Below are 244,510 nucleotides of genomic sequence, written 5' to 3'. Positions count from 1 at the left end.
TGTGCAAGAGATGTCCGCTCTGCAATAATACAAACTCAGGGTTCGTTCACACGGGGCGTAAAGGACGCTGCGTACGGATGCATGCGGGTTCTAGTTCTGTACGCATCTGTATACAGCATAATTAAATCGAATTGGGTCATTCGGACTGGTACGTTTGGGGGCCGGAATGTCAGGGCGTTTAACAGCGGAAAAAAAAAATACAGCAAAGACACGTCCTGGGCTCACAGATTCTGCGTTTTCTTACTGCATGAACGCGTGCAAACGTGTTTAAATGCGCTTAAGCACGTGTAAAGGCGTCTAAATGCATTTGAGTGCAACGTGCGTTAGGGTTCATTCAAACGTTGCATTTAGATGCCAACGGCGTATAGTTTGTACGCATCTAAAAGCAGCACTATAGTAATCAATGAACCCATACACACAACTGCGTCTACGGGCTCCTTCACGCCAGTGTTCACGCCACTTGGCAGCAAATTTCAATTTAGTTTTAGTTATAGTCTTTTGACTAAAATGCCATTTTAGTTTTAGTCGTATTTTACTCATCTGAATTATTTTAGTCATATTTTAGTCAACTAAAATCTCATACATTTTAGTCAACTGCAAATCAAATGGGTTTAGGTAAATTGTAATGCATTAAACATTTCTCTAGAATTTCCAAACCAATTATATACTCCTGGAGTAAAAATCTAACAATAGGTTGTTATTTATGGTATAAGGCTACATTCACATGTCAGCGTATGGATCACGGGCAGAATCGCCACGATTCCGCCCGCAATCCACAAATCATTGCAAATGGCGGGACGCATGTGCGTTGCTCGTGATTTGCAATAGCACCCCAAACGCTGTGCGATGTTGCCGCAATTTCCGCCTGCCGAATCGCGGTAACGTCGCGCAAAAAAAATCGCGGGACGCATTACGCTCCAAAGAAGCTCTTGTACTTTTTTGGGCGTAATGCGTCCCGCAATTTTGTTTGCGCGATGTTACCGCGATTTGGCAGGCGGAAATCGCAGCAACATCGCACAACATTTGGGGTGCTATTGCAAATCACGAGCAACGCACATGCGTCCCGCGATTTGCAATGATTTCCGGATCGTGGGCGGAATCGCGGCGATTCTGCCCGCGATCAATACGCTGACATGTGAATGCAGCCTTAAGGTTTGAAAATGCACTACAGATACAGATTTAGACATTGTAATATATATATATATATAACGTTATTATAAATACGTTTCATAAACAAACAACAATTTCGCTTTTTGACAAACAGAAGTGCAACTTTAAAATACAAAAAAACCCAAAAAACTGTAAACTCCATTGGCTGTAATGCCATTGCATATACTGTTTTACCTGAATATATTACCAACATTAAATATTAAGAAAAAAATATAAGAAAAGCCTTTTCCTTAACCGCTTGCCGACCGCCGCACGACGATTTACGTCGGCAGTCAGCCCCTCACAGGCAAAGCGACGTAGGGCGCTAGCCTGTGAGGCTCTAGGTAGCGAGCGCTCCCGCGCGGTCACGGACCCCCCAGCGCGTGTGCCCGGCGGACCCGATGTCCGTCGGGCACTCGCGATCTTCCGTTACACCAGAAGAAAGGCAGGCGGCTAATGTAAACAAAGCCGCCTGTCATTCTTCCCTGTGTAAGAATGGAGATCCAACGGTTCTACTATGTAGGACCGTTGATCTCTGTTCTTACACTAGTAGCCACAGCCAATCACAGTTAGAAACACGCCCCTAGGGACACACTTAACCCCTCCCTCTCCAATAAAGGTAACTCCTTCACTGCCAGTGTCATTTTTACAGTAACAGTGCATATGTATAGCACTGATTACTGCAGTAATGTCACTGGTAACCCCAAAAGTGTCAAAAATGTCAGTCAAGGGTCCGATCTGTCCGCCGCAATGTCGCAGTCCCGCAATCGTCGCCATTACTCGTTAAAAAAAAACAACAAAAAATGACAAAAATCTTTCCCTTAGTTAGTAAACGCAATAACTTTTGCGCAAACCAATCAAAATACACTTTTTGCGATTTTTTTTACCAAACATAGGTAGCATAAAACAAATTGGCCTAAAATGTTAAAAAATTTTGATTTTTTAATTTTTTTGGGGAATTTCATAAAAAAATTTGAAAAATATTGTTATTTTTGCAAAATTGACGCTTTTTTTTGTTTATAGCGCATGATCAAAAAATAGCAAAGGTGATCAAATACCACCAAAAGAAAGCTCTGTTTGTGGGAAAAAAAGGACGTCAAATTTGTTTAGGTACAGCGTCGCACGACCGTGCAATTGTCTGTTAAAGTCACACAGTGCCGAAGCGCAAAATAGGCCCTGGTCAGGAAGGGGGTAAAATCTTACAGGGCTTAAGTGGTTAATATTTTCTCTTTTAGCAGCTTAGTAGATGCCCCCTAATTATGCTTATGCGGTGGTGCAATACATGTGTAAACTTTAATGTACTATTATTACATGCTCTGGATGGAATTGTAGTACCAATTTAGAAATGGCCAGCAGAATAGTGTTCATTCTGATGTCAATTTTTCAATTTAGTTTTAGTCATAGTCTTTTGACTAAAATGTCATTTTAGTTTTATTCGTATTTTAGTCCTTTTTTAATCGACTAACATAGAGTTCATTTAGTAGACGTAAATATTTTATTAGACAAAATGAACACTGGTTCACGCGGCACAAGAAAGCTGCATTTAAATACGCACAGCAGATAGTTTGGTACATATCTACATGCAGCACTATAGCAAGTACAGCCAGCCCTTCTGTACTGGGCCCAGGCCTCATTAGTTCAAAATGGGGGCACAAGCACCTACTGAGCAGGAGGGCCAGCTGTACTGCCTTACTGCAAACAGACACCAATCCTCTTCTTCCTCCCCCTGCAGTGCTGCCGGCTTGTCCTCCACTCCCTCCCTCCAGCTGTGCTGACTTACTGCAGACAGACACTGAGCCTCTTCTGCCTCCCCCTGCAGCACTCCCGGCTTCTCCGCCACTTCTTCCCTCTAGCTGTACTGCCTTAATGCTGACAGACACCAATCCTCTTCTCTCTTCCCCTGCAGCGCTGCTGGCTTCTTCTCCACCCTCCACTCCCTCCTTCCAGTTGTACTGCCTTACTGCAGACAGACACTGAGCCTCTTCTGCCTCCCCCTGCAGCGCTGCCGGCTTCTCCGCCACTCCCTCCCTCCAGCTGTACTGCCTTACTACAGTACACCTGAAGGGAGGTAGTAGAGGAGACAGACACCGAGCCTCTTCTGCCTCCTCCTGCAGCGCTGCTGGCTTCTCTTCCACTCCCTCCCTCCAGCTGTACTGCCTTACTGCAGCAAGACACCAATCCTCTTCTCCCTCCCCCTGCAGCGCTGCCGGCTTCTCCTCCACTACCTTCCTCCAGCTGTACTGCCTTACTGCAGACAGACAGGAGCCTCTCCTGCCTTCCCCTGCAGCGCTGCCGGATTCTCCTCCACTCCCTCCCTCCAGCTGTACTGCCTTACTGTAGACAGACACCGAGCCTCTTCTGCCTCCCCATGCAGCACTGCCGGCTTCTCCGCCACTCCCTCCCTTCAGCTGTACTGCATTACTGCAGAGAGACACCAATCCTCTTCTCCCTTCCCCTGCAGCGCTGCCGGCGTCTCCTCCACAGCGCTGCCGGCGTCTCCTCCACTCCCTCCCTCCAGTTGTACTGCCTTACTGCAGACAGACACCGATCCTCTCCTGCCCCCCCCCCCCCCTGCAGCACTCCTGGCTTCTCCTCCACTCCCTCCCTCCAGCTTTGCTGCCTTTCTGCAGACAAACACCGAGCCTCTTCTGCCTCCCCCTGCAGCACTGTCGGCTTCTCCTCTACTCCCTCCCTCCAGCTGTGCTGACTTACTGCAGACAGACACCGATCCTCTCCTGCCTCCCCCTGCAGCACTGCCAGCTTCTCCTCCACTCCCTCCCTCCAGCTTTGCTGCCTCACTGCAGACATACACTGATCCTCTTCTGCCTCCCCCTGCAGCACTGTCGACTTCTCCTCTACTACCTCCCTTCAGCTGTACTGCCTTACTGCAGAAAGACACCGATCCTCTTCTGCCTCCCCCTGCAGCACTGCCGGATTCTCCTCCACTCCCTTCCTCCGGCTGTACTGCCTTACTGCAGACAGACACCGATCCTCTTCTGCCTCCCCCTGCAACACTGCCGGCTCCTCCTCCACTCCCTCCCTCCAGCTGTGCTGCCTTACTGCAGACAGACGCCGATCCTCTTCTGCCTTCCCCTGCAGCACTTCCGGCTTCTCCGCCACTCCCTCACTCCAGCTTTGCTGCCTTACTGCAGACAGGCACGATCCTCTTCTGCCTCCCCCTGCAGCACTGTGGGCTTCTCCTCCACTCCCTCGAGCTTTGCTGCCATACTGCAGACAGACACCAATCCTCTTCTGCCTCCCCCTGCAGAGCTGTCAGCTTCTCCTCCACTCCCTCCCTCCAGCTGTACTGCCTTACTGCAGACAGACACCAAGCCTCTTCTGCCTCCTCCTGCAGCGCTGCTGGTTTTTCCACCACTCCCTCCCTTCAGCTGTACTGCCTTACTGTAGCAAGACACCAATCCTCTTCTCCCTTTCCCTGCAGCACTGCTGGCTTCTCCTCCACTACCTTCCTCCAGCTGTGCTGCCTTACTGCAGACAGACACGAGCCTCTCCTGCCTTCCCCTGCAGTGCTGCCGGATTCTCCTCCACTCCCTCCCTCCAGCTGTACTGCCTTACTACAGACACCGAGCTCTTTCTGCCTCCCCATGCAGTGCTGCCGGCTTCTCCTCTACTCCCTCCCTTCAGCTGTACTGCCTTACTACAGACACCGAGCCCTTTCTGCCTCCCCATGCAGTGCTGCCGGCTTCTCCTCTACTCCCTCCCTTCAGTTGTACTGCCTTACTGCAGACAGACACCAATCCTCTTCTCCCTTCCCCTGCAGCGCTGCCAGCTTCTCCTCCACTCACTCCCTCCCTCCAGCTGTACTGCCTTACTGCAGACAGACACCAATCCTCTCCTGCCTCCCCCTGCAGCACTGCCGGCTTCTCCTCCACTCCCTCACTCCAGCTTTGCTGCCTTTCTGCAGACAGACACCGAGCCTCTTCTGCCTCCCCCTGCATCACTGCCGGCTTCTCCTCTACTTCCTCCCTCCAGCTGTGCTGACTTACACAAGTGTGAACCTAGACCTAATGTGCTTCCATCAAAATATGCGTTCTAAAGAATATAATGGTAGCGTGCCTAAAACACATGGAAAATGCAACATACCAAAAATGCACTGCATAGATAGGAACCAGCCCTAATTTTTAGCATGCCATGGTGGTGCTTGAATGAATGACTCCCATGAAAATGAACAGGAGTAATGGCATCCCCTGCCAGCCAATCAGGATGGCTGCAGATCCGGAATCAAGAAGAAGCCAGATAGAAGATATCCATGCAAGGCTAGGGATCTAATGGACATTACACTGATGGAAAGAGGTGAGTATCTGCAGGCTTAACTTCCACTAAAGATGGGACTAAGGACCCGTTCACACCAGAATAGGGTTCAGGAAACATGCATTCCATGAGCGCTTCTTGCATTTCGTTCAAAACGCACTGCAATTGCGATCTGTAGCGGGAGTCAATGTTAAATTAACAACACTGCAAATGCAGCACGCTTGCCTGCACCGGATCTGTACCATGCGATCCAGTTGCTGTTAGTGCAGTCTGCTGAGATTTCGGCCTACTCAAACGAATGGGCTAAAATCACACTGAAAATACATAAAATACGCATAAATGTGAAACCCATTCCTGTGCTATTCATGGTGTGAACTAGGACTGGGCCAAGGCAGCTATACGACACTGGCATCTTCTTCTGTGTACCGGTTTTCGGTCATTTTTATTGGCCATCACAGGATGATGTAAATGCTGTGCATGCGTAAGAGCTAGTCATCCTGGAACACAGGGATCGGGCTGGTTAGTGTAAGCTGGAGTGCGCATGCAGAGCTCAGTTTACTTGCTGGGGATTGCTGAGAGCACGCAGGAAAGTGTACTTTATTGTATAATAAACATTGCATGTCTCTTCTGCAGAATAAGAGCCTGCTTGCTCACAGTGAATAACAGCAGGACTTTCATTTCACTTGAAATTCCAACTAACTGCATTGCCCTAATACGATATCAGAATGAAAAATCTGTGAAGGAACAGCTGGGTTCCTTAATGGAGGAGGGACATGTACCTGCCTGTAAAATAAACTTACCTACATGTTTGTCATTTCCAGCATGGTGCCAGTGTGCTAAAATAAATGACTTCCACACATGCGCTGGAGTGATGTCATCCTACACTAGCCAATCATCAAGAGGGCGGCATTCGGAAGAAGCTGGGGAGAAGATGCCAGTGCTGGCAAGGCACAGTGCCTCCCCATTGGGCACAGTGGGGACAATCCCTCAGACCAGATGAATCACACACTGAGCACATTGAGCAGACCTAACTCACAGATCCTGCTCCCTGCTAAGCAGAGAGAATATAGAATTTACCTGCTGCTCCTCTGATAGGCAGACAGAGCCAAAAACTATACTCTCTCTCTCTAGCACCTACCTAGGAGGGTACTACACTATATGAATTAATTTTTCTTTTATTTTATGTTATTTTTAAAGTGAACCCATGGTTGCTTTATTTGGTTCCTAGTTTGCCATCACCCATGCCAAGTTGGCACCTTGGTCGCCAGCTGGTTGAGCTCTTTGGCGCTCCAGAAGTCCAAAGAGCACAAATATGCAAATTGCTCCTTCAAATCCATGGTAATGGACAAGCAGAGAAGTGTAAAAGGCAGGAGGGGGAGGGGCCAGCAGTGACTTTTGGAATTGGAGTCACAATTTGCATTTTTATGTTTATTTTTTTATATATTTATTTATTACAGGTTCTTATATAGCGCCGTCAAAGTACACAGCACTTTACACATTACACAGTATATTGTACATTCACAATGTATTCTTTTTTTTTTCCATGCTGCTGAGTGTGCTTACATTCACTTTGAATTGCTTTACCCCTTCGGAACGATACCATAGTTATCCAATTTCACTATTTTTATTATTTTAGTATGTCTATTAAAGTGCATCCTGCATGAAATTTATATTTATTAACCACTTTACCGCTAAGTACTTGAATAGTACTGCGGCAAAGTGGCTCGTTCCCGCCTGACGACGTAGACCTACGTCGACAGACTCCTCCCCTGTAGGCGGCGCTCGCGCGCCGCCGGAGGCGCGCTCCCGCTGTTTTCATTCACAGCGGGAGTCGGGCCAGGGGAGGAGCAGCGGCGATCGCCGCTGCTCTGCCCCGATCGTCGGGGATCTAGTGTGGAGATCCGCCCGCCTGTGTAAACACAAGCGGGCGGATCTCCTCAGTGACAGGGAGTGACAGATCGGACTGTTCAGCATAGCTGGACATCCGATCTGTCCCTGTCTCACACAGTCACCTCCCCCCCCCCCCACACGTCAGTAAGCACCAGGCATACATTAACCCCTCCCTCTCCAATAAAATTAACCCCTTCCCTGCCAGTGTCATTTTTACAGTAACAGTGCATATGTATAGCACTGATTACTGTAGTAATGTCACTGGTAACCCCAAAAGTGTCAAAAATGTCAGTCAAGGGTCCGATCTGTCCGCCGCAATGTCGCAGTCCCGCAAAAACAATCGCAGATCCCCGCCATTACTCGTTTAAAAAAAAAAACACCAAAAATGACAGAAATCTTTCCCTTTGTTAGTAAACGCAATAACTTTTGCTCAAACCAATCAAAATACGCTTATTGCGATTTTTTTTACCAAACATAGGTAGCAGAAAACAAATTGGCCAAAAATTTAAAAAAAAATTGGTTTTTACATCTTTTTTGGGGGGAATTTCATATAAAAAAAATGTTAAAAATATTGTTATTTTTTCAAAATAAACGCTATTTTTTTTGTTTATAGCGCAAAAAGTAAAAATCGCACAGGTGATCAAATACCACCAAAAGAAAGCTCTGTTTGTGGGAAAAAAAGGACGTCAATTTCGTTTGGGTACGGCGTCGCACGACCGCGCAATTGTCAGTTAAAGTCGCACAGCGCTGAATCGCAAAAAGTGGCCCAGACGTAAGACAGCAAAATGCTCTAGTGGTAAAGTGGTTAAGTACAAGCACATACAAAAATGTAACAGTTACATGTATGTGTCGATCACAGGGACCCCAGAACTCTCCCAGACAATGCCTTATTTTGCTTTTCTGACCAGAAGCACAGTGCCATGTTTGTTCAGGCATCATCCAGGGTCAACATCTTCTTCCTAGGCTTAGATGCTGGGTAACAGAAGACACAATCATATCAATTCTGATGCTTGATCTAGCACTGGAATGAATTTTACAGTGCACCATTGTCAGCATTTCTTTGGGATGCTTTCACGTTGGAGGCAGTTTTTGGCCCCAGATCACCTTTATTAAACTTCCTATGAGCCCAGGCTAAATGACTTTAAACTTCTTCCAGTTTCAGATGACATGCAAGCAGTTCAGTGGGCTCTTCACAATGCCATTTGCAGCAATATTACATCCATTAGTGCTCATCAATTTAAAATAATGTATGTAAAGTATGTTTGAAAGCAATTTACATATTCCCGGAACCACATGTAGCAATTAATCGGGAGCACAAAAAGTCATTTTATATAGATATTGGCCCCTATGGTTAAAGGGTATGTCTAGCAAAAACTTTTATTTGTTTCAGTTTTAAAACCGGTTATATCCCGTCATTTTTTTTTTTAGCTATCAGAAATACCGAATCGAGAGATTCATTAGACATGTGCATGACAAAAAAATTTGTTTAATTTCGTTTAGATTCCCTTAATCTAGTTATTTAGTTTTGCTAAATTTGGATGATTCATTATTAGTATTCGGAATGCGTTTTATGTCTTTTTAGAATTATCTTCAAATTTACAGATTTTTTTTTAGATTCAAACTAAAAATCGATACATTTAGAATCGGTTGAATTGAAAATTTCAGATTTTTTTTCTATTCGATTGCGGCAAAGAGAACAAACAAAAGAAAAATCTCCATTAAATGATTACAATGACTCTTTAAATCACCTGTGGCTTAACAATAAGAGACGGTTCACATTAGCGCGACTTGCCAGGCGACTTGTCAGCCTGACAAGTCGCGCTCCCTCGCGGTCCATTGACCGCTACAGGACCCGTTCTAATAGGAGCGACACAAGTCGCTCCGACTTAGAAAAAGGGTCCTGTACTATTTCGGGGCCACCTCGGAGCGACTTGCATAGACTTCCATAATGTGAAGTCCCTGCAAGTCGCTCCGAAGTCGTGGTGCAATGTAATGCACAAGTCGCCCCCGAAGTAGTAAGGAGTCGTGTCGCCTCAGTGTGAACCGACTCTAACAGCATTATTTTGAAATGGTACTTCAATAACACAGTCATTGATTTCAGAAATATGTTTACAGTTAAAATTCAAAAAGAATTCTATGTAAAATTGCATTTGAATTTCAATTTGAATTTTGGAAATTTTGACAAACTTCGTTTCGTTATGCAGAGCATTCTGCAAAAATTTGTTTATACTGTAATTCGGGTATTCAGACATATCTGAATCTCCAAATAACATGTAGCACCCTCCTAGTCAGGTGCTAGGTAAAAGCATTGGGTTGCTTTCCTGCTTATCAGGGAGCAGGATTTCTAGTTAGGCCTGTTATATGTGTCCAGGTGTGATTCAATTGGTCTGAGGGAGTGTCCCCACTGTATCCAATAGGGGAGCCTGTTGGACAGTGGAGGAAACCCAGCCAGTGACACACAGGCTTTTGTGGCAGTCCCAGTGGGAGGGCACAACAGTGATGCATCCTGGGATTGACCATAAAAGCCAAGGGCACATGTGACAGGGGGTCTTTGGGCAGGAGGCCAAGTCCCAGAAGGAGGGCACGGCTGTGTCTCCTTCTGCAGCTGGGAAAGGTGGTCACAGGCAGTCGGCCTGGTGAGCCTGAAGGTGTTGCTGAACACAGAAGTCCAGTGGATGCTGACAAGAGGAGTGTGGAGGCAATGGTGACTCTGGAAAAACAGTGTCCGTGAGTACAGAGGAGCTTGCCCAGGGGTCTGCCAGGAAGGGGACCACTCCGGAAGTGGTGTCACCACACCAGCATTGAGAGTAAAGGGGGTGCAAGTTTCACAACCCTGAAGAGAGTAATGAAAACCAGAGCTTTTCTAAACATCTTCACCGTAGTGGCAGGGTGAAGCAGTGGCCTTGCCGCACACACTAAAGCTAGTTGTTCCGAAGATTGTGCATAGTTCATAGTTCGAGTATCCCACTCATCCCTTCTCCCATCCCAGTTCCAAATAAAATACACAAAAACCAAATCCCCTGGACTGTTGACTGACTGAGCCAAGGACTTAAAGTAATAAGGATTTACAAGTCGTTGCTATGGGTAACCCAGGGGAACCCACTTTCACCAGCTCCAATGGGAGTAGTGCTACAAACGAAAAATTTGTCAGAATATTCATTCAGAACAAAACGAACCGCACGTCTAAAAGTCAAACAAGTGTGAGAGGAGCTTCACCTTAGAAAAAAAGAAAAATGTTGAAGTGAGCTGCTACAAATACTGTAGGATCCAACCTTTAAAAGGACACTTACCTGTCCAGGGATTCAGCGCTGTCCTCACCCGTGTCAGCTTTTCTCTGTTCTGTGGGAGCCTGTTCTAGCATGTTAGGTGTGAGAAGGCGGCTGTGAAGTCACAAGGTGGCTTCCCACTGTGCATGCATGAGCCACACTGCACTTTGTGAATGGTCCTGCAGCCTTCTGGGACTTATGATGTGTCCTAGAAGGCTGCGGAAAAGAGGGGGGGGGGGCTGAATTTCTACATGGACAGCCTAGGTGATTTGGGCGGAAGTGGGTACCTGTCAAGACCAGGTACCTGCTCCCCCCCCAAAGAAAATAAAGTGCCAGAAGTTGAAGAGGAGAGAGGGAGAGAAAGCTTCTGCTTTTTGAGTGAAGTTTCAGTTTAAGGTCCCTTTTATCATTTTTTTGACAGTACCTATTAACCACTTGCCAACCGCCTGCCACATATATACTGTGGCAGGCTGGCACGGCTGCGTGAATCGCCGTACCTGTACAGCGATCCGCGGGAGCGCTACTGAAGGCGCAACATACGCCTCCGGCAGAGCTCCCACCCCCACTGGGCAGCAGGAATGCCGATCCACTGGACCAGTGGCACCGATTGCCGCCGGGCACCCGCGTTCGCTCCCCGCTAAGAGAGAACACCGGTCAGCTGTTGTAAACACAGATGACCGTTGTTCTCTCTGAAATGATCACAGAGCGCCTGTGATCCTTCTATATAGGATCACAGGTCTCTGTGATCATTCCTCCCAAGTCCCTCCCATACAGTTAGAAAACACTCCCTAGGCTCACATTTAACCCTTTGATCACCCCTAGGTTAACCCTGCCAATGTTATTATTACAGTAACAGTGCATATTTGTAGCACTGATTACTGTAGTAATGTCACTGGTCCCCCCAAAAGTATCAAAAATGTCAGTTAGGGGTCCGATCTGTCCGCCGCAATGTCGCAGTCCCGCTAAAAATCGCACATCGCTGCTGTTACTAGTAAAAATATAATTAAATAAATAAATAAAAATGACATAAATCTTTCCCCTAGTTTGTAGACACGATAACTTTTGCGCAAACCAATCAATATACACTTATTGGGATTTTTTTTTACCAAAAATATGTAGCAGAATACAAATTGGCCTAAAAGGATGAAACAATTTGATCTTTAATTTTTTTTTTTTTTTTTTTTTTTGGGAATGTTATATAGCAGCATGTGAAAAAAAAATATATATTTTTTTAAATTGTTACTCTTTTTTTGTTTATAGCGCAAAAAAAAACAATCGCAGAGGTGATCAAATACCACCAAAAGAAAGCATTATTTGTGGGAAAAAAAAGAACATCCATTTTATTTAGGTACAGCATCGCAGGACCACGCAATTGTCTGTTAAAGTAACTCAGTGCAGAATCTCAAAAAATGGCCTTGTCATTAAGGGGGCAAATCCTTCCGGTCCAGAGCTGGTTAAAAAGCCAAGACATTTCGGGAATCATAAAGTCCCCCCTATATCAGGGCTACAATATGACATACATATCCTCAATTAGCATTAATACAACCTACATTCCTATATATATCTATATACGTTGTGGTTTCCAAGTAAGGATATCAGCCATAACCCAGGTACCATTTTTTTTCAGGTGGCGGCTGGCATTCTTATGAAACCATTCGGAGTGGCTCATGAGCCCCTAGAACGCTTTTGGAAGCAGCGGGAGGGGACGCCGTTTCCACCCGTTTGCCCGAGAAACAACCCGATGGTGTGGGCGGCTGCCCCATAGGCGATCAAAGAGTAGATACTTTTTGATCACCTCTATCGCCTTGGGAGACCGGAGCGACATCATGACATCTCTTCCAGTCCAGGCCGGAAATAAATGTTTTTTTTTTTAAAGCAAAAGGTCAAAAAAAAATTTTTGATCTTTTTCTTTTAAAGGTAAAAAAGAGATTTGGGGTCTTTTTGATACCAGATTTCTCCATAAAGAGGACTTGTCATCCTTATTTCTATTACAAGGGATGTTTACATTCCTTGTAATAGGGATAAGAGTAGGGAAAAAAAATTAAAGGGACAGTGTAAAAACTAAAATGAAAAGTAAAATAAATAAATAAGAAAAAAACAAACCATTTTTAAAGCGCCCCCATCCCTCCGTGTTTGCATGCAGAAGCTAACGCACACGTAAGTCGCTCACGCATATGTAAACGGTATTCGCACTACACATGTGAGGTAGGTATCGCCCCAAACGTTTATGTCAGCTGTCAGCTGCGGCTTCGCTGTGGAGGCAAATGCAGAGGACACAGCCAACAACGGAAGCCCCATAGTAAGTCTATGGCTGATGTCACTCCCCATTAATTTCACAGCCCTTGCCGGCCGTGTCCTCTCGGATTGGCTTCAAAAAAGGTATGTATACTAATTTCTTCTTTACAGGGCTAGATAGGTTAGTGTTAGATCATGGAGATCTATAGATGCAGGGATTTTAGTTTTAGGGATTGTAAAGGCAGAAGGTTTTTTAATCTTAATGCATTCTATGCATTAAGATAAAAAAAAAAACCTTTTGTGTGCAGAAGCCCCCCTAATACTTGCTTGAGTCCATCTTTATCCAGCAATTTTGCAGGAGTTTCTCAGCTGCCTTGGACTCCCCTCCTCATTGGCTGAGACAGCAGCTCAGCGCGATTGGCTCCCGCTGCTGTCAATTAAAGCCAGTCCGCCAATTAGGAGAGAGAGGGGGTGGGTCCTGGTCGCGGCTCCGTGTCTGATTAGACACAGGTAGCTGTGACTTGGCTTTGGTGCCCCATAGCAAGCTGCTTGCTGTGGGTGCACTTAACAGGAGGGAGGGGCCAAGAGCACCAAAGAGGGACCCGAAAAGAGGAGGATCTGGGCCACTCTGTGCAAAACCACTGCAGGGGAGGTAAGTATAACATGTTTGTTATTTAGAAAAAAAAAAAAAACGAGGCTTTACAATCAATTTAAAGTGTATTTTTTTCCAAAATTATGCGCAAATGTGCAAATACCATGTGACATAAAAAATAGCAACCATCGCCATTTTATTCCCTAGGGTCCCTACTATAAAAATTATAATGTTTGGAGTTATAAGTAAATTTCTAGCAAAAAATACTGATTTAAGCTGGTAAACAAAAAGTACCAGAAAAAGCCTGGTCGGCAGTAAAACTGTGGGCAAAACTTTTTTATTCAGTTTTGGATAAAGTAAAGAGGGATTGGAACACCTGTCAGGTTTTTATTGTTGTCTGTGCCCCCATTAGAGAGATTTACCCTTTATTTGTCCTGTTAAACATAATCAGCGAAGATGAAAGTGAAAGAAAATCCCAAATTTTCGGTTGTCCCTAGAAAAGTATTAGAGGGAAAATCTTCCAACGGGGACACTGGTTCTTGTGACAACCAGGGATTCTCTCACTTTGGAGGGGTTTCCGTTCACTGAGCTAGCCACTAAGGGAACAACTTGAAGGACTTCAGTGCATCTGCTGAGGATTTGAGAATGAATTGCTCCGGGGTGTTGTCAGCCACGGAGGTCATTGAGGGATGGTTTTAAAGTTCATGTAATGGATATTAATAGGATGTAAATACTTGAATACATATAGCCTGGTCACATTTTCATTCTAAGCATTTGCTCTTGTAGCAATATTTCCAGGCCTTGAGCCTGATGTGGGTCTGCCATAGTTACCGGTGACACTTCCAACACATTTAGGTGTACGTTTAGTAAACTGAGAAGTTTTCTCTCAGTTCACTTCTCGGCAATTCTCAGAGAAAAATTATCTCCTCTGGCACCCAGCTTAGGTGATCAAGAACTTCAATTCTCAAAGGGTGATCACAGGAGATTTTTTTTCTCTGAAAACGGCCGTGATCTGTGTATAACTAGGTGGACTGCCTGTAATCTCACGAGATTTTGTGAGATTACAGTGCCGCCAAGTTTAAAAAGTGAAACCAAAGTTTAAAAGCACTCGTAATGACATGTTCTGACACATGAAAACTAATTGAATATCTATCTATCTACACACACACACATACAGTATATATACAGTATATATACATATATACATACAGTGTATATACATATGTACATACAGTATATATATATATATATACACACACACACACACCAGTACATACAGTATATATATATATATATATATATATATATATATATATACATACACCAGTACATATAGTGTATATATATATATATATATATATATATATATATATATACACACCAGTACATACAGTATATATATATATATATATATACACACCAGTACATACAGTATATATATATATATATATATATATATATATATATATATACACACACACCAGTACATACAGTATATATATATACACACCAGTACATACAGTATATATATATGTACTGTATATATATATATATATATATATATATATATATATTGTAACAGGAAGTCAGCTAAATCTGGGAATGTAGTCACAGGAAGGAGATACATTTCCACCTGATTTAGAAAGTCCATTAATTAATTTAGGGTGTTGGCTACAGAGCTAGCCAGCAGGAAGTTGAAAGGCCTTCACCTGTTCAGAATGAGGGAGTTAAGGCTCTATAATTTGTTCAGAGAAATTCCTATTGTTTGCTGCCTCCAGAAGCTGTGTCCTGAAGCCATGTGGGCTGGGAGCAGGAGGACAGTCAGCGTGTGCCTCCCGACAGGATGTGTGGGCCTGGGAGAAGACCCCCCGGAGTGATGTGTGCCCGGGACGGTAACCAAGGGTGAATACGTCTCAAAGGTGAGAAGACGAACTGTTGATGTGAAAGAAACAAAAGGACTGTGTTGCCCTGTGAAGCTATTATAAAAGAACTATTGAGTGTCCGCTGTAGGACAAGGAAGTCTGCCCGACGGTAGGTTGGAGACAGACACTTAGGCAGGTTCCAGTTGTGAGAAGGTAGCCGCCCACAGAGGCAAGGATTTATTTTCTGTTTTATTTTATTTTGGATGTTTTGCTGCATACAGCCTGGTGAAGAAAACACCATTTAATAAACCACACTGTTTGTTTGCAAGCACTTGTCGGCTACCTCTCTGGGAAAACGCACCCCCCAAGGGGTCATCCACGCCTACCACCGAGCTAATCCCTCACATATGGTGGAGGTATGCAGTGGGCAGAAGCGAAGATCCCTGCAAGGAAGTGCAAATGTTTGATGAACTTTGTCTGGTGCATGAGATTGCACAATCTATGTGTGCAGGAGAGAAGATCCTGACAGAAAAAAAAAAAAAGTGTTTTAAAGAGACAGGGGTCTCAAAATTTTTTGATGAACTTTGTTGTGTCTGGTGCAAGTGACTGCACAAACTGTGTGTGCAGGAAAAGAGATCCTGCAAGAGAGAGAAAAACTACATGTGTTGAAGAGACAGTGGTCTGAAAATTGTTTGCTGGACTGTGAAAAATTTGTTTGTGGAGTTATTGAAGATGGGGCGGTCCAAACGCCTGAAAAATGCAAAGATAGATGAAATGAGAGACCGGATTCTATGGATGGAGGGGATGTTGCCGTCTGAACCAGCCCCATCCATGCCTAAAGAGAGTCTACTAAAGAGGAAGGTTGTTGTCCCTAGCAACACTGATGAAACCGCTATGGAGACGCAGTGTGCTCAGATGAAAAGTAAACTCAAAATGGAGGAGATGTTGAAACATCTGATTATATCAAATGCAGCTCAACAGCAAGCAAATGCAGCTCAACAGCAGGCAAATGCGGATTTTCAGCAGAGCTTTGCAGCTCAACAAAAGGCTCATCAAGAGAGCATGGCAGGCTGGAAACAGAGACGCCAGCAGCCAATGGAGGCCATCGGTATGGAGGAAACCGAGTATGTGTGCAGGGCTGAGTTGGATGCCTTGCAACGGAAAATGGAAGAAAAGGAACAAGCCTTGGAATTGCTTAAAATGGAGCATAGAAACTTGCAGGAAACAAATGAACTAAAGTCTCATGTGTCACAGTGGGAAGAATCCACTGCTCTTCTTTTGGTCGAGTTGCAAAAACGCAGAGAGACTATAATGGAGAAAGATACCATCCTCATGGAAAAGGAAAGTGAAATTCAGACTTTGCAGAAGCAAAGTATGGCTGATATGTTGGAGTTGCGTAATCAGCTGGAAAAAAGTCTTCAGTCTTTGGGAGCTACAAAAATAGACCTGCAGGAGTCGCAGGAACAGAATGTTGCTCTGGAAGCGACATTGTCTCTCAGCGACAAAGAGAAAAGTGAAAGAGAGGCTAAATTACTGAGTACTGTGTATGAGCTCACTACTTTAAGCAATGTGGTAGATGAATGGCGTGCGGACTGTGAAAGTTGGAAAGGGGAAGCCCAACGTGTCCAGCAGCAGTTAAAGGAGAAAGAAGCCTGTGTGGCAGAATTACATTCTTATTCCCAGATGCTAGCCAATGAGGTGAAGGCTCTTATGCAGGGAAAAGAAGATTGTGAACATAAGAGGGAAAAAGTAGAGGCACAGCTTCTGGAATCGCAAGTCAAGGTGTCAGAAGGTGACCGATTGTGTGCTAAGCTGTCAGAGAAGGCAAACCGACTGCAGGTTGAGTTGGACAATGTTACAAATCAGCTTTCTCAAGCAGACAGCAAATCTAGAGAAATTGCGGAAGATTTTTCTATCTTGGAATCGCAGCTGCAAGACACGCAGGAACTCTTACAGGAAGAGAGGTGTCAAAGGCTGAGTTTTAGCACAAAGCTCAAACAAATGGAAGATGAGAAAAATGGCTTCCTGGAACAATTAAAAGAGGAGGCGGAAGCAAAGAAAAACCTATCAGAGCAAGTCGCAACATTGCAAGCGCAGATAGCGGTTATGAAAAAACGCATGGAAGAAAGCGTTGGTTCATTACAGTGTGTTGAAGATGTGAAAAAGAAGTTTGATCAGATGCTTGGTGAAGAGAAGAATGTGTCTGCAAAATATGCAGAAGAACGCGCACGTGCAGAAACGGAGGTGCGTGATAACGAGAGCAAAGCCCTGTTCTTGGCTCGCTCTTTGGAGGAAGCTCTAGAGTGTAAGGCTGAACTAGAAAGTGTTAAACAGCTGCGTACAGAAATGGAAGAATTGGTCAGCTCCAAGGATGATGTTGTGAAAAGCGTTCAGGAGCTAGAAAAGTCTAAGCGAGCCTTAGAACAGCAACTAGAAGAGATGAAGATTCCGTTGCAGGAACTGGAAGAGGAATTCCAGGCAACAGAGGATCTGTCCCAAAGAGGGGATAGTGTGCCTGATGCAGTTTTTAAAAGGATCAGTGTTTTGGGGTCTGTCCTGAGTGAGCCTCAGAAATGTGACGACATGTGGCTTGAATCACCCCTTTGGAATAAACCGTTCCTTCAAAAACTTCAAGCATTGGAAAATGTATCATTAGAGCTTCAGCAAACAAAGGAGCTGAGTAAGAAATGTGGTGATTTCTCAGTTCAGGCTGAAAACCTAGTGGAGAAAACTAAGGCTGTTGGTGAAAACGTGAAGCAAATGAATAAGTGCCTTTCAGGGAGTGTTTCCAAAATGGAACTGGTGAAAGACGGGTGGCAGAAGTTTGATCGTGATCTTGAGATGCATTCCATGTGGAATTCAGATAGAGAAAAAGAACTAGGTGACCTTGAGCGGTCAAATAGTTCAGCAGAAAGTGCATTGAAGAAACCTGTAAAAGAATGTGTTGCAGTTCCATGCTTCTTCACTGATGCAGAGAGGAGGTCTATAATGGATACCACCCAGATCGCTGGGTTCAACTGTGTTGTTGCCTTTGACCCCTATGTTGGTGGAAGGAAAGTTGATGATGTTCTGGTTGGCTACTTCTGTGAAGAGTTTGGCAAGAAATATAAACTGAATATCAAATCAAATAGTAGGCCTTTACTGCGACTCGCTCAGGAGGGCGAAAAGTTTAAGAAGTTGATGAGTGCAAATGCTTCAGATCTGCCTATGAATATGAAATGTTTGAATGATATTGATATCTCTGGGAAAAGGAACAGGGGTCACTTTGAAGAAATGTGTGACAGCCTGTTGTCTCAATTGGAAAATCCTCTGCACAGCATCTTAGAGCAAGCAAAGCTCAAGAAGGAAGATCATTCCCTTTTACAACAAAAAGTCAATGATTGTGTACAGCTGTATGGAGAGGCAACTCAAGTCACAGAGGGATGTCAAGAGTCCCTACTTGGAACAAAGCTTAGTGAAGCAAAGGTTCTCAAAGTTGTGTGGAAAACATTTATGGATTGCAGAGAGAGGCGTCTTAAGAATGTTGAAGACATTAAGACTAGCCCAATTGAGTTGCCTATGGATCACGGTCCTCCGTGGTGGATTGGACAGACGGTTATGAGGGACAAGCTGTCTGACATTTATGAGAAAGCTGTCAATGAAGATGACAGAAACGAGAAGGAGCGAAATGATGCCAAAAATGCAGTTGAAGAATGTGTATATGAGATGAGAGACAAACTGTGTGGCATTTATGAGAAATCCGTCAATGAAGATGACAAAACAGTTTCATCCGGAAGCTTGAGGATAATAGGAGGCTTATCAGTGAGTCAGCAGTGCTTGACACATGCGTGCCTGGAAATCTGTGTCCCAACCCTAGGGTTGAAACAAGAGGGGGGGTATGTAACAGGAAGTCAGCTAAATCTGGGAATGTAGTCACAGGAAGGAGATACATTTCCACCTGATTTAGAAAGTCCATTAATTAATTTAGGGTGTTGGCTACAGAGCTAGCCAGCAGGAAGTTGAAAGGCCTTCACCTGTTCAGAATGAGGGAGTTAAGGCTTTATAATTTGTTCAGAGAAATTCCTATTGTTTGCTGCCTCCAGAAGCTGTGTCCTGAAGCCATGTGGGCTGGGAGCAGGAGGACAGTCAGCGTGTGCCTCCCGACAGGATGTGTGGGCCTGGGAGAAGACCCCCCGGAGTGATGTGTGCCCGGGACGGTAACCAAGGGTGAATACGTCTCAAAGGTGAGAAGACGAACTGTTGATGTGAAAGAAACAAAAGGACTGTGTTGCCCTGTGAAGCTATTATAAAAGGACTATTGAGTGTCCGCTGTAGGACAAGGAAGTCTGCCCGACGGTAGGTTGGAGACAGACACTTAGGCAGGTTCCAGTTGTGAGAAGGTAGCCGCCCACAGAGGCAAGGATTTATTTTCTGTTTTATTTTATTTTGGATGTTTTGCTGCATACAGCCTGGTGAAGAAAACACCATTTAATAAACCACACTGTTTGTTTGCAAGCACTTGTCGGCTACCTCTCTGGGAAAACGCACCCCCCAAGGGGTCATCCACGCCTACCACCGAGCTAATCCCTCACAATATATATATATACACACATACACCCATACATACATACCATATATACACACATATATATATATATATATATATATATATATATATATATATATATATATATATATATTTATTTATTTATTTTTTCATTTTGAACCCACTGGTGCTGATATATATGAAGAAAGAAGTCTTCTTCCTCTATCACACCAGCTTCTCCCCCTGATTCTCCACCTCTGAGCTGGAGAATCTGGAATGGAGATATTTCAGAATAACGGCTGTGCGATCTTCAAATCTCACTTTTCTAAACTGGCCGTTTGTGACAAATGGTCATGTACTGTGATGAGAAGAGAAGAACATGTTCTCTGCTCCTCATCTCAGCTACCTAAACCGTAACTCATCAGAGATCAGTCGTGATCCTCAGGATCACGGCTTTTCTCTGTTTATTAAAAGTACATCTCAAATTGTGAAACCAAGTGTGAGAATTGAGACATTGACCACTCCGGCATCTTTGGTTTGTTTTGTTTATTGTATTTTGGGGATGGGAGAAGGGAATGAGTGGGATACTCCTCTGGCTCAACTAGGTTAACTGGGACTTTATACAAAAATGCCCGTTGGTGCTGTCTTGACGCCAGCTGAATGCCGACCAGCGCTTCCTGGCGTTTGAAGATACTGTTATGCTGAACTTGTGCTGGAACTTCGACTTTAACATGTTTGTTAACTCAGTAGACCGTAGAACACGACTCCTGACACTCAATCTAGCTCAAAAGTCACTGAACAGCTCCCTTCAGTCCTTCACTGACCGAGGTAGCTCCTTATCACTGCTTGTGCCACTGCAACTCTTAATTCTGTACACTGCACACTGTACATATTAGCTCTTCAGGGTCCAACCGCTGGCACCCCCCTCTACACTTCAGGGTTCTCTAACTAGGCACCCCCTCTAACACTTCAGGGTCCTCCTACTAGGCACCCCCTTTACAGCTAGCTGACTCTTGGATCCCTGAAACCTTCTCTGGAGATGTCCCCTCTACACTTGGCAGACTCCTAGGGGTAGTTCATAGTACTGCTGACCTTGGCAGGCTTTCCTGGAACTGAACCCCTCTTCCTCCACTGGTCCTTGGCACACTGGATCCCCTCTGCAGCTCAACTCAGCATTCTCTGGATTCCCAGGCAGCTACCCGAGACACCCGATCCTTCTGACAGGAGGAGAGACAGCCGTACTCTCCCTCCTGGGACTCTGCTTTCCGCCAAAGACGCTGCGTCCTGCTTTTCCCTCAAACTTACACCAACTCCCAGAATCCTCTGCGGTAGAATCTGCCTTCTGGGGTAGATACAGGCCTGAATGTGTCTCTGATTGGATTTCCTCCACTGCCCAATGAGAATCCTCTCATGGAGCCAGTGGAGAGACTCCCCTCTCAGCAGACACACCTGGGAGACATGACAACCCAGCTGAAATCATGGATAAATAGCTGGCGCACAACGGGGAACAATAATCACCAGGGGCTATACCAGTAGCACTAGACACACATGATCAATCAGAAGGACAATATTAAAAATTTATAAATTAGAACATTAATTAAAACATCCATGTATAATAAAGTCCATGGAAAAGTCCATAAAATCCATAGGAAGTTCAAGGTGCACTCCTGAGGCAGCTCTTGTAACAAGTAGAAGATTTGTTTGGGGCCAACTAGAAGAAAACACAGGCGCCACTCTAAGTGCAATAACTTGTAACTTCTTTATTGGATTAACCGCTAAAAAGGGGGGTACTCACAAAGGGATGAAATAATACAGCTCATAAGCACACTCCGGTGAGGATCAGGATGGCTCGAGTGGTAGCAGGTAGATAGACTGTAGCGGTAGCTGCCGCACTTCCTAGTCCCGGGGACACTCCAAACACCATCCGTCATCACTTCCGCAAGCGGGATTACGTCAGGGCGCCGGCGACGCGTTCTCAGAGCATGCGCTCCTTCCTCAGGCCGATAGCGGAAGTGATGACGGATGGTGTTTGGAGTGTCCCCGGGACTAGGAAGTGCGGCAGCTACCGCTACAGTCTATCTACCTGCTACCACTCGAGCCATCCTGATCCTCACCGGAGTGTGCTTATGAGCTGTATTATTTCATCCCTTTGTGAGTACCCCCCTTTTTAGCGGTTAATCCAATAAAGAAGTTACAAGTTATTGCACTTAGAGTGGCGCCTGTGTTTTCTTCTTGTCAGCTGAAATCATGGCCCTGCTGTTAGGCAGCCAAGGCCCACTATACTTTTACCTAGCACCTACCCTGTAGGGTGCTACACTCTATTTAGTGTAGGTAAAAAACCCCACCGGAACCAGACAGATACCTCACTTAGGCCCGTGCGATTTTACCGCAATTTTGTTGCCACGATTTTTCCACGATTTTTACTGGACTTGAAGCAATGTCTATGTCTTTAGAACTCAAAACGCATTAAAATCGTCCCACAGTAGTGCAGGGACTACTTTGAAGTTGTTGCAACTTGAAGTCGTACAGATATGAACGGTACTCATTGGAAATCATGGAGTACGACTTGTCATACGACTTTGCAGTCCCAAATCGCAGGACAAGTCGCACGAGTGTGAAAGGGGCCTAAATCCACAGTGGAAAAGGACTGCTGGAACGATACAGGTTCTTTTGGGCAACTGAAATGTGAGGCCTTCTTTAAAGAATGCAAAGCTCTCAACTAACTTATGAAAGAATAAACATGAGAAGCACTCTTCAAAAAAGAGTTTTTATTGTTTTAAGGCAAGTAGTAAAAAAAAAAAGGACAATTAAGACATTAATTAGAAGCGAGTAGTCATCCATTAGTTGTCTTCAGCCAGCTCTTCCCCCTCGTCTGTCGGTGGTCGCCTTCTGCTGAAGAATCCGAGCTGCAAAATCAGAAAATGATATGTTAGGTTTAAGAGAATAAATCATTTCTTTTCTTAAGTGGTTGCTATGGGAACCCAATTGACGTGACGGCGGCCATTTTGCAACTCACCTTCCACATGACAAATACAAACAAAGCCAAGATTAGCAGCCCCCCGAAGACTCCCAGGATTATCCACCACACAGGAATGTCTTTCTGGCGGTCCGGAGTCACCCACTGAACCACGGTCTCAGCCTGAGGAGGGGGGGGAGGGGGGAGAGTGAGATGAAAGACAGGAGAGAAGCATGTGAGAGCCTAGAAAACGCGGATTGTCATGTGTGGTCAAAACAAGAGCGCCTGACGGGAGGTTCTTTGAAGTTATTTGTGAAATTTCATGAATGATGTCAAACAGCCCTATTTGCGGCTAAAAAGATTCGCTCAAACGTAGAACTTGTTATGACTTCAGAAACCGCACTGAATTATTTATGGCAATAAGCTAATAACAGTTGTTCAGTTATTTTTGTGAATTGTCTCAAATTTTCACTGATAAGTGCTGTATAATTAAATAGAACTTTCCTCAATATAAAATTCTGATTTCCATTCTAATGCTCTGTAATCTCTACTACAATCCTCCGCTGCCTGCAGAAAAATATCATTGTTATTTGGGAATTTGTCTTTAGTTTTTTGACATAGCCAGAACCAATTTCAAACAAATGTTTTCTTCGGGGGCAGTTTATAAACAGTTTTTTTTTTTTAACTGTTAAACTACATACCAATTTTTTTTTAATTAATTCTTTCTTGTATGTGATAGGAAACTAAAATAAAACAGTATAGTAAAATTAGGCCCTGTTCACACCTGTGTGTTTTTCAGCTCATAAAACGCTCATCTCTGAATTCTCAAAAACGCCCAACAAGCAAAATCCCATTCATTCAAAATCCGATTCACATCTGAGCGTTTTCTCACCTGAAGTAAAACGCCTGAAGCTCAAAAAAGTACATAGGCTTCTTTTTTGGCAGATTACAAGCATTTTTGTTTTTGATTTTTTTTTTTTATTGTTTTTGATTTGATTTTTGATTTTTGTTTTAATTACAAGCATTTTTGTTAGGAAATTTGTTTTTTAGATGTCTGCTTTGAGCGATGCAGTCACTGTCCCTCATGCAGTTTTGGCTTAAACAACAGTAATGGCCTTTAGCTTTATATATATATATATATATATATATATATATATATATATATATATACACAGTATGTGTGTGTGTATATATATATATATACACATACACACATATATTTATATATATATATATATATTTTTTTTTTTTTTGACCCACTGCAGGTGGTGGCAGATGTAATGTAAGTAAGAATTACCCGCAGTGGGTTTGGTATAGTTACGGGCAAAGATAGTACCTTGTTTGTGTCCAAATCCAAGGTCTAAAAAGGGCAGAGTGTCCTTATCCCATACAGAGGTAAAAGAGAGACCTAATTTGTTGTTGCTGCAATGTGTTACGAACTGATCTATGAGAATGGTTGGGCCATCCCAAATGACAATGATATCATCGATATATCGACGGTAGAATATCAAATGCTTTGTGTCTGTTGCCCCTCAAAGGAATGTATCGCTGTCGGAAGGCACTATGCAAAACCTATGATTTCGTACAGCATGGACAAAAAAACTTTGCAAAATATACAAATTGGAGAATTTTTACAATTTCTCCATAGGTCATGTGGTTCATTGCCTTACATGTCCCTGTAAACATTGGTATGTTGGGCGCACCATCAGACCTTTTAGACAGCGCTTCGGTAAACACCGTTGTTTTGTAGAAGAGGGCTGTGAACAACATAGTGTACCTCGGCATTTCCTTTCATTAATCTATTTGCTTTTTATTATCCACGGGTATATTGATTATATGTATTATATAAGAACCTCTTTTTCTCACCAAGACCTCTCCATGTAAGTACCAGGTAATACAATATTATTAGTATAATATTGTATAGTGGAATAGAATATTCTATAATATTAGTCTCTTTACTATTTTATCCTTTAGCCCTTTTTTAACAATCTATTTAACTCCTAGTGTGTTTGAGGCCACATCTGGACCTGAGATATTTAAGAAGATTTTTAATGATGTTTTAGCCCCAACATTTATACATGATTTATATGTGATTCATTTCACTTTTATAGTTTATTGGCTATACATTTTAGCCCTATTAGTGTTCATATGGATGTAACTTTTATATGTCATGTACAGAGGGTTCATAATGCTTTTATTTGTCCCTAGATAGAGGGTTTCTACTGTATTCCCTCTATGCTAGTCATTTATACTTAAATACTTGTCATCAACTTTACTAATTATTGTTATTATTATATATTGTTTAATACCATTTAACCTTTGACCTTCATTGTCAAGCTTTCTCTTTGCTCTGTTTTTGGAACTTCTATCCAGGGCTGCTGTTATAAATCCATACCCATACAGCCTACGTGACAGGGCCCCCCCCCATGAGAAAATTACTGAGGACATAGATTTAACAGTCCATTTCTCTGCACAGATGAATGAATGGGAAGTGCTCTGAGGCTTCCTGCTCATTCACAAACTTAAGCATAATAAACAAAGATTACTATGCTTCAGTGATGAATGGACACAGGAGTGATTGGTACCAATTACTTACTGTGTTCATTCAAGAAAGGAATGAGCCAGTAAATTACATATTTACTGGCCCCTTCCCCCACTCTTCATCCTGAAACATTCCCCTGTGTGCCAGTGGGAGAGGACGGAAGCCAGCAGCGCTGTGACAGAAAGGGGTACAAGTACTAGGACCAATCACCTTGCAGTGCAGTCAGAGGGAGAAAGAAAAGGAGAAGCTGGCAGCACTGCCTGGAGAAGCAGAGAGAGATTGGTGTCTGCAATAAGACAGTACAGCCAGCCCTCCTGCTCAGCAGGTGCCTGGACCCCCCTTTTGATCTGATGGGGCCATGGCTCAGTACAGGAGGGCTGGCTGTACTGCCTTATCAGCAACCCTGCTTCTATCATATGATTGCATTTCTATAGATTAGATACATATGGTGCTGTTATAAACCTATGTATTCCCACTGGCTGTAGCTAATTTAGTCAGCTGCGTTCTATCCAGTCACTTATGTGGACTATTACTATTTAAACTATTTAAATCTGGCTCCCCCTGCCTCCGTTACACCCAATGAAGGAGCGCGCATGCTCGCTACGGGCCTTGCGCATGCTCAGAAATGCAGTGTGTTCTCCAGGCCTCCCGATGACCTCACACGCCACAGACAGAGCTGCTTCTCATGCTGTTGTCCACTCCATCCACCCGGAAAGACTAGGATATTGCCGGCTTCTCTTCCTGTCGGACTGTGGCATCGTATGATCTGGATTGGCGTGTCATCCATCTTCCTCATTGGAACATTCACTCCATACAGATGAGCCTTCTATTTATATCTGTCTAGTGAATTTTTACTGTTACCCTTGCTATTTTTTATCATAATAAAATGCTACATTTAGAGGTGCTTTTCGGTTTCTTCTCATTTCTAGCCACAGAGTTGACATTTTACTAGTAAGAAGAGCCTTTGGCCTAAGTATATCAGCGTTGATTTTAATCCCACCTACCATTGGATTACTTCTGGATCCTCCCCTATAGATCATATTCTTTTTCATATGGATCTCCCAGGAGTAGCTTCTTTATGGACTTGAATAGAGTTGGACTTGATCTAACTGTTCACAGCACAGGGCTCTGAAGGAACCGCATGGTATGCCGTTTCTTTAGCATGCATGCGCCAGTGACTTCACCGGTGGCTTCACAAGTAAATATCTCCTAAACCGTGCATGTTTAGGAGATATTTACAGTACCTTTAAGTAAGCCTTGATATAGGCTTACCTATAGGTAAAAATCATCCATGGGGCTTTACTCCCATTTTAAGCAGTTTAACCATAAACTGAGTAGGGAGTTCTTTACTGTCAGAGCGGTAAGGATGTAGATCTCCCTTCCACAATTGATGGTGCCAGCAAGTGTTAATTAAAAAAAAAAACTCTTAGATGGGCATCTTAGCGTAACCAATGTACAGGGATTTGGAATTGGTATTGACATAAGCACACACGCACCCATAAAGGTTGAACTGGATGGGCTGGTGTCTTTATTCAACCTTACCAACTATGTTACTAGGGTTTCTCCAAAGGTTTCTACACATCTCTTGAGCAATGGTCTTTTCATCTATCTGTAAGGGGGTCATTCTTCCAACTGACCACTAGTGTAAAGCCTAATTCACACTTGTGATGGGGGGGGGGACTTAAAAACACAGGTCAACCACTCCCCCAAGCAGAGGACAGCTGTGGCTGCAATGCTTTTCATCAGGGCATGGAAAACATGATCCTTGTTATCGCATACGCTATATATTTCACTTTTCCTATTGTTTTATTTATTCTTAACCTGACCATACACCATTAGAATTATGTTTTGGGAGTGCTACCCCCGGGAGGAGCTGCTTGGTAGTTTGTGTTCTCTGTTCTTTGCTGAACAATCTCAGCCCCTTTGACAAACCAGGTTAAGCAAATAGAAACTGAAATACTGTTGAGAGCACAAAGACAGATACTCTGCGCACAACTATTATTCAGTATCAGAAAGTAGACACCAGACTGATTAGTGGAAAAAGAACTTAGTATATTGTTATGAGTTAAAATAAATGGCAGTATATTCATAAATGAGCAAATCAAGAGTTTAGTCAACCACAATTGCCTAGAAAGTGTGATCACTAACTTGTAGCAGTTTGGTGTAGAGTTCTATAAAGTTGAATTTATCTACACCTGATAACCTACACATCAGCATAAAGCAATGGCATAGATAACATTAACTGCAGTTGGACACAGCGTTCTGCTAACTCTCCTGCAACTAGTGTGCTATACTGCTAGAGTGCAGTCTAGGAATTACTATGCTAAGATCCAGGTCTACTGCAATGGTACCCCTTTCTATAGGCAGCAGATGAAATCCTTGTAGAGCAGCTACCTAAAAAGACAGTCCTTAAGCTGGCTAGCGTTGGGATCCAGTCTTTACGGTGGTGCACATAAGTAAAGTCCCAGTAAAGACTGCATGCAGTGGTAAAGGCTGTTAGTCAAATGTCCAGTCCCTACGTGCTCAGTCTCCACTGGCAGCAATAGGTCAATGGCAGCAGTGCCCTCTCACAAGTCCCAATGATACAGCTGCAACTGTCCAGCCAGTCAAATGTCCTCTGGATCTGCCTGGAGTAGCTCTGGTCCCCAACCAACAGATCTAAAGCACTCTGGTATCTCTGCTGCAAGAGACTGTGTCCAATCAGTAGCTTAGTACTCAGCTTCTACACACTCAGATCCTCTCTATCTGGTCCCCAGCACACAAGACTCCGATGTTTGACTTGGGTCACTGATTTGTGTCAGGTGGGCAGGTGTGCTCACTCCAGTCCTCTTGTGGCAAAGAAAAATTCTCCCTGGCCTTCTCCCCTCCCTATCACTGTCTCCTAATGGGTACTGTAGTATGGTCCATAGGGTTCCACAGCATCGTTTGCATTCAAAAAATTAACTCCCAAATTGAAATGCAGCCAGCATACGTGATATACTCTGAGAAACAAAGTATCTAAATTTTCATATGAACATTTATATGGAAATGAACTGTTGCTTGGTCAATTTTGGATCTACGACTTACTTGCTACAAAGTCTTTTTGATGTATCCATTCTGTTTACCCCAACATTTTTACTTTTGCACTTGTCCTCTCAGAGTCTCGCTAAACCCTATAAAAAGTTGTTACGCAGTGTGCTTACAGCAGCGAGGTGCATCATAGCACTCAACTGGAAAAAACAAACCCACCATCATCAGCCACCCTGTATGCTAGAATTTAAGATGTAGAACATACGGGAAAACTGACAGTTAGGCTTTATGACAAATTGAAGGCTCATAACCAAATATGGGGGCTGTGGCATCTTAGAGAAGACCCGCCCTGATTAGACCCACACTGGTTCTGTTTACACCTGTCTTTGGGTCACTGCTAGAGTTGTGGTATGCTGCGTAACTCCTTCACCTTCCCCACTTCTTACCTTTCTTTTCTTTTGCACTTTATGTTTTGGTCTTCTTTAATCCTGCGCTCAAAAGCTCTTAGGATCTACTTACTGAGGTGAATTTAGTTTATTTTTGATCCTTATATAACAGGTAGCGCCTCCTGAAGACGTCATTATGACGAAACGTACATAGGAGCGGAGCTATAGGAAGCAGAGTTGTTCCGTTCATGTGGAGACACCTGGAAGTGGTGAGGTATCAGGCACGGCTTTCGCTGTGTATAGTGAAGCCAGCTGGCAAAATCAAACAGCATTGTAATCAGGGTGCAGGGCAAAATACACAGTACAATGTGAGCGCAATTATTGATATTTTATGTAACCTATTAAAGCAATAAAAGGTTTTACACTGTCAGAGCCCCCCCCCCCTCCCCTTTACTGTACTGGTGACCATGCTGTAAGAAAGGAAAAGTGATATTGTGGATGTCCTAACCCCTTGGGGGGGAAAAGCGCATTGAGACCTACTATTAAATGAGAGGTCATGGTTATCTGGTGAGTTTTCCAGTGTGGTTGTGATTCCCATGGTGGATTGAAGCACCAAAGGAGGTATTTTGTTCAAGGACTATTTTGCACAGAGCACTAAGCACTTTATAGAGTGGAATCCACACAGCATATTGCTAAGGACTTTTTTTCAATATAACTTTTTGAATCGACACTTTTTGAAGTTCTGTTTTATAACACATGATTGGATAGCGTTATTAGAATAATGTGAATACAGCTTGTAAATTATTTTTATATACATTTTTTTGCAATTTATGCACTGTAGCACTTTAATTTAGTTGATGGGATTATAATTGATGTGATTTATTAGAGTGGATAGTGGTATCACGGTATGGTGTATGCACTTTGTGATCCAATTATGTGTTGTAATTAATGCACAGTAGCACTTTTATTGTAGTTTATGGAACCTATGGGAATAAGCACTATATTCTGAAGTATATTGATTATATGTCAATTGTGGAGATGTGACCACCTACTCTGAATTGACGTTACTGGAGGCCAGTGTATCTTTCTGGATGTCTTTCTGTATCTTTCTAGATGTTTACGTGACTTACTTAATTTTGTTAATGCTTTATGTTCTACACTTATGTGTGCTTGGATTGCAAAGTGTAAGCTACAGTATGTATACCAGGTGTTTATCCTTTATTCTAAAATCTTTCAAGTATTACTAAACCCACAACAGTAAATTCAGTCTGTTTATGCAGTAAAGCATGCTTGTTATATTCACTGTGGAACCTAAGAGGTTAAACCATGTGCATAATGTAAAAAAAAGGCTGTTTGATCCTGTCTTCTCTGACCTTCCCCTTCTTCCACAGTCCCCAATCCATCTCCTGATAATAGGGCAATCTTGAGGCCAAGCTGCACATGCTCAATTTGGTGTGTAATGCTAGAGAGGTTTTTTTTTTTTTTTCTTGGGAGGGTGCATGTGATCAGCACAGGGCCAATCAGCACTGTCCAGACAGAGGGTCATGGGTCCGGCAGCCTCATAGAACAGAAAGAGGAGAATGAAAACTCCTCCTACAAGCTTTAAAGTAAACTCCCATACATGAATTGTACCTATAGGTAAGCCTAAAATAAGGTACTGTAAATATCTCTTAAACGTGCACTGTTTAGGAGATATTTAGTGTACATGCAGACGCTGACATCACTGGCTCATGCACTCTGAAGTAATGGCCACCTGGTCCGCTCCTTCACAGTCCTGTGCTATAAATGGTGGCTCCCGCATGCATGCACAGGAGTGACGCAAACCCAGAAAGAAGACCAGGTGAAGATGGAAGCCCTGTCAGCAGTGACAGCTCGCCGCTGGAAGGGCTTCGTTTTAAGGTAAGTTTCACATAATGTACTAGTATGAGATGCATACTAGCACATTGTAATTTTGCCTTGCAGGTTAAAAAAAAAACTGCCAGTGGTTTACTACCACTTTAACTAGTGCTCTGCTAGACACTGATAGAAGTCACAAGACTGCTATATACTGCTAAAGAGAAAAGGTATTTATCAGTTTATATTTACTAAAATGTCTTCATTTTTATGTTCTGTGTACTGCGGGAGACCAGATATAGTGACTGCAGGATCCTGGGTTTGGTAACACTTTGTTTTAATCTTATTTAATTAAAGTTTTCAAATATGTAGAACAAAAATTAAGTTTACAGTGGGCAAAAAAGATGCATATGTAATAACAAATCTGCATATATATTCAGAGTACAGTGGACACCTACCGTTAACCAAGGATGTACATTCCCTAACTATAATATAAAAAATGATCAATATAGGCATTTAGTAAATTTCAAATGTTATAGTTAAAATTTTAAATAGTCAAATGTTCCATACTCATATTGGGGAGCACATCTACGTGAATTGTTCACATTACACTCATTATTGTTTTTATAAATTTTATCAGACATTATGATTACATGTAGGTAGGCAGGGTATATACTACGCAATCATCATATACTATGATATTAATATTAATTACATTTATATTTTTTAATTTTATTTTTTTGGTTGTTTTTTTTTGTTTTGATTACGGCCGGGTGCTATGGTTACCTAATGGCCCCGCCCAGTGCATATAGGGAGGGAAGGGGAGTGGCTGTGTTAGCACGCTTGGCACATCCAGTATAAATCTGACCCCGCTGAAAGGTGGACTAGCTCTGAGAAAGGGAGCGTGCCTCCCGAAACGTGTCAGCGGTCCAATTACAGGGACGATTACTTCCACATGTGGTGGACTCATTCAATGCAATTTTTGCTTTTTATGTCTGAATGTTTTTGGCATTTTAATAGTTTAAAGTTTTTAAGGTGTCCAAGGGTAATTCACTAGGTGTTTGCTCCTCCTTTTCTCTTTCACATGAACTTCTGTTAGGAGTTCCCCGCCTGAGGAGAGCAGCACGCCCAGTAGTCCCAACCCTAGATCAGTTTGCATATCGCAATGCAAACTGTCAATTCGGACATGAATCGTATCGCATAGGTGTGAACACCCAATGTGCTCGGACTCTGGTGCGGACCAAAAAAAGGATCCTGTGTGACTTTGGTTCGAATGCGATGCAAATTCAGCCATACAATCTGTGTGTCTGAATTTGCAACACACAGACATTGTATGTGATTTACAGAGCAGTGCGCTGCGAATCACATGCAATGTCTGACATCGGATATGTGTTAACGGGCACTTACTGTTCACACTAATGTACTGTGAGATGTAGGTAGGTTCCCTGAGACCTGAAAGTTATTTCAAGGATTACTCCATATTAAAAAGCCTGAGAGAGGCTGTGAAAGTATGTATATTATAGGTGATCCCAAGTGTCAGAATCGTCACACACACTTTCTAAATGAAGTAGAGGACAGATAAAGAAAAATAGTAGACACCCAAATAGGGAACTTGAGCAGCTGGCGAGAGTGGAATGCTATCTAAAGGGAAAGTGGGGTCAGGCAGAGGAACAGATGTACAAGGAAGAAAAGGACAACTGTTTTATACAAGTGGACAGAATATACACAAGGCCAGACAGCTGCAGTAAGCAGAAGCCAGGAATTCAGGGTCATTTTGTACGATGCAAAGCATGCCAAGGGCAGTAACCAATAGCAACTAATAAGCATTCACTCTGTACTAGTCTCACTAGGTCAAGCAGTACAAAGTAATTATGATGCATAAAGCCTAGAAACTCATAGAAATCAAATTCCAGTTTCCTGCAGGCACATCCGCTAAAAGGGCTTACTGTGTGTTACTAGCCGCCGCATCATTGCCTCGCCCAATATGGTTATTAAGTTAGAGATGGAGATAAGAAGCGCTGGATCCCAATGTAGATTCATTTCAAATTCAAAGTCAATATAGAGGTTGAATTGAAGCATACAAGGGCTTTGGCTGGCAGTTAATGAACATGAAGAGGCCTTTAGGGGGCACTTCATATAAAAAGTACCATAAAAACAGATTGGACAATTTTCTAAGCAACAATATATATACTAGTGATCGACTGATAACGTTTTTTTGTTGGCGATACCGATATTTTGACCAATGCATATCGGTATCAGCTGATATGCGACGATATTTTTGTACTTTTAAAAAAATAAATGTTTTTTTTTTTTTTTTTTTTCTTGACAGGTATTCTTGTTAAGGGATCTGGGGATCTAAAAGACCTCAAACCCCTCCTCTGCACTTAAAAGCATTCCAAACGCCAAGTTTGACTGTTTTGAATACTGTAATTTTTTTAAATCTAGCACCGAGTACCTGGAAGTGCTGTCATGACATCACTTCCGGGTTTTTGCATGGAGTCCCCATCAGAGCTGAATGCGGCTTTGATCGGGTCTTCGGTGGCCGTGCAGGCTGATTGCCCGGGTCTCCCGGTGGGAACATGCTAGGAAAGATGCTATGTCATTACAAGACAGACGGCCCTCGGCTATGGACACCGGTATCGGGGTGATGCCTCTAGCTGCAGGCATCACCCCGGTACAGCACTTTCCCAAAATATCGGCAATATCGGTAACCTCCGGGGCCGATTCCGATATATCGGGGAAAGTGCATATCGGCCCTCGATATATCGGCTTTGCCGATAATCTATCGATCCCTAATATATACAATATAATATATTGTCTACAATGTAGACAATATATACAGTGCTTTGCGACCTTTTTCCATATTTCAGGCTTCAAACATAAAGATATAAAACTGTAATTTTTTGTGAAGAATCAACAACAAGTGGGACACAATCATGAAGTGGACGAAATTTATTGGATATTTCAATCTTTGTTAACAAATAAAAAAACTGAAAAATTGGGCGTGCAAAATTATTCAACCCCTTTACTTTCAGTGCAGCAAACTATCTCCAGAAGTTCAGTGAGGATCTCTGAATGATCCAATGTTGACCTAAATGACTAATGATGATAAATAGAATCCACCTGTGTGTGTAATCAAGTCTCCGTATAAATGCACCTGCACTGTGATAGTCTCAGAGGTCTGTTTAAAGCGTAGAGAGCATCATGAAGAACAAGGAACACACCAGGCAGGTCCGAGATACTGTTGTGGAGAAGTTTAAAGCCGGATTTGGATACAAAAAGATTTCCCAAGCTTTAAACATCCCAAGGAGCACTGTGCAAGCGATAATATTGAAATGGAAGGAGACTGCAAATCTACGAAGACCTGGCCGTCCCTCTAAACTTTCAGCTCATACAAGGAGAAGACTGATCAGAGATGCAGCCAAGAGGCCCATGATCACTCTGCATGAACTGCAGAGATCTACAGCTGAGGTGGGAGACTCTGTCCATAGGACAACAATCAGTCGTATACTGCACAAATCTGGCCTTTATGGAAGAGTGGCAAGAAGAAAGCCATTTCTTAAAGATATCCATAAAAAGTGTAGTTTAAAGTTTGTCACAAGCCACCTGGGAGACACACCAAACATGTGGAAGAAGGTGCTCTGGTCAGATGAAACCAAAATCAAACTTTTTGGCAACAATGCAAAAAGTTATGTTTGCCGTAAAAGCAACACAGCTCATCGCCCTGAACACACCATCCCCACTGTCAAACATGGTGGTGGCAGCATCATGGTTTGGGCCTGCTTTTCTTCAGCAGGGACAGGGAAGATGGTTAAAATTGATGGGAAGATGGATGGAGCCAAATACAGGACCATTCTGGAAGAAAACCTGATGGAGTCTGCAACTGTCGCGACCGGCGAGTCGGAGAATAAATTGGCCAGTGGCGGAAGTTTACCGTAGAGCTAACCGAGGACCAGATAGTCCCTGGCCATCTCTATGACTCTCAGAGGCCAGGCGCGACATTTTGACATCACTTCTGCCACCGGCAGATGTAAACACTGCAGTGTTTTTTGCTGCAAAGGCTGAGATTGTTTTTTTTTTTTGTTTTTTTTTTATCTCAGGCTTTCCAGCCTAGAGGAGAGATGTTGGGTCTCTTCATAAAGAGGACCTATCATGCCCTATTCCTATTGTATCCTTTTTAACCCATTCAAGTCTGCGACCATCCATGATTCTAAACCCTGATCCCCCCCCCCCCTTCCTCAAATAGCATGTCCTTTTGAAGTTTAGCGATTTAGTCTCTCAACATTTAGTCTGGCCCTCCTGTTTTTTTGCTGCACATCTTGGATCAATACTTATGTGCCAGTCACATAATATGATAACTGGTTAAACTGTCTACTGCCACATTTTATTCCTTAGGGACCCCAAGTGGCAACATTTTTGTACTGATGTTCATGGCTCCATACACCCACCAACAATACCAACTCCAGCCTCCACCCTTCCACAGCTTCTTATTCAGAAACCATGGCAGGAAGACAGTCTGTGGGGAAGTGCAGTGTGGTGCGATGGCAGTAAACATTTAGAGTCTAATTGCAGAAAACAGAACTTGTATTAAAGTTAAAGTTGGGCAATTCACAAAAAGTCCTGCGGGAAGGCATCTGACTGGGAACACTCACAGCATACAACAGAATGTGTAGTAGAGCAGGTCTCAGATGTGCAGAGAGCATCTGTCTTAAGGGGCAGAATGCGGTCTGCCCGGTCCATGCCCAAATGGGGAGATCTCCAGGAAGGATGGCGTGTCCCTAGCCTTTCCCTACTCATCTGGAACTTCTCCTTGCCGCTAATCACTGTCCCTGTCAGACAGGTGACCTGTTCCCAAACAACCTACAAGCCAAATGCATGCCAAGCCTAGGAGCCAGGGTCCTAAAGAGACTCTGTCTTATCCAAGATAACCACCAGAGTCGCATGGACGGCAGCATCCAATCAGATGACTTACCCAGTGACCCAGGAAACCAGAGAGGAACCATATTCCCCTTGACTTTCTTCTCCTCTGCAATGCGGCTGCTGTTGAGCGCCACCTGCAGTGGAGAAAGTAGACTGCACCTGCCTACAATTCTGCAGAGCTGTAACAAGGCAGCCGGTTATTCCATTAATCTGTGCCCATCCATTGTTTCGCTATTTCTATGCCACCTTCCATCTAATGCAACCTTTCTCAATCTCAGTCTCAGGAAATTCTTTCTAGTAATTACTCTATGTACAGCTCACAGCACATTATCATGAAGATCATTGGGAGCAATGCTCCTTATATTTGTGGTCAATGGGAAGAATCCCCCTCTTACAGATAGCTGACACATAAAAATTTGGCTGACACATCACTAAGCGAGTCACTATTAAAGATTGGAATATCCAACCCATAGCACCTTTCCTAGCATGTTCCCTCCCTGCATTCTGCATTAGTGTGATGAGATTTTTAGTGTTCTAATTATTTAAAGGTGTATTTAGGCCTGGAAATGTAAATGTCCACATAACGTAATAGTCCATTGATATGCCTGCATAACATAAACGGCTACTAGGAAACTTACATGTGTTTCTGCATCCACCAAAGTGACAGGTTGAATTCTGTAGGGGGAGTCAATCATACGAAAATAACCCTGGGAGCGCAGAATAAACGGCTTCTGGGGTCTCTGGTGGGAAAAAAAAAGAGTCAGGAGGGGACATAGTGAAATACTTTAACCACTTGGCCACAGGAAGATTTTACCCCCTTCATGACCAGGCCTTTTTTGCAATTTAGCAGTGTGCTACCTTAAATGGTAATTGTGCAGGCATGTAACACTGTATCCAAATGAAATTTATGTAATTTTTTTCCACACAAAAATAGCTCTCTTTTATTTTTCATTATATAAACAAAAAAAACCTGAACATTTTGAGAAAAAAAAAAAAAAAAAACAATATTTTTTACTTCAACCACCTCCCACCCGGCCACTGTACATATACGGCCGGGAGCCTCATCCTTCTGATCGGACGTTCCTGAACGTCCTGCAGAAGGAGCGAGATCGCGCCGCCGCGGGAGCAACAAGTTTTGGCAGGAGGGCCCTGTGATTGGCTCTCCTGATCACAAGACGGCTGTGTCCAATCACAGCCGTCATGTAATGTAAATACAGCCGTTGTGAGTTGTGACAGCTTTGATCTCTTCTTCTCCTCACTCAGATCCTGTCAGTGAGGAGGAGAAGACGATCTGTGCTGCAGCCAGGGGATCAGTGAGTTTCACTTATTACTCACTGATCACAGGGGGGGGTCTGTGCTGGTAATCAGCACATTGATTACCAGTGTAGCCCTGGGGGGGGGGGGGGGGGTGCCACCAGGGATGCCCACCCATTACCACCAGGGATGGCAATCAGGGCTCAGAGAGCCTGCCAGTGGTGCCCTCCCTATCAGTGCTGCCTACCAATGCCATCTATCAGTGCTGCCCACCAGTGCCCATTATTGCCCACCAGTGCTGCCCATCAGTGCCCATCAGTACCGCCCATCAGTGCCGATCAGTGCCGCCGATCAGTGCCCAGTGCCGCCTATCAGTGCCCATCAGTGCTGCCTATCAGTGCCCACCAATGCTGCATATCAGTGCTACCTATCAATGCCACATATCAGTGCCCATCAGTGCTGCATATCAGTGCTACCTATCAGTGCTGCATATCAGTGCCACCCCATCAATGCCACCCCATCAGTGCCACCCCATCAGTGCCTCTTCATCAGTGCCTGTCAGTGCGGCCTCATCAGTGCTCATCAGTGCAGGAAAAACTTATCTATTTACAAAATTTTATAACATAAAACAAAAAAAAATTTTTTTGCAAACTTTTCGGGTATTTTTTTATTTGTGCACCAAAAAAGAAAAAACCTTGCGGTGATCAAATACCACCAAAAGAAAGCTCTATTTGTGGGGAAAAAATGACACAGATTTGGTTTAGGTACAGTGTTACATGACCGCGCAATTGTCATTCAAATTGCAACAGCGCTAAAAGCTGAAAATTGGTCTGGGAAGGAAGGGGGTTTAAGTGCCCAGTATTGAGGTAGTTAAAATATATCCAATAATTTTTTTTTTTTAATCTAATTTCTTCATAAATTTAGGTTTAAAATGTATTCTGCTACATGTCTTTGGTAAAACTAAACCCCACTAAGTGTATATTAATTGGTTTGTTTGAAAGTTATAGCGTCTACATAATCTGGTATACAGTATATAATGGAATTTTTATTTATTTTTTTAATATTAGTAATAGTGGTGATCAGCTACTTATTTTATTTTTTTTTTTAATATTCTTTATTTTAGGAATTTTACATACAGATAAGAATGCTGAAAGAGCGTATACAGAGTTTAACATAAGTTATTTCAAAGGCAATATGACAAAATAGACTACACAGTAAACCATCCTGCCTGCAGAGTGAATAATTGCTCGTCATGGTCAAAGCCAAATGGCACACTAAAGAGCGTATATGCATCTCATCTGTAATTTTATCAAAAATAAAAAGCAAGTATATAACAAAATCAGTGACTGTGATAGTGCGGTGGGCAATCTGACATTAACTGAAACAAAATCAGTGACTGTGATAGTGCGGTGGGCAATCTGACATTAACTGACGCTGGCTGGGAGGTACACTAGCTGACATCACCAGTGACACTAATACAGTGATCAGTGTTAATATTATACACTGTCACTGTACTATAGACACTGGCTGGGAATGGGTTAATATCTCAGGGTAATCAAGTGATTTAGTGTGTGCCTAACGAGTTTTAATGTGTGTAATATGTGCTTCTTTTTACTAAATATCTGCTTGGTCCTTCTCTCTGATTTGCAGGGAGAAGAAACAAACAGATCGTTCTCTCTGTACAGAGCCCTGTGTGTTTGTCAACACAGGGCTCTGGGCTGTGATTGGACACAGCTGATCAGCAGCTCTCAGCCATGAATCATTAACTGAAACCTGTGGATAAAATCCTGGTGTACATTCACGGTGGGAGTCAGCCAAGGGGGCGCACGCGCACCCGGAAACCAAAAGGCAGTGCCAATGTATAGGTACATGGTTGTACATTCAGGCATCTGGTTAAAAATCTAGCTTTTTTTAATACATTTAACTGGAAACTAACTTTACAAATGTAGCGCTAACCCTGCAGGAGCCACTGGTGAATTTCCTATTTCCCCCTTTGGAGCACACAGTATTTTACACATTCTTCCTATGACTTAAAAGATTATTCTAGAGGTTTATATTTGTGTTTTTTTTTGGAGAGCAGTGAACTTGGATAGGGATGGGAAGCATGGGATACCCTGAAACCTGAGGACTGTTTAACTTCTGGCTGCTATGCCCAAACCTCTGGCAGTACTGCACTTGCAAAAGAAATGTCCCACTGGATCTCTAGGCTGACTGTGACCTGTACTCTTTCCAGAGTCTCAAAGCACTATGCTGTCATACTGTAGCACTGGGGTCCTGTACTTACCTAGCCACAGGATCATCGATTGACTACTACCGATATCCACAGGCTCTTCTTAGTGAGGAAGATGTAGACTCACACTGATTTTGGACAACTTGGTCCCTCTCCCACAGCTTTCTCCCGGCTTTCTCCCACAAGATTTCTCCTAACCCAACTGAATCCTTGAACTAAGACTTGTAAATAGGCCCCCCAGCTACGCCATGCTGGGACCTTGGTATCTTCAGACTGGCTTCCTCCCAGACTTCTTCCCCAGGGGCATAGTGCCTGCATAGGGGTCTCCTCCTTCAGGAGGAGCTCTGCCCCGATACTTAGGCCTCAGACTACTTATGGTCTCTCCCTCCACCTTCTGGGTACACTTCCCCAGGGATTGGCTGGAATCCTATAAATATTTAGGCTCCCTGCTCTACTCCTACTATGCTTCTAAAAACCTCTAGAAGACAAGGATGAGTAGAAAAGCAGTAGACTGTGAAACATTGAGCAGCCCTAAGCAATCAACCACTGCTCCACTGTTTGTAGAGCAGCTAAACTAAATTTACCTAGTAGCCAACACTAAACTAGGAGGGTACTACACAAATATAAGCTCCTATATCTGCTTTACAGTTTATGTGTTTTGAGAGCTGTTATCACAAGTCCAGTCAGTTGTAAATATTGTTTTTTTTATTTTACATTCAGCCTGTTTGCAATCTACACCGTGGACTAGGACAACAAGGAGGGCATTTCGTCCCGGGTCACACTTTTGCGATGCGGAAAGGCTGCGAATTCGCACCCTGTTCCCGCATCGCAAACGCACATCTGGCAGTTCACACTGCCATATGCGATAGGCAGGGGGTGTCAATTAAATGTTAACGACACCCCCAGTTTGATCGCAGTGCGATCTGACAGTTCGCACAGGATCGGATCGCACAAGTGTGAACCACTGTGCGATCCGATCCTGATGCGGCTGGAAAAAAGGGTCATGTGCGTCTTTTGTGCAGGTGCAGTGCGAATTTCAGCCATACAAAGTGTATGGCTGAATTCGCATCCCCACATCCGATCGTATGTAATGAAGGAGCAGTGCGCTCCGATATTACATGCGATCGCCGCACTCGCAAGAGTGTGAACCGGCCCTTCCTCTTTAAACCAGTTTTATTTAATTTTCTTGATGCCAGGAACCATAAATGATTTTTTCTATACTGCACTGCATCTGTGTAGTCACAAATGAAACAGGCCATAAACTGCTGGAAGAGAGGTTTAACTAAGCACTACCTAAATCCCCTGTCCCATGTGACTTTTTGCAAAGCAGAGATGAGAAACTGAGAGATCATTAGTAAAAAGCAGCACACATTATACATAGCTAGGCACATACTTAACCCCTTGATCACCCTAGATGTTAACCCCTTCCCAGCCAGTGTCATTAGTACAGTGACAATGTATCACTTATCACTGTAATAATGTCACTGGTGATGTTAGTGGCAATTAGTCAGTTTCCCCCCCAGCGTCGGTGTCAGATTGTCCCATGAAATATCACAGTAAGTCGTTGATTGCCATCATTAGTAGTATAAAAAAATACAAATTCCAGTATACTGTATATACCATAGAGTGTAGACACTATAAGTATTATGTAAACCAACCAATATACATTTAGTGGGATTTTTTGTTACAAAAACATGTAGCAGAATACATTTTGGCTGAAATTTCTAAAGAAATTAGATTTTTAAATTTGTTTTATTGGATATGTTTTATAGGAGAAAATATTGTTTTTGAAAATATTTGGCTTTTTTCTTTTATATCGTAAGGAAAAAAAAAAAAAATCAGTGGTGATCAAGCCCAGAGTGCTAAACAAATCTAAAATTAAAAGCTGAAGGTAGAAAACCAGAAAGGGCCCTCACTTTCCAACCACTGGAAAAAAAAAAGAAACAACAGCGCAACCTCATAGTGTAGCATTAAAATAAAATATATGCCAATTTATTGAAAAATCGAAATGCACTCACAAAAGTACTCATGTGTAGGACATGGTATAAAGGTGACTTGGGAACCACTAAAGTTTGAGTGGCAGCAAGAAAACCACCAGCCTTGGCTACCGGCTGGGGATGAAGCATGCTGAAAATGGAGGAAGCTGCTGTCACAGCACCTGCCATTGGTGTTCAACCCAGGACTGGAATCCCCAACGTCACTGTATACACATGCGTTGTAGACACAGGATGCGTTTCGAAGCCAGTTGGCTTTTCAACAGGCTGGGTTGCACTGTTTCTTTTGTGATCTTTAACCACTTCAGCTCTGGAAGGTTTTACCCCCTTAATGACCAGGCCATTTTTCGCGATACAGCACTGCGTTGCTTTAACTGACACTTGTGACGCTGTACCCAAATAAAATTGAGGTTTGTTTTTCCCACAAATAGAGCTTTTTTTTGGTGGTATTTGATCACCTCTGCGGTTTCGCTATAAGCAAAAAAAAAAGACCGACAATTATGAGAGAAAAAAAAAAAAAAAAAAACAGTATTTTTTACTTTCTGTTATAAAACATTCCCAATAAAAAAAAATTAAAAATCAAATTTTTTTCATCAATTTAGGCCAATGTATATTCTGCTACATTCTTTTGATAAAAATAAATCCTAATAAGTGTATTTCGATTGGTTTGCGCAAAAGTTATAGCGTCTACAAACTATGGGTCACATTTATGGACATTTTTGGTGCTCAGTGATTTTTAGCAGGACTGCGACATTGCAGGGGACAAATCTGACACCAAGGTCAAGAGGTTAAGTGTGCTCCTAAGGAGTGCTTTCTAACTGTGTGGGGGATGGATGTACTAGAGGAAAAGAGAGATCTGTATTTTAGCTTAGCACAAGATCTCACTCTTCCTCTGTAACAGAACAGCCGTCTGCCTTGTTTACCTAGGCAGATGGGCATTCTGTCATTTTCTTGCACGATCATGGGTGGCCATCGCGGCCGCGGGACCTGCCTATTGGCTCCGGCTGTGTCTAATCACAGCAGGAGCGCTGCTACGGCAGCTCGTGCGCGCCCCCGAGAACCTGTGCACAAAATGATGTACCTATACGTGATTTTGCACAGCTGAGCTGCCCTGCTGCAGTATATGTGCGGTGGGCGGTCCGAAAGTGGTTAAGCAAGATGGAGGAAGGTATGGAACTTTCTCTTTGTTTCTATATATAGGTCTGTGATGTAATGGTGGTACTTTTCATCTCACCCAGCCTCCACTGTCCAGTCAATGACAGACCTCCTGTTGGTAAAGGAACCAACAGTTGAGCATGTCAAGTCATCTCTTTATTACAAAACAAAGAAAAAGGGCAAGAGGTAAGACTTTTTATGAGAGACTGGAAGTGGGTAAACAAGAAAAAATTAATTGTTGTATCTTTTATCTACCTTCCACTGGGCTAAGGCCTGATTATAGGGCCTGGAGGTCCCAAGGCTTGCTCTACATAGCAGAGGAAAGGCCAAAAAAGATACAAGCAGTTAACCAAATTTTGGACAATATACTGTATATCACTCTAAAGCACAATCCATGCCATGCTCACATCTTTCTAAGCTGCACCTATTTCCTCCTGAAGTTCCTCTCCATTTTCTGTTTCCTGAAAAGGTGGCAAAAATATGTTATGGGAGTATTAAGCATGTTCTTACTTTCATGAAGCTGGACACCCATAGTATGGAATCAAGTTTCACCACAGCGCTTTGTCCCTTAGCAATGCCGTGAATATAGCATTCCATTTTCCAGCATTCAGCATTGTCACAGTTCTGCAATAAATAATATACAGTATATTAGTATAAATTTGAGGAGTAATGGCATTGCCCCTAAATTTGAATTTGACACTGCACCTAATTACTTGTAGGATAATGTAATATTGCCTTATGGGGTAAATTTTTGAAGGGTACGTCACACCTATAAAACACTGTATGAAACAACGGAAGAACACATATATCGATGACATATTGATAGTATGGGACGGACCGGAAAACATGATACAGGAACTACTAACGAAGATGAACCAGAATGAACACAATATGTTCTTTACAATGACCTACAGTAAACAACAAGTATCCTTCCTTGACACTTCAATTTACAAAGACCCGACGGGAAAAATTTCCACCACCCTATACAGAAAGGAAACAGCAGGCAACTCCATTCTTTACGCCTCTAGCTTTCACCCACAACCCTTAATCAAATCCATACCTTACAGTCAATATCTCAGATTGAAGAGAATCTGTACTGATCCAGCCAAATTCCAACTGGAAGCCAACGCATTGACTGCCCGATTGTTACAAAGAGGCTACACCAAAACCTCATTACGCAAGGCATTTAACCGTGCCAACTACAAAGATAGACAAACACTTCTCTTTAAAAACAAAGAACCAACAAAAACCGAACCCGACACCCGAATTATTACAAGATATACCAACGAACATCAGCAGATTCGAAATATCCTTAACAAAAATTGGTCCATTCTCATGGAAGAACCAAGCACCGCAAAACTCCTACCAAAACATCCACCTATCACCTTCAGGAAGGCAGGCTCCCTGCAACAACAATTAGTACATAGTGAGTACAAAGAGGGATCTAGAAAAGACCCTTGTAGAACCAAGGGCACCTTCCCGTGCGGGAGCTGTGCTCAATGTCATGTCATCCGTCCAACCACAAATATTACCTTACCTAATGGAGAATTATTTCGCCCCAAACATTTTTGCAACTGCAAAACGAAAGGAATTGTTTATATGATGACTTGTGAATGCGGATCTTTCTACATCGGGAAGACCCGACAGGAGTTCGGCAAACGGGTGAACCAGCATTTACAGACTATGCACGTTGGCAACTTTTATGTCCCATTAGGGAGACATGTAAGGGATTATCATAACTATAAAATGCCTAAAATCAACTTCATGGCTCTGGACAGAATCCATGTCCCGTTACGAGGCGGTGACTGGAACAAGATTCTTTTACAACTAGAAATGCGCTGGATTGTACAACTTAAAGCCACAACTTCACCCGGATTAAATGAAGCACAAAGCTACCGCCCATTTCTTCAGGGCTTTTCATCTGGCAAAACAGACTAGTCTTGTCATCCCAAATAACCAAAACATTTGGAATTATCCCCTAACTATTCAGATTGCACCACAATGCAATCGATTGGGGCGCCACCAACCTTCAAATCAACCTACCTCTACACAATGAGTAAATAGAATTAGATTGCACCGATTTTTTTTTTTTTATTTTTTTTTTTTTTTTGTTCCTGTTCGATTTTTATCGCCACTTATTCTCCTTTCCATCCAACCAATGGTATCACATACATGCTCCAACCCTACCAGATTGATTACTTTATATTTATCAATTCCGCTTCCCCTTTCTCCTTATTTTCAATTTTTTCATTTTTTATTTTTTTATTTGTATTTTTATTTTTAATTTTTTTATTTTTTATTTTTTATTTATTTTTTCATTTTTACTCTATAGTCTGGAAGGTCCAATCAATAAAACTTCCGCACAAATATCCCCCTTTTACTTTACTTCTTGATGATCTTTGACCGCAAGTCTGGACCAATGGTATCCGACTTTATGTCTCCCACCCTGACCCACTCCATATCTCTCCACAGGAATCTTTTCTTCCTTGTATTATTTTGCTGCAACTGTACTTTTGAAATTATTATCTTATTACCTTATCTTGCTACTACACTTCATTTGATTTATTTGTTTGCCTTTATATAATGGAATAATATGTATCCACTTCCTTTTGCCTCCCCACAAGGAATTCCAGTGGCTCCCGGCACAGAAAGCCCCGTTCGGGGCTCTTGAAACTGAATGGTCGGTGTCCTCACCCTCCTATATCCCGCACAGGGATTTCAGCTTCTACAACTGTGTCGGCGGCCTCGCAGGCACGTCCGCACGGCTACAAGGGATGCGCCCTGACACTGCGCAGACGCACATCCCACCGTGCGACGGACTCTACCTGCTCGGCATCACGCAGCGCATCATTGCGCATGCGCGGCTGCCTTAAAAGGCCGGGGAACACTCCGGTTGCTTCAGTCTCTCCCACACCGAGGGAGGAGATGGACCCGGAGAACATATGCTGCCCTTAACTATACCTTCTCAAACGTAAGTCTAACAGGTGAGGGGAACTTCCTACATCCCCTCCAAAACTTTGGGAATTTTTTCTAACTTTTTTTCAACCTTGTTTATATATTGAAGATAACAATCTACAATCTACTTACCTTAATATATATTTTTTTATATCAATCAAGATAACAATCTACTTACCTTAATATATATATTTTTTACATAAATCTCCCAAACTGTTAGACGATCTCAATCAATGTGGATTCTGCCAGTCAAAGCCACATTGGATCCTGGATCGGGTCTTTCGATTCAGCAAGTAAATACCACCAGATTTGAAGCCTTTTAAATACTTTTTATACTCTTTCAATGTACTCATGCAGCATATTTGTTCCTGCAGCACCTGGACAAAACCTGGGAAGGCATGGTCTTAGGAAGTGGACAATACAATTGTATGTTAACCTACAGATGTCTAAATTATGTATGTTTTCAGTACAATATTGCCCTACCTGATACCCCCTTTTTTTGATTATCTGTAGAATCGGTGAAATATCCTTGATAAAGGCCTAAGTTGGCCGAAACATGTCGGATCACCGATCTGGCACCTTCTCTGCACTCATCCCAGTCTTTGACATGATGAACAGCAGAGCAAGACCACTTACAAACCACTTCTAAGTCACTTATTACCACATGCCAAACACACTTTATTTCTTCCTCTTCACTGCACAATGGGACTTTACCCATTAAAGTCACCATTTAATTGTTGTATATATATTGCCACAATGCAATAAATTTTGTGTATTATATTTTTTCTGCTTATTGTCTTATACTCCTGCCCATAAAATCCCATACTTGACCTGAGGCACCAATAACCACAAACAACACCGTTCCCCACAAACGCTTACTGTACAAACTAAGGAAGGTAGGTATGGACCATAGGGTGAGTACCTGGATAGAGAACTGGCTCCAGGGGAGAGTCCAGAGGGTGATGATTAATGGGGAGTACTCGGATTGGGCGGGTGTGGAAAGTGGGGTCCCCCAGGGTTCTGTCCTGGGACCAATCTTGTTTAATTTATTCATAAATGATCTAGAGGAGGGGATATCTAGCACAATATCAGTATTTGCAGATGATACTAAACTAGGCTTGCCAATATCTTCTATGCAGGATGTGGAAACCCTACAAGCGGACCTGAAAAAAATAATGGGGTGGGCAACTACATGGCAGATGAGGTTTAATGTTGAAAAATGTAAAGTAATGCACCTGGGGGCCAGAAACCAGAAAGCAAGCTACTCACTGGGGGGGAACCTCTGGGTGAGTCTAGGATGGAAAAGGACTTGGGGGTACTGATAGACAACAGGCTTGGCAGTGGCATGCAATGCCAGGCTGCTGCAAGCAAAGCCAACAGAATACTGGGATGTATAAAAAAGGGGATTCACTCCAGAAATAAAGAGATTATTCTCCCGCTCTACAAGACTCTGGTCCGGCCACATCTGGAGTATGCTGTCCAGTTCTGGGCACCGGTCCTCAGGAAGGATGTGCTGGAACTGGAGAAAGTCCAGAGAAGAGCAACAAAAATAATTAGGGGAATGGAGGACATCAGCTATGAGGAAAGGCTACAAGCACTGAACCTATTCTCTCTGGAGAAGAGACGATTGAGGGGGGATATGATATCAATGTACAAATACTGTACTGGCGACCCGAGCATAAGGAACAAACTATTCAGAGAAAGGAGATACAATAAGACAAGGGGCCACTCACTAAAACTAGAGGAAAGGCGGTTTAACCTTAAAGTGCGTAAGGGGTTCTTCACTGTAAGAGCGGTAAGGATGTGGAATTCTCTTCCACAAGCAGTCGTATCAGCAGGGAGCATTGATAGTTTCAAAAAACTATTAGATGGACACCTTAGAGATCACAACATACAGGGGTATACAATGTACGGTTAAAAGCAAACACACACACACATCATAGGTTGAACTGGATGGACTGGTGTCTTTTTTCAACCTCACTAACTATGTAACTATGTAACCAGTGACACACTTAAAAAAAAAAAAAGGCAAGTGGGTGACCCCATATAGGAACAGAAAAGAACAACGGCCTTCTTGTGCGAAGTTGGCAGGGCCACGGGATTTTGCATAAGCATGGCCTAATCTCAGCAGAGGCTAATGGAAAAGATGCTTGCAAGTAGAAGCTTCTTTAATAAGGCCTTTGGAGAAGAGCCATTAATGCATAGAACCCCATGATCCTACAAGAAGAGGATTTCTTTGGCCCAGGGTAGACCGAAGCTCCTGAACAAGGTTATCCACTGATACTAGGTTAATACAAGGAGGAATAGCCAGAATGTTGCCGATCAGAGGAGACCATTAGGATTATATTGTTTAAATTTATCCTCTATGTAGGCTTAGGTGGGCAGGCCTTGACATCCAACTGGATAAAAACAGCACTGGCAAGAAATTGTATTGTCTGAGCCTTGAGGCAGATTTCCAAAAAGAACACCCATACTGTGGTGAGACGGTGGGATTCAAGAGGACACAGTAGGGACAGAATACAGATATTGGAAAGAGGAAAGGCTCTTGATAGAAGTCTAACTTGGGGGCTTGAGCAGTAATGTAGAGAGACAAAGAGAGAGCAAGAGAGATGCCATCCTATTCTGAACCTTGATAAATATAATGCCAAACTTGTAATTACCAATATTTGTGGTAGTGCTGTCACAGTGCTAAAATATAACTTATATTGGAAGGGTAATGTATCACCTTACTGTTGAATACACCTATTTTATTTTCAAAGGTCAGATTAAAGAATCATGGTGTTACCACTGCAATGGATTGGTTGTATTGAGATCCATCTCCTGAGCTGGTACTGTTGTCATTTCCAGTGTTACCAACATCCTGGTCCTTATTTGGTTCCTCCCGTTTATTTAATCTACGACCATCTGACTTGCTGAAGCTTACAGGCGGTTTAGTTGCATCTATGATGTCCAGCTAGGGAATGCAGAACAGAAGAAGAAATGTTATTGTCAAGGCCACAGCAGATCAGGTGCCTGTTATAGGGTCTAGCAACTCAAGGGCCATATACAATCTGGCTGTATGCCGGTTTATCTAGGCAGCATTAGCATAAGGTATACAATTAAATTAATATGGATATAGCTCAGGTGCCATTACCATATTGTACGTGTTGTAAGTAAGCAACTAATAAGCTGAATTGTGCAGAAGTTAGAGACTGGTGGCCCTACAGTATCACATATAATGATGCCCCTTTATCTACAATATCTGCAAAATATTGTGTATTGTCGTGGTGTCAATAATACAAAATGAAACTAAAAATAGTCATAAAACTATACATAACATAACTAGGGATGATCGAACGGTTCGGGTCGACCATCGGTTCGACCCGAACATTGACTGTTCGAAATTCGGCCGAATTTCGAACTTTTTGCTGAAAAAGTTTCCGAATTCGGCAACCAGAACCGACCAAAATGCAATGGGACAGGAACTAGGCTTTAAAAGCCCGTGATTGGACCAGAAGCATCAGTAAAAGCAAATTGAGGGGGCAGGAGAATGCTAGGAATGTCATTGGAGTGACTAGGGGGTTCAGAGGCCAATCATTAGTGAATACGCCCCCCAGTATATAAGATAGCCCCGCCAAATCTCTACCATTTTAATACAGGGCTGTGGAAGAGAGTGGAAGCAGTTCTGTTACTTCTGCTCTCAAAGTGTCATTTAGCAATTATTAGTGTGAGGAAAGGGATATCTAGTGTGGTTAGGGTACTATTTTCCACTATAGTTAGATTTAATAATCTAGTTTCTGTAGGGAAAGTGTTAAGTGTAAGGGGACCGTAGGGTAGTGTAGGGTTAACTGACTCTGGCTGCTATGGCAGGGTGACAAAACCCTTCCATGTCAGGGTGACCGCTATAGAGAAAAGATCCTTTCTCTTAGAACATTTATAGAACCGGATAGTAGCTTCTCCCCTGTCACCCTGCTTTTTGTTGCAGGCGTTTATAGGGCTTTTTTGAGGACATGTTTGGAGTCAGGCATGACATCTGAACTTCTGTGTAGGGGTATATATACACACACACATGTATGTATATATACACATACACATATATAGGTGTGAAAGTAGCAGAAACCTATGCTTGCGCTAATGAAATAATTAACACCCATATGGCTTCTCTGCTATAACACCTATATATGTGTATAAATACATATAAGTGTGTGTGTATATATACCCCTATACAGAATTTCAGATGTTTTGCCTGCCTCCAAAGACCCCCAAAAAATGCCCAAAAAAACGCCTGCTGCAAAAACACACCTGGGCGTTTTTGTAGCTGGCGTTTTTTTGGGCATCTTTGGAGGCAGGCATAACATCTGTACTTCTGTGTAGGGGTATATATACACACACACATGTATGTATATATACACATATATAGGTGTGAAAGTAGCAGAAACCTATGCTTGTGCTAATGAAATAATTAACACCCATATGGCTTCTCTGCTATAACACCTATATATATACGTGTATGTGTATAAATATATAAGTGTGTGTGTATATATACCCCTATACAGAATTTCAGATGTTTTGCCTGCCTCCAAAGACCCCCAAAAAATGCCCAAAAAAACGCCTGCTGCAAAAACACACCTGGGCGTTTTTGTAGCTGGCGTTTCTTTGGGCATTTTTTGGGCGTCTTTGGAGGCAGGCATAACATCTGTACTTCTGTGTAGGGGTATATATACACACACACACATGTATGTATATATACACATACACATATATAGGTGTGAAAGTAGCAGAAACCTATGCTTGCGCTAATGAAATAATTAACACCCATATGGCTTCTCTGCTATAACACCTATATATGTGTATGTGTATAAATACATATAAGTGTGCGTGTATATATACCCCTATACAGAAGTTCAGATGTTATGCCTGCCTCCAAAGACCCCCAAAAAATGCCCAAAAAAAAACGCCTGCAACAACACACCTGGACGTTTTTTTTGGGGCAGGCGTTTTTTTGGGCATTTTTTGGGGGTCTTTGGAGGCAGGCAAAACATCTGAACTTCTGTATAGGGGTATATATACACACACACTTATATGTATTTATACACACACACACACACACACACACACACACACACACACACATATAGGTGTTATAGGAGCGGAGACATATGCCTGTTAATTATTTCATTAGCGCAAGCATAGGTTTCTGCTACTTTCACACCTATATATGTGTATGTGTATATATACATACATGTGTGTGTGTATATATACCCCTACACAGAAGTTCTGATGTTATGCCTGCCTCCAAAGACCCCCAAAAAATGCCCAAAAAAACGCCTGCTACTAAACCGGCAAGGTGTGAAAATAGCGGAGCCACTATCCTGTTCTATTGCAAATCTTAATACAAACAAACTTTTTTTTTCTGGTTTTGGACATGCTACAGAGCTGAAACTTCACAGGTACACTTTTTAAACCCCCAGACACTAAATCCAAAGAAATCTCATTTTTTTTTCAATAATTTTTTTAATAATTGGCTCTCTATCAAAAATGACAATTTTTAAGAACTTTTTTTGTGTGATTAATAGTCCCTGGGGCATGACCCAGAACCCTAGGCACTTTTTAGGGGCATTTATTGCGTTTTAGGGCTTCAAAATTGTGTTTTTTGATTCCCGAAGTTCGGGTCCCATTGATTTTTAATGGGGTTCTGAAATCCGGGCCGAACTTTCGGGAAGTTCGGGTGTTCTGGTCGAACCGAACTTTTGAAAAGTTCGATCATCCCTAAACATAACATAACATAACATTAAAATGGACCAACACCTATAGCAGGGGTCTCCAAACTAAGGCCCAAGAGCCAGATGCGGCCCTTTGCCAGCCTTTATCCGGCCCTTGGGGTACTATTTTACCAAATGATACGAGTCCCACTGACAACAACAATTAGGCACTACTACTCCTCCTACTGATCATCAATCAATGGCCACAATCCGCCCCCCCCCCCCCCTCCCAAGGACATAAAACTGGCCCTTTGTTTGAAATGTTTGGAGACCCCTGACATATAGTAACCAAGGCAATGTTTGCTGCCAATCACCTTTTCTCCATTTCACAAATTTGTAGAAGTAAGTCAAGACATATTAAACAAGAAAAAGACTGGGCATCCTTCTGACCTGTAAATAATTGAGGTCGGAGAAAATAACACATTGCACAATGTTATCAGTCTTCAAACGTAATGGGTACAGAAAGATATCTCCCTCATAATTTTCTGGGCTTTGAACAACTAAATTGCCATTGAGCGTGCCTGGTCCAATATTGTATAGCTAAAAAAATAAACATAAAGGGATTTAACACAAACAGGAAACATTAGATACATGTACTAAACATAACTGGAGGGCTTGATACCAAATTAAATGACAAACTTACAACATTATTTTGTATTTTAGCCCACCTTAGTGTAACACGATCGGATGGATACTGACTTAGGTGAGCACTATTTACATCTCATTTGGAACAATAAACAGACCCAAAGCCATTTTAAAAAATCAACAACCCTGTCAGTGAATATAACATTTTTATTTTTTATGCAGTACTCAATGTAGAACACTTGTTTTTTTTTTTTTTTTTTAGAGATCTGCAAATAGTGGTTTTAGAAATGCTAAAAAAAATGAAATTAGTGTTCTGCTTTATAGTTTGTTCTATTAGTTTTATACCATTAAAGCAGTTTTGCTTTGCCCACATCTGCCAAGGCTCCCCATCAGTATATACGAACCTTTCCTTTGCTCCTCTTTGATCCATTCTGTGGTAGGAGCCAAAGTAAATACTTTTTAAAAGTGTCACCCCTGGCAGGTGATGGGGCATCTCATAGTTGCCAACATTTAAAAAAAATTTCCAGGGACACTTTGCAGCCCAGCTATCAATTACCACACCCACTTCCCTGAAGCCTCGCCCACTCTGCATAATTAATCTCGCCTACTTCTCATATTATAGAGTCTACTCAATAAAGAGAGATTTACAGGAAATTAAAAAGGGAATTTCAAACTTAAGGCCGCAGCCTGATTAACAGGCGCTTCCAGGGACAATATAAATTACCTGGGACAGGCTCCTATTTGCAGGGACTGTCTCGGGAAAAAAGGGACAGTTGGCAAGTATGGCATCTAAGTGGCACCTTGGTCTTCACCAGATCCAAAGTCCAGGCAGTGTTAGAGGCAGGTGAGAGGCAATTGTAAAAAGGACAAACAGGGTTGGCAAAAAGGACCAGAGAAACCGGCAGAGTCAGGCAACCCTAGTCACAAACGAGCAAGGAAGAATAATGGAAGATAGCTGGGAAGACGTCAAAGCATAGGCCACCATAAGGAAAGGAGTTTAAGTATCCTACTTGACTTGTCAGCATGGACACACACCAATGCACGCTAATGCACACACTCTTTTAATTTAAGGTTGAAATATACTCCTTATAAAATGAAGTACAGTACATGTAAAAGTGACGTGACCATCCTACTATAAATAATATTGGAAGCATTTGTTAATGGTTTACAACCTTGTTTCTATTTTAGATAAAATGTTACAATTGTCCTGGATGATATAGATTCATTTGACAGGGAATGGACATTATTTCATCATCTTTAAAACTATTTTATCATATTTTATTGTGTCTGTATAACATATAATAAAATGATATTCTGGAAAGTGTGATATAAGGCAGATTACCAGGGTTACCTCAAAGATATGAGTCACTATCTTCCCCTTGTCCTCCGGTTTACTGGACCCTTCTCGTGGTTTCCAATTAGGTAACGGAAGAAAGACCTCAGCTGGTTGAGCACTCCTAGAGAATGGCAAGAAGAGCATCTTAAAGAAACCTGCTATGAGAGAAATTTGCGGCCTCCATTTCTTATTGGTGATCTACTGATTTCAATACTTTCTGAATCACACTGACACGAAAAAAAACATGCAGCTGGAGAAAGCCAAAGGCAAGTCAGAAGTCCTTATCTAAGGGTCAATAACCTCAAACTATTTGCAGCCCCCTCCTAGATAGGTGCCAGGTTAAAAGCATTGTGATGCTCCATCTGCTTATCTGCCCGATCTGTTAGTTATGCCTGTTACATGTGTCCAGGTGTGAGTCACTCGGTCTGAGGGAGTGTCCCCACTGTATCCAATAGGGGAGCCTGTTGGACAGTGGAGGAAACCTGGCCAGTGGCAAACAGCTTTTGTGGCAGTCCCAGTGGGAGGGCACCACTGCAGTGCATCCTGGGATTGACCATAAAAGCCAAGGGCACATGTGACAGGGCGTCTTTGGCAGGATGCAGAGTCCCAACAGGAGGGTGACGGCTGTCTCTCCTCCGGCTGTCTGAGGAAGGTGGTCACAGGAAGTCGGCCTGGTGAGCCAGGTGTGGAGCTGAGCCTGAAGGATCCTGGAAAGCTGTTAGTGGAGCTGCTGGCAGAGTCATCTGGGAAAAACAGTGCCCGTGAGTACCAGGGGGCTTGCCAAGGGGTCCGCCCAGGAAGGGGGACCACTCCAGGGAAGTCAGAGGATAGAAGGTCAGCTCACATAGTTAGCATGAGTAAAGGGGGTGCCAAGTATAACCCTGAAGAGTAAGGGTAAAGGGGGTACCAAGCGAGGCCCTGAAGAGTAATTCACTATACAGTTCCCTTTTCAAGTACTTCACTACAGTGGCAAGGTAAAGCAGCAGCCTTGCCGCACTCAACATAGCTAGAAGTCCTCAAGTTGTGCATAGTTCATCCAGTTGGAGTATCCCACTCATCCAGTTGGAGTATCCCAAGTTATAAAATAAAAACAACAAAAAACAAATCTCCTGGACTGTTTCCTGACTGAGCCAAACACTTAAAGCACTAAGAATCGATAAGTTGATGCTATGGGTAACCCAGGGGAATCTGTTTTAAGCAGCTCCCAAGGGAGTAGTGCTACAAATTGAAGCTAGGGGAATAGAATGACAGCCACGAAATTCGGATTTTCACAAGAAGTCAGCAATGTCCACTTCCATGTTTCCTACAACATCAGACTCATGTAAGGCCATACGGCAAAGTAGTAGTGTAAAAAAAATAAACAATGGCAGCCAATAAAAAGCCTGTCTATTTATTCCTCTGACATATGAGAACTGAGTAGCTGACAAGAATTAATGTCCACCATTGCTGTTTGCCTTGGTTTATTAATTAGGCCTGTACATCTGGAAAAACCTTCATTTTTCCTTTTTTCCCCATAACCATGCCCCATTGTGTTTCATGCCCATGTTTATGCTATTGACCCATCCCTATGGCAATCATGACTTAAAAAAGGGAGTGAACCTCTAACTGCATGTCGACAAATGAAAATCTGCATGGGCCTGGGTTAAGGATAGACAGATCCTTCTCTGATGAATTTGTTAAGTGGGGCAGAATATATAACAAGACAAAGATCCATAAACTCACCCATGGAGCTCTGCTGACACCTGTACGGACACATTCAAATGTACCCAGACCATTGGACTGCTGGAATTATGACTGCTATGGCTTAAACGAAAAAGAAAAATAACATGTGATTCTGCCGTGATCGGTTTACCAAAAAATAACATTATTAGGAGGGGGAATATGCCTGGTGCTGGGAAGAGGTGAGGAAGATCCTGCCCACTTGTCTGCAGTTTGGGACAGAATGCATGCAAGCAGTGCGCACGTCATCTGCAGCAGGGAAATGCAGGGCTGGAAGAGTGATTATTCACTTTAAACCCAACAGAGGCAACCTGTAAATGGAATATCATTTTGGGGTAGACTGACACTTAGCTTTTTTCCTTTTTCTATGTTTTACTAAATTGCACAAACTCAACAAAAAACACAAACCAAAAAAATGCATATTAACCACTTGCCTACCAGAAGGTTTTACCCCTTCATTATGACCAGGGCATTTTTTTGCTATTCAGGACTGTGCTACTTTAACTGGCAATTGCTCGGTCATGCAACATTGTATGCAAGTGACAATTATTTCATTTTTTTCACATGAATAGAGCTTTATTTTGGTGGTATTTGATCACCACTAGGTTTATTTTTTATTAGATAAATAAATAATTACTGAAAACTTTGAAAAAAAAGATATTTTCTACCTTCTGTTATAAAACATATCCAATAAAATCAAATTTCTTCAAAAATGTAGGTCAAAATCTATTCTGCTACATGTCTTTGGTAAAAAAGAAACTGCATTTTTGGGGACACTAGTATAGTCCATGATCCTGATCATGATTCTGATCTGTACAGACACTATACTAGTAATGGCAGTGATCAGCGACTTATAGTATTACTTTGATAGTGTGGTGGACAATCTGGGGCTAACTGATATTGACTGCGAGGGACACTAAATGACACTGATGTGGCTAGTGACACTGATGCAGTGATCAGTGAGAAGACTGTACACTGACACTGCACTAATGGCATTAATGGGTGACAAGAGTGATCACAAGGGCAATTAAGGGATTAAAGTAATACTAAAGCCTCGTTTGTTTGTTTTTTGCTTAGAAATGTAGCACCCTACAGGTAGGTGCTAGGTAAATGCATAGTAGGCCTTGTCTGCCTAACAGCAGGGCCATGATTGCTTTTTGGTTAGAGTGTCATGGCTTCCAGGTGTGTCTGCTGAAAGGGGAGTCTCCCCACTGGCTCAGTGAGAGGCTTCTTATAGGGCAGTGGAGGAAACCCAGTCAGGGACACATTCAGGCTTGTAACTACCCCAGAAGGCAGATTTTGCTGCAAAGGATTCTGGGAGTGGGTATAAGTCTTAGGGGTGTGCGTGACTCGTGGTCTTTGGCGGGCAGCATAGTCCCAGGAGGGAGAGAACGGCTGTCTCCCCTCCTGTCAGAGGAAGCGGATGTCTCGGGTGCTGCCTGAGAATCCAGAGAGTGCTGAGTTTTGCTGAGGGGATCCGGTGTGCCGAGAACCAGCGGAGAGAGAGAGGGGTCCAGTCCCAGGAAAGCCTACACAGGTCGTGAGTACTGAGGATTGCCCCTGGGGGTCTGCCTAGTGTCAGAAGGGACCACTCCAGAGAAGGTTCTAGGATCCAAGTGTCAGCAAGCTGTAAAAGGGGGTGCCTGGTCAGAGGACCCTGAAGTGATAAAGGGGGTACCTGTAGTGTTGGGCCCTGAAGAGTTAGTGCACAGCGTGTAGTGCATCAGTTAGGAGTTGCAGCCATACAGGAATCCACAGCAAGCTACCTCAAGCCAGTGCAAGGCTGGAGGGAGTAGTCAGTGACTTTGCAGTGCAAGCAGTGTAAGAAGTTCAATGTTCTACAGTCCTGGATCTTTTGGACTTAAGTCGGAGTTCCAGCACAGCTTTTAGAGATACAGTAAGTTCAAAGCGCCAGCTAGCGTTGGCTAGCGTCGGCTGGCGTCAAGACAGCGATAACGGGCATTTTTTGCTATAAAGTCCCGGAATTGTATATAGTCGAGCCAAAGGAGTATCCCACTCATTCCCTTCTCCCATCCCCTAAAACTACAATTAAACAACCATATACAATCTGTATGGCTGAATTTGCATCGCACAGACATCACATGGGATTTTCAGAGCAGTGCGCGTCGAATCACATGTCTGTCATCACACATATGTGAACCAGGACTAAGAGAGGATTTTTCCTCCCATTGGAGAGATGTTCTTGTTGTACTTCCTGTTGCATCTCCAGGACAGGAAGTGAAAGGAAATCTCCCTAATGGGACACAGACAGGAACAATTGAACTGACAGGTTCAAACCCTTCCCTACTCTAAAATTTAAAAAATTGCTTAAATAGTTTTTGAAGTATGTGAATGGAAAAATTTGTTGTGTGAATGTGTTGCAATTAATCACCAAAATGTGTCTAATATGTGTATTACCTATGATCATCAGCTTCACCTAGTGGCCATTATGCGGTATTTTCCTGATTGCGGTAATTCAGGAAGTTATCGTAGTATGACCATTAGATGGAGCTGACAATCAGAGGAAATTCACATAATGAGCACTTTACAGGGAATATTTGTTAAGCTATTTTTTTTATAAGTAGACCCATTAGGCAAAATATATTTTTAGTTTTAGACAGAATGAAAAGGGATTACTGTCTGTGTCCCTGTTACGGAGATTCACCTTATTTGTCCTGGTGGCTGTTATTAGCAAGAGTGAAATGAAAATCCCAAACTTCAAGCAATGGGAAACTCTTCCAACGAGGACACTAGTTCTGGTGACTTTTGTTATTACCAGGGACTTCCTCTACTTCCTGTTGTGACGGTAAGACAGGAAGTGAAGGGAAATCTCTCCGGAACACAAATTGCAAAGTTATAATCGTCCTTTACTCTATCCAAAATGGAAAAAAAAGTTTTGCTTTTAAGTCTACTTTAAATGAACGATTCTGTTGGTACAAAAGTGAACTATCAGCGGCATAGATTAGATCGGTCTCACCTTTGGATCTGCATGGGGAAGGAGAAGTTGCCCTCGCTGTCCTCCAGATAACTGATGCTCAGCTGTAGCCCTGCATGGATCTAGATGAAAGGGACGGAACAATATGCAGCAGACAAAATATATTTCCTTTTGCTCCAAACTGCTTTATCCTTAAGTTGACATAATGATCATGTATGAAAGAGCCAAAGTCATGTCACCTCTGCACTCACTGACATAAACACAAAGTACTACAATGCACATCGTTAAAAAGCCAAACTTTTCTAGCTTTCGATTGAGTTGGAAAGCATAAGAACCCATGTTGGGTTTTTACTGATATTTGGGGCTGTTAGAGAGATTTTCCCTCTCTTACTGTGTGTGCTGGGACAAGGTCTTTCAGAGCCTAGGCGAACATGCCAAACTGCACCCCCCCAAGATGTATGAGTATGATGTGTTAGAAAATCCCCCCCGAAAGGAGCACTAATCTGCCTGCTTAACCTATAAGAATCCGCTTCCCCTGCTGAAATCCCCCCATCATAAATGTCCCCCACAAATCACCCCTTCTAGCACAAATCCCCTACCCTTCAAATCTCTCAAATTTCCTCTCTGGGTACACATCCCCCCCTCACTCTAAATCCCCCCTCCCAGCACAAATCCTCCATATCCCTCCTAGCTCAAATCCCACCCCTTCCCCTTGAAATTTACCCTCCTAGCACAAATCCCCCCCATTCATCCCTCCTAGCACATTTCCCCTCCCCCTTTAGCACAAACCTTCTTTCCCCATCCCCCTTCCAACACAATCCCCCTAAATCCCCACTCCTATCACCCTCCCCCCCCCCAAATTTCCCCTCCTAGAACAATTCTTACCCTCTGCTGCCCCCCCCCCAAAATTCCCCCTCCCCACAGTTATCCCCCTCCCAATCTCCTCATGGTGCCCCCCACCTCACAAGATACCACAGTGCCTAGGGCACCCCTTGTCCTGACCCTGCTTACTGTCTTTCTGTTGGATATTGTCCCTCACTTCCTGTTTGGTGAAACTGCTGCTGCAAGGACAGTAATTGAAAGGAAATATCTGTAATGGAGTTCCACAGAGCAGTAAAAACACATGTATACACAGTCCAATGAGATTTTTTAAAACAAATGTCCAGAGTTTTCAATCATAAAATTGGTTCATAGCAGAAAAATGACAACACGTTTCGGGAGCAAAACTCCCTCTTCATCCAGGCTCAGGCATGCTGACCTTGCTGACAGCAGAGTAACAACTTCAGCTCAAGGCCTTTTCTGGCACATTTTGTTTGCAAGTAAAAATCTGTGTTTTTTGCTAGAAAATTACTTAGAATCCCCAAAAATTTATATATTTATTGTTTTTAGCAGAGACCCAATTTTATGTCACATGGTATTGGTTCAGCAGTTTTTCAAATGCAATTTTTTCAGAAAAAAATACACATTAAAGCGGAGTTCCAGCCTTTTCACTCACCTGTCCAACGGTCCAGCGATGCGGCCGCCCGAAGCCTCGATCCTCTCCCTCTGGTCATCACTGCTGTGGGCACCCGGCTGTGACAGTTTGCGGCTTCACAGCCGGGTACCCACTGCGCATGCGCGAGTCGCGCTGCGCGTCTTGATTGGCCGGCAATCTTCTGGGACCTCTGACATGTCCCAGAAGATTGCAGGGAGGGAGGGGGAGAGGAGAACTTCCGTTCAGCGCGCCACGGCGCTCCGAGGGGAAGTGGGAGCGGGTACCTCTCAAAACTAGGCTCCCCCCCAAAAAAAATTACATGCCAAATGTGGCATGTGAGGGGGTTAGAATACCTAAAGCGGAAGTTCCACTTTTGGGTGGAACTCCGCTTTAATGAATTTTATTGCAAAAAACACAACATATAACTCAATTTTTAGTAACGTATAAAAGATGATGTTACGCCGAGTAAATAGATACCTAAGATATACAATTTAAAATTGCACACGCTCGTGGAACAAACTACGATAATTAAAAATCTCCATAGGCGATGCTTGAAAAACTTTCACGGGTTACCTGTTTAGAGTCACAGAGGAGGTCTAGCACTAGAATTATTGCTCTCGCTCTAACATTTGCAGTGATACCTCATATGTGTGGTGCGAACACCGTTTTAAGACCTATGTATGCATTTGCTTCTGCCCGTGAGCTTGGAGGGATGGGGCGCTTCAATTTTTTTTTTCTTATTTATTTTAGTTTTTTTTTTTACATTGTCCCTTTAATTTTTTTTTTTTTATCACTTTTTTTCCCACTATAAGGAATGTAAACATTCCTTGTAATAGAATTAAGGGATGACAAGTCCTCTTTATGGAGGAATCTGGGGTCTATAAGACTCTAAATCTCTCCTCTACTTTTGAAAGCAAAAGATCAAAAAAATTGTATCTTTTGCTTTAAAATAAAAAAATAAAAATTGTTTATTTCTGCCCTAGACCAGAAGTGACATTATGACATGTTTCCGGTCCTCCTAGATCATAGAGGTGATCAGAGACAATCTGGTCTCTGTTCCAGTGACCAGCCACGCGAACTGTCACATCGTTTCCCAGGCTCGCCGGTAAGAACAATAACCCTGATAAACACTGGCAAGCGGGGGGTGGGGGGGTGGGGGGGACAAGGGACAAACCTTCCTGCTGCTTCTGAAAGTGGTCCAGTGGCTAGTAAGCCACTTTGACTGCTTTCATGAGAAAGAAAAACACCAGTTGGAAAAAAAAATACCAGGGACATGGCTGATAGCTTCAGCCATAACCCTGGTAAACCACTTGAAAGGCGTAACATTTATATACGTATTGCGGTCGGCAAGTGAGTAACCTGCCTTCTGAAACTGTGCCAAGCAGAAACCCACAGTACAGATTTGCCTGGTATCTGCTTATCTGAGTGAAAGCACAGTCAAAATTCCTGAGCCCTGACGAAGTAAAAATCACTTTGGACTTTTGGTGCTCTCATTGGGCTGTATATCAGTAGATCCTCAATTCTGGGTATTCCTGCCTATTTTAAAGGGGTTTCCTCATTTTGCCGAGCCTTGCTGAACTGGAGCTAGTGCGTCCAGTGATATTTCAAATAATCCATTGAAAATTTCTATCCAGTGCCTCAAGTTTACTTGTGTTTAGCAGTAAAAACCTGACAGGGGTTTTAATCCTTCCCTGTTCAGTCCAAAACAAAACAAAAAAGTTTAGGCTGGACTTTCAATTAAAGATTGGTGTTTAAAGAGGAAGTAAACCCTCCTCTGACACTTTTACCTATAGGTAAGCCTATGATAAGGCCTACCTATAGGTACTGTAAATATCTCCTAAACATGTACCGTTTAGGAGATATTTACCTTACATGCAGCCAGTGACGTCACTGGCGCATGCGCTCTGAAGGAACGGCCGCTGGTGCCGTTTCTTCAGAGCCCCGTGCCGTGACTGTCGGCTCCCGCACGTGTGCGCGGGAGTGACGTCACCGCAGCTCCGGCCAATCAGATGGCCGGATGCCGCGATCCCGGAAGACGGGCGACTGGACATGTCACCCATCATACAGGTGATCGGGCGGCACGGCGGGGGCTCGTTCTAAGGTAAGTATTTCATAATGAGCTAGTATGCGATGCATACTAGCTCATTATGTGTTCATTATGTGTTTCTCTTACAGGTTGCAAAAAAAAAAGTAATACGGGTTTACAACCTCTTTAATCACAGCAATGTGCTTCTCTCCAGCACCAACTTGATGTGTATTAGCCAGTGGTTGCTTGTAAGGAAATGTAGCCATCAGCATCTCTGAGAGATATAAGAAGTTGGTGGAAGATCTAGCTGAGCGAAAGCACAATTGGTGGAGTTGACCTAAAGACTCACCTGTGTTCCATTTTTCATGGGATTCCCAAGCTCACACACCACATGCTCATTGTCGTTTTCTTTTCTTGGACTGCACAGAATCTTCTCCTGGTAGAGAAGACGATATTAGCAAATAAAGTAAGTGATCTCCATGGTGTCCTCACAACACGCCAAGCTCTGTACAATCTTTAAAATGACAGGAAGTGTGCATGTACATCCAGTATTATAAACTCTTCCTCCAAAGCACAGTAACAAAATGAGAACTGTGATGGGAAGGGAAGAAACCAGCATAGGGCCTCACCTTGATATAGGTTAACGAGTGGCTGAAAGCCTGCTGTGGATGCAGTTTCTCTGTTCTACATACCTTACTTTCTCCCAAGACGTGCATGTAATGAGCCCCAGAGGGGAGCCAGGCATGTAGTTCTGCTTCATGGGCCCGTTCTCCAAAATTTAGAGCACTAAAGTTAACTTGTACAAAATTATCAATTCCAATGATGAGCGGTTCTTCACTCCTTGTACGAAGGAAAAAGACTGTTAGTCAGCTAGCTCAAGATTAAGATGTCTTCTCAAAGAATTATTGGCCCACAATCTGGGGTAATTGGCAAAGACTCACCAGCTGGCACTCAGTTGTAGGTCAGGAACACAGATATTGTCTTCTCCACAACCCAACGAAATATAAATCTAAACTCATAGATGAAGGAAAAAAGAGATGTCATACAAAATACTGGGGGTGTTATCAGAGGCTTAGATAGAACCTTCAGGGCCCAGATGCAAGAAACCATGAAGGGCCCCCTGGACCCCTGGCCAGGGCCCTTCCCTTTAAGCCTGGGGCTCTTCCCACTGATCCTGGGGCCCTTTATTCTTGTTGCGGGGCCCTTTATTATTACGGTCCCGCAGCGGGACCCTTTCACAAGTTCTGCAGTGGGCCCCCTTCCTGCCATCTTAGGGCCTCCCCACGGTGGTGGAATGCCAGGGCCCAGTCGCAAGTGCGACCTTTGCGATCCTGGAAGTTTAACCACTGGTGTCAGTAGTTTTTATTTTTTGGTATTTTAATTGTATGACTTTTTATCATTTTATTTTTTAATTTACAATGTCACTGACTATGATTTTGTCCATTCAGAAAAGAAAGGAGCTGGTAAATTACATATTTACCGACCCCTTCCTGGTTCTCTATTGTGACACATCCCCTGACACATCACAGTGTGGGGAGGGGCAGCACGGGGGGGGGGACCGGGGGAGCACACAGGGGCCCAGAGACAGCAGAACACAAGTGAGCTGGATAGGAGGGGCGGCGGGGGCAGCATACAGAGGAATCAATCTCCTCAATTTTCCTCCTGCAGCTACAGGAGGAAAAAGGAGGACAGTGATTTCTCTACATGCCGGCCCCGCCGTTCCCCCTATCCAGGTGTACAGGGGAGCCGCACAGGCCCCCTGGAGCATGGGCCCCGGTTGCAATTGCAACCCCTGCAACCCCTGTAGTTACTCCCCTGGATGTTTTGGCATAGTGCTACTATATTCATGCATACAACCGTTATGGTGTGCGGAAGAAAAGAGACATGGTGCTGGAAAGCACTGTCCAGTTCTGCCTTGGTTACAGAACACCATCCACTCTACTCGCCTCTAACATAAGGGGTGAGGTTCTGTAGTCCAACAGGGAAGAACTGGGCAGCGCTGACAACACTGCTTAGGATTTTAGTGCAGGAGAAACACTGTATTGTCAACTGAATAGGAAAATAGGAGCACACTGATTTATTGGCAGATTAATTGGCATTTTTCTGTACACAGGGAATAATATGAATGTATTGTGAAGCTGTATTGAATATTTTTTTTTGCCCAGAAATACACATTTTTTTTCCGTCTGCATCCATACTAGGGAGACTTCCTCTCATTTCCTCTTATTGCATGAAATTATGGGAATCTCTACAATGGGGACACACACAAAAATACATTTTAATAGAGTGGAAAGGGTTAGACCCTCTGGCAGTGTTATTATTGTTCTCTTCTGAACATTGAACAATCGTATAGTCCCTCTGGCAGCAATTTTGGTCATAACCCAACCTCATATGCCTTGGACTTCATTTTCTGAATTGACATGTTCTGTTTTGGCTAATGTGTGGTTTTTATGGGCTAGTTTACACTTGCTTCAAAACAAGGCTTTGGACACGCTTTGTGACAGCCCATTCAGACTGGCGCGACAGGATTTTGTGGGGCGACCTGTGAAGAACACTCAAACTGGGTGTATTATCTGTTCTTATCAGTGCCCCCTAGGGGTGCTCCACCATCATTTTGGCCTTCTGGCTGGTATGGCTGTCTGTATAGTATCCCTGCTGGTATGATGGAGGTCCAGAGGGATCTTTCCTGTGGGGGAAAAGAAAAAACTAATTAAGTGCCCACTGGGGTATTTTCCTGGTGTGGAGGATTCTGAGAGGCCCAATGTCTTCTGATTTGATCTTTGCTACCTTGTCTGGCTAAGAGCTGGGAAGGCAGAAGGCCTGTGATGTCAAGCGCTCCCTGGAAGTTACATGCTGGAGAGTCAGAATAGCACTACAGGTTTGGATCCCATTGTGTGAAACAGCACTTGGCCCACGACACTCAAGCTTTTTTTCTGCACTACATCTCATTGGCTAGGCCTTTTGTTTAATATTTTTGTTACCAGGCTGCAAGGTTTAGCCATTACACCTGCACTGGCACCTTTCTTATTTTCTCTTATTTTCAGTATTTCCTTCACATGCATGTCAGTTTGCACTTATATGTTTTTTTTTTTCCACTTGAATTGTAGAGTGTGGGTCTTCAGGCCTACCATGGAGTCTAGGGGGATGATGTGTGGCCCTTAGTTTCCTGTCTTGTTGGGTCTCTCTTTGGGGTGAGCCCCTTACCTAGTCCTCGCTGGTTGGCTACTGCTGACCATGAGGAGCAGAGTCCCTCAGGCCTTTTGGTTATACTTCCTGGTTAAAGCCCAATGTTTTATTTTCAGTTTAAAGATGTACCAATAAAGAATGCCCTTTTGTCCTCCTATAGATGTTCATATCTAACCAAGCCTGCCTTCTCTCCTGATCAGATCTCACCTGTTGTTGCAGGAAGGTGTTCCCTTGTATCAGAGGTGGTAAAACACTCGGCGATTGTTCAGTCTCCAAGCTTAAGTTCACTGTTACAGCAATGGGGCTCAGCTTGTCTTTAAACTCAGTGTCATGCTATGGGAAATAACAAAATAGGTTCAGTCTGACAGAGATACAGCAGAATCTGCAATAGTGGCAGGGAACACACCTTTAGAAATGCCATGGTACGACTGCAGGTCTCTTCTTGTGAGTTGCTTTGAACGTCCACAGTAGTATTAGTTATGTTTGATTGGAGTGAGTAAAAGAAGGATCTGCGCAGAAATGTGTTTTTCTGACTGTCCAGCTGGATTTCCATGGAAAAAGCTAAAAAGAAAAAAAAAAGAGCAACATGGAAAGTGGCCTTAGCCCATCCAAAACTAACATTTTGTAGCACCCTCCTAGGTAGGTGCTAGAGGAGAGTATGGTTTTTGGGTCTTTCTGCTTACCAGGAAGACTGTCAAGTAAATTTAGAATGCTCTCTGCCTAGAAGGGAGAAGGATCTATTGGTAGGTTCTTACTCATGGTGCTCAGGTGCAGCTCAGCTTGCCTGAATGTTTCACACTGGTCCAAAAGGGAGGCATATTGGACAGTAGGAGGCTACCTGTCAAGTGAGGGCACAGGCATTGTTACAGCCCTGGCGTTTGGCAGAGGAAAGTGCGTCGTTGTATGCTGGGTGACTTTATAAATTTCAGGGGCACATGTGCTTGGGGTCTTCGGCTGGAGAGCAGGGTCCCATGCCGCATTGGGTGGTTGACCTGAGGGCCTGAAAGTCAGAGAGTCAAGCTGAACTCAGAGGTCCTGTAGAGCTGACTGAAAGGGAGACACCAGGAAGGATCTAATTCTGCCTACTGTGAGTACAGATCTGTGTCATGGGGCCTGTCCTGTGAGGGCCATCCCTTCAACTAAAAGAGTCAGTGGACAGGTGTCAGTCAAGAGATGATAGAGAGTGTCCTGAAGATAAACTAGTTGCATCAAGTCTGTTGCTAGCGAGAGCAAGAAGACTTAATTCTTCCATATAAGTGGCAGTATGGTAAAAGCAGTGTGTCTGCTTCTACAAGTAAGGCCAAGTGAGAGTTGCCCTTATCTACTCTGAATAATTCAGTTTGAGTATCCCACTATTTCCTTCTCCCATCAAAATTCCACAATAAATACAAAACCAAACACCCTGGACTGTTTATTGAGTGATGCGCAAACAGGAGTATAGAGGGGTATGTGAAAACCCCCCCAGCAACTGTCTGCAGGTATTTAGAGGGGGCCTAGGAAGTCAACACACAGCAAGCCCTACAGGGACAGTGCTACATTTTTAATTACAGGTAGATGTTGATGGGACGAGTCACCCATTGATTTCAAATGTCTCTGAAGAATTGGAAAATCCTTCCAGACCCTTTCAGACTCTTACATTACCTGTTTCTTCACCCATAATGTTAACGAAATAGTGATAGGGACCCGCCCAGAATGTGGGAGGAGCTAGGAACTTAGGCCCAGATATTTTGCTAATTTCAGGTGTAAAAAAAATAATAAAATCCAGCGGGTGATTCTACCCAACAGGAGTACAATTGAATCTTTCTTACTCAGTGTCTCAGGAAGACTCTTCCCCAAGGCCTGGATGCAAACGATGATGCTGAAACTAGAGAGAATAGAAAAAGCAAAAATTGGTTAAAAGACCAGTCCACCCAAAGATGGAGAATTAAATCCACCGACAATGTGTTATGTCTTTCAGGAAGTCTGGTGGCTCTTTCTGGTGACCTTAAACTACAATTATGTAGAGTCACGAATTTGCACGATAGAAAAATTTGTTTAGTTTCAGTTCAGTTTCATTTCGTTTCGTCATAAACATTATGTTAGAATGATTTGTTTTTGGAATTTGTTTCGTATATTCGGATTCCTTTCTTCTATTCATTGTTCCGAATCAATTAGTAAGTTCTGTTATTCTTTTGCTATTTCGATTGGCTATATGATCCTTGCTGGTTCAACTCACAAAGAGAAATGGAGGGAGCTGATTGGACAATATCGACTGGTGTCACATGCATTCGAAAGTAACGAATGTAACAAAATTAATTTTGTATTCATTTGTTATGTTATGATTCAGAGATTCTGATGGATCTATCTCCATCCAACCCAAACACAATAAGTAGGAATCATCTTATTTCACTTTTATACATTACTGCATTTATTGCAATATGTTTCCATTTCATATGTAGTGCAATAATGAAAAAAAGAATCGGCTGATTATCAATGGCTACCGTTCCGCTCTAATCCGAATAAAACAAATTAATCCAAATTCATTATGTTATTAAATTAAATGCATTTCTTTTTTCCCAATTGACTTTGTTTGTTAGGTCGTGCACATACAAATTAACTAATGGTCTCTCAAGTTTCACCCCATTACAAATAAAAGCTTAGAATATTTATGCTACACTGACTAGAAAAAAAAACGAATGGATCCAAATCCATTCAGATCACTTTTTATGTCGGTATGTTATTTTGAATGCTTAAAAAAAAAAAAAAACGAAATTCTCAAACTATCACTTCATGTCATCTGAACAAAACAAATGAATATGAACAAATTTGTTGTTCTCATTATAATTTATTTCGGATTTGTTAAAATTTATTACTATTGTGATTCAGGGATTCAGATACAAGTCTCCAAACCACGCAAATTTCATCCACATTTCGATTCATAACAAAAAAGAAAAGGCACGCGTCTGTAAATAAAAACTCCTCACCCCCCCCCCCCACTGATAGGGCCCTACTTAGCTCTTTATGATGGTTGTCTCCTTTGGGTTTTAAAGCCCTCTTCCTTTTTCCTGGCGCTGTCTATGCCTCGGTAGCTCACCATGGACTTGAATGTGCAGACCATTGGAGTAAGGTCCTATTCAAATCTATGGGGAGCTACTCTGGGGACACAGACAGCACCAGACAAGATTTCTGCAATGAGGCTATAAACAAAGCAGGAGGTTGCCACCATAGGGAGAAGGTTAGTAGATACCTGGGTGAGGAGGTTACGTTGTTATTTTCATGTCTTTAGGCTCCATTCACATACTGGCGTATCGGATCCCGAATCATTGCAAATCGCGGGATGCCCGTGCGATTCCCGTGACTTGCAATGGCACCCCAAATGCGGCGCAATTTTGCAGCGATCATCACCTGACGAATCGTGGTAAAATCAAGCAAACAGAATCACAGGACACCTGTCGCCCAAAAATAGTACAAAAACTTCTTTTGGGCGACAGGCGCCCCACGATCCAATAAGCCAGTATGTGAATGGAGCTAACATGTAAAGTTTTAGGTCTTTATATAGCTACATACTCACCAGCTGACAGAACCCAAACCAGGCAGTATACAGGACATTAGATCTGGGTTCAGGGAGTCAGGTAAAAATGTCATAGAGGTTTGGAGAAGGAGTACCGGCTGGGCCCTGAAACAAGGATACAAAAAAGGAAAAGCAAAAATGTATATTTTCTTTTCAGTTTTAGATCAATGGTCATTGATTAGCAGCAATTAGATGAAACATTGTATATACAATAAGCTATTGGTGGGAACACTAACCAATAGGGAAGCAGACACGGTTCCTCTATGCTTTTCTGTGTTCTGTGTTATTGGGGAGCTATTTGATTGGATGCTGGCACCCAATGTAACTCTGGTGGCCATCTTGGGTCAGACAGTGTCTGTTTTAGACCCTGGGTCCCAGGCTTGGCACGCCTTTCATGTGTGGGTAATGTAGGGAGAGATCACCTGTCTGTCAGGGACAATAATTGGTAACAGGGAGAGGTTCCAGACAAGTAGGGAAAGAGCAGGGACACGCTATCCTTCCTGAAACCCTCCCCATTTATGTACGGACCGGCCAGGCCACATTCAGCCCCTTAAGACAGTGACTGTTGATCCATCCAAGATCTGCTGTTATACTCTTCATTGCATCAATCTGTGTTCTGAGTGCTCCAGGTCGGATGGTTTTCCCACGGGGTAGATGTGCTTTACTTAACGTTAACTTAAATTATGTTACTGTAAGTAGACCCTTGAGTGTTTACTGCCACCGCACCATGCTGCACCTCCCCACATTAAACTACAGTTAGGATTGTTCAAGACCAATTCAATTATTTAGTAAATTAGACCCAAATATGACCTTTAAATGCCAGTAAAAAGCATTTGTAACCATTAGATTACCTTTACAGAACTTGATTAGGAATATGGAATATGAGTTGTGGGTAGTGGTGATGATGTTACAAGCTATAGTCACAAAAAAGTGCAGCACTCTCCTTTAATAAACTGCATTCAAATTATAGTGCTTAACCACTTAAGGACCGGAAGGTTTTACCTCCTTAATGACCAGGCCATTTTTTGCGATTCGGCACTGTGTTATTTTAACTGTAAATTGCGCGATTGTGCGACCCTGTACCCAAATAAAATTGATGTCCTTTTTTCACACAAATAGAGCTTTTTTTGGTGGTATTTGATCACCTCTGCGATTTTTTATTTTTTGCGCTATATAACATTGCCAATAAAAAAAAATAGAATAGGCACTAGGCAGGAAAAAAGTTTAACCACACCTATGGGGCTTTCCCTGCAGGCATAACCCCACACACTCTGCTATCAGCAATCAGTTTGTTTCTGCCTAGTTTTAGGAATAGGACCTAGCTCCCTGCTGAGACTTTGGTCTTAGCTTTTAATAGGGAAATTTGTGTTAGTTTTATTTTTTATTTTTGACAAGTTAGTTCCTGAAGCACCAAGATCCAGAGGAACTACAAGCAACAGCTGGCTGTGGTTTCACACTGGATAATCTAGATCCTTAAGGACTCCCAGCCTGGCCAGCGACCTGAGCTGTGAGTAGTTTATAGTCCAGAACTAGGCCTCGCCACGGCAGTGACTCGATAGAGGGGACGAACGTGCGAATGGACCGTCTCGCTGGGACATGACCTGGAATGCCCTTAGTCGCAGCTTCCTCCTGGCTGACAGCACCCCCATCCCCGGTGGGAGGTGAGCTGTTTCGGAGTGGCACCCACCTGGTATCGTGGTATGGTGAGTATATTTTCCAGAACAGGTCTAGTACGCCAACGCTATTGCAGCAAAAATAGGGGCGCAGAAAAGTAGAAAAACGATGTGCCACATCCTAAAATAGTCAAGAATGAAAGAATAGAGGGAAATTGACTTTCTAGGCATGATAGATTTAAAAATAAAACACTTTTATTGTTGATTGTCATAAAATCAAGAGACAAACCCCCAATAGGGGGAAATACTGGTGGGTCAAAATAATGTACAACAAGATAAAATATACCATGCCAGGAGTGCTAAGCATACAAACAGTTTACACAAGATGCATAATACAAAACAGGATGGTAGATAAGGACGCTATACGTTACGTCCTGCGTGACTCGAAGCCGCTGTCAAGGGCAACGCAGATCGTCCTTTGGTGGAGTGGATACAACTTGCACATAGGGGAAAGTTCATGTAGCCAGATGCCCTACATGTTTCCATTTGGTGGTTTATCCCCATCCGGGGGTCCTGATCTGCGGCGCTGCGAGGCATACACTGAAGATTCATTGGCTGGTTCTCTTCTATCAGAGGGACTATTTCTATCTTGGACTTAGTTATCCAAGTATGTCTCTGCTCCCCAGTGGTTACCGCTGGTCGGCCTAGTATGCAGACAAATATTCTGTCTAAAACCTACCCACAGCAATATATCTCTCAGACCCGCCTCAGCAGATCATGCCCCGTATTTGTTTGGTACCCTTTCTACCTCGTCTTTTGTTGATACTCTGGCCACTGTGAATATCACATCTGCCTGTATAGGGAACTTGTATCCTAATAGCTCCGGAAGAAGCTTGAATTTTAAGCAAAACATGTAGGGCATCTGGCTACTGCACATGAACTTTCCCCTATGTGCAAGTTGTATCCACTCCACCAAAGGACGCTCTGCTTTGCCCTCGACAGCGGCTTCGAGTCACGCAGGACGTAACGTATAGCGTCCTTATCTACCATCCTGTTTGTATTATGCATCTTGTGTAAACTGTTTGTATGCTTATGCCCTCCTGGCATGGTATATTTTGTCTTGTTGTACATTATTTTGACCCACCAGTATTTCCCCCTATTGGGGGTTTGTCTCTTGATTTTATGACAATCAACAATAAAAGTGTTTTATTTTTAAATCTATCGTGCCTAGAGAGTATATTTTTCCCCCCAAAACTGCTGGCGGTCTTGGGGTGGACATGGGCCCCCTCCCTGGAATAGTCAGACCCATGGGCTCCCTCGGTTCCCCTGGCCTCTCGGAGGACTATACCTGTATACCCCTCCGCATTCCCTAGCAGGTTTTTACCTTGTGGGGCGGTAATATTGCGGCCTTTGTGGCACTGCATTGGTGGGGGGTGGCTTGTCCTGATGGGGTCCCTGCTTAGGGACCTTCCGATGCCTGCTGTTCTAGGACCCCTGTAATAGAGAGCCTGCTGTAATAGCGGTGGGATCGTGTTTTTGGCAATTTTTTGGGATCCTCAGACTCTGAGGCAGACATGGCCACCACAGACGTAGCCCACCCTGAGGGGTCGGTGTCTTCGCATTCTGAAGGTGAAGAGGACCTGTCCTCTTCAGCCGCCACGCGGGAATGGGCATTGGTGGAAGCCCTTATAGTTTCAGTGGGGGAAACTTTAAAATTGAATGATGACTCCACAGCACTGGGTACGCAGGTGTCTTTTGGCTCTCGCAAATACCAAAAATCGGTCAAGGTTTTCCCTTGTCAAGGCACAATATTGTAGGTGAACAATGGCAGCACATTAGGCACATGCTGGTTTTGCACGCCGTTACCCCTTTGCGGATGCTGTGTCCACTAGGTGGACTGTACCGCCGAAGGTGGATCACCCAGTGTCCAGGTTAAATAAAGCAACTCTGGTACCGGTGGAAGAGTCTCCAACTTTTGCGGACCCCTTGGATAGACGGGTGGAGTCTTTGTCCCACCATCTTTACGTGATAGTGGGTTAAATTTTATAGACTGACCTAACATTCTGGTGGCGCAGACGGCTACTGAATGGGTGAAGTTACTTAAGAGTACCTTGGAAGCTGAACGGCTCCCCCTGTGGTGCTGGAACTAATGGACCAGTTGGCTCAAGCCCTGGTGTTTATGTGTGATACATCCCTGGATTCAGTTCGGTTAGTGGCCAGGGCACCTGCAGTGGGGATTGCTTTTAGGCGCATGGTGCGGCTAAAAAGCTGGTCTGCTGACCTGGCCTCTAAAAAGGCCTTGACTGATCTTCCCTTCACAGGGGAGAGGTTGTTTGGATGCTCTCTGGATGAGTTGATCAAAGGTATCACATGGGGTAAGAGTACTCTTCTTCCCCAATCCTCTAAGGGTAAGGCGCCACGTCCTAGACGGGGGCCTTCTTTTACTGCTCATAAACGTCTTTTTCATACCTCTGGGTCACAAGAAAAAGGTAAATCGTTCAGGTCTTCTGTGGGTTCCAAGAAGCCAAGGTCGGGCAAACCTAAGACCAGCAAGTCCGAATCGGCAGACAAGTCCTCGTCTGCATGAAGGGGCACCCTCACCCACTTCTGGGGTGGGGGGACGTCTTTCCAGAACCCTGGACCTCCTTGATTAAGGACAAATGGGTTCACAAATTGATCCAATGAGGATACAAGATAAAATTCCGATCTTGCCCGTCGGACAGGTTCTTCCCGTCCAATCTTTACCTGTCTCCAGACCAGTTAAGGGACCTGTGGGGGGCGGTGCACGATTTGCAGTTGCAAGGACTGGTCCCCTCTCAGGAACGTTTTCAAGGGTTTTATTCAAACCTGTTCACTTTACCCAGAAAAGAGGGCAAGGTTCGTCCAATCCTGGATCTCAAGGCCCTGAACCGCTTTGTGCGGGTAAAGAAGTTTCAGATGAAATCCATCCGCACGGTAGTGGCGTCACTGCACCAGGGAGACTTCTTAGCCTCTATAGATATCAAGGACGCGTATCTACACATCCCTATTTATGCTGGTCACCAGCGGTTTCTTCGCTTTGCAGTAGCAAAGGAGCATTATCAATTTGTCGCATTACCCTTTGGTCTCGCCTCCGCTCCCAGGGTGTTTACCAAGGTGCTTGCACCTGTGTTGGCATTGATGCGCCAACGGGGGATTGCAGGACTGGGGTACCTAGATGATCTCCTGTTGAGAGCGGACTCCCATTCAACCTCGATGGGCAACCTGATGATCACTGTCAAAACCCTGCAGGAATTCGGTTGGAACATCAATTTCAAGAAATCTGCCCTGATACCTTCCTTGAGACTGGATTATCTGGGCCTGACTCTGGATTCAGCTTTGGCGAGGGACAATCTGCAAAAATTGCAGGGGGCGATGCAGTTGCTGTTGGCAAACAATCTGTCTTCACTGCGGACTTGCATGCGGGCCTTGGGTCTAATGATATCAACCTTCGAGGAGGTTCCGTTTGCTCAGGTTCATACCAGACCCTTGCAAAGGGAGATTCCTGTAAAATGGAACAAGGATCAGAAGTCCTTGGACTCTTTGATTCGGTTGAGTCACAACACAAAGTCTGCTCTGTTGTGGTGGATCCAGTCTCCAGTACTATGCCGGGGCAAGTCTTTTCTCCCGTCGTTTTGGACGGTGGTAAGCACAGATGCCAGCCTATTAGGCTGGGGCGGGGTGATGGGGAAGCTTTGTGCCCAGGGTACCTGGAAAGTGGAAGAGTCAAAACTACGGATAAACGTTTTGGAGCTCAGAACAATAAAGCTTTGTCTGAGCCATTGGACGACTCATCTACAAGATCGTCCTGTTCGGATTCAATCGGACAATGCCACGACTGTGGCTTACATCAATCACCAGGGGGGGATTCTGGCCTGGGTGGAAAGGTTTGTTTCAGCTCTCCCTGCTGTACACATTCCAGGTGTAGAGAACTGGCAGGTGGATTAATTGAGTCGAGGTCGATCTGTTTGCTTCTCACCTCAACAAGAAGGTTCAGAGGTTTGTAGCCAGGTCTCGGGATCCTCTGGCCGATGCCACAGACGCAGTGGTGGCTCCTTGGGGTCGGTACCGACTGATTTATGCCTTCCCACTGTTGAAACTCCTGCCAAGGCTTTTACGCAGGATAGAGGTGGAAGGCATTCCGGTCATTCTGATGGCTCCAGACTGGCCTTGCCGGTCTTGGTACGCAGACCTGGTAAGGTTGGTCGCCAAAGCTCCTTGGAGACTTCCTCTCAGGGAAGATCTGCGGTCTCAAAGGCCGATCTTCCATCATGCTTTACAATCGCTGGCTTTAACGGCATGGCTGTTGAAAGCCAGGTGTTGAGGGATAGAGGTCTTTCTGACTATGATTCCTACGCTATTGAAAGCTAGGAAGTCGACTCCCAGAAAGATTTATCATCGTACATGGAAATCGTACATTTCATGGTGTGAAGGTGCGCCCTCGCTTGTTTTCGATCGCTAGGGTTTTGGCTTTTCTGCAGAAAGGAGTTGAACAGTGGTTGGCTTTGGGCACTTTCAAAGGCCAAGTGTCGGCTTTGGCTATATATTTCCAACGCCCGTTAGCTACGCATGCCTTGATTCGTACTTTCATACAGGGAGTGGGCCATATGGCTCCTCCGAGATGATCCCCGCTACCTCTGTGGGGACCTCAATCTGGTATTATCTGTTCTTCAAAAGCCTCTGTAATGGATCAACCGGCACCCCGACCAGGTACCTCCGTTGACGGAGGCTCCTAGTGCTTCCCGAGGGCTCCAAGCACTCCACCAGACACCGTAACCACCAGACACCATAGCCACCTCTCTTTTTGTCCTTACCGAAGGACCTCGTAAAGGATTGGCTGCGTCTGCTGCGACCATATCCATATGGATCAGGCAGACGATGGTTCAGGCTTATTCACTGAAGGGTCAGGTTCCTCCTTTCCCAGTGAAGGCACATTCTACTAGAGCGCTGAGTGCCTCTTGGGCTTTTTGCCAAGTTTGCAAGGTGGCAACTTGGTCGTTTGTGCATACGTTCGCAAAATTCTACAAAGTAGATGTGTTGGCATCTTCGGATGCTTCCTTTGGCCGCAAGGTTTTGCAGGCTGCTGTTTAAAGAGAATCTTGTTTTGTTTCTCTTTGAGGGTGTATGTTTATTCAAGGTGAGCTCCAGTTGTTCCTGTTAGAGCTCCATGTTACCTGGTTGGCTAGGTTTAGAATTACGTCTCATTGCGTTGTCTTCCCACACCTCATGATTATACTGCTTTGGGACATCCCATTGGTCTAAAGAAGATGGAGCTGCGTCTGTCGATGAACGATAGAGAAAACTGTATTTTTGTAAGAACTTACCGTAAAATCCTTTTCTCTGAAGTTCATAGACAGATGCAGCACCTGCCCTTCTTCATCTGAGTGGGTTTTTTTTTGTCTTCTAAACATTGCTTACAACTAAACTGATTGCTGATAACAGAGTGTGTGAGGTTATGCCTACAGGGACAGCCCCATAGGCGTAGTTAAACTTTTTTCCTGCCTAGTGCCTATTCCAGGTAGGAGAAGCATAACCCATTGCTCTAAAGAAGATGGAGCTGCGTCTGTCAATGAACTTCAGGGAAAAGGATTTTACGGTAAGTTCTTACAAAAATCCAGTTTTTTCATCATTTTAGGAAAATATGTATTCTGCCACATATTTTTGTTAAAAAAAATCCCAATAAGTGTATATTGATTGGTTTGCGCAAAATATATATACAGTCTATCAATCAGGCAACCTTTGAGAAAGCCCATTGGGTGCTGGGCGCGATGTGGGTGGTGATGCAACCACGCTGGGACTAGGTAGAGCTGTGTATGCAGAGGATTGTATTGTGCGATGCTTGTTTTTTACTTCTGAAATGTGAGTGGATTTTTATATGTAAATAAATACTTTTTATTAGCGATATGCACTATGGTTCTTTCCCTTTTGCCTCCTATATGATTGACACCATGCTGAGAGCTACTGAGAGCCATGGATTTGGAGCGTAATTACTAAAGAGTTTCTGGTGTATGGGACTGCACTTTTTTTCATGGGCATTGTATCATTAATTGATGGACTGTACGTATATATTTAAAAGATAAGATGCACTCATATAAATTTATTACATATAGATGATTTTTACACTGTTTTCAGATATTTATTTATGCACTATAATCTGAATGCACTTTATTGAAGGAGAGCGCTGAACTTTTGTGTGACAATAAGTATTTATTGCATTTTGTACAGGTGGTTGGATGCATAATGGTGCTAGCTCCTTCCTATAGTATATAGAGTTGAGTAATAGGTGGTTTATACACAAGGATAGCGCAGAAGGTTTTTTCATATTTTGATGTTAAGGTAGTGTACTTTCCAGGGTCCTTTTAAGTAAACTGATTCTCTTGCTTGGGGAAACTTTCAGCAAAGGGACAGATAACTAATGGTGGAAAATTGCAAAAGGAAGAGGCCAAAGACAGTACAAGGGTAAAAGAATAGAAAATATGGTGGACAAGAAACAACACTATCCACTTATTATCATGGTATGCTACCAACGCAAAAGTATCTACAAGAGTCTCAGCTCTTTTAGAAACCTAGCAATTCCAATTAATACATATTCAAGCAAAACATAGGTCGTACTGCTTTCCACAGAGAAGCGCTGGACAAAGTTTTAAAGAATTGTGTAGTTATTAGGGGAAAATGCTTCTATTTTAGGCATACGTAAACTATGAATACACATAAATCATGCATTACTGTTATATTTATATCCTTATACCTGTACACATAGACTGCGTCAGCTTCAAATGCACCAACAATTAGATCTATAAATAAAAAATGAGCTTATGAAATAAGAAAAAATAAAAATACAATGATATGTATAATGTACAGTTACCCATTATATCCAACTTGCTTTAGGCAAGGATTTTTTTATTTATTTATTTATTTATTTTTGCTGTATCATTGTTCTTGACCTTGTTATGCTTAGCTTGGTTGTGCTCAGGGCTAGAGTAAAATTGTGAGATGAAGAGCTCATCTCAGCCACATCTGCCTGGATCCACCACATGTTATTTTGAGGTATGTGGACCAGACTCTCCTTTCTAATTAATGTTCAGTAAGGAATCAGAAAAGGTACTTAGTGACCGAAGCTCTTTATTTCTGCACCACATTGAAGATGGACTCACAAAGACCTGCAAGCTCTCTGACTGCAGGTGCTAGAATTATGGCTAACAAATGAAATTGTCTCTAGGCTGGGATAGGGGTGATAACATCATAAAAGTCAATACAATTTTGAGGTTAAAGCAGTTAAGATGCTAGGCTGCTGATCTAGGGTGCAAAGGATGCATAGTACACATAAATGGCAACCACCCCAACCTAAAACTAGGTTTTGCACATGGAAGGGCTACGCATGTCAAAAACAAACAAAAATTCCCAGCTCACTTACTAGCCAGCCTGCAACAAACTGAATTCACCCCGTCTAACAGTTCACATAAAAATAAGGGGTTTAGTTTGAACACATTTGCAAATATAGGCATAAGCTGCAGCGTCCACATCACAGCATCCCAGTGTACGGCAGTCCTAACTCTATAATTTGGACAGTCCCCCATGTTGGATTGCATATATAATAATGGATAGATAAGGGCAGGTATGCCTGGAGGGAGCCCACCCCTCTTTAAAGGTATAGGGATGCACTGGACACCCAGAAATAGCACAATGGCAGAAGAGGGGTGCACTGGATACCTTTGCTGCCCTTGTACATTTGCTGGATGTCCAGTGCATCCCTATATATTTAAGGAGGGGTGGGCTCTCTCCAGGCATACCTCCCTTAATCTATCCATTATTATACAGTATATGTGCTCCAACTCAGGACACCCTCCAAATTATAGAGTCAGGACTACAGTACACTGGGGTGCCGTGATGTGGCCGCTGCAGCTAACTTACCCTTTAATTTTAACGTGAACTGTTAGGCCCCTTTCACATAAATGGACCGTTCAGATCCGCCTGTTTGTTTTTAAGGAGGTTCTGAACGGATGCCCCATGCATCTCTATGGGGCATCGGATGTCAGCGGAGACATGTGCGCTGACATCCGATCAGATCCGTCAAATCCGGACGGATGGAAACCCCATTTTCCATCCGTCTGGCGGATCGAATCGGATGAGAACGGACAGACGGTCCATTCTCATCCGATTCCCCCATAGAGAAGAATGGGGACCTGACAGCTCTGTCTCCGCACACAGCGCAGAGACACAGCTGCCATCCCCCTGCTCAGCGGGGGATCGGCGGATCGATCCCCCGCTGAGAAAAACGTAGTCCGCCGATGGACTACCGTGTGTGAAAGGGGCAGATCTTTTTGGTAAGTGAGCTGAGAATTTTTGTTTGTTTTTTTAAAAGGATGCATACACTTTTAGACAGCTTTGTGGGGCTAAAGCAGAGGACAACTGAGAACTTTGGTTTGAAAGTCAAACACCACCAACTGTCTATTTAATCATAGGGATACTTGACTGGATTTGTCAATTCATCCCTACCTTTTTCCCTAAACACTCAGTCTGCTCAACATAGATAGAAATGTATCTTAATAATAACATGCCAACTATTGGCAGGTGTTGCCAGGAGGAGGTCTGTGCACCAGTGTTAATTTTGGCAGCAAATTTCGATTTAGTTTTAGTTATAGTCTTTTGACTAAAATGCCATTTTAGTTTTAGTCCTATTTTAGTCATCTGAATTGTTTTAGTTTTAGTCATATTTTAGTCGACTAAAATCTCCAGTACAATTTAGTCGACTATAAATCAAATGGATTTAGGTATATTATAATGCATTATTTAAACATGTCTCTAGAACTTCCAAACTAATTATACAAATTTACCCCAGGAGTAAAAAATGTAATACTATGTTATTATTCATGGTATTAAGGTTTGAACACGCACTACAGACACAGATTAAGAGCCAGTTCACACTGGGGCGATCTGGTTGCCTGACAAGTCGCCGTGGGTCGCCTGCCATAGATTAGCACACGACCCGTTCTAATAGGAGCGACACAAGTCGCTCCGACTTAGAAAAAGGGTCCTGTACTACTTTGGGGTGACCTGGAGCGACCTGCATTGACTTCAATGATATGAAGTCCGTGCAAGGCTCTCAGAGGTCGCGGTGCGTGCTGTGCACCGCGACCTCACAGGTCGCCCCGGCAAGTCGGGTCGCCTGTATGTGAACCGGCTCTTAGCCATTGTGATATATAACGTCTTTATAAATAAAGCCGAGTTTCATAAACAAACAAAAATATTGCCTTTGGACAAACAGAAGTGCAACTTTAAAATACAAAAAAAAAAAAAAATGTAAACTCTTTTGGCTGTAATGTCATTGCACATAATGCCTGAACATAGTACCAACATTAATACTAAGGAAAAATATAAGAAAAGGCTTTTTCCAAATTTTTTCTCTTTCAGCAGCTTAGTAGATGCCCCTTACTTATGTTTATGCGGTGGTACAATACATGTTTAAACTTTAATGTGCCATTATTACAGGCTCTGGATGGAATTGTGTTGCCGATTTAGCAATGGCCAGCAGAGGAGTGTTAATTGTTATGTCAGTTTTCAATTTAGTTTTAGTCATAGTCTTTTGACTAAAATGTAATTTTAGTTTTAGACATATTTTAGTCTTATGACTAAAATGCCATTTTAGTTTTAGTCGTATTTTAGTCATCTGAATTGTTTTAGTTTTAGTCGTATTTTAGTTGACTAAAATAGTGTTAATTTAGTCGACAAAATTAACACTGCTGTGTACCCCTTGTATATGTGAAAACAGGGGGGCGAGGAATGCAGATGATTGGCCCATTACAGATGACCGCTTCCTGGCGGGCTCAGCCACATGGGTTTGAAGAGCATCCCTAGTCTTTTTAGTACAAAAAATAAGTGAGTACAAGAAAAGAGGATGGGACAACTTCTTCGGTTTTTTTGCAATTGCATCCCAGCAATCAACAGTTCCTACCCATGTGACCATAGAATGCCAATCAAGACTCTATTTGTATGTACCTTCTCATTACATTCAACCTATTCCTGGGAATATTCCTCCCTCGGCCATGTAGCTCCTCTGTTAATTTATTTCCTCCAGCTCTGGCTTCCGTGTGAGCTAAAGAAAGTGCATCCCACTTATCCAATCATGGTGTCACAATGATTGGCGGCAATGATGAAAGCTGGGAGCTGACTGTGAGAACATGGTTTATTGTAACCAGAGTTGTATAAAGTACTCAAAACCCATACTTGAGTAAAAGTACAAGTGCTCGATCAAAAAGTGACTTGAGTAGAAGTACTAAAGTATTCAACATTTTTTGTACTTAAGTATTGCAAGTAGTTTTTTTAAAAATTTTGCTACTCAAGTACTGAAAGTAAAAGTACCAGTAGTTTTGAAAAAAAAATGCTACTCAAGTACTGAAAGTAAAAGTACAAGTACTGTGTTATGTAGTTATTAAAGAAAGAAGTCAAAAGTCTGAACATCATATTGTTTTTTATTATTTCAAATGCAGCTTTTATTTATACATGCAGTAGCTTTTATTTTCATATGCGCTGATAATACACACGTTTTGAGCTTCATGAAACCTGCCATCTACTGTTCTGGCAGTGGTAATTTTTATAATAGTAACGAGTAACTATGCAGCACAAAAAAAAAATATCGGAGTAGAAGTATTGAAATCATTGAAAAAATGTAGTGAAGTAAAAGTGGAAGTAGGAGAAAAAAATTCTACTCTAGGAAAGTACAGATACCGCCTTTCGGTACTTAAGTACAGTAGTGAAGTAGTTCTACTTAGTTACTATACATCTCTGATTGTAACACACCTTTTCACATAGATATGCTAAAAAAATGGATTTTTGTAAGATCTTACCGTAAAATCCTTTTCTCTTAAGCTCATTGACAGACGTAGTCTTCTTGATTCTCAAGAGCTGGGTTATGTTGTCTCCGCAGGAGTAGGACTAGGCAGAAAGACAAAACGTTCTGGCTCCACCTTAGGGGCAGTCCCTGAGGGTATATCCTCCCTCTCTCTGCTACAGGGAATCAGTTCTGTTCTAAAGCAGTAACAGAGAATTTAACCCAACCCAACTCAATGATAGAGGGGCGGGTACTACGTCTGTCAATGAGCTTAAGAGAAAAGGATTTTACGGTAAGATCTTACAAAAATCCATTTTTCTCTATCGCTCATTGACAGACGTAGTCTTCTTGATTCTCAAGAGCTGGGACATCCAGAAGCAGTGCCACAAATGAGGGGTGGGATTGACAAAAATCAAAATCCAATCTAGAAGGCCCAACCGGTGCCAAACTAGAAGTTTTAAAGGCTCATTATAAACAAAGAATGAGACTCAAAAGAAAAATTTCCAACGGAAAAAAAACCCTCGAGGCAGACCACTGGTCTCCTCAAATGGCGGCCTGCAAAACCTTGCGGCCAAACACGGCATCAGATGATGCCATTACATCAACTTTATAATGTTTTGTAAAGGTATGCACCGACGACCAGGTAGCCGCCTTGCACACCTGGACCACTGACGCCTGATGGCGAAAGGCCCATGACGCACTAAGCGCCCGAGTGGAGTGCGCCTTAACAGGGAACGGGGGCTCCCGACCCTTAATAGAATAAGCCTGTACCACCGTCTGTCTGATCCATTTGGAAATGGTCGCGGCAGATGCAGGCAACCCCTTTTTGGGTCCATCCGGGATCACAAAAAGTGAATCCGTCTTGCGAAACGAGTCTGTCGTTTTTAAGTATACCCTGATCGCCCGGACCACATCCAAGGAGTGTAAAGCAAACTCCCGAGGATGACTGGGCTTAGGACACAGGGAAGGTAATACAATTTCTTCATTCAGATGAAATTCTGAAACCACTTTTGGTAGGAAGGATGGATTCGGACGAAGAACCACCTTATCTCTATGAACCACCAGATATGGGGAACGACAAGATAACGCGGCCAGTTCTGACACCCTGCGTGCAGAAGTAATAGCCACCAAGAAGGCCACCTTCTGGGACAACGTAGGTAGAGGAATCTCCCTAATATCTTCAAAGGGAGGTTTCTGAAGAACCGACAATACTAAATTAAGATCCCAGGGTGGTAACGGCGCGCGCACTGGCGGAGCCAGATGTCGCACCCCCTAGATGAAATTCCGCACCAAGGAATGAGTAGCCAAAGGCTTCTGAAAGAAGATAGCTAATGCTGAGACCTGACCCTTGATAGTACTCAAGGCCAGTTTCTGCTCAACCCCTTGTTGCAGAAAAGCTAATATTCGACTAACCGAATAAGACCGTGGACGGAACCCCAGAGGTTCACACCATGCAATGTAGGACTTCCATGTGCGATGATAAATCTTTCTGGAAGTCGCTTTCCTTGCTTCAACTAGAGTAGGAATAACTGAAGCTGACAAACCTTTGTCCTTCAGCACCTGGGTCTCAATAGCCAGGCCGTTAAAGCCAGCGATCGTAAAGCAGGATGGAAGATCGGTCCCTGAGACAGTAGGTCCTCCCTGAGAGGAAGTCTCCACGGGACGTCCGCCACCAGTCTGACCACATCGGCGTACCAAGCTCGACGAGGCCAGTCCGGAGCTACCAGAATTACTGGAATTCCTTCCTCCTCTATCCTGCGAAGAAGTCTTGGCAGTAACCCGAGAGGAGGGAAGGCATACATTAGCTGGTATTGCCCCCACGGGGCGATCAGTGCGTCTGCGGTCTCTGCTAGAGGATCGCGGGAGCGAGCCACGAATCTCTGTACTTTCCTGTTGAATCGTGATGCCAACAGATCCACATCCGGGGTGCCCCACCGTAGGCACAACTGGTGGAAAACTTCTGGATGGAGGGATCATTCCCCCTGATCCAGAGTCTGACGGCTGAGATAATCTGCCTGCCAATTCTCCACCCCCGGAATGAACACCGCAGAGATAGCTGGAACAAATCGTTCCGCCCAGCGAAGAATGCAAGCCACTTCTTTGGCCGCTCGGACACTCTTGGTGCCCCCCTGGTGATTGACATAAGCCACGGCCGTGGCGTTGTCCGACTGGATCCGAACCGGGCTGCCCTGGAGCTGCTCGGTCCAGTGAATCAGACAAAGTCTGATCGCTCTCAGTTCCAATACATTTATCGGCCACCTGGATTCTTCCAGGGACCAAAGTCCCTGGACAGATAACTGACCGAGAATTCCTCCCCATCCAGATAGACTGGCATCCGTGGTCACTATTGTCCAATATATTGGCAGAAATTACTTTCCCTGGCTGAGCATCGGAGACCGAAGCCACCAGACCAGAGACTCTCTGGTCTGTTTGCTCAATCGGATCTGATTGTCCAGGGATTCCGGATTCCGATTCCATCTGAGAAGAATCTCTTGCTGAAGAATTCGGGTATGGGACTGGGCAAATGGGACTGCTTCAAAGGAAGCCACCATCAACCCCAGAACCCTCATGCAAGTTCGAAGAGAAGACCAGCTGTTGGATAGTAACAACTGGACTGCTAATTGAATCTTCCGGAGTTTCCCTACCGGAAGAAAAACTCTTGTCCTGACTGTGTCTAGAATTAGACCCAGATATTCGAGCCTCTGGGTGGGAACCAGAAATGACTTTTGCTGGTTCACCAGCCACCCGAATTCCTGTAAAGAAATTATAGTAATTTCTATGTTTTGTAGCAAGGTCTGAGGAGACTCTGCATGAAGCAGAAGATCGTCTAGGTAACCAAGAATCGATATGCCTCTTTGGCGCAGTAGTGCCAACATTGGGGCCAACACCTTCGTGAAGACCCGAGGAGCCGTGGCGAGACCGAAAGGTAACGCCACAAACTGATAGTGGTTCTCTTCTACGGAAAAGCGTAGAAACCGCTGATGTCCTGCGAAAATGGGAATGTGAAGATATGCGTCCTTGATGTCTATGGACGCTAGGACATCCCCTGGATGCAGGAAGGCTGCTACTGTGCGAATGGACTCCATTCTGAATTTTCTTATGTTGACAAAAGAATTGAGTGCCCTTAAGTCCAGAATTGGACGCACTTTGCCCTCTTTCCTGGGTATTGTAAATAGGTTTGAATAAAACCCCTGAAAACGTTCTGTCCAAGGAATGTGGACTACCACTCCTTGTTGTAGTAAATCCGTGACTGCTCTCCGCAGATCTTCTAAACGATCCGGGGATAGTCGAATATTGGAAGGGAAGAATCGCGCCGGTGGGAGAGATCGAAACTCGATCTTGTACCCTGACCTTATGACTTCGCAAACCCACTTGTCCGGGATTCTGGAAAGCCATGGATCCGGGAACCGGCGAAGACGTCCCCCCACCCCAGTTATGGGTGGGGGCGCACCTTCAGGCTTTGGACGATTTATCTTCAGGTCTGGAGGGGGCGGGCTTTTGCTTGCCCGACCAACGTCCCCTGAAGCCTCCTGAAGGAGCTTTGGAGGACTTAATTTTTTCACCCGCGGGACGAAAAAACTCTTGTGAGCAGAAAAAGAAGGCCCTCGTTTTTGACGAGTTCCTTTACCTTTAACATTTTGCGGTAAAAAGGTGCTCTTTCCACCCGTGAGATCCTTAATGATCTCATCTAAGTTGGCTCCAAATAGACGCTCTCCTAAAAAGGGGATATTAGCCAATGCTTTTTTGGAACCTTGGTCGGCTAACCAACCTTTTAGCCACAGTGTACGCCTGAGAACCACCGCTGAGACTGATGCTCGCGCCAATAATGGAGTGGCGTCTAACGCCGCATCACACACAAACTGTAACCCCTGTATCATTTGTTCCAACAAATCTGATACCGCCTGAGGGACCTCTTCTAAGTCCCGGCGTAACCACTTGGTCCATTCAGTTACAGCCTGCGAAACCAGACCAATAGCAATTATTGGTCTGAAAGCTGATCCAATCAAGGTAAACATGGTGCGAGACATAGCTTCTATCTTGCGATCCACTGGATCTTTAAAAGACGGAGCGTCTTCTAGAGGAATAACCGTGGCTTTATTCAATCTAGCAATTGGTGAATCCACCACAGGTGGTTCTGTCCATTTCTTAATGAGGGTTTCCTCAAACGGATAACGCCTGTTAATGCGTTTAGAAATAGTAGAAGTGCGTTTTGGCAGACTCCATTCTTCTTTGATTGGATTGCCAAAACATTTGGGCAATGGAAAAACCTTCGCCACTTTGATGCGTTTTTTAGTCCCAAAAGGGATTTCAGTTTCAGCTATTTCCGACGGAATACCCTGTAATCTTAAGGTTTCTTGAACAGATACAATGAGTGCGTTTACCAACGCTTCCTCTTTGGCTATGGCTGATGCCGAAACATCCTCCTCACTGTCTGAAGAGACAGTACACGAGACACCAATCCCAGATGAAGTACCTGCAACTGCAGAAATAGGCTCAGAGTCTGAATCCGAGGTTTCAGATAATAAGGGGTTAGGCGGGGGTCGCTTTCTTGCGCCCTGTCCCTGACAAGCCACTTCCACCCGGGACACAAAAGTTTCCATAATAGCTGACAATGATTCAATCGTCAGTGGGGTGCTGGAGGATCCTGCAGACCCCTCGAGGGGATCCGGAGGAGATACATGAGTGGCAGGGCCCATGTTAATTCAGGACACTTTTGCCAGAAAAAACAAAAAAAAAACTTTTTTTTTTTTTTTTATGTGTCTCCCCCTAGCGCAATAGCGCCCCTCAGAGTACCTGCTTCTCGATCCCCACAGAGAGAGAGAGAGGGACCCCCAAGGCTCACCAACCGATGCAGTGAAGTTTCCAACCAACTGCAGTCAGCGTCTGTCTTTTACAGACTGGAAGGAGCTGTTGCTTTTTCCCGGGTAGAAGGACGTGGCTCCGCCCCCTGTGTACGCCTCCGGCGTTCCCAGCTCTCCACGAGGTAGCTGGGCTCATGAAACATGGCCGCCCCCATACAAGAGACATTAGACTCCAAAAACATGGCGGCCGGCGTGACCTGAGGACATACATGCACCTGGTCTACGGCAAAATGGCGGCGGACCGCCGAAATCGTTTTTCCCAGCACATCCACCTGCATCTCTGCTAAGTGGCGATTTATTGATCTACAGGAGATACACTACAAATAAGGTAGGATTATACCTCCTATGTCTGCTGTAATGCTACAGTCTGCTGGGTAGAGTGTTAGCTCTCAAACCAAGTCCACTTCCCACAAACACATACTGTATTTACAAGGGGGACTTTTAGTGTCAGATATATACTGACCATGTATGGAGGGGCCCATAATTCATACTGCCTCATAACGAGGAAAGAAAAAAGGGAACGTTTACTCACCATACCGAACCGACAGGCACCCTCTCTTCACAATACCCTCTCCACCGGGGTGGGGGGTTGTGGACCACTCCGGACGCCTCGACTCTCTGGTTCCTGGCGTCCAAGCGAGACTTTTAACTCGCAAGGTCAGTCCCTCCACTGGGACTCCGTCGCGGCCGACCCAGCGCGGAGCTCTGGTCTGCACGCGCTCGTAGGCAGAAACCGGGGTGACCACTGGATCTCAACACCCAGCCCGTCGCCCGGCCCCGCATACTTACTTGAATGTGTCGCGGCCGACCAAGCGCAATGCAATGGTCTGCGCGCGCTCGTAGGCCGGCTGGGGTGACCACTAGTGTCGCCCAGTCCGGCGTATTTGCTTGAAGATCTCACAGGAAAAAAATACTGGAGAAAAACTGCCTAAAAAAATCTTTTTTTTTTTTTTTTTTTTTTTTAAAGAAAAAAATCTTGCCAGGACCAAAAAGATCCCAGCAAGGAACTTAGGTCCTTACTCCTGACTAGACAGAAAAAAAATGATTCCCTGTAGCAGAGAGAGGGAGGATATACCCTCAGGGACTGCCCCTAAGGTGGAGCCAGAACGTTTTGTCTTTCTGCCTAGTCCTACTCCTGCGGAGACAACATAACCCAGCTCTTGAGAATCAAGAAGACTACGTCTGTCAATGAGCGATAGAGAAAAGGGGATTGTAAGGGATTCATTGTATAAGAAGGGGCCAAACAAGATGGCTGCGGCTCTCTGAAAATGCAGGAAAAAATGCAGAAACTGGCTTAAAACCAGCAGATGTGTAGGGTCTAGTTGGCATTATTTGCATCCTATGACTTCGCTTTTTCTTAGTGGTGCACTCAACTAATCTACAGTGGCTATACAAGGAGGCATCAGTATTTACATTTTATCGTGAACACCAGCCACCATACACCCAGCCTTTTCTGATCTCATTTGAAGACTAGGAAAAGTGTCACTAAGTAGAAATGAAATCAGGGAACATACACAATAGTAGATGAGCCCACACTCTGTAAACTTTAGCCGTTGGCTCTCAATGACTGTACATTTTCAATCACAAAGTTGCTTAGGAGTACAAACCTAAACCCTTTTGAACAAAAGCAACCTGAAGACAGGATTGGGTTGTATTTCTGCTTAGTTACAGCCTTTTACCTGGATATCCATTCTGATCAATGTCTTCCCCTCCTCTCAGAGAAAAGCCAAACCTGGATGAGGTCTCTGGTTGGCCCTCCAGAATCTGCGATGGCTGTGTAGACAAACCGGACTTCTCCCCCTTGTATATGTATACACAGCCTGCTCCAGACTGTCCTCCAAAAGGAGAGCCTACAGCCACATCTAGAGAAAGACAAGCCGTTAGTGAGTGATTTTGAGTACATCATGTTTCACAAAACGGGAAATTAAAAATGATATATTATGTAGTCTACCAGAATAAATGTACGGATTAACGTAGAACCTGTAACATCAGCTTTGACACTAGAAAGCTTCAGACTTTTCATGAGGAAAAGAGAAAGGATTCTGATAAGATAATGTTTATAACTGACAGGAGAGGAGTCTAGAAAACAACATACTGAAAGAGGCGCTGGGAACTTTTAGACTTAACACATGTAGTCAGATGAAGGAAAACTGCCAACAAGCTCAATAGCTCTGGTAAGACAGCTTTTACATAGCAAGGCTTTCTTTAATGGGATCCCAACAATAGGTCAAACCATAGAAATAGAGAAAGAAACCAAAAATGGATAAAAGAGTTCAAGATCATTTTAATTGTTGGTAAAAAAAAAAAAAAAAAAATTGTCATTGAGTGCCGGTTCACACTGAAGCGGCACGACTTAGAGGGCGACCTGTGAAGTCGCGTGCACCGCGACTTCGGCGCGACTTGCACGGACTTCATATAATGAATGTCTATGCAAGTCGCTCCAGGTCGCCCCGAAGTAGTACAGGAACCTTTTTCTAAGTTGGAGCGACTTGTGTCGCTCCTATTAGAACGGTTCCTGTAGCACACAATGGACCGCGACGGACCGCGACTTGTCAGGCTGACAAGTCGCCTGACAAGTCGCAGTAGTGCGAATGGACACTACGTTTCAGAGGCAACACCACTTTCCTTTTCATCAGGGCCCAACACGGGATAAAACCTGGATGGGACCAGGCTGGGCCTCCATTGCTGCTCAGCAACTACTGTCAGGTTGTTAGTCCATGTACTCCAGAGTTCAATGCTGGTTCCAACTTAGATCTGCAAAGTCACTTGAAGTCCATCCAAGTTTTACCCTTTGCTGGGCCCTGATAAAGGGGAGTGGTGTTGCCCCGTAAATGTGTTGGCTGTTTTTAGGACTTTCTTTTAGCCAACAATTGAATTTATCCTAGACTCTTTTATCTGGTTTTGGTCTGGCACTCCTTTCTGTATTTCTAAGTAGAGGAGTCTACATTAGTTCCGGTTCACATTACACATTATTGCGGCTGTGGAGATCGCATGTAATTCGGAGCGCACTGCTCCTTCATTACATGCGATCTCATGTGCGGATGCAAATTCAGCCATACACTTTATATGGCTGAATTTGCACTGTATCCGCACCAAAGACGCACATGACCCTTTTTTTCAGCCGCATCAGGATCGGATGGCACAGTGGTTCACACTTGTGTGATCCGATCCTGTGCGAACTGTCAGATCGCACTGCGATATGCGATCAAACTGGGGGTGTCGTTAACATTTAATTGACACCCCCTGCGTATCGCATATGGCAGTGTGAACTGCCAGATGTGCAGATGCGATGCGGGAACAGGCTGCGAATTCGCAGCCTTCCCGCATCGCACAAGTGTGAACCGAGCCTTAGGCTAGCCAGGTTGGTATAAATATTATAAAAGGAGCTACAATTGTGTTAGATCATAATGATTTATCATGAGAAAAGTGGAATAAGGATATGGGGACCTCTTTCAGCACATCAGACCATGCAGGTATTACACAGACTAAACTTTGTATATGGCAAAATATGATTTGGTGGTCACATAGAAATGCGTCCTCTCATACCATTGTATCCATCTTGATCCAGGTCTCCTAGGGGAGCAATGGAGGCACCAAACTGCCCATAAACATATGTCCCACTGAGGATCTGAGGGTCTTTGTCAAGAATTGTGGGGCTGTTCTGTTTATAAATGTAGACTTGTCCAACTTCCAGGAGTTTTCCGCCTGCCTTGCGCTCAATGTAAAGAGGAGCTCCCACCAGCAAATCATCAAGGCTGAATGAAATATACATAAAATGTGACTAGCCAATTATAAACTATGCATCTTATGATAAACTAAGCTCTAAATCTAAAATTCTCACTCACTTACAAATAGCAAAGGCATGTCAAACATGAAGCCTGAAAGTTTCAGTTAAAGACTACCTACAGCCATTTTTTTTTTATTATTTGAGTTGGGAAGAGTTAAATGTTTCAGAGTTTTACCTTCCATTAGTGACCCCATTTGAAGATTTTTGCTCACCTATTGTGTATGTGACATGTGCAAGAATTGAGGGAAAACTATGCAACAGGGACATAGACACAAATGAAAATCTGTAAAAGCAGTAAGAGCGCTACACCACTGGTCATAGAGCTCAGAATAATGTTTACCAAATAATAAAAAGAAAAAGAGAGCTCTGCATTGAACGACCTGCTGGCGGCATTATCCATTTCTACAGTTACAAGTATTATAAACAGGGTGGGACAAGGGGTGGGCAGGAGGGGAGGCTGCCCTGTGCACTGTGGTATTATGTGACATGGGGGGTGCTTTGAGGATATTGGTAGGGGAGGGATTTGAGTTGGGAGGGGAAATTTGGGAGCGACAGGGGGTAAGAATTATTTTAGGAGGGAAGTTTGTGGGGTGTGCCAGGAATGGTGACTTAGGGGGATTTGTGTTGGGAGGTGGGATGGGGAGGGCGATTTGTGCTAGGAGGGGGGATTTGGGGGCTTTGTGCTAGAAGAGGTGATATGGTAGAGGTTGAGGGTAATGGTGCTAGGAGGGGTACATTTTGGGGGGGGGGGTTGTGCTAGTATATGATTGGGGGGGGGGGGGGTATTTGTGCTGAGAGCAGGGATTAGAGGGATTTGTGCTGGGAGGGGGGATTTGGGATGGGGAAGAGTGAATGTGTAATCAGAGGGGATATTTGAGAACTAGAGGATTTGTGCTAGGTGGAGTGATTTTGTTTTTCAGGGGGAGGGGACATTTGTGCTGGGGTGATTTTGGGAAATTGGGGGGGCAACAATTTGTGCTGGGAGGGGGGATTTCAGCAGGGGGGGGGGCAGTTTTGTACTGGGAAATGTATGCTTCGGGGGCAAGCATGCAGATTAGTGCTCAATTTTTTGGGGGGGGGGGGGGTAGGGGGGATTTTTGCTGATACATAATGCTCATACATCTTAGGGAAAAATGAAGGGGGCGCAGTTTGACATGTTCACCCTGGGGTTTAGATGACCTTGTCCTGGCACTGATTATAAATATCCTACTGAGCTCAGTAAATTTTGAGGTCACATATAAATCCTGAGGAAGTAGGGAGTGTTTGAATTCCCGAAAATTCATTGGTTTCTTTTTTTTTAATACATTTTTTTAAAACCTATTCTGGACTCTATGACCCAGTGTGATGCCTTTACTGCTTCTTACATATTTGTAGAACCCCCTATCCATTTGTTGGGGGTGCTCTGGTACATGTGAGCAGCCTCACCAAAGTTAATCAGCCTAATCAATGAAACAGTCATTCACAAAATTGGATATTACCAATAGGAGACCCAGCACCTCTTATGCATGTATCCAAAAATAAATATCTGACAGGGGATCTAGCTCTCCCCTTCTCTAGTCAAAGCAAAGCAATTTTATTTCTGTGTACGTTGCTGTTGTTGCTGATTTCCTGTATGGTAAAGCTTTGTCAGCAGGACTGTAAATGAGGGTCAATTCCTCATGATGAATCCCTGGATGTAGTAAAAACCTGATGGGGGTTCTAACCTTTACCCATCTAGTAAATTAAAAAAAAACAGTTTGGGCTGAACATGCACTTTAACTCCACTTGCAGCCTACTAGATGCATGAATTGCTAAAGGGGAAATAGACATTAAAGGTAGCCTCTTGTTAAACTGATACATGCTGGGAACACCTATAAAAATATGCCCATTTCTGATCTGCAAGTGTGTCCATGTAACATACAGTGTGAAACCCACCCCGACTAAAACAGTGACTGCGCCACCAGGTTTTCTTTTAAAATATTGCCAACTATATACAGTAACAATACAAAGATAATACTATGACTGCAGTACCCCAAAACAAGCACTAGAGGACTCTTGATTCAACCTTAAGAAACTATTCATACAACCATATTCTCCATTTCCAACACTCACTTATCACCATTGATGTCTACGGCAGCCACCGAGTGACCAAAATATGCAGCAATCTGAAAAAAGGGGAAAACACGCATTAGATGCTATTCACAAAAAGCATAATGCATAGAGGACGTTCATTACAATGTGCCATTTACTCTTTTGTTTTACAATCTAAAAGGTTGTTTTTTTCTTCCAATTCCCTATGTATTATTGATCCTGAATTAACTGCACACAAATTACTTATTGATTTTTTTGCAGAATAATATTTATATTTCTGACCGCATTTTAGTTCTATCTATGACCCCCATTGGAGATATTTTTTTCCCCACTTCCTATGCCTGTGAGACCTGTGCAAGAAGAGCAGGGTGCAATTGTCCATGAGACTTAAAGCTGAACTCCAGGTATAAAAAATTTCATTTAAAGAGATTCCTTAATATAGAAAAACAATATATATATATATATATATGTACAGTCAGGTCCGTAAATATTGGGACACTGACACAATTCTAATCTTTTTGGTTCTATAAACCACCACAATGGATTTGAAATGAAACAAACAAGATGTGCTTTAACTACAGACTTGCAGCTTTAATTTGAGGGTATTTACATCCAAATCAGGTCAACGGTGTAGGAATTATAACAGTTTGTATATGTGCCTCCCACTTTTTAAGGGACCAAAAGTAATGGGACAATTGACTGCTCAGCTGTTCCATGGCCAGGTGTGTGTTATTCCCTCATTATCCCATTTACAAGGAGCAGATAAAAGGTCCAGAGTTCAGTTCAAGTGTGCTATTTGCATTTGGAATCTGTTGCTGTCAACTCTCAATATGAGATCCAAAGAGCTGTAACTATCAGTGAAGCAAGCCATCATTAGGCTGAAAAAAAACAAAACAAACCCATCAGAGAGATAGCAAAAACATTAGGTGTGGCCAAATCAACTGTTTGGAACATTCTTAAAAAGAAAGAACGCTCCGGTGAGCTCAGCAACACCAAAAGACCCGGAAGACCACAGAAAATAACTGTGGTGGATGACTGAAGAATTCTTTCCCTGGTGAAGAAAACACCCTTCACAACAGTTGGCCAGATCAAGTACACTCTCCAGGAGGTAGGTGTATGTGTGTCAAAGTCAACAATCAAGAGAAGACTTCACCAGAGTGAATACAGAGGGTTCACCACAAGATGTAAACCATTGGTGAGCCTCAAAAACAGGAAGGCCGGATAAGAGTTTGTCAAACAACATCTAAAAAAGGCTTCACAGTTCTGTAACAACATCCTATGGACAGATGAGACCAAGATCAACTTGTACCAGAGTGATGGGAAGAGAAGAGTATGGAGAAGGAAAGGAACTGCTCATGATCCAAAGCATACCACCTCATCAGTGAAGCATGGTGTTGGTAGTGTCATGGTGTGGGCATGTATGGCTGCCAATGGAACTGGTTCTCTTGTATTTATTGATGATGTGACAGCTGACAAAAGCAGCAGGATGAATTCTGAAGTGTTTCAGGCAATAGTATCTGCTCATATTCAGCCAAATGCTTCAGAACTCATTGGACGACGCTTCCCAGTGCAGATGGACAATGACCCAAAGCATACTGCAAAAGCAACTAAAGAGTTTTTTAAGGGAACGAAGTGGAATGTTATGCAATGGTCAAGTCAATCACCTGACCTGAATCCGATTGAGCATGCATTTCACTTGCTGAAGACAAAACTGAAGGGAAAATGCCCCAAGAACAAGCAGGAACTGAAGACAGTTGCAGTAGAGGCCTGGCAGAGCATCAACAGGGATGAAACCCAGCATCTGATGATATCTATGCGTTCCAGACTTCAGGCTGTAATTGACTGCAAAGGATTTGCAACCAAGTATTAAAAAGTGAAAGTTTGATTTATGATTGTTAAAGTGGAGTTCCACCCTATTTTTATACTTACCTCCATCTTCTCGCTCCGGGTCACCTGAAAAAGAAATGGATAATCGCATATTTTTTTTTTTTCTACTTACCTCGTAGCGAAGAAAATATACTTACCTTACTTCCTTCTTCCTCCTTCCTCGGCCGCGGCCCGTCGTCACTTCCTGGCTCTGCAATGATTCCTGGGAGCTGGACGTCATAGCTCCCAGGAATCATTGCGCCTGCACCGGCCCCGACGTCAGTTCCGGGTCGCGCGCGTCATCCCCTTCTAAACAGCTTCTGGGCATGCCCAGAAGCTGTAGAGGGATGACGCGCGCGACCCGGAAGTGACGTCGGGGCCGGCGCAGAGCATCGTGGGACCAAAGAAGGCGGAAGAAGACGCCGAAGAGGACGCGCTGGCTTCAAGCTGCCCACATCTGAGATGGCAGCGCTGGACAAGACGTTTGCAAGGTAAGTATTTGTCCTAACAGGTAAGTGCAACCCGGGACAGATCAGAGGCTAGCCATTGTGGAATGCACTAGCCCTGACTGTCCCGGGGGTATTAAAAAAAAAAAAAAAAAATCCAGGGTGGAACTCCGCTTTAATCTGTCCCATCACTTTTGGTCCCTTAAAAGTGGGAGGCACATATACAAACTGTTGTATTTCCTACACCGCTCACCTGATTTGGATGTAAATACCCTCAAATTAAAGCTGAAAGTCTGCAGTTAAAGCACATTTTGTTTGTTTCATTTCAAATCTATTGTGGTGGTGTATAGAGCCAAAAAGATTAGAATTGTGTCAATGTCCCAATATTTACGGACCTGACTGTGTATATATATATTGTTTTTCTATATTAAGGAATCTCTTTAAATGAAATATATATATATATATATATATATATATATATATATATTTTTTTTTTACCATATAATATCAGTACATTCCTTAGTAGCCACAAAGGGGTATAAATTCACTTTGTGTGTACTAAAGTGCATTTAAAAACCAGGCTATTAACTTTTAAAAGTAGTGGTGACATCATTACTGTACTGTGCATAACCTACAAAGAGAAGAGCTGTGGGAGGGGCCAACAGGCCTATCTTCTACAGGTTGCCTGCGGAAAACTACAGGAGGGGGCAAAGACAAGGCCAGTCACTCTGCACAAGGAGAGAGAGCAGCACTGAGCATTCTTTAACCACTTCAATTCAGCTTTCAATGCTGTCACACTTTGAATGACAATTGAGCGGTCATGCAACACTGTACCCATATGACATTTTTATCGTTTTTTGAAACGGTATTTAATCACCACCGGGTTGTTTTCTATTTTTCATTTTTTGCCAAACAAATGAAAAAAGATGCTTTTCTTAGTTTCTGTTATAAAATTTTGCAAATAAGTAATTTCTCTCCTTCACTAATGTGCACTGATGAGGCTGCACTGATGGGCACTGATAGGCTGCACTGATAGGCTGCACTGATGGGCACTGATAGGCACCACTGATGGGCACTGGTAGGCGCCACTGATGAGGAGGCACTGATAGGCAATGCTGATGGGCAGCACTGATGGGCACTGATAGGTGGCACTGATGGGCCTTTGATAGGAAGCACTGATGGGCACTGATTGGCACTGATAGGGCTGCACTGATAATCATGGCACTAATGATCAGTGCCCTGATTATCTGTGTAAATATCACACTTGACAGTTACCGGATCTCCTCTCCTCATGTTGTGACAGCGCCTGAGGAAAGGAATGCCGATAACTGGCAAGTGTGTTTAGATGTGATAAGCTGTGATTGGATACAGCTGATCACATAGTAAAGTGCCGCTGTGATTGTCTCTTTACCATAATCACAGAGAATGCCAGATGCACACCCCAGGGGGCGCACAGGGAGAGAACCGTGCTGTAACTGTCTTCTGGCTATAGCGTAGGCATAAAGTGGTTAATACAGTGGTTCTTAACCTTGTTGGAGGTAATGAACCCCACCAGTTTCATATGTGCATTCACCGAACCCTTCTTAATTGGAAAAAATAAAATATGATTTTTTTCAAATTCAAAACATAGGTATATATTATTTTAGGTATATATTTATACATAGGTGCACAAAATGAACAACACCATTAAAATATGATTTTCACACAAAAACATAATAATGAATATTTACTGCAAACTAGTGTGACTTCTGCTGTTGTTTTTCAGAGACCAGTTCAGAAATGCGCGGCTTTATCTTGGCAAGTGCCACTCTCATGTCATTATCATGTCTCATGTCACCTCACCCTGGCCTGCTGTAAGGGGGTATCTATATGGGGGATGGGACCTCACCTCACCCTGGCCTGCTGTAAGGGGGGATCTATATGGGGGACCTGGTCCCCCATATAGATCCCCCCTTACAGCAGGCCAGGGTGAGGTCCCCCATATAGATCCCAGGTCCCCCATATAGATCCCCCCTTACAGCAGGCCAGGGTGAGGTGAGGTCCCGTCCCCCATATAGATTTCCCCCCTTACAGCAGGACAGGGTGAGGTGAGGTCCGGACCCTGGCCTGCTGTAGGGGGGGATCTATATGGGGGACCCCAGAGTGACCTAACCTCACCCTGGTCTGCTGTAGGGGGGGATCTATATGGGGGACCCCAGACTGACCTAACCTCAACCTGGCCTGCTGTAGAGGGGGCTCTATATGGGGGATCTCCCCTCACCCTGGCCTACTGTAAGGGGGGATCTATATGGGGGATCATGTCCCCCATATAGATCCCCCCTTACAGCAGGGTGAGGTGAGGTCCCGTCCCCATTTAGATCTCCCCCCTTACAGCAGGCCAGGGTGAGGTGAGGTCCCGTCCCCCATTTAGATCTCCCCCCTTACAGCAGGCCAGGTTCCCCATAAAATAGATGCCCCTTTACATAGTCTTCACAGTGTTCTCACACAGTCAGTCAGACAGTCAGTCACTAGACTAGTACAGCCAGTACTACTCCAGTCCTACCTTTTTTTCACCTGTGTCACAACTCCTGATCACAGGCTAGGTTTTCCTCCTGCAGGCTGCAGCACCACTGTCACCACTGGCTCTCTGGCCTCTCACCTGCCGACTTCTTCTGCTGCTGCGGCTGCCGGGCCTGGTGGCTCTCTCCCGCGCTGCGCTGGGCAGCCGCTGCAAGGGTTAGTCCCTCCCCCAGACAGTCCCTCTCCGCACCGCACACCTGGCCTGTCTCCCCCCACCACTCCACAGTGGGCGACGCCGTCTCCGGCTGGATTGGATTCGGCCGGGAGCCGAGCTGCACAGCCAGCAGTGAGAGTGAGCCAGGGGCAGAGAGAGCTGCGAGTGCGAGCAGACTCATCGGGCAGCGGCGGCCAGCCTATCATGACAGAGTGAGTGACATGACACTGCAGAGCAGATGCACCCCCCCCCCCAGATGTTGCGCTCGGTGCGGCCGGCCCCCCCTACACCCCCCACGCTATGCCACTGGATGTTATGTATTTCCATGATGACGGCTCGGAGCGGGAGTGGAAGGACATGCCCGAAACTGGAGAAATAGTCCCTGACAGCGAAGTGGTACTAGCGGAGGGTGTGCTGAACCCTCGAGACTGACCCACCGAACCCCTGGGGTTCGATCGAACCCAGGTTAAGAACCACTGGGTTAATACAAAAAGACAAAGTTTCACACTGAATCACTGCACAGATCTGGAAGAAATACACAAAGCACACCAAGATTCAAGGAAGAATACACATGGCTCTTGTATTTCAACAATATTTCCTAATCCCGGAGTTCAGCTTTAAAGACATGAACAGCAATAAAAACAGTGTCAGAAGTTCCAACCTTCCCACCATACTAAACATGTTTTAGCTTTCCTCCTTGTACCTATTGGAAAGGTTTCCTGTCACTTCCTATCCTTACAATTATACAAATAAACCCACCTGATTTCCTAGGATTCTGAAAAGTGTAAGGGGACCGCTGTATATTTCAACCTGGAAGAGATAAGAACTGAGTCGAGTTTGCGGGTTAAAGGAATTGTGTCAAGAGAAAGAGGCAGTTTGTGAATTTTTTTTTTTTGCATCCGTATAATATTAGGCATGAACAGGTTATAAAGATTTTTTTATTTACTGCTTTTGTTCATTTGCTCCATAAAGTTATAGGGACCGATAAGCTATTGTGTTTCTCACAGTTTTTTGGCACACTTGACATGTGCCAAATAACCACTATAGTGCACCAATGCTTTTGATTCAAAAATTGACAAATCGCAAATTATGGTTTGTCACAGGAACGTTGATGTTTCTGCACCCTTGAAGTGATTATCTGAGCTACAATGCAGCACAGATATTCGTCGCAGATCTCCGCCTGACCTGATCAGACACAGATCTGTACATCGGACTACCTCCAGAGGTTGCTAGGGGTTCTTTGAGCTGTAGATGACTGATCTCTCATTTGATGGTGCCTACATAATTCCAGGGTCATCACCTGCGGCGGCGGGCAGGTGACCGGGCGGTGACGGTGAGTGACTGATGCACGCACCGGCACCGCCCCCGCCCCCATTGCGACGTGAGCGGGATGTCCTGGATGATGATTGGTCCAGGCTGGAGACTGGACCAATCACAGCCAGGATATCACGAAAGTGGGGGTGTCCTAGCGCTGTGCCCTGCGCCCAGGTTACGCCCCCAGAAGGCAGCCAATCTGCGCCTCTTCTGGGTCGTAAACCCCACCCCCCCCACCCCCCCACAGCCTCCACATAGGCCGGCGAACGCAATTTTCCTTTTTTAAAAAACTTTATTGCTCTTTTTGTAAATTTTTTTTTCTTTTTTAGGGGGGGCGGCACCCTGGCGCCCCCTATGCACAGGCCGCCACTGGTCATCACCACTTGGCAGAGCCAGTAGTATAACCAAGGATCTTTTTAGCTGAATATAAGGGTGGCATTCTGACCACAACTGTAAAGGTATTTTTCTTCCTATTGACTTCCAATGTATAAAGCATTTTTTTTCGTTGCCCCCAAATTAAATGATTTCAGTGAGGGTTCCCTGGGACCTACTGGCCACTGCCCAATGTATAGTTTATTCAGTCCATGGTGTAAAAAATTTGGTGAGCCTGGTCAATCTCTACTGGACACTTCTACTTCTAGGATACACTGGAATGCTAATTCTGAGCCAGATCTCATCTAACGTCAGTATCTGACGACACAAATGTGCATATATTCCAAAGGGCACACCCTTGTGGAAAGCCTCTCCAGAAGAGTGGAGTCTGTTATAGTCACAAATGGGTAGGGCACCTCCATAATAATGCCAATAGTTTTCCAATTTGATGTCCAATAAGCTCTTATCAGAGTGATCTTCAGGTATCAGAAAATTACCGGCCATACAGTGTAGAGCATTTCTTTCCTCGCATCCTACTAACTTCTCTGTCACTTCTAGCTCTTTATTAGAAACATAGACAAGTGATGGCAGAAAAAGACCAAGTGGCCCATTAAATGATGCCCCTTTTTTATTAATTTGGTTTATTTCAATTTAACCTGAGTTACGTTAGATCATTGCTAGTAGTTCAGTGAATCACAGGCACATCAGCTAAGAAAGCAATTAATTTGGTGACACTAAATGAGAAAAACAGACAGGTACATTGATAGACCATTCAACATCTTGTGAAAGAAGTTTCATATGTTCTTGTAAAACAAGTAAAAATATTGATACAAAGGAATGAATAGATGGAAAACATAACCAACTCCAGTCAAAATCTTTCTTTTACATTTCAACAGAGTGAGTAAGAGACAGAACTCATGCCAAATTTTTATCCCTATCCCGGTGATCCCATGAGAAAAAAATGATTGTGGTGCATTTGGCATTGGAACAGAAAGACCCTGAGAGCAATAAAAACCTGACAACCCAATCCAATCCATGCCCACACTAATAAAGAAAGGTTTGTTGCTGTCTATGTTCCAGAGAGAGGGACCTTTCATAATTTCCTGTACTTGTCATGTGCTGTCAGGAAGGACAGGAAGTGAAATTACATTTTGTCAATGGGGACACAGACAGCAATAACCCTTACCCACTCGATAAAAAACCAAAAAAAAAAGGTTGAGCTTAAATTCAAACATGGCCTAACTGTTGCATTTAGCATTAACGTCTTCCACATTGCTTTTGTAAGAAGTCACAGTAGCGATAATTTATTGTACTAACCAATCCTTTGTTTTCAAAGTTTGGAGCACTGACGATGATTTCTGTAAAATAAAAACTACATTGTTATATTTTAGCCTCCACTGGAATAACTCCTGAAACGCCTAGGGCGGAAAGACTTGGACTCAACCTTTTATTTTACATTTAGACTTGATTCCATTTCAACAAATATAAAATAGCACCTAATAGACACCACAGTTTGACCACACTGCCTATTTTATTCTGTAATCCAGCAGCTTGGTTCAGACACACTTCCCCTTCTGGTCAGACACAACCCCTCTCTTCCTCTGCACTACCAGTCTGCCTGATGGAAGACACAACCCCTCTCTTCCTCTGCACTACCAGTCTGCCTGATGGAAGACACAACCTCTCTCTTCCTCTGCACTACCAGTCTGCCTGATGGAAGACACAACCCCTCTCTTCCTCTGCACTACCAGTCTGCCTGATGGAAGACACAACCCCTCTCTTCCTCTGCACTACCAGTCTGCCTGATGGAAGACACAACCTCTCTCTTCCTCTGCACTACCAGTCTGCCTGATGGAAGACACAACCTCTCTCTTCCTCTGCACTACCAGTCTGCCTGATGGAAGACACAACCCCTCTCTTCCTCTGCACTACCAGTCTGCCTGATGGAAGACACAACCTCTCTCTTCCTCTGCACTACCAGTCTGCCTGATGGAAGACACAACCTCTCTCTTCCTCTGCACTACCAGTCTGCCTGATGGAAGACACAACCCCTCTCTTCCTCTGCACTTCCAGTCTGCCTGATGGAAGACACAACCTCTCTCTTCCTCTGCACTACCAGTCTGCCTGATGGAAGACACAACCCCTCTCTTCCTCTGCACTACCAGTCTGCCTGATGGAAGACACAACCCCTCTCTTCCTCTGCACTACCAGTCTGCCTGATGGAAGACACAACCCCTCTCTTCCTCTGCACTACCAGTCTGCCTGATGGAAGACACAACCTCTCTCTTCCTCTGCACTACCAGTCTGCCTGATGGAAGACACAACCCCTCTCTTCCTCTGCACTACCAGTCTGCCTGATGGAAGACACAACCCCTCTCTTCCTCTGCACTACCAGTCTGCCTGATGGAAGACACAACCCCTCTCTTCCTCTGCACTACCAGTCTGCCTGATGGAAGACACAACCCCTCTCTTCCTCTGCACTACCAGTCTGCCTGATGGAAGACACAACCCCTCTCTTCCTCTGCACTACCAGTCTGCCTGATGGAAGACACAACCCCTCTCTTCCTCTGCACTACCAGTCTGCCTGATGGAAGACACAACCCCTCTCTTCCTCTGCACTACCAGTCTGCCTGATGGAAGACACAACCTCTCTCTTCCTCTGCACTACCAGTCTGCCTGATGGAAGACACAACCCCTCTCTTCCTCTGCACTACCAGTCTGCCTGATGGAAGACACAACCCCTCTCTTCCTCTGCACTACCGGTCTGCCTGATGGAAGGGTTTAGCCATTGACAGTAGGTTACTGTCCCGTTAGTTGGTCCCACCCCAGCAGGTATGAAGGCTCCTGCCTTCTATGAAAAGACCACCTATATGATATTCAAGATGGTGAAGAGCTGAATAGAGGATCTCCCCAGTGAAAAAGACATGTAGTAAAGCCCTCAGGATGTGTTCCTCTTCGGGGGTAGCAACATTTGTTACTGTACAGTGCCATAGCATCCCCAAATAATGGAACAAGTGGGTTAGTAGCCATATTTTTTAAACTTTGCCATAACTTGTACTTCTACCATGTTTATGGACTATACCTCAGTCAGGCGTTTATTGTACTGGTTAACTGTAAAATAACTTTTTGCGTTCAGTAATGAAATATAAAAAGCAAGATGCGTTTCACAAATGTGTTCAGGGAAGACAAATAGCATGTGAAGTGAGACTCTGTGAGACACAGTGCACAGCCAATACATGGGGAAAATTAACCTTAGCAGCCTGTACGGGTTAGGAGTTAGTGGTGGTTTAGTGGTAGAAGGTCGATCAGAGGAGGTGGCCGGGAAGGTTCCTCATGGGTGCACGCACCCATCATCTGGGCCTCCAATGGGCCTCAGGTGTTGGACGTCATTCTCTATGTAGTAAACCTGTAACCACTGAGCAGTCGAGGCCTTGGGAATAAAGTGCATTTCGGACTCCTGATCAGATATAGGGCCAATGTAGCATGGAGTGTGTAAGGTACCAACGGCAGAGTTGTATAAAGTATTCAAAACCCATACTTGAGTAAAAGTACAAGTGCTCAATCAAAAAGTGACTTGAGTAGAAGTACTAAAGTATTCAACATTTTTTGTACTTAAGTATTGCAAGTAGTTTTTAAAAAAAATTTGCTACTCAAGTACTGAAAGTAAAAGTACAAGTACTGTGTTATGTAGTTATTAAAGAAAGAAGTCAAAAGTTTATTAAAGTTAAAGTTATTAAAGTTAAAGTTATTAAAGAAAGAAGTCAAAAGAAGTCAAAAGTCAAAAGTACACATGACATTACAGTATACACATTTTTTTGAGCTTCATGAAACCTGCCATCTACTGTTCTGGCAGTGGTAATTTTTATAATAGTAACGAGTAACTATGCAGCACAAAAAAAATATATCAGAGTAGAAGTATTGAAATCATCGAAAAAATGTAGTGAAGTAAAAGTGGAAGTAGGAGAAAAAAATTCTACTCTAGGAAAGTACAGATACCGCATTTCGGTACTTAAGTACAGTAGTGAAGTAGTTCTACTTAGTTACTATACATCTCTGCCAACGGGGTGTAGTTGGAGCCTTGGCAAAGCTGCACCGAGGTTCCCTGTCTGGAAACTGGCTTGAAGGCCTGGATTCTAGGTAGCCCTTTACCACTCTTTTATACTAATATAAAAAATTGAAGTGGAAAGGCAGGAAGTGTGGGGAAAAAACAGCTTTTAAGCCTTGTGGAACACAAAAGAGCTTTGTGTTCATTGTCGGAATCTACCATAGGTCTTTGCAAGAGGTATGACAAACCAGCAGGTGAATCAACCTACTAATGCCTATTCAGAAAAGAAATGTCAAGTTATGTTTGTTGTGAAAAGAATAATGAAGTCCCTTCTGACGCCAGCATTGTCAGGCTGATTTATGGGTCCCAGGATCATGGTCCAATGTACTGTAAAGGCTGATTTCAGCATGCAAAAATCATGTTTCCATACTGCACCTGGAATACCATCCTCTGTAAATTCACCATAAGCTACTGCAAAACCTGAAAGAGGAAGACAATCCAGATCACTCTGGAGGCTTCTACCTTTTGTATTTTAGTACATGATTCCTACATTTCTGGTCATAGAAGACGTTATCTTTATGTACCTTTATACGAGTCATTCACAAATATTTCTCTTGATATACGCAAGCTGGGATACTTCTGTATTATGGAGTCTGATGTTTGTGGGATGTTTGAGAGAGGTATTGCTGCATATAGTCCTAGAGGATGGGATAAAACAAATTAAGAACCAGAGGCAAGTGCTGGTCATGGAAACTAAACATGAACATCAGGCAAACTGGTAAAAACACGGTTGAAACACATATATGTTTGCTGTTTACCCACCAAATGATTCATAATTCTGTTCAGCAAGTCTTGTGATTCACACACATGGCATAGACATAGGTATTTGCCAGGCAGGTGACACTCTTTTTTTTCCTGCTTTACTTATGCCTCTCTTACAGATGCCTTTTTTACCTCTCTCCAATTAACTGGTAGGTGATCTAGGAAGCAGTAAAGCTAAAGCAATAAGTATTGGAGTGATCTCCTTGGCTGTGCTGCCTGGCAGAGGTTTTACAACACTGACTGCACAGAATTGCAGATCGTTTGGAAAGTAAAACAACAAACATGTGTTTCAACTATGCATAGAGCTGTTTTTCACATTACTTTTAGTAAGTGCATAATTTAAACAGCTATAAAAACAAGACTTTCAATATGGTCCTTCTATCCTACTTAACCACTTTACGACCGGAGGATTTTGCTGTCTTACGTCTGGGCCACTTTTTGCGATTCGGCACTGTGCGACTTTAACTGACAATTGCGCGGTCATGCAACGCCGGACCCAAATGAAATTTATGTCCTTTTTTTCCCCATAAACAGAGTTTTCTTTTGGTGGTATTTGATCACTTGTGCAATTTTTACTTTTTGCGCTATAAACAAAAAAAGAGCAACAATTTTGAAAAAATAACAATATTTTTCACATTTTTTTATATGAAATTCCACCCAAAAAAATGTAAAAATCAAAATTTTTATCATTTTAGGCCAATTTGTTTTCTGCTACATATTTTTGGTAAAAAAAATCGCAATAAGCGTATTTTGATTGGTTTGCGCAAAAGTTATTGCGTTTACTAACAAAGGGAAAGATTTCTGTCGTTTTTGGTGTTTTTTTTTTTAACGAGTAATGGCGGCGATCTGCGATTTTTTTTGCGGGACTGCGACATTGCGGCGGACAGATCGGACCCTTGACTGACATTTTTGACACTTTTGGGGGTACCAGTGACAATACTACAGTAATCAGTGCTATAAATATGCACTGTTACTGTAAAAATAACACTGGCAGGGAAGGGGTTAATTTTATTGGAGAGGGAGGGGTTAATGTATGCCTGGTGCTTACTGACGTGTGTGGGGGGAGGTGACTGAGTGACACAGGGACAGATCGCAGGTTCAGCTATGCTGAACCCTGCAATCTGACCCTGCCTGTCACTTAGGAGATCCGCCTGCTTTGTTTACACAAGCGGGCGGATCTCCACACTCCATTCCCCAACGATCGGGGAAGAGCGGCGGTGATCACCGCCTCTCCTCCCCTGGCCCGACTCCCGCTGTGACTGAATACAGCGAGAGCGAGCCTCCGGCGGCGCGCGCGCTCCGCCGAGAGAGGGGAATGTCTGGCGACGTAGGCCAGACGTTATCGAGCCACTTTGCCGCAGTAGAGCTCTAGTGAGCAGCGGTAAAGTGGTTAATTATTTCTTTGTTGTATTGCACTGCATCAGGTTACTATAATTCTGTAGTATGCTGACATCTAGTGGCGATTTTGGCCACTACAGCTTGTGTACTTATGTGAATTGGTATCTTCCTTCGCCCTTCCCTCCTATTTCGTGCCAGGTCATTCAAATGGTTCTAAAGCCTTAAGGTTTTTCACCTTAATGCATTCTATGCATTAGGGTGAAAAATCTTGTGCTGCAGCTCCCCTCCAGACCCCCCCCCCTTTTTCTTACCTGAGCCCAATCTGATGCAGTGATGTGCACGAGCGCAGAGGCTCCTGCCGCTTGCTCTTTCCTCATTGAACAGATTGATAGCAGCAAAAGCCAATGTCAATAAAATCCTGTGCCATGGGAGTGGGGCAGAGTCCAGCTGTTTGTGTCAATGGACGCAGCAGCGGGGCTCAGGAGCATGCACACACAGGTGCCCTCATGGAAAGCAGGTTTGTGTGGGGGCAACCGACAAAGAAGAGGGGCCTGGAGCGCCGGTGGGGACCCCAGAAAAAAAGCATTGCACAGAGCAGGTAAGTATAGATATGTTTGTTATTTTAATACAAAAAAAAAAAAAAAGAGCTTTAGAACCACTTTCAGTCCTAGAGATTAAAGAAACCTTCCCTGTTTCTTCCATGTTCCTCCAGACAGTTTTGGTACTTCACAGAGATAGGCCTTAGGAAAAGTGTTGTCTTCTTACACTTCAAATGACTGGAAAAACATTGCAATTAGCTAAAGTAAAATTGTGTTGGATTCAACTTCTGTGTCTTATTGAAGAGTTAAGCTGCCTGTGGATGGTGTCAAGTCAGCAGGTGACAGACTGGGTCTAAGGTGGTAGGGCCTAAAGCACCATTTGAAACAGAACAATGCTGCTAAGTACTTACTTTTATAATGTCAATATACTCTGCACATCCAGGAAAGTCAAAGAAAACAAATAAAAATACTTTAAATACATGGTACATACACAAAGCTTTTTATTTCTCCTCTAGACTACCAGAGACCAACAAGAATAATAAAACTCATTCAGCCATATTCTCTTGCAGAATACCCACCTTCAAAATAGTAGCCTCCAGGCGCTCCTGCTAGTAGTACACCCTCCTATAAAAGAAATATGGATATATTAAAAAAATTGATTCTTATATTCAAGTGAAATTTTAATGGTTTTTGGTCCACTTCATTTTTTTCTTTTCTTTTGTAACTTATCAAACTGATGGTTTAACAGCTGAATGGCTCCCAATGCTAGTTAGATCCAATAGTACTTTAAACTGTCCCAAAACAGGGGAAATAAAAGTTATACTGGAAAACAGGAAATGGTGCCCCCTGCTGCATGTTAACCAAAGATTTCCAGAAAAACAATCTGAATTCCAGATATTTAGGTTGTCTTTTTTTGTTTGCTCAAAAATTCATAAAACTCCCCTATGTGTTTTTGGGGTCTTAGCATGTAGGCAGGTGCAATCTACTTTCGCCACTGCAGGTGGCGCTCACCTGCAGCGCCATTGCAAGGGCAGAGGAAGTCAAGTGGAACATGGTTTCTCTGTGGTTTCCTGAGTCACTGGGGAAGCTACCCAATTGGATGCTGCCATCCCATGTGACTCTAGCAGCCATCTTGGGTAAGGCAGAGCCTATTTAAGGGTCTGATTCCATTTCGCGTGTGGGTAGCGTAGGAACCCATCTGACAGGGTCAGTGATTAGCGGCAGGGAGAGGTTCCAGACAAGTAGGGACAGGATAGGGGTACGCCATCCTTCCTGGAAACCTCCCCATCCTTGAGGCAAAAGCTGTCAGCACATCTGAGACCTGCTCTGTTACATGTTGCTGTTAGTGTTCCCAGTTGAGTGCCTTCCTGCCGGAGTTGTGAATTACTGGATTCTGCAGTAATACAGGCTCTGTTCCCTGCAACTGGACCACGCTGCACCTCCCCCAAGCATGCAAACTTTTTAAGGGTTTATTAGTCTGGAAACCTGCAAAGAACTACTTGGTGGAAACAATTTGTTTTTATGTCTGCATGAACATCTCATAAAAGCAATTATTAGTGCAGTCCGATGGTTGGTATTGTAGTAGGACATAGAGGGCTCCAACCAAAACACTGCTCTCATCACGCATTGGCATGTTTTATGAATTTTGGAACAAATAAAAGGAAGCATTTATAAACAGCTTCTGGCCAGATTGTGTACATTTGACGTTCCTCTGCTCAGATCTACCCAGACCCTCCACCAGTAAGGTCACATCTTCTTTGGGAGCCTTGATTGAAGGGCCAAAAACCTTCAACCACCTCCAATCCCAATCTGATCCTTGTCATAAATTCACCTTGCTTATATCTGCACTGAATCCAATCTCACAGAACCGGTTATCTTGTGCTGAAAAATAAATGAGATACAGTTAGACAATGTTTATCTTAGGTCCTGGTTACTCGCTCAATAACAACATTTCCTGAATTATGTACCTACAAGAGAGTTTGTGGGAAATTTGAGCTCCACTGCTGCCAATTGTATTGTAATAGAGACATATTGTCCTAGCAGTTTGCAGAACAATATGGGTAGTGTTAGTAATGTGATGATGTCATTGTCTTATTTTTTTTCTTCAATATTTTTATTGTTTTTCGCATAAATGTACAAGTACAATCAGAGTTGTATAAAGTACTCGAAACCCATACTTGAGTAAAAGTCCAAGTGCTCGATCAAAAGGTGACTTGAGTAGAAGTGGAAGTGCTCGATCAAAAAGAGTCCTGAACGCTATGAAGATGACATTTTCCTATATCCACTGCTTCTGAAGGCTGATGAACAACTGAACTGCACCTATGCTGATCTCAACTATTTGCAGGTCAGGAGCGTAATGCCCACTTCATAAAACTAAAGGGTGGTATTATAGCAGAGTTGTATAAAGTACTCGAAACCCATACTTGAGTAAAAGTACAAGTGCTCGATCAAAAAGTGACTTGAGTAGAAGTGGAAGTGCTCGATCAAAAAGTGACTTGAGTAGAAGTACTAAAGTATTCAACATTTTTTGTACTTAAGTATTGCAAGTAGTTTTTTTAAAAAATTTTGCTACTCAAGTACTGAAAGTAAAAGTACCAGTAGTTTTGAAAAAAAATTGCTACTCAAGTACTGAAAGTAAAAGTACAAGTACTGTGTTATGTAGTTATTAAAGAAAGAAGTCAAAAGTTTGAACATCATATTGTTTTTTAATATTTCAAATGCAGCTTTTATTTATACATACAGTAGCATTTATTTTCGTATGCGCTGATAATACACATGTTTTGAGCTTCATGAAACCTGCCATCTACTGTTCTGGCAGTGGTAATTTTTATAATAGTAACGAGTAACTATGCAGCACAAAAAAAAATATCGGAGTAGAAGTATTGAAATCATCGAAAAAATGTAGTGAAGTAAAAGTGGAAGTAGGAGAAAAAAATTCTACTCTAGGAAAGTACAGATACCGCCTTTCGGTACTTAAGTACAGTAGTGAAGTAGTTCTACTTAGTTACTATACATCTCTGAGTACGATAAGGAACTTCAGGAAGGATCACTGGAAACATAAAAGATTACATCCATGGTCACTGTAGTGTACAGTAACAGGTAGTATAATGTCAAAAGGTGGCTCAACAGCTTAAAAATACCCATACAAAAAGCATCTGTAGACAATTAAGTTCAGTGTTGTAACAGACTATAATGGTTGTGCTATCTTTAAGGGCAAAAGGTTGAGGCCTGGCGCCAGTAGTAGTTATGTCAATGAGCACTATGTTTTATGGCAATAGAAAGAAAAAAAGAAGTGGAGAAGGAGAAAATGGACAGAGCAGGGGTAGGTGGGAAAGAGAGGAGGGGGAGGGGAGGTAATAGGAGGGCATCTGCATAATTGTTTTTTTTTTTAAGTTATAGTGTACAGGGGAAGTTTGCTGATATACAGTTTTCATGTGCATAGCCATTAGATTTGTTTTATTTATTTTTTTTTGGGCGTTTGCAGGTCAAACTGATGGAAGATGGTTTGTGATCATTTGCTATGGGTTACTGTACTTTACATTGATTTGTGTTTATATGGCCTTTTTGGCACATTTTGAAAGTGTTTACTATTGCACTCTGTCCTAGTCCTTGAGTACTAGTAATCCAATGACATATCATAGTAGGTACCATTGCCCTACCACCTGGAAATTTAGTGATCTACCAACATCACATGGAAGGTACCATTGCCCTGCCACCTAGAATACTAGTGATCTAATTACATTACATGGAAGGAACTGTTGCCCTGCCACCTGGAATACTAATGATCTAATAACATCACATGGAAGGTACTATTGCCCTGCCACCTGGAAAACTAGTGATCTACAGTAATGACATCACATGGAAGGTACCATTGCTCTGCCACTTAGAATACTGGTGATCTAATGACATCACATAGAAGGAATTATTGCCCTGCCACCTGGAATACTAATGATCTAAATGCTTCACATGGAAGGTACCATTGCCCTGCCACCTAGAATACTAGTGATCTAATTACATTACATGGAAGGAACTGTTGCCCTGCCACCTATAAATTCTAATGACCTAATTGACATCACAGGGAAGGTACTATTGCCCTGCCACCTGGAAAACTAGTGATCTACAGTAATGACATCACATGGAAGGTACCATTGCCCTGCCACCTGGAATACTAGTGATCTAACGACATCACATGGAAAGTACCATTGCCCTGACACCTGGAATACTAGTGATCTAATGACAGCACATGGAGGGTACCATTGCCCTGCCACCTGGGATATTAGTGGTCTAACGACATCACATGAAGGTTACCATTGCCCTGCCACCTGGAATACTAGTGATCTAATGACATCACATGGAGTGTACCATTGCCCTGCTACTGTACCTGGACTACCAGTGATCTAATTACATCGCATAGAGCGTACGATTGCCCTGCCACCTATGCTAGTCATCTAATGGCCTCACATGGAGAGTATTATCGCCCTGCCATCTATAATGCTAGTGATTTAATAACATCACATGAAGTCTACCAATGGCCCAATTCCTTAACTAAAAGTGATCTATTGACATCACATGGAATATAACATTGCTCCACATTTTTGACTACTAGAGAGATCTAATGATATTACATGGAATGTACTCTTGCCCCACAACCTGGACTACTAGTGATCTAATAACATTACATGGAGTTTACCATGTCCCTGTCTCCTGGACTACTGGTGATTTAATGACGTCACATGAAATGTACCATTGATCCTGCCTCTTGTGCTATTAGTCATCTAAAGACTTTACATGGAGTGACATACAGACCTGAGTCCTCAAATAAGTGATATCTTTCTGTCTTAGTGTCACGGCAAGGAGCAAATTCTTGGAAGTTCTTTAGGTTGCCAGTGAAGTAACAGGCCCCAGTGGGTGTTTTTCCTGATTCATCTGAAGTATCATCTCGGTTCACAAAGTTATAACGCTGGAATGGAGCACAGGCCTGGGGGTGATGCCAAAGTTTAAGACATTATTAGTCACAGAAAGAAAAAAAAACACTGGGTTTAATAACAATAAAGTGCAATTCCACCGAAACTTGGTATATATCTAAACAGTTCATGTTATGGTTTAGCATCTAGATTTGAAATAGTAAAAACATTTTATATCATATAAATCAATATCATAAATTGATTTGTATGTAGCCACGTTTACTAGTGGTTACAGACATTTTCCCTGTTTGAAAGCTTTGCTCCTTACCCGTGATACAAGGGGTATAGATTAATTACCTGCAATGCTGAGCTATAATGACCATTTTGGGAAAACCAATGAACAATATTCGGCTTTGGAGTGTCTTCAACTCTGGAGGCAGCCATTTTGAGTGAGCTGATTCCCATATCCATCACCCAGGATCACAGAGAGGATGAGGAAATTAAGCTTCTGTTGATTCTGGGAAGGACAGAGCCTGCTGGGAGCAACTATGACTTGTGGGGAAAGTAGTCCCCAGGGAGATAGAGCCTGCATTACAGATTGGCTCTGGGATTACATATCCCGGCATTACCAGAGCTCTATGGGGAGAAAAAGTAAGGACTGTTCCAGGACTCAGTAGCAGAGAGGATATGGTGGAACAAACACATTGTGTAAAAGGCTAATGTTTGGTCAGTTTGCCACAATGATGGGGGACACAGACAGGGCCGGATTAAGAGCATCGTGGGCTTGGTGCTGAGGATTTTGAAGGGCCTTAAGGGCCGTGCCTTGGCATGCACCCAGAGGAGGAAGGGTGCAGCCATGCATGCCTAATTCAACATGGGATGCTGTCTCTGAAGCCCATAAACACATCCATGCATCGGCAACTGTCCCTCCTTGTCCGGCCTTCGCGCTGTGTGGGGAGGTTCTGAGGGTGCTGCCTGGGGAAGCGAGCATAGAAGCCAGACTTCTGTGTTTACAAGTGACAGAAGAGCGGTAACAGTGAATATGGCCAACCCGGGGCCTATATTAAGGTAGGGGCCTGGAGCTGCAGCTCCAATAGCCCCTATGTTAATCTGGCCCTGGACACAGAGAGGCTGAGTAGTGGACATCTTCTGGTTTGTGGGAATGCCACTGTTGAACCTGGTGTCACTCCCTGAACATAAGGAGGATATCACTTCAGCTGACACCATTGAGCCTCAGATAGAGAGAGCAGGAGGAGCCAAGTCAACACTATAGCAGCTAGTGAGAGGCCTCTGGCCATACCCTCCCACACCTTACTTAAAGGAACAGTATTGGGGTACAGCTCTGGCAGCTATTTGTCCTGGTGACCATTATAAGGGTAAGTGAAAGAAAATACTACATTTTGAGTAATCACATGAAAAAGAATAGAGGGGAAATCTTCTAATGGGGACTCCAGCTGATGGCAACTCTGGTGACTACCAGGGATTACCATACATTGGTGGGATTTTCTCTCACTTCCTGTTGTGTTTAGGGGACAGTACGGGAAATCCCATCAATGAAACACAGATGGCAAAATAATGTGACAGGGATTATATTTCTCCCTTACTCTATCCAGAACAGAAAAGGTTTTGCCTTATAAATTACCTATTTGCACAATGGTTAAATTGTACCCCTACTATGCACCTAGGGGTCTTTGGCTCAACTCCAACAAAGGGTTTAATTTGTACCAACAATGTTTGAATTTGCTGTGCTTGTGTGGTTCCCTCTGGTTCATAGAATGATTGGTTTCTGGCAAAGATTGCTCTTGAGTTAAATCTTGTTTTCAATCTTATTTTATTAGTATAGTTTATACAAGTATACAGAGAAGAAGAAAGAAAAAAAAAAAGTTCCCCCCAAAAGCCCTCTTGCCTATTATCAATTCTCTTAGTACACAACATTTTATTGTCAAAGTGTAACTACCGAACATTCAGTGTTAGATGAATACTTTAATAAATTTAAAAAAAAAGGGAATGATTAAGTTTACTAAACCTTTATATATTTTTTAGTAAGACTAACTCATATCTATAATATAATTCAGGAACTTCCTGACCTTGTACTCCTCTAAATAGAACACCTAATCCAGGCTTACATAATCATTCCATCAAAGTACTTAATTCGTGTAGGTTCCCTCTTTTTCTTTCCCTCTTTCTCTTTTCCCATTTTTCTTTTTCCCCTCCAACTAATTTTGAAGGAAGAGGGTCAAGGAAGGGAGAAGGTTAAGGAGGAGAAAGAGAAAGGAGAAAAAAAAAATTATATAAATAAAATAATAACAAAAGTGGCGTACCAAAAATATGCAAAGAAGTTTGTGTTACATATTAAATACGTACTAAATATGTACTCCGCTATGATCCTTGTTCATCCTCAAGGGGTGTATCAGAAACCCAATCGACAAACTCTGCTGAGTTTCGAAACTCCAGCCAAGAGGACCAAGTATTCTGATAATGTTCCAAATCACCAAGTTCTTGTGCAAGAAGTCGTTCCAGAGCTTTAATTTTATCTACCTCCATTGCCCACTCCACTAATGATGGCATTTGTATTTGTTTCCAACATCTTAGGATCACATTTCTCATAGCTGCCACTAAGTGGCGTGGAATATCTGATTTAGCCGCCTTAATAGACCCCGGCATAATCGATAACAAAGCTATCTCAGGGGAAGGAATCACTGTAGTTTATGTCAGTCTGCTATACAGAGCAAAAACCTTTTCCCATAATTTCCGGACTTGGGGGCAATGCCACCATATATGTGACATTGTGCCCCTCTCCGAAGAGCATCTCCAGCATACATCAGATAATGTGGAATCTATATATCTAATAGTAGCTGGGCAACAATACCATCTGGTCAATAATTTAAACCCCTTTTTTTGAATCCTAGTATCTACGGATAATCCATGGGTTAAAACATAACTCTTGTGCCAGTCCAACGAGGAAATAGTATGCCCATGAGTTAAATCTTGAGATCTTTCATTAAAGATCTATGTTTTCTGTAAAACAATGCTGAATACATTTTTGTCATCTAAATATGAAAAATTTGAAACAGCTGGTTGATTAAGGTAAGGATAGTCATGCCTGGTTATTAGCAAAACCCCTGCCCATCTTTTGGAGAACTAATCGACCACCGGTGGTTTTGTGTTTGGTCCATTGCTATTGCTTCCCATGAGAATAAACCTGCGTCTGGTTCCTCTCTTTCCATCACATGTATTCCCTAGAACAAGGTAATCCCACCATCTATGTTAATAAAATGACTGTATGAACAACAGATTGCTGAATGAAACATCCACTTGCCATTTAAAATCTTTGGCCAGCTTAATAGACTTAAAATAACACCTACCACAATGCTGGTGTTCCATGCTCTAACAGTTGCTCCAAGCCATTGATCAGACCTATCAATGCTCATTCTCCCATCTTCAGTTTCTGCCTGGTCACCTATAAAAAAAACACTTGATAGACTATTATTTGTTTTAGCCTTGTGACACATGGTTTTATATATCAAAACTGAGTAAAAAGTAAAGTTGGCAATGAGATTCTTGTGGACATTTGCTAATTCATATCAGTGACATGACAGGCTTTTATTGGCAGCTAGAATCTAGTTTTCTAAAGTTGCTTCATGAACTAAACCTCCCACATTTGTATTAAAGTAGTTAGCACCTTTAAAACTTTTATAAAATTTCCAAATTTTCCCAGTATTTTGTAGTTGCCGCTTGGTGTTGAGTGGCACATGCAGTCTACTTTTACTGTAGGTAGCACTTGTCTGCAGTGACATGAACATGGTTCCTCTATGATTTCCTGGGTCACTGGGGAAGTTATCTGATTGGATGCCTCTGCCCCATGTGATTCTGGTGGCCATCTTGGGTAAAGCAGAGACTATTTTTGGCCCTGTCCTCCAGGCTTGGCACGCATTTGCGAGTGGGTAACATAGGGACAGGTACCCTGTTTGTCAGGGACAGTACTAGTAGCAGGGAAAGGTTTCTAATGAGGAGGGAAAGCATAGGCCGCATTCTGCCCCTCCTAAACAGTGCTGTCGGCTTGGATAAAACCTGCTCTCTATACGCTGTTGGCGTTCGTGAGTGTCCCCAGTTGGGCTGCCTTCCCACTGGGTTTATTGTGAACTCTTTGCCTTATTTCAATATGAGTTCTTCAAATTCCACTTGATCTGTGTGTGTTATTGTCGCTGCCCCACGCTACACCCACCTACACGCAGCTTACTGTTCCACAATAAACTCTGTGGCAGTGCCCGTGTTCAAATTCCTATTCAAACTATTAAAAAGAACAAATAGAGGGGTTAAATAATACTAATACATTCTGGAATCTGCAGTTTTGCTCTATTGTTGCTATTACAAGGGCAGTGCCTCATTTTACTTGACAATTTACAGAATCTATCAGGGATGCACGAAGTTGACTTTGTAATGGCTGCAGAAGGTAGGTTTGGATGAAAACGGTGGTCAGGAGATCTCAGCACTGGGCAGAGCTGTCCTAATAACATCATTGGACCTTGGGCAAAATAATGTACTGGGGACCCTACCAGGGAGAGGGTGACCGCTCCCTGGTGGCAGCTTTGGCATCAGTAAAAAGTGGGTGTGGCTAAATTATGCTAAATATTACCACTGGGGTGTATTCAAGAGATAGAATAGGTTAGTATGTGCTTCAGCATGCCAGCAAACATGCAAATCTGCAATATCAGCTTGTCACCTGTTTGATTAAAGGGTATCATGGAGCAATTGGTGACCTCTGACCCCCATGGACACAAGAATATGCCTCCAGTATTACGGACATCTTCTTCTGTTGAGTTCAGCCTGGGAGCCCCAACAATAATGTTCATCCTAAAATAAAAATTACCAGGGTGTATAATCCATGCTGTGCAATGTAATTATTTAGACTGTATAGGTACAAGTTAACCATCTGATCGTAAGATTTTATCCCCTTTATGACTATAGCATTTTTTGCTATTTAGCACTTTACTAATTTAACTGGAAATTGCTTGGTCATGCAACACTGTACGTGAATACAATTCATATAATTTATTTCACACAAATAGAGCTTTCTTTTGGTGGTATCACCAATGTTATTTTTTTTTACTTTTTATTACATAAACGAAGACCGAAAATTTTGAAAAAAAAAACTGATATTTTCTACTTTCTGTACTAATTTAACTGGCAATTGCTTGGTCATGCAACACTGTATGCGAATACAATTCATATAATTTATTTCACACAAATAGAGCTTTCTTTTAGTGGGATCACCAATGTTTTTTTTTTGTTTTTTTTACTTATTATATAAACGAAGACCGAAAAAAAAAAACTGATATTTTCTACTTTCTGTAAAAAAAAATATCCAATAAAATCTAAATTCTTCATAAATTTAGGCCAAATGCATTTTGCTACATATCTTTGGTAAAAACCAAACTGCGTTTTTGGGGGACACTAGTATAGCTCTAATCAATCAAGATACTGATCCGTACAAACACTATACTAATAATGGCGGTGATTAACAACTTACAGTGTGGCTGTGATAGTATGGGGGGCAATCTGGTTCTAAAAGACACTGGCTGGGAGGGACACTAACTGATGAGCTGACACTGACAATGCTAGTGACACTTATAAAGTGATTAGTGATAATATTGTACACTATACTAATGACACTGGCTGGGAAGGGGTTAACATTAAGGGGCAATTAAGAGGTTAATAGCCGTACGTTGTGGTGCCTGGCTGTGCCATTCTTTTGTAAGTGAAGCTGGAATAGTTAGATACAGTAGATGCTGCCCCGGATGGGAGGGTAAGAGTTAATGCCTTTCCCAGTTCTTTGCTTCTTGGCAGGTTATCTTTGGGTCCAACACAACTGGTCCTGTGAGATATAAAAAGGATCGCCGTCCAGAACTGAGGGTCTATCAGGGCGGAAGCCACTCTTCGTAAGGGCTCCCAGGCGCGTTTGGGGGCCGCTCTGAGTGAGAACTCCCAGGGGCTTTTGGAGGGTTCCAAAAGCCTCCCAGCTAGAAGAATGCCACCATGTAAAGCCATCTGAACTGAAAGGGTTTGTCCTAAAAACACCAGCACTGGGGACTGCCTCCAAAGGACTTTAGGTTTACATGGACGACACCTTTGCAGGTGTCCTGGGGCAGCACAGGTCTGTAGTTTGGATTAGGGAAATTGGGACAAATTATGCTGTTGAACTTTGGATTCTCTAAATGTATTTTTGCACTTTTCCAAGTAAAGTTTTGACACTTTTCTCGCCTGGTCTGAACTTACTGAAAGGGGTGTGGTGCAAGTAACCGGCACACAAGGTCTACAGAGTGGGTCTTTGACACATTGGGGTATGAAGACACTGGTATGAAGTTAGACTGGTGTGGAGACATACGTGGCTGCCAAGAGTAACAGAAGTTTAATAGCAGCCTATTGGTAGCATGTACCTGTTATAGATGGAATGGCTTCTAGCAGCGAGAGAAATGTTGTCTGTCTCCTGCGGCTTCGTGAGTGGATTCCCCATCTTCGGGCCCCCATCTTGTTCAGAGGTACGGTGGTTTAAGGTTCAAATCAAGTGCACAGGTGGAGCCCGCAAAGGGAGCATAATAGGGCCCAATCTGCTACCGATAAATGGTGGTGGAAAACACTGGACAGGTTGATGTTGACAGAGCTCAGCATGTCCCTTCTAATTGCAAGTTACAGTGAAGGTGTGCATTGTTATGGGGACCCAAGAGTCAACTGGAGATCTGTTATGATGTTAGTGTACACTGTGTACGTTCGTCTCTAATTGTAGAGGCCCGCCTTAAGGTCAAGTATTCCTAGGGCTTTGATAAAAATGGCACAAACCAAAGGTTCCCTATTTATATAACATTGACCCTGTATTAGTGCCTAGCATAGCCAGAAGAACCCACCCTGGGGTAGGCCTCTCATGTGACCCTTGCTTGCAAATGAAGAGGGAAACATAGAGGACGTGACCACTCATGCACATTACTACCCCCTCTTGCTCACGCGCTCGCTTAAAGATAGATTTCAGAGAGTGGTGGATAATGAGGCTTACTCTGAATGATCTAAGGTCATCAGTGGTGTACCCCAAGGTTCAGTGTTGGGACCTTTACTTTTTAATATCTTAATGATATAGGGTCTGGGATTAAAAGTACAATTTCAGTCTTTGCAGATGACACCAAGCAATGCAGTGGAATAACTTCCTTACAGGATGTCTCCAATTTAAAAGCCAACCTCAATGCACTGTTTCATTGGGCAACTATGTGGCAAATGAGGTTTGATGTTTATAAATGTAAAGTTTTGCACTTGGGGGTAAAGAATATGCATGCATCATACATACTAGGTGGAGTACAAATGGGGGAATCCATACCAGAGAAGGATCTGGGTGTTCTGGTAGATTATAACCTTAATAAGAGCATGTAATGCCAAGCTGCGTTTTCCAAAGCAAGCAAAGTCCTTTCTTGTATTAACAGAGGCATGGACTCCAGAGAGCGAGATATCATTTTGTCCCTGTACAAATCATTTATAAGACCTCATCTGCAATATGTAGTTCAGTTTTGGGCACCGGTTCTCAAAAAGGATATCAAGGAACTGGAGAAAGTGCAGAGAAGGGCAACCAAACTGATAAGAGGCATGGAGGAGCTCAGCTATGAGGATAGATTAGAGGAACTAAATGTATTCTCTCTTGAGAAAAGGAGATTAAGGGGGGGATATGATCAACATGTATAAATACATAAGGGGTCCATATAGTGAACTTGGTGTTGAGTTATTCACTTTAAGGTCATCACAGAGGGCAAGGGGGCACTCTCTACATCTAGAGGAAAAGAGATTTTGTCTCCAAATATGGAAAGGTTTCTTCAGAGAGAGCTGTGAAAATGTGGAATAGACTTCCTCCAGAGGTGGTTCTGGCCAGCTCAGTAGATTGCTTTAAAAAAGGCCTGGATTATTTTTTAGGTGTACAAAATATAACTGGGTACGAATATCTTTAGGTAAAGTTGATCCAGGGAATATCCGATTGTCTCTTGGGGGATCAGGAAGGAATTTTGTCCTCTGCTGTAGCAAATTGGATCATGCTTTGCTGGGGGTTTTTTGCATTCCTCCTAGATCAACTGTGGTTATAGGATTGTGTATATGGGATTGTATGGTTGGGTTTTCTTCATGGTTTTTTAATGGTTGAGCAAGATGGACTTGTGTCTTTTTTAAACCTAACTACAGTGCCTTGCGAAAGTATTCGGCCCCCTTGAACTTTGCGACCTTTTGCCACATTTCAGGCTTCAAACATAAAGATATAAAACTGTAATTTTTTTGTGAAGAATCAACAACAAGTGGGACACAATCATGAAGTGGAACGAAATCTATTGGATATTTCAAACTTTGTTAACAAATAAAAAGCTGAAAAATTGGGCGTGCAAAATTATTCAGCCCCTTTATTTTCAGTGCAGCAAACTTTCTCCAGAAGTTCAGTGAGGATCTCTGAATGATCCAATGTTGACCTAAATGACTAATGATGATAAATAGAATCCACCTGTGTGTAATCAAGTCTCCGTATAAATGCACCTGCACTGTGATAGTCTCAGAGGTCCGTTTAAAGCGCAGAGAGCATCATGAAGAACAAGGAACACACCAGGCAGGTCCGAGATACTGTTGTGGAGAAGTTTAAAGCCGGATTTGGATACAAAAAGATTTCCCTAGCTTTAAACATCCCAAGGAGCACTGTGCAAGCGATAATATTGAAATGGAAGGAGTATCAGACCACTGCAAATCTACGAAGACCTGGCCGTCCCTCTAAACTTTCAGCTCATACAAGGAGAAGACTGATCAGAGATGCAGCCAAGAGGCCCATGATCACTCTGGATGAACTGCAGAGATTTACAGCTGAGGTGGGAGACTCTGTCCATAGGACAACAATCAGTCGTATACTGCACAAATCTGGCCTTTATGGAAGAGTGGCAAGAAGAAAGCCATTTCTTAAAGATATCCATAAAAAGTGTCGTTTAAAGTTTGCCACAAGCCACCTGGGAGACACACCAAACATGTGGAAGAAGGTGCTCTGGTCAGATGAAACCAAAATTGAACTTTTTGGCAACAATGCAAAACGTTATGTTTGGCGTAAAAGCAACACAGCTCATCACCCTGAACACACCATCCCCACTGTCAAACATGGTGGTGGCAGCATCATGGTTTGGGCCTGCTTTTCTTCAGCAGGGACAGGGAAGATGGTTAAAATTGATGGGAAGATGGATGGAGCCAAATACAGGACCATTCTGGAAGAAAACCTGATGGAGTCTGCAAAAGACCTGAGACTGGGACGGAGATTTGTCTTCCAACAAGACCATGATCCAAAACCTAAAGCAAAATCTACAATGGAACGGTTCACAAATAAACATATCCAGGTGTTAGAATGGCCAAGTCAAAGTCCAGACCTGAATCCAATCGAGAATCTGTGGAAAGAACTGAAAACTGCTGTTCACAAACGCTCTCCATCCAACCTCACTGAGCTCGAGCTGTTTTGCAAGGAGGACTGGGCAAAAATTTCAGTCTCTCGATGTGCAAAACTGATAGAGACATACCCGAATCGACTTACAGTTGTAATTGCAGCAAAAGGTGGCGCTACAAAGTATTAACTTAAGGGGGCTGAATAATTTTGCACGCCCAATTTTTCAGTTTTTTATTTGTTAAAAAAGTTTGAAATATCCAATAAATTTCGTTCCACTTCATGATTGTGTCCCACTTGTTGATGATTCTTCACAAACAATTACAGTTTTATATCTTTATGTTTGAAGCCTGAAATGCGGCAAAAGGTCAAAAAGTTCAAGGGGGCCGAATACTTTCGCAATGCACTGTATGTAACCTGGTTTGCTCCAGTCTTGAGCTGGTGTTTTGAGGGACATAAACAAGACATTAAAGGGTATTGCTAGGGAAAAAAACCTTTATTTCTAGTTTTTGAGTGGGGAAGGGTTAGACCATCTGTCAATTCTTTATTGGTGCTTGTGTCACTACTTGGGAGATTCACCCCCTCAATTTGTACTGTGTATTGTGTCACACCTTTTTATATAAAGTGTCCCTCTTTTCTATTTTAAAAAGTTGGAAGGTATGAATCAGGGTACTGAGGAGTACTGAGGTAGGGTGCTGTGATTTTTTTAGGATGCTGTATACTGCAACCTTTTGGCTCCTCCCATCACCCATGATCTGCCTGCATTGCATAGAAAAGCACAGAGACTCACCGATGACATCACTGGGTGAAATAATTAAATTTGCATGTTAATATGCTGTAGTAATGTATACATTCTAGTAGTGATCGACCGTTATCGGTTTTTCATTGCTGATACTGATATTTTGGTCAATGCATATCGGTATCGGCCGATATGGGCCGATATTTTGGTACATTTAAAAAAAAAATTTTGATAGGTACTGTTGTGGAGGGATCTGGGGGTCTAAAAGACCCCAAACCCCTCCTCTGCACTTAAAAGCATTCAAAACGTCAAGTTTGGTTGTTTTAAATGCTGTCTTTTTTTTTAATCTGGTACCAGTCATGACATCACTTCCGGGTTTTGACATGGAGACCCGATCAGAGCCGAATGCGGCTTTGATCGGGTCTTCGGCGGCCATGCAGGCTGGTTGCCCGGCAACTGATATAGGCAATATCAGTCAACTTGGTGGCTGATTCCGATATATCGGGGAAAGTGCAGATCAGCCCTCGATATATCGGCTTTGCCGATAATCGGTCGATCCCTACATTCTAGCACACACTGCTGCAATGCACTGCAACACCTTGTGAATGGCACCAAAAAAACGCACTTAACACACCTGCATTACAGCATGTGACAACACACAGTAATGCATTACTAATTGTGTGCGTGCAGATCACATTAACATGCAACAAAACTATGGGTAACATGCTGTATAAGACCGCACTAGTAAGAATGGGGCAGTTAGTGATGATGGGGGTTGTCCTGAGGTATAAGAAGGGGGGAGTATCAGTGATAAAGTGGGTTTTCCTGAGCAGGGTTATAAGTGGCGGAGGTATTAGTGATGACGAGGGTTGTCTCTAGTTAAAAGGGATTATGTGTTAGTGATAGAAGGTGTTGACAAGGGTTGTACCAGGTTATAGGGGGGTTTGCTCCTGGATATGGGTGGGTTAGTGATGACTAGGGTTTTAAGGGGCAATGTTAGGGAAGGAGGGAGTAGTCCAGAGTTACAAGGTGGTGTTAGTGATGGAGGAGGTTGTCCTGAACAGGTTATAAGTGGCCGAGGTTTTAGTGATGAGGGAGGTTGTCCTGAGTTAAAAAAAGGTGGGGGGGGGGGGGTTAGTGATGACGGGGACTGACAGGGGATAGCCAGGGTTTTAAGGGGCAATGTTAGTGATGGAGGAAGAAGTCCAGAATTTACAAGGGGGTGTTAGTAATGGAGGAGGTTGACAGTGACTGTCCAGGGTTATAAAGGGGATGTAAGTGATGATAGGAGTAGTCCTTATGCTGCAGTCTCAGTAACTGAAACATAAATGAAAAACCCAACATGTCAGGTGACACTAACTCAAACGACCTCGGTAGTTGGGTGGAGCTGGTACCTTATATCGCTCAATGACAGCTTATCATTTACCGGAAATATCCATGTTGGATGGAATGCCTGCTAAAAGGAAGCCACCATTCTCTAGTATAAAGCATGTAGAGCCATTCGCATTTTATATACATACCGTTTATCTGCAGTTTGGTAGAAGTCAAAGGAAAATCCAAAGTAGCTTCCTTTAGGTCCATAAAAGATTTGTGGGTTGTGTATATCCAGATTTAGGGCATGATTAGAGGAAAGCATCACAGGTAGCAGAAACAGCAGCATGGTGTTCAGTCCCATTCCAAAGTGAGTAAACCACACTCAGACCTCTCTTCCTCCTCCTATAATCTAAATATATATATCAGCAGATATCTTCTCTACAGCTCCCACCTCTACGCTGCTTCTCAGAAACTTCCTGGAACACCTCTGTACCATCTTCCCCCCACTGCTCTTTATCAGATGCTCTTTCTCATTTGTATTTTTGCACAATTTCCTCTACTATCAGCAATTTCTTTACCAGGTCATGTGCCATTTTATTCCCTAGAAACCATTAACTTCCACTCTTGAAGTCTGTATAACTAGCAAGTTGTCTTTGAATGCAATCATGCTTTGCTTAACCACTTTACCACCGGAGGATTTTGCTGTCTTACGTCCAGGCCACTTTTTGCGATTCGGCACAGTGCGACTTTAACTGACAATTGCACAGTCGTGCGACGCCGTACCCAAACAAAATTTACTTTTTTTTTCCACAAACAGAGCTTTCTTTTGGTGGTATTTGATCACCTGTGCGATTTTTACTTTTTGCGCTATAAACAAAAAAAATAACAATATTTTTCAAATTTTTTTATATGAAATTCCCCCCCCCAAAAAAATGTAAAAATCAATTTTTTTTTACATTTTTGGCCAATTTGTTTTCTGCTACATATTTTTGGTAAAAAAAAAATCACAATAAGCGTATTTTGATTGGTTTGCGCAAAAGTTATTGCGTTTACTAACTAAGGGAAAGATTTCTGTCATTTTTGGGGTTTTTTTTTGTAACGAGTAATGGTGGCGATCTGCAATTTTTTTTTTTTGCGGGACTGCGACATTGCGGCGAACAGATCGGACCCTTGACTGACATTTTTGACACTTTTGGGGGTACCAGTGACATTACTGCAGTAATCAGTGCTATAAATATGCACTGTTACTGTAAAAACGACACTGGCAAGGAAGGGGTTAATTTTTATTGGAGAGGGAGGGGTTAATGTATGCCTGGTGCTTACTGATGTGTGTGGGGGGAGGTGACTGAGTGACACAGGCACAGATCGCAGGTTCAGCTATGCTGAACCCTGCAATCTGTCACTGTTTGTCACTTAGGAGATCCGCCCGCTCTGTTTACACAAGCGGGCGGATCTCCAAACTCGATTCCCCGACAATCGGGGAAGAGCGGCGGCGATCGCCGCTGCTTCTCCCCTGGCCCGACTCCCGCTGTGACTGAAAACAGTGGGAGCGAGCCTCCGGCGGCGCGCGAGCGCCTCCCACAAGGGGAGGAGTACAGGGACGTAGGTCTACGTCGCTGGACGGAATCGAGCCACTTTGCCGCAGTACAGTCCCAGTGACTGGTCGGCAAGTGGTTAAAGAGATCCAGTCAACAGACCATTCATTTCAGCAACCATCTTTCTATAAGATTATTTGTGCATTTAGTATATTTCATGCATGCTGTTAATAATAAAACCTGCCTAGTGTAGGTATTCAAAAGCCATGAGATTGCTGCTGGGGGCCACTATCTTGGATGAGGTGTCAGTAAGCCAAGCTAACTCAGAGCTGTCAATTAAAAGACACTATAATGTTCCCCTTGGGAAGGGAGTTGGGGGATGAAGAGAAGGGAGGTGAATAGAAAAAAAAAAAGAATGAAAAGAAATAAAGTTGCAGGAGGCTTCAAAGAAAGGAATCAGGAGAAGGCGAGGCAGAAAGAAAGAAAGGAAGGAGGAAAGGGAAAAAGGAAGAAAAGGACTGAAGTGAAAGGAAGGGTCAAAGGATGCAAGGGAAGGGATGGTAGGTGGAAGGCAGAAAGGAAGGGAAGGTGGAAGGAATGGGTAGAAGGAAGGAAAGAGGGAAGGAAGGGTAGGAGGAAGAACAGCAAGACGCAAACTCTCCCTCACTGTTTTATCACTAATGTGTTTGGGTAGAATGGGTCAATGCATTAAAAACCTCATCAGTCTTACTGTACTGTGGTTTTGAATAAACCTGAGGGTGACCAAACAAACAGTACTAATAAGAACACACTTTGGGGAAGATTTACTAAAACCGGTGTACTCAGACTCTGGTGCAGCTGTGCATGGTAGCCAATCAGCTTCTAAGCTCAGCTTGTTAAATTAAACTTTGACAATAAAACCTGGAAACTGATTAGTTTCTATGCAGAGCTGCACCAGATTTTGCACGCTCCTGTTTTATTAAACCCCCCCCCCCCCCTCTGAATATGTACAGACCCTCCTTTCATGGTGAACCAATAATGCAATAGGATTGTGTAAATGTATTGGCTTTTAGCAGGTGTTGGGATAAGACTGGAATTTACTGCTAGATACCAGTGAAAGAAGTGCTGATCCTTTAACTAGCATTCTTGCCATATTTTAGCGAAATTCCACAGGGGGAACCCAGTGAAATGTACAGATGCTGCAGTAGAGATCGGTTACTTGGTACAGGGAGGCTGGGGGGCTGATCTAAACACTTTTGTTTAATGGAAGAGGGAGAAGTCAGAATTCATAGACATTCAACAAGAAAAATTATTTAACAGGTACGCTCTACTCCATATGAAAAGTAACCCCCATACAAGATACTGGTACAAAATAAATCATTATTGGCTAATCAATGCATATGCCACATGTGAGTTTATTTCAAATGGATTAAAGATAGTGACTCAACATTGGGGTTTTTCTGCTACACACACCTTACAACTGGGAAAACCTCACCATTACTAAGATTCCCTCATAACAGGGGACAACCCAGGTCATCAGTAACACCCCCCTTTATAACCCAAGACAACCCCTATCAAACCTTATCGTTACAATCACCCCCCACCACCTCTTATACAGTAACCTAGGAAATCCTATGTCATCACTAATACTCCCTATTTAACTAGGGCCAACCCTCATCATTACTAAGACCCCACATATAACTCAAAAAAATGCTTGTCAACACTAATACCCCTCCTGGGACCAACCCCATTAACACCAATACCCCTCTCTTATAACCTAGGACAACCTCGTTATCACTTACCCCCCTTCCTCATAACCTGGGACAAACTCCATCATAACTAACACCCACTCCCCTTATTACCCAGACCAACTCTCATCATCACTAAGGCAGGCCATAAATAGTGGGATTTTTTTTTGACATTCTAGTTGTACCCAAGTCGATTGATGGATCAACTTGGGTGCAATCAGCTTGCCCATAGATGGATCGAATCTCGGCTGGTCCCTGCTGAACCAGCTGAGATTCAACCACCTATGGCCGGACTAACACCTGTCTATGGCAGTGCTGCAAGCATAGCTGATAAACATCTACCTTATATGTATTTCATGTGTGCCGTTAGCCTGGAGTTCCGCATTAATGTCTTCGTACATAAACAAAAACTGCATCAATGTGAATCTTTGTCTTCTTTATTCTGCTGTAGGATCAACAGCGGCTTGCCCTAAATTCCCCATAAAGCTGATATATGTTGGACAGTTGAGCTATTTTTTTCCATATCCAACAAAGTATATTTTCATTATTATTTACATTAATTGATACGTTCATCTGTTATTGGTTAGGCTCGGCCCTGTGGTCAGCAGGAGGATGGCCTCTCATAACCTTCCCATCATTTATCTAGTGCAGTCTAAAAAATAAAGATGCATATGGTTAACTGTTATGGGTCACACATATCTTTTTCTTTCCCTTTAATTTTTATAATGGAGAGGAGCTGTCAGGGTAACATAAAGCATAACTAAACTCTCTTATCCTTTAGAGCCAAGGAAGCTGCCATCTTAGCCTCTGTTTGATCTGCAGTTGCCATGTTGCTGCACATATAATCTGATATGACACCAGCAATTTGACAAAGGACAGTTTGCTTAAGAGCACAATCAACTGTAATGGGTATCATTCCTGGCATGCCTTGAATGCAACATTTTGGGAAACAGTTAAATTATTGGGCTTACAGAATACTTTATTAATCCCAAAGGGAAATTGGGAAGTTTAGTTTAATCGTACCTATAGAGAATCTATAAGTACAACAGGAACAACACGTACAACAGAAAGGCTACAAGAGCTAATACTTATTCAATACTTTAATAGCAAGTTGGCAAACATTTATTGAGTGTTTACAATATTGTACAAAACTGTAAAGCATTTGTGTTTAATTTCTATTAAAATAAAAAAAAGAACAGGCAATAAAATGTAATTCATTATTTGTCTTCGGTTAAATCTTCCTGATCATCTGATGGGGGTCGTGTCCTTCTGAAGAATCCCAGCTGCAAAATAAAATAATAAAACATTAATATTTATTTAGAATAAATAAAATATTTCTTAGATTGACTTTTATGGGAAAGCAGTTGACATGACAGCGGCCATTTTGCAGCTCACCTTCCACATGACAAATACAAACAATGCCAAGATAAGCAGCCCCCCAAGAACTCCTAGGATTATCCACCACATAGGAATCTCCTTCTGCCCATCTGGAGTCACCCACTGAACCACTGTGACAGCCTAAGAGAAAGGGATATCAGAGAGGAAAAATACTGTAAGAAATCATAGCTTAAATTTTATATATGTCCAAAATGTAAAATTATCATATTCATTTCCACATTGTATTTCAATTACCCCTAACCTCTCCCTGTTAATTTGAACAATCTTGACGTTTGTAAACTTTGTGAAGATCCCCACACATTTACTTCCTTGAGTTCACTGTCCTGTGATTAGCCACTGCTGTGCCACACATTTCACAGAGCCTGCCTCCTAAACTACAGATGCGGAATCTCTTTGTTACATAAGCCAATCTCTGACCTCCTCAGATGAAGAAAGAAACTAGCGGATTTCATATTTCCTGTTGCTTGGTGAACACTGGCCAAATCTTGGAAGCAATTGACCCTTAACTTTGTGGAGGTGAAACAGTCCCCACTATGGTACATATGACATTTACTGCAATGACACCCATTCTACATTTTTCAAGACATGGTCCCCATGACTAGAATAAAATCACCATATTAACCTAGATTTTCCCCTTCTCTTGCTCTGAGACCACCTCAGTCCCCACAAAACCTAGGCTGCCATATGCCTGGCTGTACCTAACTGGTTTACTACTCCTGTCCCTTAATTTCAAATTCTTAATTCTTTCCCTCCTGCTAAAACCCTCCCCTCCTCTTATTTTTTTTCACTATTCTTTTCTTTTCCACTACTCTTTCTTTTCTCCATCCTTTGGCTTAATTCTTCTTGACCTATGCCTTTTCCTATTCTTCTTACTCTTTCTACTAGCAATAAATGCCATATGATGTACAACCCGGCAACATAACGATCACCACCACCACTGACCTTCAACACATATGATCCCGGCATATTGAACCACTTTAATCTAAACCACAGTTACCAGTTGTCCTCTTCTTAACCAACCAGATAATACTTAACTTGTCACACACCTATATTTTCTGTGATATTTGATCTTTCCCCACCCCTACTTTTTCCTTATACTCTGCTTATTTTTTTTGCTCTACAACCCCATTACATACCCTTGTGGTGTTTTTAGAATTATTCCAGTTATTGGTATAATACAGCCCTGAGCCCTCACAATTTCCACTAGCATAATCGCATTAGGCGATGGTAAATAAGCTGTGGGTGAGCGTGGAGCCGTATAAGAGGGGGGGCAGGCACCGGCCAGGGCTATCTTAATGAGCAGTGCCCAGGGGCCTCAGCTGCATGGGGGGGCCCTGCACTTTCCCTGGCTCCCTGCAACACTCCCCTGTCTTCCAATCAAGTTAGCCTGTCCCTTGGAGATCTTCAATATCTCCTGAGGCAACTGGAGTTGGTAGGCAGAGCCAGGGGTGTGGCTGCCTCCTCCACTCCTCCCAAAGACTCGTTCACTCAAGCGGAGGACAGACCACAGCAGCCCTGGGAGTGTTCATATCCAGCAATGCTGTAAGTGACTGAGAACATTGTCATGGCATACCGCCCTAACCTGCCACTATTTCACCCTATACAGTACTATCCAAACCTGCCATTATACTGCCCTATACTACCCAAACCCAGCACTATACCACCATATACTACACAATATTGTTAAAGTTGTTGTTCTTATTATTTATTTTTGTAACTTAATTCTGCAAAAAAAAAAAATAAACTCTCACAGGATGCATCTGCCCACACATCAGGAAACCTAGGGATGACGCCTAAGAATATTTATGATGATTTTTACTTATAGGAAGGGATGAACTGAGAGATACCTCTCCACCTCAGTTTGTCATTGAACTCTATCTCCTCTTAGTGACTGTCTATACTGCAGTAAACGACTTAGGGGTTCTAATCAACAGATAGAAATCGCCCTACTCAATGCTTCTAAATTCAGTCCATTAGTTCCATTCTTCCTGGATCTAAAAAGCGTCCTGACTGCAAAATAATATTGACTCCTGGCCACTGATAACTAGGAGATATGAGAACAACTTAGAAATAAAACCCCTCCCCACCAGGGGTGTTGCTAGGTGGAAAAAAGACCAGGGGTGTTCTGCCTCTCCAGTCTAAGCATTCAGTTTGTCACATATACCTAGTGCAAACAGGTTGGCCAAGAAACACATTAACCTTTAAATTTATCGTTCATTTATCGATCGGCTGGCAGATTTTCAAAACCGTTCCTTCGATTTTTCGGCTCTGAAAAGTTGAAAACGATTTTCTATTTGTGCCCATTAACTGGATGAAAAATGGACGATTGGACCAAATGACAGATTTTCGAACGATTTTTCGGCAGGTGTATGGCCAGCATAAGTTTTCAGTGGCCAGGAGTCAGAAATATTTTGCAGTCAGGATGCTTTTTAAGTCCAGGAAGAATGGAAGTAATAGATTGAATTTAGGAGCATAGAGTAGAGTAATTTCGATCAGTTGATTAGAACCCCTACGCTTCCTTTTTGTACTTCCTTTAGTTGTTTACTGCAGTATAGACAGAGCCACTAAGGAGATAGAGTTCAATGACAAATTGAGGTAGAGAGGTATCTCTCAGTTCACCCCTTCCAATAAGTAAAAAACACACATCAAACAAATCTACTTTAATAAAGTCCTAAATATTCTTAGGCGTTGTCCCTAGGTTTCCCGGTGCGCGGGCAGACACACCCTATGAAAATTGAATAATACCAAAAAGAGGGATTTTTTGTTATGTTATAAGAGGCCATTGTTGTTATTTATAATTCTGCATAAAACATTTAACAGTGTCATTTCATGAGATCATTCATTAAGTTGTGTTTAGGGGGGCGGGGCAGGGTGGGGCGGGGTAGGGTAGGTGGCCAGTAACTCTTAAGGCCTGGCTAGTAGTTTAGGACTTTTGATTTTGAGCCCTGGTATAATATACATAGGTGCTTTGGTCCAGCTTGTACCAATGTCCCTAGGTATTTAAAATACCTAAAGAATGCAAATATGGGTGCGCTAAGTAGGGGTAAAGCTGCTACCTGAACTATACCTAGTGAAATGGTGTTGAAAAAATAGGTGCGCTAAACAAATATAGTAAATAAATACCGTATGTGCACATATAAATGGACAAACGAGTGGTATGCAAATACACAATCAATAAATCATGCTGAACGTGATGCAGTGAAAACTTGAAAATCCAAATAGGTGCAAAAAAACTGATATGAGTCCACAAAGTCCAATTAAGAGGTTTTCACCAAAGGTGTATCGTGAAATATAAGAAATCAACTTCAAGTGATATTTCCCGTGCTGTGAAACAGTGATTCCCACCACCGACAGGCTTTCCTCCTTACCAGATGAGATAAGGTTAGGCGCAGAGTGAAGACTCAAATAAGCCGGTTGGAAAGGAGGAAATTTCCACTGTAATTCCACCCTGTGAGATGACCTAAATTAGCCTCTTACCAGAGGGCACATAAATCAAAGGCACAGGAAAATCTCCTAAATGGATATCTCTTCTATGGATCGGATACCAGTTGTCCCCTCTGCTAAACATGTACGTCCGTTTTCTTGTTGTACTCCCCAGGATATCATGTGAGGAACAAGAAATAAGCAGACGATAGTGTAATACCCCCGAGATGTTTATTAAAATGAGGTAATTCACTTACATAGGTATGCGGGGAAACAAGCAAGAGTATCCAATGAGTACGCCTATACCCGGCTGCAGATCGGGCAATGCGCGACGTCTGTGGCGGCGCGACACGCCTCCTCCCTGAAGCGTTTCCTCTGACAAGGCTTCTGCTGAGGCCCTCCTATCTCAGCAGAAGCCTTGTCAGAGGAAACGGGTCAGAGTGGAGGCGTGTCGCGCCGCCACAAACGTCACGCATTGCCCGATCTGCAGCCGGGTATAGGCGTACTCATTGGATACTCTTGCTTGTTTCCCCGCATACCTATGTAAGTGAATTACCTCATTTTAATAAACATCTCGGGGGTATTACACTATCGTCTGCTTATTTCTTGTTCCTCACATGATATCCTGGGGAGTACAACAAGAAAACGGACGTACATGTTTAGCGGAGGGGACAACTGGTATCCGATCCATAGAAGAGATATCCATTTAGGAGATTTTCCTGTGCCTTTGATTTATGCGCCCTCTGGTAAGAGGCTAATTTAGGTCATCTCACAGGGTGGAATTACAGTGGAAATTTCCTCCTTTCCAACCGGCTTATTTGAGTCTTCACTCTGTGCCTAACCTTATCTCATCTGGTAAGGAGGAAAGCCTGTCGGTGGTGGGAATCACTGTTTCACAGCACGGGAAATATCACTTGAAGTTGATTTCTTATATTTCACGATACACCTTTAATGAAAACCTCTTAATTGGACTTGGTGGACTCATATCAGTTTTTTTGCACCTATTTGGATTTTCAAGTTTTCACTGCATCACGTTCAGCATGATTTATTGATTGTGTATTTGCATACCACTCGTTTGTCCATTTATATGTGCACATACGGTATTTATTTACTATATTTGTTTAGCGCACCTATTTTTTCAACATATTTAATATACCTAGCTGATGCTGCTGGAAGCTGGAAATTACTTAAGCAGACACTGCTACTCCAGTGATCTTCACTTACTTCTGGGCCCAGTGTTGAGCAATTGGCCTTGTGAATACAGGCCGTTCAAGTCGGCCGTTCAGCATGGGCACTATTCAGAACCAATGTAACTATGTAGAACATACCAATACCCGGAATTATTATTTAATTATTGTACTTTTTATATGCCTTTTCAAAACTTAACAAACCTAATAGAACTCTTTGTGAAAGTGAATTCATTTGAATTACTCCCTCTTGTTTTCCATCACAAACATTCACAGTATAATGAAGTAGAACTCATCTGTTCAACGGTTCTGCACCAGTGCCAGCCTTCGTGCCTCTTCATTGGCCAGCAGGGGGATGATGTCATTCCTGCGCATGGGCAAGATGCTATCATCCCAGCACTCAGAGACTGACCTGTCGCTGTAAGCTGAGCTGCACAAGCAATTTATTGAGAATTGTGTATAATGGACCTCCAAAAGTGCTCAAAAATGGAGGCCCCAGGGAACGTACTTGCTTTTCTGGGTCCTTAACAGTGGTAGGTTTTATCCTGTAGGGGACACCGGTCACCTGGAAGTAACCTCGGGAAGTCAGATTGAAGGGCTGCTGAGGTCTCTGTTGGAGAAAAAAACTTAAATTACATGTAAACCCAATCGTCAAAATTTACATATTAGCTTTGTTATGTTTGTGTAATTTCAAAAGTATTCTAAAAAATGTTTAAATCTGAGGCCGAATCCAATTTTTTATCATCCAGTTACACTCAAAATATTGCAAGCTATGTAGACCTTTACTTTACAAATGGAACCTCTTACACACCAAAAGCTGAGCCCACATGGTGGCACAGGGTCCAACAGTAAGAGGGCCCAGTATGATTTACTAGCTTGCATGGACAATGCACAGATTCATTTTAAGGCTTTCCACATGGCTTTCAGCTCCCCCAGTAGGTCACAATTTACTAAATATAAATTGGAGCCCAGTAGGATAACTTTGCCGCTTATCCTGATCTCTTGACCTCCATACTTGTTCCTGAGCAGTGCCTCAGCAGATATTGAAGACAGAGGATTAAAATGACAAACAGGCGACTGGCAGAGATCAGCAGTAGAAGATGCTGTATTTTTCTTATTACAAGTTTCTTTTAACAAATTCAATTTACTTACAAGCTCCTGAGAAACTTCGGGACTACTTTAAGCAGCCCCTGCTTGGTAATCACCACCATGCCAAAATGTTTACACTTACCTTCATGAAGCTGGAAATCCATACTATGGACTCAAGTGCTACCGTCACCCTCTTTCCCTTTTCCAAATTCTCTATGACGCACTCAGCCTTCCAGCAGGCTGAGTCACCGCAGCTCTGTAAAAATTACATATTCATCCTGTATGTCTATTATATACAAACAGATACAAAAAAGAAAACTTTAACCACTTGCCATCCAGCTTATGTATATAAACGTCCTGGGCAGCAAGTAAAGTTATACCAAGACCATGGCGGCAAACTTCAGCCATTATTCTCCTAACGTTTTTTTTAAGTCAGGGTTCTGTCAAAATAGCCAACTCGTCAAAATCTCAAACCACATCACTTCCGCTGACTCTCCGGCATCAGTAATTGCAGATTTTTGACGAGTTTTCTCAAAAACCCGGCAGTATACACTATGGTACATGCTATAATGAGTAAACATTGTTAGTCCACCTGCTAATAACCAACAACATGGTTGCCTCCAAGGCGGCGACAACTTTTTTTTCTTCTTACCAGCTGTTCTGTCAAAACAGCCAACTCATAGTTTACTGTATCACAGAACAACGGTGAAAACAGGTAACTCGTCGAAATCTCCAAATACAGCTGCTGGGGTGGTGATGTGGTTGGAGATTTTGATGAGTTGGCTCTTTTGCCAGAACACCTGCGATTGGCTTTTTTGTAAAAGGGATACAGGCAGCTTTACAGCACTCAGAAGGTAAGTGCTCATCCACAGTAAGCAGTCAGAATAGTTGGCTACAGGGGAGATAGAGGAACATCAATTCACTAAGTTTCTCTGTGAGCAATTGCCCGGAAAGCAACAAGGATTTTGTCACTTCATTTACAGTGCTGCCATTTATTCAATCATTAATTTTTTTTTTAAGTTATGCTATGTGAATGGGAACCTATAACAAATATAATGTGGTTGTTATCCAAATTTGGCTGCAAAAGTGGAAACACACTTTGGGGTCTATGTATAAAAAAAAACTTGTGTCAGTCATTTGCACAGGCACTAATCATTTTTACCATATTTTGCATAAGACATTTATTTCCTAGGTTCATCACTGCCATATAGTGGCAATAATGTTGTTTTTTTCCTTATTTAGAGATTTCAGGAACAGTACCACATTTTTAACCCTAGATGGCACTGACAGTCCTAGGAAATAAACATATTCGACAATATATGGAGAAAATATCTTGCATTTGTCTGAATGATTGACATATTCGCACAGCAATTTTTTTATGCATAGACCTCTTAGTCTACATATGTGCAGTTCCAGATGTTTGACTTGACTTGAAGGATGTGTAAAGATCAGCTATATTTGCTGCAGACTGATTCATAAAATTAGCCAAACAGTGGAGATGGGTCATGGAAGATATAGTAATGATTTTTACCAGTGTAATAGGCTGTTTGTGCTTGGGTTCATCTTTGGTGCTTGTGCTGTTGTCGGTCCCTGTATTCCCACCATCTTGATCCATGCCTGATACCTCTCTCTTCTTCAGTGTATGATCGCCTCCCTTACTAAAGTTTGAAGGCGTTTCAGTTGGTTTGGCAATGTCCAGCTGAGAAGCACAAATAATAAAGATTTAGCCAATGCTAGTGGGCTGCATTCAAATTTATAACATTATCAAAACAATCACTTTATCACAAAGGTGGTTGATGTGAAGCTGTGTTTTGCCCAGGGGGTTCACTTAGTTGCTCCCCTTTTGTTTGCATCCCACCTCTCTAGAGCAGGAGTCTCCAAACATTCCAAAGGACCATTTTATTGGCTTTCAGACTTTGAGGGGGCCATACTGTAGCCAGTGTGAGTACAAAATGTCCAAAATACTCCATCATCGGTATCAGTGGGAGAATGGTGCCCTATTGTCGGTGTCAGTGGGAGGAATGGTGCCCCATTGTTAGTATCAGTGGGAGGAATAGTAACCCGCTGTTGGTGTCAGTGGGGGGAATAGTGCCTCAAGGGCCAGATAAAGGCAAGCAAAGGGGTGCATCCGGCCCCCGGGCCACAGTTTGAAGACCACCGCTCTAGAACAAATAAAACTATACATTACTTTTAGAAAGGGGAAATGTATGTGTCTTTGCCCTCCCATTATTAGCAGCACTGGCTGCCTGAGTAGCCTATCGGCATGCCTGAGTGCAGTGACATGGGACAGTAGCAGAATCCTTAGCCCTTTCTAAGTTCTGACAAGACTGACTGTGAGCTTGCACAGGGAATTAACACTACACTATGATAGGGGGAGAGAAAGGAAGGTAAGATGATACCAGCAAAGGAGGGGGGGGGGGGGGGGCACAGGTTCACTTACAGGTCATTGAGCAATATAAAATAGATACCATTCATTCCATAATATAGCCCCTTTGTATTTTAATCATGGGCTGGATAGTGCTGAATCTTAGTTCCAATTTGCCCCCTGCTGATGATATTTCACTTGTGTTTATATATATATATATATATATATATATACACATACATATATACACACACATACATACATATATACATACACATACATACATATATACATACACATACATACATATATACACAGTATATATATATATATTAGAGATCGACAGGTTTATATATATATATATATATATATATATATATATATATATATATCGAAGGCTGATATGCACTTTCCCCGATATATCGGAATTGGCCTTTTGATTTACCGATATGGACGATATTTCGGGAAAGTGCATGTACCGGGGTGATGCCTTCAGCTAGAGGTACCGTTGTCCATAGCCGACGGTCAGCTGTCTTGTAATGACAACCGATGCGGCTGGGAAGCCGCTCGGCTGTCATTCCAAGGAGCGGAAGGGGACGACCCCCCCTCCCGCCACCTTCCGCGGCTCGCCCGGGTCTCCCGTCCCACCGGGAATCCTACCTCCACCGCTGCCGTCTGACCGGGTCTCCATTTCATGACATGACATCACTTCCTGGTACTGGCGGAGCCGAATTTTAAAACTTACAGCATTCAAAACAGCCAAACTTGGCGTTTTGAATGCTTTTAATGTCCGAAAATATCGGCCGATACCGAAATCCGATGACCAAAAAATCGGTATCGGCGGTAAAAAAACTATATTGGTCAATCACTAATATATATATATATATATATATATATATATATATATATATATATATATATAGTTACTAAACCCAATCATTAAAATCCCATAAAATCTTTAGCATGTTTAAGTAACTTCAAAAGTAATATTTTAATCTGTACCTCTCAATAAAATAATTGCTGGTGATCTGGCTATGAAGGTCCTTGTTCAAGCACTTCTTGCTTAAGAGTGATAACGTTCTGTCCCTGTCATGCAAGACTTTTTCTATTTTGTTATTTTTGTATCTCTTCCTTCAAATTTTTTCTTTGCCGGTTCCTCTCCTTTCCCACTTTCTTTCTTAATTAAACACCTAAAGCCTTTTTTACTTGTGTCCTAATTTCCCTCTAACAAAATGATGGCAAGTCCCGTGACTACAATACAGAGATGTATAGTAGCTAAGTAGAACTACTTCACTACTGTACTTAAGTACCGAAAGCTGGTATCTGTACTTTCCTAGAGTAGAATTTTTTTCTCCTACTTCCACTTTTACTTCACTACATTTTTTCAATGATTTCAATACTTCTACTCCGATATTTTTTTTTTGTGCTGCATAGTTACTCGTTACTATTATAAAAATTACCACTGCCAGAACAGTAGATGGCAGGTTTCATGAAACTCAAAACATGTGTATTATCAGCGCATAAGAAAATAAAAGCTACTGTATGTATAAATAAAAGCTGCTTTTGACTTCTTTCTTTAATAACTAGATAACACAGTACTTGTACTTTTACTTTCAGTACTTGGAGTAGCAAAATTTTTTAAAAAACTACTTGCAATATTTAAGTACAAAAAATGTTGAATACTTTAGTACTTCTACTCAAGTCACTTTTTGATCGAGCACTTCCACTTCTACTCAAGTCACTTTTTGATCGAGCACTTATACTTTTACTCAAGTATGGGTTTCGAGTACTTTATACAACTCTGCTATAATACCACCCTTTAGTTTTATGAAGTGGGCATTACGTTCCTGACCTGCAAATAGTTGAGATCAGCATAGGTGCAGTTCAGTTGTTCATCAGCCTTCAGAAGCAGTGGATATAGGAAAATGTCATCTTCATAGCGTTCAGGACTCTCAATAACCAACTTGACGTGGACAGTGCCTGGACCAGCATTGTGCAACTAATGGTAAGGATAAAAATGTAGTTAATATTGGGATTACTTTGTTATTTTGATGCTCCACATTGATTTGACACCATCATACCCATTCCATTAGTTTTCAGGGAAGATCAACAGATATTTTGCATTACCAAAATGCTTTCAGTGGTATTATTAACAGACCAAAAGAAAGCATACAAGACGTTTATTGTTAGGATTTACATACACTTAAATTTAGATATTTTTTATTATGGTCTTTCATCAGATCAAATAAAGAGACAACTGAATAGGGAAGAGAACAGATGGATTTGGTTCCAGTAGAAAAACAGTCCCCCTAAATGAGGGAAAATTGGGAGGTATGGGTTATATAATATGGAAAAATCCTTTAAATGATTACCTCGTAAACATGCGTCACTATCTCCCCTTTATCCTGTGGCTTATTATATTCTTCTTCTTTAGGCTTCCAGTTGGGTAAGGGGAGTACAAAATCAGAAGGAAACGAATTCCTGGGGATTGATATGGAATAATAAATTTTTCAGCATTATTCCTCTAAATGCATGCAATAAATAAATAAATAATTAGCTTAAAGTTTTATGAAAGGATATTTACAATACACTTTATTGTCAAAAGTATTGGGACACCTGCCTTGACACGTACATGAACTTTAATGCCTTCCCAGTCTTAGTCCATAGGGTGCAATATTGAGTTGGCCCACCCTTTGCAGCTATAACAGCTTCAGCTCTTCTGGGAAGGCTTTCCACAAGGTTTAGGAGTGTGTCTATGGGAATGCTTGACCATTCTTCCAGAAGCGCATTTGTGAGGTAAGCCATTGATGTTGGAAGAGAAGGCCTGGCTCGCAGTCTCCGCTCTAATTCATCCCAAAGGTATTCTATCGGATTGAGGTTAGGACTCTGTGGAGGTCAGTCAAGTTCCTCCATCCCAAATTCGCTCATCCATGTATTTATGGGCCTTGCTTTGTGCGCTGGTTCAAATAATTTGGTAGAGAGGGGATTATGGTGTGGGGTTGTTTTTCAGGGATGGGCTTGGCCCCTTAGTTCTAGTGGAGGGAACTTTTAAGGTGTTAACATACCAAGAGATTTTGGACAATTTCATGCTCCCACCTTTGTGGGAACAGTTTGGGGAGTGCCCCTTCCTGTTCCAACATGACTGCGCACCAATGCACAAAGCTCACAATGTATGTCTAACATTTACAATCCCCCTTCCAGATGGCTGGTATCTTATCAGAACAACTGTTAAAGCCACTCTTTAGATATATTAAAAACAAACAAACCTCAAAAAGTGGGAAACTTGGGCATCAGCCTTTTGGCAGAAAGAACGTATAGTGCATTTTACACACACCACATCTCTTTCCTGTTTCATTCAAGAAATGGGCTTTACATTTTTGACACGCTGGCACAAGGGTCCCATCAACCCTTGACAATGTGTTTCTGCAGGTGCCCTCTCAGTGTTGGCATTGTCTCCAACAAGAGGGCACATATATTTTGGAGTTGTTCATTTCTTCTGAGACCTTTCTGGTCTGGTGTTCAAGTTTACTGACGTCCAGTTGGGGCAGGACTCAGTGGCATACTTACTTCATCTGACTTCTATGTCATCCAAATGCTATAAAACATTGCTTATGTACCAACTGTTAAATGTGGCAAACTCTTGCATCTCTCTCTACTGGAAGCAAGCAACACCTCCACCAATAAAGGCTTGGTTACAAATGATCAGACAAATATATTAGATGAAGGACATTCTTGCCTCTGCAAAATTTAGGGAGGAGCAATTTCAAAACCCTGCTTTTATTAGATTGAATACACCCTTTCCTCCACCTTTTTTTTTAACATATCTCACCTCCTAAACAAAGTACCAGTTTGCTTGTTTTATCTGGACTCGGTCTTTGTTTTTAGCAGCTGAGGTAGACCTGTGGGTCCAAGTACAGGGCTACCCTCAGGGGACTGACATTTCCTTCAACAAACATCTCCTGATGGCAAGAGTGGCCGAGTTTGAACTGTTGGGAAGGTTTCTTCCCCCCTTCCCCAATTCCCTACCCCTATACACCTCCTCCTTTTTTTTTTTTTTTTTTTTGCACACTGTGGTTCCATTTGCTAGACCCTGCTTCCATACTGTGTCCTGTGAACTACTCAGCTCCCACCATCCCAATCTCCACAGCATAGACCCTATTCTATAGTCCAAAGATATGAACTGGGAGAGATAACTGGATTCCAGGAAGAGTGCACAGGAAACAATGGCTCTGAGTTCCTGACATGGTGAACCATGTTTTTCTATTTTCACTTATGAAACAGATACGACAAAACACTTACAGTGGTAAATTTAACAGAACCAAAGGTAGCAACTATGAGGAGATCATTGTATTGCTCTGCACATACAGTGGCGGCCGGTGTACTGAGGGCGCAGGGAGTTCAATGGGGATTTTTTTTTTTTTTTGGCATCACCAGATTAGAGCCAGAGGCTCTAATAGGGCGATGCAAAGGGTGGACCCGGGGCGCAGAGCAGTGCGTCCCGAGCCCACCCATTGTGTGACAATAGCGAATGAAAATTCTCCTGTCCGATACGCGCTTCCTGATTGGCCGCAAGGCAAACCTCACTACATTGGGAGCACGCATGCTGGTCACTACATTGGGGGCATGTACGCTGGTCACTGCATTGGGGGCATGTACGCTGGTCACTGCATTGAAGGGGGCATGTACAGTGGTCACTGCATTGAAAGGGGGCACGCTGGTAACTGTGCATTGAAAGGGGGCACGCTGGTCACTGCATCGGGGGCATGTATGCTGGTCACTGCATTTGGAGCATGTACGCTGGTCACTGCATTGGGGGCATGTACGCTGGTCACTGCATTGGGGGCATGTACGCTGGTCACTGCATTGGGGGCATGTACGCTGGTCACTGCATTGGGGGCATGTACGCTGGTCACTGCATTGAAAGGGGGCACGCTGGTCACTGTACATTGAAAGGGGGCACGCTGGTCACTGTACATTGAAAGGGGGCACACTGGTCACTGTGCATTAAAAGGGGGCACGCTGGTCACTGTGCATTGAAAGGGGGCATACTGGTCACTGTGCATTGAAAGGGGGCACGCTGGTCACTGTGCATTGAAAGGGGGCACGCTGGTCACTGTGCATTGAAAGGGGGCACGCTGGTCACTGTGCATTGAAAGGGGGCACGCTGGTCACTGTGCATTGAAAGGGGGCACGCTGGTCACTGTGCATTGAAAGGGGGCACGCTGGTCACTGTGCATTGAAAGGGGGCACGCTGGTCTCTCTGCATTGAAAGGGGGCACACTATACCTTAATTACTGAAGGCCCCTTTCACACTTTTGCGACCTCAAAGTCACGCAATTTTTTTACAGCGTTTTTTTGCCGCAAAGCAATGCCTATTACATTTTTCTGTTTGCGTCCCCCCCAAAAATTTTGAGCACCAGCCGCAACTGTGCACATATTTTAATCAACCAATCAGCTTCTCACTTTCCTGTTGCCAGGGGGTGTTAGATCAAGAAACAGTGAAGAAGAATGTAAAGGATGTCCAAGTGGTCCTTTTCCACTTCTAACCTGAAGCAACTGCATTACCTGTACGCTAGCCATGTATCATTGCAATAATACAGCCTCAGCAGTTCACCTGTAAAGTAGTTCAGCAGTAAAGTCTTATTACACTTACCCCAGAAGGTCTAGTGATATTTTAACTGTCACATTCAAATGCACCCATACAACCGGACTGCTTGAATTCTGACTGTTTCGGCTGAAACAAACACGAAAAAGCGTTTAACCAAGACATGAAAATTGAGCAACCACTAACTAATATGCATTACCAAGTAAAAACAAATATATTGTATGCTTGTTAGCTTACAGCCCAGAATTTAGGAGGCCTTTTGAACCCTTGAAATGTTTTGCTGCACACTCATGTGCGTTATTTCACATATTGATGTGCATTATGTTAAGGCAGACCATTCATTTTGATCATTTCGGATCACAAATCTGATGTTTAGAAGCCATATGACAGATTGGAGGTCTCACCTTTTGATTTGCATTGGGAAGGAGAAGTTGCCTTCACTGTCTTCCAGGTCACTGATGCTCAGCAGAAGCCCTGCATGGAGCTATACATGGAAAAGAAAAGGACAAGCAGCAGATGGTTAAGGCGGCGTGCAAACTGAAGCCAAAGTTTAACGCCATGTCCACACAGGTCCAAATCATTTTATTGCTCTATAAGCCACGGGGCAGAGGAAGAATAACTTCGATAACCACAAAAAAACATGATCTGGCTCTGGGGAAAGCCAACTTGTCAAAGAACTTCAATGGTAGTTCCATACTGTAAAGAATTTGGCCAAATGACTATTTTATTTGGTTACTTGTTTGGTTGGGATCTAAAATCAAAATTGATGGTCTCATATGTTAAGCTCAATATATGAACACATTTTTGAGTTCCTAATAATGTTTTTGGAATCTCAAAAATGGTTTCCTGAAGTATTAATCTTCTGGTTCTTTAGAGCTTCTATTCCCCCGGGGCCCAGCCTGCAGACCCTTGGCCACATGCAGCCTTTTTGTATTCGTCGCGCAGCTCCAAGACCCCAGCAGTCCTTAGGAGGAGTGGGAGCATTGAATTGTAGAGGGTTTGTTATGGAAGTGATCTCTAGCAGTCTTGTATGACTGTGGGCACAATTCACTAAGAGATATGTTACCGCATCTGAGTATGCAGCACAACGTTCAGAAAAAAAACTGTGTAATTCACAAAGAAACTCTCCCTAAAAACTTGCATGCGTTATCTTTCCAAAGTATGCCTTAAATATCGCATGAAACCATGCGTTAAGTTATTGCAAACATCCTGATAATCAGAATGACATCACATACCACCTGGATACCTTTCCTGTTGCGGTAGATATGCTCCTTAAAAGAAGGTGCAAAAAAGCAACATGAGTACAGTCAATTGTACCAAGCACCTTGGATATTCCTGCAATAATATAAAAGTATTTTTTGATTTGATCTCACTCCTGGCAAGATTCAGGAAAAAAATGTATTGGGCTGCTATTGAACAGAATTCATGTAAGACTTGGTTGAGGAGATGAGAAAATGAGGCCTGAGAAATTCCCATCTTTCCAGCTACCATCTGTATGATGCTTTTCCAAAAATGTGTAAGGCAGCCAACAACCTAATCATGGCTGGTATGGCATGGCTTCTCTGTGAGGGCTCAAAGTAGCCTATGAGTTGGATATAGAACTGCAGGTTATCAGCATCTGAGAATTTATCTAGCAGTGTGCACCCCTTAAAGGTTCTTTCCTTTAAAAGGACCACTTGAGATCTTCATCTCCTCCTCTTCTGCATTGCTTTAAATTCAAGAAGACTGGAGTCAGCCTCCAGAAACAACTCCTACTAAAATCTAGCCGACACCTTCTCCAGCTTACACTTTTCGGCCTATTTTTTAAACCAGTCACTGTCTGACCATTGCCATATTAACCGCATAGTTATCGAAAGCTTTGACCAGTACTTAATAATCGCATGCATTGATTTCCTTCTGTGAATTAACTTTAATGCCTTTTTATGCAGTATTTCACAATCGTTTTTGGTGTTTGCGCTAAATACCGTGTACGAGCAATAGTGAATTTACATTTTCATTATTGCATGCGTTAAGTGGTCAAGTGACCATTATAACCCATGCGATAACCTTTAGTGAATTGTGTCCTGTGTCTCAAATCCCTCCTGTAGCATGTCCACAGACATTGACCATCTTCTGTAGTATATTCTCAGTCTCTATCAGTCTTCTGTAGCATTACATATACTGAATATTATATGTGGCCACTTGGTGGTGTTAAGGGCTGCTGCTGAGGCCCCCTATAGCAGGGCTCAAAATTTCAAGTCCTGAGCTACTAACCAGGCCTTAAGAGTTACTCGCCACTTGTTGCCCCACCCAAACCCTACCCTGCTCCGCCCATAAACACGCCCTCGTAAAATATGTCATAAAATTACACTGTTAAATGTTTTTATTCAGAATTAAGTTACATAAATAAATATTAACAACAACAACAATTTTAACAGTATCAATGTTAGCACACCTCCAATCTCCCCTCTCCAGCACACCTAGGCCTCCAATCCCTCACCCCCACCCAATCAAGCGCATTTATGCTTTCAATATTTCCCCAATCCTCATACATATGCCTCTAATTCCACCCCCCAATCAACCATACTTATGCCTGCAATTCCACCCCCCCCCCCCCAATCTAACATACCTATGCCTCCAATCCCACCCCCTCACCCCTAATCCATCATACCTATGCCTCCAATTCCACCCACCTCCCACCCAATCTATCATACCTATGTCTCCAATTCCACCCCCCCCCCCCCAACCCAATCCATGATTATACCTATGCCTCCAATTCCACCCCTGTCCCGCAAATCTATCATACTTATGCCTCCATTTTCACCCCTCCCGCCAAATCTATCATACACATGCCTCCATTTTCATCCCTCCTGCCAAATCCATAATACCTATGCCTCCATTTCCACCCCCTCCTCCCCAATCTATCATACCCTTCTTCCTCACAGCACACTTCTTCGTATATTTTACCAATGCCTCCTCTGTAATTTAACAGTAAAACTCTTTCTGGGTCTGACATGCAATTTAAAAAGGAAAGAAACAAAAAATAGTCCTTTACAGCCTGATTGAACATCTTATACCTAATGTAGTAAGGCTGCATATACAGTAATTTTCTTCAATATACCCTGTACCACTTAAATACACTGCTTTAAGTTTATTTATGTATATACACCTTGACAGCATTACAGTGCAAGAGGATTCCATTGGGCTTTAAGATGTTGAAAACTTGGTCCAGTTAGCCATTGTGGTATTTAACTATTGTGGAAATTACCTACCCTAGAAGATCTATACTTACATCTTTCTCCATGTAGTAGCCAACATCAGCAATGTCCACATCATTAGCTTGTTTCACTAAAGCATTCTGCTTTAGATCTATGTAGATAAAGTTGTCATCATGTCCACCGTTCTCCTGCAGCCAAGGGGGGTGGGGTTGTCAGGCATCAGTGCACAGGGTGGGCTGAGCCACCCACCGGAGGCATGCACCACCCACCTCCTTGATTATGCAAGAAGAGGGAGTTGGAGAGGGGTGGTCACAGGCATCCCTTGAAGCTGCGAGCCTGTGCGGGGCGCGGACATGCTTTAGGAGGTAAGTGGAAAGCGGCAGTCTTTTGTGGGGGGCCAGGATGTGTATCAGGTGGGGGGGTGGAGTGGGGAGGTCCCAGGGGCCCAGTTACCCAAGTGTAATGCTCGCGCTGCGAGCCTGTGAGGGGCAGGGACATGTATCAGGTGGGGGTGGAGTGGGGAGGTCCCAGGCACTCAGTTAACTGAGTGTAATACTCGCGCTGCGAGCCTGTGAGGGGTGGGGACATTCAGCAGGTGGAGAGGGTGGTCCCAGGCAGGAGGTGGAGACTGGAGCTGTATACAGAGAATGAAGTCTGCGCTGTGAACAGCGACGGCGGCGGGCACTGGGCTCTCACTACATTACCCATACAGCACAGCCCTATTTCTTACTCGCCCTCCTCATCATTCCACTCGCAAAATGCGAGCAGGCGAGTGGAATTTTTGAGGGCTGCCCTATAGCATGTAAATTAAACAACCACTGCCCTACTCTGTAGTTCCAAGCATACTTAGCATTTTCTTTATGTCTTAAGGAACTTGTTCCAGTAAACTCACTTCATTTTAATTTTTCATTGTACTTCTACTTGTTCCATCCACACTCATGTATATCTCACCTGTGCTCTATTCTTCATTGGGTTACCCAACTCACACACCACGAGTTCTGAGTCATTCGCTTTTCTTGGAGTGCACAGAATCTTCTCCTAGAAATCCATAGCAACATAAAATGTTCAAGAGACAGAAGTTCATTGTCATCATTTTTGGATCTATTGTTACAGAAGAAGGAAGAACAACACCCAAATAGCCAACAGGTTATTGAGTAATGGGAGATGTCAGGGAAAGGAATGTTGAGTCACAGGGTAAGCCCCATTCTGCCATTTTCACCACTCTACTGGAGGCGGGTGTTTTATGAGGTAAACCAATATTACCATCAAGGGTCTGTCCCAGGTTTTTCTAGTATTGAGGCCTATTTTTATAAATATACACACCTCAGCTTCTTCTAAAATCTGCATATAATGAGCCCCAGGGGGAAGCATAGCGTGTAGTTCTGCTTCGTAAGCTCCTTCTCCATAGTTTTCTGCATCAAAATGGATTTGAACAAGATTGTCCGCTCCAATAACAAGTGGATCTTTAGCCCTTTAAAAGAAGACAAACAAATAGAAGAGTAGTTAGGGTACAATGTATCTAGAAACTTTCCACATGTATGTAGGGTTTACCCCCAAAGGGGCCACTTGATGTAAGAAATTGTGCAATAATTAATCAGTAGTAAACGTTATTGCCCTAAGTTGATTAACAGTTAGAAAGCATAAGGTTATAATAACTCACAAATGGCAGTTATACACAGGAATACATCAAATAGAAAAACACAGCAGCAATAAACAGTGTCATATAATGATAAGACAATGGCTAAACAGTTGACCTGTCTGGCAGAAATCAGCAAATGTTTCACTTTCTGTATTTAATCTGCAAAGGCTGTCCTTGGCTAGGGAAAGACCTATGGGCGATCACTGTGATATCAGTCAGTAGTTAGTAGAGTCCCCGCTCTTAACCTTCTGCAGGCTAGTTGGTGGGGCCAATCAGCCGATCCCCAGTTTGATATACTACTTCCTAACACTACTCAACCTGAGTGTCTCCACAAGGGAAGTACATGAATGCTGACGGATGGGAAACAGACACTCAGGTTGAGTAGTGTTAGGAAATGTTAGGACTGCGTTTGCAAATGTGTGTTAACTAAACCCCTGTTTTTAACCTATTTTGTTAGACAGGTTTATTTGGTTTGTTAGCAGACTGGTGGGTAAGTATATCAAACTGGGGACCGGCTGATTTCCACACACCTTCTTTAATCCCCCTTGCTTTTCAATTTTGTTATGTATAGGGATGGAGACGCTGAGCAGTGCTCGGTGTCTCATCTAAAGTCCCAAAACTGACCATTTTTTGTACCTTATCAGGGATGGAGACGCTTGCTTTACAGGCGGGTGTCTCACTCAAAGTCCCCTTTTACCTTCACCATCCATACTAAAGGGGTGGAATTGTGTGTTTCCCAGCTGATCACTTTCAGTTTGCACCCTATGGCTATTACATAGCCATTAGTTTTTCATTACCAGTCATGGATTGGAGCAGGTTGGGGGAGGATTGGGCGATCTCCAAGCCCATCTGTTTCCCATCCATCAGCATTCATGTACTTCCCTTGTGGAGACACTCAGACACTCAGGTTGAGTAGTGTTAGGAAGTGTTAGGACTGCAAGATACACAGGGTGCCTTGTTGTTGGCCTTGCAGCTTATACATGCATTTGCAAATGTGTTAACTAAACTCCTGTTTTTAACCTATTTTGTTAGACAGATTTATTTGGTTTGTTAGCAGACTGGTGGGTAAGTATATCAAACTGGGGACTGGCTGATTTCCACACACCTTCTTTAATCCCCCTTGATTTTCAATTTTGTCAAGGTCTTACACTTACACCTTGCCTTCCTGTTGGCAGCCATCTTGGACATGTGCAGACTGCATCATCACTTGTCTGCTGCCTGGGCGTCGCTCAGTGATGATGTTGCACACCTGACTATTTATATCACCTGATGGCTTTCAGACCTTGCCCTTGTGTTTGTGCTCCAAGGTGCATCGCTGCTAGCATTCCTCTGGTCTCTGTGGTTTCTTAGTGCATGACTTGGCTGACGACCTTCCTGGCTCTGGATTCCGCATCGGCAGACGACCCTGCATCAGACGACGACCTGGCTTCGGCAGAATACCAGCTTCTGGACTCGGCTTGGATGACTACCTGTTCCTGGACTTGATCCCAGCTTGGATGACTACCCGCTTCCGAACTTGACCCCGGGTGTTCTTGATTTTGCTCCTCTCTCTTGCTGTGTGATTATTATTGTTGCATAAATACATTGCTTTATTTTACTTTATCTTCATGTGGTCTGGTTTCCTGGCACCCTGACACAGACTAGATTGGGGTTTTGGGCCCAAGGATGATGGCCCTCTGCTTTACTGTACACGGATGAGGTGTGCACTGCCTTGGTGCTCCCGTAGAGCCTGCCCTTCCTTTTCTGCCCAGAAAAAAAAAAATAACTCTGGTTCCTCCCTTGGTATTAAAGTAGTTTGGAGTAGGCACCAACAGGTGGGATGCCTCATATATAGTCCATTAACAACCAAAATAAAAAGGTCCATATAGTCCATTTTTAAGACGTCCATAGATATAATCACCAGGGCAGCTTATTCAGGGAACAGAAGCAGGCTCTCTATGGCACACAAGAAAAGCAAAGAAAAAGCGCCTCTAACTGCAGACTGTCAGGAGAATTTATTACATTAAAAAGCCAAATGGCAACTTACAAGCTCAAGTGTAAGATAAGGCTCATAATGGTAATGTGGTACGGGATGAGTGTGGAATCGCCAGTCGAGGGGCCGCCAGGGTCTGCTGTATAGCCGAGGAGGGAAGGAGGGAGTTGGCCTGTTGCTTCTGTGATGGTGCTGGACCGCACTCGTGGTACGCTTCGGTGGCATTACGTCACCAGAGGAGGAGCTGCAATGCATTTCAGAGCATGCGCACTAGAACCGCCAGGGCATGCGTGCTCTTTCATCAGGCAGTAGGCTCTGTAACGTGCCGCAGGTTCCCCTCTGTTGACGCCATCCCGCCGACGCTGCATACCACATGTGCGGTCCAGCGCAATCTAAATTCTATATATTATGACATACCAAGAATATATTCATGCAGAACTGTAAAACTGCTGAAAGGTCTAATTTAAGATGATGATATGTTGGAGGTGAACTCACCAGCTGGCACTCAGCTGCAGGTCAGGAATGCAGATATTGTCTTCTCCACAATCCAGTAATATATGTATCTAGAAAACAAGGCCAGTGAAATACATTTTTTTACAAAATGGATTTGATTATACCATGAGACTTGTCAAAAGTACTTATAGTATTAGTGTACCTGGCTCTGGGTCTACATTATCCATAGCTCACCTGCTCTTGTAGGAAGGTGTTCCCGTGTATTATAGGTGGTAAGACGCTAGAAGATGGTCCAGTGTTTAGACTGAAGTTCACACTGACAACTATTGGGCTCAGCTTATCCTTAAACTCATTTTCACCCTAAAAAAATGGATAGAATTTATGTAGGCTCCGGTTAGTTGTAGGCTTTGCACATTGGTTAGAGACATATGGTGGGGTAGAAGAAATCCCTCTTGAAATGCCATATGAAAAATTGTTTGTTGGGTTAATTAACTTGTTTTCACATGTATATACAGTATGTTGCTATGTAATGCCCACAATGCTGGGAGTCAGTGGGACCCAGGCTGCCTGGTTTAGGTTAACCCAGCCATGGACGGATTGAAATTTGGCAGGTTCAGAAGGTACCGGACAAATTTTGATTCATCTATGAGCAGGCTGGTTGTACTGAAGTTGGGTGTTTTACGGCTATGACAGGCAGCAGTGATCATTGTATTCTGACAGGGGGGGAAACATTCTGCTGTCAGAATACAATTGTGCAGCAGGAAAGATTCCCCCATGAAGACTAACTGTGTTGATGAGGGAATAGAGCGTGGAGGCAGGTAGTGGTTACTGCTGCCCCAGCAGGAAGTTAGGGGTTGACTGCACTCCTGGGTTTTTCTTGGGTCTAACCCTCTGGTCCTGTGTGCTATAAAAGGAACCAGATCCTGGGGGGGGGGGGGGGGCTAACACACACTGAGAGAGATGCTCTGCCTGGTGACATTGCTGGAGTCTAAATGACCCATGTCCTGCCGAAGCCAGAGCTAAATTCCAGACATGGACTTAGCCAACATTGGACTTTGCTTGCACAGGTATGCTGGGGCAGCCACAAGCCTGTAGTTACTAGGACTAGGGATGCTAGGGAATGTTTGCACTTTATCTTGGACTGTCATTTGTGGTTGTGGTCATGTTAATTTATACTTTAAGTAAAGCTTTTGAAAATGTACCTTTGCCTGGTCTTAAGTTACTAAAAGGGTACAATGTATGTAACCAGAACATATAGTCTACAGCTCGGGTCACTAAACACATTGGGGTTTAAAGACATCAGTACAAGGAGTTCATATAGTGGGAAGACACAAGTAGTTACCAAGGGTAACAAAGGTATTCTAGCAGCCTGTCATTAAGCATGTACATGTGACAGGTAAGATAGCCTATTTTAACAAGTAAGATATTGTCGGCACTCCTTTGGCTGCAATCCATCTCCCATAGCAACAGGAGCAGATATGCACTGCAGGGGCTCTCATCCTCTACACAGGTACAGAAAAGGAAGAGTTAAGAGAACTGCACGCATGGAGTCCATGCTAGGTGCACAGCGGGACCCGTTACTGGGAGTGAGGTATCGGTGATACACTGGACAGGTGGAGAGGGCATTGGCTCTGTGTGTTTCTCTTAAATGCACAAGTAACCAACGTGATGCTTCGTACATCAAATGAGAGTTTAATAGAGTTCGTTCATGTTTGTCATCTACCTGATCTTGAGCGTGGCTCAAGGTACCCCATGTGCCCTCAGTGACCCTATACAAAGTGCCTAGTGTATGCCAGAAGAACCCACCCTGGGGTAGGCCTTTCATGTGACCCTCGCTTGGTGTCCAACAAGGTGGGGAACATGGAGGACGTGATTACCACCACACTACATCTACCTCCCCTACAAGCTTTTTTCATTCCTACAACCCATGGCATAAATGTATGTAGGTATGTATGGACAGCATTACTAAAGGAAGAAGTTATTCACAACAAGAAAAGAGTACTTCTTTACGCAAAATAACACCGTAATTTGGTAATGCTAACAAGTGGTAAGCTGACTAAGGTAAATGTGAAATTTGATGACAGACACACACCCGTAGATAGGCCCTGATATCGGTGCAGGTCTGCTGTAAATTGCTCTGGCTCTCCATAGTGATTTTTTTGCTTGGCTGCGATGAGTCAGTGAAGAGGGTTCTACGGAGAAATCGGCTCTTCTGGCTGTCCAGCTGGATGTCGGCTGACAGGCCTTGATAAAGGGACATGGTGACATAACAGGTGATATGTTAGGCAAGAATGACACCCAACATCTCTGCTTTAAACTAACAAACTTTATTAAACTAACAAACATTTACTCATTTTTACAATTTCCTCCAATCACCCCAGCCACCAATTAGATTCAAACCCTTACCAACTCCTATCTCTAGCTGGAAGCTGATTTATTGCAATGTGGAATTGCCCCAGATCAGCAAATGAAGAATGAATGAATGTGAAAATATATCTCAGGATAATGTAGATTGTACAAACACATTGTAATGTGTATGGTCAGCTTCAGAAAGATCTTTCCTACAAATGACCTTTCCACAATATTCTAAAGATGAACATATTCACTGCAGTTATTTTGTATAATCTCTCATTTAGATTTATCAGCCACTATATAATGCAGGTGCCTTTCAACACTACAGTCCTTGGTTCAAATTTCAGACAGGACATTATCTGGGTTTTTTCCCCACACTACAAAGACGTGCTGGTAGCTTAAACTGGTATTAAAGTCTTGTTTTTTCTGTTTAAAAAAAAAAAAAAATGTCATACTTATCTGCTCTGTGTAATAGTTTTGCACAGAGCTGCCCAGATCCTCCTCTTCTCCAATCCCTCCCCTTGCTCCTGGCCCCTCGCTCCTGCGGAGTGCCCCTACAGCAAGCTCAGCCCGCCCAGCCCCCTCTCTCTCCATATTAGCTCACTGACTTTGATTGACAGCAGCGGGAACCAATGACGCCCGCTGCTGTCTCAGCCAATGAGGAGGGAGAGTCCCTGGACTTTGTGGCTCTCGTGTTACATTGCTGGATTGAGATGGGGCTCAGGTAAGTATAAGGGGGAGCGGCTGAGTGGGGCTTCTGCAGACAGTTGAATTTTTATCTTAATGCATAAAATTAAGTTAAAAGGCACTCTGCCTTAGACTACCTGAATGCCAACATGTACTGTGACATACTGAAGCAGAGCATGATCTCCTCCCTCCGGAGACTGGGCCACAGGGAAGTATTCCAACATGATAGCAACCCCAAACACACTTCCAAGACGACACCTGCCTTGCTAAAGAATCTGAGGGTATAGGTGATGGGCTGGCCAAGCATGTCTCCACACCTAAACCCTATTGAGCATCTGTGGGGCATCCTCAAACGGAAGGTGGAGGAGCGCAAGGTCTCTAACATCCACCAGCTCTGTGATGTCGTCATGGAGGAGTGGAAAAGGACTCCAGTGGCAACCTATGAAGCTCTGGTGAACTCCATGCCCAAGAGGGTTAAAGCAGTGCTGGAAAATAATGGTGGCCACACAAAATATTGACACTTTGGGCCCTGTTTGGACATTTTCACTTAGGGGTGTACTCACTTTTGTTGCCAGCGGTTTAGACATTAATGGCTGTGTGTTGAGTTATTTTGAGGGTACAGCAAATTTACACTGTTATACAAGCTGTACACTCACTACTTTACATTGTAGCCAAGTGTCATTTCTTCAGTGTTGTCACATGAAACATTATAATAAAATTTTTACATAAATGTGAGGGGTGTACTCACTTTTGTGAGATACTGTACATATGGATAGTGCAGGGGCCTACCACCACCAGACCAGGTCTAAACCGTCTATTCAATTTGCGGCCAGTCAGGTAGGCAGGCGGTCATACTGCCTGAACAGCTGTTGTGTGTCTAAAGATTTTCAAATGTTCTACAATTAGATTGTAATGTTTGAAATTGTGTGTGTGTGTGTGTAGCCAGCTTTAGATGAATGAACAATAAACTGGAATTCTGATATTTCATTACACTGCTATTATTTATGAGCCTCAAGCTGAACATACACAACACAACTGGATTGTACAATCTTCATTAGATCTACAAATAACTGTATAGAGTAAGAGCATGTCTAACGATATAAATCAAATTGAATGTTTGAAGTGGTTCAAAAGTTAAAGTTTTTTACTACCTACCCTCCCCTGCCCCTAAACACTTACCTGGCTCCTCTCATTGAGCGCTGTCCCAAATTCAGCACCGTTCTCCTCACCTTCTGATCTCACAGGAGACACCCAGGGCAGATAGAGCCATAGGCTTCTGCTGTTGTCAGTCAAACTATTGTGAGAAGGGTGCAGGGGCATGGCTTACTGGCGTTCTGTGCGGACGTGCACAGCCTGGATCGGAAGCGTGTCTGCACAGGTGCCTCCATAGTACATGGCTTGCTAAGGGGTGCCCAGAGGAAGGAGGAGCGGACAGTGCCGGTGGGGGACTAAAAACGAGGAGCTGAGGGACTGTATTGTACAGAGCAGGTAAGTATAACATCTTTTCTGTCTTAATAAAAAAATATCCTTTAATATCAATTTAAAGCAGAGTTCCGGCCTTAAAGTTTTTTTTCCGATAAAAATACCCCCGGGACCCTGTTTCACTTACCTGTAAGAAGAAATACTTACCTTGAAAATGTCTTGTCCAGCGAGCAATCCCAGGTGTGGGCAGCTGAAGCACGAGCGTCCCTCTTCGTGTCCTCTTCAATGACATCGGAGTCCCAGAATGTCCTGCACCAACCCTGCTCGTCACTTCCGGTGCAGGCGCGTCATCCCTGCACAGCTTCTGGGCATGCCCAGAAGCTGTTTAGCAGGGAATGACGCGTCAGCACCGGAAGTGACGAGCAGGGCCGGTGCAGGCGCATTGACTCCTGGGATCTATGATGTTCGGCTCCCAGAAGTCAATGCAAGCAGGAAGTCACAGCGCGGGCCGCGGCCGCAGAGGGAGGAAGTGGAAGGAAGGAAAGTATATTTTCTTCAAAAACAAGGTAAGTAAAGCAAAAAAAAAAAAAAAAAATTGTGATTATCCAATTCTTTTTCAGGTTACTTAGAGCAAGCAGATGTCAAATTTTCGTTTTGAGGCTGGAACTCCACTTTAAAGGCAAACCCTCATGCTACATAGCTTTCATACTTTTTGATACTTCTAAATATATTGTACAATCAGGTTCTATAGTGTATGGGTAGCTTTACACATAATAATCCAGCAAGGGGGTGATTTACATGCTACACCAGCTCAGTTGAATTTGGTGCACAGTATGCTAATATACAGTAAGTACAATGGAACATGGATAAGGAAATCTGGCAGTTTATACAAGCCCTATAAGAGTATGTACATGGTATGCAAATAAGGTATATAAATTATTCTCACTCAGTGTGTTGGGTAGACTTTTCCCCGAGGTCCGGACACAGACGCTCACAGTGAAGCTAGAGAAATCACAGACATATCAATCACTATAATGAACACACAGGAATGTTATTTACCTACAAATGTTACTATTGTAGCAGTGCTCCCTAATTCGGGAGGCCACTGGCCCTTCCCAATAGGGGTTTCCACTTTACTGAAAGATTCAACTAATGCCTCTTGAACCTCATAATAGGAAAAGGTGAAGGTGCTAATTCCTGCAGGATTTGGGTTTTCATGTTCTTACTTTTCTCCTTTTATCGTGTCCCAAGCACAAACAACCCACGCCCATCCTATCATAGATGATAGCCATTCAGGCCTACCTCTACCTGCTCCTTAAAGGACTTGCATGAATGCTGTAGGGCTGAGTCATATCACATCCATAATGCTATCACAGAACTCAACACAATTCAGGCCTGTCATAGATTCAGAATTTGTAATGATGCCTGAACAACCAGGTTACATGGGGGAGATGTTGAAAGCAGAAGGGTTGATAGCAATAACAAAACTACCTTGTGTATATTTTATTTCATACCCTTTTAGAGTCCATTCACAATGCCGCGACTTGTGAGGAGACTTGTGTGCCCTCAAGTCGCCCCAAGTCGCTTGACATAACAAAAGCAGTGTAAATCAATGAGAGCCGTCTTAATTGGCACTACTGAAGTCGCTCCGACTTCAGAAAAGGGTCCTGTACTACTTTGAGGCGACTTGTATCTGACTTGTCCCAAAGGACTTCAATGGGAGTCACCTCCAAGTTGGATCCTTATCTTATTTGAAGCGACTTGTGATCTGACTTTGCATGAAGAAGAAGGAAAATTAGCCAGGCATTCCCCACATTGCAGCCATGCCTACAGTTCCTATATACCATTATCTCTGCCTGGTCTGTGTGAGTGGCACTGGTGGACACTGATACGTGGCACTGGTGGACACTGATTCGTGGCACTGATACGTGGAACTGGTGGACACTGGTACGTGGCACTGGTGGACACTGATTCGTGGCACTGCTATGTGGCACTAGTGGACACTGATTCGTGGCACTGCTACGTGGCACTGATGGACACTGATTCGTGGCACTGGTGGACACTGATTCGTGGCACTGGTGGACACTGATTTGTGGCACTGATACGTGGCACTGGTGGACACTGATTCGTGGCACTGGTGGAAACACAGAGCTGAAACTTCACAGGTACACTTTTTAGACCCCCCCCCCCAGACACTAATTAATCCAAAGAAATCTCATTTTTTTTTTTTTTTTTACTAATTTTTTCAATAATTGGCTCTCTATCAATTTTTACAAACTTTTTTTGGTGGGCAATGAGTAAATTGGCCAAATACAAATGGCCAATAATTCACAAGTTGCGCTGAAGTTGCGCTGAAAGTCGCGCTAACAAGTCGCCCCTTATGAGGCGACTTAGAGGTCGCGGTAGTGTGAACCGGCTCTTACAGCCAAATTTATTTAATGCCATACAGATTACTGATATTTTTCCACATTTTAATTGTTTGGTATGGTCGAAACTACCACATTTTAATTGTTTGGTATGGTCGAAACTACCACATTTTAATTGTTTGGTATGGTCAAAACTACCACCTTTGCTCATTTTTCTAATCGTTTTAGAGAAATAGCCATTTAGAATTTCCAAAAACATCCAATCCTTTTAAGTTCTAAATTTACTGTATAGATCAGGCATGTCCAACCTGTGGCCCGCGGGCTGCATGCGGCCTGGAACCACAGGCAATGCAGTCCACTGCCCCCTGACAATTTTCTTTTTTTTTTGCTGGGGAGGAAGGAAGTCGGCCGCTGTCATACGAAGCCCCGCCTCCTGGACCGGCTCCCATGATAAACAGCACATTGGTGACGTCTATCAAAAGAGCCGGTCCAGGAGGCAGGACTTTGTATGACAGCGGTCACCGGGTAAGCGGGAGATCCCCACTCTGTGTAATCCAGCGGCTCTCCTCTCTCTTCATTGCAGACTGCATTGGATGGGCACGCACTGGTTATTTTATTTATATATTTTCTGAACCCATATAGTAAAGAACACAGAAAATGTCAGAAAAATGAAGTTGCTCTAACAGCTGCCTCACCAGCTGACATCACCAATACTGGGCTGTTTACAGTTCTTCAGGTCCGGGTTCAAGGAATCTGGAGTGAATATCAAGGAAGTATGGAGAAGAACTACCGGTTGGGCTCTGGAACAAAGAATACAAAAAATTAGGATCAAAGAAGCAGAGTATAGCACCAAAATAATTATATCTTTCTACAACGCATAAAGTTCTCTTTAAAATAACAAATATAATGTATATACAGTAAATATACAGTACTGTGCAAAAGGCAGGTGCAAAGAAATGCTGTAAAGTAAGAATACTTTCCAAAACATATATATTCATTTATTTTTATCAATTTACAAAATGCAAAGTTGGCAAACAGAGGAAAAATCTAACTCAAATCAATATTTGGTATGACTACCCTTTTGGTTTTAAAACAGCATCAATTCTTCTAGGCACACAGTTTTTGAAGTAACTTGGCAGGTAGATTGTTCTAAACAATTTGGAGAACGAACCACAAACAGACTCAATGATGGTGAGATCACGGCTCTGTGGGGGCCAAACCATCACTTCCAGGATTCTGTGTTCTTTTTTACGCTGAATATAGGTTTTAATGACATTGGCTGCTTGTTTTGGGTCAGAATTTGAGGCCAATCAGACGCCTCCCTAATGGTATGGCATCATAAATATTTATCTGCCTGTATTTCTAAGCTTTTAGGACAGCATTGATTCTGATCTCATCTCCAACTCTATTGGAGAATGCAGTCCCAAAGTTGCAAGGAACCTCCACCATGCTTCACTGTTGCTTGCAGGCACTCATTATTATATTACTCTGCCCAATGCTGAAATGCAACAGCATATTTTTTCCATTATGTACTACCATTAAAAGAGGTGTTGTATCAGTCCCAAATTTATTCGGAAGCAGGACAATGACTGCGGACACACAGCTAAAATAATTAAGAACTATCTTTAGTGAAAAGAAGAGCAAAGAGTTGTGAAAGAGATGGTATGGTCCCCACAGAGCCCTATTCTCAATACCATTGAGTCACTCTGATATTACATGAAGAGAGAAGCAACAGAGACAGGATAAATCCAAGAACTGTCAAAAGTTTTGCTAGATGTTTGGAACAACCTACCTGCTAAATACCTTAAAGAACTGTGTACAACTCTACCCAGAAGAACTGATGCAGTTTCAAAGGCAAAAGGTAAACACACCAAATATTGATTTGAACTTGGTTTTTCTGTTTAATGCTTTTTTTTGTAGTTTAAATTGACTAAAAAAAAAATATATATTAATTGCATATTTTTGAGAGCATCTTCATGTTTGTCTAAAATGTTTGCACAGTACTGTACAGGATCTTAAAAAAGCTCCCCTCTATGTTTGGTTAAAATTGTAAATAAAAATTTTATAAAAATAACAGTGTACCAAAATAACAAATTATACAAAAAAACAAGCTTTTTAAAAAATGAAGATGCATTGATAAGATTATTTACCTATTTTTATTTTGTGATCTCATAATTATCTATATCTAAAATAAAATATATTATTTTTTAAGAACGCACAGGGAGTGGAGGCCACTTCCAGGTATGCAAAAATCCCTAAATGGCTCAAAATATATCCTATAAAAATCCCATGTAATGTTTTTAGAATTAGATCTATGTAAAGTCTCTTACCTGAAGACATAGACTTTGTTGGCTTCAAAAGCACCAACTACCAGATCTGCAAGGCAAAGAGTTCAGTTCAGTTTTTAGTGCAGATGGAGAAAGGGGGAGCACAGTACTTGGATGCATGACACTGAATAATTAAAAAGCTAGAAGCTTCTCTGAAATTCCATTGGGAGTTATATGGTTGTTTTTTGGTTCATTACCTGGATATCCATTCTGGTCAATGTCTTCTCCTCCTCTCAAAGAAAAGCCAAATCTGGATGGTGCTGCTTGGGGGCTTTCCAAGATCTGTGATGGATGTGTAGACAACCCTGACTTTTCACCCTTGTAAATGTAAACACAGCCAGCTCCAGATTGACCTCCAAAAGGAGAGCCTACAGCCACGTCTAGAGAAGAAAGATAATTGCAGAGGAAGAGGACAGAACTAAATGTAATATTTCAGGTTTGAGGAAATGCCAATGACCTATTAAACCACCTGAGTATTCCAAGATTGAATTTGCCATACTAGAAGTTACATTTCCAGATATGGATATGGATTTTTTAGAGACTTCAGCACAGAGCAAAAGCATTTTGGGGTCAGAAAACACCCCCTTAATCAAACCTATAAAAGATACAACAAATAAATAATATACAAGACGAAAAATAAAATAGCATTTATGATATTTTAATATATAAATATTATTATACTTATAATTGTAATGTTTAGCAATAGGATAACCCTAGGCTTCCAGCACAATTTTCCATTTCTTTCAAACTGAACTAACTGTAGCTTCTTATATCACTATGCATTTTTATGTTGGAGTTTAGCCACCCAGGGTTTAGTTTTGCTCTTTTAAATTTATTTCCCTTTGGAGTGCACTGGCCAATCCCTTTGTTTAGTATGCTCTTGAAGTACTCCCATTTTTCCTCCGTGTTCTTTGTTCCCAGGGTTGTATCCCATTTGATATTTTCTAGCAAAGAGCGCAGTTTTGGGAAATTGGCTCTTTTGAAATTCAGTGTCCTTATATTACCCTTGTGTTTCCTATTACTATGATTAATACTGAAACTAATTGATCTATGGTCACTGTTTAAGTTGCCCCGTATTTCTATATCCGTTAGCAGGTCTGTATTGTTGGTAATCAGTAGGTCAAGTACCGCATTGTTCCTTGTCGGTGCATTCACCATCTGACCCATAAAATTGTCCTGCAAAACATTTAGGTACTGCCGAGCCTTGGCTGAATGCGCGGTTCCTTCTGCCCAGTCTATATCTGGATAATTAAAGTCCCCCATTATAATGACATTTCCCATCCTTGCTGCCAATCCCATCTGTGAAAGGAGGTCCTCCTCCCCCTCCTCCCTCTGGTTGGGGGGCCTATAGCATAAGCCTAATATTACTTTCCCCATAGTGCCTTCCCTTTGAAGTTCTACCCATAGGGATTCTGCCTCGTCCATAGCTCCATTATTATCATCCCTCATATTTACCTGTACACTGTTCTTAATATACAGACATACCCCTCCCCCTTTTTTACCTTCTTTATCTCTGAGATAAAGGGAATACCCCGAATGGTCACCATCCAATCATGAGAGCTGTCGAACCAAGTCTCTGTAATCCCCACAAAATCTAAGTCCTCCTCATACATCAACAGCTCCAGCTCTCCCATCTTGTTGGCCAAGCTTCTAGCATTGGTATACAAACCTCGTAATTTTGACCAGATGCATACCATATCCTCATTTGATGTTGTTTTTAGGCTGCTTTTGTGATTTTTCCCCATACCCCCCTTGGATTTAGGAACTCTGAACACCCTACCGCTAATGTCCCCATTTGTGCCCGCTGAACCTTGCTCCCCACTGGCTAATTCTACATCTGTACCCTCCCCCCATCACCTAGTTTAAAAGCCCCTCTAAAATACTTCCTTGGAGGTCCTAGTGCTCAACTTAGCTCCTAAGTCCCTGAAATCATTTAGGACTCTCCATCTCCCTCTGCCTATGTCATTGGTACCCACGTGTACCATGACAGCTGGGTCTTCCCCAGCCTCACCCAGTAATCTGTCACCCGATCCGTGTTGTGCCGAACCCAAGTGCCCGGTAAACAAGAGACAGTTCGGCGCTCACAGTCTTTGTGACAGATTGCCCTGTCTGTCCTTCTAATGATTGAGTCCCCTACCACCAGAACCTGTCTTTCCTTTCCCTTTCTCCCGCTCTCACTGGAAGAGTTCTTCCCCTGGCAGCTAGGGGCATCGCTCTGCTCCAGCATTGCTGGTCCCTGACTGGTTTCCCCAACGCCACGCAAAGGGGCGTATTTATTGGGGTGCTGCAGCCCAGGACCGGCCTCCTTGCCTTGTTCCCTTCTACCCCTCCTAACTGTCACCCATCTACTCTGCTCTGATACCTGCATCCCTGTATCTCCGCCCTCCTCTGTGCAGTGCAGGCCCTGGCCTGCATGTGTCGGGTACGATCCCAGCTCTCCTTCAGTATGGAGAGCCTTCTCAGTGTTGCCAGTTGCTTCCCTAGATTCAGGACGCAACGTGAAGCAACGAAAACCAGGGAAGCAACGTGCTTACATTTTGTGCAGCTGTATTCGCCCTCAATCGCATGGTCGAGGAACGTATACATGCCACAAGATGTACACTGAATCGCATCTCCACACCCGACGGGCATTGTACCTACTAATCTAATCTAATGGGGATTCAGTAATTTAAGTCTGTCCTGTGTGGCTGTTTTCTAGCTTCCTAACTCTACTTTCTTACCCTCTGGTACTCCGCGACACTCACTGATTCTCTCTCAGGTACTCACAGGTACTCCCAGACACTCAGGTACTCACAGGTACTCCCAGACACTCAGGTACTCACAGGTACTCCCAGACACACAGGTACTCCCAGACACTCAGGTACTCACAGGTACTCCAAGACACTCAGGTACTCACTGGTACTCCCAGACACTCAGGTACTCCAAGACACTCAGGTACTCCCAGACACTCAGGTACTCACAGGTACTCCCAGACACTCAGGTACTTGTCGATACTCAGGTACTCACAGGTGCTCACGGATACTCAGGTACTTACAGACACTCAGGTACTAATAGGTACTCACAGACACTCGGAGGAAAAATCGAGTACTTCAAGAGCATATTAAACAAAGGGATTGGCCAGTGCATTCCAAAGGAAAATAAAATTAAAAGAGCAAAACTAAAACCTGGGTGGCTAAACTCCAACATAAAAATGCATATTAATACTAAAGAAAAGGCCATCAAAAAATACAAGGCTGAGGGGTCATTGGCAGTATTCAAGCATTACAAAGAGCGTAATAAGGAATGTTAAGGCGAAATCAAGGCGGCTAAAATAGAACACGAGAGACATATAGCGGAAGAGAGTAAAAAAAACCCTAAGAAATTCTTTAAGTATATAAATAGTAAGAAAGCGAGGCCAGAACACATTGGCCCCATAAAAGACGAAAAAGGAAATCTGGCCACAGAGGACAGAGAGACGGCAAAAGTGTTAAATAATTTCTTCTCTTCGGTCTTCACAAATGAATTGGGGGGGCTATACTAACCCAGCTTGTAATGCTAAACTAAATAATACACCTCAGGAAGTACCCCGAGGGTTCTTAAAGAGCTCAGCCAGGTGATTGCCAGACCATTATTCTTGATCTTTAAGGGTAGTCTACAGACGGGTATGGTGCCAGCTGATTGGAAAAAAGCCAACGTGGTACCAATATTTAAAAAGGGGCCGAGATATATCCCGGGTAACTATAGGCCGGTCAGCCTAACATCAGTAGTCTGCAAGATTTTGGAGGGGATGTTAAGGGACTACATACAAGACTTTAGTAATGAAAACTGTATTATTAGTAGTAATCAGCATGGATTCATGAAAAATCGTTCTTGCCAGACCAATCTATTAACCTTCTACGATGAAGTGAGCTGCCACCTAGATAAAGGAAAGCCTGTGGATGTGGTGTATCTGGACTTTGCAAAGGCATTTGACACCGTTCCCCACAAACGCTTACTGTACAAACTAAGGTGAATAGGTATGGACCATAGGGTAAGTACCTGGATAGAGAACTGGCTCCAGGGGAGAGTCCAGTGGAGGTGATAAATGGGGAGTACTCGGATTGGGCGGGTGTGGAAAGTGGGGTCCCCCAAGGTTCTGTCCTGGGACCAATCCTGTTTAATTTATTCATAAATGATCTAAAGGATGGGATATCTAGCACAATCTCGGTATTTGCGGATGATACTAAATTAAGTATGCCAATATCTTCTATGCAGGATGTGGAAACCTTACAAGCAGACCTGAACAAAATAATGGGGTGGGAAACTGCATGGCAGATGAGGTTTAATGTTCAAAAATGTAAAGTAATGCACTTGGGCGTCAGAAACACGAAAGCAAGCTACTCACTAGGGGGGAAACTAGGGGGGAAACCTCTGGGTGAATCTAAGATGGAAAAGAACGTGGGGGTGCTAGTGGACAACTGGCTTGACAGTGGCATGCAATGCCAAGCCGCTGCAAACAAAGCCAACAGAATACTGGCATGCATAAAAAAGGGGATTCACTCCAGAAATAAAGAGATTATTCTCCCACTTTACAAGACTCTGGTCCGGCCACATCTGGAGTATGCTGTCCAGTTCTGGGCACCGGTCCTCAGGAAGGATGTGCTGGAACTGGAAAGAGTCCAGAGAAGGGCAACAAAAATAATTAGGGGAATGGAGGACATCAGCTATAAAGAAAGACAGGCATTGAACTTATTCTCTCTGGAGAAGAGACGCTTGAGGGAGGATATGATATCAATGTACAAATACTGTACTGGTGACCCTAGCATAAGAAACAAACTTTTCAGAGAAAGGGAATACAATAAGACAAGGGGCCACTCACTAAATCTAGAGGAAAAACGGTTTAACCTTAAAATACGTAAGGGGTTCTTCACTGTCAGAGCAGTAAGGATGTGGAATTCTCTTCCACAAGCAGTCGTATCAGCAGGGAGCAAAAAACTATTTGATGGGCACCTTAAAGACCACAACATACAGGGGTATACAATGTACGGTTAACAACAATCACACACACACACATCACAGGATGAACTGGATGGACTGATTTCTTTTTTCAACCTCACAAACTATGTAACTGTGTAACTATGCAACAATAGAGTGGAGATTTCAAGCTCCAAACACCATCACGGCCTTCACAAGGTGTCACACTCTCCTTCTGTGTATTCATTTGACCTTTAACCAGTTATGGATTTTAGATATAAGAAGACAAAGGTTAGTCAATTCAACACTAATTTTAAAAACATTTTAAAAAAAAATTAAAGTGATTGTAAACAATCACCTTGTAAAACAGCCCATTTAGTTTAAAACAGAAATTAAAGGCAAAAAACATTATAAATACCTTTTTTTCCCCTTTTTATAAGTGATATCATTCCCTCTGTTCTCAGCTGCATAAGGGCTCATGCACACTGCAACTCAAAGAAGCTCAAATAAGCTGCTCCTACCATTGTTTGAGCTTTTTTTGAGCTCTTGTTGTTTCTGCCTGGAAACCCTTCCTCCATGTTAGCCAATGTGTACATGCACACTGTGGCTTTTTCATGTGTTTACAGGCATATGTTCTTAAAGGCAGGAAAAAAAAAAAAAAAAAAAAAAACAACCAAACCCACGTTTTGAGAGGAGCTTTCGAGCAGAAAAGGTGTCTAAGTGCCCAAGAACCCAGGAAAAAGGCATAAAAAAATGGGAAAGCACAAAAAAAAAAAAAAAAAAGATAAAATGAGCTAAGGGGAGGGTTTGTGAAAAAAAAAAAAAATGCTTATGCTCAAGAAAGCTCAAATAAGCTTGAAGAAGCTCGAAAAAATGTGCAAAAGAGCACAAGCTTCTTAAGCTTTTAGGCAGAGAAATAAAAGCCCAAATGCCTGTAAAAGCAGCTTTTTTTTTTTGAGCTGCATTGAGCTGCAGTGTGCGTGAGCCCTAGGAGCTGGGGGGAGGAGGAGATGCAGCAGTACACTGATCTTCCCAGTGAATGGATGTGCGGGGGGGCATGTCAGGACAAGTCTGAACATTGGAGGAGAGCACACTGAATTCCCAGCATAGCTAGAGAACTGACCTTGGTATGCTCTCATGCTTAGTGCGGTCAGTTTCTAATAGGTAAGCAGAACGACTGACAGAATTACCAGGGATTTCACATAAAGGAAGTAATACAAAGAAAACAGGATACTTTCTCATACAAGTACATGTTACAGCAGGCACATGTCAGGAATATGAAGTGTTGGGGTAACAAACACTTTAAAATGGTCCAACTCTTAAAAGGGCGCTAAGCTCCTATAAAGGCAATGTAAAGATTTTTATTTTTACTTCTTCTGGATCAACTTATGGTTAGGGGTTATGATGTGAGCTATTATTTTTATTAATTAAGATTTATATTTTCTTACAGTTGAATTTATTGGACGTATCTCTTTCCAACCTGGCTTTATAACTATCTTTGGAAGAAAGCATGTGTTTTTTTTTTTTTTAGATTACAGACAAAAAGGTCATCTGATACCATTGTATCCATCTTGATCCAGGTCCCCTAGAGGAGCAATGGATGCACCAAAACGTCCATACACTCGATTTCCCCTAAGAATCTGTGGATTCTTGTCCAAAAATCTCTTCTGCAGGTATATGTAGACTTGCCCAACTTCCAGGAACTTTCCACCTGACCTGCGCTCCATGAAAAGGGGAGCTCCCACCAGTAGATCATCAAGCCTGCAAGTAAATATATAGAATAGATGTCAACAAGGGTGAAGAGCTTTTGTACAGTAGCTGTCATTCTGACTGAAAAGCAAAGATCAAATATATCAATATATTCTTACTCCACTATCATTCAAGTTCAAACTCTTACTCCGCTACCGGTAATGTAACATTAAACCTGTTTATTGGGTGAAAACAACACCAATTCCAACACAGAAAATATTGATATATCAGGACCACAAGCTTGGGTCGGCATCCATTTGAATAAAGTTTATACTCTAATAAAGTAATCCCCAACCAATGGCTAAGGACCCAGATGTACCCAGCAATTTCCTTTGAGTTTATTCTTGGCACCCTGTTAGCTCAGGTGCTCAATATTGGCACCAGCAGATCTCCATTCTCACAAATATCAAATCAAGTAGGGGCTATCTAATAAATCATTGTATAAACCCATAATACAATTCAAAACACGTTATTTTCTTAACCGCTTGCCGACCGCCGCAAGTACATATACTGCGGCGGTCAGCCCCGGCCAGGCAAAGTGACGTACCGGTACGTCACTAGCCTGTGAGCCAATAGGGGGCGAGCGCGCACCGCCGGAGGCGCGCTCCCGCCCCCGCTCATACCCTAACAAATCCGCGCGTGTGACCGGCGGACCCGATGTCTGCCGGTCACTCGCGATCGTCCGCTGTGAAGGGAGAAAGGCAGGCGGCTAATGTAAACAAAGCCGCCTGTCATTCTTCCCTTTGTAACAGCAGAGTTCTAACGGTCCTGCTATGTAGGACCGTAGATCTCTGCTGTTACATGTAAAGCCACATCCCTGCACAGTTAGAAACACGCCCCTAGGGACACACTAAACCCCTCATTCTCCAATAAAGTTAACCCCTTCCCTGCCAGTGTCATTTTTTACAGTAACAGTGCATATATATAGCACTGATTACTGTAGTAATGTCACTGGTACCCCCAAAAGTGTAAAAAATGGCAGTCAAGGGTCCGATCTGTCCACCGCAATGTCGCAGTCCCTCATAAAAAATCGCAGATCGCCGTCATTACTCGTTACAAAAAAAAAAAAAAACAACAAAAATGACAAAAATCTTTCCCTTAGTTGGTAAACGCAATAACTTTTGCGCAAACCAATCAAAATACGCTTATTGTGATTTTTTTTTACCAAACATATGTAGCAGAAAACAAATTGGCAACAAATGTTAAAAAAAATGGATTTTTGTAAAATCTTACCGTAAAATCCTTTTCTCTTAGCTCATTGACAGACGTAGTCCTCGGTGATACAGCACCTTCGGGTTATGTTGCCTCCACAGGAGCAGGACTAGACAGGAAATTAAAATGCTCTGGCCACACCCTAGGGGCAGTCCCAGAGGGTATATCCTCTCTCTCTCTGCCTCAGCAAATCAGTTATGTCAAAAAGCAGTCTTTAGAGATTTTAACCCAACCCAACTCCAAAACAGAGGGGCGGGGACTACGTCTGTCAATGAGCTAAGAGAAAAGGATTTTATGGTAAGATTTTACAAAAATCCATTTTTCTCTATCGCTCATTGACAGACGTAGTCCTCGGTGATACAGCACCTTCGGGACGTCCCAGAGCAGTATCACAAATGAGGGGTGGGAAAATGGAAATCAAATCCCAATCTAGAAGGCCCAACCGGTGCCAACTAGAAGTTTACAATGCTCATCCTTAATGATGAGACTCAACAAAAAAGAAATTTTTCAAACAGAAAAAAACCCTCGAGGTAGACCACCGGTCTCCTCAAATTGCGGCCTGCAAAACCTTGCGGCCAAATGAGGCATCCGCCGATGCCGTCACATCAATTTTATAGAATTTTGTAAAGGTATGTACCGACGACCAGGTGGCCGCCTTACATACCTGGACCACTGACGCCTGATGGCGAAAGGCCCAGGAAGTACTGAGCGCTCGAGTGGAGTGCGCCCTAACAGGGAACGAAGGACTCTGACCCTTAATAGAATAAGCCTGTACCACCGTCTGTCTAATCCATTTGGCAATGGTCGCGGCAGATGCAGGCAAACCCTTTCTGGGGCCATCCGTGATCACAAAAAGTGAATCCGTCTTACGGAATGATTCCGTAGCTTTCAGGTATACTCTGATTGCCCGAACCACATTCAAGGAATGCAACGCATGTTCCCGATGATGCTTGGGCTGAGGACACAAGGAAGGTAGTACAATATCTTCATTCAGATGAAAATCTGAAACCACCTTAGGAAGAAAGGATGGCTTAGGATGAAGTACTACCTTATCCCTATGAATCACTAGGTATGGGGACTGGCATGATAATGCAGCCAGTTCTGACACCCTGCGAGCAGAAGTGATAGCCACCAAGAAGGCCACCTTCTGGGATAAAGTAAACAAGGGAATCTCCCTGATGTTTTCAAAGGGAGGTTTCTGTAGAACCGACAAAACTAAATTAAGATCCCAGGGCGGTAAGGGCGCGCGGACTGGTGGAGCCAGGTGCCGCACCCCCTGGATGAAATTCCGCACCAAGGACTTGGTAGCTAAAGGTTTCTGAAAGAAGATTGCTAATGCTGAAACTTGACCCTTGATGGTGCTCAAGGCTAGCTTCTGCTCAACCCCTTGTTGCAAAAAAGCCAATATTCGAGTCACCGAATAGGTACGTGGAGGAAATCCTAAAGATTCGCACCACGCAATATAAGTCTTCCAAGTGTGATAATAGACCTTGCTGGAAGTCGCTTTCCTTGCTTTAATAAGGGTAGGAATGACTGAAGCTGACAAACCTCTGTCCTTCAGTACTTGGGTCTCAATGGCCAGGCCATTAAAACCAGCGACTTTAAAGCACGATGGTAAATTGGTCCTTGAGACCACAGACACTCCCTGAGACGAAGTTCCCACGGAACGTCTGCGACTAGCCTGTCCAAGTCGGCCAGGCCGGCTTGACGAGGCCAGCCTAGAATTTCTAGGACCACTGGTGCTGACTGGATCTGAACCAGGCGTCCCTAGAGCTATCTGGCCCCGACCATCCGAGAAAGTCTGGTCGTTTTCTGTTCCCACACATTTATCAGATACCTGATTGCTATCAGGAAGGGTGATCTTTTCTGGTTGAACCTCAGGGACCGAAGTCACCCGGCTAGAGGCTTCTTGGCCTGTCTGGTCAACCAGATCCGATTCCTGTGGGGAATTGAGACTAATCTTAGGAAAAGGTAAAGGAAAAGATCTATTCAGGGAACGGTGACTACCGCTCCCTGTAGTACTTAAATGTTGGAAGGGAAGAATTGCGCCGGTAGTAGTAGTTGATGCTCGATCTAATGTCCTGAATACCGGTGAAAACATCCCCCACCCTCAAACCGGGTGGGGGCGCACCTTCAGGCTGTGTACTCCTTTGCTTCGGGTTTGGCTGAGTTGGTCCTCTGTTTGTCCGACCAGCCTTTCTTGAACCCTCCTGGGAGGAGTCTTGCCTTTCCCGCTTGTTCCAGCCGGGCGTGCGAACCCTTTATGGGCGGTAAAGAAAGGTCCTCGCTTGTTGCGAGGTCCCTTAGCTTTAGCAGCCTGTGGCAAAAAAGTGCTCTTGCCCCCAGTGGCATCCTACTGATTTCATCTAGGGTGGCCCCAAATAGACGATTCCCCTGAAAGGGGAGATTCGTCAAGGTCTTTTTGGAACCTAGGTCAGCTGACCAGCATTTTAACCACAGCACACGTCTGAGGATTACCGCTGACATAGATGCATGCCCTAATAGGGGAGTAGTGTCCAAGGCTGCGTCACAGATAAACTGTAGCCCTTGTATAATCTGTTCCATCAAATCAGATGTTTCCTGGGGAATATCTTTTCCCCTAAGGTCTTGGCGTACCAATCTCGCCCATTCCGTAAGTGTCTGGGAAACTAGACCAATAACAATTACTGGTCTAAATGCTGACCCTATCAGAGAGAAGATGGTGCGGGACTCTGCTTCCATCTTTCGATCCACCGTCTCCTTAAAGGACGAAGTGTCCTCCACTGGGATAACCGTGGCTTTATTCAGCCTGGAAATAGGTGGATTCACCACTGGTGGTACCGTCCATTTCTTAATGATGGATTCCTCAAACGGATAGCGTCTAGCAATACGCTTGGAAATAGTAAAGGTACGTTTAGAATGCTCCCATTCTCCTTTAATCTTATTACCAAAACACTTGGGTACAGGAAAAACCTTCACCGTTTTGATGGGCTTGTTAGTACCAAAAGGAATCTCTGTATCAGTTGCTTCTGCTGGTAAAACCTCAAGTTTTAAGGTTTCCTGCACTGCCACAACTAGTGCGTCCACCAATGCTTCTTCCTGAATTATAGCGGGAGAAGAAACGTCCTCCTCACTGTCTGAGGGAGTTTTACCTGAGGTAACAGCCCTTGCAGAGGGACCTGCAACTGCAGTGACCATCTCTGAATCTGAGTCAGAGGTGTCAGATAATATAGGGGTAGGCGGGGGTCGCTTCCTTGACCCTCGTCCCTGACAGGCCGCCTCCACCCGAGCCACCATAGACTCCAAAATTGCTGTAAATGCCTCTACACTCTGTGCACCGGCGGGTCCCGTGGCCCCCTCGAGGGAAACAGGTGGGGGAATTTGTGTGGCAGGGTCCATGATTATTCCAGTAACTTCCCGGATAATATAATTCAAAAATAAAAAACTTTTTTTTTTTTTTTTTTCACAGACCCCCAGCGCCACAAAAGCCCCTTAGTGTTACCTGCTAGGGATCCCTATCGATCGAGAGAGAAAGAGAGAGAGATAGACCCCCAGGCTCACCACTTGATGCTCAGAGTTTAACTGCAACAGGTTACAGCGCTGTCTTGACAAACAGGAAGTCTTTTGGCTGGCTGCCCAGGAAGAAAGGAGGCGGCTCCGCCCCTCTGCACGCCTTCCGGCGCCTCCCCTAGCTCCACGAGGTGTTTGGATCACCTCAAACATGGCCGCCCCCATGCTGGAGACACGAGGCTACGCCAAAATGGCGGCTCGTGCAATCCAGCAAAAAAAAAAAATGGCGGCGGCCTGTACCGAATAGCGGTGTGCTGCAGGGCACACAACACTATCTCTGCATGGGGATTTTTGGCGTGGTTGGCGGTACCGGCCCTGGCGGACCTCATGGCCTTCGGAAGGCCTGCTATAGCTGGAGATTTGACTAGGAAGGCAGTCTACATGTCCGTGGCTTCTGACTGGTAGGTACCTTATTCTTATCACAGTAAGATTCCCAGACTGCCACTGATTACAATCTTTTAAACATGTATACAATTAGATTGTTAGCTCCCAAACCAAGCCTCCTGGCTTTTTGCACATAAAATCACACTCAAAGTAGGGGGATCTGTGTCATGTTATAGGATAGAGGGGGACTCTATCTTACCATACAGAGAGGGGCCCGCGTTCACCACAAGACCCGTCAGGGGGAAAAGGGGGAACATACTACTCACCATACCGGAACCAGGCGGGCACCAACTCCTGACAGTACCCCTCTCCACCGGGGCGGGAGGGCTGTCGACCAATACGGACGCCGTGACTCATGGTCTTTGGCGTTTCAGCGAGACGTTTAACTCGCGGGGTCAGTCCCTTAATGGGACTTTGTCGCGGCCGACCCAGCGCGGAGCTATGGCCTGCACGCGCTCGTAGGCTGAACTGGGGTGACCACCGGATCTCAACATCCAGCCCGTCGCCCAGTTCAGCTTTCTTGCTTGAAGATCTCACAGGAACACTGGAGAAAAAAGCTGTCTAAAAAATCTTTTTAAAAAAAATCTTGCCAGGACCGAAGATCCCAGCAAGGTATCTAGGTCCTTACTCCTAACTAGACAGAAAATAACTGATTTGCTGAGGCAGAGAGAGAGAGGATATACCCTCTGGGACTGCCCCTAGGGTGTGGCCAGAGCATTTTAATTTCCTGTCTAGTCCTGCTCCTGTGGAGGCAACATAACCCGAAGGTGCTGTATCACCGAGGACTACGTCTGTCAATGAGCGATAGAGAAATTTTAATTTTTACATTTTTTTGGGGGGGAATTTCATATAAAAAAACGTGAAAAATATTGTTATTTTTGCAAAATTGTCGCTATTTCTTTGTTTATAGCACATGATCAAAAAATCGCACAGGTGATCAAATACCACCAAAAGAAAGCTCTGTTTGTGGGAAAAAAAAGGACGTCAAATTCGTTTAGGTACAGCGTCGCACGATCGCGCAATTGTCCGTTAAAATCACGCAAAGCCGAATCGCAAAATAGGGCCTGGTCAGGAAGGGGGTAAAATCTTCCAGGGCTTAAGTGGTTAAAGCTACTGAAAGCTTGTTTCCTAAAATATAGGAAAAATACGTTTTCTTGATTCTGAATCAGTAGTAAATCAGACTATAACACTAGATGTCTCTGCATTCATGTGAAATTATATTATGCAACAAATTCATTTTGTTTCAAGACTCACCCATCTCCATTGATGTCTGTAACGGCTACTGTATGGCCAAAATAGGAGGCGGTCTGCAGAAAACACAACATAAAGACTGAACACGTCATATGTTGGGTATGCCATTAAAAGAGAGAGTTTCACTCAAATAAAGAGAACATGCTATTTTTAAGCAGCTATATAGTCCTATGTAACTATCCTATAAATCAACTAGGGAGGCCATCTGGTCACATATACACTCTGGCCCCAGGAGTTGTGTATTATAATGTCCACTACTTACCTGCAAAATCACTTTTACTTTGTACAGTTTTTGTCACTGTCAGTATTGCTCATGGAATGTGCCATGTCTATCTGAAGGGTAGGTTTTTTTTTTTTTATTTTCTATTCCTGAAATAAATTTTCTAGGAGGGCCGTAAAACTGCTTGACCTTCCTACGCTATCTAAATCTAGTTATGCTCCAGCCTCATATGATGGTTTTAAGAAGCCCCTGATTTCCCTGTTTTTTATAATCCAACATCAGCCATTTTATTTTTATGGTACCAATTTTTAGATTGGATAAGAAGCTCTACAAGGTCATATATAGCATTCTGTGACCCCATTGATAAGATTCTCTTCACTTGGTTTTAGAGTGTGAGGGCGCCGCTAGAGAGGCAAGGAGAGCAGAATGGGTGGACTACACAGCAACCATGTAGAGACCAACAAAAAAAAACAAAAAGTCCCTTCTAAACAGCTGCAACAACCCAATAAGAACAAGTAAAAAAACTATTAAAAGCAAATAGTAAAATATTTTATTAACCCCTTTCTGATCAGCAGTTTAACTTTTACTGCTGGCTTTTATTGCTGGCCAACAGCTTTCCCATATTTACTGGCATGTGCGTGTGCCCCTCTGCTGTTTTGTCAGCAGGCTCACAGCCAATGATTTTGGCTGTGAATCTGCTGATGGCTTTGAACAACCACAGCACAGAGATCACCGTGTTTATAAACACAGAACAAAGATCTGGCTGGTTATTTCTCCCTGATCTCAGTAAGTGCCGGTTGAGTCCCGGTTCACACTTAAGCAATGCGGGAAGGCTGCGAATCCGCAGCCTGTTCCTGCATCGCAAACGCACCCCCGGCAGTTCACACTGCCATATGCGATACGCTGGGGGTGTCAATGTAATCTTAACGACACCCCCAGTTTGATCGCATATCGCAGTGCGATCTTGCAGTTCGCACAGGATCGGATCGCACAAGTGTGAACCGCTGTGCGATCCGATCCTGATGCGGCTGCCAAAAAGGGTCCCTGTGCGTGTTTGCTGCGGGTGCGGTGCGAATTTAGCCATACAAAGTGTATGGCTAAACTCGCACCGCACAGCCGATCGCATGTAATGAAGGAGCAGTGCGCTCCGACATTACATGCGAACGCCGCAGCCGCAGTAATGTGAACCGAGGCTCACACTACTCCGACTTGTCAGGCGACTTGGCCGCCTGACAAGTCGTGCTCCATTCTGTGCAATGGGAACCGTTCTAATAGGAGCGACTCAAGTCGCTCTGACTTAGAAAAAGGTTCCTGCACTACTTTTGGCCGAAGTCGGAGCGACTTGTATTGACTTCCATTATGTGAAGTCAGTGCAAGCCGCGCCGAAGTTGCGGTGCACGGCGACTTGTTCAAGTCGCCCCGAAGTCGTATCGCCATAGTGTGAACCGACTCTTACTGTTGAGAGCTGAGATTGAGGAGAAAAGCCAGCCAGTCTGTGAGTAAAATCAGCACACAAACACTTGTTAGGCACACAGTTAACCCCTTGATTGCTCTCCCGATCACCCCTGTCACCCAGCCAGTGCCATTACTACAGTGACAGTATTATCACTGATCACTGCATTAGTTCTACTAGCGACTTCAGATAGTGTTAGAGTCAGTTAGTGTCCCTCCCAGCCAGTGTGAATTAGCACCAGTCCCTGATTGCCCGCCACATTATCACAGTCACACTAGAAATGTGATAGGCAGTCAGAAAGACAGGGCTGCTTAAAACCTGCATAAATTCCAGGATATATATCATAGTTTGTAGATGCTTTACCTTCCACACAAACCAATTATTATACATTTTCTAGGATTTTTTTTTACCAAAGATATATGGCAGAATACATTTTGGCTTAAATTTTATGAAGAAATGTGATTTATTTGGATACATTCTATAAGTGGAAAATGTAGTTTATTTTTCCTGCAAAGTTTTTGGTCTTTCTGCTTTTATGTAATAAAAAATAAAAAAACCCAGTTGTGATCAAATACCAATAAAAGAAAGCTCTATATGTAAGAAAAAAAGTATAGAAATTTCATTTGGGTACAGTGTTGCATGACTGAGCAATTGCCAGTTAAAATATCACAGTGCTGAATAGCAAAACATGGTCTGGTCATAAGGTGGATATAACTTTCCAGACTGAATCAATAACATTTCTTCCCATGTACCAGTTACAAATATTTAAAAAACAAAATATTAGCCAGTGCTCTGGCCAAAAAGGCTCATGGGCCAACATAACCAATCTCATTATTACTTACCACTTTCTTACATGGTAACATAGTTAGGTAAAAGGCACAAGCCCATCCAGTTCAACCAAAAGAAAAAAAAAAATAATAAATTGTAAAACTGCATTTACAGAACCCTATACCCACAGGTAATTCAGAAAGGTAAAAATAATTCTTAGTAAACATAGTCCAAATTGCTTCAATAGGAAAAAAAAAATTCCTGAGCCTCTAAGGCTATTGGATATTCCCTGGATCAACTATCTCTGTTTTAAGTGTTTTTTTTGCCTTCCTCTTGATTTTTTTCGCCTTTCTGGGGTATAGGATTCTGTATATGTAGGTTTCCAATCTTTTTTTTTTAATTCTTTCTTTTGATTGAAAAGACATTTCTTTTTAACCTAGCTTATAAATGTTAATAGCTCTCTGTTTCAGCTTTCATCGCTTCCTCGCTGTCTAGCATAGGGGATCTCTTATTACATAATGGTTTACCAGTACACCTCTTTCTTTTCTTACTTGATACATAGGCTCCATGTACACGGGACGTTGTTAAAAGTCCCTTTGAATGCTGGAATTTTTAGGACGTTTGAAACGTCCGTTCAGTCGCGTTTGTACCCGCGTTTAGCGGGCGTTTAGCGGCGTTTGCGGGCGTTTGCGTTTAGAAGCGTTCCTAGAGGTCAAAAAAATTATTCCCCTTTAAAATGGAAAAACGCGAATGCTAAACGCGGGTCATCGCGTTCGGACGCGTTCAGACGCGTTCGGACGCGTTTGTGCGTTTGAAACGCCGGGAAACACACGTTCGAACGCAAATAATTGCGTTCTAAAAACAGTCCCTGAATGCAACTGCCTGCAAATGACTGTAAACGACCTGGTGTACATGGACAGATAAGATAACATGTAGATGGGTTCAGGGGCTTCTGAAAAAAAACGCCCAACTGCTCCTAAACGGCCATTTCCAGCGTCCCGTGTACATGGAGCCTTAAGGTCCACTGTTTTATGTCGGTCGATAATTCTTACCATAATCTAAGTAACCTTTCTGCTTGAAGCAATTTTGTTTAAAGCAGCTGGTTGTTTACAGATAAGATCCATCTGTAATGGGACCGCCGACTTACTTGTCATTATACTCACCTGTTCTCCTCCGAAGGTAAACATTTTTTTTCCGTTTGAAAAGATTTCAACCTGTGATAGAGAAGACATTGATTTTAGTCTACAAACAAATTATTTAATATTTCATGCTGGATGTAACGGCAAGAGGTTTGGCATATACTATAAAGAATATGCATCTCTCAGCATGGTTGATTTTATACTTAAAGCAGAGTTCCATTCCCCCCCCCCTCCAAAAATTAAAAGTCAGCAGCTACACATAATATACATAATATTAGCACACTTACCTGTCCTGGAGTCCAGCAACATCAGCACCGCAGCCAATGTTTCCATCGGCTGTCGGGTCGGGTGCTGCCGCCGCCATTGTCGGTGTGGGAACCTGGCCGTGAAGCCAAAGCGCGCTGTGCTCGGTAATTGGCCACGAAGCAGAGGGAGGAGTAGGGGGCTGAACCTCGCCGTGGCAAAGTCAGACGGAAATGGGGACAGGGTACCTGTCAAAAACAGGTACCCGCTCCCCCCTCCAAGGTGCCAATTGTGGCACCAGAAGGGGGGGGGGAGGAGACAGATAAGCAGAAGTTCCACTTTTGAGCGGAACTCCACTTTAAATCTAGGCGTTTATCAAATCCTGCCAATAGCTTATTTGTAATCAAAAAGTTTAGGCACCAACAAATCATTTGGAAATGTGAGACAAAAACAGAAAAAAATTCCAGCTCAATTCACCAACCACTTTGCTTACCAACCAAATTAACCTGTCTAACAGTATGCGTTAAAAACTGGGGTTTAGTTAGCACACATTTGCAAACACATTTGTAAGCTGCAGGGCCACTTCATGGAACCCTGTATTACCTGCAGTCCTAACTCATGTAAATTTGTGAGAGTCTCCCCACAGTGGCAGCACATGCACTCTAATGGATAGATAGGGGGGCAGGTGAGCCTGGAGGTAGCCCAACCCTCCTTAAAGGCACTTGGGGGCACAGTGGACGCCCAGCTTGTAGCACAATGGCAGCAAAGGCATCCAGTGTGTCCACTCACTAGTCATTTGGAAATGACTTGCTGGCAGTGTTGTCACAAATTCTGTACTTATCGAACTACAGTATATTTGATAAAATAATGTACTTGAGCTGGGCAGTACACAAACTGCCCAGCTCAACACCTTGAATTGTAGGTCAGTGCATTGTGCTGGACATCATGTCCTAAGACTTCTCAACAGATTCATTCCACATTCAGTACTTACCATGCCCTTGCTTGAGATGATTGGGCTTCCAAGAACAATTTCTGCAAGAAAGCAAATGGTCACCTATGTTAAAGTGCAACTGTTGTTCTTTTGAAAATAATACACCAGGCCCGGATGGCGTACATCCGAGAGTACTGACTGAAAAAACTCAGTAATGTTATATCTAGACAACTGTTCCTGATCTTTACTGACAGTATTTTGACAGGAACTGTACCAGGTGGCTGGAGGAAAGCTAATGTGGTACCGATATTCAAAAAAGGGCAGAGGCATATCCTGGGAAATTATAGGCCGGTCAGCCTGACGTCAATAGTATGTAAACTTCTGGAAGGACTTTATCCAAGAGTTTGCTAAAGACAACAACATCATCAGCAGTAATCAGCACGGGTTTACAAAAGGGCATTCTTGTCAAACCAATCTGTTAACATTCTATGAGGAGGTGAGCTGTGAGCTAGACAGGGGGGAGTCCTGTGGATGTGGTGTACCTGGATTTTGCTAAGGCGTTTGATACAGTTTCCCACAAACGCTTAATTTATAAAATAAGGTCGGCAGGCATCGACCAAAAGGTTTGTTCTTGGATACGGAACTGCGGAACTGGTTAAAGGGGCGTGTCCAAAGGGTGGTAATAAAAAACACATACTCAGTTTGTTCAGTTTATTCATAAATAGCATTGAGGATGGGATCAGTAGCTCGATCTCAGTTTTTGCAGATGACACAAAATTGGGCAGGGCAATAACTTCACATAGTGAGGCAGAAATCTTACAGAACCTGAACAAAATAACAGAGAGGGCAACTACATGGCAAATTAAGTTTAATGTGGAGAAGTGTAAGGTATTGCACTTGGGACTAAAAACATAAAAGAACAATACACTTTAGGGGGGGGAACCTCTGGGGGAATCAAAAATGGAGAAAGATCTGGCAGTCTTAGTGGAAGACCGACTTAGCAATAGCATGCAATGTAAAGCTGCAGCTGTCAAAGCTGGCAGAATATTAGCATGCATAAGAAAGGGGATATTCCAAAGATAAAACTATAATCCTACCACTTTATAAAACACTGGTCCGACCTCATATGGTTCTGGTTGCCAGTCCTCAGAAGGGATGTGTTGGAGCTGAAGAGAGTCCAGAGAAGGGCAACTAAACTAATTAGGGGATTGGAGGACCTTAATTATGAAGAGCGTTTACAATCGCTTAATTTATTCTCCCTGGAGAAGAGACGCCTGAGAGGGGACATGATAGCAATTTACAAATACCTCAACGGTGATCTCAACATAGAAAAAAAACTATTCAGTCGCAAGGAATGCATGAGGACACGAGGCCATACAATGTGATTGCGATTAGAAGAGAAGCATTTTAACCTCAAGCTACGCAGGGGTTTCTTTACAGTAAGGGCTACAAGACTGTGGAATTCCCTGCCACAAATGGTAGTAACTGCGGGGAGTATGGCTTCGTTTAAAAGACTCTTGGAAGTACATCTCAAGGATCAAAACATTCAGGGGTATTACGGCCACACACAGCTACACAGGTTGAACTGGATGCACTATTCTCTTTTTCAACCTCAACTACTAACTACTAACTATGTAATACGTTCTAAAAGGTAAGGAAAATAAACAACTAGGATTCAGAGAAAAAGTGCAGGAACTCAACCACACCTCAACTGCACCAACCATCATCAACAACCCCCCATGCTGCATCAAATGATAGGTTTGGCCATATTAAACTAACAGTAGAGGGGGGGGGGGTCTTAATGGGGCATTGTTAAATACCCAGGTGCAGGGTTCAGGAGTGCGCTTCATTCAGAGTGCAGAGTTCGGGAGTACGTTACATACAGAATGCAGGGTTCAGGAATGCACTGCCCTGTAAACAACACTCTTAGCAAACAGCTAAATAGCTAGGTGAAATACATACAGTATAAGGGAACAGTTTTACCTGCCAAAATAATATGTATTTCTTTTCATCCAGCCCAAAGATTTTCACAGTTCTGTCTGGTAGGGAATGGAAACGAATTTTTCTCTGCTGCAATTTCACATACAGGTCTACCACCCCAGCCAGCCACGCCTCATTCCCACTCCTCGTTGAAAAGATGTCAGCAGCATCTCAGGATATGCTCCTCAGATTCATTTTCATAAGTGGCTCTGATCGACTGTGCCTACCTACCGGACCTATGTGTGTATTGTTGGGACATTCTTAATACACTGTTCTCATTCTTCTCGGCCTCTGCGTGATCTCTGCTTGCCGACACACCATGCTGCACCCTGCTCACTCATAATTACACTACTCTAGTGTAGAAACTAAACTTGTATCACAAAACGGACACTCATCAAAAATTCTTTCAATCTTCCTTTCAACACAAAAAAAGCCGTTCCCTATCAGCCTGTTCATGGCCAGATATTAATAGGACTCAGATGAATAAAGCAAGATAAAGTTAGATGCCACTTGCTGTGTAATTTTCCAAGATGGTAGAAAGTGAAAAAATTAGTACTACTGGATGAAACTAGACCTGACACCATAAAAGAAGGTAAATCTCTCTCTCCAGTCTCATTTTGCAGCACCCTTCCCTCTCTCTTCCAAGATACTGCATGTTAAACTGAGAATTAAAGCTGGCCATAAGCTAGTAGAATTTCCTTCAAAAATCTTTATTTCTCTTACGTCCTCTGACAGTCGCCGCCACTTCATATTCATCACTAATGGGGGTTATTGACCTTTGCTCCGCAGGAGTAGCTAGGCAACAAAATTTATTAATATCAAAGCTTTTAGCATATCCCACCCCTAAGGGGTGGTCCCCTCAGTCAATACCTCCCTGCTTCCTGCATTCCCAACTCAGTTTCTAATGCCTAGCTTAGGAGTAGGCTGGCTGTTCCTGTGCTGGGGCTCTCAGTCTCAGCCTCTATTCTCTTTTTGATTTTATTTTGAGTCTTTTTCTCTTTCTTTTACTTAGCTGTTAATTTTCAGCATTAGTTAGCTTCTTCGGATGAAGATGATCGTGCGGAGCTGGGTCTCGGACTGGCCACCCTGGATCCCAGGGCTCAGGGCCAGGGGCTTCCCAGCCTGCCATTGAGCGTTCAGCGCAGGTTTCCCTGGCACATTGATCGACCCATCCCTGTTCGCTGCAGGGATGCTACCTGTGAGGTATCTACCTCACTGGACGCCAATGCGGTTTCGCACCGCAGTTCCACTGCGTCATGGCTGCGACACTCCCTGTCCTCAGTGCAGCGGTTTGGTCGCTGGAGCAGGCTCCCCACGCCATCCGGACTGGTAAGTGTAACTCTATGTGGGGACCTGTCTATTTGGGTGTCAGTCTGGGACTGTGTGACCCTGCATGTCTGTGTGGCTGCTGAGCTCCCTGTCAGATTCCTGTGTGGACTTGCTGCCTGTGTGTGGGCTGCGAGGGGGGGGGCTCTCCCACTCTGCTGGGTGAATGCATGAAGCAGTCTGGGTTTAGGCATGCTGTGCGGCGACCCGCCATTTTTTTGCGGCAGAATTATGGTGGCCGGTCCTGTGTGGTAAGGCGCAGCATTTTGGCGCCAAACGCCGCCATTTTGGCGGCGATCGATCAGGCCACATGTCGGCGCCATTTTCTATTTGCCTAAGGAATCCTCAGCCGAGCGGCCATGTTTGTGTAGCCTTACATAGGCTTTATAGGGGCGGTCAGTCATTGCATCACTTCCTTTTGCTCTGGGACAGCGATCGGTGGCAGCAGCCTGTGTGATCTCTCCAGGTTTTTACCTTTCCATTTTTCCTGTATTCCTTGCCCAGTGTTCTTATCCCTGTGGGGGTCGGTGTATTCAGTGAGTGCGGTGGGCTGAGCTCGCCTCGATCTTAAAGGGGCAGTACTCCTTTTCTCCTAATATTGCTGGGGCATGGATTCTCAGGATTGCAAGTTTCCTCCCACCTTGGTGGGGGGCCAAGGGGCTGCTGCTTCCCCCGAGGGGGCTGATCTGGCTACTATTGTGGCAAACTTGGCTGCTCAGGTGCAGATGCTGGTGGCTGATCGATCCACAAAACGGCCCAGAGTGTCTATTTCCTCTGATTCAGAGGGCGATGGGGCTGCTATGGCTGGAGTGTCCTTCTCAGGGTCGCACTCATCTCTAGACCTTGTGGGGTCTGAGGGGGAGGCTGAGGTGGAAGCGGTTGATAATTCTCCCCCTGGCTCGTCTGAAGAGCTTGCACTCATGGATGAGTTGATTACTTCTATCAAGCAAACGCTGCATTTGCAGGATGAACCATGTCCTCCTGTTTTGATGTCCTCTTATGGTACGCAAAGGAAACGCAAAACATCGCAGGTTTTTCCTTGCTCTACGGAATTTCAGCGCGCGGTTGATGAGCAATGGCGCAATTTAAAGAAGCCTTTTGCTGTGCCGAGTAGGTTCAAACTGCGTTATCCATTTACACCCACCACTGATGAGCGTTGGTGTGTGCCGCCTCAGGTGGATCATGCAGTGGCGATTTTGAATAAATCCACTGCGATCCCTGCTGAGGATACCCCGGTGTTCCGGGACCCTACGGACAGGAGATTGGAGTCCCTGGCCCGTCATGCCTATACGGTTGCTGGTTCTATGCTGAAGCCTATTTTTGCTTCCATTATGGCAACCCAGGCTATTGCGGATTGGACGCTGGTGCTCAGGCGCACCCTGGTGGCTGACTCTGGCCCGCCGACAACTTTGGCTATGGTGGATCAAATTCATCAGGGTGTCATGTATTTGTGTGATGCGGACTTAGATTTGGCCCCTTTGGCTGCGCGTCTTTCAAGTGTGGCGGTATTGAACCGTCGCCTGATATGGCTGAAATGTTGGTCTGTTGACCAATCTTCTCGCAAGACTTTAGCTAATTTGCCCTACGCGGGATCCCGACTTTTTGGCGAATCTTTGGATACTCTGATAAAGGGAATTTCTGGGGGTAAGAGCACTCTCTTGCCCCAAACTCACAAGAGCAAGTTTGTTCGTGGTAAGAAGAATACCACAAACAAACGTTTAGGCCCTCTCAGGGGTCCTTTCGGGCCTTTCGGTCGCACTATAAGGGCAAGCCCTTCAAGGGCCAAGGCTCCCAGAAGAAGCCGTGGACAGGTAAGCAGAAGTCCAGCCAGTCCGGGTCTGCTGCCCATAACAATGCGGCCTGAAGGGACGCCCTCACCCGGTTCTGGGGTGGGGGGACGTTTGCTCGGTTTTCTTCAACCCTGGCTGGACCGCATTCGGCACAGGTGGGTTCAGGAAATCGTTCGATCTGGATACAAGATCGAGTTTCTCTCTCGGCCGGCGGGCAGATTTTTCCCCTCAAACCTTCAGCTGACTCCGGAGCGCTTGCAGGATCTGCACCTGGCGGTGCGGGACCTGCGGGCCCAGGGAGTGGTGGTTCCGGTGCCTCATCGGGACAGATTTCGGGGGTTCTATTCCAATCTGTTCACTGTGCCCAGAAAGGAGGGCAAGGTACATCCGATTCTGGACTTGAAAGCTCTGAACCGCTTTGTGCGGGTTCGCAAGTTCCGCATGGAATCCCTGCGCTCGGTGGTGGCTGCCCTGGTTCCGGGGGAATTCATGGCCTCCATCGATCTGAAGGATGCGTACCTTCACATCCCCATTTTCGAGGGTCACCAGAGGTACCTTCGATTCGCCATTGCGGAGGATCATTACCAATTTGTGGCGTTACCCTTTGGTCTCGCTTCGGCTCCGCGGGTTTTCACCAAGGTGCTTGCGCCGGTTCTGGCTTTATTGAGAGCCCAGGGCATTTCTGTCCTGGGGTATCTGGACGATATCCTGATTCGGTCTGCGACCAGTCAGGGCCTGGTGACCGACCTGTCCATCACGATGCAGACTCTGCAGGAGTTCGGGTGGACGATAAATTTTCCAAAGTCAACTCTGTGTCCGTCGGTTCGTCTTCCCTACCTGGGAATGATCCTGGACTCTGCTCAAGCGAAGGTCTTCCTGCCGGAAGACAAGCTCCGGACACTTCAGGACGCAGTCCAGTCCCTCAGGGACAATGAGTGCTCATCCCTCCGGACGTGTATGAGGTGTCTGGGATTGATGGTCTCGGCCTTCGAGGCAATCTCTTTTGCCCAGTTTCACATGCGGGGTCTCCAGGTGGAGATTCTGGCCGAGTGGGACGGGCGACCGCAATCTCTGGATCTACAGATCTCATTGAGTCATCATACCAGAAGGGATCTTCTGTGGTGGCTCCGGTCCCCGGCGGTGTCGGGGGGCAAGTCTTTTCGCCCTTTCTCGTGGACGGTGATCACCACGGATGCCAGCCTGTCGGGCTGGGGTGGTGTTCTGGGCGTTCTGTCCGCCCAGGGAACTTGGTCGGAGGTGGAATCCTCCCTTCCGATCAACATTCTGGAATTGCGAGCAATAAATCTCTGCCTTCTGTGTTGGACGGACAGGCTTCAAGGCTGTCCGGTTCGGGTGCAGACGGACAATGCCACAGCGGTGGCCTACATCAACCACCAAGGGGGCACCAGGAGTGCCCGAGCGGCTCGGGAAGTAGCCGACATTCTGTCTTGGGCCGAGACGCACGTCCCTGCGATAACGGCAGTTCACATTCCGGGGGTGGAGAACTGGCAGGCGGATTATCTGAGTCGCCAGACCCTGGACCAGGGAGAGTGGTCCCTTCACCCGGATGTCTTTCAGATGCTGTGCGCGAAGTGGGGGTCCCTAGATGTGGACCTGTTCGCGTCTCGTCTAAACTACAAGGTGAAAAGGTTCGTAGCAAGGACGCGCGATCCTCGGGCAGACGCCTCAGACGCGTTAGTGGCGCCCTGGCGTCAGTTTCGTCTGATGTATGCCTTTCCACCAATTCAACTGCTGTCCAGGTTCCTTCGCAGGTTGGCCTCGGAACCGCACACGGTGATTCTGGTGGCGCCGGACTGGCCTCGCCGGTCTTGGTACGCAGACCTTGTGAATCTGTCGGTCGACGCTCCGTGGCGTCTACCTCTTCGAGAAGACCTCCTGTCTCAAGGACCGATATTCCATCCTGCTTTACAGTCGCTGGCTTTAACGGCCTGGCTGTTGAAAGCCAGGTCCTGAAGGATAGGGGTCTCTCCCCTGAGGTCATTCCCACTTTGATCAAGGCCAGGAAGGCCTCTTCGGGGAAGATTTACTACCGTACTTGGAAGGCGTATTTTGCCTGGTGTGAGTCCAGGGGGTATTCCCCTCGCTCATACTCGGTATCGAGAGTGTTGGCTTTCCTTCAAACGGGCGTGGACCAGCGTTTGGCGTTGGCCACGATTAAGGGTCAGATTTCTGCGCTGGGCGTTCTCTTTCAACGCCCTGTGGCGTCTAATTCTTTGGTTAGCACCTTTGTTCAAGGGGTGCGACACTTGGCCCCTCCTCGGAGGGATCCTTTACCTCCATGGGATTTGAACCTTGTTCTGTCCGTGTTACGACATGCTCCCTTTGAAAAGATCAGGGAGATCTCGTTGTCTCTGTTGTCCAAGAAGGTTGCCTTTTTGGTAGCGATCACTTCGGCTCGCAGGGTGTCGGAGCTGGCAGCCTTGTCCTGCAGCTCTCCCTACTTGGTGATTCACTTGGATAAGGTGGTTTTACGACCTAACCCTTCTTTTCTTCCAAAGTGGATCTCGGAATTTCACCTCAATGAGGATATTGTCTTGCCTTCACTTTGCGCAAAGCCTAAGCATCCAAAGGAGGTGGCTTTGCATTCCTTGGATGTTGTTCGGGCGATCAGGGTTTACCTGTCATCGACTAAGTCCTTTCGCAAGTCGGATTCTCTATTTGTCCTTCCAGAGGGTCCTTGGAAGGGCATGGCAGCGTCGGCTGCGACCATCGCCAAATGGATCAGACAGACCATTGTGCAAGCCTATGATTTGAAGGGGAAGGTTCCTCCTTTCCCTGTGAAGGCGCACTCTACCAGGTCTCTGAGTACGTCTTGGGCCTATCGTCATCAGGCTTCTGTGGCCCAGGTGTGTAAGGCGACGACTTGGTCGTCAGTTCACACCTTCTCCAAATTCTACAAGGTGGATGTTCAGGCATCGGCGGATGCTTCCTTTGGCCGCAAAGTTCTTAGTGCGGCAGTGCCTTAGGGTCCCTTGTTTTTGGGTCCTTGGCTGTTGGGATGTCTTTATCCCTAGGTTACTTGTTTTCCTGGGTGGTTGCTCCCGTTGAGCACGTTTTTTTCCTGTTGCCCAGTTGGTTTCCTTACTTAGGTAAGGTTCCTTGTTCTCTGATGTGGGTACTGCGTTGCTTTAGGCGCGGCTGCGTTTTTCCCCACCCCTCATGTCTACACTGCTATGGGACGTCCCCATTAGTGATGAATATGAACTGTCGGAGGACGTAAGAGAAAACTGAATTTTTGTAAAATCTTACCTGTAAAATTCCTTTCTCTGAGTCCTCCGACAGTCGCCGCCCCCGCCCCTCTTGGGGTTTGTTTATGTACTCTACTGCTATGCTACTGAAACTGAGTTGGGAATGCAGAAGGCAGGGAGGTATTGACCGAGGGGACCACCCCCTAGGGGTGAAATATGCTAAAAGCTTTGATATTAATAAATTTTGTTGCCTAGCTACTCCTGCAGAGAAAAGGTCAATAACCCCCATTAGTGATGAATATGAAGTGGCGGCGACTGTCGGAGGACTCAGAGAAAGGAATTTTACAGGTAAGATTTCACAAAAATTCCGTTTTTTTAATTATTTTGATTCTCTAATGTTTAGTGGGCTCAAATTGATTATTGAGTATAACCTTTTATTATTATTAAGTGCCATCAACAGAAGTCTGAGTCCTAGTGACTTGATGAATGAGCACTCTAAAAAATAAGTTGGCTTTGTACTAGTCTTATGAGATCCTCCAGTGTCATTCCCACAGCTGTAGTCAATGTGTCCAACCACCTAGTAGTCAGTCTCCCTCTTCACCTTGTTCCTTCGATCCTCCCAAACATGATTTCCTTCTCCAGTGATCTCTCTTCTTCTGACAGTGTGACCAAAATATGACAGTAGTAACGTCATTATTTGGACTTCTTGTGACATAGTCGGTTTGATCTCTTCCAAAATAGATGTATTAGTTCTACAGGCTGTCCATGGCATGCAGAAAATCCTTCTCCGGCACCAAAACTCAAATGAGTCGATCTTCCTTCTATCCTGTTTCCGTTAAATCCAGCTTTCACAACCGTATTTGCCAGTTGAGAAAATGAATGCATAGACAAGTCTGTTCTTCATTTAGAGCATAATTTATTTGCATTTTAATACTTTGTCGAGAGTCTTCATTGTGTAGCTACAAAGTGTATGGCCTTAGTGACAAGAAAAGTCAAAGGAGTAATATGGAAATTGTTCCGGAATAAACACAATTCTTACTGTGAATGTGATCTTTGTTCAGGAAAAATTGTACTTATTGTAATGATCATGTTCAATAAGTCTGTACTAGGTGTGGACCAAATTTGAAGGGATTTTCAATTAAATTAATTGGCTCTGATTTTTCTGAATTTCTGTATGAATGTCTAAACAAACTCCTGCTGGTGTACAGCCAGCTTATATCTCCAATTGCCTGACTTCCTAATGATGTCATGATATTGGGACATGCATGCTCACGATAGGCTTTAAACATGACATTTATAAGACACTGAAACCAGCATCAAATGAAGAACCACATACAATATTTACCTCTTAATATAATTATGTTACTTTAAAGCAAACCTGTCCCACAGTAAAACCCATGAAGCCAACCTAATCAGAGAAATGCAGTCACTCAGTGTCTTCCTCACTATGGATTTGCAACCTCCAGGTCAAAAATCAGAGCCAAAGTCCTTCCATTAAATTCATGACCAACAGAAAGAAATTCTTTTGGGGGTGTCAGTGCTATAGTTACTAAGTTGCAGGTCAATATCGTCATATCATGTGCACCAGGTTTAGGAGCTCCTGATTTGAACAGAAGGTCTTGTATCACTAGGCATGCTGCCTTGATGGGCTTTATTGTGAGAAATATTCTCTTTAAGATATGGAGTGGACTGGAGAAGATTCTAGTGTTCAAAATATTATTTTAACATTAATACAGCATCTCTATCTTTTACTCTACCTGGAGTGTCATCCTCTGTAAATTCACCATAAGCAACCGCAAAACCTAAAAGAAGCAAAATAATCAAAATTAAAAAAAAATGAAATCACATTTTCAGCATTTAAACTATTCTCACACTGGCGGCTGCAGTTCGAGATGCCTCTCCCAGCTGCTTTAGGGGATGTGGCAGGGTGGGCACTGCCTTCCACACATGGTGGACTTGTGCAAAAGTCAGACGGTTCTGGATCCGCATGTACAATTTTATTTATTCTCTTAGGCACATAATCTGGTAAAATCACCTCAACAGGCACTTCTGCTGGGCAAACCCGTTGAGGGAGTACCAAAACATGCCAAACGTCTTATAGCCTTTATATTTACAGCCGCCAAAATAGCGATAGCCCCCTCTTGGCGGACTCCAGTGGTGCCGATTGAGCTGCTAAAGGCCAAACTGACCTGGATCATGATAAATGAGAGGATGGTGGCGATGCTCCATGATAAAATGCATCTCTTTAAGAAAACATGGGACCCTTGGGTACGATACCTAGCTGGCCCTCCTTAAACTTAGGAGGAGCCTTAATCTACCAAGACCGCATACCCTGTATATAAACCCCGACCTCAGGGACATGAGCCTGGGCACCGACTCTTTCCGGCCACTACTATTTCCAGGGCCAACATCAGGGGGGTACAGCCCATACAGATGTAGGGGGCCCAGGCATCCCAAGGGGCCCAGTCCCTCTGGGTTGCCCCAGGCTCAAAGTTGGCAACTCCCCTTTCGTTCATTGTCACCCCTACACTGACTCCCACTGGTGCCACCCACTGCACTGGCTCCTGACTTTCATCCTGCCACTGGCCACCACTGTCAAAATTATTGGTTGCTAGGACCACCTGGCGTCCTAGCACCCAATCATATGCATTCACAGGCCCCGCAGAGGAGGAGGATGTAACCTGGTGGTCAGGTCCTGGGAGCCCAGGCCTAAACCTGTAAGGGGCCCTAAAATATCTGACGGCTGCCCTGACTATTTCCCTCCTACTATCTACCCCCTACTGTTTTTCCCCTGTCTTTCATCCTCTCCTTGTCTCTCCCCTATCTCTCTATCTCTTTCTCTCTTTTGCTTTTTATGTTTGAACTGTTCGACACAATGATATGGGTGTTAATGGACCACGGTTGGTCCTCAGTTTTTCATTACCATTGCCTCTACCTCTGCCAAACATGCAGGCGGCATTCCTGTGGAATTGCGGATGGTGGACGCCTCCCTTGTTAAAGTGGAGTTACGGCCTTGGAAACATTTTTTTCAATAAAATTACCCCTGGGACAGTCAGGGCTAGTACATTTCATAATGGATAGCCTCTGGACTGTCCTAGGTCGCACTTACCTTTTAGAAGAAATACTTACCTTGAAAATTTCTTGTCCAGCGCTGCCATCTCAGGTGTGGGCAGCTGAAGCCAGGGTGTCCTCTTCGATGTCCTCTTCGTCCCAGAATGCCCTGCACCGGCCCCGCTCGTCAGTTCCGGTGCAGGCGCGTCATCCCTGCACAGCTTCTGGGCATGCCCAGAAGCTGTTAAGCAGGGAATGACGCTCCTGCACCAGAACTGACGAGCGGGCCGGTGCAGGGGCATTGACTCCTGGGAGAGATGATGCTCAGCTCCCAGTAGTCATCGCAAGCAGGAAGTGACGGCGCGGGCCGCGGCCGCAGAGGGAGGAAGTAGAAGGAACGTAAGTATACTTTCTTCAAAAACAAGGTAAGTAAAGAAAAAAAAAAAGAATTGGGACTATCCATTTCTTTTGCAGGTGAATATTAGCAAGCGGATGGCCCAAAGTCGTTTTTTAGGCCGGAACTCGCTTTAATAGTGATGCAATAGGTTGGGGGTCGGAGGGCCACACTCCCCCTCGGGGCACAGTAAGTTCCCATGGCGGCGCCGGAGGGGGGGTGGCGAGGCCAGACCGGCCTATGTTGACTTGGTTGGCATGGGGGGGGGGGGCTGCACTTCTTGTTACAGTTTGTGCTATTGCTCAACCATTTTTACTTCTATGTCTGCTGGTTTGAATGGTTCCTGTTTGTGATTTTGTCTCATGGTCATGTATTGATTGTATTTTTGTACTTTTGTATTCTTGTGATCTTTTCCTAAAACTTAAAAAAAAAAAATATTGAAATCTGAACTATTCTCACAAATGTTCTCTTTCCTGTTCCTCCTACCTATCTAAAATCTGTATAAAAAAACATGTGTGAACTTACTGATTTATAATCTGCTCTGATCCAGTCATGTGATCAAAAAGCTTTGGCTCCCTTGTCAGTGAGTGGGTGCTGAAGGATAGGTAGCGCCAACAAAAACTGGGCCATGGGAGCCTACTGGTAATGTAAGGGCTCCTAGAATTCTAAGCCATTGTCAAACAACCCCAGAGCTGGACCTGCAGGATCACATGACGGAATTGGAGCATTTTTAAAATGGTAGGGACATACCTTTTTATACAGGTTAGGCAGGATAGGTATGAGGAAGGGAACAAAGTATTTTTATAGTTAGACTTAGGCTTTTCTTCCACTTTAAATGTATGTACAGCCATTTGTTTTAAGTTTTTGAAAAGTGCTGAAATCCCTGTCAGTTTACTTTCTGCTATCTATATCAGTTGTGGAAATCTCTGCAAAGTGAGGGTAATTTCCTTTAAGGCAGCAGTCAACATAACTGGGCTCCATTGGAGGATTTGTTTTCATCTCTTCTGGTGACACCTGTAAAATATTGTGTTCTCCATTACTTTCTATCTTGGTGATATATAAAAAAAAAAAAAAAAAAAAAGGAATACAGTCCCCCTTGTTAACTTGTAAGTTGGATTCCCCAGAAACATGGGCTCCCCTAATAGTAACTGCAGAATAGTATAAATTAGATTTATAGAGAAAAATGGTAAACTTTCTATAATAGTTTTATTCTGTAAACTGGTTTGCTCCAATTTCTGATTAGAGTCCCATTATGTTTGATCTTATATTGCATTCATCCTATGGGCAGATCGCTAGCTATCATAACAATGCCCCTACTAATTAACACCGATCCATAGGGAAAGGGAGAATAAATGGAAAGAAAGAAAGAAAAAAAAAATTCTATATTTGGTATTTTACAATCGGTTTATTCAGCCTTTTTAGTATTGTTTAAAGTTGGAAAGATAAAATGTTTTTTTATACAAGTTCCAATATTTGATTTGTATTTATATACAATGCTATCAACTATTTTAAATGAAGTGGCATATAGGTTTTATATTGCTTAGTTTTCATAATGTATCCCGGGTTTGTTATTATGATATGCCTATGTAGGAAGTTAGCCTGTTGGGTGTAGATGAATGCAAGTACACCCTATGAGAGGAAAACAGGAAGCCAAGAGAGCGGATGTGTGTCCGCCTATGGCTACAAATAGTTACTGAGAGACCCCGATGCCTTGTCTGTCTGAACGCCCTGTGGGGAAGGGCGAAACGCGTTGACGTGGTGTCCGTTGAGAACGCCCTGTGGGGAGGGGCGAAATGCGTCGACGTATGTCCGGTCTCTCTGCTTTCATCTTGTCATTTCCGGCAGCGGTGGTACGCACGTTTGGAACGCACACCAGAGCTAGTGCCTGGTACCGGCAGTTGCTTCCTTCCCTTCTGCACAGCCTATATGATGTCTACACACATGTAAGTGTATTTTTATTTACTAATAAAGGAACGTATTACACTATATCTGGATTTCTTCTCTTCTATGAGCCCCAGCCCATGGTGATTACCCTTAGGAACCGCACCTGGCCCCACTTACCAGTACAGCCCACTAGACCCACATGCTATATGGCTAAGGGGTCCATATTATCCTGTGTGTGTGTTTTGCCTTAGGGGAGTGGATCACTGGACGCCGCACGAGCACCTTTGGAATTTTTTCCACTATTATAGCACCTTGGAGGAACATTAAGGAATTTTTCACTAGACACATGCTTATGAGTTCATGGATTAGCACGTTATATTTATTTTGTAGCAATGATGAGTCTTCACTGACCATTTGCTGCATGGATTTTTAGTATTTTCTTTGGAGGATAACCAAGGAACTTTCACTAGCCACATGCTTGTTCATTCTTTTATTTATGGATTGAAGTTGCACGATTAGCACTTTATAATTTTATCGCAGCATTGGTGTGTCTTCACTGGCCACATGCTTTATGAACTTTTTTCACGCAAGCATTATATATTGGAGGAAGTTTATTGGTTACTTGTTTGTTATTATTTACACTGTATGTTTTAACACTAGAATAACTTATATGAGGGTGTATATATATATATTTTATATATTTATTCATTTATACAAATTTTTATGCACTTTAGCACTTTTAAACTATTGTTTTTTGGGTGTTGCGCTGTAGGCTATACAATTTATTCATAACAATGAGGATGTCAGTGACAGGATTAATTACCATGTGTGTTAAAAAATGTAAGTTTAGTGGGAATGTTCTGATTGTATGTGAATGTATCTGTAGACTAGTCTGCCATTTTTACTACCCTTGAAGAGAGGGGTTAAGGTTTTCCAATAGGGCCTGTTCCAAAATTCTATTTAGCAGTGTGGGCAATAAATACACCTAGCTGTACTGCCATTGATTGTCAAATTGGCAACAACTTCAGTTGAGTCTGTTCATACTGGTGTACAGTCCCCAACAGATACACTTAGAGGAGATCTCCTAGCTTTTGAAAATAGAAATTATCATCTCTTATATATTGGACAAATCCAATACAGAGCAAGTAGCTGGACTAGGTACTAAAAAAGCAATCTAAACACAGAGGGTAGAGATGGGCTCGGGATCCTAGTCCCAACCTACCTGCCCGATCCCGCCAGGAAGCCGACACTGCACACCGCCAATCACAGGCAGTGAGACATTTCTATGTCTGTGCAGCTGTGGACCGGGAAATGTCTCACTGCCTGTAATTAACAATGTGCAATGTCCTCTTCCTGGCGGGATCGGGCAGGAGGGTTGGGACTATGATCCCGATTACACCAGAGCCCTGCGTTGCCTGTCATGTCTAATGGCACATAGCCCAGGGCTGTATTTGAGGGAATTAATACTTGACCCTCTGTAAGTGTTTGGTTATTTGTTGCTAATTGTGTTTTGGTTTGTCAATCTGCACATGTATATTAACCACTTGCCAACCGCCGCACGACTATCTACGTCGGCGGTCAGCCCCTCACAGGCAAACTGACATAGGTCTACGTCGCTTGCTTGTGAGGGTCTAGGGAGCGAGGGCGCGCTCCCGCTCCTGCGTGGTCACGGACCCCCCCCCCCCCCCGCGCGTGTGACCAGCGGACCCGATGTCCGCCGGTCACTCTGCGATCGGCGGGGGAGAGGGAGAAAGTCAGGCGGCTTGTGTAAACAAGCTGCCTGTCATTCTCCCTTGTGTATGAGAGATGATCATATGGATCTACTATGTAGAACCATTGATCACTCTGCATACAGCTGAAGCCACAGCCAATCACAGTAGAAAGCATGCCCCTAGGGACACACACAGCCCCTCCCTCTCATATAAAGTTAACCCCTTCACTACCAGTGTATTTTTACAGTAACAGTGCATATGTATAGCACTGATTACTGTAGAAATGTCACTGGTAACCCCAAAAGTGTCAAAAATGTCAGTCAAGGGTCCGATCTGTCCGCCGCAATGTCGCAGTACCGCAAAAAAAAAAAAAAAAAAAACGCAGATCGCCGCCATAACTCATTAAAAAAAAAAAAACAACAAAAATGACAAAAATCTTTCCCTTTGTTAGTAAACGCGATAACTTTTGCGCAAACCAATCAAAATACGCTTATTGTGATTTTTTTTACCAAACATAGGTAGCATAAAACAAATTGGCCGAAAATGTTAAAAAATTTTGATTCTTACATTTTTTTTGGGGGGAATTTCATATAAAAAATGTGAAAAATATTGCTATTTTTGCAAAATTTACGCTCTTTTTTTGTTTATAGCGCATGATCAAAAAAAAAAAAAAAAAAAAAAAAAAAAATCGCACAGGTGATCAAATACCACCAAAAGAAAGCTCTGTTTGTGGGGAAAAAAAGGACGCCAAATTCGTTTAGGTACAGCGTCGCACGACCGCGCAATTGTCCGTTAAAGTCACGCAGTGCCGAATCGCAAAATACCCCCTGGACGTTTAGCAGCCAAATCCCCCGGGGCTTAAGTGGTTAATCTTATTGGCTCTATGTTCATGTATGTTGTATGTCTTTACTATTGCTGTAAGTAGTTTATTTTAGAAAATCTCTCAAGCCAGTGTGGCTTGAGGCTTGGATACTGTTCACCAAAAATGTCATATGTGAAATGTTTGAGCTTTATTGTGCTTTAAATAAATATTGTGCTTTAGATGTATTGTGCTTTAAATAAACATTGATGGTGGTGGGCGGGCATGTTTAAAATGTTTTCAAAAATAATTGCTTATGTGTTTTAATAAAAATGTTTTCTGGTCTACACAAATGTTTGTTATATGTTTTCAATGTTTTTTGGACATGCATTGTGTGTTTAGCAGATTGTGTTTGTCCAATGTTTCCGCTTGTTCGTGAATTCGCTCGATTTTCCCATGCGTGCTCACGTTCGCAAAATCAACCGGAAACTACACTGTTAGAAGGTGCACATGTTTCAGGAAGTTGTACAGTTCCTCTCGCAATTCGGAGAAACATGGCTCCTTCTCTCTACACTCCCGAAGTCGTGGTGTGTATCTGCAAGGTAAGATGTGTGTGTAAAAATGTACACATTAGAATGTGGGATATCTCTGTTAGCTAGCATATACATATACAAACAAGTTACATATTGTTAATCAATTTTAAAAGATATCTATAGAAACACAAATGGATTCACCCTTTTCATCGATTTACTCTTTTCAACATTATATTCCAAAAAAAAAAAATATCATAATGAAATTAGGTATAAATAAATAGATACATACATTAACACTGCAAGCTCTGGGGGTTCGACATGTTTGGCTGAGTTTCACCATCATAAGATGGCTGTGCACATGCACACTGCAAACACAGCAGCTAATTTGTTCACCTGCGATGTATATGAGTGAAAATGAAAACCTGGCCTGTTGATGTCTCCAAAGGATTGCATTGGATAAACATTCCAAAAAGCCAGGACATGAGTCTGTGTTCACTTGATACTGATGTGAGAACACTGCGAGTCGCCTGCGTGTTAATGGATCGCATTCACAGCACAGGCAGCTCACACTGGCATATGTGAATCCATGGGGGTGTCAATTGGAAGTTATCAACACCCCCAGATCAGATGGCAGTGGGATTTGACAGGTCCCACATGAATCGGATGGCACTGCTGTGAACCACTATGCGATCCAATTCTGCTGTGGACCACAAAAAGGATCCTGTGTAATTTCCCTCCTGATGTAGAAAATAATGAACTAAGAAATCAAGCAAGCGGGCAGTAAGATGTGATTGTCATGATGAAATGGCTTATCCTTTGATGTAATTTTCCAGGAGTGGTACTGCTTGCAGTTGTAGCTGGTAGAAACCCACCTTCATGGACTCCACTCGTCTTCATTTGTGGTCAGTGGATATTTTGGGAGGCACAAGCCCAGAACTGGCCTCGATCACCAACATGAACACCCTGGAACTTCAGCAACCTGGCCATGCCTGTCCTCTATGAGCTGGTAGAGGTGCAAAATTGCTTCTCGACTCTGCATGAACTTGCTCAAGATATCCGAATCCTGCATCTTTGCCTAATGTAGCCATGGAGCAAAGATCGTGGGCTGGCGCAGTAAAGGCACGGGGACTGGAAACTGTAAATATGACCTTGCTGAATCCCTCCTTATGCTGTAATTACATTCAAAATAATACATTTTCTAAGGAATATGTATTTCGTATTTTTTTGTGGCTACAGACTTAAGCTGCCAATGCCGGGGCTTTGCCCTTTACATGCTGCTTGTGCTGGTGATGTGAGGGGTTTGAATCTAGGGTAGGGATGGGACAGTGTTGTGTTGAGGTGTGAGGCAAAGTGTAGTGTTGGACTATGAGGGGCTGTGTTGGTAAAATATACCAGACACATATATGCTTGGTGTTCATCAAATTCAACAACCATGGTAAATGTGTAAACAATTGCAGCTCAAGAAAAAGATGATCACACTCATACACTTAAAATAGTGTTTGTTCCATTAGTGCTCTGTATATTTATCTAGAGCTTCCCTACCAAAAAAAAGGTTGGTAGGGAAAATACATCCAAGTGTAGTCATTGTTGGGATCTGAAACCATGACCTTGTTAACTGTAGTTAAGTTGAAAAGCAGTTAGCTATTCTGCAGAATCAAGCTGTTTTTTGAAAATAAAGGAGTGTCTTAAGGCTAAAATGCACATATAGCTAAGGTACTGAACATTGTAGGAATCTAGAAAGAAGACCATTGAAAAGGTGTGAGGTTTTAACCACTTACCGCAAAGTGACGTAGCCCTACGTCGGCAAACTTTGCGGTAGTATACCGGGATGATGCCTCTAGCTAGAGACACCATCCCGATATCATGGTTTAGAGCCGACGGTAGGCTTTCCGTCTGTAACGACCGATGTGGCTCGGGTGCCGTTTGATCTTTACTCGGGTGAGCGGGAGGGGTCGTCCCCCCCTCCCCCCGCGACTTTGCTCGGGGCTCCCGTCCCACCGGGAGCCCCGAGCACCCAGCCGGCACGTCCGCCGGCTGGATGGAGTCCCGATCAATGCCGGAAACGGCTTTGATCGGGTCTCCGATGACGTAACCTGGAGGTGGCGTCCATGACGTCACTTCCGGCTTACTGTGCTGCAAAAGGCGGCAAATTTAGAAAACGGCTTTATGCAAAAACGCAGTTTTCGGCGTTTTGCATACATGGAAGTGTAGTGGAGGGGTCTAGGGTCTTTTAGACCCTCGATCCCTCCATAAAGAGTACCTGTCACTGCATATTGGTGTCACAAGGGATGTTTACATTGCTTGTGACAGCAATAAAAGTGATCAGATTTTTTTTTAAAAACCTGTAATAATGTTAAAAAAATATAAAATAAAAAATAAATAGGAAAAAAATCATTTTTACCGCCCCGTCACCGTTAGCTCGCGCACAAAAAAAAACATATACGGAAGTCGAGCCGCGAAATAAATCGCTGTTCAAACCACACATGTGAGGTATCGCCGCAATCGGCAGAGCGTGGGCAATAATTTGAAAAAAAGAGCTACACTCTAACTCTAAACTGGTAATCGGTAAAAAAATTTAAAGCGTCGCCTATTGAGATCTCTATTGACCGTAGTTTGTTGCCATCCCACGGGGGGGGGCGCAATTTTAAACCATAACATGTTGGGTATCTATTTACTCGGCGTGACATCATCTTTCACAATATACAAAAAAAATGGGCTAACTTTACTATTTAGTATTTTTTAAATGCAGAGAAATGTGATTTTTTCAAAATTTTTCCAAAAAAAAATGGATTTTTGTAAAATCTTACCGTAAAATCCTTTTCTCTTAGCTCATTGACAGACGTAGTCCTCGGTGATACAGCACCTTCGGGTTATGTTGCCTCCACAGGAGCAGGACTAGACAGGAAATTAAAAAGCTCTGGCCACACCCTAGGGGCAGTCCCAGAGGGTATATCCTCTCTCTCTCTGCCTCAGCAAATCAGTTATGTGAAAAAGCAGTCTTTAGAGATTTTAACCCAACCCAACTCAAAAAAACAGAGGGGCGGGGACTACGTCTGTCAATGAGCTAAGAGAAAAGGATTTTACGGTAAGATTTTACAAAAATCCATTTTTCTCTAGCGCTCATTGACAGACGTAGTCCTCGGTGATACAGCACCTTCGGGACGTCCCAGAGCAGTATCACAAATGAAGGGTGGGAAAATGAAAATCAAATCCCAATCTAGAAGGCCCAACCGGTGCCAACTAGAAGTTTACAATGCTCATCCTTAATGATGAGACTCAACAAAAAAGAGAAAAAATCTTTTTTTTTTTTTTTTTTTTCAAACAGAAAAAAACCCTCGAGGTAGACCACCGGTCTCCTCAAATTGCGGCCTGCAAAACCTTGCGGCCAAATGAGGCATCCGCCGATGCCGTCACATCAATTTTATAGAATTTTGTAAAGGTATGTACCGACGACCAGGTGGCCGCCTTACATACCTGGACCACTGACGCCTGATGGCGAAAGGCCCAGGAAGTACTGAGCGCTCGAGTGGAGTGCGCCCTAACAGGGAACGGAGGACTCTGACCCTTAATAGAATAAGCCTGTACCACCGTTTGTCTAATCCATTTGGCAATGGTCGCGGCAGATGCAGGCAAACCCTTTTTGGGGCCATCCGTGATCACAAAAAGTGAATCCGTCTTACGGAATGATTCCGTAGCTTTCAGGTATACCCTGATTGCCCGAACCACATCTAAGGAATGCAACGCATGTTCCCGATGATGCTTGGGCTGAGGACACAAGGAAGGTAGTACAATCTCTTCATTCAGATGAAAATCTGAAACCACCTTAGGAAGAAAAGATGGCTTAGGATGAAGTACTACCTTATCCCTATGAATCACTAGGTATGGGGACTGGCATGATAATGCAGCCAGTTCTGACACCCTGCGAGCAGAAGTGATAGCCACCAAGAAGGCCACCTTCTGGGATAAAGTAAGCAAGGGAATCTCCCTGATGTTTTCAAAGGGAGGTTTCTGTAGAACCGACAAAACCAAATTAAGATCCCAGGGCGGTAAGGGCGCGTGGACTGGTGGAGCCAGGTGCCGCACCCCCTGGATGAAATTCCGCACCAAGGACTTGGTAGCTAAAGGCTTCTGAAAGAAGATTGCTAATGCCGAAACTTGACCCTTGATGGTGCTCAAGGCTAGCTTCTGCTCAACCCCTTGTTGCAAAAAAGGCCAATATTCGAGTCACCGAATAGGTACGTGGAGGAAATCCTAAAGATTCGCACCACGCAATATAAGTCTTCCATGTGTGATAATAGACCTTGCTGGAAGTCGCTTTCCTTGCTTTAATAAGGGTAGGAATGACTGAAGTAGACAAACCTCTGTCCTTCAGTACTTGGGTCTCGATGGCCAGGCCATTAAAACCAGCGACTGTAAAGCATGATGGTAAATTGGTCCTTGAGACCACAGACACTCCCTGAGACGAAGTTCCCACGGAACGTCTGCGACTAGCATGTCCAAGTCGGCCAGGCCGGCTTGAGGAGGCCAGCCTAGAATTTCTAGGACCACTGGCGCTGATAGAATCTGAACCAGGCGTCCCTAGAGGTATCTGGCCCCGACCATCCGAGAAAGTCTGGTCGTTTTCTGTTCCCACACATTTATCAGATACCTGATTGTTATCAGGAAGGGTGATCTTTTCTGGTTGAACCTCAGGGACCGAAGTCACCCGACTAGAGGCTACTTGGCCTATCTGGTCAACCAGATCCGATTCCTGTGAGGTATAGGGACTAATCTTAGGAAAAGGTAAAGGAAAAGATCTATTCAGGGAACGGTAACTACCGCTTCCTGTAGTACTTAAATGTTGGAAGGGAAGAATCGCACCGGTAGTAGTGGTTGATGCTCGATCTAATGTCCTGAATACCGGTGAAAACGTCCCCCCACCCTGAAACCGGGTGGGGGCGCACCTTCAGGCTGTGTACTCCTTTGCTTCGGGTTTGGCTGGATTGGTCCTCTGCTTGTCCGACCAGCCCTTCTTGAACCCTCCTGGAGGAGTCTTGCCTTTCCCGCTAGTACCAGCCGGGCGCCCTTTATGGGCGGTAAAGAAAGGTCCTCGCTTGTTGCGAGGTCCCTTAGCTTTAGCAGCCTGTGGCAAAAAAGTGCTCTTGCCCCCAGTGGCATCCTTAATGATTTCATCTAGGTTGGCCCCAAATAGACGATTCCCCTGAAAAGGGAGATTTGTCAAGGTCTTTTTGGAACCTAGGTCAGCTGACCAGCATTTTAACCACAGCACACGTCTGAGGATCACCGCTGACATAGATGCATGCCCTAATAAGGGAGTAGTGTCCAAGGCTGCGTCACAGATAAACTGTAGCCCTTGTATAATCTGTTCCATCAAATCAGATGTCTCCTGGGGATTATCTTTTCCCCTAAGGTCTTGGCGTACCATTCTCGTCCATTCCGTAAGTGTCTGGGAAACTAGACCAATAACAATTACTGGTCTAAATGCTGACCCTATCAGAGAGAAGATGGTGCGGGACTCTGCTTCCATCTTTCGATCCACCGGATCCTTAAAGGACGAAGTGTCCTCCACTGGGATAACCGTGGCTTTATTCAGCCTGGAAATAGGTGGATCCACCACTGGTGGTACCGTCCATTTCTTAATGATGGATTCCTCAAACGGATAGCGTCTAGCAATACGCTTGGAAATAGTAAAGGTACGTTTAGAATGCTCCCATTCTCCTTTAATCTGATTACCGAAACACTTGGGTACAGGAAAAACCTTCACCGTTTTGATGGGCTTGTTAGTACCAAAAGGAATCTCTGTTTCAGTTGCCTCTGCCGGTAAAGCCTCAAGTTTTAAGGTTTCCTGCACTGCCACAACTAGTGCGTCCACCAATGCTTCTTCCTGAATTATAGCGGGAGAAGAAGCGTCCTCCTCACTGTCTGAGGGGGCTTTACCTGAGACAACAGCTCTTCCAGAGGAACCTGCAACTGCAGTGACCATCTCTGAATCTGAGTCAGAGGTGTCAGATAGTATAGGGGTAGGCGGGGGTCGCTTCCTTGACCCCCGTCCCTGACAGGCCGCCTCCACCCGAGCCACCATAGACTCCAAAATTGCTGTAAATGCCTCTACACTCTGTGCACCGGCGGGTCCCGTGGCCCCCTCGAGGGAAACAGGTGGGGGAATATGTGTGGCAGGGTCCATGATAATTCCAGTCACTTCCTGGATAATATAATTCAAAAATAAAAAACTTTTCTTTTTTTTTTTTTTTCAGACCCCCAGCGCCACAAAAGCCCCTTAGTGTTACCTGCTAGGGATCCCTATCGATCGAGAGAGAGAGATAGACCCCCAGGCTCACCACTTGATGCTCAGAGTTTAACTGCAACAGGTTACAGCACTGTCTTGACAAACAGGAAGTCTTTTGGCTGGCTGCCCAGGAAGAAAGGAGGCGGCTCCGCCCCTCTGCACGCCTTCCGGCGCCTCCCCTAGCTCCACGAGGTGTTTGGATCACCTCAAACATGGCCGCCCCCATGCTGGAGACACGAGGCTACGCCAAAATGGCGGCTCGTGCGATCCAGCAAAAAAAATGGCGGCGGCCTGTACTGAATAGCGGTGTGCTGCAGGGCACACAACACTCTCTCTGCATGGGGATTTGGCGTGGTTGGCGGTACCGGCCCTGGCGGACCGCATGGCCATTCGGGAGGCCTGCTAATAGCTGGAGATCTGATTAGGAAGGCAGTCTACATGTCCGTGGCTTCTGACTGGTAGGTAGCTTATTCTTATCACCGTAAGATTCCCAGAATGCCACTGATTACAATCTTTTTAACATGTATACAATTAGATTGTTAGCTCCCAAACCAAGCCTCCTGGCTTTTTGCACATAAATCACACTCAAAGTAGGAGGATCTGTGTCATTTATAGGATAGAGAGGGACTCTATCTTACCATACAAAGAGGGGCCCGCGTTCACCACAAGACCCGTCAGGGGAAAAGGGGGAACATACTACTCACCATACCGGAACCAGGCGGGCACCAACTCCTGACAGTACCCCTCTCCACCGGGGCGGGAGGGCTGTCGACCGATATGGACGCCGTGACTCATGGTCTTTGGCGTTTCAGCGAGACGTTTAACTCGCGGGGTCAGTCCTTTAATGGGACTTTGTCGCGGCCGACCCAGCGCGGAGCTATGGCCTGCACGCGCTCGTAGGCTGAACTGGGGTGACCACCGGATCTCAACATCCAGCCCGTCGCCCAGTTCAGCTTTCTTGCTTGAAGATCTCACAGGAACACTGGAGAAAAAAAGCTGTCTAAAAAATCTTTTAAGAAAAAATCTTGCCAGGACCTAAGATCCCAGCAAGGTCTCTAGGTCCTTACTCCTAACTAGACAGAAAATAACTGATTTGCTGAGGCAGAGAGAGAGAGGATATACCCTCTGGGACTGCCCCTAGGGTGTGGCCAGAGCTTTTTAATTTCCTGTCTAGTCCTGCTCCTGTGGAGGCAACATAACCCGAAGGTGCTGTATCACCGAGGACTACGTCTGTCAATGAGCGCTAGAGAAATGGTGTTTTAAAGACTGCTGCGCAAATACCGCGTGACAAAAAATATTGCAACGACCGACATTTTATTCTCCAGCGTCTTTGCTAAAAAAATATATATAATGTTTGGGGGTTCAAAGTAGTTTTCTAGGAAAAAATACTGGTTTTAACTTGTAAACAAAAAGTGTCCGAAATAGGACTGGGGCTTAAGTGGTTAATGTGGACCTCAAGTGGTGTAGTGGTTATAATGGTTTGCTCTGCAACCTCCAATCATGAGTTCAAATCTAGACAAAGAAGAGATAATGAAATAGCTGTACATGATGTGACTTTGCAAGCGCTTCACAGTGTATGTGCCATCATGTTATCTGTATGTACTTGATGTAAGTTTTGGAGCCATAAAAATGATCCAATCTGTCAGAGTTTTAAAAATAAAACATATCTCTCCCCAACACAACTTAGGTGGAGATGGTCAGATTAGAACCTACGGCAGAGTGAGATGCATGAATCAGAGGATATGTGCAAGATCCCACTAGACCAAGGTGCTGTGTGTGAGTGCTGCGTTCACATTGACATAAGTATGAGAATTTGAAAAGCCGCGATCGCAATTCAGCCTACATCAACGCCGCTGAAGGCGGAATTCACTGTTGCTGTAACGCTGTCCAGTTCCCCACAGCGGGAGTTAATTGATTTGAACCCGGCGAGAAAAAAAAAGACAAAGCAGAGTTAGGCTGGAGGTTTAATGAATTAGGCCCAGAGTGTCAGGGGTCATGCAGCCTCATAGGACAGTCAGAGGAGAATAAAAACTCCTCTTACAGGCTTTAACCATTGCTCGGTCGGACACTGATAGAAGTCACAAGAATGCTATATAATGCTGACGAGAAAGGTATTTAGCAGTTGATATTTATTAAAATAATTGCATTTGATTGAAATAATAAATAATAATAATAATAATAATATTAATGAATAAATTGAAATTATTGCAATTAAACCCTTCCCTAGTCTGAAAATGTTTTGGCTACTTTACGCTGGACTAGCAAGCTAATTTGCTATAATAAACTATTATCCAATGTGAGGATACTAGTGCTAATTTACATCTACAGCAGTGATAAATGAAACATTTGGTTAGTTTCATCAATACTGTAGGTTGGGCTGAGATGTCCAACATATATATTGCTATAAATGCTGCATAAAACCCTTTATATAGTCTATAAATGCTCTCAAATTTTACCTTTATAGGCGTTAGACACACGCGCACTTTCCTTTGATATGTAGAGGTCAGAAAATTCTCTTATGGGTGCAGAATCTCCTGGGATACTGGAAAGAGGCACTGTAACGTAGAGTCCTGGATAAAGGAAAAAAACAATGAGGCACTGACACCAGAATATAATGAAAGATGCTTATTGGTTGGGTAAACATTTAACCCACCAATAGGGTTTTCTACCTGAATACCACCATGTTAAAGCTTAAAGCATTACAGAAATGCAGCTTAAAAAATGCTATAAAATCTTTATATCTTAGCATGTAAAACTAAAAATAACCATTGCTGCAGAGGCAGATTTACTGGAAACTGCAAACCCACAAATAATGTTGCCATCTGCTTCAATCAACTTTTATGTTTTTATTCCGTTTCTGGACTAGTGATAAGATCACACTACTTTAGTTTCACTCACTGTTTTGGAGGCCCAGAAAAATGCAGCAAGCCAAAGAGTGAGCCAGCATCCATCAAACACCAAGAACATATAATTTTTGGATGAACGTAGCCTTTAGTAGGCATGAGATGGCCATTGTATTGAGACCTTCACCGGCAAGGAGGAGAGGGAAGTTCTTCCCGGTAAAGCAAGTCTAGCCTATGAGCCTTTATTACCCTAATGCAATACAGTGAGTGAATGTTATCACCTTAGGACAGGAAGTGTGCTACTGGCAGGATCACAAGGTGAAACTAAAAGAAAAAAAGCCTGACCAAAAAAGAAAAAAAAAAACGGAAAGGTGCAAAATATAGAACGTTTATGGGTTTAGATATGTACATAGAAAAACACTAGATATGTATATACACTCACCAGCCACTTTATTAGGTACACCTGTTCGATTGCTTGGGAACACAAATTGCTAATCAGCCAGTCATATTGCAGCAACTCAATGCATTTAGACTTTCAATGTGGCATGGTTGTTGGTGCTAGATGGGTTGGTCTGAGTATTTCAAAAACTGCTGATCATGGTGCATTATCCTGCTGGAAGGAGCCATCAGAAGATGGGTACACCGTAGTCATAAAGGGATGGATGGATATGGTCAACAACAATATTTAGGTAGGCTGTGGCATTTAAATGATGCTCAGTTGGTACTCGGGGGCCCAAAGTGTGGCAGGAAAATATCCCCCCCCCCCCCCCCCCACTATTACACCACCAGCCTGAACCGTTGATACAAGGCAGGATGGATCCATGTTTTCATGTTTATGCCAAATTCTGACCCTACCATCTGAATGTTGCAGCTCAAATCGAGACTCATCAGATCAGGCAACGTTTTCCCAATCTTCTATTCTCCGATTTTGGTGATCCTGTGTGAGTTGCAGCCTCAGTTTCCTATTCTTAGCTGACAGGAGTTGCACCCGCTGTGGTCTTCTGCTGCTCTAGTTCATATGCTTTAAGGCTTGATGTGTTGTGCAATCAGAGATGGTATTCTGCATATCCTTGTTGTAACGAGTGGTTATTTGAGCTACTGTTGCCTTTCTATCATCTCAAACCAGTCTGCCTGATCTCCTCGGACCTCTGACATCAACAAGGCATTTTCATCCACACAACTGCCGCTCACAGGGTATTTTCTCTTTTTCCATCCATTCTCAGTAAACCCAAGGGATGGTTGTGCATGATAATCCCAGTACAGTAGATCAGCAGTTTTTAAAATACTCAGACCAGCCCATCTGGCACCAACAACCATGCCATGTTGAAAGTCACTTAAATCCCCTTTCTTCCCCATTCTGATGCTCGATTTGAACTTCAGCAAGTTGTCTTCACCACATCTAGATGCCTAAATGCATTGGGTTGCTGCAATATGATTGGCTGATTAGCAATTTGTGTTACCAAGTTATTGAACAAGTGTACCTAATAAAGTGGTCCTAGGGTTACAGTTCAAGGTGCTCATGGAACAAAGGCTTGCATCTATACAAGGGAAAAACATATTTTTTGGTTGGATTATTTGTAAAGGTTACTGGCTTCTTCTGCGTATTGGCCGTTTTTTTCTGAATATGTGGACGCTAATAGAAATACAGAGACCTAAAATGCACTTTTTATGAAGCTACAAAGAAATACCTACCTTCAAAAGAATACCCGCCAGGTCCTCCAGCTAGCAAAACACCTTTCTATAAAAAAAGTAAAAGAGAACTTTGTACAGTTGCTTTATCAACAGTAGCTGAAAAATGCTTGAAGAAAATTATCTTTTATATGGTTGTGCATAGCTGCCCAAGGGCTTGTGTAGCTAGGTAAATGCAGCATGTTTTTAAAAGCATTCAGTTTGAAATGCCTCTAAAGATGGCCACATAATGATCATTTATTTTTTCTATGGGCTGAACAAAAAAAACAAGCATATTCCTCTATCCATGCTATGCAGCGCCAATGAACCTATCTGGGGCTATTGTATTTTGACAGCTGGCCCTGTAGGCTGCCAAAATGCCCAAACAGCAGATTGGATCTGATTGGATGCAGCTGCTGACTGTCTGCAAATTTACCAGCAGGCTCTGTGACGGTGGTGGGTATCAGACCCCTGGCCTTCTCATCCACCTTGTGACCAAAGACCAAGCAATCTTACACCCTGCCGTCACTTGCGTAACAATGCCACTCTCAGCTGCACCCAGCACACAGATTGTCCAGCTTCCTTTTATCACAGAGGGGATATCTTATTGATCGTTTTCATTTCCTGTACTACAGGGTGACCATGTGTGGTCTCGTCACGATTAGCGTGCTATGCGGCATTCAAATATCTACTTTTTGTTAATATGTTATGTTCGGGTAAAAAGGTATGATTTGAGCACGGATTGTGAGATGTAAATTAACAATTTGGCTTGGGGAATTTACAAGGCAGCTTCACTGGACATCTGGTCAGACCCCCTGCTGTCCACGGAGACCCAACTCTTGCTAGAAGGGCCGATAAGACTTTACAACCTGCCAACCAGGATGTGTTTGAAGATAAGGCACTCTCTTGAGTGAGGGGGGGGGGGGAGGAAATACCTCTGCTGAGTACACATCTGCTGCTACGCTTAAAATGGAATTTTGCCTGTGTCACTGAACAAGATGGCTGTCCGTGGGACAAGGATGGTTGCTCGCGACAGCTTTTAGGGTACTCCGGGCACGACATCATTACACTCCTTTGACAAAAGTTGATCAAAAGATCAACTTATTTCGAACAGAGCAAAACTTGCAGAATCGCCCACTGAGAGAATTTTGGCTAGTTCCTCTGGAACCAGATGAAATTTGCACAGCGTATGACCAGCTTAAGTTTCATCTGGGTTCCTTTACAAATGCATCTAATCCTCGTCCTGACCTTCATCAAGCTGCATATGCATTCCCATTGACTTGGAAGAAAAATTATTCTGACAGCAAAAAAGACAATGTACATAGGCTTTGCAACTCCTATTGCCTCCCCAGTGCCTCAGATGAGAAGGTACAAGAGAAACTGGCTGCTATAAGTATCGCAAAGTTCTAATCCAAGAGAAGAAGGCACTCATTATTCTAACCTACATTGTAGTATAACTGATATAGTATAAAAGATCAAGATTAAAAAAGGTTAAAAAAATAAGAAGCTAAAGAGTAGGCTTTGTCCAACCTACACAGCAGGAGGGTCCTTAGATGGAAAGATACAACCAGAAATTTGAGATTGGCACTCAAAATAAATAGTCAGTATTGCAATCTCAGCAGCAAATCCAAACTCTGGTCCTAACTGCCGGTGTTCACCAGAGGGATCGGAGGTGACCATCTATAACTGCTTGGCCAATGTCCTGATTGCTAACTCCACATAAAACTGATGTAGCAAGGTTTCCAGGCCTGTGGCCTGATGTGGGTCTGCCATTGTTACCGGTTACCTCTCCAGCCCATGTGAGCTGTGACCCTGGGTGTGAGAACTGAGACATTGACAACTCCGGCATCTTTGTTTTGTGGTTTTATTGTGGATAAGGGGATGGGAGAAGGGAATGAGTGGGATACTCCTTAGGCTCAACTAAATACACTTGGGACTTCCAGGAAAAATGTCTGTTAACGCTGCCTTGACGCCAGCCGATGCTAGCCAACGCTCACTGACTCTCAGAACACACTAACTTGATAGAAGTGCTGAATTCCTCGACTTTAAGTCCAGAAGATCCAGGACTGTGGATTATAGAACTACTGACACTGCTATACTGCAAAGTCACTGGCTACCCCCCCCCCCAGTCTTGCACTGGCTTGAGGTAGTTTGTAGTAGGTTTCTGTATGGCTGCAACTCTCAACTGACACTCTGTACAATTCAGGGCCCAAACTGCAGGTGCCCCCTTTAACCTTGAACTCTTCGGGGTTCACGGACTCTGTAACCCCCTCAGTAACTTTAGGGTCCTCAACCTAGGTACCCCCTTTCCTCAGCTAGTTGATACTGGATTCTAGAACCTCTTCTGGAATGGTCCCCTTTGACACTAGGCAGACCTCCAGGGGCAATCCTCAGTACTCACGACCTGTGTAGGCTTTCCTGGGACTGGACCCCTCTCGCTCTCCGCAGGTTCTCGGCACACCGGATCCCCTCAGCACTTCCCCCAAACTTATATCCACTGCCAGAATCTTTTGTGGCATAATCTTCTGGGGTAGCTACAAGCTTGAATGAGTCCCCTGATTGGCTTCCTCCACTACCCTATGAGAAGCCTCTCACATGAACCAGTGGGGAGACTTCCCCTTTAGCAAACACATCTGGAACCCATGACACCCTAACTAACATAAATCATGGCCCTGCTGTTAGGCAGACAAGGCCCACTATACATTTACCTAGCACCTACCTGTAGAGTGCTACACTGAAAACCCCAAGGGTAATGTCCATTCTCAGAAGACCACATGGGTCCAATTTTCTGAAAGTTCTCTACACCCATACAGTGTTGTATAGTCATCTAAATCATCAAATATAAATTGAAACCAACAATGTACCATTTGGCACTGGGATAAGTTATCACTCATAAAAAAGCTATCACTATTAATTGTGTAATGCTATAAATTAGGTTTGTGTGACATATTGTATTCAAAAAGATGCATTAGGAAAGGATGTGTAATTTGCAGTCCGGTTCTAAAACCAGTTTTCACCTTCAGTTTTCACCCTGGAGCTTGCCCTTAAAAATGGCCACCATGTCTAACTCATCTCCAACCTAACCATTAAAAGCTTCTTTGCAGGCTAGGAAGAAGATAAATTATACTGCATGTAGCACTCTTCAATAGGATTACTGACAGATTTTAACCGGTTGCCGACCGCCGCACGACTATCTACTGCGGCGGTCAGCCCCGGCCAGGCAGAGGGACGTAGATCTACGTCACTTGCCTGTCCCTTCCTTGTGAGCCTATAGCGGGCGAGCGCGCGCCCGCCGCGGCTCATTCACAGGGAAGTCAGTGCGTGTGACCGGTGGACCCGATGTCCGCCGGTCACTCGCCGATCGTCGGTAGAGAGGGAGAAAGTCAGGCGGCTGATGTAAACAAGCCGCCTGTCATTCTCCCCTGTGTAGAAACAGTGATCAAACGGTTCTACTATGTAGGACCGTTGATCCCTGTTCCTACACTAGTAGCCACAGCCAATCACAGTAAAAAGCACACCCCTAGGGACACACTTAACCCCTCCCTCCCCAATAAAGTTAACCCCTTCCCTGCCAGTGTCATTTTGCAGTAACAATGCATATGTATAGCACTGATTACTGCAGTAATGTCACTGGTAACCCCAAAAGTGTCAAAAATGTCAGTCAAGGGTCCGATCTGTACGCCGCAATGTCACAGTACCGCAAAAAAAAAAAAAAAAAAAATCGCAGATCGCCGCCATTACGCGTTAAAAAAAAACACCAAAAATGACAGAAATCTTTCCCTTAGTTAGTAAACGCAATAACTTTTGCGCAAACCAATCAAAAATACGCTTTTTGCAATTTTTTTTTACCAAACATATGTAGCAGAAAACAAATTGGCCAAAAATGTTAAAAAATTTAGATTTTTACATTTTTTGGGGGGGAATTTCATATAAAAAAAATGTGAAAAATATTGTTATTTTTGCAAAATTTACGCTCTTTTTTTGTTTATAGCGCAAAAAGTAAAAATCGCACAGGTGATCAAATAGCACCAAAGGAAAGCTCTGTTTGTGGGAAAAAAAGGACGTCAAATTCGTTTAGGTACAGCGTCGCACGACCGCGCAATTGTCCATTAAAGACACACAGTAAAAAAAAAAAAAAAAAAAAAAAAAAAAAAAAATCGCAAAAAAAACCCCTGGTCAGGAAGGGGGTAAAATCTTCCGGGGCTTAAGTGGTTAAGGTTACAGTTTTATCTTAAAACTAAACTCTGGGCAAACACAGATGAAATGCATATAAAAGAGATGTTTTAACCGCCAAAGGATTTGTAGTTCTGTCCAGTCCTGAGATTTATACTGTACATATCAATTGCACTCCATTGTCTAACAGGGCAGAAGACCTGATATTTCTCTATTGCAGTTAATTAACACATGCAGGTCATGTCCCTCCCCCAGCCTGCAATTGGACAGTGAAAGAAGAAACAGCTGACTGATGAGCAAATCTTTCTGTCGCCTCGCTCTTTCTTATTATCAAGGCATTCTATGTTAGCACTACAGTATAACTGATTGATTCATTGTGCTTCTATTCACTCTCCCAGTCTGGGCTCTGCTGTGCAGTGACTGTGAGAGGCGAATACCAAATTAAATTTAGATGCTTACACTGCTTTCATTTAACCAAACACATATTTGGTTAAGTACGTATTAATAAATAGAGCTGCATTTATTTTTATATACCTGCTGAAGGTTAGCTTTAAATATGTTCAGTTATGCAAAGGTGCAGAAAGAAGCAGGTATACTGTATGTTATTAATTGATATTCTTTTTGTTTATTTTTATAACTAAAGGAATTTAACTTACCTTGCTTATTTCTGTGCTAAATCCAATCTCACAGTAGCGGTTATCTTCTGCTGCATAATTGGAGACACAAAGACATTTCCACATTTAAGTTCTTATGTAAAGGGCAGTGCAATTTCAAAAGGACATTAATGCAGAAGAACCAGTCAGAATTCTTTTATCTTATCAACCATCGGTAAGCTAAAATTGAATTATCAGTAGGTAAAAGTTACACTATATTACCAAAAGTATTGGGACACCTGCCTTTACACGCGTATGAGCTTTAACCACTTAAGCCCCGGAAGATTTTACCCCCATTCCGACCAGGGGGTATTTTGCGATTCGGCACTGCGTGAATTTAACGCACAATTGCGCGGTCGTGCGACGCTGTACCTAAACGAATTTGACGTCCTTTTTTTCCCACAAACAGAGCTTTCTTTTGGTGGTATTTGATCACCTGTGCGATTTTTTGATCACGCGCTATAAACAAAAAAAGAGCGTCAATTTTGCAAAAATAGCAATATTTTTCACATTTTTTTATATGAAATTCCCCCAAAAAAAAATGTAAAAATCAAAATTTTTAAAAATTTTCGGCCAATTTGTTTTATGCTACCTATGTTTGGTAAAAAAAATCGCAAAAAGCGTATTTTGATTGGTTTGCGCAAAAGTTATCGCGTTTACTAACAAAGGGAAAGATTTTTGTCATTTTTTGTTGTTTTTTTTTTTAACGCGTAATGGCGGCGATCTGCGATTTTTTTTGCGGTACTGCGACATTGCGGCGGACAGATCGGACCCTTGACTGACATTTTTGACACTTTTGGGGTTACCAGTGACATTTCTACAGTAATCAGTGCTATACATATGCACTGTTACTGTAAAAATACACTGGTAGTGAAGGGGTTAACTTTATTTGGAAGGGAGGGGCTGTGTGTGTCCCTAGGGGCGTGGTTTCTACTGTGATTGGCTGTGGCTCTAGCTGTAAGGACACTGATCAACGGATCTACATACCAGATCCGTTTTATCAGTGTCTTTGCAGCGAGGAGAATGACAGGCAGTTTGTTTACACAAGCTGCCTGACATTCTCCCTCTCCCCCGCCGATCGCCGAGTGGCCGGCGGACATCGGGTCCGCTGGTCACACGCGCGGGGGGGTCCGTGACCACGCGGGGGCGCGCGCTCGCTCCCTAGACCCTCACAAGCAAGCAACGTAGCCCTACGTTAGTTTGCCTGTGAGGGGCTGACCGCCGACGTAGATAGTCGTGCGGCGGTCGGCAAGTGGTTAATAGCATCCCAGTCTTAGTCCGTAGGCAGGGCCAGATTAACGTAGGGGCTATTGGAGCTGCAGCTCCAGGCCCCTACCTTTTATATAGGCCCCGGGTTGGCCATATTCACTGTTACCGCTCTTCTGTCACTTGTAAACACAGAAGTCTGGCTTCTATGCTCGCTTCCCCAGGCAGCTCCCTCAGAACCTCCCCACACAGCACGAAGGCCGGACAAGGAGGGACAGTTGCCGATGCATGGATGTGTTTATGGGCTTCAGAGACAGCATCCCATGTTGAATTAGGCATGCATGGCTGCACCCTTCCTCCTCTGGGTGCATGCCAAGGCACGGCCCTTAAGGCCCTTCAAAATCCTCAGCACCAAGCCCATGATGCTCTTAATCCGGCCCTGTCCGTAGGGTTCAATATGGAGTTGGCCCACTCTTTGCAGCTATAACAGCTTCAACTCTTCTTGGAAGGCTGTCCACAAGGTTTAGGAGTGTGTCTATGGGAATGTTTGACCAGTCTTCCAGAAGCGCATTTTTAAGGTCAGGTACTGATGTTGGGCAGAAGGCCTGGCTTGCAGTCTCCGCACTAATTCATCCCAAAGATGTTCTGTCAGGTTGAGGTCAGGACTCTGTGCAGACCAGTCAAGTTTCTCCACTCCAAACTCGCTAATTCATGTCTTTATGGACCTTGCTTTGTGCACTGGTGCACAGTCATGTTGGAACAGGAAAGGGACATCCCCAAACTGTTCCCACAAAGTGGGAGCATGAAATTGTTCAAAATGTCTTGGTATGCTGAGACCTTAAGAGTTCTCTTCACTGGAACTAAGGGGCCAAGCCCAACCCCTGAAACAACCCCACACCATAATCCCACCTCCACCAAATGATTTGGACCACTGCATTAAGCAAGGTCCATAAAGACATGGATGAGCGAGTTTGGGGTGGAAGAACTAGACTGGCTTGCACAAAGTCCTGACCTCAACCTGACCGAACACCTTTGGGATAAATTAGAGCGCAGACTGCGAACCAGGTCTTCTCTTCAACATTAATGCCTGACCTCACAAATGCTCTTCTGGAAGAATGGTCAAACATTCCCATAGACAGACACACTCCTAAACCTTGTGGACAGCCTTCCCAGAAAAGTTGAAGCTATTATAGCTGAAAAGGGTGGGCCAACTCAATATTGAACCCTACAGACTAAGAATGGGATGCCATTATAGTTCATGTGCGTGTAAAGGCAGGCGTCCTAATACTTTTGGTAATATAGTGTATATTGCTTATACATAGAGTTTTTACATAAATGTGTGAACATAATCTAAATCCATGCAAAGAAAAAATATAACACACAGTTTCATTCAGCCCATGGACACAATGTTGAGTGCAGGGTGACATGCACATTCCCCATGATAGGACATCACCAAGGTGCCCTGTGCTCAGTGTTGTGCCACAGAGAGTTCTGCAGAGAAAACCCAAGGAGACCCCTGCTCGTCATGTGATTGGCCTGAAAAAGCGAAGTATTAAGAAAAGCAAAAAATATAAAATGGTGGGGCTTTGGGAGGGATACACTGATGGGCTAAGCCTGGAGTTGGGCCTGAAACATATGAAATTATGTGTATGCGTGATTGTAAATATACTGTTTATATTCACGGAGGCAGCCACATCTCCTTATATGTGCATAAGGCCAATAATAATATAATCAATAAGTAGTCAATACTGGTATCACTAGAAGAACAGGCCTGTAAAATATTAAATTCTACTTTAAAAAATTACCCTAATAAAAAAAAAAGATAAAAAAACGAAACTCAAAGTGTAAATCTTCTGATATTCTACTACATGATCTCATGTTAAACCTGAACCACTGGCACAAAAAAAAATTATTTTAAATATATTCCTTATGGCCACAAAGGATATAAATCCAAATCCAATTTGTGTGCACTAAATGCATTTTGTAAACTAGTTAATTATTAGTTAAAGTAGCAGTGATATCATCACCTGGGCCAGTGCTAGGCTATTTTGTGCCCTAGGCAAGACCAAATATGTGCACACCAGCCCCCCCCCCCTCCCAAAAAAAAAAAACTTTAACATTTTCAAAAACGTTACAAAATATTAAAACAAATAAACATGAAACTGCTGCCGGGTAAGAGGAAACAGCGGGTCGGGAGAGATCAAATAGGGGCCGGGAAAGAGAAAACAGGGGTGCCAGGAGAGATCAAAGCAGGGCTTGGGGGGAGAGGAAACAGCAGGTTGGGTGAGATCAAAGCGGGGCTTGGGAGAGAGGAAACAGCGAGTCGGGAGAGAGGAAACAGCGGGGCTGGGAGAGAGGAAACAGCGGGGCTGGGAGAGAGGAAACAACAGGTCAGGAGAGATCAAAGCAGGGCTCAGGAGAGAGGAAACAGAGGGTCAGGAGAGATCAAAGCAGGGCTGGGAGACAGGAAACAGCAGGGCTGGTAGATTGGAAACAGCGAAGCTAGGGGAAATCAAAGCGGGGCCAGGAGAGAGCACAGCAGGGCTGGGAGAGAGCACGGGGGGGTTGGGAGAGAGAACAACGGGGCTGGGAGAGAGGAAACAGAGGGTCAGGAGAGAGGAAACAGTGGGTCGGGAGAGATCAAAGTGGAGGCGGGAGTCAGGAAACAGCAGGGCAGGGAGATTGGAAACAGCGAAGCTAGGGGAAATAAAAGCGGGGCCGGGAGAGAGCACAGCAGGGCTGGGAGAGAGCACGGGGGGGGGGGGTTGGGAGAGAGAACAACGGGGCCGGGAGAGAGGAAACAGAGGGTCAGGAGAGAGGAAACAGTGGGTCGGGAGAGATCAAAGTGGAGGCGGGAGTCAGGAAACAGCAGGGCAGGGAGATTGGAAACAGCGAAGCTAGGGGAAATAAAAGCGGGGCCGGGAGAGAGCACAGCAGGGCCGGGAGAGAGAGAGAGAACAGCGGGGCCGGAAGAGAGAGAACAGCGGGGCCGGGAGAGAGAGAACAGCGGGGCCGGGAGAGAGAGAACAGCGGGGCCGGGAGAGAGAGAACAGCAGGGCCGGGAGAGAGGAAACAGCAGGGCCGGGAGAGAGGAAACAGCAGGGCCGGGAGAGAGGAAACAGCAGGGCCGGGAGAGAGGAAACAGCAGGGCCGGGAGAGAGGAAACAGCAGGGCCGGGAGAGAGGAAACAGCAGGGCCGGGAGAGAGGAAACAGCAGGGCCGGGAGAGAGGAAACAGCAGGGCCGGGAGAGAGGAAACAGCAGGGCCGGGAGAGAGGAAACAGCAGGGCCGGGAGAGAGGAAACAGCAGGGCCGGGAGAGAGGAAACAGCAGGGTCGGGAGAGAGGAAACAGCAGGGCCGGGAGAGAGGAAACAGCAGGGCCGGGAGAGAGGAAACAGCAGGGCCGGGAGATCACAGCGGGGCATGTTTCTGTATATGCCAGTGTCTTGTGAGGACCAGCACTGATCATCACTGTGCTGTACAGAATCTGTGCAGAGCTGTGGGAGGGACCCAGCAGGCTCCACCCACTACAGGCTGCCTGTAAACAACAGGAAGGGGAGGATTCAAGACCAGATATCCAGCACAAGGGGAGATAGCAGCATTGAGCAGTCTTTAGTACAAGAAGCTCCTGCAGAGGTAAAGTTTCACATTCAATTACTGCCCAGATCTGGAAGAAATCCATAACCACCAAGATTCATATTAAAATACACATGCTTCTTGTAGTTAGACAAGATTTGCTTATGCCCGAATTTAGCTTTAAAATACTTTTAAAGACCTTTTTTTCTTATACATTTTTAAAACTTTAAGTTTTAAAATAGGATTAAGGATCAAGTAGATTTAGCTAGCTGGGATATAAACACAGAGGGACTCTGTCCCCAGTGGACTAGGTAAGAAAGCACCTGCCTGTGGGGTTTTACCTTAGGGGGCTAGTTGTGTTTGATCTTGCATGGAAGATCATGCATAGCTCTACTATTGTGCCTCGCACCCCCCTCCCACAGCACAGATCAAAGGCAGAGGATAGGAGGAGAGTGGGTGAGTGACACCATTGGGGGGCTTGGTGTCACTAGAAAAGCTGGTGCTTTAAAGGCTGATAGGATAGGAACAAAAAACATGGACAGCATTCAAACTTGCAGGAATGCATTTGCAAAGCTACTGGGGTTTCTTTGCTGTTTATAACTCAATTATCATGCACAGGGTGAACTTCCTCTTTATGGTTATATCATGTGTCAATAACCATTTCTCTGGTCACTTATTTTGCATCTATTAAAATATGGCCAGTTGCTGAATGTTACACACAATATGAATTCCACTGGTGAACTTTCTCGGTTTTGGTTTGTCGGCATGGAGCAAACTCATGGAATTTTTGCAGGTCCTCAGTAAAGTAGCAGGCCCCTGTTGGAGTCTTCCCTGAATGTCCAGTCAGGGAAAAACTGAAGTCCTCAAAGTTATATTGCTGAAGGGGAGCACAGGCCTGGAAGAACGAGACAACAAAGTCAAATGGATTTTGAACTCCAGCTCTACATTTATTCATTCTTTTCAAATATCATAAAGGTTACAAAATGGTTGTTTAATTGGTTTTATATTATTTGAAAGCAGCACGGTATACATTAAAATTCTCTTTTAGAGGAATTGTACACTTTCAATTGTTTTTGTTGCGTTAACTAGGTATTAGTGTATTTATATTCCTTTTATTTTGTTTTTTTTTAATTATTGTTTTGCCTTATCTTTTAGCTTCGGTTCACAGTAGGGCGACCTGTGAGGCGACCTGGTTGCCTCACAGGTCGCTGTAGGTCGCCTCCCATAGGGAAGCTGCGGACCCGTTCTAATAGGAGCGACACAAGTCGCTCCGACCTAGAAAAAGGGTCCGGAGCTTCTTTGGGGCGACCAGGAGGCGACCGCCATAGACTTCAATGTTATGAAGTCCATGGCGGCCGCTCCGAGGTCGCGGCGCGCTGCTCGCACTGCGATCTCGGAGGTCGCCCCGGGAAGTAGCGTCGCGGTAGTGTGAACCGGCGCTTAATGTTTAATGACACATGTGGTGTTTGCAGTTTGTAGTGCACAATCACACTTTCTTTTTTTTTTTTTTTTTTAATACTAAGAACATGTATAATACATGTCAGAGAATTCCCAGAGTACTAAACACAATAGGATATCTATAGAAGCAGTACAGCAGACAAAACAAACTCCCTTTGTCTGATTGCTCAGAATTATACATTGCTTTGCTTTGAAAAATGAGACTAGAGCACCACCTGTTAGCTTGATAGAACACTATATTTTATTACTACGCAATATTCTATATCTACAGTGCCTTGAAAAAGTATTAATACTCCTTGAAATTTTTTAAACATTTTGTGATGTTACAACCAAAAACGTAAATGTATTTTGTTGGGATTTTATGTGATAGACCAACACAAAGTGGCACATAATTGTGAAGTGGAAGGAAAATGATAAATGGTTTTCAAAATTTTTTACAAATAAATACGTATGTGAAAAGTGTGGCATACATTTGTATTCAGCCCCTGAGTCAATAATTTGTAGAACCACCTTTCGCTGCAATTACAGCTGCAAGTCTTTTTGGGAATGTCTCTATCAGCTTTGCAGATCCAGAAATTGACATGTTTGCCCATTCTTCTTTGCAAAATATCTCAAGCTCTTTCAGATTGGATGGAGAGCATCTGTGAACAGCAATTTTTAAGTCTTGCCACTGATTCTCAATTGGATTTAGGTCTGGACTTTGACTGAGTCATTCTAACACATAAATATGCTTTGATTTAAACCATTCCATTGTAGCTCTGGCTGCATGTTTAGGGTCCTTGTTCTGCTGGAAGGTGAACCTCCACCCCAGTCTTAAGTCTTTTGCAGACTCGAACAGGTTTTCTTCTAAGATTGCCCTGTAATTGGCTCCATCCATCTTCCCATCAACTCTGACCAGCTTCCCTGTCCTTGCTGAAGAAAAGCATCCCCACAACATGATGCTGCCACCACCATGTTTCACGGTGGGGATGGTGTGTTCAGGGTGATGTGCAGTGTTTTCTGCCATACATAGCGTTTTGCTTTTAGGCCAAAAAGTAAAATTTTGGTCTCATCTAATCAGAGCACCTTCTTTCACATGTTTGCCGTGTCCCCCACATGGCTTCTCGCAAACTCCAAATGGACTTCTTATGGCTTTTTTTCAACAAAGGCTTTCTTTTTGTCATTCTTCTATAAAGGCCAGATTTGTGGAGCGCACGACTGATAGTTGTCCTGTGGACAGATTCTCCCACCTGAGCTGTGGGTCTCTGCAGCTCCTCCAGAGTTATCATTGGCCTCTTTTCTGCTTCTCTGACTAATGCTCTCCTTGTCCGGCCTGTCAGTTTAGGTTGACGACCAAGTCTTGGTAGGTTTGCAGTTGTGTCATACTCTTTCCATTTTTGGATGATGGATTGAACAGTGGTTTTGGAGCTTTTCAAAGCTTGTTTTATTTAATATAACCTAACCCTGGTTTAAAATTCTCCACAACTTTATCCCTGACCTATCACAATGCTGTTTGTTTACTAAGGTTCTCTAACAAACCTCTGAGGGCTTTACAGACCAGCTGTATTTATACTGAGACTAAATTACACACAGGTGGACTAATTAGGTGACTTCTGAAGGCAAATGGTTCCATTAGATTTTAGTTAGGGGTATCAGAGGAAAAGGGGCTGAACATGGGCATCCGCAGAACTTTTTAAAGGGGGGGCAACATTTTAAGGTCAAATATACAGGAGGTGACCAGCGCTATGGAGTTTATAATAAATACAATAAAAGACCTAAGGTGTAAGCTGCCAACAACCAACCCAAGAAGGGTTAAAAATGAAAAAATGTAAAAGAGGTTGAGAACGGCGCTACCTTCAAAAGTGCTAACATGCCAGATAAACAGTAAATAAATTATAAAGTGCTGACGTGCCAAGTAAAATAAATAGTGTTTTTATATAAGGTGCTCCTGTGATGGGTGGTCAAAACCCATGACGGGTAGACCCTTTCTAGCAGTTACCCATTTATAAGTGCTGGTGCAAAATAAATTGAAAATGGAAATAAAACAGAAGCAGTGCTTTTTTTTTTTTTTTTTTAATTGGAAAGTATTATAGTGATCAGTGGTAGGTGATTTTATAAAATTCCATATAAACCATAAGTGTTTTTATTGAAAAATGATAAAGTAACTCTGTTTGGTCTACTTAAGACATATATATATATATAAACTTCTCACATCACTTCTAATCACGGATATATCACGTTGTATAACAACAGGTCATTGTTTTATAAATTATTGAGTTACTTTATCATTTTTCAATAAAAACACTTATGGTTTATATGGAATTTTATAAAATCACCTACCACTGATCACTATAATACTTTCCAAAAAAAAAAAAAAAACACTGCTTCTGTTTTATTTCCATTTTCAATTTATTTTGCACCAGCACTTATAAATGGGTAACTGCTAGAAAGGGTCTACCCGTCATGGGTTTTGACCACCCATCACAGGAGCACCTTATATAAAAACACTATTTATTTTACTTGGCACGTCAGCACTTTATAATTTATTTACTGTTAATCTGGCACGTTAGCACCTTTGAAGGTAGCGCCGTTCTCAACCTCTTTTACATTTTTTCAACATTTTAAGGTCACCCATGCTCCGCCTCCTTTCAACAATATCATGAAGGGGAGGGGCTTAGTCATTATACTTATTTTGAGTATTTATTTTTAAAGCTCAAACAGCAGCATTTATTTTTAAAGCATTTGTGAACCTAAAAAAACAAAACATTGATCCTGTTCCCTTAAAGCATGCTATACAGCAAAGTGGTTTGCTGTGTAATTTGGCCCCTTCTATCACCTAAAATACTTGGCTGATCCTGCCTGGCTATGTCCTCCCCTCTGTAAACTGACCACGGTATACCATGGCTGCTGAGCCCTGACACTGTGGTCAGTTTATGTACCTCCGTCATCCGCAGCCCTCCTGTCCTCTCCCCCCTTCCTCCCTGCATGTCTGCTCCTGTGTCAGTGCCCCCCTTCCCCTCCTGCTGCTGTAGGTTTATTTAAAGTTTCATATCCTGTCTACAGTCTGTTTAATAATTCTGTGTGCCCCTGTCTCTGTGTTTTATAAAAATAAGCCATTCTGTACAAGTTTTCAGAGCGCCACTCGCCGCTCACCTGACCCTCCGCCTCTCTCCTCCTCTCCCTCTCCCCTCCTCCTCCCCTCCCGACTGACATCAGCGAGGAATCCTTGGCCCCGCCCACTGCAGACAGCTGTCAGACGGGGAGACGAGAGAGCCAACGGGTCAGGTGAGTGGCGCTCGGCCCTCTGAAAACTGGTATAGAATGGCTTATTTTTTATTAAAACACATACACAGGCACACAGGATTATTAAACAGACCAGACAGAATTGTATAAAGTGGCTTAACAGGGGAAAGGGGAAGTTGAGATTCCAGTGGGGGGGCATTTGCCCCCCCCCCCTGCCCCTACCTGCGGACGCCCATGGGGCTGAATACAAATGCACACCACACTTTTCAAATATTTATTTGTAAAAAATGTTGAAAACCATTTATCATTTTTCTTCCACTTCACAATTATGTGCCAATTTGTGTTGGTCTATCACATAAAATCCCAATAAAATACATTTATGTTTTTTGTTGTAACATGACAAAATGTGGAAAATTTCAAGGGGTATGAATACTTTTTCAAGGCACTGTACCTAACCTAAAAAAGTATAACGTCTTTTTTGTGTCCTGACCATGATAATATAAAAAGAAAATTTGTACAAAATTTTACACAGTTACTTTAAAATAAACATGTCCAATTTATAACTTTGGATCCCTGTGATCAGGTGTCTTATTTCTACACTTATCTGGGTGGCGGGTCTATATGTATTATAACACTGAGTAAACAAAATAGAATCATACCACAATGCTTGACTTCCAAGTTCTAACAGTTGCTCCAAGCCACTGATCGGACTTATAAATAGTCATTCTCCCTTCGCTTGTTTTAAATGTGTCTCCTGTAGAAGAACAATATTGTAAATGGTAGAAGGAACAAATACCAGATATAGAGTATAGTATCAATGTCCCAGAGGTTGAGGGAACAAGGAGGACAGACAAGGGTGCCCAGAATAGAAAATCTGGAAAATAACTGGTAAAACAAACAGCAGATATCCAAAGTAGGCAGGAGCACAGTTTATGAAACAATAACAATTTCAAGATTGTGTCTATTTGTGCAGACTGCTGCCCAGAGCCTGATCATCCACAAGGCTTGGTGGACATCCAATGGGCCCAGCTACAATGTATTTATTGAAATCCTCATCTATGTCAATTGATGGGTTGGAGAAGGCAAAGCTGCTACCTTGCCTAGGGGCAGAGATGTATAGTAACTAAGTAGAACTACTTCACTACTGTACTTAAGTACCGAAAGGTGGTATCTGTACTTTCCTAGAGTAGAATTTTTTTCTCCTACTTTCACTTTTACTTCACTACATTTTTTCGATGATTTCAATACTTCTACTCCGATATTTTTTTTTGCGCTGCATAGTTACTCGTTACAATTATAAAAATTACCACTGCCAGAACAGTAGATGGCAGGTTTCATGAAGCTCAAAACATGTGTATTATCAGCGCATACGAAAATAAATGCTACTGTATGTATAAATAAAAGCTGCAATTGAAATAATAAAAACAATATGATGTTTAAACTTTTGACTTCTTTCTTTAATAACTACATAACACAGTACTTGTACTTTTACTTTCAGTACTTGAGTAGCAATTTTTTTTTCAAAACTACTTGTACTTTTACTTTCAGTACTTGAGTAGCAAAATTTTTAAAAAACCTACTTGCGATACTTAAGTACAAAAAATGTTGAATACTTAGTACTTCTACTCAAGTCACTTTTTGATCTAGCACTTGTACTTTTATGGGTTTCGAGTACTTTATACAACTCTGCCTAGGGGTCCATTCTGCTTTAGTCCTTTGTTGCTTGCCCTAGCAAGGGGGTGCTAGTCAGGGGTTAGAAATGTGGCCAAGTACCCCCCTCTGCAGCCCATGGATGTTTATCCTTAACTCAAAGAATGTACAAGTAATATATAGAGAATAATTATATTATTATTATACATTTTATGCAACTCATATTCAACTTTACCTGATGGATTAATAGGTATAAGGGAGCAGCTGCTGGTCTGTGACTCCCATGGACATAAGAACACACCTCCGCCACTACTGACATTCGGGACTGACGTGTTCAGTTTGGGAGCCCCCACAACTATGTTCATTCTATAAGAAGAAAGCAGAAAGATTTATGTCACGCAGACATGTATCATGTACTGCACTTAATAAGCTGGGAAATGTTACAACAAATGTTTTTTCAAGCTATGTTAACTTTCCTTTTTCCAGTTATTTTTATTGAGTTTGGTAATAGAAAAATACATTTTAACAATAGACCATGTACATTTCCATATAAATCATATGTATCACTGTCCCCGTAGGGCTTGCTGTGTGATTACGTCTTGGGCATCCCTCTGATTACCTTGCATAAAGTCACTAGGTGATTTTTCGCACACCCATCCTTATTCCCGTTTGCTCGTTACTCAATAAACAGCCCAGGGTATTTGGTTTTGTATTTATTGTTGGAACTTGGATGGAAGAAGGAAATAGAAGAATACTCCAACTAAACTATTCACAGTAGATAAGGACAACTCTTCCTTGGTCTCACCAGAATACTTGTGAAAGCAGACACACTGCTTTAACCACTTGCCTTCTGTGCACTTAAAACCCCTTCCCATCCAGACCAATTTTTAGCTTTCAGTGCTCTCACACTTTGAATGACAATTGCGCGGTCATGCTACACTGTACCCATATGAAAGTTTTATCATTTTTTTCACACAAATAGAGCTTTCTTTTGGTGGTATTTAATCATCTCTGGGTTTTTTATTTTTTACAAAAAAAAGAAAAAAGACAGAAAATTTTGAAAAAAAAAAACGTTTTTCTTATTTTCTGCGAGTAAATTTTGAAAATAAATAAATTTTTCTCCTTCACTGATGTGCGCTGATGAGGCGGCACTGATGGGCACTGATAGGCTGCACCGATGGGCACTGATGAGGTGGCACTTATGGGCACTGATGAGGAGGTACTAATATGCCGCACTGATAGGCGGCACTGATAGGTGGCACTGCTGAGCACAGAGGTGGCACTGCTGGACACAGAGAGGCGGCAGTGACGGGTGGCACTGATGAGCACTGATGAGCAGCACCATCAGTGCCCACACATTGCCCATAGTGCTGCCAGTCAGTGCTCATCAGTGCCTAGATGAGCAGGCACTGATGGGCACTGACTGGCAGCACTATGGGCACTGATTGTCGACACTGATGGCGGGCACTGTGGGCATTGATGGTGGGCAGTTAGTGTGTTTAGTGTACCTTTGTTGTAATCAGGGCACTGGTGATCAGTGCCCTGATTACATTTTTCTTTGTCCCCGACGGCTGATCGACTCTCTCCTTCCTCACACTGCAGGCTCTGTGTGAGGAAGGAGCGCTGGCGATGAGAGATGATCTCATATGTTTACATATGAGATCATCTCTCATTGGACGGTCCGATCACGTGGTGAATGGCCGCTGTGATTGGCCATTCACCACGATCTGTGATCGGCTGTGTCCAAGGGACACGGCCGACACAGATTTTTCCCGATGCGCGCTCGCGGGAGCGCGCGGGGAGCCTGTGTCTGGGAGGCCGTTTAAAGACGGCCTCCCGAAAATGTGAGTCCGCGCTGTAGCCGAAGTACGGGAGGTAGTTAACCATACTGCCACTTGTATGGAAGAATTAAGTCTTCTTACTCTCTCTAAGAGCAGGCTTAATGCAACTACTTTATCTTTCAGGATACTCTCTAGCATCCCCTGGACTGACACCTGTCCACAGACTTTTCTAGTTGAAGGAATGGCCCTCAGGTCGACTACCCAAGCCCGCTTTGTAACTTCTACAGAGGAGGGGCAGCTGCCCCTTCCCTCCGGGACCCCGCTCTTCAGTTGAAGACCCTGAGCACATGTGCCCCTGGCATTTATACAGTCACCCAGCATGCAAAGAGGCACTTTCCTCTACCAATAGCCAGGGCTGTAAAAATGCCTGTGCCCTCACTTGTCAGGTTTCCTCCCACTGTCCAATATGCCTCCCTGTTGGACCAGTGTGAAATATTCAGACAAGCTGAGCTGCACCTGAGCACCATGAGCAGACCCTATCAATAGATCCTTCTCCCTAGTTGGCAGAGAGCACTCTAAATATACTTGGCAATCTTCCTGGTAAGCAGAAAGACCCCAAAATTTACTATTTTCTAGCACCTACCTAAGAGGGTGCTACACATATTCAAAGCAATATACAGTATACCATAGTGTTTGCTATTGGTACAACAAAGATTCAAACGTGGAAGTATGCATGTTGCATGTTATAATGTCTCCAACAGATATTTCTTGCTAAAAAAAAAAAAAAACAAGATCATACCTTTCATATTGAAAGTGGCTTTGTTATTTTACAATAATTTAACATTTTATTATGAACATATACATTTTACATATACATGTTCATAATCAAAAAAAGATATGAGTAAAAAAGTTTATTACACACCAAGGACCCATTTCTTTTTATTGTCTGTTTTTTTTCATCCACCTCTTCCAACGTCGGGCATGGGGTGAATTATATGCTGACACCTACACTGCATTTTGTCAATTGACAGAATACCAAGAGCTCTTTTTGGATTGTGTCTATGCTTTTTATAGCAAAGCCTTGGTTCTTTCTATGGTCTTATATTTTTTGTCAAGGCAGAAATATCAAATACACAGTTGCTGGCCTCCTTCTGAAAATGTTACTTGCCAGGCTATGTCTGCATTCAATACTGCCTGTTCACAAACCCTGGAAAAGCATGTAGCAACATGAAAGGCTCCCATGAGCTTCCTTTTTAATCAATGCTGTTGCAGGTTCTGTTTGCAGGATTATTGTGCTCTCTCCAGCCAATATCTCGCTCTTGTCACTCTTGCTGCTGTTTGTATTGCCCCTGCCACTCATTACTGACTTTTGGCTTGTTCCTCATGTAGCACCCTCTAGTGTGTGCTAGAGTTAGTGTAGTTTTTTCTGTTAGGTAAATTTAGCTAGCTCATGGCTAAGCCTGAGATATGGAATCTGGGTCATGGTTCAGTGACTCAGGGCTGGATGACTCTGGCAGCTCTCCCTTTTGAACTTCCCCCTGATTTGGAAGTTTGTAGAAACTTCCAGAACTTGAGTGGCAGTGAGGAGGGGCTGCTATGCATATTTTTGAGGCCTCAGCCAATCCCCAGTAGTGGGCTGGCAGGGGGCAGAGATGACCTCATTAGTAGATATGAGACATGCCAGCAGGGGCAGTCAGATGGAAGACAGAGATCCCATGGTAAGTAGACTATCGGTGGCCCTCAGGGGTGCCTCTTAGTCGGGAAGGGGGTGACCTCAGGTAGTCGGTCTCCTTTGAACGCAGCGGTATGTTTAAGTCTTCAGCCTTTCCCTAGGGATCTCCTGAGAGTCAGCCAGGTGGGCTGGTGAAGAGTCAGTCAAGTAGACTGGTGTAAAGAGGCAGAGCAAGCCTGATGGGTTGGCATTGCCTGAAGATGTGGTGCTGGGCTCAGTGACCACAGAGGAAGTAGAGGAGAAAATGTGAGCGGTGTCACTCCAACATGCTGCCATCAACGTACTGCGAGTTCCTTCCTGTAATGGGCTGTTGCTGAGCTGACATTAGGCCTGTCAGCTTCCCTCAAGAAGTGAGCCAGCAGAAACCAAGTGTGTGCAGGTGGCTGAAGAAGAGGAGGGTGTATATAGAGATCTTATATAGATACTGTATATAGGAAGTTGTCCCTGCAGTTGTTGAAGTCAATTTGGCATTCCATAACCTCCCATCCCTATGCAAGTTGAAATTCCCTAATAAAACATAAAAATAAAGCTATGAACTTTTCTCTGTCTCTGAAGGGCTGGTGAAGATTCGGTGTGCCTGGCTGTGCAGGAGTGGGGTATCTCTTCTATCTGCAGATCCTACGTGGGGTGTGCTACACTTTACTATGCTTCTGCTTAACCCCAACCTGTGAACACTTGTTACTGACCTTTGTCTTGTTTACGGACTACAGTTCTGCTTGATCCTAACCTTCTATATCTACTACTGGACCCAGGCTTGCTCACCTCCTGGTGGGGCAATCCTGAGGAGTGGACTGCAACCTGGTACTAACACATAGAAAAACCCATCTCCACCATCAGGAGCTCTGGTGATTACCAGTTAGTGCTTAGACTCCGCACCTCGGAGGAGCTTGTGTCATCCGCCAGGTTGAACTGCTGTTGCCCTTATCCAGCTGGTCAGTGGGAGCCTCTCTATTGCTTTAGCCAGCCCTCCTGTACTGGGCCCGAGCTCTATCACTTCAGAAGAAGGGCCCAGGCACCTGCAAGAAAGGAGAGCCAGCTGTACTGCTTTGTAACACCTGTGGATCCCCTGCAGCACTGCCAGCTTTCTCCCTCCAGCAGCTCTGCAAAGGTATCAGTTCTGTAAACTTGCAAAGTGTCCAAATTTGGAGCAGAAGGAGACAGCTGCAGAGTCTCTGCCTGTGCCTCTGCAGGTCATTAAACACCCCCTCTGTCTCCCCCTGGCCAGTAGTCAGCAGTGTTATCTCCGGTCACCAGTGATGAATGAGCAGGAAGCTTGCTCCCCCTTCCTCCAGATTGTGCTCCCACTGCTTTGTGTTCACTGTGAACTCCAGGGTTTGGATGCAGCAGTGCTTCTGCTGAAGGGTTTGAGTTGGGGTGAGGGGTTGCTGCTGGAGTGAGGGACAGAAACTTTAGGATTTCGGAGAGGGGGTGAATATGGATCCAAACTAGAACTGCAGTTGCAACTGCAATGCTGCAGCTAGGAGCCAGTGGATACATCTCTCTTCCCAGCTGACAGACACTTCTTCCCAGCCATTTCTATATACCACCCCTAAGGCCCTTTATACTTTGTGTAGTGGGAACACACATTCCTGCTCGCGATTTTGTTTGCATGTTTTTCACACATAGGGTAGCCCATTCACTTGAATGTGCTGCCATATGTGTAACCAACACATCATAGAGGCTGATAAAGGGTAGAGGGAATGGCACTGTCTAGTAATGAGAAACGTGTATGATGGCAATAAATAGATAAAATAGATAATATAATGACAAGATAAAGGAGAGAGATAAAAATCTGCAAGATGTGGTAATAAACTGTATAGATCTAAATTAGAGTCAAAGTGCTACGTGCATGTATTAACTAATAAATATATAACCATCAATATGAATACCAAAATAGTATAAAAATCTATAATAAATTAATAAAATAATCCCAGTGTTAACGTGACCATAAAAAGGTGAATATAAATGAATATAAATAATACAATGGTACAAAGTGTCATATACTCAAAGTGACAAGTGCATATAGGGCAGTGAGCATAATATCATGGACTCAAAGTAACAGGTGAATAAATGTCCAAAATTGGTGTGAAAGTGCACCGATATAACTTGGTGGGGTAACTTAATAAATGAATAATAGTGGTGTATACAACAAAAAAAAGGAGTCCAGTGTTGAATAAAAATGCTGAACTGGTGATGAAGTAATAGGGAATATCCGAAAGGTGGTTATTGATTAATAGATAAGCAGGTGACAGTCTTCGTGTGGATTGCACACAATAGGTGACCCCATGGTGGGCAGTAGGGTGCTCTGTGACCCCTGTGGTAAATAGCACACTTACGGATCACTTACGGTTCCTGTTGGAAGTCGTGGACCGCATTGCGTTCCACGCGCTCGTTTACCATCAAACCCATGTGAGTACCCGTAATCCTGTTTTACTGTGCAAATAAACCTAGTTTGGCAATATTACACTATGTGCCTTTCTTCTATACCTGAACACCTGCCATACTGACACCCCGCGGATAGGTACCAGCCCTCACCGCCGGGACATCCCCAGACCCCAGCTTCCCCCAGGAATCCTCCCATTCGGGAACCCTCATAGACGTCCATCCTAGGACCCATAGAGGAGGATAGGATCCATCTGCTGGAGCACTACTTATACCCGCTCTATACCCCTGTGTGGGGTAGGTATTTCTGGTAAGTGTGCTATTTACCAGAGGGGTCACAGAGCACCTTACTGTCCACCACGGGGTCACCTATTGTGTGCAATCCACACAAAGACTGTCACCTGCTTATCTATTAACCACCAAGTTATATCGGTGCACTTTCACACCAATTTTGGACATTTATTCACCTGTCACTTTGAGTCCGTGATATTATGCTCACTGCCCTATATGCACTTGTCACTTTGAGTATATGACACTTTGTACCATTGTGTTATTTATATTAGATTATATTCACCTTTTTATGGTCACGTTAACACTGGGATTATTTTATTAATTTATTATAGATTTTTATACTATTTTGGTATTCATATTGATTATTCATATTAATGTTTATATATTTATTAGTTATTACATGCACGTAGCACTTTTACTCTAATTTAGATCTATACAGTTTATTACCACATCTTGAAGATTTTTATCTCTCTCTTATATCTTGTCATTATATTATCTATTTATCGCCATCATACACGTTTCTCATTACTAGACAGCGCCATTCCCTCTACCCTTTATCATATCTTTTATAGTCCTTTGGCTATAATCTAGGGAGGCTGCAGTCCAGTACACACTCATCCACGTCTGTATATTCCACAAGCGCGGAGTCTACTATTTTTATACATCATAGAGGCTATCTAGAACCTTAAAGGCATGCAGCTTTGCCACATGACAAAAACGCAGGTTTGCTAATTGCATTTGGGGTGCCATTAACAATTAATGGCATCACAAGCGCTATGCAAATTTGCAGTGCATTTCCAAAATCCACTGCAAAATGCCCATTACCTGTGCACTGTCACACATCCAGGAAACATCAAATGTGAATGTGGCCTAATATCTGGTATACCCTGCTAGTTTTTTTTTTCCTTCAACCCAGTTGATTTAACATAAAAAAAAACAAACATACACCTCAGGTCAGAACCACTGTACTAACAATCTGATGTTAGTACAGCGATCTCCCCTGCTGTTCTATTGTGTTCTGACAGGGGGATGGCCCCCTCTCCAGAACACTCCGGTCAGTGCTCTCAGCCATTGGACCTTTTTAGTCATGCCTCTTCAGAAGCCGGCTGTCATATAGTCAGACTGGGCTGTATACATGCCATGGCTGCGATGCTCTACTTCACAGCTGCGGCATTTTTAAAGCAGGCTGCAGAGTTTAATAGTCAGCACCACCTGTAAAACTTTTCATTGAGTTTAATGGGGCTACTCTGCACCTTGAAGCCAAATACTTGGTTCACAGTTGAAATGTGGTCTCGCAATGTAAAATTGCCATTCAGCAAATAAAAAAAAACAGGTGTCAGGAGGTGGCAGTAGTGCGGCTATAATTTCTCCCACGGCTGCAAAGCATACCATTGCAACCATGGCATTTTAGCAATTTGATATTTCCGGGGCGGGGGGCCTGTCAGGTACATTGTACAGAGCCCCGTGATTTCTAACAGCAGCCCTGGCTATAGTTAATGGTCTCCAAGCCTGACCCTTGACTGTGACACTTCCAAAGACTTCCCACCTGTCACCTCTCTCGCTCAGGAAAAAAATGATTAACTCTGCCAAGGGACAACGTGACCTGTTGATACACACCTTGCTTGCTCACCTTTTCAACTTCTTATTTAATTTTGGATGGTGCTATCAATGACTTGGAAGAGTTTAGATGTCATTTATTCATGTGACAGTACCTGGTCTTGGCAATTGGCTGCTAGGCGGAGGCACTGTCACAGGAGACCCCTATATCCAGGGGGGCATCCAAATGTTTTCAGTCCAAATAGTTTTAGATAGAGAGGGGAAGGGTTAGAGCCTCAGTACTGCCATATGTATATAATATAAGCCTCGTATTGAGGTGGTTATACCAGGATCATGGCTACAACCATGATTCTGGTATGGCTTTTTACACTGGGCGATTCTCTTTTTATGTAAAAGTAAACCTAGTGGGGCGTGGCTTGGACCCGATCCAATATGGCCGCTTGACTCTGAGCTCCTGCACTGAGGGGTCTGATATTACCTCATCCTGAGCCCTTTCCTTGCTCCTACCCTAGCCTGAATCATGGGAAGTAAAGCCAGAAGTGCTTCTGCCACCCGAGCGGGAACCCCGGGAGATTTAGAGCTACAACTCAGCCGCAATATCCCGGACATTTTCCGGACACAGCGGCCCTCCCTGTCTTCCTCATCCTCTCAAACCGCCCGCTCACGTTCCCGCTCGCCGAACAGGCAAGCCGTAGAGCTGGGAGCCTCTCTGCCTTCGCCCTCGCATGATCCCACGAGAGCTCCAGTGACCCCGCCGACCCTTTCCATGGCGGATTTGCAGCTTGTAGCCGCTGACATCAAGGCGGCCATGGCGGCGGCAATAGCGGACCTCCGCAGGGACTTCCAAGCTATGTCAGCGAGGGTTGAGGAGGTCGAGTTGGTCACCGCCCGCCATGATACTTCCCTTGGGCATGTCCACCAGGTGACAGAATCGCATGCTGTCCTCCTCCGTGATCTCAACCGGCATGTGGAGGACCTTGACAATCGGGGCCGCCGAAGGAACCTCCGAGTGAGGGGAGTACCGGAGAGCATTGAACACCAGAACTTACCTCATGCAGTCACTTCCATATGCAATGATCTCCTCGGCAGGCCCCCTGAAGCACCCGTGGTGTTCGAACGCATCCATCGGGCCCTACGACCCCGTGGCAGGGAGAATGATCCTCCAAGGGATGTGGTGTGCTGCCTGGCCAATTTCCAGCTAACGGAGGATGTCTTGAGGAATGCCAGGATGAGACAGCACCTCACGTTCCAGGGTGCCGACATCAAGTTGTTCCAGGATCTCTCTGCCATAACGCTGCAGAGACGCCGAGAGCTTCGCCCTCTGCTGGAGGAACTCAGGTCCAGGGCGATCATTTACCGCTGGAAGTTTCCCTTCGGTCTGTCGGCCTCCTCACAGGGCCGTACGGCCCTATTGCGAGTACCAGAGGACCTCGACCACTTCTGTGCCACCCTGGGCATCCCTCCTGTCAACGTCCCCGACTGGTACAGCGAGTTCCGCATCTCCCCGATACACCGAGCGACCTCCATGGATGGGATCCAGATGGCCGACAATTTTGGCTTGGGCCGCCGCCGCTCCCACCCGCCCTCCTCACCTCCAGGCAATGGCAGGGATGCGCCCCGCAATGGGAGACCGACAGCCTCACCCGTCCACCGGAGAGCGCGCCACGCTCCATAGACTTCCCCACTCACCGCCTTTTCTCTGGTAGCACGGAACTGTTCTCCTGGATCCCGTTCCCCTGCTGGAGCTGATCCCGTCCTCTGATGCCTTACAGTGATGCCTTACTTGCCCTCACGAGATGCTCGCTGTCCCCGGACCTCAGGTCCCACCGATCTGCCGGCTATTCCTCCACTTCGGTCTTCTGTGAACAGTCCCACTGGCAATACTGTCCTTGGATTCCACCTCCGGTGACTGTGAGTCTCCTCTTCCTTGCTAATGCTCTCTCCGAGCGGCGAGAACTTCCTGCCTGCCCCCCGGGAGAGTCGGCTGCTGAACTTCTTTCCCTCGCCTACGCTGACCTCCGGCCTCCCCGAGAACCCTACATCTGTGTGCCTTGGATTCCCCTCTCCCCTTGCTCTGGATCCCCCCCCCCTGCCCCCGGTCTCCCCCCCCTCTCTACACCTGCACGAACACCCCGGGAACCCCCTTCTTCACACGGACATGGACCATTTTTATTTTTCATGGTATTTCTCAAGCATGTGCTGGGGGACGTGTATGGTTTATAGATCATAGCGGATGTGCACTCTGCATTTCTCCTCCTGCTTGAACTAAGCCTGCTATTAGTGATTTTACTCTCATTTAGGCTGAGAAGAATGCTAGGTGCGTAGTCAATGCTTGCACTGCACTATGTTGTTCCCTCTCACTTTCCTCCCTCCCGCTCCCCCATCCTTCCCCCCCCCTCTCCCCTCCTTCCTCCCACTCTTCCCCCCCCTCTCCCCTCCCCTCCCTCTCCCTCTTCCCCTCCCTCTTCCCCTCCCCTCCCCCTTCCCCTCCCCTCTTCCCCTCCCCTCTTCCCCTCCCCTCCCTCTTCCCCTCCTCTCCTTCCTCCCCTCCCTTCCTTTTTCCTCTCCCTTCCTTCTTCCCCTCCCCTCCCCTTCTTTTTCCCCTTCTTCTTCCCCCCCCTCCTTCTTCCCCTCCCCTCCCCTTCCCCTCTCCTTCCCCCTCCCTCCCCTTCCCCCTCTCCTCCCCTTTCATGTCCCCCCCCCTCATCCTCATCTCCTTGCCTACTCCTCCTCCCCTCTCTTACCTTTCCCTTCTCCTCCTAGCTTGCACACGGATGTTATCTTTGTAGAAGGGCGCAATGCCCGATCTAGCTGAGTGGTGCCCTGCTCTGTGTACGGAGGCGGAGCCCCTGTGCTGACACTTCGGTTCCTCCCCCCTTCCATTGCCAGGGCCATTGCCCGTATCGCTTGGTTGCCTGCGGGACATTCCTGTTTTGCCTTGCTTCCCCCCCGGGCTGCCATTCGCACCCCTGGGGGGGGAGGGGTATGTCATGGATGCCTACGCCCCTTGTGCCGTTGCATATGCATCACAGTCGGGGACGCCCGGTCCTGCTGTCGGCCCGCCCCCCCGGATAGCTACATACCTGCGTTCCTTTAGCTGGTTCACATCCTTAATGGAGTGCGGGGGTGCTGGCTGGCAGCGGGCTGTTGGGGTCACCGACGGGGTAAATGTTGAATACTACTTTGTAGAGTCACTATATTCCGGGACGCGAATTGACTAAGTTAGGCTGCATGCCAACAGTTGTGGATTTTGATGGCATCACTGCTCTGTTCCCTCCTTGTTATTGTTCAACTGTTCCAGCAAGTTTTATTTTTTTTATCCATTTGTTCTTCTGTGCTACCTCGCCTTTCCCCGCCCTCTGACTGTTTCCTGCCCTTACTGAGTGAACTGACGCCTCCTGGGTGGTCATGCTTACCCCTCTCTTCTCTTCCTTTCTGGTACCTGTCTGGTCTTCCCTCCTTTACTCTTGCCTGACCACGACATGGACCACCTACACTTTCACCGCCCCTTGGTTTGCCCACTGTTACACGACTCCCTTACTGCTGACTTGCCCGTCATTCTTCAGATCCTCCCTGTCTCCCTCTCGACTCCCATCACTTCGTCTTTACCACCCTCATTTTGACAACTATGGTAATCCCCGTTCCTCCCCTACGGCTCACCCAATGGCTCTGCTTCCCTGACGCCACATCACCGCTCCGCATCAGATTGTACTAGCTCCCTACTCCCTGAGTATGCTCCATGTTGTTTCTTTATTCACCGGGCTCATTCACCTACTACTAATGACCCCTGCAGGTCCCCGGAGTTCTGGCCACCGTGTTGGTTGTCTCCTCCCGTGCCCGCCAACGGTCGACGTTTCTTAACGGTCGCCCGACACCCTCCGACTTCCACACCTCCCCACCCCCTCTGAGCTCCCCAGCTGGTCTGTCGGTTCTCACGGTACTCTAACTCCCCTCCCTACTCCTACCCTTCTATTTCCACCCTCCCCTTCACTAACTCTTGACCCTCCTTTTTTTTTTTTTTTTTTTTTTTTTTTTCTTCTCTTCCCCCCCCTTATAGGGTGCTCTGCGATGTCCGCAACAGCACCCCAGCCTGATGGCCTCCGCCTTAAGGTTGTCTCCTTAAACGCCCGGGGTTTGAACACACCTCAGAAACGCTCGAAATTGCTCATGCACATGCACAGACTTAAAGCGGACGTAGTGTTCTTGCAAGAGACGCACTTCCGTTCGGACGCTCTTCCTAAATGCACGAACAAACATTTTACTCAAGCTTTCCATGCTACGTCTGAGACTTCGAAGTCGAAAGGAGTCTCTATACTCATTGCAAAATCAACCCCTTTCTCCGTTTCCGACTCCCTGGCGGATGCCCAAGGACGTTATTTACTGCTTCAAGGTACCCTTAAACATATCCAGATCACCCTCGCGAACGTCTATAGCCCCAACCAATCCCAGGTCTCGTTTTTCAGATCAGTATTTGGTGAACTGGCGCCTTTCCAACGGGGCACTCTGATCTTTGGGGGCGACTTCAATGTTCCCCTGGAACCACTGCTTGACACCTCCTCAGGCTCCTCGTGCTTACCTTACAAAGCCCTAAAACAGATTAAGCTATGTCTACGAGACCTCAGGCTTCACGATTCCTGGCGGACACTCCATGCCAGTGACAGGGATTACACTTACTTCTCCCCACTCCACGCCAAATACTCCAGGATCGACTACCTGTTCCTCTCGCAATCTGCTCTCACATCTCTTACTGATGCCTCCATAGAGCCATCGATACTTTCGGATCATCACCCTATTTCTCTCACCCTATCCTTCCCGCTATCTCTATCCAGAGATCGGGTTTGGAGCCTTGATTCCTCCTTGCTGACGGACAAAGCTAGATCGGCCGCCATCCGCGAATCTTTACAGGAATATTTCTCTGTCAACGCGACGCCTGACACGTCGACCCTCATTCAATGGGAAGCCCACAAATGCGTTGTCCGGGGTAAATTTATCGCGCTATCAGCGGCTCGAAGAAAAAAAAGGGAGGCTTTTGTCTCTGACCTGATCTTGCGCATTCGTACCTTGGAACTGGCCCATAAACGCTCCCTTGCTCATGACACTTTAACGGCCCTTACCTCCGCTCGTGAACAACTCGCGGAGGAGCTAGATCGGAAAGTCAGACGTAGCTTCCTCCTGTCCCAAAAGGTTTTTTATGAACAGGCCAATAAAAGCGGTCGACTCCTTGCCACGGCCCTTCGCCAAAAGAAGGCGAAGTCCACGGTTCACTCCCTCCGCTCACCCTCTGGGTCCCTGGTAGCTAACAACCGAGACATTGCGGCAGAATTTGAGGCCTTCTACTGTAAACTTTACAACCTAGACCCAACACGCTCCCACCCCCCCTCCAACCCTACCAGATCTCAAGTTTCTCCCGATTGCCGTACTGCGCTGGATCTCCCCATCTCCAAACAGGAATGGGATTTTGCGCTAAAACAGATGCAACCCAATAAGAGCCCTGGCCCTGATGGCCTTTCTGTTGCATACTACAAATCCTTCCCTGACATCCTTGCTGCCCCGTTCTTATCCGCCTTTAATTCTGTCTCCGCAGACAACCCCCTGTCCCCGCGGATGCTTGAGGCCCACGTTGTGGTGATCCCGAAAGAAGGGAAGGACCCGACCTCCCCGGCCAGCTACAGGCCGATCTCCCTTATCAACGTGGATGTCAAGCTGTTCGCAAAGATTCTGGCTAACAGACTGCTCCCACTTCTACCTAAGGGGATTCACGAGGACCAGGTTGGTTTTGTCCCGGGCCGCGAAGCGCGGGATAATACCATCAAAGCGCTTAATCTGCACCACGTCCTCTCCACCACTAACCAGAAGGGGTTCCTGCTCTCCCTGGACGCTGAGAAGGCATTCGACAGGGTCTCGTGGGATTTTCTTGCGGCAACGCTCTCTGCCTGAGGATTGGGTCCCCGGTTCCTTGGCTATGTTATGGCCATGTACGCTAAACCGGAGGCGCGGGTCCGTGTTAATGACACCCTGTCGAGTGCCTTCCAGATTTCCAACGGTACCAGACAGGGATGCCCGTTGTCCCCCTTGATTTTCATCATGACTCTAGAGCCCCTTCTCCACAGGATTAGACACTGTGACACGATACACGGGATTAATTTCGCTGACAGGACGTACAAACTTGCCGCGTATGCGGATGATCTTCTGTTGTTCCTCTCCGATCCCATCACGACCCTACCTGCTCTCTTCAAAGTGTTCGATGAGTACGCTTCCCTTTCCAACTTTCGGATTAATTTTTCCAAATCCTTCGCGTTAAATGTCACTCTACCCCACTCGGACGTGGAGCGCTGTCGAGCGAATTTCCGCTTCACGTGGAAACCGGACTCGATCACTTACCTGGGCATTGAAATCCCTTCTAACCTCCAACACTTGTTCGTTCGCAACTTCCCCCCGCTTTTCGCACGGATATCGAAAGACCTCCGATCCTGGTCCAAGCTTCAGCTGTCCTGGTTCGGCAGGGCAGCTGTCTTAAAAATGAATGCTCTACCCCGCCTCCTCTATGTCCTCCAAACGGTCCCCATACTGCTCCCCCCTTCCTTCTTCAAACACTACCGTCGTATCTGCACCTCCTTCTTGTGGGGGGACAAACAGCCCCGCATTGCTTATCAGACCCTCACGAGACCGAAGTCTAAAGGTGGTATTGGCCTTCCTGACTTGTACAACTACTACGCCGCTAGCCACCTTACTAGAATTGCGGACTGGAACATTCATGGGCCTCATAAGGATTGGGTTTCCATTGAGAAGGGCTTTACTTCTCTGGATCTCCACTCCTCGCCGTGGCTCCTGGATGCCCACGTCCCCCCCGCTCTAAAGCTCCATCCCCTCATTGGTCCCTCCCTCAAAGTTTTCCGTTCGGTTAGCACGTCTCACTCCATCTCCATGGTTCCAGGCCCTATGACCCCTGTCCGCTTGAACCCGGATTTCCCTCCTGGCATGCACCGTACTTACCTGACCACGAACTGGGCCCAAGACCAGTTGAGGGTCCACCATCTTTGGGACAATGACGCCCCACTCGATATACCCTCCATTGCTGAAAAGTCTGGCTTGCCCCCTTTACCTCCTTGGCCACACTTTCTCCTCAAGCAATACCTCCTGTCACTCTCTCGCAAGTGCTCCTCCTTGACTGCCTTGACCCCGTTCGACCACTTGTGCCAACAGGAAGGCCCGATCCGCAGACTCCTTTCCACTATCCATTCTTTTCTGCTTGACGAACCCGATCCGGGGAAGCTTAAACGATGCGAGGATTGGGAAGCGGAATTGGCGGTCGCTCTCTCCCCAGAAGACTGGGACCTTATCCATACGAATAACCACAAATGTTCCCTTAATGTTACCACGCAGGAAAGCGGCTACAAGCTAGTTAGCCGCTGGTATTACACCCCCACGAGATTACACAGACTCTTCCCTTCAACGTCACGGCTCTGCTGGAGATGTAACGCGGAACCTGGTACGCTCCTTCACGTTTTCTGGACCTGCCCTCGTCTTACCGCCTTCTGGGAAGAAGTCCATAGAATTATTACGCAAGTTACCACAGCAGACTTAGCCTTCACTCCTGCTCAATACCTTTTGCACCACTCTTCTACTTCCAGCAGGACTTATTCTAAATCTTTGGCGATCCTTATGGTGAATGCCGCCAGGCAGTGCATCCCGGCTCTGTGGAAGTCCACGCACGTACCTACCGTCAAGCAGTGGTTCCAGCGCCTCTCAAGGGTCGCAGAGATGGAAGAGTTGATTGCCATTTCCAGGGATACTCCCTCCAAACACCACAAAAAGTGGGCTTGCTGGACTCATTATACTTCCACGCCCGAATTCTCCCGTCTCTGTCAGTGACGACCATACAGTACTGTCCTCATTGACCCCCTTGGATACACCGCTCTTTCTGTTCTCTTTCACGTTCCCTTTTGTCTCCCACTGAGATAATTTTTTTTTTTTTTTTTTTTTCTCTCCCTCTCTCCCCCCCCCCTCCTTCCCTGTTAATTTTCCCTTTGCCTCACCCCCCTGTCTTCCTTCCCCTCCCCGCCCTCCACGGGCTGCTTCGTTGTCTCTGGGCGGGCCCGGACAACTGGCTCCCCCCCTTCATTGCATGACTTAGTTGCTCCGCAGCCGCTTCTCCCCGACGACTCCCCTGTCTCCCGTCCCTGGGTTTGGATCACCCAGGATATGGGCCTCGACATGGACCAGCTCGACCTGACCGCTTGTCCTCCTGTTGCCTTACCTCCTCTATAGTGTCTTATTCTTTGACTTCTACTCTTGCCTCCCCTCTCTTTCCACTTCCGACCCCTGATTGTCTTCACACGCCTCACAGGGTAGAGTTGTCCCGGATCTCCACGGTTATCAATGTTGTTTATTGTAGGCTATTTTATACTGTTACATTTGCCGTCTTCGGCTGTTTACATGCTTGTACCATTTTGAAACTTTTGTACATTTCTGTCATGTTTCTTTTGCCAACTTGAACTGGTTGTACATTTGTACTTTATCTTTTATGAACCAATAAAATATTTTGAAAAAAAAAAAAAAAAAGTAAACCTAGTGGCTACAGAGCCGCTAGATCACGTTTCAGGCAGAGGAAGGGGGTTCCCCCCTCCCATGCCACCTTTACTAGGCCCATCGTCTCATTGCTTTAGTTTCCCTGGACACAGTGAAAGGGATTGATGTCGTTCCTGCGACTGTGTGAATTCTGGTTTCAGTTTGTTTACAATTTGTTACCCGCTTGTGAAAGCATCTGATCAAACAGATCCCAGTTTGATCAGATGCTTTGGAGGCCAGTGATGTTTGGTATCTATTTACTTGGTGTAACATAATTATTTAAATTTTACCAAAAATGTGGGTATCATATTGTGTCTCTATTCACTAAAAGTCATTAAAGTTTATTTTTGTCAAAAAAATGGGCGTTTGAGAAACAGCTGAGCAAATATCATGTGACTAAAAAAATTGCAACACCCACCATTTTACTCACCAGGATCTCTGCATAATGTTTTGCGGTTCGAACTTCTAAGTAATTTTCTAGCAAAAAAACGGCCATCTTTTAAGTGTATGAGCGGAAATGTCAGAAATGGGCTGGGGGGCAAGTGGTTGTCATCTGCATCCCATTTGGGGAGATTTCCCCTTGCTTTATGCAAGGACAGAAGTTGTCGTGCAAAGCCTCCCGGCAACAGCCAATGCCATGGAGGGGCCTCAGCACATTGACATGTCAAGTAAATATATTATTGTGATTGATTTTGTACATCCTGGAGTATTGTTATTTGCTGCACAGATATAAAGCCTTTCAGTTCCAAAGTTTTCAAACCATCATCTTTCAGACATTGCTCAGTTCTAAAAATGATGGTATTTAGTTGCTAGCTGTTGGGCTGTCACTGGATTCTTTAAAAAAAAAAAAGAGGGCCGTCCTTGTCTAAAACCCTGTTTATGGAGTGCAGCTATTTTGGTTACAAACAGACCCCGGGGGGATTTCTAATTTGATAAAAGCATTTGACAAGTCTTCTTTTTTTAGTATATAGCACATTCGATTCAGGGATGCTTGAGACAGGCTTCCAAGAGGTAAGTAATAGAAATCAAAGCAAAGAAGGTGACCAGATTGCAGAATTCAGCCTAACAGCTAACACGAATCAAACATTTAAAGAGCAGATAAAACTTCCTTACAAGGAAGGAAACTTTTAAAGAATGATATTTGAGCTACAGAAAAATGCTGGTGGTTGTCTCCAAGGGACTACACTGGAAAAATCTCTTTTCAAAGTTCCCCAACTCGGACTCCTTGGGAGCCTTACTTCTCTTGCTGCATATTCTGTAAGGGTACAGCAAGAAAAGACCAGAGTAGAGCAAGAACTTCCTATAAAGGCTGTGAGTGGTGGAATAAGCTTAAAAATCGAAAACAGAGATATGACATCTTGGTCTACAAAAAAAAAAGTAAGTTGGTGGGTTCCCCAGCCAATACCCACCTAAAGTTGAAATATCAGCTTCGGGTGGACTAATGGCCGGAATACACGATAAGAAAATCGGCCGAAAATTTCCGTTCAGCGAATGATATTCTACTCGTTAATGCCCAGCCATCAATGACCAATATCGATACTGTGAAAGAAAAATACCGTTTGAAAAAAATGAAAAATTCTGTCATCTCGTTTGCGAATGAACGATATTCTATACGTTGGTGTTAAGGTCGTTCATTTGAAATCTGTAAAACATCATCACACTGAACACTGTTTCGATGGTCGGTGGACAACGGTCGGGCGATATTCGCCCCCTGGATGTTGGCAACGTTTTCGACCAACGAACACTTTTTCATTAGTCGGTGGTCGAATGATCGGGCGATATTCTAATCGTGTATTCCGGCCATTACACCGTAAGTGCCAAAATAGTCAAATAAACAGGGAAAATAGAAATCAATATTATATTAACAATATTTGAGTAAGCAGTAACTTTCATTTATACAGACTAGGGCAAGGAGTTCTCACCTGCAGCCTCCAGACTCAAGATGAGATTTAATGGGCCTCAGAAATAGTTGGGATTAACCTTCTAAAACAGGTTAGTTTAATTCCCATCCAACTCTCTCCTGTCTTCTATACATTGTACAGACCCAGCCTATTCTGTGCACTTACCTGTTATCTGCTGACTTGTAGAAGTCAAAAGAGAATCCAAAGTAGCTTCCATGGGGTCCAGAAAAGGTTTGGGGGTTCAGCTGATCCAGATTCAAGGAGTGAGTATAGGGGAGAATGAGAGGCAGCAGACACAGCAGCATGGTGCTATCAATCCAGCTACAAATAAAACAGAAACTGACTTCTCTTCTTTTGCTCTGTGTATTCCTTCTCTGTGACATCCTCTCCCACATATGACTCAGCCTGTGTCTTATTTGTAGAATACAGGCTTCACGGTTTCCTGAATTATTACAGCATCTTCCTTACTAGTGTTACCAAGTTCACCCTTCTCCACTACTAGATGATACCAACTTTCTGTACCAATATGTTCACACCCTATCATCAAGGAGAGGGAACCCTGCGCGTTTTGACAAAAAACAAATGATAAATTGTCCTGAAATGATAGCAGCTAAACACTGGACCTATAGAAATCCAAGCAGAATATATATCAAAATAGTGTAGCGCTAGGAACAACCAAAATTACATATATGAATACCACATAAGTCATGAAAACAAATGCGGTGATACAAACAAGGAAAACACAAAGTCCATAAGGGTCATGAGTCCCAAAAATTGTTAATAGGTGGAGAGTAGTAATCCAAAGGTTGAGTCCCAATAGATGGTGAAGCAGGAGGAAAACACCCGTGATAGGTAATGCGAGATGGCTGCTTACCAGAATGAATGGGCCCCCAACTTAATGGACAGGCCACACAGGCTTGGTAAGGAACTTCGCATATACTCTTGCCTCCACAAACATAGGGATATGGACATGGATCAATGCACTTGTAACCAGTCTCAGCTTCCAAAGGTGTAGCAGGATGAAGCGATAAGCTCATATACAGCTCCAATATGAGATGCCAAACACGTAAAAAGGAAGATAAAGGGAGACCATAGCGTAATCCAGCATTGAATAATCAAACTGTTTATTAAAGGTTCCACTTACATGTATACAGGCAAAAACAGGCAGACTGTTAAAAACCGCGGCGTCCCGCGGGAATGTAGTGAGCCGGCGTCGAGAGGGGCGTGACAAGCGAGGTGTCCGGTACCGCCCGACCGGTTTCGTCAGATGTGACGTTGTCTGGGGCGTGGTGCACACATACACCCATCCATCTCTACAGTCATTATTACTACTGTCACTATATGAAGATTTGGAAGGGAGGCAGTTCCCCCTAGCAGTCTCCAAAAAAAGGGGGAAATTGGACTCTCGGTACCTCAGACTGAATACACATAGAATAAAAATGACGGGTATTTTATTTATACAAAAAGATATAAAATGAAGTATCCAAATATATCAGAAGAAAACTCAAGAAAAAGTGTTGAAATATGGTCTCGCTACACAATAATTCCACTAATGGTGCACTTAGATTGAGAGACAAGAGGTTTAGTGGGTCCTCATTGGACAGGTACTCCTCTACATGTTTTGCTGTTAGATACCGCTTCTTCAGGAGGGACGCATTGGATAGTATCTGAAATACAGTGTCAAAATACAAATAATGTACAAAAAACATATACAAGTATGTGACATATAACAAGTGATATTTAGTACATGGGGGAGGGGGGCACTGGTGCTTACCATTGGAGACAAACACACTAGACTAGATCAAATTGGTGGCACCGCCAAGGCTCCCCTATAGCAAACGTGGGGGACAATTGCAGGTGGATGCGTAAATGCTGCGTAACCACTATGACAGGATATAAATATATACACTATGAGTTTATATATATATATATATATATATATGTATATATATATATATATGCGTATATACATTTACAAGGAAAAAGAGGGGAAAAGAGGTAAGGAAAGGAAAAAAAATTCTTTCCCTACCTCCTTTAAACAACATAGAAGCAAATATTTTATTTAAGAAAATTTAAATATCCCCTATAAACACCTTTATATGGGAATATTGGGAATTTATATGGGAATTGACTGTAAACATTATGAACAATGTAAACACACAGTAAAAGGAAAAAAGAGACGATCCACCATATAGCAATGTTTCGGATTGTGAAGTTCCAAAAAGCTCTTTTCACGTTTCAACCTAGATTGTCTTCCTCAGGGGATTGCCTTTGGATAACTAATCCGGAAGCTCTAGAGTAAAAATATAATGCTTATGCAAATATAAGGGGACAAACATGCCCATATAATTATTCTTACATACATTAAAGGTCATATTATAATGAACTTACATAGCTTATGAAGTATATCAAACAGAATGGGTTATATGATGTCAAAGGTCCCCAAGGAGAGAAGGCTTGTGTGGGAGTTACATCATCACAGTTTGGCCAAACGATTGGAGCCCAAGAACCCAGAGAGAAGACCAGATGAAGATGGAATCCCTCTTAGTAGTGACAGCACACCGTTGGAGAGATGTTTTTTAGGTTACAAAAATATAATTAAGGGCAAATTCACACAGGTACTCTGGCTGTGTGAAGGAGGGGTTTGGGCTGGAGCCACCTGTCATTCTATGGGGATGCAGCGCCTGTATGAACACAGCCGCACGCCCTAATTGGACAGGTGTGCAGGTGATTGGCCCCAAATGAACACTGTCTGTGTTCTGGCTGTACACCTGCATCCCCACACTTGTCAAATTAGGACCTGCAACTGTGTTCGTACAACAGCCACATAATTCACACTGTACAGACCACAGCTCCCATGTGCATGAGCTCCAATACCTCATTCACACACACACAGATTTATTTATTAACTCAGTTTCAATATAGGACATAGGCTTCATGTTCATAGATCCTGGGTTAAAGGGTGGTACCTGCAGGTGATTGGACACTGGCAAAGATTTGAGGACACACCCCCTGAGCATGCCCTTATAACCCCATCACACTCTGCGAGTCCTCAGTTTTTCGCTAATGTTCTAAGGTGAGGGAACTCTTCTCGCTTATGAAGAAACCACTTTCTTCTGGTCTTTTTAAGACTTAAAGGGCAACTTTAAATAACATGCTTGCTTAGAACAAAAAATGAATGCTGCTAAATTACATTTTCTGGTCAGCTTTGTTCGGTTTGTAAACAAAGTCGCTGGGAGATTCTCTTTAACCTCGCTTTACCAGAGTCCTAATCCTGGATACGGATATTAACCAGTTGCCGACTGCCCCACGCAGATATACCGCAGCAGGGTGGCTCGGCTGCGCAAAATCACATAGATCTACGTGATTTTGTGCACGAGGTCTCGGCACGCAGAGCCGCGCTCCCGCTGTGTTTAGACACAGTGGAAGGGCGTGGCAGCAATCGCCGCCAGCCTCCCGGGATCGTCAGAGAAACTTACAGGAGACCCGCCTGCTTATGTAAACAAAGCAGGCGGGTCTTCTGTCACAGACAGAGAGAGAGAGATCAGGTGTGTCAGCTAAGCTGAAACCCCAATCTCTGTGCCTGTCGCAGAGCCCTCCCCCCCCCCCCCCCCCCACAGTGAGTAAGCACAGTTAGGCATACATTAACCCCTTTGATCACCCCCAGTGTTAACCCCTTCCCTGCCAGTGTCATTTATACAGTAACAGGGCATATTATTTATCACTGATTACTGTATTAATGTCACTGCTCCCCAAAAAGTGTCAAAAGTGTCAGTTAGGGGTCAGATCTGTTTGCCGCAATGTCACAGTCCCGCTAAAAATCACTAAATGCCGCTATTACGAATAAAAAAATAAAAAAAAGTCAAAATCTATCCCATAGTTTGTAAACGCTATAACTTTTGTGCAAATTAATTAAAATACGCTTTTTGAGATTTTTTTTTTTACCAAAAATATGTAGCAGAATACAAATTGACCTAAAATGATAAAAAAAAAATAGATTTTTTAAATGTTTTTTCTATTGCGAATGTTTTATAGCAGAAAGTAAAAAAATGTGTTTTTTTTTCCAAATATTTTGCTCTTTTTTTGTTTATAGAGCAAAATCTAAAAACCACAGAGGTGATCAAATACCACTAAAAGAAAGCTCTTTTTGTGGGAAAAAAAGGACATCAATTGTATTTGGGTACAGCGTCACACAATTTTTCGTTAAAGTAACGCAGTGCCGAATCCCAAAAAATGGCCTGTCATTAAGGGGGTAAATCCCTCCGGAGCTGAAGTGGTTAATGGGGATCCCATGCAAAAAAAAAAAAAAGTACATTGGTTACCCCCCCAATAATTTATACCAGAGGCTTATCTGAGCATGGAGCCTGGCTGGCCAGAAAAGGAAGGGGCAGCAGGTGTGTTACCCCCCCCCCGAACTACTATCAGGCAAAATATTTTCAACATGGAGAAGGTACCTTACCTGGGGAGTAAATCAATTTGTTCCAATGTAAATGGACCCTGGCCCAGATGTGGAACTTATTGGAAACTGGAAGCCCCCTTTAAAATAATGAGGCCCCCCATATATGATTTAGTACAGAGTACCCCTTGTTACCTATTCACAAAAAGCAATGAAATAGTAAATATACAACACAGACACCAATAGTCCTTTATTAAAAAACATTGTCCCAGGGTGTAAATCCAACATCGATCATGTAGCCGATGCCCAGAAAACATCGGCTATCCGATGTTAAAAAAAAAAAAAATCGGATTTTTGTAAGATCTTACCGTAAAATCCTTTTCTCTTAGCTCATTGACAGACGTAGTCTTCTTGATTCACAAGAACTGGGTTATGTTGTCTCCGCAGGAGTAGGACTAGGCAGAAAAGAAAAAACGTTCTGGCTCCACCCTAGGGGCAGTCCCAGAGGGTATATCCTCCCTCTCTCTGCTACAAGGCATCAGTTCTGTCACAAAGCAGCAACAGAGAATTTAACCCAACCCAACTCAATGATAGAGGGGCAGGTACTACGTCTGTCAATGAGCTAAGAGAAAAGGATTTTACGGTAAGATCTTACAAAAATCCGATTTTCTCTGTCGCTCATTGACAGACGTAGTCTTCTTGATTCACAAGAACTGGGACATCCAGAAGCAGTGCCACAAATGAGGGGTGGGATTGACAGAAATCAAAATCCAATCTAGAAGGCCCAACCGGTGCCAAACTAGAAGTTTTAAAGGCTCATTATAAACAAAGAATGAGACTCAAATAAAAATTCCAACGGAAAAAAACCCTCGAGGTAGACCACTGGTCTCCTCAAATGGCGGCCTGCAAAACCTTGCGGCCAAACGAGGCATCAGACGATGCCATTACATCAACTTTATAATGTTTTGTAAAGGTATGCACCGACGACCAGGTAGCCGCCTTGCACACCTGGACCACTGACGCCTGATGGCGAAAGGCCCATGACGCACTAAGTGCCCGAGTGGAGTGCGCCTTAACAGGGAACGGGGGCTCCCGACCCTTAATAGAATAAGCCTGTACCACCGTCTGTCTGATCCATTTGGAAATAGTCGCGGCAGATGCAGGCAACCCCTTTTTGGGTCCATCCGGGATCACAAAAAGTGAATCCGTCTTGCGAAACGAGTCTGTCGTTTTCAAGTATACCCTGATCGCCCGGACCACATCCAAGGAGTGTAAAGCAAACTCCCGAGGATGACTGGGCTTAGGACACAGGGAAGGTAATACAATTTCTTCATTCAGATGAAATTCTGAAACCACTTTTGGTAGGAAGGATGGATTCGGACAAAGAACCACCTTATCTCTATGAACCACCAGATATGGGGAACGACAAGATAATGCGGCCAGTTCTGAAACCCTGCGTGCAGAAGTGATAGCCACCAAGAAGGCCACCTTCTGGGACAACGTAGGTAGAGGAATCTCCCTAATATCTTCAAAGGGAGGTTTCTGAAGAACCAACAATACTAAATTAAGATCCCAGGGTGGTAACGGCGCGCGCACTGGCGGAGCCAGATGTCGCACCCCCTGGATGAAATTCCGCACCAAGGAATGAGTAGCCAAAGGCTTCTGAAAGAAGATAGCTAAGGCGGAGACCTGACCCTTGATAGTACTCAAGGCCAGTTTCTGCTCAACCCCTTGTTGCAGAAAAGCTAATATTCGACTAACCGAATAAGACCGTGGACGGAACCCCAGAGGTTCACAACATGCAATGTAGGACTTCCATGTGCGATGATAAATCTTTCTGGAAGTCGCTTTCCTTGCTTTAACTAGAGTAGGAATAACTGAAGCTGACAATCCCTTGTCCTTCAGCACCTGGGTCTCAATAGCCAGGCCGTTAAAGCCAGCGATCGTAAAGCAGGATGGAAGATCGGTCCCTGAGACAGTAGGTCCTCCCTGAGAGGAAGTCTCCACGGGACGTCCGCCACCAGTCTGACCAAGTCGGCGTACCACGCTCGGCGAGGCCAGTCCGGAGCTACCAGGATTACTGGAATTCCTTCCTCCTCTATCCTGCGAAGAAGTCTTGGCAGTAACCCGAGAGGAGGGAAGGCATACACTAGCTGGTAGTGCCCCCACGGGGCGATCAGTGCGTCTGCGGTCTCTGCTAGAGGATCGCGGGAGCGAGCCACGAATCTCTGTACTTTCCTGTTGAATCGTGATGCCAACAGATCCACATCCGGGGTGCCCCAACGTAGGCACAACTGGTGGAAGACTTCTGGATGGAGGGACCATTCCCCCTGATCCAGAGTCTGACGGCTGAGATAATCTGCCTGCCAATTTTCCACCCCCGGAATGAACACCGCAGAGATCGCTGGAACAAATCGTTCCGCCCAGCGAAGAATGCAAACCACTTCCTTGGCCGCTCGGACACTCTTGGTGCCCCCCTGGTGATTGACATAAGCCACGGCCGTGGCGTTGTCCGACTGGATCCGAACCGGGCTGCCCTGGAGCTGCTCGGTCCAGTGAATCAGACAAAGTCTGATCGCTCTCAGTTCCAATACATTTATCGGCAACCTGGATTCTTCCGGGGACCAAAGTCCCTGGACAGATAACTGACCGAGAATTCCTCCCCATCCGGATAGACTGGCATCCGTGGTCACTATCGTCCAATATATTGGCAGAAATGACTTTCCCTGGCTGAGCATCGGAGACCGAAGCCACCAGACCAGAGACTCTCTGGTCTGTTTGCTCAATTGGATCCGACAGTCCAGGGACTCCGGATTCCGATTCCATCTGAGAAGAATCTCTTGCTGAAGAATTCGGGTATGGGACTGGGCAAATGGGACTGCTTCGAAGGAAGCCACCATCAACCCCAGAACCCTCATGCAAGTCCGAAGGGAAGACCAGCTGTTGGATAGTAACAACTGGACTGCTGATTGAATCTTCCGGATTTTCCCTACCGGAAGGAAAACTCTTGTCCTGACTGTGTCTAGAATTAGACCCAGATATTCGAGCCTCTGGGTGGGAACCAGAAAAGACTTTTGCTGGTTCACCAGCCACCCGAATTCCTGTAAAGAAATTATAGTAATTTCTATGTTTTGTAGCAGGGTCTGTGGAGACTCTGCATGAAGCAGGAGATCGTCTAGGTAACCTAGAATCGATATGCCTCTTTGGCGCAGTAGTGCCAACATTGGGGCCAACACCTTCGTGAAGACCCGAGGAGCCGTGGCGAGACCGAAAGGTAACGCCACAAACTGATAGTGGTTCTCTTCTACGGAAAAACGTAGAAACCGCTGATGTCCTGCGAAAATGGGAATGTGAAGATATGCGTCCTTGATGTCTATGGACGCTAGGACATCCCCTGAATGCAGGAAGGCTGCTACTGTGCGAATGGATTCCATCTTGAATTTTCTTATGTTGAGAAAGGAATTAAGTCCAGAATTGGACGCACTTTGCCCTCTTTCCTGGGTATTGTAAATAGGTTTGAATAAAACCCCTGAAAGCGTTCTGTCCAAGGAACGTGAACTACCAATCCTTGTTGTAGTAAATCCGTGACTGCTCTCCACAGATCTTCTAAACGATCCGGGGATAGTCGGATATTGGAAGGGAAGAATCGCGCCGGTGGGAGAGATCGAAACTCGATCTTGTACCCTGACCTTATGACTTCGCAAACCCACTTGTCCGGGATTCTGGAGAGCCATGGATCCGGGAACCGGCGAAGACGTCCCCCCACCCCAGTTATGGGTGGGGGCGCACCTTCAGGCTTTGGTAGACTTATCTTCAGGTCTGGAGGGGGCGGGCCTTTGCTTGCCCGACCAACGTCCCCTGAAGCCTCCTGAAGGAGCTTTGGAGGACTTCATTTTTTCACCCGCGGGGCGAAAAATTTTTTTGTGAGCAGAGAAAGAAGGCCCTCGTCTTTGACGAGGTCCTTTACCCTTAGCATTTTGCGGTAAAAAGGGGCTCTTTCCTCCCGTGAGATCCTTAATGATCTCATCTAAGTTGGCTCCAAATAAACGCTCACCTGAAAAGGGGATATTAGCCAATGTTTTTTTGGAACCTTGGTCGGCTAACCAACCTTTTAGCCACAGTGTACGCCTGAGAACCACTGCTGAAACTGAGGCTCGCGCCAATAATGGAGTGGCGTCTAACGCCGCATCACACACAAACTGTAACCCCTGTATCATTTGTTCCAACAAATCTGATACCGCCTGAGGGACTTCTTCTAAGTCCCGGCGCAACCACTTGGTCCATTCAGTTACAGTCTGCGAAACCAGTCCAATAGCAATTATTGGTCTGAAAGCTGATCCAATCAAGGAAAACATGGTGCGAGACATAGCTTCTATCTTGCGATCCACTGGATCTTTAAAAGACGGGGCGTCTTCTAAAGGAATAACCGTGGCTTTATTCAATCTAGCAATTGGTGAATCCACCACAGGTGGTTCTGTCCATTTCTTAATGAGGGTTTCCTCAAACGGATAACGCCTGTTAATGCGTTTAGAAATAGCAGAAGTGTGTTTTGGCAGACTCCATTCTTCTTTGATTGGATTGCCAAAACATTTGGGCAATGGAAAAACCTTCGCTACTTTGATGCGTTTTTTAGTCCCAAAGGGGATTTCAGTTTCAGCTATTTCCGACGGAATACCCTGTAATCTTAAGGTTTCTTGAACAGATACAATGAGTGCGTTTACCAACGCTTCCTCTCGGGCTATGGCCGATGCCGAAACATCCTCCTCACTGTCTGAAGAGACAGTACCCGAGACACCAATCCCAGATGAAGTACCTGCAACTGCAGAAATAGGCTCAGATTCTGAATCCGAAGTTTCAGATAATAAGGGGTTAGGCGGGGGTCGCTTTCTTGCGCCCTGTCCCTGACAAACCACTTCCACCCGGGACACAAAATTTTCTATAATAGCTGACAATGATTCAACCGTCAGTGGGGTGCTGGAGGATCCTGCAGACACCTCGAGGGGATCCGGTGGAGATACATGAGTGGCAGGGTCCATGTTAATTCAGGACACCTCTGCCAGAAAAACCAAAAACTCTTTTTTTTAAATAAAAAAATACCTCTTTTTTTTATGTGTATCCCCCTAGCGCAATAGCGCCCCTCAGAGTACCTGCTTCTCGATCCCCACAGAGAGAGAGAGGGACCCTCAAGGCTCACCACCCGATGCAGAGAAGTTTCCAACCAACTGCAGTCAGCGTCTGTCTTTTATAGACTGGAAAGAGCTGTGTTAGTTTTCCCGGGTAGAAGGACGTGGCTCCGCCCCCTGTGTACGCCTTCCGGCGT

The 244,510-nt window shown here is 44.0% G+C and overlaps 2 protein-coding genes across 2 annotated transcripts; both read right to left on the bottom strand.

Annotated features, from left to right (window-relative positions):
• Positions 1-22,571: 22,571 nt before the first annotated feature.
• LOC309566192 (integrin alpha-IIb-like) lies at positions 22,572-120,925 on the bottom strand. The gene is made up of 30 exons (XM_082271278.1): positions 120,801-120,925; positions 113,838-113,968; positions 112,480-112,574; positions 109,017-109,188; positions 106,042-106,091; positions 104,789-104,834; positions 102,096-102,209; positions 101,947-101,991; positions 98,784-98,824; positions 96,540-96,590; positions 90,777-90,829; positions 88,445-88,653; positions 86,578-86,760; positions 75,957-76,002; positions 67,578-67,682; positions 65,836-65,891; positions 64,434-64,588; positions 64,235-64,360; positions 61,783-61,850; positions 61,534-61,681; positions 61,191-61,277; positions 57,384-57,463; positions 54,410-54,490; positions 52,703-52,808; positions 51,157-51,306; positions 47,811-47,978; positions 42,581-42,694; positions 36,076-36,177; positions 22,808-22,930; positions 22,572-22,697 (listed from the first exon to the last, which is right to left on the bottom strand). Exons 1-30 carry the CDS (start codon positions 120,914-120,916, stop codon positions 22,632-22,634), a joined length of 3,087 nt encoding a protein of 1,028 aa, XP_082127404.1. The 5' UTR covers positions 120,917-120,925; the 3' UTR covers positions 22,572-22,631.
• Positions 120,926-124,903: 3,978 nt separating this feature from the next.
• LOC309566191 (integrin alpha-IIb-like) lies at positions 124,904-235,200 on the bottom strand. The gene is made up of 30 exons (XM_082271277.1): positions 234,960-235,200; positions 216,818-216,948; positions 215,592-215,686; positions 210,973-211,147; positions 205,474-205,523; positions 200,669-200,714; positions 198,590-198,703; positions 183,232-183,276; positions 173,230-173,270; positions 172,020-172,070; positions 168,419-168,471; positions 161,829-162,031; positions 155,536-155,718; positions 155,342-155,387; positions 153,707-153,811; positions 151,592-151,647; positions 148,277-148,428; positions 146,419-146,544; positions 146,227-146,294; positions 143,444-143,591; positions 143,072-143,158; positions 139,328-139,407; positions 138,972-139,052; positions 135,691-135,799; positions 135,171-135,317; positions 132,485-132,652; positions 131,096-131,209; positions 130,373-130,474; positions 125,252-125,374; positions 124,904-125,139 (listed from the first exon to the last, which is right to left on the bottom strand). The coding sequence occupies exons 1-30, from the start codon at positions 235,187-235,189 to the stop codon at positions 125,074-125,076; spliced, it is 3,195 nt and encodes a 1,064-aa protein (XP_082127403.1). The 5' UTR covers positions 235,190-235,200; the 3' UTR covers positions 124,904-125,073.
• Between the last annotated feature and the right edge of the window lie 9,310 nt (positions 235,201-244,510).

This window comes from Pelophylax lessonae, assembly GCF_965119305.1.
Source record: "Pelophylax lessonae genome assembly, chromosome: 11".
In the NCBI taxonomy this organism is placed as follows: domain Eukaryota; kingdom Metazoa; phylum Chordata; class Amphibia; order Anura; family Ranidae; genus Pelophylax; species Pelophylax lessonae.
The sequence above is the reverse complement of the archived record's forward strand: the minus strand, read 5'-3'. Positions and strand labels throughout refer to the sequence as shown.

Excerpts from the sequence above, each read along its gene's own strand:
- LOC309566192 (XM_082271278.1), bottom strand. The coding sequence starts at position 120,916 with ATGCTTTCCTCTAATCATGCCCTAAATCTGGATATACACAACCCACAA. Across the intron at positions 101,992-102,095 it reads TGTGAATGACTCGTATAAAG|GTTTTGCAGTAGCTTATGGT; the intron begins GTACATAAAGAT and ends TTCCTCTTTCAG. Across the intron at positions 86,761-88,444 it reads GGATCAAGATGGATACAATG|ATGTGGCTGTAGGCTCTCCT; the intron begins GTATGAGAGGAC and ends GTCTTTCTCTAG.
- LOC309566191 (XM_082271277.1), bottom strand. The coding sequence starts at position 235,189 with ATGTGGGAGAGGATGTCACAGAGAAGGAATACACAGAGCAAAAGAAGA. Across the intron at positions 198,704-200,668 it reads TGGCGGGTATTCTTTTGAAG|GACTCTACGTTACAGTGCCT; the intron begins GTAGGTATTTCT and ends TCCTTTATCCAG. Across the intron at positions 162,032-168,418 it reads ACAGACATCAATGGAGATGG|GCTTGATGATCTACTGGTGG; the intron begins GTGAGTCTTGAA and ends ATTTACTTGCAG.